This window comes from Aricia agestis, chromosome 20, assembly GCF_905147365.1.
Source record: "Aricia agestis chromosome 20, ilAriAges1.1, whole genome shotgun sequence".
Lineage (NCBI taxonomy): Eukaryota > Metazoa > Arthropoda > Insecta > Lepidoptera > Lycaenidae > Aricia > Aricia agestis.
This window is the reverse complement of record NC_056425.1, coordinates 10,879,313-11,105,980: the sequence shown is the minus strand read 5'-3', so window position 1 is coordinate 11,105,980 and position 226,668 is coordinate 10,879,313. Positions and strand designations below refer to the sequence as shown.

At 37.4% G+C, this 226,668-nt stretch overlaps 9 protein-coding genes across 17 annotated transcripts; 4 read left to right on the top strand and 5 right to left on the bottom strand.

Annotated features, from left to right (window-relative positions):
• Positions 1–3,758: 3,758 nt before the first annotated feature.
• On the bottom strand, positions 3,759–41,202 carry LOC121737048 (protein bicaudal D). 3 transcript variants are annotated; one of them, XM_042128584.1, is made up of 13 exons: positions 40,868–41,202; positions 40,085–40,225; positions 25,450–25,674; positions 24,740–24,977; positions 24,377–24,528; positions 17,789–17,932; positions 17,340–17,450; positions 16,921–17,056; positions 15,380–15,520; positions 14,094–14,273; positions 8,036–8,293; positions 7,385–7,551; positions 3,759–6,659 (listed from the first exon to the last, which is right to left on the bottom strand). In XM_042128584.1, the coding sequence occupies exons 1-13, from the start codon at positions 41,078–41,080 to the stop codon at positions 6,585–6,587; spliced, it is 2,181 nt and encodes a 726-aa protein (XP_041984518.1). In that variant the 5' UTR covers positions 41,081–41,202; the 3' UTR covers positions 3,759–6,584. The 3 variants fall into 3 exon arrangements, with proteins under 3 accessions (XP_041984518.1, XP_041984519.1, XP_041984520.1); XM_042128585.1 differs by having other exon boundaries at positions 14,100–14,273; XM_042128586.1 differs by lacking the exons at positions 40,085–40,225; positions 40,868–41,202 and adding an exon at positions 34,058–35,199.
• A 6,442-nt stretch (positions 41,203–47,644) lies between these two features.
• On the bottom strand, positions 47,645–81,170 carry LOC121737044 (guanine nucleotide exchange factor subunit Rich). Of its 2 annotated transcripts, XM_042128578.1 has the most exons (27): positions 80,976–81,170; positions 80,703–80,810; positions 80,317–80,466; positions 79,425–79,608; positions 77,955–78,088; positions 77,164–77,187; positions 76,752–76,843; positions 75,953–76,069; positions 73,315–73,471; positions 72,947–73,060; positions 71,979–72,233; positions 71,463–71,628; positions 69,155–69,346; positions 68,622–68,770; positions 68,037–68,108; positions 57,112–57,349; positions 56,757–56,866; positions 54,464–54,691; positions 53,794–53,937; positions 53,297–53,411; positions 52,834–52,955; positions 52,591–52,721; positions 51,297–51,568; positions 50,660–50,771; positions 49,561–49,701; positions 48,960–49,148; positions 47,645–48,482 (listed from the first exon to the last, which is right to left on the bottom strand). In XM_042128578.1, exons 1-27 carry the CDS (start codon positions 81,111–81,113, stop codon positions 48,182–48,184), a joined length of 4,155 nt encoding a protein of 1,384 aa, XP_041984512.1. In that variant the 5' UTR covers positions 81,114–81,170; the 3' UTR covers positions 47,645–48,181. The 2 variants fall into 2 exon arrangements, with proteins under 2 accessions (XP_041984512.1, XP_041984513.1); XM_042128579.1 differs by lacking the exon at positions 77,164–77,187.
• Positions 64,305–65,937, top strand: LOC121737065 (cuticle protein 7-like). Its single transcript, XM_042128608.1, has 3 exons — positions 64,305–64,474; positions 64,950–65,030; positions 65,275–65,937. The coding sequence occupies exons 1-3, from the start codon at positions 64,460–64,462 to the stop codon at positions 65,788–65,790; spliced, it is 612 nt and encodes a 203-aa protein (XP_041984542.1). The 5' UTR covers positions 64,305–64,459; the 3' UTR covers positions 65,791–65,937.
• Positions 81,171–84,375: 3,205 nt separating the features above from the next.
• LOC121737052 (PX domain-containing protein kinase-like protein) lies at positions 84,376–97,743 on the top strand. Its single transcript, XM_042128593.1, has 11 exons — positions 84,376–84,550; positions 84,627–84,815; positions 84,890–84,986; positions 85,189–85,295; positions 85,664–85,780; positions 87,790–88,033; positions 91,277–91,531; positions 92,837–93,045; positions 93,555–93,635; positions 94,598–94,718; positions 96,758–97,743. The coding sequence occupies exons 1-11, from the start codon at positions 84,449–84,451 to the stop codon at positions 96,835–96,837; spliced, it is 1,602 nt and encodes a 533-aa protein (XP_041984527.1). The 5' UTR covers positions 84,376–84,448; the 3' UTR covers positions 96,838–97,743.
• A 900-nt stretch (positions 97,744–98,643) lies between these two features.
• Positions 98,644–132,029, bottom strand: LOC121737043. 3 transcript variants are annotated; one of them, XM_042128575.1, is made up of 23 exons: positions 125,870–132,029; positions 125,476–125,674; positions 124,470–124,784; positions 123,799–123,932; positions 123,239–123,391; positions 122,354–122,444; positions 122,169–122,264; positions 121,244–121,381; positions 120,746–120,886; positions 113,788–113,907; positions 113,398–113,424; positions 112,904–113,292; positions 111,713–112,065; positions 110,820–111,009; positions 110,211–110,381; positions 109,019–109,190; positions 107,989–108,110; positions 106,918–107,131; positions 104,054–105,184; positions 103,331–103,794; positions 101,424–103,148; positions 99,739–99,878; positions 98,644–98,721 (listed from the first exon to the last, which is right to left on the bottom strand). In XM_042128575.1, exons 1-23 carry the CDS (start codon positions 131,851–131,853, stop codon positions 98,660–98,662), a joined length of 12,531 nt encoding a protein of 4,176 aa, XP_041984509.1. In that variant the 5' UTR covers positions 131,854–132,029; the 3' UTR covers positions 98,644–98,659. The 3 variants fall into 3 exon arrangements, with proteins under 3 accessions (XP_041984509.1, XP_041984510.1, XP_041984511.1); XM_042128576.1 differs by having other exon boundaries at positions 104,054–105,183; positions 106,923–107,131; XM_042128577.1 differs by lacking the exon at positions 113,398–113,424.
• A 377-nt stretch (positions 132,030–132,406) lies between these two features.
• Positions 132,407–139,835, top strand: LOC121737050 (ATP synthase subunit alpha, mitochondrial). Its single transcript, XM_042128589.1, has 10 exons — positions 132,407–132,564; positions 132,931–133,053; positions 133,455–133,568; positions 135,430–135,694; positions 135,884–136,108; positions 136,425–136,594; positions 138,001–138,095; positions 138,587–138,806; positions 138,987–139,154; positions 139,421–139,835. The coding sequence occupies exons 1-10, from the start codon at positions 132,499–132,501 to the stop codon at positions 139,631–139,633; spliced, it is 1,659 nt and encodes a 552-aa protein (XP_041984523.1). The 5' UTR covers positions 132,407–132,498; the 3' UTR covers positions 139,634–139,835.
• Positions 139,836–140,840: 1,005 nt separating this feature from the next.
• On the top strand, positions 140,841–146,740 carry LOC121737047 (polynucleotide 5'-hydroxyl-kinase NOL9). The gene is made up of 5 exons (XM_042128583.1): positions 140,841–142,555; positions 142,738–142,954; positions 143,210–143,695; positions 145,217–145,380; positions 146,342–146,740. Exons 1-5 carry the CDS (start codon positions 140,998–141,000, stop codon positions 146,596–146,598), a joined length of 2,682 nt encoding a protein of 893 aa, XP_041984517.1. The 5' UTR covers positions 140,841–140,997; the 3' UTR covers positions 146,599–146,740.
• Positions 146,741–147,037: 297 nt separating this feature from the next.
• On the bottom strand, positions 147,038–148,397 carry LOC121737064 (ras-like GTP-binding protein Rho1). 2 transcript variants are annotated; one of them, XM_042128607.1, is made up of 2 exons: positions 148,263–148,397; positions 147,038–148,055 (listed from the first exon to the last, which is right to left on the bottom strand). In XM_042128607.1, the coding sequence occupies exon 2, from the start codon at positions 148,048–148,050 to the stop codon at positions 147,472–147,474; it is 579 nt and encodes a 192-aa protein (XP_041984541.1). In that variant the 5' UTR covers positions 148,051–148,055; positions 148,263–148,397; the 3' UTR covers positions 147,038–147,471. The 2 variants fall into 2 exon arrangements, with proteins under 2 accessions (XP_041984541.1, XP_041984540.1); XM_042128606.1 differs by having other exon boundaries at positions 148,183–148,373.
• A 3,355-nt stretch (positions 148,398–151,752) lies between these two features.
• LOC121737051 (aldehyde dehydrogenase, dimeric NADP-preferring) lies at positions 151,753–206,561 on the bottom strand. 3 transcript variants are annotated; one of them, XM_042128591.1, is made up of 11 exons: positions 206,454–206,561; positions 177,492–177,535; positions 175,895–176,134; positions 171,065–171,286; positions 170,505–170,668; positions 165,424–165,654; positions 164,611–164,814; positions 162,659–162,774; positions 159,186–159,321; positions 155,012–155,162; positions 151,753–151,822 (listed from the first exon to the last, which is right to left on the bottom strand). In XM_042128591.1, the coding sequence occupies exons 1-11, from the start codon at positions 206,536–206,538 to the stop codon at positions 151,802–151,804; spliced, it is 1,614 nt and encodes a 537-aa protein (XP_041984525.1). In that variant the 5' UTR covers positions 206,539–206,561; the 3' UTR covers positions 151,753–151,801. The 3 variants fall into 3 exon arrangements, with proteins under 3 accessions (XP_041984525.1, XP_041984524.1, XP_041984526.1); XM_042128590.1 differs by lacking the exon at positions 162,659–162,774 and adding an exon at positions 160,742–160,857; XM_042128592.1 differs by lacking the exons at positions 162,659–162,774; positions 206,454–206,561 and adding exons at positions 160,742–160,857; positions 178,884–179,049.
• Positions 206,562–226,668: the final 20,107 nt, after the last annotated feature.

The window sequence follows — 226,668 nt, the reverse complement described above, 5'->3', positions numbered from 1 at the left end:
ACTTCAAGTTTGGTCGAATCGGGCCTTATTCGGTCAACTTGAAATTGTAAGTCTGCGGTCGCTCTTATTGTCATTGGATTGACAGCAGTGTGATGACTGATGACAGTAAAACCTAAAACTTTGCTATTATGTGTGTATAGAACAACTACTTTACTTATCCACTTACAAATACTAAACAGGATGTCGCAAAACTAAGTGATAATACTTTAGGGTTTGTATGTAATATATAGAGTTCACTGTGAAAGTAGCAGCGCTGAAAGACCAATTTTTTGGGGTTTGTATGGGCAAGCGCCCGAGCGTCAGGAATTTCCCCATATAAAAGTTTAAAAAAAGTTGTTTTTTCAGCGCTGCTACTTTTACGGTAAACTGTACACGTGGGAATTATACACTCTTAGAAAGTATTGTCACTTAGTTTTGTGACAGCCTGTATCTATAATACTTAATTGTCACAATGGATGGATTTGAATTTGTATGTCAAGGATCAAGATAGATACCGCATGTGTATGTACTTCGCGTGCCATATCACGCTCCCAAACGACGAGCAATGCTCGTCTTTCGAAAGTCTGTTCTTTAGTCTGCTATCGGAATCGGACGTCAATCGGAATTTTAAAAATGCCTAAATGTCTAAAAGTGCGGTTCTGAGCTGTATAAATTCAAATAGAAATGTTGGCCTAGATAATGGACACGTTTCTTATCATTGGTACGTCACAGTAGGTAGGAAAAAAGTGGCACGCTCGTTTTCATACAAATGGAGGGACATGCGGTATCTCTCTTGATCTATGCTGTACTTTGTACTTGACATGTAACTTTTCCAACAGACACTGCTTATACTGAATCAGACAGATAACAAAGTATAATATTTAAATAATAATCGTAGTTGTACTGTACGACACTTGAAATTCGTGTAATAACCACCAGTGTGTCAATAGGCCTAAGATGAATCAGTCGCTTTAGTAATGTTAAAAATGTGATTAAACGTTAACGTGTCAGATACCGGGTCAGTTAATAAATTAATAGTCATAATGTAATAAACTTTTTTTTCTAAAAAATATGCAGCTTGTAATGTGTATAAAATTTTTACTCCATTTTATAATTATTGAGAAATACTGTATAATTTATATACCGTATTCTTTATTAGATGGCCAATACGTGATATTTAAATTAGCAGCATTGCATTTAGATCAAAATTATAGTTTAACCATATTTAGTGTGGCGTAACTACAGGGCTGGCAAAATGCCACGGGCCGCCGACCCAAAAGGGCCCTGTTATACATTGTTTTATTATTAACGTGACGATTTTTATTGAAAGGGCCCCATCAATTTTCCACGGGCCCCGGATCTTATAGTTACGTCACTGACTTTAACAAGCATTGTGGGTGGTAGGCCTCATGTAGACGCGACGTTCTAAAAGTGTTAACTTTGTTAACCTATTTAGAAATCAATATTTTGATTTTTGATTGCCAGTGAAAACTAAATATAATCTTAGTCTTAAGCCAAAATCATTTGTTACACCCTTATAATTGTAAACAAATTATGCACCTTGTGAATTGCTCTGTATATTGTTAAGATTTGCTCATGATAACTTTTAACCTCATGTAATTACTAAGGGCCAACGCTAAAACTCGCGCGGGCGCACGCTCGCTTGTGTATGATGAAAAAGAGTATGGGCAGCGCAGGCGCGTGCGATGGAGCGCGGACGCGGGCGACGGACTGTCACACGCTCGAAGGACGGGCGCGGGCGCACGCTTTTCGCAATAGACGTTTCCGTTGACGTCTTTTTGCCAAATAATAAATTAGTAAATAATCCATGGTAGGTAATCTACTTAACACAACTGTACACGCTCGACATAAAAATTATACTAGCAGCGCGAAGTGCCTGCTCGCCTGCGGCGGTTATTCCGACGCGTGCGCACGCGCCCGCATCCGCCCAGTGTTTTAGCGTTGGCCCTAAGACTTAATATTTACCGTTATATATTTTACTGTGATTATTGTATAAATGTCAACGACGGTTCTAAAGACAGAAAGAAAGCAGAAGCATTTATTACTAATTATTCATATGCCATGTCTAAATGTTTGTGATTGTAGTTTTTACCTTGTACCATATGTAATTTAAAAACTAAGATATTTTAAATAACTTGCTTACACTAGTAATGATCTAGCATAACTTTTATTCCAACTGCACAGGGTTTTAAAGTTACTAAGGAACGAGTCAAAAGTAGACATAGACATGCGTTAGATGGTCCTGAGTCTGGAGGCCTACCACGAAACCATTTTGAGACTCAAACAATCGAACGAGAATGCCGCGTCCTGCTCTAACAACGTCGTTTCACGTTTGTTACAGTAAGACGCAGCATACTCGTTCGATTGTTTGAGTCTCAAAACGGTTTGGTGGTACGGGCCCTGTTCTCTTTCCAGTCGTGTTGATCATTCGTTCCACTAGACTACAAGGTGTTTTTGTGTATTGCGCACACTATTCGACAACACAAATAAATCCTGCGTAACTTATCGCCACTGTCAACTAAAGAAATATTATAACGTACCATACTAGAATGGGCAAGCGATTTTAAAATATTACTCTCTTATATTTAATGGTTACCATGAGACTAAGCATTTATAACATGCCAAGTAACTCTAAGACTACGTTAGTTCTAAGTGTTATTTATTTTGTATGCATAACTTATTTCTGTCGCACAGAAAATTATTGGCTTTTAGGATTAACAGTTCTGAATCTACTTTTTATTGTATTCTTTTGGTGATTATTAAAAGAGCTGCGCTTTTATCTAATATATTATATAAGCTTAGCTTCTGTAAATGTAACATGTAAAACTTAGTATAAAAAGCGTCTAACAAGACAAGCATCTGCCAAAAATGTTATAGGTATTGTAAGTATGTAGAATTTTTGTTGTGTTTTAAATTTTTAATAATGATTTGTACCATTTGATTGATGGATACAATTTTTATTTGGAAATGATTATATTTTTGTATTATTCTAAGTTTGGTTTTTTTGTAGATTAGGTCGCAAGTTTAGCGCCATCTAGTCTCTGAAGCTCGAAGCTGCGTGTTGCTTGGTAAAGCAGTTTCTTTTGAACTCTGAATTGATCTTAGGTCAGGTTATATTTCTTTAACCTTTTCACAATCCTGAATTCGTATTTTAAATAAAGAAGCATCTTTCGAACGAAAGTAATGAGAAATTATGTATGTCATTACTTATTATAAAAACCATTACATTACTAAATTATACTCAATGTAAAAGTAAATATAATAAATCTGTAAAGTATTTTAATATTAAACTCATTCACTAACTTTTATTTTAATCGCGGGCTCTGACTTAGAAACATTTACACAATATGTAGGTATCTCATATTTTATAAAGTCTTGTGTAAATATTTTGTAACATTGTGTAAATAAAATAGGTTATGTATACTTATTTTTTTGTTTCACTTAGTATCTATTTTTGCAGTCTTTAACGCATGTTGAACGTGAAGATTATGGTACGTTAAATGCATTGGTATACTCCACTCGGGCTAACTTGTCGCTAGCGGTCATTGACTCCCTGTCAAAAACTTGTCATTTTCCATATAAACCACGATTGACAATGAAGTGTCAGATAATGTCAATCGTGGTTTTATATGGAAAATGACAAGTTTTTGACAGGGAGTCAACCACCGCTAGCGACAAGTTAGCCCGAGTGGAGTATAATAAATAAAAACACTCTAGAGTTTAGCCACTCGTGGAAACGAAGAAATAAAAATACAACATTTAAATATATCATTTAATATTCTCATACATGAATCATTTTCAGTCATTGCGACAACGGAGTGCCTTAGAAAATAAATCCACTCTGTCATGATATGTTCCCGAATGTGGTTCTGCTTGTCACCGGCTCAGGCCGGCCACAGTGCGAAGCTCGATACGACGCCAAAGACATGTAATCGCCATACTCAACAAAACCTCTCGAACCATCAAACTGTGCAATCGATACTACGAAAATAATCGATAACAGTGGGAACAATCATGCATCGAGTCGACGAGCGATTTAGCTTTCGATTAAATAAAGTCGATTTATCTATGATATAAAATAATTTCTATACGCGCTAAGCGAAAATAAACGATCTAGTGATTCACTATATAAAATAAATATTTGGTTAATCGCTCTATCGTTACACCACCACCCTGAGGGCAGCAGACATCGGCGACAACCAAAAATACTGGCAGGAAATAATACCGACAACCCCGCCAGAAAAATAAACACCTGCAATCTCGTAGAGTGTAGACTAACTCGTGGTCACTTCTCTGGCGCGATTTTACAATAAATATCGGACGAATAATTCATTATGTCAAGAGTAAATTAAATAAAGTAAAAGTAACCTCGTAAGGACGAGAATGGACGCAAAGTTAATACGGATATGTTAATACAACCCATCGATTTTGACTTGCGGCTCACGGGACATTGACTAGACGTAAAGATGTCTGCTGCTAAGCTACGAAATAAAATGCACTAACGCTACGGTATGGTTAAGTACGAAGGATGATCTAACGTTAAGCTAGCCGAACTTCTAACGAACAATAAATGCAAGGGCGTGGTCCTCGCGCTAACAACTCGCGCGCTTCTCGTCGAGCGCGCTGCGACGCAAATAAACGTCTACGGTACATCTAAGTATGAAGGTTAACATTACCTACACCTAAACTACGCCGGTAGAAATAATTACTAGGGGCCGAGCGCCCTCTATCGGCCGAACTAACCTACATGTACTATGCGACTGTCGACCGCGCTACGGGAAGCACATCCAATAACACAAATAATAACAATATCTTCGTAAATTTTGTCTTAATAATAGAATCGTCGGTCGATCCCTGAGCAAATCTTGAGCAATTTCAGACCAGATTATTTTGAAACACTATTATAAAGGGGGAAAGAGATAGAATCGATAGGGGTAGTATCGATATTGGAATCGATATGGAATATTAGTTATGGAACCGACCGACTCGTGGACAAGATTTGGACGCGTGTGGCGGCGCCACAGGACGGCAGAGTGCGAGCGTGCGTCTAGAGGGGGCGTGGCACTGCGATGCTATTTGACTCTTAAGATGTTGTGATGGTAGATTCGATTTTTGAATCGATAATTTCGTTGACTTTGGCCATCGATTATGTGTGACTTGTTAGTCGAACAAGTTTATTATATTGTCGACAACTTTGGCGACCTACTTTATTCGATTTCGATGTTTATAACATTGTCAACTTTGGTCATTGATTTTGTGTGACCGTCAACTATTTGCCCGCATCAGATGTTTTTTTTTTTATATTTGTGCTTGAATTTCGCCGACTGTTGATCAAAATAACGCATGCATTTGGTAGTCGCGTTTGATGTCAAAATGTATACACCAATTTTATATAATGTTTATAGAGCTTAAGGATGGCGTTAATTTGCTCTTATTAAAACAATATTTCGATTGAGATTTTTGTCCCAATATCGCGAAAGGTCAAATAGCTCGCAAGCTTTACATTAGCTAATGAGTATTGAGAGACTTGCAGTGCGGCCCGCGTGTCCCGACTCCAGACGTCGCCTCAACAAAACAAACGGAAACACTACGATACAACTAGAACAAGATGGACGAAGGCGGCAGAGGGCCATAACACAACAAACATATCAACTAGAGAACAGATTACATAGTCTTTTTGCGCACACAATGGATGGAAATCGATGAAAAATTTAATTTTTACTTGGACGTTCTAATCGATTATCGAGTTAAGGTAATATGTACATATATAACGAATCCGGCACGACGGATTCAAATAGAAAATATTATGTATATAATAAAAAATAACATTGCACGGTCTCCTCCCGAATCGTCAATAAATATCAAATCTGATCGCACGCGCTGCGATCGCATAACGGGATAAAATTCATCTGCGTATTAAAATACACCAACCCTAGTAGTGGGCGGCGCGAGCGGCGCGGTATTGCACAGTTTGACGGTTCGCACGATCCGGACCGCGCCGCCCGCGCCCGGGCGAGCCCCGGCTTAGCCGAATCGCTAACGAAAATCCATCGGGTCAATTTAACAAACTTGTATACTAACACAATACGGGTATCACAATTTCAGTCAACAAATTTTCTATAACAAATTCATTTTATAAATTCATTGTATTAAAACGCATGCAAACTTCCTGTACTCCCGAAATTATACGAACTTACTCGTTATGAACACCTCCGATTCGGTCCTTTAAGAATTGATTCGCTAGACTAAGCCGTCGGCCGCCGCGCCCCTCGTAACATTAAAGTTTATTATAAAAGGTATAAATAATTTAGTCTTCTAAAATCGAGGATCATAAAAAAGTAGTCCTAATTATTAACGATGTGGTCTCGATGACGCGCACGTACACTCGCACGCACTTTCACACGCAACCACAGTTCGCGCACGCAAGTTACGTCCCGCACGTAATCGAAGTTGCGTACACGTACGCACATCACGCACGCACGTCACGCATTTTAATATCGTGCGGGGGGCGGCGGCGTGGGGGGCGCGTGGGAGAGCAGCGCTCGCAGGGCGGCGGCGGCGGCCTTGAGCGCGCGCACGAGCCGCTAGAAATCCCGCCCCCGCGACCGCGTCCCACCACCCGGCTTGGGCACACGCCGCGTACGCATCTCGCGGTCCACCTGAAATGTATTACAATCGTTTAATAATGAATTGGTTTGTTTCAACAGTATAAGTATGGATATAGTTATCAACTTATCACTAATCACGCATATAATTAGACGCGAATGGAAGAACCAAGTAAGTAACAGTAAAAAAAAAATGCTGATTTTTTGCAGGATTAGGACCGGAAAAATAATTTGGAAAAAAAACTGTAGATTTTATGTGTAGCCAGATATATCAGCTAGGTGAAAAGTTTTTTCAAATTATAAGGGAAAAGATGAGTAATTGTTCGTCTGTTATACAATGTTAGTTATTGTGTTCTTGCACTCACATCTTCAATTAATATCATTACCTTTGTTGCAACTTGTAATGTGATATCATAATCTTATTTACTTTTATTGTTCTTCTAGATATTGTCCTTTAAGCCTCATTTCTTCTGAAACTTTAAAGAGTTTTGTCTGTACTTCGAGCTACTTTTCCAATGTATAAGACAATACATTATATAGCGTATTAAACCTTTATTCTTCACAAAGAGCGCGCTAAAGTTTTTGGCAACTCAAGCCACGCCCACATAACATATTATTACTTATTTCTTAAATCAATGTACCATCGAGGAAATTGATTCCTAGGCAGTGTCAATTTAATGTTAATTGTAATCTGTCGGCTGGGTCTGACGTAACGCGACCAAACTACGTAGGTCCCTCATCTGCCTAGCAATCAACTTTTCTGATAGTACGTCCCCCACCTCTAGTTCCTCCAAACGCTGCGTGAGCGATAGCTTCTGTTGCACGGCGAGGCGCAGCAGCTGGTTGAGGGTCTTCTTCTCCTCCTCCGCACTCGACAGCGCCTGCGTCAGCTCGTCAACCTGCGTCACGTACTCCTCGCAGCGAGCCGCGAACATGGCGCGGAGACCTGGGGGTTAGTGCGGTTTGAATCAAACACGTTTTTATGCATTTAATTACAGTCAAATGTATATTAACTATTATTAAATAATACGCGTAACTTTATCTTTTATTTTGACGTTCCGTCAAAAATTTCGCTTCCAGGAAGGGTTTGTCCTCTACAAACGTTTGAGAGCCGCTGCCGTAAGTTATTTTGACAGTTTAGTTAGTATTTAGAAGCGCTTGTGACTGGCTGCGTTAAACAATTATTGTCAAATACATAAAAAATAAGACGATAACATCCAATACTAGCATGCTAGTGTATAAACTTTAACATCGTATATTTTATGAATTTATCGAGATATACGCAAATCCAATCCTTCATTTTAAAAAAGTTGCAAATTTGAACATATACGTTAACCATTTAAAAATCCTTTACACTTCATTAAAATGATATCAGTAGGCGTTAAAATGCAACAAACATACCTAGCCAAACCTCGCCGTAAAACACTTACTTGAGAAAGTAGCCGCGTCCTCCTTGAGCAAGCGCAGCTCGTTTCTGAGTTTGAGCATCGTCTCTGTGACGATCGTTTTCTCCGTCTCGTATTTCGACTTGAGATTGGCGAGAGCGACTTCGGCGGTATTCTTGTTGCTCTTGAGCACGGTGCGTAGTGTAGCGATCTGTTCGCGCTTGGTGCTGAGCAGGGACTTGAGTTTGATCACTTGTTCCTGGAGTTCCGCTAGCTCCGCCCCGCGCTCCTCCGCCTCCATAACTGTGAAGTTAGTTTCAATTTCAAATAATATACAAATAAAAGTGTTCGAACCTTCTTGTATGGAGCGTGGCATACCTAAATTTTCAAGTAGTTTTTCGTGTACACCTATGAAACATACATCAAATCGACAGAGAAAATAATTACAAACAAAAAATACTATTTTTGAAATATTTCAGGTTGAATAGCTAAAATATTCTTTTTTTTTATATTTTCTTCTTCTTCTTCTTTTGGCGTAAGCCTCCCCATTTAGGAGTTGCCAGCGTCAGAGTTGAGGCGAAAAATGTGAACAGTTATAACTTATAACGAAAACTGATTAGCATGCAGCGGGCACGGGTGATGACTTCATGCGACCATGCGAATACAAGATATAATAATAGTGAAACAGAAAAAACCAGAACAAGCAAATATGTACAGCAAAATTTTGTTTCTTAGCCTTTAAAGATACACAGAGTACATAAACATAAATACAATATATACCTATTAAATATAAAAGGAAGAGAATTCATAATCTCAATTTAGAGAATTCATTATTTTAAAACTGAAATAACTAATGTCATTTATCGGCTGTTTTGTTTTTATTTTATTATTATTTTAATAACTTGGGTTAGTTTAAGACGTGATGTCTAAACATTCAGTTTTCAAAGTAATTGCTTTCTTTTTGTAATAATTGTGTTTTGACATGCTAAGCAGCTTCAGTTAAAGTGGTAAAATTAAAACAATGACCGTATTACAATAATTTACAACATACAAAATTATAGTCAGTATTATATAAGCCTGTTAGTCAGTTGGCGGGTGGTACATACATGCAAAGTATAGTATTAATAATAGTAATTCCTTTTTTGATTTAAAATTAGCATATATTAATATTGCTTTACTATCAATATTATTATTATAGTATTATATTTTTATATTATTTTAATATTTATATAACATCTATGTCCGATAGTGATTCGTTTTACTCTGCCAATGAAACAAGTTTATTGTCTAATGATGAAAGTTCTGACTTTACTAGTTACACGCTCGGCGAAATCCTACACCAGAATTTCAATGTAACACAAAGAAGTGGCATCCTTAACATCTGTCACATAAATGCTCAAAGTATACCTAGTCACTTTAGTGACTTGATCGAAACTTTTTCTGGGAATAACGTTCATGCCATCCTGATTTCTGAGAGCTGGTTTAAACCTCACCTTCTCTCAACGTCATACGGTATGCCTGGCTACATCCTAATTCGAAATGACCGAATCGGTAGGCGAGGCGGAGGGGTCGCCATCTATCTACGGAGTGATCTGTCACATAAAATAATAGCCGCTTCTCCATCTGACGGTTCCTCTGCTTTAGAGTACATTTTCATTGAGGTCCTTGTCAAGGGAGCTAAATTGGCTCTTGGAGTAGTTTACTGTCCCCCGTCTGTTGAATATGTTTCGGAGTTAGAACCTGTCTTGGAAGCATTGAGGTCGGAATATGCACATTATGTCATTATGGGCGATTTTAACACTAACCTTCTGAACCTATCCTGTCCTCGTTCCCAAAAACTCTCACATTTAGTAGAATCAGTCAGTCTTCATCTTTTGCCACTCTCCGCTACTCATCATAACATTACTGGAGATGATACCTGGCTTGATTTGATCCTTACCTCCAATCCATCCTTAGTTCAAGCCCACGGTCAACATCCCGCCCCTGGTTTTTCCCACCATGACCTAATCTTTATCACCTTTAACCTTAAACCGCCAAAACCATTGCCAAGAATTATTTTTAAGCGTTGTTATGGGAGGGTCGATATGGAACAATTAAGAATCGACGCGTCTAAAATCGATTGGGAACCATTGTACGATGCGCCTACCATCGATAGGAAAATTTTGATCTTCAACGACATCTTGAAAAAACTGTACGATTCTCACGCTCCTCTAAAGAAAGTCAAGCTCAAACATCCGCCAGCTCCTTGGTTGACGTCAGAAATTCGAGAAGTGATGAGGCGTAGGGACTGTGCATATAGGAAGTTTAAAAGAAATCGATCGATGTCCAATTGGGATAACTTTAAGTCAGCCAGGAATCGTTGTAACCAGATGATACGTAATGCTAAACGCCGTCATATTTTCGAAAACGTAGCTTCTCTATCCCCTCCTAATATTTGGAAATTCCTTGGAACTATTGGAGTTGGAAAGTCGCAAGAACTTTTGGAACTACCCAGTTCCATTAGCCTTGACGATTTAAACCTCAATTTTTCCTCCACAGTTACACTGGATGATCATACAAAATTCCAGACTATTAGTTACCTAAACGGTTTATCTCGTCCTAATTTAGACCCCTTTCAGTTTTCTCCAGTTAGTTAAGTGATAACTTTGGATTATCAGTAAATCCCGCAAAATGCCAGGCAATGGTGTTGGGTAGTTCAAGATGCTTGTGTAAAGTGGACACAGGCGCTCTTCCACCTGCAATCTACAATGGTTCTGTAATTGCTTTTAGTACAAGCGTAAAAGATCTTGGTTTACATATCGATTCCTCTCTGACTTGGCAATCCCATGTTTCTAATGTGTCCAGCAAAGTCACTAACATACTACGATCCTTCTACCGGCTCAAAAATTTCCTTCACACTCCAGTCAAGACCTGGCTGGTCCAGTCCCTTATCTTTTATTTAGATCTTAACGCCGACAAACTCGATAAACTCGACCGATTGTTTAATAATTGCCTCCGATTCATATTCAACCTTAGAAAATACGACCATGTTTCTTCGTATCGCTCCAAGCTACACTGGTTACCAGTACGTCAGCGCCGCTCTGTGCGGGCACTGTGTGTGCTATATTCACTGCTGCATCATCCCCATACTCCCGAATATCTCGCCCCTCACTTTCAATACCGTTGCAGCAGGCACGATAAAAACCTCCGATCCACTTCAAATCAGCTTTTAAGTTGCCCTTCTTACAAGTCAAGTTCCGTCCACTCTTCTTTTAATATCCAGGCTATTCTCCTCTGGCACGCTCTTAATCCGGAAATCAGGATGTCAAAAACCAGAGACACTTTTAAGCGCAGGGTACGTGAGTTTTACTTGAAACAGTTGGCAGACTCTTAGTTTTCATAATTTATGGCATAAATTAATATTTATAATTTTTTTAGCATCATCATTGATCAACTATATATTATTATTATTATATACCTATTATATAATATATTATATTGTATGGTTATTGGTTTTATTTATATATAATTTTATGTGTGATAATATGTATTTTTTTTTATGAAATAAGGGGGGCAAACGAGCAAACGGGAAAGCAAGCGCTGTTTGTCGGTTTTAAAATAAATAACTCAGAAAGACAATATTTTGGCTAAGAGTATTAATTATTGTTTGTAAACATCTCTATCGATTGGCTATGTTTCATAGGTGTACACCAAAATACGACATTTTATATGTACTTACTTGTAAGTAAGGTATGCCAATAAGGTTTGTTGTTATTTAGTTATTCTATTAATAATAATACACAGCGAATATGTTATTACTTATTAACAAAACTATACGGTGATTATATTATAATAATATACCGTAGGTATTTTTTAGTAAATTAGAAAAGAAATATTCTACTATCTCAAACAGTTTTAGGCATGCGTATATACGCAGTGAATATTCACTTGTTTTGAAAATGCAGCTCGATAGAAGCTTTTTGCTAACACAATAATAATAATAATTTACTTTCTAAAATTATGTGTAAATTACTATACTACAGTACTTGGTGGTACTTTTAAAACGTATTTTTAGCCCCCGACAAAAAAGAGAGGTGTTATAAGTTTGACGTGTCTGTCTGTCTGTTTGTCTGTGTGTGTATCTGTCCGTGGCATCGTAGCACCCAAACGGGTGGACCGATTTTGATCTAGTTTTTTTGTTTGAAAGCTGGCATGATCGAGAGTGTTCTTAGCTATAATTCATCATCATCAGCCTACTCAGTGCTGGACAATCAGGGTTTATCTGGTTCATGAAAGGCCGTTAGCAACTTGTAGTCGTTTGATGGGTATGATGGGTATGTTTCATTCTAGTTCGTGACATTTGTGAATATACAATAATATACGTATACACATAATAATGGAAAGTTGACCTGGTGCTGCAGCATCACCTGGTAATCAATAGGATATCCAACTCCTCGCCAACTTAGAGCAGAGGTTTCGTGTTTGGGCTCATTTTAAATGCGACAACCAGTAAGAAGTAGATAAACAGTAAATATTTGCATGCAGCATCACCTGGATTCTATAGCAACAGAGCTTCGTATGAACCCAAAGTGGAGGTTTCATGTTTGGGCTCATATTAACGGCCTCATCGAAAAGGATGGTAATCATGAGAAAGTGATTCTGTTGATAGGAATTACTCTGCACTATAACCAAAACAAGTTTAAAAAGTATGAAATAAAATTAAATTAAGAAATTAAAAAAAAACCCCGCCAAACAACTTTAAAAAGTAATGAAATAATATATTTTACTGCCTTAAGTTCAAATAATTTCTAACTTGTGTAAAGTAATATTTTAGTCCATAATTGTTGTCAAGGTGTGTCGGGGGACCGCTAATGTAGATGTTTGATTTCACATTCACAGCGAATTGAATCGAGATAATCAGCTTGGCGGTTGTAGGTTGTAGTTTACTTGGCGGTCCCCCGACACACCGTGACAACAATTATGGACTAAAATATTACTTTACACAAGTTAGAAATTATTTGAACTTAAGGCAGTAAAATAAATTATTTCATTACTTTTTAAAGTTGTTTGGCGGGCTTTTTTTAAATTTCTTAATTTAATTTTTTATTAAAAGTACAACTGGTACTTTTAAATAAAAGTACGTCATGTTTCTAATTAATAAATAAACTACACCGAAAATACGTAATTCATCATAAATTGTAACCATTCATATGAAGTACTGCATCAGTAAGATACAGGCCATGGCGCTAGTCTTCAAAGATTCTTTTATACCGAACACATTTCTATGACTTCTGTTTTGTATTCGGTTTTTCTTAACGTATACACTTTTTCCCTGCAACACAGCTTGTTTCCATACAGCATGGAGATTGATCTCGCATTTTATTGTGTTCGATTTTTTCGTCACAAAAAACGCATTTCTTCCTTGTATATTAGCTATTTTTGATGGTGAATAAATTGGATACTTATTGACACTTTTGTCATCGGAATATGTAGGTCGCTTGGATAGCTTCTCAAAATATTCAACTATATCTTTAACGTTTCGCTTCGTTGTTCTGTTTTCTGAATTTGTTTTTGGTTCTGGGAAAATTAATATAGTTTTAGCGTTTTAATTTTCATAATAATACTAATAACTATTAAAAATATTTGCACAATGTAAAATCTGTACAATATTTTGTTCTTTCTGATAGATCTGATAGATCGAAAAACGCGCGCAATAGAACAATAGAAAACATTGTATAGTGTATCCATTATGATGTAATTGGTAATATCAATGCGCATGAAAAAACGAGACGAACACGACTACACTTTATTGCGCACGTAGATATAATATATGTGCACACTCGCACGTACGCACACATGCGTATACGTACTCGTACCGGGCTGGTGTCTGTGCCGCAAATCGAGCGCTGTGTCGAGAGCGGCTCGTAGATGTAACATGCGTGCGAGCGTGCACCTACGCACATGTGAATATACATACGCAGACGTGCGTATATGTACTCGTACCGGGCTCGTGTCTGTGCCGCGATTCGAGCGCTGTGTCGAGAGCGGCTCGTAAATGTAACATGCGTGCGAGCGTGCACGTACGCACACGTGAGTATACGTACGCACACGTGCATATACGTACTCGTACCGGGCTGGTGTCTGTGCCGCGAGTCGAGCGCTGTGTCCAACGCGGCTCGTAGATGTGTGAGCTGGTCGAGCAGCGTGTCGGCAGAGCGCGCCACCGTCCCCGCCGCTCGGAGTCCCTCCAGCTCGCCCGCAGCCAGCGCGAGCGCTTCCGAGTCCGCGCGAGTGTTGCCAGAAGCTGTAACATTTACTTACTATTATTTGCAATAATGAAACGTTTATTCTACACACAAACACAGTACACCACATTATCCCTTCAGCTGTGGCGGCCATATTGAAAATAAAGCGCATCTGTGGGGCTACTTCTGGATGTTCACGCGTGACGCGTTAAAATGACGATAACTCTAAAATTCCTTATGTGGGATGCATATTATAACTATGTTAATAATGAATAAAACTTAACATAGCAAAATCGGATTAATTTATTTTTATTATCTCAGCTTAATGCATACAGATTCCAATAGAATCTGTATGCATTAAGCTGAGATAATAAAAATAAATTATCCAATAGAATCTGTATGCATTAAGCTGAGATAATAAAAATAAATTAATCCGATTTTGCTATGTTAAGTTTTATTCATTTAAATTTGAAATCGGAATTACAAAAAAATTAAGATTTTTTGTCCTTTTAATAAAAAAAAAGAAAAATAATTTTAAATATTTTTGTTAAATTTACATAAATAAACATTATTTAACATTCATCAATAAGAAAAACACACTTCTCCATACATTTTTTTCAATCTACAAGCTTTACAAAAAACAAAACTTGTCAGTACGCGCGCGATTTTATGACAAGGGTCAAGTTCGAAACTTCTAGAATCGTCGTAAGTGTGTTTTAGAGCCATTAGAAGTGACTATAGCCCGTCTTTGTTATATTAAGAACACTTTGTGCAAGTTAGAGCGGTAAAGATATAGTTTACGATATACTGTGGTTAAAATAAAACACGAAGGTGATAATCGAGCTCCAGGAGCGCGGTCCACAGATGCGCGCATTTTTGATATCAAGCTCCTAGAGCGTGGTCAACAGTTGAAGGGTTATAATAATTCATACTTAAATATATCTCAATGGAAAGATCCCTTTTTACAGGTTTGTGCGAGAAAGCGTAAAGAAGCGTGCCGAAAATCAGCCTTCCTGTCAATACCATCCTAGTATTAGCTACAGCCCTATTAGGCTCTTTTGGCACGTAGCCATGAGCTACGCCATCTTGTAAAACATTTGAGAGTGACATTCAATCTAGTCGTATCCTCGTCGTCAATCTGTCAAAACATCCTTGTAGTACTGACCGTCTGTCTGTCCGGCGTGTTCGAGTAGCACTCTCTCGGGCTGCGTGCCGTTGACGGCGCACACGTGGTGGTACAGCTGAGCGAGCGTCTCCGCCGCGGACGTTAGCGCCGGCGCCGCTGACGCCAACGCGCGACCCGCACCTGCGAATAAAGATAGTATTTAATATTTATGAAGGACGAGTAGCATTTAAGATGAATCTTATTTATATATTTTTATTCCATTAAAATCTGCACTACGCCTTTATCTTTATTTAGTATGTTCAGCTACTATTCTAACAACTGAAGTCAAACATACATTAAATGTAAGTAACGCAAATTAATTTATTTTTTTAAATTTTGCCTGAGTGTTTCTATGTAGGCATTTTTTTTTTTATTTATTTAGGAAAACTTACAGTTAGAATAACAAGTAGTTTTAAAATAACACAGAAAGGTCAATTACAAGTTTTCACACACATAAAATACGCTAGAGAAGTTAAACAAAGAAACGAACAGCAAACAAAGAATAGAATACTTACATAATAATATTGTATATAATAATATTGTGTATGATATTAATTTATTTAAAAAAGGGGTCGCTAAGGTTCTTCTTTACCCTACCAATACTGGTACAGAATAAGTCCAGTTCTGTGTTCCGAGTCACCTCATTGTACGCTCTACTAGATCTAAAAACATAGGAGTTTCGACGATAGTTTGTTGATACTGGGGGAACGTACAGAAGTTGATGTCTAAGTGATGCTGATGGGACACTGATACTAAGTTTTTCGGGACAATCTATGATGCCGTTGAGAACTTTAAGTAGGAAAACTATGTCGGCAATTTTTCTGCGTTCAAATAGTGAAAGAATATGAATTTTTTTACAACGCGATAAGTAGTTCGATACATAAGTTCTGGATTTAAATTGGACAAGTCTTAAGAATTTTTTCTGGATTTTTTCTATTCTTCCGATGTACGTATGATAATTGGAGTTCCAAATTTGAGAAAAATATTCTAGGTGATTGCGGACAAAGCTACAATATAGTATTTTTAAAGTTTTTATATTATTAAAATCAGATGCTATTCTAGAAATGAAGCCGAGTGATTTCGATGCTTTATTAATTATGTTGTTTATGTGCGTGTCAAACAAAAGCTTGGAGTCAAATGTTACACCCAAGTCCTTTATAGCGTGAACTCGTGTTAAAGTTAAGTTAGCTAATTTGTAATCGAACGTTAAAGGATTGGGTTTACGACTATAGGAGCAAATAAAGCATTTAGAAACATTGAGATCAAAGCGATTGGATTTGCAGTATTTAAAAAAGTTGTTAATTTCACTCTGAAGCAACACAGCATCCTCAATGCCTTTGATTTGTTTCAAGATCTTCATGTCATCGGCAAATAGTAAGATCTTAGAATTAGAAAATTGTGTGGATATATCATTAATGAATATGTTGAATAAGAGAGGGCCCAACAAAGATCCCTGTGGAATACCCTGTGGAATATTCTTGACTTTAGCTGAAAAATTGGAGAAAGGTTTTTTTTTTTTTTTTGCATATCTGTGTCCGTACCTCCGGCGAGCGCGCGCAGCAGATCGGCGTCGGCCTGCAGCGCGGCGCAGCGCAGCTCGGCGTCGGCGACGCGGTCGCTGAGGTCCGCCAGCGCGTGACGTTGGAGCTGCGCGGGCGAGCCGTCCGGCGCCGGACCCTGGTAATTCCATAAAACAATAATAATAATCTTTATTTCTTTTTAAATTTAAATTATACAGTATCAGATTCACCCAACCGAGATAGTAACTCTAAATCACTAGACGACGCACCAAGCGACACTATGTTGTAGTGGAGCGACCTGACGCTTCATATTTCATTGAATTTACGTTTTGTGTTACGTAGCTTAGCGCTTAAAAATAACCTACATTCTATGTAGGTAATTTTCACTACGTTACCTACCTAGCAGAAGGTAATATTATATAGTAAATCAATGTATATACCTGTAGCTGCTGCAGCGCGGTGCAAAGCGCGGCCAGTTCACCGCCCGATACGCGCCACCACGTCAGCCAGCGAGCCGCGCGCGCCGGCACGTCCTCGCACTTGTCACCCTCCTGTAACAAAACATATAATGTACATCTACTGTCACAATCGTGACACATAACTTCATTGACACTCAGAAACTGTGTACGTTGGCGCAGTTTTTGACGCATGCACCGCAAAGTCTTATTCTTATGTCAAAATCATATCATTTCATGACAACGCCACGAACACGTTGTTTATATTTGGCTACCTGTCAAGTATAAACAACGTATTCGTCAATGTTGCCAATACATGACATTGTTGTACTCGTTGACGTCCAATTAAAAAGTCATTTATTTGTGTGTGTGTGCGTATGTGCAGAAAGCGCGCGTGTGTGCATGTGTACTCAATTGCGCGTACGTATGCGTACCTCTGGTCCGGACTCTCCGTGCAGCGCATGCAGCGCCTGGACGCGCGACGCGACGCGCAGCACGCCCGCCCGCAGCGCGCTCGCCGCCGCCCCCTCCGTCTCCGCCGTCGACTGCGCCGCGCGGAGCGACGCGGACAGCTGCGACTGGAAACGAAATATAATATTATAGTATGTGTAGTATGTGTAGTGTAGTTTGACTCGGATTCGGAAACCTTACCGCGCGATCATTGGTCAATGCCTAACGCGGCGAGCGGTTTTTTGGATGTCGCGCGATGTTGTTTCTGAATCCGAGTAGTTGCGCATTGTGAATGGATATAAACTGTGCATGTATCTGTCATTGAACTTTTTACTTAATCTGTGCTGTATAGTGCAACCAATAAACACTTACTTAAAAGTGACATTTGAGTGCTCCCATTGGCTATTGATGTGACGTCAGGACGTTTGACAAGTGCAATTTTCTATTCTAAAACTTTTACGCGGCAAGTGCAGCCATATTTTTTTTCACGCACGTGCGAACTCGCAATAAGTTTAGCAAAAGTTACAAAAGTGCATCACATTCAAGACAATATCAAGAAAGTAAGCTTCAGGTAGCCTGCTTCATACGCGCGCATCCATAATTTTTGGACCTCCGACCACGGATACCAAACCAGCACCAGGATACAAAAGGCGGCTGTTTGCAGCTTATGAAGATTCAAGAAATTCGCATAATTGAACTTTTGGGCAAAGTGCTTGGTAGCAGCACAGCGTATTTGGTGAAGCGATTCGGCCAGGTTGTTGTGTACGCGTGATTAAATCTGTCAGTAAGTCGGTACGGTCATAGTATTTAAAGTCCATCGTGCAGTGCTTCGGACAACTGTAAGTACTGAATTCTTTTCTAAATTACACAAAAATGACTTCCCATACACTAGAATCAAAGGCCAATGATATGTTACGTGATTTATCCAAAAAGAGGGCCTCCATAAAAGGAAGGTTAACTAAGTTTAAAAAATTACATTGAAACCTTTGAAAACCAAGTGTTATTATTTGACCAAAAGGCCGAAATTAAGCTTCGCACAGACGCAATAATTAGTTTATATAATGAGTACAATAAAATTCAAGATAAAATAGAAGAACTTCTATCTGAATCCGAGTTAGACAATCAGCTTGAGATTCGTAATGAGTTTGAGACTGTCTACTATAGTGTATTAGCTAGGACACGGGTTTTGGTTAAAGATGATAGGGAAGCTTCCGGGCAACCGGTGAACAGCGCATTACAGTCAGTAAAATTGCCAACTATTTCTTTGCCAACTTTTGACGGGTCGTATGAGCATTGGTTGGAATTCCGTGATACCTTTTTGTCCCTAGTTCATCATTCAAAAGAAATTAGCAGTATACAGAAATTTCATTATCTCAAGTCCTCGCTAAAAGGTAGTGCGGAATTAGTAATCGATTCTCTTGAGTTTTCAACAAATAACTATGATATTGCTTGGGAGTTATTATTAAATAGATATAATAACAATAGATTGCTCATTCACAATCATGTGAAAGCTTTATTTTCAATTCAATCGTTATCAAAAGAATCACCAACATTAATAAGAAAACTTATAGATACAGTTCTTAAAAATTTGCGCGCATTAAAAATTCTTGGTGAGCCCACAGGGTCATGGGATACCTTAATAATATATATAATAGTTTCTAAGCTTGATACTACAACTGAACGAGAATGGGAGCAAAGAAAAGGTTCTCTAGTGTTAGGGTCAACGGATACAAAAATAAAATTAGATAACTTATTATCCTTTTTACGAGAAAGGGCAGATGTGCTAGAAACTCTTACTATTACGCACAATAAGAGTAGTACTTATGATAGCAAAAAATATCAAAATTTACCTATTAATAAAAATTCTTTTAATACTTCTAAAGTTCATTGTCATGTAGCCGTAGATAAGTCCCAAAATAAAACACAATTTAAAAGGCAATATAAATTGTGTCCCATGTGTTCTGCTAATCACCAGTTATATTCGTGCCAATCTTTTTTAGAGATAAACTTACAAGATAAATTAAAATTTATACGCGACAAGAATTTATGTGAAAATTGTCTGCGAGGAGGACATTCAGCTAATGTTTGTAAGTATGGACCGTGTCGTAGATGTGATAAGAAACATAATTCTATAATTCATCGCGACGAAAATGCAGATTATTGTAGCAGCCTGTCGAAGCTAAGCAATAATGCATCTTCAGATCAGCGCGCTTACGGTTCAAACTCGGATACTACACACGTGCATGTGGCAGGCAACTCGGCTAGTAAGTCACAAATAGACGTCAAATACGCGCAGTCGTCAGCCGATATGCAGCCGGTTTTATTATCTACTGCACTTGTAAAAATAGCAGATAACTTAGGTATTTATCATAAAATACGCGCACTTCTCGATTGTGGTAGTGAACGCTGCATTATTACACAATCGTTATGTGATAAATTGAATACGCAAAGTTTACAGTCCATTCAACAAATAAAGGGCGTTGGAGGATCGATATCCCAGTGTTCTAAGATATGTGATGTCGAGATTAAATCTATACAAGGCAACTATCATACGCGCGCGAAATGTCTTGTATTGCCGCACATAACCTCCTCGCTGCCCGCTGTTGCTATACGAAGCGAATTATTATGTATACCCGACGGTATTGTTTTGGCGGATCCTGAGTTTTATCAAAGTCAACCCATAGACATGTTAATCGGCGCAGATATATTTTGGGACTTGATAACAGATGGCAGGATACGTTTGAATAAAGGTCCTATGTTACAGAACACGCACTTAGGATGGATAATATCGGGGCCATTGTTAAAAAATGATAAAAATATTAAACATGTTCATTGTAATTTTATGCAAAGTGTGGACATGGAATTTTCTTTAAATGAACAATTACGCAAGTTTTGGGAATTAGAGGATTTATCTAATAATAATAATAGGGTTAATGAGTCGCGCAACGAAGACGAACGTATTTGTGAGGAGTTGTTTGTTCAAACGACTAAACGATTGAGTGATGGTAGATTTTCTGTGCGGATACCTCTAAAAAATTCACCGAATGTTTTAGGAGATACGCGTAAACAGGCCGAACAACGGTTTTTGGCGTTAGAGAAACGTTTACAACGATATCCGAATTTAAAAGGATTATATATAGATTTTATAAAAGAATATTGCGAATTAGGTCACATGGAATGTATCGACACATATAAAACTCCACATTATTTTATGCCGCATCACGGAGTGTTCCGCGAGAACGCAGCTACAACTCGCCTGCGCGTCGTTTTTGACGCCAGCGCGCCATCCTCATCGGGATACTCATTGAATGATTTGCAATTGGTAGGGCCGCCAATTCAGGGAGACTTAATTTCAATTTTGTTACGATTTCGCGAAAATAGGTACGTTGCTTGCGCGGATATCGAGAAATTTTATCGACAAGTACTTATCGATGAAGAACAGCGTGACTTACAATTAATTCTATGGCGCGACAATCCCAACGATGCTTTACAAGTTTATAAGTTAAAAACTGTAACATACGGTACGGCTTCGGCACCGTATTTAAGTTGCAGATGCATTAAGCAACTTGCTCAAGAGTGTGGTGATCCTGAAGTTGCCAGTATAATTAAACAAGATATATACGTTGATGATCTGTTATGTGGCAACCCTAATAAAGAAAGATTAAAACAAATTTGTTTAGATATTTGTAAAAACTTGCAGTCGGGTTGTTTTCCCCTCAGGAAATGGATATTTAATTTTGATTTTACAGAATTTAAAGAATTTACTAATACAGCGAAAGAATTGTCACTAGGCGATAATTATCATCATAAAACATTAGGGTTGGGATGGCATAATGGATCTGATCAGTTATTTTACCAGACTAAATTTAATAATATATTTAAAGAAACCATAACAAAGCGTATTATACTGTCATATTCGTCTCAAATTTTTGATCCACTTGGATTATTAAGTCCAACAGTAATGATTGCGAAGGTTTTATTGCAAAGATTATGGCTCTTAAAATTAGGCTGGGATGAACAAGTTCCCCGTGATATCGCACAAATTTGGATTAGATTCGTCGATAATTTAATTAATTTACAGAATATTCGCATTCCTCGTTATGTTGCAAGTGACAACCCTGACCGTTTAGAGTTACATATTTTTACCGATAGTTCTCTTACCGCGTACGGCGCGTGCGCTTATGTACGCACTATTAATACAGACAATAGTGTTTCTGTTAGATTATTATGTGCGAAAGGAAAGGTCGCCCCGACTAAACCCATAAGTATTCCTAGGCTCGAATTGTGCGGCGCCCTAGTTGGAGCCCGGCTGTACTCAAAAATAATTAATTCGTTGCGCAGTAGTTTCGATAGAGTAGTATTTTGGACTGACTCGACTATTGTGTTAGGATGGCTCCACATGTCACCTAACTTGCTTAAAACGTTTGTCCAGAACCGAACTGTTGAAATTCAGGAATTAACTAGTACTGCCTCGTGGCGTCACGTGAGAGGAGAACATAATCCAGCTGACCTGATCACTCGCAGTCGCAATTTAGATGACCTTTGGGGCACCGCCATGTGGTGGGATGGACCTCAGTTTCTTCACGATATTAATATTGACTTTAATTCGGAGTCCTATAACACCTCAAATTTACCAGAGTTGAAATCTGTTGCAACAGTCACCTTGACTGTTAGTCAGGATGCTGGAGTGTGGTTTCCATTTCAGAGGTTCTCGCAGTTTAATAGAATGAAGCGTACTATGGCGTACTTAATACGGTTTGTTTATAACGCGCGCAATAAACCGAGTGAGAGGCACACGGGCGCGTTCGATGTATCTGAAATAAATGAAGCCGAACTATCCCTCGCTAGACTGTCGCAGTATGAGTCATATCGAGACGTATACGATTGTTTGTCGAAGAAACAATCATTAAAAAATATGCACGCTAGTTTAACCAAGTTAAATTTATTTCTCGACGAATCTAATTTGATAAGGGTAGGAGGACGTTTAGAAAATTATTCCGAATTTAACTTTAATAAAAAACACCCGATTTTAATTTCAGGCAGACATCATTTTGCTCTATTACTATTTCGTTATGAGCACCGCAGGCTTTTACATGCGCCGCCACAAGCGTTAGTATTTGCTTTGAGGGATTCTTGGTGGCCTGTCAGAGCGCGAGATTTAGCCAGGAAGGTCGTTCATGAGTGTGTCACATGCAGACGAATGCGCGGTCAAACATTAACGCCTATAATGGGCAACCTTCCACGGGAACGCCTTCAACCAGGTTACCCATTTTTATATTGCGGCGTCGATTACGCTGGCCCAGTGCTCATACTAAACCGTAAAGGGAGAGGAGCTAAATCTATTAAATCATACATATGCTTATTCGTATGTTTTGTAACGCGTGCGGTTCACCTGGAGCTGGTGAGTGATCTCTCATCTGATGCTTACCTGCTGTCATTAAAACGTTTCATTTCGCGCCGAGGTAAACCGGCCGAAATTTTCAGTGATAACGGCAAAAATTTTGTTGGTTTAATGAACGACTTTTCAAAATTCCTTTCAAGTATATCAGGAGAAATTAAAGATTACGCATTATCTCAAAATATTAAATTTCGAATGAATCCTCCGTATGCTAGTCATTTCGGTGGTTTATGGGAAGCGGGGGTTAAAAGTTGCAAATATCACTTGCGACGAACCGTAGGCAATGCACGATTGACTTTTGAAGAGCTCAGTACAGTGTTGACTCAAATCGAGGCTGTCCTGAACTCCAGGCCCTTGTCTCCGATGTCAAGTGACCCACACGATCTTTTGCCCCTAAGTCCGGCACACTTCTTGGTCGGCCGCCCATTGACTTCGCCAGTGTTCGCTGACCTGCACGACATCCCCGACCATCGATTGACACGATACCAGAGAATCGAAAAAATCCGTCAGCATTTTTGGACTCGATGGTCACGCGAATACGTCTCTGAACTGCAATCTCGATCCAAGTGGAGATTCCAGACTGACGACCTCAAAGAGAATACACTTGTCATCATCAAAGAAGATAACTTGCCCCCATTGAAATGGTGCCTTGGGCGCATAATCAAGACATACCCAGGAAAGGACGGTGTCTCCAGGGTCGCCGAGATAAAAACAGCAACGACAACGGTCCGACGCGCGTTCTCCAAAATTTGCCCGCTTTTGGAGATTGAAGCATCTTCATCGTAATATTCATCTATTGGAAACCTAGGGTTTCCAAGGCCGGGAGTATGGATATAAACTGTGCATGTATCTGTCATTGAACTTTTTACTTAATCTGTGCTGTATAGTGCAACCAATAAACACTTACTTAAAAGTGACATTTGAGTGCTCCCATTGGCTATTGATGTGACGTCAGGACGTTTGACAAGTGCAATTTTCTATTCTAAAACTTTTACGCGGCAAGTGCAGCCATATTTTTTTTCACGCACGTGCGAACTCGCAATAAGTTTAGCAAAAGTTACAAAAGTGCATCACATTCAAGACAATATCAAGAAAGTAAGCTTCAGGTAGCCTGCTTCATACGCGCGCATCCAGTGAATCATGGCCCTGGGAAGCTATACATCTTGACACTCACGTTCTCGGCGTGCGCCTGCTCCAGCTGCTTCTCCAGGCGCGTTATCTCGTGCAGGTGGACCTCGGAGAACAGGTCGGCGTGGTGGTCGCCACCCAGCTCCGCCCCCGACCCGCCCGCCTCGCCCTCCTCCGACCCCGCCTCGTCCGGCAGGCCTGTGACGTCATAGCTAACGTTAGTCTAAAGTTCGATAAGAGGTGGTCGCATCAGCATCAGCATGCACGCGGTTAGAGAGCGTCATCTAGCGATTTATGGCGCAACTAAAATAACATTACCGTAAGGATATTTTAGAGAATAATCTCCTTACTTTGAAATTAAATATTTTAAATATATGCGACAACTTCTAGTAGCAACACGCCATCTTACCTCGTATGCTGTACGCCAAGTTTGTGATGTTGAACTGTGCCTCCCTGCTCAGGTGTGCGTCGAGTTCCTTCTTCGCTGCGAACTTGGCCTCTCTCTCCGCCTGCAGCGCTTCAAGGGCTTCGGCAAGCTGCCTTTCAGCGATACGCCGCAGCGCCGCCGTCTCGTCAGCGGCTGCGCGCGCGTTCTCCGCCTCCTCGCGCAGTTGCCGCACTTCATGTTTTAGACCTTCGAATTCGACCTGAAATAAAAATAAATCCAATGTAATTCCTGTACTCAGACTTTGCTAGTGCTGTTCTGCTTGTGTGCGTGAAAGACGGACAGATTAACTTGTGACGAGCACATCGATAACACCTTTTCCTCATCATTGAATGGCAGTGAGATGTTTTTATCCAATAGTAACCCTACTCATGTGTGTTAGAGAAGGACAGACTTCCAGATTCTTTATGTTAAGCATAAGAGAGAGGGACAGACTCACAAGTAAAGTGACAGCGCTATCTGCTTTTCGGGGGCGATACTATACCATATTATTCGTTTGTATGTGACAGAAAAAGATAGATTCACCTGCGACGATCTCAGCGCAGACACCTGCTTCTGGAGCGAGATGTTCTCGTCCTCGAGATCTTCGATATCCAGCAATAAACGCTACTCCCTCTGACACGCCGCTAGTGCCATCCCGCTCATGTGTATGTAACAGAAAAAGACACACTTACCTGAGACGATCTAAGCGCGGACACCTGCTTCTGGAGCGAGATGTTCTCGTCCTCGAGGTCTCCGATATCCAGCAGTAGGCGCTGCTCCCTCTGGCGCGCGTCCCTCAGCTGCCCCCGTAGGGCTGCGCGTTCAGATTCACGCGTGGCCTTATCAGCGCCGAGTTCCGAACTCTCGGCCAGTAGACGGTCCCGCTCCGACACGACGCGCTCGAGCTCGTGACGTAACTGAAAAATATTGTGACGTCATTACAGCTGAAAAACACTTGTGACATCGATGACGCTAACAAACAATTATGACGTCAAACACAGACGCCAGGCGAGTTCCAAGTTGTTCAAAAATGCAATCAAAATGACAAGACTGGACAGTGGACACTTACTGCATACAAATTTTGACTTTTTATTTAAAAATATGGGACCCGATTGGACTTTAACAACTTATCATTTACTAGTATTTAATGAGAGATACTTTACTAGTAAGAACTAAGTAGGTAGCTATTCGGCTTCTACAAATAATTGGCTTAATCTGATGTGGTCTTTTATGTGCATATGGTCATCTCACTTAACAATAAATAATTTACTTCGAGACACATTAATAGTTCAAATTGTGCCTCCAAAGGTGTACCGTGCGGTAGTCTACTCCTTAGCTATGTGACAATAAGGAGTAGCTACTCCTTATTGTCACAGCGATAAGGTTGAAAATACACGCCGTATAATGTATGCAATTAACTGTTCACGTCTGGAGGTAATCACCAAAGTTGGCACCTAAGCGAATTACTAACGCCTCATATGAAAGTTATGAATTTATTATTACTTTGGGGACTTCTATGTGGCTCTTAATGCCAGTTGTAAAGTGAGGCCTTCAGAGCACATGTTTAGCTTGTTTAGATTTTAGTCTAAGTATATTAAAATATATGCATCATTTTAACATTTATTGTCAAAATCTGTATTGGCTCTTATATCAAAAGGAAAGATTTATGAGAATTGCAGATGTTTTGTCTCTTATCTGATAAGTTAGAAAAGAGGCTTGAAAGACAAGGGAAAAACATTGAATAACTATAGGTAAATAACGTCTTAGGGCCCGTACCACGAAACGGTTTTGAGACTCAAACAATCGTACGAGAATGTTGCGTCCTACTGAAACAAACGTGAAATAACGTTGTTAGAGCAGGACGCGGCATTCTCGTCCGATTGTTTGAGTCTCAAAACGGTTTCGTGGTAGGCCTATATATAGGTTTTTATAAGGAGTTAGTTAACGTATAGTGTGTACTAGTCGTTTCGTTTAAGTAATAAAGTTGTTATAAACGAAATGCTTCCAATGAATACGAGGGCTGCTATTTATGTATCCGGAACTGGCCTTTATTCAACTCACCGCAACTTTTGGAGATGAAGCATCATCAAAAACCACTGTTTATCACTGGTACAGTGAGTTTAATCGTGGGCGGTCTATGCTCACGGATGAAAATAAAGAAGGTCGCCCAAAAACAGCTGTTGTCCCACAAAATATAGATGCTGTGCGGGAACTAATAATGCGTGATCGTCATGTTACATATCGCGAGATAGAGGGGTCCTTAGGCATAAGTATGACGAGCATACATAAGATATTACACGAACATTTGGCTGTAAAAAAATATGTTCGCGTTGGATTCCGCACGACTTGACAATCGATCAAAAACGGGCTCGTGTCGATTGGTGCTAAAAAATGAATAAAAAAATACAACCGTGGTACGTCAAAAGCCGTTTATAATATCTACACAGGTGATGAATCTTGGATCTATGCATATGACCCCGAAACTAAACAACAGTCAACGGTGTGGGTGTTCCAAGATGAGCCGAAACCAACAAAAGTTACTCGTGCAAAAAGTACTTTGAAGCAAATGGTCGCCTGTTTTTTTGGAATTAATGGACATGTGGCTACAGTGCCATTAGAGAATCGTAAAACGGTTAATTCTGAATGGTATACGACCATTTGTTTACCAGAAGTCTTTGAAGAAATAAGAAAGGACAACCGACAACGCAGAATCATATTACATCACGACAATGCTAGCTGTCACACCTCAGCTGAAACAACTCAGTTTTTGGAGGGTCAAAAGATCGAATTGACTGGTCATCCGCCGTACAGCCCTGATTTGGCACCTAACGATTTCTTTTTATTTCCATACGCGAAGAACAAATTACGTGGTCAACGTTTTTCGAGCCGCGAAGAGGCTGTTGATGCATTCAAAATGCACGTTTTGGAGATACCTCAATCAGAATGGAAAAAGTGCTATGAAAATTGGTTCCAGCGTATGCAAAAGTGTGTCGATCATCGCGGCGAATATTTTGAAAAGCAATAAAACCATATTAAATGATATATGTTTGTTTCTTTTTTTAATTCCGGATACATAAATAGCAGCCCTCGTACTAAATCATTTTCCTATCAGGTTATGAAAATAACGTTAAGTATGTTTATGTGTACTTATAGGTTAAAGCCGTAGTAGTCCACAAACACAATTATCATAATGTAGACAGATAATTATTATTTGTTTGCAATACAAAACAATAGCTTTTTCACTACCTAATAAATTAATAATACATGAAATGTGAATACATTATCGTATAAAATACAATAGCTGGAAAATACGGACACAAGAAACGTAAAATATTCACGATTAAATCCACGGATTAAACCATTAGGTTTAATCGTGAAATATTTTACGTGTCTTCGTCCTTAAAAAAATAAAACCTAAAAAACTATGTCTCTTTTTAGGACCTAAAATTTATCTCAATCGGTTAAGACGGTTAAACGATTTAAGTGTGAAGAGGTAACATATTATTAGTAAGTATTACACTTTCGCATTCAAGTAAAGATAAACAAAACTAAAATTGTATTAGGTATGTCATAGTCATAGATAAAAAACTGATTTGGTTGTTTAAGTAGGCAGGACAGCACTCAGCTGATTGATATCACACACAGAGGTGTGGCTAGGTCGCTAGATCGTCCCATAAAGTACACTAAAACAGGGTTTATAGCTTTGTGCTATATACCACAAAGGAATTGTAAATTTTCTAGGCCCATTTCTTCATAGGTTGGGATTTTTTTCTATAATTTGCTAACTACTATACAAGCTCGAAAAAGTTTGGATTCTTTTGGAATTACAGGCTAAAATTACTTGAACTGTCTTTACTAATACTATGGTATTGTAAATGCGAATGCGTCTGTCTGTCGCCTATTTAAGCTTAAACCGCTATACTGATTATGATGATATTCGGCGTGGAAATACTTTCAGTCCCGAGAAAGACGAAGCATCAGACTTTTCCGAAAAATAGTACGCTTTCTGCCCGGAAAACGAACTTCTAAGCAAGGATGTTTCATGTAACATCTATTTACGAAACATCTATAAGAAATATTTTATTTCTGGTGGTATGGTGGTACCTAAAATAGATTACGTGACATTTTAGCTGAGCTCTTAGTTCAATATTGGAGATAATGTCAACATATCTTCTTACGTAAAGTGGATCCGAAAGGAAATGACTGAAAAATAATAACAGTAAACTGTGTTTACCGCCGCAAACCCGATCTTGAGGGCTATGACATAAAAATTGTAATTTCCTGCGGGCTGCTGTCTAAGAGCTGGTTGTGCGTGGCCTAGGGTAGACCTTTCATTCGCACTGAGGTGCAGGTTCGACCCCAAGTGTGAAGTGGTGCGTATCTATATTATAATACGTGAGCCAAAAACTTTGTATCGCTTTTGACGAAAAATGGGGAAACGTAGGTGAATGAAATTTTGCACAGTTATAGTTTATATGGTGAAGAAGTGCATCGAGCTAATATTATTTTGAAATTATGCTTTTATCATACACTTTTTTAACAAATAAAACATTACACACACTACAACACACACACTAGGAAAAATGACAGATTTTTGAGTGACAAGCCTATACATACGAATTATACTCTTTTATGTTTGAAGTCTGTTGACAACAAGGTGACAAATTGAAAATGAATTATAGTTTTTTTTATTGAATCTAAGATACTATTAGACAATGCTTACACGGATTATGTCATTGTTACACAGCCAGTCTGAGATCAGTTGAGTCCCAGAGACAAGAGTTGAAAAAAAATTGATAAAGTCAATATTTTTTTTACAAAATGTAGGTAGTAGTCCTAATGTCGTTGAAACGAAGGTCGAATTTCGACCATAGGGCGATCTCTAGTTCATTTTAAAATCTCAAGTCCATGCGGACTGAGTGAAGAAAAACATCGTAAGGTTACCCTCAAGTAGTTGATACGGAGTACCAGACGTACTGAACCGTTCATTCCTGAATCCTGATGTTTCTCCTTTACCGTAAGAGCGTCCGTATAATGTACTCGAGATCTTATAAATAGTTGTTACTGTACCCACAATTAGCGCCACAATTCTGCATCGCGCTATCGAAGTTTCTGAGCACAGCTAGATATTTACGCCAGTGTGCTTTAGCCACAAACATAGATCAAGATAGATGGATACCGCATGTCGCTCCATTTGTATGAAAACGAGCGTGTCACTTTTTTCCTACCTACTGTGACGTACCGATGATAAGAAACGTGTCCATTATCAAGGCCAACGTTTCTATTTGAATTTCTACAGCTCAATACGGCACTTTTACGCATTAAGGCATTTTTTAAATTTGAATCGAATCCGATTGACGTCCGATTCCGATAGCAGACTAACGAAAAGACTTTCGAAAGACGAGCATTGCTCGTCGTTTGGGAACGCGATATGGCACGCGAAGTACACGATACACATGCGGCATATCTATCTTGAATTTCTTGATATAATATGTCTGTGGCATTTCTAACCGAGCATGCTGTCTCGCTCGGTCGAAAGATTTTCCTCTTTAAGTTCATACTACAACCTGAAATCGAAACTATACCTTGCGAGTACAAATCAAAGGTCCCACTCCCACCCCACCAGGCCACGCTGTTACTAATATTTATAACTAACGTAGTAACTATTTAGTAATCTGTGCTAATACCCAGAAATCATTAAATATTTCTGTAGTAAAGATGTAATAAAATCAAAGCGTCGCGTCGAGAGAACATTAACCACGCTCCACTTGCACGGACACCTACTGATAACGCTGAGGCCTGAGACGCAGGCAAACAATATAGTGACGTCATTTTAACTAGTCTAGGTTATCACTTATCGGTAATTATCGTTTCTTAAAATATCATGCTCTCTCTTTCACGTTGGAAAGAACAAGAGAGATAACATTATAAATCAACAGTTTATTTTAAACACGGTGCAGGGGGACTATAAGTAATTATTTATTCTATATTAGTCCGTAATAATAATCAATGTAAATTCATACCTCCATTAATATAATATTAAAAATGGTAATGTGTGTCTGTTACCTCTTAACGCCCAAACCGCTGAACCGATTTTGATGTTTGGTAAGAAGATACTTTGGACCCGGCAAAGGACATAGCATACTTTTTCCGAAAACATGTACGGTTCCCGGGTGATAAACAAATTTTGGCGCATCGGAGTTGCGGGCGTCTAGTTAAGAGGATACACCAGGGGCTAGAGAAATGAAAAAAAAGTACGTGTAATATCTATAGCTGTCTCCCTTACCTCAAGCCTATACCGCAGAACGCGATAGAGACAACTGCAGAAAATCCAGAAAATCAACGATTCGTTGTCCCCTGATTCCTTCTCCAAAACTTAATCGATTTAAGTACTTTTTTCATTAAAAATTAAAAAAAGGCTTAAGCTGTGTTCCTATGTTTTGCTTTTTTTTGTATAATCTAGCCAAATCAGTTTTCTGGACGTTTGAACACAGCGGAAAATCTGGCCATTTTTTTTGGTTTTTGAACGTTCATATCTTATTTAATAATTAAATTATGAAAAAAAAGAAAACATAGGGACATTGTATTAGTGGCCGTAGATATTCAGGAAAAAAATTATAACTCTACTAGCATTATCCAGGGAGGAAATAGGGGACAACGTTTGTATGGAAAAAAGGGCGGTGTGGACTCCTCTTAAGGAATAACGATCAAAAATTCTGTAAGAAGATAATGATAGTTCTAACGATAATGAATCCACTGTAATATTCTGTAATAGACTTATGGTAATTTTTAAATTACATAAAGAGAGCGGCCAAAGAAAAAGCTGAATATAAATCGACATAATAAGATGCTGCGGTCCATAACAAAACTCTTAGATATTGTGAAAGTTTGAATAGATTTTTGTTGTTGGGAAGTTAATAGCTCAAGAACGGACAGACTGAATAAATTCAATGGTTGTCTAGAATCTGTATTGGAGAACTAGACGATCCGCGCGGCTTCTCCCGCGTAAATTTGATATTTTACAGACAAATTAGTCCACAAAACATAGCTTATGGTCTTTCACGTGGGGTACTTCTTATTTGTGCCAAATAACCGAAAAAATGCTCCAGTAGTTCGTGAGATAAGCCCTTTCAAATATTTTCCCCCGTTTTTTCCACATTTTCCTGTATTTCGTCGCTCCTATTAGTCTTAGCGTCATAAAATATATCCTTTCTCGATAAATGGGCTATCTAACACTGAAAAAATTTTTCAAATCGGATCAGTAGTTCCTGAGATTAGCGCGTTCAAACAAACAAACTCTCTTCCGCTTTATAATATTAAGTATAGATAAGATAGGTAATTACTAATTATTATTATTATATTATTATTATTATTACTTTGGTGGGTAGTATTTATGATCTCAAACTTATAAGGTGTCCAAAGTTACAGCTGGAAGTCGTATTTTCTGTCGAGAAGTGTATGAGCGGAAGTGAACAAGAAGAGAATAGTAAAAAAAAGTTTACGATGATAAAGATTCTGAATATTATGTTATGGGACGAATTAACTAAAACTGCAGTTTTCAAATTCAGAATATCAAACACAAGTTAGAGCGCAGCTCGCAGCCACAACTGAATTGACCTGATTTAGGCCGACTGCTAACACGCAGTTAACAGGAGTGTTAATCATATTATTCAAATTATTAGGTGCGCATAAATGCACTAAACATACGCAACTGTTATGCTGCGGCCGCTATGCGTCTATCGTACGAAGCTTCGTTCTATGAGACGATACCATTGGACGATACACGCAGATCGTCCAATGGTATCGTTTTAAGTACGAAGCACTACGCAGGTGCGGCCCGGGCATTACAGTAAGACAATAAAAAATAGTGGAAACTAAGGGCCTGTTTCACCACTTCCTGATAAAGTGCCGGATAGGCTATCTACAGACCACAACTTATCTGACAGATACTCCATAGACCATACACCATCTGTCAAAAACGTTGTGGATATCCTATCCGTCACTTATCAGGAAGTCGTGAAACAGGCCCAAAGTTATTTTAACATTAAGACGATAAATCCCTGTCACAGTATGGAGGAATGTGATATTTTCTTTATGACGCACTGGCTAATATTTTGTAAATAATGACTAGTGACCTAGTCAAAGGCAAAAGTTTTTTATGATGACGCGAATCTCAGAATTCTAATCCTAAGTCCCAACACCCTTACAAACAACATCGCATCGTAAATCGTAATGTCATTTTTATTATGAATTTTGTCGCAGATATTTGCGATGCGAATTCGCAGTTATGTGTGGGAGTCCAACTCCTAACCGACATAATTTTGTCCCTGTCTGAAAAGTAAGAAAAGTAGCTTGACAGTTGACAGTCAAAGACAAATGCATTGCATAACTCAGGTGTGGCTCAGTGTCTTATCAGGGGGGAAGTCCATAAGCTTACTGACGTGTAAAACTAGCTGTTTAAACCTCATCGCTGGTTTAATTAAGATCAAACGCATCGTTAATCAAACATTAACGCCGACCTAATTCGTCAGGGTGAATGATTAATTTCTTTCGGAGCGGGATTTTTATAACAAATTTTAATTAAAGCCGTGAGTGCTTGCCGCGGTCCGCCTGGGCCCGAATTTTTTAATTAAAATAATCTTCAATATATTCTTTAATTAAGACTACGAAAATATTTTTGCCCAGATGGTACAGGTTACAGACACCATACGAGCAGAAGTGAAATTCGCTCATTACTGATAGCAACTCATCGTGATTGATATCACCAACAAGTGTTATCTGATGATAACACGTCTTATTAGGCAGCGTTAAGACAAGAATAATAATTAAGATACATTTTTCTTAATATTATAAAAATTTGGCTTATTTTAGTCTTGAAATATTCGTGCAAATCCACATAAGATTTATATTAGAAGGGAAGTGATACGAAGTTCACCGGGTCCTCTGGTAATAATACAAATGTTACGACAAGCGACAAAGATTTAAGATGATAATTATTATGAATATGATGATTATCATAGGTTAACTTAAACTGTTAACTGATAAGTTAACAGTTTAAGGTATTTAGCACATTTTGCTGACTTCTAATAAGAACTCAGCAAAATATCCTAAATAACTACATGAAAGAAATAAGAAGATTGCAAATGTGAAATGAAGAATGCTTTCCAACGTTTCCGTTCATTCACGAAAACATGGGATAACCTAAAAACGCACAAGCTGACAATTATTAACAATATGATATCTGGCAGGGGTCCAATACATTAACAGTGTACATACGACAATATGACGACCAACAAGTACCTCTGTATCCCCCATCTTCCTTTTTCACACACAGCATTCACACATCAAGGTAAGTGGAAGTTTTTTGCTGCACTTTTACACAGTTATGTTCATAATTCAGCTTTCAGCTTTGAAGGCTGATTTTTGGGCACTGTTTCATAATTTAGGCACTAACTCTCCTCTATATTGAAGCACTGATAAAAAACACGAGTTTAGGGAGCACTGATTCTAACAAGTTCAGATTTTTCCAGATCTTCCAACGCGCCGTTTCTTGCTTACATCTTCAGTCAGGTCAAGAAGCAACTGATAAATACGGGTCTATTTTACATGTAGATTCCTCGTATTCCTGGTTTGTTTTAATTTAGGTCAGGAGGCGACGCGTAAGTGGATATTTTTGACGTGTTCCTTGCTTACGCTTTTTCCTCGACTAAGAAGACTTTTCCTCTATTGAGATCCATCCACCCAGTATGTGTAAGTTCGATGCACTGATTGTTAGGCCGTGTGTTAGGTCAGAAGCCAACTGATAAAGACTAGCGGGGTCCACACAGTGAGTCATATCAATTGCTCTCGTTAATATGGGGCGTAGACTATTACTCAGCCTGAAACGGGATTAGCTCTGTATATGGCTCATATTTCGGTATTCAAGTGTTTAAGTGCCTCAAGACTTGGTAGTCTAGCGAACTTTTGGCCGCTTCAGCTCTCATGATAGCAAAAGTCATGATTCCATAATATATTTTCGTCCGTATGTGTCATACTGCCGTTATAGGTATGCCAATGGTCATTGAAGATGGTCATATTTGCATCCCAATTTCATCTTCTAGAATCTTCTTACATCATTCAGTAGGAGCCGTGAACTAAAAGCACATTTGGGCGTATATTTTTATAGTTCGCGCTTCTTTAAACTGAGCCTAGCACATTTGGCCTCAAAATCCAATCTGTCTTTACTGCCATCGTTTTAGCGATACCTTCAAATTTCGTCGTGTTCTTCATAACTTGTCTGACGCCAGTGAATTCATCATAATTTGTATACTCTTTCTATAGTTTCTGACTTGGCATTTGGCGTTAATCTGGCTATTGCTCCCGGAAACGTGTACTTGTGTGGAGATATTTCTAGATTAGTATGAACGAAGAATATCTAGCCAGCAAGTCCACGTATTAGCGGGCTAAACGCGTTCCTCGACTTCTAACATTGAACTAAATTTCCGAACTTGCGAATGATTGAATAGTTTATTTTAGTTCGGAAATAATCTGGTGTTGCAACACAGATTCGGCGTTCATATTTTTATTGTAACCTATTTCCCGCCTTCGCATACTTGTGTATTTGACTAACGAGATCAGAATAGCATTATGAACCCACTGTGAGGGCCGTAAGCTGTTCAAATACTTATTGTTGGGATTGGGTAACTTATTCGTAAGTTTTGTTGCTAACTTCTTTTTATCGAGCAACAGAGACAAAACAAGCTAGGAAACCAGATTTCCCCCAAGTTTGTTCGCGCCTTCTGCGTTAATTTATCACACGGAAACTGTAGGTATATATTTCCTCAATAAAACGATCGTATATTGATATATCCTTCCGCGAGGACTTATCCATAACATCTTTCATGCAAATCTTTTCAGCGTTTCAAGCGTGGAACAGACACCACAAACTGTACATAATATAAAATCAAATTAACCCGCCATCACTCGCGCGGGGTGCTGTCAGCACCCCACGCGTTTTTTAACGTAAAAATGAGTAATAATTTCTCTGGTTACGAATTCGCGCTTCAAGTGACCTTCAAACGCGTCGACACAAGGTGGAAGGGAATGTGTAGCGCAAGTGCTTGTAGCTTGACAAGGAGTTGAAAGTTGCGTGGGGTGGTCACGACACCCCGCGAGTGCTCGTGATATACTTTTTCAGAAGTTACATTACCAGTAAGGTACGTGTTTTTAATCCTTTAGTAAAAGTAAATGACTTTATTGTGCCGTTATTTACTAAAAATAATAAATAATGGTTTATTTCTTAGAATATATTCAATGATTTATGGAGCACATACTTTTAATTTACATATTTTCTGTGTTCGTATACAACGTTTTTTTTTTCAGATATTTGTGTGTTTAGATGAGTTGGGAACAACAGAAAGAGAAATAATTGGTGCCATTATTAGAAGAAGTAATTCTGCAGTGGAAAGCAATGCCAGAATGGATGAAGATTTTATTCAAGAATCTGATCATGATTTTTTGTTAGCACAGGATGCTTCAGCAGTTGAAGAGTCTAAAGTAGAAGAGGCTGGATTTGAGGGTCCTAGTAGTATATGTCTGGCATCAATGAAAATGTTATCTACAATTGGATTATGGCGCAATCGCAAGCAAGCATGAAAAGGTCGGAGTTTGTGGAATCATTGGGTTTGAGCATGCTTCAAGGCCACCTTAAAAAAAGATATGTACAACCAGGGTTTCCCAAAGCACTCAAGATGATGTTGAATGCTCCTGGACCAAGCACTGAATGAATGTCACAATCAAAAAAGCAATGCTGTATAAGTAAATACACCATAACCTTGAGTCACTGTAATTTTCGCAAAAAAATGTTTGTGCCAAAAACATATGAAGTTAATTTTTAGTTCCTGGTCGGAAAAATACGAAAATTTTATTTTATTTAGTAAATTAGACCTTATATTTACGATTTTGAATGAGAAAATTTATGTGAAAGTATTTGTTTTTTGTCTGTTTTCTGAAAAGATCCCAATATTAAGACTAAAAAAGGCTGATACTTTAATGTTTAATAGAAGAGCAATAAAGTTGATTATGCAATTTAAATTTTCTTTTTTACACACATAAAACCACACAAAATAATAATATGCTGGTTAAATTTCGTTGACTGATATTATATTGCATAAAAAATCACTTGGAATATGTGGAGTGGCCACAACACCCCGCGAGCGCCCGCGGGGCTAAAAACCGCGCGGGGAAATTTAAAAAAACCCCCGCCAAACAACTTTAAAAAGTAATGAAATAACATATTTTACTGACTTTAAGTTTAAATAATTCCTGTGTAAAGTGATATTTTAGTCCATAATTGTTGTCACGGTGTGTCGAGGGACCGCCAAGTGCCAACAGTGTCTTTTGCATTTTGTATCGCCATGTCACTGATTGTCTCGATTCGGTTCGCTGTGAACTGACCCTTAAACTATAATGTTATGTGAAATCAAACATCTACATTAGCGGTCCCCCGACACACCTTGACAACAATTATGGACTAAAATATCACTTTACACTTAGGAATTATTTAAACTTAAAGTCAGTAAAATATGTTAAGTATTTCATTACTTTTTAAAGTTGTTTGGCGGGGGTTTTTTTAAATTTCTTAATTTTATTTCATGCTTTTTAAACTTGTGTTGGTTATAATGCAGAGTAATTCCTATAATATTATATCCCAATGAACCATCTAGGAATGTTATTTTTGGATGAGGCCGTCAATATGAGTCCAAACATGAAACCTCCACTTTGGGTTCATATGGAGCTCGGCTTTTATAGAATCCAGGTGATGCTTTTTTAAAAATTTATTGGTTATTTACGTCTTACTAGTTGTCGCAATTAAAATGAGCCCAAACACGAAACCATTGCTCTAAGTTGGTGAGGAGTTGGGTATCCTATTGATTACCAGGTGATGCTGCAGCACCAGGTCAACATTCCATTAATGTGTAAATGTCACGAACTAGAATGCAATAAATTATAAAGCCCACCAAATTACTGCAAGTTGCTAATCGGCCCTTCACGAACCAGATGAACCGCAATTTTTCAGCACGGAGCAGGCTGATGATGATGAACTATAGCTAAGAACGCTCGCAATTAAGTCAGCTTTCAAACAAAAAAAACTAGATCAAAATCGGTCCAACCGTTTGGATGCTACGATGCCACAGACAGACAGACAGACAGACACGTCAAACTTATAACACCCCTCTTTTTTGTCGGGGGTTAATAATAATATTAGACTTTGAAGTAACGCGTTAATGTACGGTTACCGTACCAATGTACGGTCTCTGCTCTCTGCAGACCGGTGTGCTTCTCGCCCTGACTTCTACAAAGGATTAGGATTAAAAACGCCTCCGTGTCTAGTGGTATAGAGCGCGGCTCTTGACTCGGAGGTCGTGGGTTCGATATTTCCAAGTTTGGTTAGGACAATGCAGGCTGATCACCTGATTGTCTGACAAGTAAGATGATCCATGCGTCGGATGGGCGTGTAAAAAGTCGGTCCTGCGCCTGATCTCTCGCCAGTCGTGTCGGTCTTCCGCCCCACTGGGTTATGAGAGTAAAGGAATAGACAGTGCTCTTGTATACTGCGCACACACTTGGGCACTATAAAATTACTACTGCGTAGCTGGCCTGGTTTCAATGAATTCGGCCACCGTCACCGAAACCGGTGTGGGAGCTATATTTATTATTATTATTAAAGGATTAGGTTATCAGTTCACATGGTGCGGTTTGCTCACGAGAGTGAATCTAAGGTTCTTATTGAATCGTTTCCTACTCTCCTACCCTATGGTACTAAACTCACTAATTTGAGTAAATTAAGTTAATAAGCACCAACATTTCATATTCATTAAGTAAATGTTTAAACAACTGTAACCCGACCCGACTACGAAAATTATGCCTTTTACAGCTACACCAGGGGTTGTCTAACTACTAAAATCAAAACCCTTCCTTTAGTCTAGCCGTTGCCGGGTAATAAATTGTGGTAACACAGAATCTGAATATGAAATGAGTTTCATCTGTCATATTACACAACAGACCTTAGTTCTCTTGGGAGTTGGAAGTTGGAACTACTTGTTTACTTCATTTTACACATATGAATTCATTATCTGATATTTGCATTTTTATGTAAAGACAAGATTTACTGTCTGATACAATAAAGTTGAACAATTCTCTACTACCAAGTATCAACAAAGAATGTATACTGTACTCGTAGGTAACTCGGCGAAACATGGCGGTACCGGTCATTGACTCCCTGTCAAAACTTATCATTTTCTACACAAATCCGCGATATACAACATCTGACACTTCTTTGTCAATCGCGGTTTATTATTTATATAGAAAATGACAAGTTTCTGACAGGGAGTCAATGACCACTACCGCCATGTTTCGCCGAGTACAGTATAGTTTCTCATTAGTCTCAAATAGTAATATAATTAATTTGTACTTCAAGATGGCAAGACATATTTTAGATAATACCTTAATAAACCAGTTCTGAACAGGTTTCAGATATTGAGCAATGAAGGCTTGAATATTTTAGGAGTACTACAAGTCCTGCACCTGACATACAGCAGCTGTAGTGACAACAATTACAATAATAAATAATGTAACTATTTGCCTCACATTTATTGTTCATGCTGTTCCAAATACACTGCTAGAATAATTCTAAGCATATTATGTCGTGTTTTTTACAATAAATATAGATATTTCATTTATAAAGACTTCAAAGTATTACTTGACTCATAACAAGGATTATTAAAGACAGGTTAATAATGGGATCATTAACATAATCATACATCATTTGTCATGATATTAAATTACAGTATGTTGCCACTATAATCCGCTTTATATGACCATTAAGGTCACATAAAGCGGATCCACTAGATCAGAAGGTATGTAAGCTCAATAATTATAAATTCTGATAGATTTTTGACAATGTGATGCGATGCCATATATTGCATATATATGGCAACAAATTGAATGCTGAATTCCTTTTCTGTTTTGTTGAAGTTGAAATTGAAAGTTACATCTACAGTCTACTACAACCAAAATAGTGATGCTATTTTAATCTCCCCATCCAAAATAGGGTGTTAAGTTTGCCTTGTCTATTTTTAGTTTGGTGCTAGAGATGCATCATAGTTCTTAGCGGATAAAAAAAATTGATACAATATTTTTAAACATAAGATTTCACAAGAATACAAGGCAGGAATGACTTTTTATGATCCATCATGCTCATGGTCATAAAACTCGTTTGATAAATTAGGTTATGTACATGCAAACATTATATATTTCATTATAAACTTTTTTAACAAAATATCTTACCTGTTTAGTTTCACCCTCGAGCTCGATAATCTGCAGTGTGAGGGAGCTCTCCATGGCCGCTGACTCGTTGAGGAGAGCATTTTCCTGTTCTATACCACTCTGTGTTGTCACTTTTTGTGTTGTGTCTAGTTTCATTAATGCCTGAAACAAAAAAATGCACTTATTGAGTATTTTATAAAGACAGACATAAAAGGTATACACCGTGTATACAGTATACAGCGACTATAGTTATAGACTATGTTCTAGTTCACCTAGGGACTTTTCTAACATTTAAGACAAATACTAATATCATGTAATTATGATGTCTGTGTTTCAACTGTGTGCTTTATTAGTAAGTGGGATAGTGTATTTTGTGAATAGTCTTAGAGAAGTAGACACAGCTATAACAATAAATAAATGTGAAATATATGACCGTGTGCCACTTATGGAAAGTAAAATGTATGTAGGAGGATTTTATATGTCAACGATTTTGTAAGCACAAGCTTTTTACAGATTTTTGTAACTAAAAAGAAAACATTTCATGAATTGTATGGTATGTATTGTAAGTAGTAAATACTACATTACATATTTAATTTAAAATTAGTTTCTTTGGCCAATTAGTAGCAGTTCAGTAGATTTTTGAGTAATTAACATGACGGATACAATCAAGTAGGACAAGATGAGGTGTAAAATATCTTTTAATTAGCGCGGCAGCACGTGCTGGTGGAATGATAGTTTATCACACGTTAATGTAGCCACCAAGGCATGAAAAGTGAAAATATTGTGGTATCTAGGCCAACTAACCTCCTGTGTGATCTCCAGTTCGTGCTTCGTGTTCTCGTACAGACTCTCCAGTTCGTCGCATCGTAGCTGCAGCGAGCTCTTCTCCTCGAGCAGCACCAGGCCCAGTTGAGCCGACTGGATTTTTTCACTACTCGCTTGGTCGAGTTCCCGACTCAACCTCTCGATCTCCGCTTTCAGCTCGGAGATCGATAAGTCGTTAGCCGTTTCTGCCATCTTGTGACAGTTTTACGGCTTTCACCTAAATATTCATAAACAAAGTAAATAATTTCAGAAAAACAACTTTAAAACGTGTAAAATCAATGTTTCTACATTCTCCCAACAAAAGTATTAAAATTTGAAAGGTATCACGTCAGACGTGTTGACAGGCAGTTTTTTTCTAATATTTTTTATACTGACATTACAAGGCTGTGACTTAATTTGCCACCTAAATAAACATATTAAACCGTGCTTTTTACACGGTAAGTTTGAACTAAAATCCAAGCGATAGATTAGAACAATTGTGGGGGATAATAACTTTATAATAATATTTTAACGATTTTATACTAAGAATATGGGATTTCCAATATGAAGATATAAGATAGTGGTTCCTATTTTTTTTGCTTGTGTATAATATATTGCATAGTCTGGCATAAAAGTGAAAAAATCATAAACTTATAATATACTATGGAAGAAATTAAAAAGTGGCATCAGCAATGTTGCCACTTTTTAATTTCTTCACATTTATGCCAGACTAATATTAGTATTCTTTACTTTTACTTTACTTTTCTCTAGTTTATGCATCCAAAAGCATGTACATTGTAATCATGGGCGTACCGAGGGGGGGCAGGCGGGGGCAGCTGCCCCCCCTGGATCATGTCGACGTCCCTACTAAGTATATTATCTAGTACTTTTATCTATAAAAATTAAAAATTAAGAAAACGAATTTTTGCCATTTGTTTGCAAATCGAATTTTTTACAACTAAAAATTATTATTTTTTTATAAACACCTAGCCTGTGCACCTAGCTTATGAAAAATCTGATTTGCCCAGGGCACCAGTACCTGGGTAATTTGCCCCCCCTGGCTCAGAACCTGGGTACGCCCATGATTGTAATTATTTTTATCTCAATGATTTCGATGAATTAATCCAGTGAATAATCATTCATCATTATTGTAAGATTTTCATATTATTTTGTATTCGATGGACGTTAACATTACGTTTTAAGGTAGACGGTAGAACTCGCATAAGAAAAAACAAGAGTTTAAATAATTACATATTTTATTATGTAAGTAAATGAAAATTTACAGAACCCACAAATACAATATTAAATAATTTAATGAAACTGTGAACTAGTGCACAAAACATCTACTTTTGTTTTTGGAGTAAGTCCGACCAGAATCTTATAAGAATATTAAATATTAGAATAACATAATACATTTTGATACTTCATAATAATTATAATATTATATTCTTGTTTTACACGGTCTGAAACTTGCCTGGACTTTATAATTTTAAAACATAACAATTTTCAATTTAGGGCAAGCCACCCAATTTTTAGCAGTCTTTTTATTATTCGTAGCAGTCATCCTATTATATATTATGGGCACCTTTTAAAATTGATTGATTTAAAAACTAGAAATACTTATGATATTTCTAGTTTCTGTGGTATGAACTATTACTGCTAATAATAATTGGGTGTTTTACCTTATACTTAGAAAACATGATGTTCAAAAGATTCTGATTAAACTATAACAAATATTTGAAGCTTTGTATATATCAGCACCTGTATAACCAATTAATCAAAATTAATTTACATGTTTATAGTTGTAATTGACAAATACTAAAACGAGGGTCATTTTTACAATAGGACATATTACTGCAATATTTTCACGTTAGAGGGCAGCGTCAGCATAGACAATAACGCCTCTAGTCCACCGACGCTGCGAACTGCGAAACAACGGCGAACCGATTTACTGTCTCATCCACCAGTCGCCACACGACAATGCGTTATATTGCATCTCGCTCTATTGCTGTTTCACATTAGTTTCGCAACGTTTTCGCAGTTCGCAGCGTCGTGGACTAGAGGCGTAAACAAAGGTTTTTTTGATATTTGACAACATGTCTGCCTGGTATGTGTGCAACATGTGGGATTTTGGTCGGATTATATACTAGTAGCGCCCTCTGCTTCGAATTTTCCATGGCACAGAAACGTTGTTTTGTAAAAGTTCCACATAGCATTAGGAAGTATTCCAATGTGGACGGATATCGGTCTACTCTATGCCCAGTTTGAGGTTTTCAATTGGAGTTTATACATTCAACAGCAAATCCATACTAATATTATATATGTTGAAAGTGTGTCTGTCTGTCTGTCTGTTGCCTCTTTACGCCCAAACGGCTGAACCGATTTTGCTGAACTTTGGTATGGAGATTTCTTATATTTCTTATTCCGGAAAAATGTACGGTCCCCGAGCGATAGCATAAAGGAGTTGGCGGGCGTCAATATCTAGTCCGTCTAGTCGGTTAATAATTTGGCGTTAACCATTCAAAAGTGAGAAGATAAACTGCACTTTAAAACCTCAGAAGCCAGGCACAAGTTGTTTATTTTACCAGGTAAGTTACTTATAAGTACCTAAATAACTTAGGTATAAGACGTTAAAATTATTGCTGCCTTACAACCAATATGGAATGCCTGATAAAATGCTAAAATTTAGATTACTACACAAAATTCTATGACCGTCAATATAGCATAACCTCAATGTAATTATGTAAACACGGCATCACACAGTAAAGAGATTTAGGGTTTGTTCCAAAACTTGAACCAGTATATTGGTTTACATTCCGGAACTCGATGTGGTCATTTTGAGTGACAGCTGTTCAGAATATGTATTCAGAATCACTTATTTCAGCCTCTCAAGTGACACTTTAAATTTTAAAAGATGGCGACGATATAATTTTAGCCACTCGCAAAAACAACCCTGTAAGATTATACGGAACATTTTTAAGGTATCCTATACTGACAATCAACAAATACTATAAAATCTACAGAGTCAAAAAGTATCTAATAAATATAAATAACAAAGTTACATCTAAACATAAGTTTAGTACAGTCACGACTCACGAGCAATAATATGTATGCGCGGCATAAACGATTTCGACTAGTAATAGTTCATCATCATCAGCCCACTCAGTGCTGGAAAATTTGGGTTGATCTACTCCATGAAAAGTTGTAAGCAACTTCCAGTTATTTGATCGGTTTAATATTTTATATTCTCATTTTTGACACTAAGGGTCAATTCACACCGAAATGGCAGCGCAGCGGCGAGCATTTTCAATGTTATATGATTTTAAACTTTATCTTCATTATTCTAATACGTAGTGTCGCTGCGCTGCCATTTCGGTGTGGTTTGAGCCTTATAAGAGTTTTCCATCGAGATTATTTTCTTTCTTATTTAACATAATTTAACAAATTGATTTCAACTTTTTCTCTTTATGCGTGTCGATAGTTAATAGAATCGGGCGTTACTTTGCGGAAATCCATAGCTTAAAATTCCGCGAAATAAACCTAAACGTAAATGAGTGAGTGCACGCATAGGCATGAGTACAGCACCTCCCTCCTCTCCCACGCTGCCCACGCATCGAGACTTAACAGTAAACGATTTTATAATCATTCATATTAGTCGTGACTGTACTACAATAAATTGACTTCATTACTAGAGTTATTAGTTACTACCTTGCTGAGTTTACCCTACAGAACACTATACAGTACTGTTTACATATCGTTATAAATTCATACAAAAACATTACATTATTATTACACATTCAATAATTCAACTATGTTATAGTTTCGCGTGAGCTCCGAGGAATCATAAGGAATGTTTTAGGGTCAATTGTAACGACGCAATGCTGTACATTGTTAATTGAAAGTTTCAAAATTGAATTTTATTAGCTACACAAGAAGATACACATTGAATTGACAAACTTGCCATTCGCGGTGTTGGACTGCCTGTTCCAATTTTAAATACCTCACTTATCTTTTAATAAAACTTCATTCCATCGCCTCTTCACATTGCAATGCTAACTGACCATTAGGGGAAGTCCCTGATTCCCAAGAACTTACGCGCGGAGTACATACGTTTCAAATATTTAGCCTACTTACACTTACTATTATATTCCGTTTAAAACAAACCAGATTTTTGTACTAAAATTATGTTAATAATTTATTTTTATTTCTACAATAATAAATTAGTAATGTATGAAAATAATATTGGAATAGTGAGAATTACTAAAATTAAACGTTCACCCCCTTACTAATGAAAATAGTTATACAGTGGATACCAGTAGCCCTAGCACGGCCACCAGTAGAAATGCGAAAGTATAGACAAACTGGGGACATAAACTAAAGGTGCCGTTCCGATTTTTACCGCGGCCAATCGCGATCGAAAAAAAAATCAATTAAAATGCCACTTTATGACAGACTATAGTATATGTCATAGAGTAGGATATTATTTGAATTTTTAGGAATATTCTGTCATAAAGTGGCATTTTAATTGAATTTTTGGGACCGAAAAAAGATGGGAACGCTACCTTAAGTTTATCTCCACAGTATGTCCATACTTTCGCATTTCTACTGGTGGCCGTACTAGGGCTACTGTGCCGGATTTATATTTTTTGAGTGTAGGCCACTTTATGAAATCTGCCGCCACCTAGGACACTGCCGCCCTTAGGCCGCGGCCTATACAGCCTATTTATAAATCATGGGCTGGTGGATACGCAATACGATGTCTTGTTCTTGTCTGTCAAGGGCTTTCTCCAAAAAACAGCCAAGGAAAAATATTGTATAGCTTATGCACTGTTTTATATACAGGGTGCAATTAAACCTTCCTGCCAAATTTTTTCCAGGGCTTAGGTATCACTAGGAGGCCATATAAGCAAAAAAAATCGTGTTATTTTTTTCAATGACATGATATTTTATCCTATTTAAAATCGTTGCAGAACGGTCACTCGCGGCGCGGGGGAATGAGAGGGGATAACGCGGGGGGAGGCGCGCGCGCGGGGTCACAACACGCGCGGGCGACGCGTCGTGTCCATTAATTGTATTGTTTTTTAGGATAACTTTCGAAAGCTATTTCTTAACATTTTAGTACTGAGTGATTATAAAAGAAAAAATGCGTGTATTTTTATTTTTAACAAGGATCAATATATCAAAATTTGGCAGGAAGGTTTAATTGCACCCTGTATATAATATACAGGATGCAATTAAACCTTCCTTATTATTAAGTCAGCGGGGCTAAAATGGTCACATTTAGCAATTCCTCTCAATCAATTCAGCAAATGAATTATCGAAACTGTCAAACTGACAAATGTCAAATCGGTACAAAAATACAGAAATGAATTGCAAGCAGAGTTGCATTTAGCGATTTTAGAAAAATGAATCATATTATGATTCATATCATGATTCTTCAAAGCGACCATTTTAGCCCCGCAGGTGATTGCTCTTAGCGTGCAATATATATATATGTATATTTTTCAGGAGATTTACTCGCTGTTTATATTTTTTAGTGTTGGCACAAGTCGGGACATAATATGCTAATTTCATAATGTAGATTTATTTTATGAGATTGTAATGTTGAGCAAATAAATAGACATAAACTCAAAATTATAATGATCTATTTACTCTATCTTCTGATAAGTATCTACGTATTATGTCACTGATACAATAAGAAAGTGACAAACGTAAGTATCTATTTAAATTTAATTATGATTGATAATGAAATTTAAGAATATAGGCCTACTACGAAACCGTTTTGAGACTCAAACAATAGGATTAGAACGCCGCGTCCTGCTCTAACAACGTCATTTCTCGTTTGTTAGAGTTGGACGCGGCATTCTCGTACGATTGTTTGAGTCTCAAAATGGTTTCGTGTTTTCAAATTACTTCTTCAATGACTTTTTATGTATAATTTTCAAAGTTTTCTTGACTGGTATTTGATTTTAGATGTCTCTAAAATTTCTATATGTATTTTAAGTCTTCTTACTTACAAAATACGATTTAGAGATGTCTCTAAACATTCCAAAGCCTCAAATTAAAATTGTAAAATATATAGTTTTGAAATTAGAACACAAAGAAATATTTTTTAACAAAGTCCTTCGTCTAAATAACGAACAAGAAAATTTCTTCAATGTATAGTTAAAACAGATTGTCTAAATTTCACGAAATAACAAAATATAGCGGGGAAGACATTGAATTTTAAGTATTATTCACTAATATTATTTCTAATATTTTTATTCGAGCTTGCTAATTTTCTTTTAACTTTGGAATTAACGTTGCAGAAGAAAAAAAGACTATAATTATCGTCTCAGAGAGTAGGAAATAAGAAATAAGTAATAAAGTTTGATGATGGAAACAATATTTTAGACCAAAATAAATCTGTGTGTATATTATACTAAAAATTGTATGTTTAACAACTTAATAATATGTGTATCTGTGTATAATATAATAAGTGTCATAAAAACATCAAACAGATAAAAGAAAATCTCAAGCCCAATCTTATTCTAATATAACGTTACATTACAACAATCAACAGACATAAAAAGAAAAGACTAGAAATAAAATAGAATATAATGAAATATAAAATCAAGAAAAGATTACATAAATTATTATTTACAAAAGTATCGAAATTATAAATTACAGTTAATAAGACATAATTTCAAATTAAATTTAACGTAATATCATTTATGTTAATATCATTTGAAAATAATATGTAATCTGTATTATTAATAATAATTATACATATTGTAATTAACTATTATAAATAAAATTATTTAATCTTCCAAGCCTTCTACCGAATTACAAAAGTATTAACTACGAGACTGTAGGAGATTTGTTACTTTGCATTTTCATCAATATTACATATCGTTGACAATAATTTAGTACTTATGCCAAAACTGGCATAATATATGGCGTACTGAGACCGGTTGGAAGCCTTTGTCAACGTTATTTGATGACATAATATGTTAATAATTGGCATTAAATTATTTTCAATTATCACACTGCGCACAGGATTCACTATGACCAAGTTATACCGTGTTAAAGTGTGTCATTTTGATAACTAATGTGTGGCATATAAATCCTACACATTATTTACACTGTTTTATAGCGAATTCATTAACTGGCATATGACATAAAATTAACACAATAAAATATGCCATTCATGCCATATGTCACACAGTATTTACACTGTTTTATAGCGAATCCATCAATATTGTTATACAACAGCCACCAACTGGCCTTTCATGTCATATCCACCTTATATATGCCACGTATGTCATATACCACTTACACTATGGCACAGTTGGAGGATTCCTCTCTTGGCGGCGGCGGTGTTGGTATCTGCGTTTGCGCAGGCTCAGGCATAACACTAGGGCTCTCTTTCCGCACCGATTTCACCTCTTGCGCCTTCTGCGGTGGAGGCATCTTGGGTTCCTGTGGCGCTGGTTTCGGTTCCTGGTTGAGGGAACCCGTGCTTGGCGTTCTCACCCGCTTCGATAAAGACAACCGTCGCTCTCGATTGTTTATGATTGATGTCAGGAACGGTATCTGGTTGCCGATCGCTATCATAAACGGCTTGTATCCGAGGCTGAAAAGAATTTTACAATTTATTGCGAATAATAAATAAATATGCTTTTGAATAGAAATATTAATGCCTGAAATAATTATACAGGGTGTGACAAAACAAAGTGTCCTATAGAGTCCTATAGAGACTCCAAAGCAAAATCTAAAATTAAATTTCGTGGGTCGCATTACAGCATCCATCAACAACGCCATCTTTATCAGCTATTCCTAGCCCGCGGCCCGCCGAAACTTTATCAGTGGCCCGCGTGATGTTAATTTTGAAATTCACTCCCACCGGCAAAATATTGTAAGTCGTCGTGAAAGTTGTGATTTTTTTAAATCGTTATTTTTAAAGAACGTTATTTTTTAACCCTAAAAAATTCTGTTGCGGCCCGCGGCACCAAGACCAAAACATGTTTGTGTCCCGAATGAAAAAAAAGGTTGAGGACCACTGATCTATATCGACCTTATTACAAAGTCCGCAAGGTGCAAAACCACTCACCATTCCGCGTCCGCCCACGCTCGCAACTCAACCAGAGCTGCGCGCAGCCGTCTCGCAGCGGGAAGACTGACGTCGGTCCCACGCGCCGCGTTCGTACATCGAAGTACTGCGAGCGCATCGCGTAAGACTACGGCGATGATCACCGCCCACTCCACGCACATCGCCTCCGTCATTAGTTGCAGGAAGTATCTGGAATGGGAATTATTATTGTTTTTTTATCCAACAATGAAAATAATGCAGCTATTGAATAGGTAGATTTAAGTTCTTTAAATAAATAAAAAAACCGTTCCATTGTACCGTCTATATGCTACTTCTCCGAAACAAATCGTAAATAGATAAGATCCAAAAATAGTTAATTACTTAGGCCATTGAGTAAAGGTACAATTCCGTGCATCGCGACAGTCGTAAGCCGCGCGCGACCTACGACTGTCGTCGGCCGCTCACGACAATAGTCAATGTATGCACGGAATTGTACCTTTACAGTTTTTAAACATTTAAAGTCGATCTCGCCTAATATTACTTTTTGATAACAAAATAAATTATTTACACACACACGTACGCACGCGTTTGTACGCATATACGCTCGCACGCAAGCACGCACCTGAGCTGCACATGCGCCTTGTGGTCGGGGCGCTCGCTGCGCTGCTGGTGCAGTCGCTCCACTAGCGCGACGTATCGCTGCTCCTCCCCGGCGCCCCACGCCGCACCTCCTCCCTCCGCCACGCTGCACTCGCCAACGGAACTGAATAAAAGTCACATGAAAATATCATCTTCAAAGTCAGAGCTCTTTAATCTTAATTCGAAGACATAAATATGTTGCTAAAACCGCATATAATCCTCAACCATTATTAGAAAAATTATAAGGAATTAATTAAATATTTAACTGTTTAAAAAAACTTGTTCTTAATTTGTCCAGCATAGCTAGCACAAGCACGTAGACAAACGAAAGAAACTAAATTTTGACAGTTTTACCGGAAAAACATTGGAGTAAAAGTTTCTTTCGTATCTCGATATCTTTCGCTTTTGAAATCTATATGTCAAGCATGACGATCCGCTTTTGACATTTAGTTTCTTGATTCTGTTTTTTTTTTATTATGGCACTTGGCTATAAAACCATGGCCAGTGTCGAGTAAATGGCGGCAAATTTAAAAAATCGATGTATAGCAACCCTGTCTATAGCCGGAATTATAGTTTTGATCTACAAACTACGAATAATAAAGTTCCTCAGTTTTTATTATTCGCATTTCGAAGTTCAAAACTATAATTCCGGCTATAGACAAGGTTGCTACACGTCGATTTTTTTAATTTGCCGCTATTTACTCGACACTGGCCATGGTTTTATAGCCGAGGTGCCATAATTTAAAAAAAGAACCAAGAAACTAAATGTCAAAAAAAAATAATTGCCGTTGCTTTAATGGTTGCTATGGAAAGAGTTTCTTGTCTTTGTCCACTGAAACTCAAGTCGATGGGTGGTGCCATGCTCGGGAATAAGATATGTAGACATGGGAAAGAAACTGCCATTACTTTCTTCCGAAGAATCGACTGGGAAACCCCGTGCTAGCTACGCATGTATGTTTTTTAATTTGTGGAACGAAATATCTTTTTAATTTAATTCTATCTGCGAAAACGTAGCACCATCCTGTCATAATATATGAGCTATAGTAGATAGTCTGACTGATTCCATCTAGCCATCTAAATACCTGACTGGCGCGGGCGGCGAGTCGGGTAGCGGCAGCGCGTGTCGCAGCGACAGACTCATGTAGCCGCTGTCACCGCACAGGCTCTCCGCGTCAGCAGGCGCCGTGTACATCGCTGTTACAAACGACAATGTTAGAATACTTTCAATAGTCCTACAATCAATTTCAAGAATCGATAATTATTAATTAGTCTTACAATCGTCAACTCATGTCCTGACACTGAGTTTCTTTCACAGAAGCATATCTGTTCACTATAGTTTTTGATGGCTAGCGTCAGAAAATTTACCAAGCAACAACGTTAGTAAAAAGATAAAGTCCTGCCGGTTTCTGAGGTTATTTCTTAGAAACCGGTTATTAATAAATAATAACCTGACTGAGTTACTACTGTTATACACTGACGTCACTTGTTTCTTAATGGTAGTCGGAATATGGCTAAAGCTCAGGCCAAATAAAAATACTTTTTATTTGGTCTGAGGGCTAAAGCAGCTGAAATCACACGCACACACACAAAATGGACTGGTCCTGTAGTCAGCTACAATTGCTGTGGCTTATTTCCGAACAGCCCTAATATCTTTATCGTCGCAAATGGACTATAATATCAAACTTTTAAAACATAATTGAAATCATAGACAATACATACGTTCCATATTCGCCGTGGCTTCATACGGCATAGTGGGCGGATCGGGGTAGGGCCATCGGAAGTCGTCGTGGACGCGTTGCAACGCCGCAACCGCGCCCGTAACCGCCGCGGCACGTTCACGCTCGCCCGCCAACCACGCTACAAGCTGCAGTTCGAGTGCTGCTGCCAGCTTGCCGAGAGCAGCTAGCCGAGCGCCAGATAAAGCTGAGCGCATGTGCCGTTGTAACATGCCTGAGATTACCGCCTCTTCGCCTATGTCACCGACCGACGAACTGCACAAAATTAAAGTTTTGTTTTAAAGTTTTACATAAATATACCATCTAACACCATTTCCTAATGTGAATACGTTAGATACTGAGTAAGATCAGATGCTGAACAATGGGCTAACGTTGCTTTTAAATTGTTCAACTATCACTGTCACATTACTTTAACATTTTCAAAACACACAATATTATGTATAAGGTGCTCGCGACTAGATATAGTAAAATTTGCATATTATTGTATATGCACAACATATTACAGTCTTACGGTACTTGTTTAACTGCATAGCTAGCACGGGGTTTCCCAGTCGATTCTTCGGAAGAAAGTAATGGCAGTTTCTTTCCCATCTACATATATTTTTCCCGAGCATGGCACCACCCATCGACTTGAGTTTCAGTGGACAAAAAAAAGAAACTCTTTCCATAGCAACCAATATAGCAACGGCAATTTTTTTTTTTGACATTTAGTTTCTTGGTTCTTTTTTTTTAATTATGGCACCTCGTCTATAAAACCATGGCCAGTGTCGAGTAAATGGCGGCAAATTCAAAAATCGACGTGTAGCAACCTTGTCTATAGCCGGAATTATAGTTTTGATCTACGAAATACGAATAATAAAAACTAAGGAACTTTATTATTCGTAGTTTGTAGATTAAAAACTATAATTCCGGCTATAGACAGGGTTGCTATACATCGATTTTTTGAATTTGCTGCCATTTACTCGACACTGGCCATGGTTTTATAGCCAAGTGCCATAATAAAAATAAAAACAGAATCAAGAAACTAAATGTCAAAAGCGGATCGTCATGCTTGACATATAGATTTTCAAAAGCGAAAGATATCGAGATACGAAAGAAACTTTTACTCCAATGTTTTTCCGGTAAAACTGCCAAAATTTAGTTTCTTTCGTTTGTCTACGTGCTTGTGCTAGCTATGCTGGTATTTAATATTTATTTCAATAGCATATTGCAGGCAAAATAAAAATAAAAACGTATCACACGTAAATGCGTGCACATATACGCAAAATTGTACGTACCGCTCGGAGCGTGCGGGCACGGACTTTTTCCGCTTCACAGTGGCGGCGGCAGTGCGACGCGCTGGCGCGGGCGGCGACGGATCGCGCGGCGCCAGCGTCGTGCTGAAACTGCGTCCGCGACCTCCTGCCAACTGCAAAGCGTTAAAAAAGTTAGTTTATTTCTTTATTTGTTATAACAGCTATATCGTGACATATGACAGCTGTTTGTCATTTTTTGGCTTATATGACAGTACAAGGGTATACCTGCATGCTGCCAAGTATGACAGAGAGGTCATCGGCGTTTGGCGTGACAGGTTGCTGCGCGATCTGGCCGTACTTCTGCTGAACGTTTACGGAGTTGCGCGGAGATTCCACATCGTTTGGATCTGAAAGAGAATACTTTTTTTCTTTAAGAAACTTACAGCTATTATTATAAACTAACTTAAGTAGATATAAGATAGTAAATAAAAGTCATATAAAAAGTTTTCAAATCGGGTTGTCAAAAATATTTAACAGAAATTCTAATTGCATTCATTTTCACCAAAAATTGCAAATGTAATTTGTGGAAAACCCAGACCTGGCCTGTGCCTGATATACAAATGTGCCTAGGCTGACAATTACGCTTAAATTTCAAAGTGTTAATTAAATCGCTAGAGTGTCTTCATAAACAAAATATATGTTTTTTTTATTAGTTTTGGCAATACTTTTGGGTAAACGACAAACGTACCTATAGCTCTGAGGAATCGAACTAAATCCCTCGCCAAGTCGAATCTCTCTTCCTGCAGCGCGGTATCTAGCAGCAGGGTAGCTAGCTGTCTGCTCACTGTCGAACTCTCTAGATTCTATAGAAAAAAAAAACGATTATAAAAATTTAAAATAACTGAAAATAAAGAAACATTGTGGCTACCTACCTTATATAGCTGCAAATAAGTCGTAACACATTGATATTACTTGATAAAAAATTCTAGAAAAGTTTAAAGAATGAGACATGTCGGCAAAATATTTACACACCTAATGTTCCTTACTTTTCGGGCTGTTTAGGGTACTTTATGTTATTATTAGTTGACAACCGACTGTTCAATCGGTATTGAGATTGGGTTGAACTTGCATAATAGAGATAAAATGAGAGTTACTCAAATGTTTTAACCTATGCTATTCCCAAAGTTAAAATCATTGATATACATTTAATATTTGTGTCATAAGTAAATACATAAAATATTTTACCTGTAATATAATAAGGTAGGAAGCGGCGGTGTCCAACATTTTCTTCTGGAGGCACTCCTGGAACAAGTCCTTGGGCTTGCCGGCCGCAGAGAACAGGTACGCCCATAACGCTATCTCGGTCTTACGCGCGCATTGTACGATCGTCTGGAAAGAGACAGAAGGTTACATATTTTAAATTATAAAAATACTAGATATTTCTTGCAAGTTCGTGGCACCAAAATTCGCTCATCGCGTAGAAACCGTCATCAATCAATTTAAATCAGCTTCGATACGGATACAAATAAAAATCATCAAAATTAAAAAAAAATTGAATATCTACCAACTCCTACATCATTTTATTTATTTAAGTAAATCTATTTTTTCGCAAAACCACTTAGTCAAATTAGTTTTTAATAAAATAAAACATCACTAAAAAAACCTTTAAAGAAGTCAATTAGTAAGAGGGAACCGATATGTTATTGTGACGTCATTTTACAGGCACTCCATTTTTCGGTCAACTCGAGAGAGTGAAGTATGTGAGTGAGCGGGACAGAAATACCTCTATAACTCGATGACGCTGGATAGCTGAGCGTCCCGCATCAGCTCCTTGCTGGTCGACTTCTCTTCTCGTACCTAGTTTATGGAATAGCAACTCTAGAGCGAGAGGTGCGAGTGAGTGGGACAAACATACCTGTAGGTACACCGGAAACTCATGTACGAACTCGATGACGCTAGGAAGCTGCGCGTCCGGTATCGGCTCTTTACTCGTCGCCTCCTCTTCTAGCACTTCATGCAGCAGCAACTCCAGAGCGTGCGGGAAGTAAGGCAGTGCAGCACATGATCTTGCGATCTCCCAAGCATGGTAGCCGAGGTTTCGACGCAACAGCTGCCGTAGAATCTGGTGCAGGTATACCTGAGACTGCGACGATATTGTTGCATTAGTTTTGAGTCGTTGAAATCTATATATATGTTACGCTCAAAGACCGAAAACGCTCAGTGAGCGAAAAAATGGCTCACAACGCGTTGTGGTAATAGTGAAACGGCCACGTCGCGAAATTCGCGTCGTGGCCCTAGTGAAAACGGCCACGACGCGTTCTGGTAATCACAGAAATACCACAAAGCGAAATTCGTGTCGTGGCTGACGTGCTATTCGCGTTGTATTAATCGAGAAAAGCCATGACGCGTTCTGAGCATTTAAAAACAGCCACGACGCGAATCCGTGTTGTGGCCCTAATGAAAACGGCCACGACGCGTTCTGAAACCAGGTTAGTTACTCAGGAGTAATTTTATAGCGCCCAAGTGTGTGCGCAATACATAAGAGCACTCTGGTTTCAATGAAACCAGGCCAGTTACGCATGAGTAATTTTATAGTGCCCAAGTGTGTGCGAAATACACAAGAGCACTCTGGTTTCAATGAAACCAGGCTAGTTACGCAGAAGTAATTTTATAGTGCCCACGTGTGTGCGCGTGTAAAAGTCGGTCCTGCACCTGATCTCTCGCCAGCGCTCTATTGGGTTATGAGAGTAAAGAATAGTGCTCTTGTGTATTGCGCACACACTTGGGCACTATAAAATTACTCCTGCTTAACTGGCCTGGTTTCATTAAAAACAGAGTGCTCTTATGTATTGCGCACACACTTGGGCACTATAAAATTACTCCTGCGTAACTGGCCTGGTTTCATTGGAACCAGAGTGCTCTTGTGTATTGCGCACACACTTGGGCACTAAAAAATTACTCCTGAGTAACTAACCTGATTTCGTTGAAACCAGAGTGCTCTTGTTTATTGCGCACACACTTGGGCACTATAAAATTACTCCTGCTTAACTGGCCTAGTTTCATTGAATCCAGAGTGCTCTTGTATATTGCGCACACACTTGGACACTATAACATAACTCCTGCGTAACAACCAGAGTGCTCTTGTGTATTGCGCACACACTTGGGCACTATAAAATAACTCATGCGTACCTGGCCTGGTTTCATTGAAACCAGAGTGCTCTTGTGTATTGCACACACACTTGGGCACTATGAAATTACTTCTGCTCAACTGGCCTAGTTTCATTGAAACCAGAGTGCTCTTGTGTATTGCGCACACACTTGGGCGCTATAAAATTACTCCTGAGTAACTAACCTGGTTTCAGAACGCGTCGTGGCCGTTTTCATTAGGGCCACAACACGGATTCGCGTCGTGGCTGTTTTTAAATGCTCAGAACTCGTCATGGCTTTTCTCGATTACCACAACGCGTTGTGGTCGAATAGCACGTCAGCCACGACACGAATTTCGCTATGTGGTATTTCTGTGATTACCAGAACGCGTCGTGGCCGTTTTCACTAGGGCCACGACGCGAAATTCGCGTCGTGGCCGTTTCACTATGACCACAACGCGTTGTGAGCCATTTTTTCGCTCACTGAGCGTTTTCGGTCTTTGAGCGTAACATATATATAAAACTCAAAGGTGACTGACTGATTGACATAGTGATCTATCAACGCACAGTCCAAACCACTGGACGAATCGGGCTGAAATTTGGCATGCAGGTAGATGTTATGACGTAGGCATCCGCTAAGAAAGGATTTTGATAAATTCCAACCCCAAGGGGTTGAAAGTTTGTATATAATAATACTTCTTAACGCGAGCGAAGCCGCGGGCAAAAGCTCGTTGGACATATAGCATGAAAGCATCGTTTTTGACATGGTTGTATTCTTATACATTTTTTTTCAGCTAGATAATTCTGTATACATGTAGCTGCAACTGTATGATGTAAAGATATCAAATATTTACATACAATATTTTATTTGTTCCTTTCGTGTTAATATGCCGTTTCTTTAACGTAGCAATCACCTTATTACACTTTAAGATTTTCAGTGACAACAGGTTAGTTAGAATTCGAGAAAGTTAATTTAAGTTTAAAATGATATTAAATAAATAAATCTTTATTGCACCCTCACAGTAGGTCATATTATTAAATTACAATAAGAAGGGCTCTTACCGTTCTATTGATGACGCAGAATGGCAACGAAAACACCGAGTTGGTGTCAGAGGCGTACAGCGTCGTGTCGTTCTCCGCGCCCAACAAGATGGCGTCGTCAAACAAAATGGCTGCCAAACAAAAGAAAATTAATAGGGTAATTTAATGTGAACACCTAGAGTAAATGATAATTATACAATCAAGTTTGTAGTACAATAAAATATTATGTTTTAAGGCAAATTCCAAATTTATAGTAATTGCCGTAAGCATATATGCACACAAGTACGATGATTGATGCGTACACGTTATGCTCATAGCCGCACCTCCATTATACATTATTAATTATAATGTATTGAGGACCACCTCAAACACTCACTCAAAGGATAAATATCCAGATGGAATGGCAGCATGATCCGTTTAGCCATGAAGGTGTGCCGTGCGGGGTCCGCTCGGCGCGCGTTTTCCCGCGCCAGCAGGGGGAGCCATACACGCGCGCCATGAGCGCCGCACCACAGCCAAAGTGCACGTGATAGCTGCGTGCGCGAGTTGCCGCCGTCCGCCCAAACGCTCTCCACGCACGATGCTAACACCGTCGCCGGCAAACAACTGTATGCCTGAATAATAAATATGTACTGTATTATCTTTTATTGTTATGTTTTTTTCGGATAGACGAATCGGAACTTTCAGGATTTTTAGATTTGATTTTATGAAGTTTTGTGACTATTTTTATGCAATAGAATTTTCAAAGTTTATTTAATCAAATTTCTCGCGGAATTTATTAAATTTGGGACTAATTCTGAAATAATAAGTGAAATCTGCTTAATCAGAAAAGTATACATTTAAAATATCTTTATGCATGTAATCGGCGTCTGGCGCTTTAAACAACATTCCCAAACAATTACCAACATTATAACACCTAGATGTAACACCTAAAAATGATCTAATTGACGCATTATATGTTATGTTATAATTATAGACGTATCCTATATATCAATACGTCACAGTTGCCGACATTCTACTTGGAATGTACGACATGCGAGCGCAATCAGAGCAGATCGATATTGCATAGGCGTACGCTTCACTGCCGCTAAGGTTAACTATATGATAATTGTCAATACGAAAGCGAATTCACTCCGCACACAAGAGAATTAAGTGCGAAGATTATAATTCGTTTTCACCGATGAAGGTTCTATGAAAATGAGGAAACCTGATGCAAGTGATCAGCAACTGGTCGGGCGCGTGAAACATACATCCGGTGCGCGTTAAGAACCGAAGGTCTCGAGCGAAACTATAAAGCGTCCACAAACTGATTTCCAATCCAGTACATTTTTTAACCTAGTGCTCAGCGTGTCTGCAGACATGAGGTTTTTAACTACGGTCAGTGATTTGTCCGACGCGAGATAGAGAATTCTTCTCGAATATTCGAAATATTTTTTTAATTTTTTTCTCAGCCAATCAGTGCTCAATTTCAACATAGTGAAGTGGTATTTCTATTTGCAGATAGCGTGCCTTATCGCTCTTTCTGCTTCTACTAGCGCTGATGGCTACGGCGCAGCTTTAGGAGGCATATACGCCCCGGGACACGCCTCTTTAAACTATTACGTAAGTTGGTGAAATTTTTGGAAGTTATAAAATCAGGAACACCTTTTCAAATATTATTCTTTTGCAGTCTTACCCCAAATACGCCTTCGAATATGCCGTCAGGGATCCTCACACAGGAGACAACAAAGCGCAATGGGAGAAACGCGAAGGAGACGTCGTAATAGGTATAAAAACAACTCAATAGCACTATTAAAAATTCAGATAAAATGGAACTCACAAAGCCATGAAATACAAATGTTTTTGTTGTCCAGGTGCATATTCGCTGGTGGAGCCTGATGGCAGCATCCGTGTGGTCGAATACAGAGCGGACGACAAATCCGGCTTCAACGCCATCGTCAAGCGTATCGGGCCCAACCTACACCCGGTCACGCCCATCTACAAGGCACCCATTCCGGTGTTGGGCGCCAAGGCCATCGCACCCATCGCCGTCGGCCCGGTCATCGGCCTGAAGGGTCTGTCTTCCGCGCCTCTGCTGAACGGAAACCTGTACGACGGAGGTCTTTCCTCGGCGGCCATACTCAAGACTCCCATAGTGAAGGAGATCGTCCCAGTGATTCAGCAGCGAATCAACCCCGTTCCGATCATTAAAGAAACTCTGGCACCTCTGCCCATAATCAAGGAGCCTCTGTACCCTTCCCTGCCAATTCTGAAGCAGCCCATCTACTCGGCGCCTCTGCCCATCCTGAAGCAGCCGTACTACAACCCGCTCCCGATCATCAAGGAGCAGATCTACCCTGCACCTCTGCCGATCATCAAGTCGCCGATCTACCCTGGACCCCCGATCTACAAGGATCTGCTGCTGCCCCAGTCCCCGATTCTGAAGAGCCCCATAATTTCTGCTCCTCTGCCATCCTACCCAATCCTAAAAGGACCCATTGAGGTTCCCCTGCTGAACAAATACGATGGTCTCGGTGGTCTCGACTACAGCTATCTAGGCAAGGGTATCCACTAATTTAGGGATGTAACCACTAACTAGGTCAAATGTTGTATACCGCTGTCATGGTTGCAGCTACCATTACCCGATGACTTCTCGATACTCCTAGTTTTACGAAGTTTTGTCTCATGTAAATATAAGTTATTTAATTTTTCTAATTTATGGCATTAAGGTAGTGAAAATTGTAAGAGCACAAATAAAGGCATTCACCACTGTGTGGTAATTTTAATTGTGTTTTCAATACTATTCAACCTGAGCGTAATAAAAAAAGTAATTCTAATAATGATGAAAATTCACAATAAGATTATTCTTCTTTGCTGAAATAAGAGCCATGATAAAATATTGGAATATATCATATATCGCTTATATGTTTACCGATGATACATTAGGGGATGATCTAGTCTAGACATTTCCTTCGATATATTCTATTCCACGTAACTGGTAGTACATAACTGAAGCGTCGACGATAAACAAGTGTTTCTAGTTTTTCGATCGAATACAAAATTATTTGCGCTACATCAACTATATAAAACCAAACACCGTTATAAATTATCCATTACACACCAGACTTTAGCGAAATGTATCGACTTTTGACGGTAATTATTAGTTTTTAAACGTTATTAATTTAACTATCAAACCAATGTGGAGTGTACTTTTGAAAATTGGTCAAATGGAACGCGTGAGAATCGCTAATTTGACAGATTGATAGTTTATGATTAGTTCCATTTTTGACCGTTTTATGGATGCGGATGAAAAAATTGTTATATACATTGTTAAACAATTAACGGATACATTGTTAAACAATGTATCCGTTACCTGCCTAAAAACAACGGGAAAATTCATCTTATATCATGAATGTAACTTAAACGAAACATAACAAATGAAGCTAGCTATACATTATGTACAAATTAAACGGAAAGTAATTAAGGAATAAGAAAAAATATCAACAATTAAGTCGTAAAGACAATTTCTAGAGTAATCGGTCGTAACTGACAAGGTTCAATTCATAAACCTAGATACGATAACGATTTCGATATTATTGTTATTAAAATTCTTTTAGTTCTTGCTTCACATTCCTACATACTGTTAAATCATCGATGTGGAACAAATCATTGCACTTTTAATGAATCATTACCCACACATTCGTGTTAATTCTAACCACTGAACCAATGTATTTTTCAGGTCCTTTCCGTGGCTTTATTAACGGAAACATATGGGAGACCTGTAGAGGAAAAACTGGCTGTTGCGACTGATGTAAGTTAAACCTACAACTTTTAAGATTAAAAAGGGTCAACGAAGCCGGCCGGCTTAGAAAAAGATATGCCATTTTTTCCTAAGCCGGTGGCTTCGTTGACTAAATACCAAGGTCAGGCTGGTCAAAAGTGGCTAAGCGTAGTAGAGAAGGATAGTGCGAGTGCAAACTAGCAATGTCTCATCATGAGTTAAAGTAAAATTATAAAAAAAACACAAAGTCCATGGCGTGATGGACTACAAATAATTAAAATTTATAATATTATTTCAATTTTATCCTTAGTGCGAAAAATCTAAATAATAAAATAACAAAAAAAGGATATGGGCGAACAGTCCATAGATGGCCCCAATTTTATAATAATAAAAAAAAAGTAAAATTAGAACTAACAACCTATTACTTTTCAGGACTACCCCCGATACGCTTTCAACTACGCCGTAAAAGATCCGCATTCGAGAGACAACAAAGCACAGTGGGAAGAAAGAGACGGAGATGTTGTCAAAGGAGCATACTCTTTACGCGAACCCGATGGCAGCTTACGAGTGGTAGAGTACAGTGCGAGCGACGCTGTCGGATTCAACGCAGTCGTGAAAAACGTTGGCCCAAACGTGCACCCCATTACTGTAACTACAAAAGTAGTGGCACCAGTTGTAAACCGAGTAGCACCAGTGGTAGAGGCACCGCTGCTCATAAACGTCCCTGAAGAACCCATCATACAACCATTGCGAGCTCCTATACCTGCTCCGATAATACAACCAATACATACGCCGTTAATACAACCAATTTACGGAATACCACCTCCTCTAACTATAAATATACCTAGGTCCACGGTACTTGGGAAATCGAGTCTACCCTGGGACCCAGTGTCCGGTTCTTACGGAGGCTGGGTACCCCTACCTTCTGGTTCTTCCGAACTACGGGCATACGTGATAAGCAAAAAACTTGTTGACGGACATTTAAGGAAATTGGTGATAGGACCCATAGAATTATCTGGCAAAACATTAGTTGTAAGGACAAAGAATTAGTACCTATCACAAATATTTAAATAGCTGTACCAAAAGCAGTTTTAGTGTGCCTATAGAATACTAAAAGAGATTAAGGTTTACCACTATAATATTGTAGTATTGGAAGGTTCTATGTATTTGTATTTTCAAGTTTATGATTATCTTCAACACCTACTATTGCCTTTAAAATTAATCCTTTTCCTTTATTTTTCTTACACACTTCTTCCTACGAATTGTCTGCCTTCATCTTATATTGTATATTTCTTTTATTTATTCTGAATCTTAACTTAAAATTTATTCATATTCATTCATCTTCTTTCGCATATTTTAATTGTGATTTATCTGCGAAAAGATATTAATTTTGGAATTACAGCAACTGTATTTTTGTTGGTTCCTATAATTTTGGAACTTTATGTAAAATCTATCTTTGCTAGATTGTTTTTTAAATACTACTGGAAATATGTGGATTGAGATGTTTAAATGTAAAAAATATAGGTGCAAGGACGACAATGTATTGTAGTTAAGAGGTGTGTAAGGGTGATGTCTAGTCTTGCTTGCTGTTTATTGGCAAGCAACTTTATTTAATTTTTTATTACTATTTTCGAGTTTAATAGTAATAAAGATAACAGCTTTAATTATTCTTATAAGTAATAAGTTGTAATGTATATAACAGGACTTACGACCGTCAAAGTGCGAACATTAATAAAGTATTTTAAAAATATTTGTGTTTAATTTTCCTTAAATAAAATAAATACTTAGTTACTTATGAATTACTATTTTAAAAATATTTGTGTTTAAAACGATTGACACAGAACCAAGTGTCAGGACACTATATAAACCATGTTTCATAAATGCCAAAATTAATGTATATAGACGGGCTAAATGCCCATAAATGTCTAATATGCCCGGGTGTTTAGCCATCTATACTTCGACATGTTGAGCATTGACACGGTTCTCATGAACTGGAATTCAGTGACACTGTTGCCTGCTGCTTTATTTGATAACTACCCCATTAAGCTGAAAACATTCTATCCAGACTGGTTTTACTGCGAAGGTGGTTCTTGTGTCGTCTCAATAAAGGTACTATAAGAGGTGAAATAACTCCGAATGCTCTGGACGGTATGTGGTTTATGGCCGCTTGTCACGCATTTGATGACCTATTTAGGCACTGACCATAAAATCTTTCGCAGAACTCCAAACTTCAATAAAATAAATAGACTAGAAACAGTTTATTTATAGATATTTCCTAACATTCTTTTATTTTGATACTACAGAAAATGCTAGGTTTTGATTAGAACTTGGAGTCCCACAGGGTACTATAACAGATCCATATATATACTATCTTTTTATACACGAGTTCCAAATAGTGAGAATTTTTGTAAAATATCCTTATGCTTGTTGCCTCAGGCCCGCCTAAAGACCGATATAGTAATTGAAAAACATTGCATCTACACAAGTAGCTTTTCACAATTTCTGTTGGATAATATTATGTTATTTAAATATAGATATTCCTGCATATCCTATTTGATGCAACAAAGAAAAGCGCCATTTCAGTCGCTAGCTATCATAGCAAAAATAATCCGCAACGCTTTTTATGACACAGAAATCGCTAACAGATTTAATGATAAGTACAGTCACGAAGTAGGTAGAAATACGTAAGCCCATCAAACAAATAAACTGCTCTGCTCTTGTATCGCATTATCTGTAAACACGTCAATTCGTTTGCGAGTAGACAAAACAATAAGCGATGTTATGTTCAAATTTTTTCAGTTCTGCAACTGGACATAAACTAAAGCACTAACTTTATTTATTGTGATGATAAGGCCAAGGTCCATATTATAGGTCGCCAAACAATATTTCCTAATCTTTCCATTTTCTTCTGATTTATTTCTTTGAAGGTTCCAAGGCAGCTTTAGAATGTCCATTGGTGTCCCTGAGATAATATCAAATTGTTAAAATTTTTGTCTTTCATAATACTACTCTGTCGATGATGGTACTAACTTCTAGAGTAAAAATATTAATACTTTTTTTTTTCACTGACTCCAAAGTTATAAAAACTAAATATGCAATTCTTTATTCATATCATCAATAGCAAGCGATTCAATATAGTTTGTATCTTCACTTGACTCTTGATGGTACTTTGAAACTAAACATTTAACAATAAAAAGTTTTTTCACACTGTACTATCAGAGAATTGATTCATAGGCAGATGGCGGGTCAACGCAATTTGGTCACGTTATGCCAAGCCAAGGACAGATCACGACTAATATTGAATGAATTGACATAACTCGACGAAATGGCGTAGGTCCGTCAACTGCCTATGAATATATTTCTTCGATGGTACATATTTTGGAGTCTTCATGTTTCTCATAGTTAGTAAGTAGGTAGATACGAGTCATAGAGTTAGCTACGCCTATGGATAAGTTAAACAAAAAAGATCTACTCTTAGGACTCGCCTATGCGTAAACAAGAAAGATCTACTACGTAGCTATACCAATTTTATTTAAAAAAATATGATAATAATAAATTCGAAGTGTAGTTAAGTAATCAGACATTAATTTAGGAAAATGTTTCAATTCACCCTGTTTCGCAACTTGGAAGTTGGCCAACACACATTGTATTGATAACTAGTATCATGCAAATGCATTGAATAACCTTCTATCTGATTTGATTATGATAATTTTTCAGCAATAAATATTCATTCGCCACCCATCCTATTTAGTAAGTGTTAACAAATGGTATTTACATTTCAGCGTTATGCGCTAAAAATATAGGAACCGTACGAAAAAAGGAGTCAGTCCGGCGTATGAAAAACTGGATGTATTATCAAAACCGGAGCGCGACCGGGTCGTATAATTAGTGTAGTATAAAAATGGCGGGTTGGGGGACATAGACACAGTGCACTTTCATTCGCTCAGTGGAACCAGTCGGCAATATGACAACCTTTGTGGTAATCTTTCATCTCTTTCTCATCTCATTTTCATCTCTTTCTAATCTTAACTTGAATTTCGTGTATCTTCTGTTTCCAAATTTGACTTTCTCCTATCTTATTCTTCTTTTCGTTTTCTCATGTTTTTTCCAGGGAATACATAAAAAATCATTGTATAAAATATCCGGAAATCACCCTTCGCTGATCCTTTTATGACATGGCAATGATTTAAATCATTTTAAATTTTTGTCTCATTTTCATTTTAACTCATCTTAGTTACTCAATATTATGACCTTACTAATCTGAATAGTCTTTTCATAAAAGAGAGAAGAAATATTGTAATGTAATAAATATAACATAATATGTTTTGGCTAAATTTGAATTGTGCTATCCTTATAAGAATGACATGCAATTGAAAAAACTAGATTCTCAAATGAAAAAATAAAAAATAGCTTCTCATGTTCTAATAAGTACCTAACATAGTTCTTTTCTTTAGGTATCTTGCTTCATGGCATGCATCGCCGTTGCAGCCACTAATCCCACGGGACTAGTTAACATAGCCACAATTGGCAGCATAGTGAGTATTATTTCATCTTTTTAAGATTTATCTTAAATAATATCATCTTACATGCCATCTTGGAAAATGAGACATGTCAACTTAAACTTTGTTAAGCTCAACATTCACATAAATATATTTAAAGAAACATAAAACTCATATTACTTTTCAAAATTTATGTTCTCTTAATTAAGTATAATCAAAGCAACATTCCAGTAAAATTTTATCTGAGCAACATCCAACTAAATCACATTTGACATTCCAGCCTAATCCAAACTACGGGTTCAACTACGCCGTAAACGACCCGTCGACGGGCGACAACAAGGCGCAGTGGGAGACGCGGAACGGCGACGTCGTGCAGGGCGCGTACTCGCTCGTGGAGCCCGACGGTAACGTGCGAGTCGTAGAGTACACCGCCGACCCGGTGCGAGGTTTCAATGCAGTCGTCAAACGCTCCGGCCCCAACGTCCACTCGATCGGACCCGTCGCTGTAGCCACGCCCATCGTTGAGGCCACGCCCATCGTCGAGCAAGTCGTCCCCGTCGCGCCGATCGCCCACGAGCCGATCCTCCCGATCGCTCACGAGCCGATCGTACCCATAATCGAGCCGGCGCCGATCTACGAGCACTCGCTCGACTACCTGCCGATCCTCCCCTCGCACGAGCCCCTCGTCTCCCTCTCGGGTACGACCTGGGGCCACAAGGGCAACATCGTCCGCCGCTGGACCGCCGGGCCCATCTCGCTGAGCGGCAAAACCCTCACCATCAGGACCAAGCACTGAGTCCTGTAGCCGTTAACTTCTATACGTATAGGTAACCGTATTTGTTACTCGACCGCCGCCGTTCCCGCACATATTTGGCCATATTGTGCGGGAGCTTCCGGCGGTCGTTAGAAGTTAAGCTGACTGTTGTGTATTCTGAGCGATGAAGTGTACGTGTTTGTAAATATATTCTTCCAAATTGGAATTTTATTTTATTTGCGACACCACTGTCACATCCTCGATGAATTAGTACCTCAATAGTTCACGTTATATCGTTTCAAAAATAAGACTAGTCATTAAAAAATCATTAGCAAAAATAGTTAACCCTAAAGCACTTAAGTCTTAACGTCATATAATTATAATATTATAACAAAGACAGTGTGTTCAGGCACATTTAATAAATTCACGTTGATATCAGTAACGTACGTTAGTAAAATTATTTTAATTAATGGGAATTAACTTGCTACTACAATTAACTAAATACAAGCTATGATGAATCTAATGAACATTTTTCATCACCCGTGCGTGTTAATTAATCATCTCCCAACTTTATTGAACACTAATATTCATATTTACTTCACATTTAACCTTCGTCTTACTAATTATACGTAGAAATCATGTGTGTTATGTTATATTGCGTGTTTTGTTCGGTAATTAGATAATTATGTAAGGGATCAATCAGTGTACATTGTGGCACGGTTTACCGCCGAATACGTAACTAATTTGACTGACGACGAGCTGGCCTCGCCCGCCTCAGCCTATTACATTATTTAAGTATTTATATAACAATAATATTATATATTAACTTAGTAATAATATATAATAGCTGTTTGTATTTACCCCATCTAGGATCTGTTATGTTATAGTTCGTTAACCCTAAAGTATATAGACTATTTGTAATTAACACTGTTGCTAATGGTACAGGGATAATTTGACCAGGAAAAGGAGTTTCTATTTTAAACAATTGCAAATAATTCGAGGCGCGAAAGCGTATCAGACTAATACACTTTTATATTCGTAAGCGTAATTTGGCAATTAAAATAATAATGACTAAAAATATGAAGCTGGCTTAATTTATGATTGTTAATCATTGTTAATTAAAAAAATATTTAATAGGTTTAAAATAATGTTGGTATTAAGAAAATTAACAACTCATCATATTATGTAATTTAACAATTATTTTTCATTTTCACAAACGCCCTGTTTCAATCTAATAATACGCAGGCACTAATTTTACACGTTTTAAACGCTATTGGTGTATTATTTTTTTGAGTGTCGAAACATTTATCGTATTCATTTTCATAGTGATATACTCTAGGAATTAAAAGTTGAAATAAGTTAGTATTACAAATAATTAAATTATACTATTAGTTTAAGCTTAATCCGTACTTCCGTACTAATATTATTTATGCGAAAGTGTGTCTGTCTGTCTGTTACCTCTTCACGCTCAAACCGCTGAACCGATTTTGCTGAAATCTGGCATGGATATGCTTTGAGTCCTGGGAAAGAACATAGGATAATTTTTTTCCCGGAAAATGTACGGTTCCCGCGCGCTAAACGAATTTCAACAGCGGCGCAACAGAGTTGCGGGCATCATCTAGTAGGGAATATTACGCAAAGGCAGAGGGCGCTACTAGCACGTACAGTAAATAATCAGTCAATCCGAATATTGACAGAAACGTTGTCAAACGTCGAACAAAACTTTGTCTACCGTCTGTGCTGGTGCTGCCTCTAGCGTGAAATCATTGCAGTAGTATATCCTATTCCGTTAGTTTTTATATCAGTGGGTCAATTGGAATGACGTGGGAGGCACGAATGGGCCAGCTCGACCGGAGAAATACCACGGGCTCACAGAAAACTGGCGTGAAACAGCGCTTGCGCTGTTTCGCGAAGTGAGTTTACCGGAGGCCCAATCGCCTATCCTTTTCCCTGCCCTACCCTCCCATATTTCCTTCCCTACGCTCCCTTATTCCCTTCCCTACCCTATTCCCTCTTAAAAGGCCGGCAACGTACCTGCAGCTCTTCTGATGCTGCGAGTGTCCATGGGCGACGGAAGTTGCTTTCCGTTTTCGTTAGCTCGTTTGCCCCCTTATTTCATTTAAAAAACAAAACAAAAGAAACGTTGTCAAAAGTCGAACAAAACTTTGTTTACCGTCTTTGCTGGTGCTGCCTCTAGCGTGAAATCATTGCAGTAGTATATCCTATTCCGTTAGTTTTTATATCAGTGGATCAATTTGACCCAGCCTTTATTCACGGGTTATACTCACGGTGTTATTGTCTTCATCCACATCGTACTCCTCTCGCTGCACCATCATCAGCTTGCCGCTGGCGTTTATGACCTGTAACATACAATAAATTATTATATCAAATAATAAAAAATAAATCCTTGCATAACGTGAAAAAAATGAAATTGCTTTGCAAGATGGAAGGCGACTCATGGAAAAAAGACGATTAAAATTTCATGTCAAATAAAGAAGTTTATAAACAACCCCGTATTCAAAACTCTAAAGCTGACCGCACATTTGTCAGCACTGTACGCGCCGTACGCGTCGAACGCACCGCATAGTACACGAAATGCGGTGCGTACGGTGCGGGCGAATGTGCGAGGTTTCACACAACGAATTCTAAAATGCGGCGCGTTCGTACGGATAAATATACGATCAACTTAATAAGTGTTAGGAATCAGAATACAAAATATTGAACAGACCAAATCACTGGAAGTTGGTTACAATCTTTCATGAAGTAAATAAACACAAATTTTTCAGGTGCGCATGCGGCGCCACGTGATTTGGGCGTCACGTGACCACGCCTCCTCGCTGCCAACTACTCATAGAATATTTAAGTCGACCCACCAGCGAGTCGGGTGCGACGTGCGGCGCCATGTGGGCGGGGCGAGCGGGCGCGTCGTGCAGGCGGCACAGCGCGGCGGACAGCACGCACGCGGGGTGCGACAGCGCCGACACGTCCACCGCTTGAATACACCGCGCCTCTACGCCGCCCACTACGATGTCATAACCATGATAAAGAGGACATTTCATTAAAGCATTTAATCAAGTCATTAAATATCAGATTTGAAAAAAAAAACATTATATGGAGTAGGTCAGTAATAGTATTAAAAGAAAAAATATATTAATTATATCAAAATTATTGATTTATCGGTTTTCCACATAGGGTGGCGTGAAAAGAACGACAAACATACAGACATACACTTCAGCTTTTAACTGTCGATTGGCGTTTATAGTTAAACACGTTGACTTTTAAGTATAAAGCTTCTTAGTAAGACTAGGGCGCTATGCGTGCGTGCGTGGTTGCGAATGCACACGCAACATGTACGTACGTGCGTGCGTGCGCACGTGCATGTGTGCGTTCGTGTTGGAGTACTCACGGCCGTCGCGGCGTGTAAGCTCGTATATGGTGACGAGCGCGTCCGCAGCGAAGACCACGAGGCGGTCGTCCAGCAGGTCAAGTGCGAGCGGCTGTGCGGGCACTCGCAACATGTAGGCATGTCGGTTGTCCAGCTTAGCGTCGCGTGGGTAGAAGCGGAGCTCATCACGACCTTCAGTTATGCTGTAGCTTCCTGTATTATACAAATTATCTTGTCAAAAAATTTACAGTTGTAACCTCTAATTTCTGACAAATCCCGTCAGCAGGCATCTAAAAATTTAAGCAGCTAACGCAATTCCTTTTTCTATTAAACCTACAATGTGGGTGGGTTAAAAAAATTAAACCTACCTGCCAAATTTTTTTTGGGGCTTAGGTATCATTAGGTGAGTCCGGTAAACCAAAAACAATAGGGTGTTAATTTTTTTACAATAACATATTTTATCCCAAAAAAAAATCGATGCACAATGGTCACTTCATAAGTTAATAATAATTACGATATTGCGACCGAGCTAGTACATCGCGCCGCACAGATATATCCAGTCGAGACCGGTTATGCGAAGAGTAAAGCGGGGGTGACACGCGGGGTGGGAGGTGGGAGGCACGCCGCCCGCCGGTCGCCGGCGACCGTTTAGTACCACGCGCGTAGTTGTATAGCTAACACGTAATTATTTTGTTGGTCACGGCCCCCCCCCCCCCCGGCCCATGCGCTTTAATTAGTGCCTGTTACAATGTACCCTAACCACGATCAAGTGTTATGAAATGTGGAGGCATAGGTGGAGGTGCTACATTTTGAGTGGCGAAAGTTTACGCGGAACCCAGAGACTGTACGAGCAAGAAAGCGTTCCTCGTCTTCGTAACAGCTGATTGATGATTCTTGAATCTGAATCGCGAGACAATCAAAGACTCGGATTATAGACAGTTCGCACTTCGCAACACCTGCACACGCCTAGCCCGCCTCGAAGACATGCTTCTGACGAGGTTAAAAGTGACAAAGTTGTGCTTAACAAACTTTTAAAGTCTTAAAGACAATGTGCAGAACGCGCTAGACTTTGCTTAGAGCAAAACGGGTTGCAGTTTGAACTCGTTTGAACTTTGCTAAGTGTAGACAAGATGGAAGTAAATAAGATTTAGAGGTGGGTTGTTTTGATTTGATTTTTTAATTGGTTGTACTGTGTTCATAAGTTAATTGAATTTTTGAAATACGCATAAATGCAAAGGATGTGGTTTAGATTTATTATAAATTTCTAAAGTGCTTATTTTTCGTAATTAAAAAGTTGTAATTTTCGATTCTTTTGATGTGTATCAATTAATTTTATTCTAAACATACCTGTCTACGTCCTTTACATTTGACGGTCCTAAGTTCGTCAAAGTATGAAGAGAAAATTCGCAACTTATGATAATAACAAGAATGCAGTGACGGATTAGCCCTTAATCAAATTAAGCAATCGCCTAGAGCATCACGTCTGAGGGGGCACCAGAAGAGTAAAGGTTCAAAGACCGATTCTAGTTGAGATACGGATAGGGGGGCCCACAGGCATGGATTGCTTAGGGCATCAAGTAGTCTTAATCCGTCACTGCAAGAATGATGAAATGAAACATGGAAGGGCGGGGCGGGGCCGGGCCGCGCATGTGTCCATATTTTGTGGTGTTTGGTAGGATAACTTTCGGAGGCTATTTCTCAAAATTTTAGTACTGATTAAGTATAAAAGGAGAAAAACGTATATTTTTATTTTTAACAAGGATCAATATATCCAAATTTGGCAGGAAGGTTTAATTGCACCCTGTATATAAAACTCAAGGGTGGCTGACTGACTGATTGACATAGTGATCTATCAACGCACAGCCCAAACCACTGGACGGATCGGGCTGAAATTTGGCATGCAGGTAGATGTTATGACGTAGGCATCCGCTAAGAAAGGATTTTGATCAATTTCAACTCGAAGGGGTTTAAATAGCGGATAAAAATTTGTATATAATAATCCTTCTTAACGCGAGCGAAGCCGCGGGTAAAAGCTCGTAGACCATAACACTTATAATACAAGAAGCATATGATGACGGATGAAAGATTTGATTTTATATCGAACAATTGACCCACCCCTGTCAACTGCAGGTTGGATTGTTTTTTTAAGACTTGTTGTCGCTGCAGAATATACAATTCTCACGGAAGCAATAGCAGAACTCACCGGCTTTTGCTTCAGTTTATACGTGGGAGAGCCATGCTTCGGCACGAATGGGCCGGCTCGACCGGAGAAATACCACGTTAAAGTGCCATCCATAGCACTGTAATATATAACTATGTCGATACTCACCGGCAACAATATAATCCCGCCACCACAGCAGCCCGCCGCTGACGACGAAGTCTGTCTCGTGCGCCTCGTTCCCGAACAGCTTCCAGCGTCGCGCCGCCGCCGACCAGTGCGCCAGCCCTGCCCGCCCCGCGACTGCCACGCCCCCCGTGCCGTCCATAGCACTGTACTGTAATAGTAATGGGAACGTTTAATACGAATAAGGTAAGTTTAAGGGGTAAAGTACGTTTACATAACGCAATAAAATATAAAACAAAAAAATAAAATACAGAAACATGAAAAGTGTGTTTGATGTTAGAATTTTGAGCTTTTCATGAACGCATGCTCTTGCGTATGTACGCCAGAAGGTACGTAAACTATGCGTGTCAACAAACTTAAGATTGAGGTAAATAAGCCTTTAGTAATTACTTACCTTAGTAGTAGCACGTCTACTATCTGTTACATATTTTGATAACAACGAATGGTAAAACTCACTCATAAGTCTTAACACTGTACATCAAATAGTCACTCCGAACTTACCCTAAGAGGCCAATTACTGGCAATATAAGTGGCTGGCAACTGCAACACGTTCCACTGTTTTCTGCACTCGTTATCATCCACATATTCCCTGTACTTCGTACTATTATCCACATCTGGTGGACGGTCAGAGCCGTACTCCTGAAATGCTTCGGACGAGGAATCGATAATGGATATCTTCGTGCGCCGCGTGAGATTGTCCTCCAAGTTTATATACAGTTTATCGTCACCTTGCAGGTACAGATGTCGTTGGTTGCCCTGAAACGGGATATATTATTATAACGCCTCCGTGGTTCAGTGATTTAGAGCGTGGCTCTTGACTCCGAGGTCATGGGTTCGATTCCCGCGTTGGAAACATATTATTTCCAAGTTTGGTTAGGGCAATGCAGGCTGATCACCTGATTATTTGACAAGTAAGATGATCCATGCGTCGGATGGGCATGTAAAAAGTCGGTCCTGCGCCTGATCTTTGCCATCCGTGTCAGTCGTCCGTTCCACTGGGTTATGAGAGTAAAGGAATAGAGAGTGCTCTTGTGTACTGCGCACACACTTGGGCACTATAAAATTACTCCTGAGCTTCGTTACTGGCTTGGTTTCAATGAAACTGGCCACCGTCACCGAAACCGGTGTGGGAGTTATTATTATTATAAGCAGCATTTATCGACTTCCCTGTGGACTTAATGTAAGGAAATAAAGTCGATACATTTTCTGTCGGTCACCATTAAATAACTACTTACGTAATTATTAAAGGTCTCCGAATACTGCCATAAATAATTGTAAATGCCATAGTGGTTGTGAGGTTCTTCACACTTTTAATTATATAACAATTGATGAATGAAATGGTATGGAGTATCGACAAAAAATAGGAGAGTTATTATTACAGAAAAATAAAAATAAAAAAGGTTTTTTTACAAGTTGATTGAATGGTATGATTAATGTATCCATTCGTTAATAAGCCTCAAATACATTACCATGCATGGATTTACGGAGAGAGGACTTTTGACAAAGTCCAGTTGGATGAGATTAGATTTGTTATCGCCCTCCATTTTCACCATCCATAGCTGGTAACCCTCTGTAGCCCATTCCTGAAAAAATTTAAAACATCTATGTTTCTATCTAAATACATATTATGTCATGAATATAAGTTTTCCAGTTTAAAAATCATTACTTACCTATAAAATAATTACTCAATAAAAACAACTCGTTACAGCGGCACGCTTTCAAGAGGTTTAAATCCAATAAATTTTCCACTACCCTCCACCTCCAAAATTGTCGCTTTGACAGTGACATTTTGAAACATGACATTGACAGCTAGTCATAGACAACAGTTTTTTCTCACCATGCCAGTGACCACGAGCGGGTTGTGCGCAGCCAGATCGGGACTTAGGCCGTAGTCCCAGGCTAGGGAGCACACGAGCAGCGCACCGAACGTACTCCACACTGACACACCGCCGCGGCCCCAGCACGCTGCTACCGCGCGACCGTCGCCACTCCATCTAAAACAAAAAGTCAAAAAATGGTGCCACAAAATGTCATCGAAATGAAGACCTGTTGTAAAAATACACATCTATGTTGGTTGTAATATCCGGGTCCCAAGCTACTCTTCTAAAGCCAGATAAAAGCGGTCTAATTTAAGAGAGTCATCGTTCTATGTTGTGTCATAATTTTCTAATTGAGACGGTCTCCAGTTTTGCGTTAAGAACACGCAAAATACACTGCCCTAAAGACATTTGCAAAGCCCAATATAAGAATGGGCTTCTTGAAGTATCCATACTAATTAGTATATACTACAACTTCTATATTAATATTATAAATGCGAATGTGTGTCTGTCTGTTACCTTTTCACGCCCAAACCGCTGAACCGATTTTGCTGAAATTTGGTATGGAGATACTTTAAGTCCCGGGAAAGGACATAGGATATTTTTTATTCTGAAAAAATGTACGGTTCCCACGCGATAAACGAATTTTGCCGCAACGGAGTTGCGGGTGTCATCTAGTCTGAAATAAACATTTATTTACATGCACATAAAAATACGCTATCATTTGTTACTGTATTTAAACAGTGGTATGACCTGTCATAATAATAATACCTATAGTCCGTTCAAAGTTATTTTACCTCTCACAAGAACTTTATCCCAACGTCAGAAGGTTAACACCTACGAATAATAAAAACTAAGGAAACGTAACTTCCATACTTCCACCGTTTTAAATTCGGCTCCTTTTCGAACACTAAAATATGACAATTTAGATTTTCGCCAAGGTCGTATCCCAGGTAACGTATTCATAATATTGCGCGCCGGACGCCAGCCTGCGCGGTTATTGCCATTGTCATAGTTATGAAACAATAATTGTCAAAAGCGGATAGTATTATGCAGTAATAGTATACACCAAGCACATCTACTATCACGAAGAAACGAGCACATAATTATTATTTTAAAATCAAACATTTTCCTCTGATCCTTAAGACATCGATAATAATAATATACATGTAATAATTATGAACAAACCTTGTTGTACGACTCGGACGAATCTAAAACTGTCCGAGCACCTATAGTTTGTGCGTTTTAAGATGATATGGGTGACAGTTCTCATATTCCTTGCTACGGGTTTTTTTTAACAAGAAAACAAAAAAATCAAAATGTTATAAATTATGTTCCATCTACAAAAACAAAATATGTTTCCTATAATTGTAAATGAATAAAAATAAAAAGTTGCTAAATGCTAACTTATTAATATAAAAATAATAAATATTAACTGTAAAAACAGGAGTAAAAATAATTGTTACGAAAATATTTTAAAAATGTCAGATGCATGAAACGGAACTTATGCCAATAGAGACACCGTTCAATCGAAATCAAATCGATAAAAAGGGCGGCCATTTTAAATCGCCGGCGCCACTCTGAAACGTCAGTACGAAATCGATAATTTCGATTGCAATTCCTTTACGAAGTGATTCGGTATTTTTAAATTATCGATATTTTTTTTAGTAACTTCCCTACTATTGTTAATTATTATGTGTCACCCATATCATCATAAAACGCACAAACTATAGAGAAGACATTTTGAGATTACAAAAATCTATGTGCTAAATTATTACAGAATTGAAATTAAAAAATTACGTAAATTTTTTAATTTCAATTAATATAATATTTTAATAACTGTTAGCAGTTTTTTATTTTTGTTCATTTACAATATTAAAGGAAATACATATAATTATGTTTTTGTCGATTGAACGTAATTTATTACATTATGTTTTTTTTTTGTTTTGTTGTAAAAAAATCCGTAGCAAGAAATATGAGAATAGGTACCCATATCATCTTATAACGCATTTAGTATAATGTCAGCCAGACCCTAAAATTTCGTTTATGATTAAATTGTTACATCTTGCATAGCACTGTCCATGGCGACTTTGTAAAAATTTTGTAATTATATTATTTCTTGATTATTGCACTTTTAGAATAACATGTAAATTTAATAAGACAAATACAAAGAGACCAGCTTAATTTAACGCAAATACCCTAGCATCCAACTTAATTTAACCATATTTTTTGGGTCGACAAAAGTACAAGAAATTTAAGCATAATTTTAAACAATTCACTTACAGATGAAAGGTTATTTGTGGTTATTCCTGTATTAAAAGTCGTATCTGTATGACTTCTTTTTTTAGGCATTTAGGCATTTTAACAACCAAAATATTGTAAAAAGCTACGTAAAAAGTAAGTACACAAACCTATGTAAACAAATTGTAAAATGAGTTTGACAAAATTGTCATGTCAATCTGGTTGAATGTCACTCGAGTATACATACACGAAAAATGTGTACCGAACACATGCATAAATATGCATGTATTCGGGTCACATTTTGTAGCCTTTTGGTGCATTTTTTTTGACGGAGTTACTCTTCCTTAGTTTTTATTATTCGTAGGTTCACACCCATAGAAACTCCAAAGAATAACTTGAATAGACTGCAGTCAATACCTGAGACACTTGACCGGTCCTGGATCTCCAGGGAAGTCCTTGGATGATAGCGCCATAGTGTGTGACAACTCCAGCCCACCCGTCACCTCGTCTATGGTGAAAACATCCACTGTGGAGCTGAAATTTATAGTACTTTTTATTGTATTCTGACCAACATTTGTTAGCACCGTACGCGCCGCATAGTACACGAAATGCAGCGCGGTGCGGACGATTATGCGAGTTTTCACATCATTTCATACAACGAATTCTAAATGCGGCGCGTATGGCGGGTGCGTGCTGATATATTTATCAGCACATTTGATCGCATATTTGCGACCTTTAAAGATATGATATTTCGGAAATCAATGTTTTTCTTGGCATAGGTCAATCTTTTCCATAGTCTGTCTTTTGTGAGGATTTTATCCGGTAGGTATTAAAAATTAATTTTATTTATTTCGATTCACCAACAGAACATCATCTCACACATTCAATAAAACACAAACAAAAGTAACTTATAGGTTAAATGACTTCCAATGATAGGTGAAATACATGCTGTAATGGCGACAAAGAAATTAGTGATGAAAATGAGATGAGATGAGAAACGATTGTTATTTTTGAATAATGTAGTAGGTCTCTTTAAAAAGTATCAATGACAACTAAGCTTTTTACCAATACAGAAACCGTATTTTTGCTATAATTAAGTTGCGTGCATGGTCTATTCATAGCAAAATAAATTACAAGCACATTTATATGCAAGGACGACAATCCGTAAATATTTTTACTAAATTCTATGAATGCTAATAGGTAAGTATGTACTTACTTTTTCCTGCCGATTGCAATTAGCCTAAACTTGTGATTGACTCGCACGCACGTCGCATCGTCGATGCCTTGCGCCCATATGCCTTGAACAGCCTGAAATGATTAAAAAAGTTATGTATTCAAATTAAAAAAGCAATTGGCACCAATAATTATTTTTAGCGTCGAGTTCGATGTTACTTCTACAGGGCAAATGTGCAAGAGAATGTGACAAAGGGTTAACATATATAATACAAGGAACACTGAGAAAAACAGCAATTTTCATTCAATGTATCTAAAGATAAACCTTTTTTATTACTTAAGGAAGTCATCAAATATTACACTAGCATAATATAATATGGGACTATTACTTGTGTTAGCCTAAGAAAAGGATTTTGAGGCCTAATTTTTAAAACTCCTCCAATACTAATTCTTACCCACAGACGAGTTTCCAAACAAATCTGGTTTAAAAAATAAAATAAACAATATATTCTTGCGGAAATTAAACAATTAACGCTTAAAGCCAAAAATAAATGAAATGTTTTTAGCAGTTTCCTAATTTCGTTCCACCTAGAGCCTAAAGTTTAGCTCTTTCATTAGTTAACGCCCTAAACTTCAATTGTATACGACACCCCTAAAGCTTTGAGGTGGTCTGGCAGTAGAAAGTGACTGTCATAAGTGTCTGGCAGTGAAATACGAGATTCCTATAGTTATCCAGAAGAAAATAAGAAAGAAAATGAGCTTTATACTTGACTTACTCAATGATAAGGTAGACCTTCAGAACTGGATACCTTCCACCATAGACCATAGTTGCTAGTAGTTCTTACCTCTATAGGGGTCATATCCAGAACTTTCAGCTTTTATAAAATGACGAAAATCTGGCTTTCAATATGGCTCTTGGAGTAATAGGACGACTTCATTTGTGACAGTTGTCAATAGCACATAATACATTTGGTTTTTAATTTTTATTGTCTAACTCTACAAATAATAAAAACTAAGGAATCGTAACTCCCATACTATTACCGTATTAAATTTGGCTCCTTTTGATCTGTCATCTAACGTCAGCCTAGTACCGCTCAAGGTCACCTAAATATTGCAAATGTATTGAAATGTGTACCTAAGGTACACTTTTTTGACAAGTATTGTGGAGCATGTTTTTGACCGAGTTACTTTTCCTTAGTTTTTATTATTCGTAGGTCTAACTCTTGATTATTTAAATAACACTTACATTAGGATCGAACTTGAGATTAGGTGCAGTGAGATAGGCCGCTCGGCCGTCGTTGAGAGTGATGCCGAATCCACAGACAAGTGGTGAGTATTCTATGTCGTTGACATGAGTGTTATCTTCTATTATGGGCTCAGCTGTAAATAGCAAATTAGAGTTATTGTGGAGTCAATGAAGCCGTAAAACAGGCTATGGTTGAAAGTAATAATAATAATAATATACTTTATTGCATTCCACAAAATAATACAAGATAAAACTAAAATCTGAAAAAGACAACACAATTCTGGCGGCTAGAAAGTTCTCAGCTATTGCTCTACTTTTTTCAATCCTTTTTTCAGATGTCTGTTTTATATTTTAAACAGGAGAAAAATATAATTTTAACGTAACAGGCTGAAGCAAACGAAAAATATTAATGATATATTCTTTATCAACCCTGGCCTTGAAACAAATAGAAATCTATACTAATATTATAAATGCGAAAGTATCTCTGTCTGTCTGTCTCGCTGTCATGCCAAAACTACCGAACCGATTGTAATGAAATTTTGTATACAGATAGTCTAAAGCCTGAGAAAGGACATAGGCTACTTTTTTACTGGAAAAAAGGGTTGTAAGGGGGTGAAAATGCGTAAATTTGTTCAAATTAAGTTAGTTCCAAAAATTCATAATAGATGGCGCCGTGCGTCTCCTACATCGCGCTGACGCTTGCTCAGACCTCTTTCTATAAGAGGTGGTATCATCTTACATTCGAGTTTCGATCTTTTTCGAATGTTCTTTTTTACGTTATTAAATATCTCAGTACTTTATCTACCTATGCAGGGACGTAACCTTAAACCTATCAATGATAAATAGTTTAGTGTAGGGTAAAGTTGTGTTCCTAGAGAGAGAGCCGTGATGCGCAAGGTGTTCCTGCGCATCGCGGCCCCCCGAGCAGCGGGGTGGTGTCGGGTCTGTAGATGATCGCTGGTAGAGTTGCGGTAGGTTCTATCGTACCCGCAACTCTGCCTTAAGCGATGAGTGGAACACCATGGGGTTTTAGTGGGTAGCAGGAGTCCCACATACCCCGGCCGATATCCCCAATTTGCCGGGGATGCGTAAAGCATTTCCCCATGTTAAAAAAAAAAAAGGTAAAGTTGTGTAATTTAGGGGGCTAAATAAGCTTTAAAGTTTGGCATAAAATATAAAGTTTAATTTTAAAAAAATTACTTAAATATTATTTGCACACTGCACAGCTGTTTTGATTTAAGGGGTACCAGGGTTTTTTTATAAAACCTTTTGACACCAATTTTGTTGACATCGCGCGCTATAAACTGAAGTCCACACGGACGAAGTCGCGGGCAACAGCTAGTTTGGCAATAAATTATTGCTACTTGTACCTTTAAAATGCGCAGGCATAATATTTAGCTATCTCATATTGTCAGAACGCGAATGAACTTACAAATAAATATTTTTTTGTAGCGCCTTTCAACAATATACCTTTAGACACTTGTTGGTTTATAGAAAATGGTATTCGTCCTAGGTCTAGACAGTAGTCTCTGTTCTGTGTGCCATCCCAGCGATACCGCAGCAGATGTGCTCGCGTGGTGCACACCAAAATCTCCGTACCAGATATACAGCACATACGAGTTATCTGTCCATCCCATACTAGTATCTCTTTGAACTGAAAATAGAAGACATGTTGAGGATTCAAGACATTGAAAATTTTTAAGAGGTAAAAATGTAAATTGAACCTACATTTTGACACATACAAGCTAGGTAGCAATAAAGCAAAATGATTGGAAAAATTGGGGGAGGCCTTTGCCCAGCAGTGGGACAGGTTAGGCTCTTATAAAATATATATGAAACCAAATAAATATGAATATTATTGGTTTTTAGTACTATAACTATGTTACTCAGTGTTATTATTTATAGTTAGTTCTCATAAAATATCATGAGAAAAATAACACAAAATTTTTAATCCACTTTAACCCAGACAGACATGGTATAGATATACGTGGGAGAGCCATGCTTCGGCACGAATGGGCCGGATCGACCGGAGAAATACCACAATCTCACAGAAAACTGGCGTGAAACAGCGCTTGCGCTGTGTTTTGCCGAGCGAGTGAGTTTACCGGAGGCTCAATCCCCTACACTCTCCTATTCCCCTCCCTTCCCATCCCTACCCTCCCCTATTACCCTATTCCCTCTTAAAAGGCCGGCAACGCAAGTGTCCATGGGCAGTGGAAGTTGCTTTCCATCAGGTGACCCGTTTGCTCTTTTGCCCCCTTATTTTTAAAAAAAAACAGACACAAGTTACAAATCGCTTCTGTTGTTTTTTTACATAAATTTTTTTACAGTACTTATATTAAGTAATGAGAATCATTATTACCAAAGTAATTTTGAGTGATGGTATAACTTCTTTTACAAATAATTCAGCAGAGTCTCGTCTTAAACTGGCATTAGGTGGATCACACTGTTGGTAAGCCGTCTGTTCGGGTTGTGACTCCACATTGTACAGTATGAGATGGCCTTCTGAGGTCTGTAAATAATATCAGTATACATTTTTAACACACAGTGTGTACTATTCATTAGTAAGAGGGTCATGAAATATGTGCGAGGGCTACTTGTTCGTTGTTGTACATAACAAAAATTAAATAAAGGCAAGTACAACAGGAAGGAAACAGATATAACTTAGTGATAAAACTTTTAACTGTCATTAGATAAACAACTCTGTTCAGTAATTACAATTGTTAAAATTATTAGAACCATACTCACAGAAATACATAACATGGACGAATCTGGTTTCCATTCTATGCCAACATTTATACCAAGTCTTTGCAGAGATTCCTCGGTTCTCTTGTGGTAGACAATTGGAACTGATGGCTGCAAAGGATAAAAACACAAAAGTGAATTTATTAAAGTGTATATTCATACCATTTATATTATGATCCTTTAATTATTGAGAATGAAACAACACAAAAATCAAGGAAAATGTACTATCAACATAAGAGTTTCAAGTGTTATAAAAGTGGTTTCAAATGACTATACCTTGCAAAACCAAACGGTGAAACTGTCGTCAGTTAAAGATGCAAATAATATCTTGTCTCTATTCGATATAATCTGTTTAATTAATTGATCTGGACCTAAGTTTTTTAGAATTTTCGGCCACCCTATTGGAAAATACATCTTTAAGGGTTAATTAACTTAATAACATAATTTTTACTAAACCATTACTAGTCTTTATTTAAAAACACAAATTGTAGGACTATATTAACACATTTTAAAATGTTTTAACTGTTTTATTGGCAATAAAATATTTGCAATTTTAATTTTTTCGCCTGCGACTGTTTCGTCAACACAAAATGACATTTGAAAATTGTGAAATGTCAGCTTGGAACTGTCATTTCTTACATTACTTTTTTATGAATACGTCTTCTAAACCCGCAAACGTTGGATGTAGAAAGACTTCGAATCTCGGGCGCTGCCACGGCCGGCGGCCGGGTGATTCATGATTGTCGAATGTCGATCAAAGACTTCTATTTAAACATGATTTAAACTGAGGTAGACATGCCATACTCTACGAAATGACATTTGAAAAGCAATCCTAAAACAATACACTCAAAACATTACACACACAAACAAAAATGTATCTTCGTAGTCAAGGGCGAGATGCCATGCTCGGTCACAAGAGGGGGGAGTGGGTCCATGGGCGTACCCAGGTTATGGGCCAGGGGGGGGCAAATTACCCAGGTTCTGGGTCAGGGGGGGCAAATTACGCAGATTCTGTGCCAGGGGGGGGCAAATCAGATTTTTTTTAAGCTAGATGATTATAAAGAATAAAAAAATAATAATTTTTAGTTATAAAAATATTGAATTGCAAACAAATGACAAAAATTCGTTTTATTATTTTTAATTTTTATACATGAAAGTACTAGATAATATACTTAGTAGGGACGTCAACATGATGTTAATGTTCAAATTTACTAGGTAATCTGCAGATTTCCTGATGCCATCCGGTAAAGTGAGAAATTTAAACCAAAAAAGTACTTTACCTAGTTACTTTGCATAGTAACGAATGGTACCATCGAAGAAATTAATTCCTAGGCAGTTCACGGACCTACGTCATATGGTCGGCTTATGTCAATTCAATGTTACCTGTCATCGGTCGGATGGGTTTGATAAAACGCGACCAAATTACTTAGGTCCGCGATCAGCCTAGGAATCAACTACACTGATAGTACATCGTTGAATTGCGGAAGACAGTGAATTAAACACTTTTGTTACGCTCCTTCGCTAGGACTGCACCCCTCTGTTCCTATGTTTGACGATTTGGTCTGTTATATTTTATCAGTGGAGTAACATTAACAACAACAACATTGAAGTTAATATTGAATATTTTATCCTTTGTTTATTTTTTTCTTATTATGGCGCTTCGGCTTAGATATAACCATGGCAAGTGTCAAATAAGTAGCGGGAAAACTATGTTCTTGTAACAATTTTTAGCATCGATTTTCTATTTAGTAAAGTCCAAAGTCTACTCAAAGTCAAAGTAAAAGTCAATGCAGTCAAGGACTTAAGTCTGTCGATTCAGTAAAATGGTAGAAGCTTTACTAAAACTTTCGATGGTGTTTAGGAGGGAACACAAAAGGCACGTTTCTGGAAGTTGTATCACTGGCCTATACTTGTGCATGATAATAAATATCCAATGGTTAATATTCTACCAATAAAACACATTAAAAAACCCAGAACAATCTAAGGAAATTAATAAAAACAAATTAACGTCACTCTTTCACATTCTAGGCTAAACTCTTCCTTCGTTTATGTCCTAAAAATTTTTGACTTAAGCATGTAAGCACCTTATTTTATTTATTTATTTAACTCAGGCATCTTGGCCCATAACATAAATACCTTATAGACTAACATACATACAATTATACTAAAAACTAATACTAACACTAAAACACTAAACACGTATTGCCTGCGACGTGGGGCGCGACGTATTCGGAAGTCGTTCTCGGAACCTCCTGTAGACGACTCCAATCGGCCAGAACTCCTCCTTCTCGAAGGTTGGTAGATGGTGCGTCGGGACTCTCACCACAAAGGAGCTAAAATTCACTTTGTGGCGGGACTCCAAGCGCTCGAACCTCAAGACGAAGGATATGGCTACCACACACGCTACGGTCTACCGGAGGGGTCACCTGCAGGTATGCCTGCGCAGGTGTCACTCGAAAGAATTGATTCTCGATTTTGCGCCGGTCGAATGCGCAGGTCCAAGCAACTGCACAGGCCTATTCCCATTTCCCACACACATTCCGATTTACTTGCGCAGGTATATCTGCACAGGTAGACCTCTCCGGTAGACCGTTGCATGTATGGCTAACATTAGACTGTTTTTAATTGTTTATTATTGTTTTTTTTTTCTAGTTGATTTGATCTGTTATATTTTATCAGTGCAGTAATATTTTAGTTACTTAAATTTTAATATTTTATTCCTTTGTTAATGTCCTGTAAATTATATTCAATAATCCCTATAAGTACCTACAACTAAATAATATGATTTATTCAAACAAAAACCTCTTTTATGCTACATACCGCGCATGGTCGGTAGACTGCCGATTACCTAGATATTCTGCAGATTGTCTAGTAATGTAACAATAGAATCAATTTTTTGCACTTTAACTTACTCACCCAGAAAATCTGCAGAATACCGCGTGAATTTTCACTCTAACTGACTTACGTAAATTAACGGTAACATATACAAACATACTTTTTGCTTTGCTGTAGCCAGGTAAAAATTATTCATCTATTGTGAACAACTATGATAGTTACCTGTGAAAGTTAATCCCTGAAGATTTATTTATATATTTTTTAAAAATCTTTTTAATTTTACACAAGACAGCATTTTGCCCTTTGATTACATTAATTAGTATCTGAAAATAAAACTAAGTTTGTTTTAAAAATTTATTTGCTAACCGTACACACTCGCATACGACCGTCGCGTACAGCGCGCCAGTGAAGACTGACTGCAATGGTGTGAATCACGTGAATTAGCTTTATTGGAACGGCGGACAATTTGGTGCGTATGGCCCGTCTACATCAGTTTAAATAGAAGTCTTTGATGTCGATTGAATAAATCTGAACGAAAAGTACAGATATGACTCAGAAGCCACACTTTTTCCGATTTAGTACACTAATTAGGATCCTAGCTTTCTAAATGTTATTCCACTTGACTAAATTTAGTTACTAAATCATAATTTAGACGTCTAAATTTAGTCAAATGGGATAACAAATTTAGCAGTTTAGCACTGATACTCGATAGTTTAGACTTTAGAACATAAGGGGTTGACGTTTGCTGAACACAGTTTGCTAAAAAAAAGGTTGTCATTTACAGCTGTGTTTACGTGACGTATGTCAATTGTCAGTAGTCGATTTTGATTAATTCCGATCAATTTATATGAAAATGTTTACTGTAATTTCACAGTTATTGCATTTTGTAGACTTATGTTAATTTGTGGAGAGATATGGCTATCTTCGAAAAATCTAATCAAACAAGAACATTAATCGACGACACTGAAAAACTTAGCTGTACATTAGAAAACGCTCATAGCGTAAATAAACATACAGTGAGTTATTAGGTTTCCTATTCCAAGTATCAATAGCTAAGCTTAAGAGAAGTATATTGTTTTTTTTTTATTTTAGGAATATGTGCTTCAAGTACGGCGTGGTTATAATGAAGAAAATAAGTGGACAGTGTCGCGACGCTACCGTGACTTTTCTTCTTTGCACGCCAGCTTACAACAAGCCAACATAGAACTGCCACTACCACCCAAAAAGCTTATTGGCAACATGCAACCATCCTTCATAGCTGAAAGGCAAATAGCTTTACAGGTAACATAATATTTGCATCATTAATTTAAGTCTACATCATAGAATAGTCATGACTTTGTTTGTTTACTTTTTAGAATTACATAAAAAAAGTTTTGGAGCATCCTATACTAGCATTGTCACTACCTGTGCGAAGTTTTTTAGATCCTCAAAATTACTCAACAATAATAGCAGGTGAGACAGAAAATTAAATATTGTACCATTGTAAGTATAATGTAATTTTATGGTCAATAGTTATGGTATGAAATTTGGTAGATTGCCATGTACCAAATTTTATAGCAAAAGAAACTCATGCTCAGTTGATATATATGCAAAATTGTCAGCAAAATTTATGTTTGTTTCATTAATTATTACTGAAAGAATGTTTTTTTTTCAGAAAGAGCCTTACAAACTGTGTCAATTGCGTTGAGAGGTGATGGTCAGTATGAACTCAAGGGACCTCTACCTGATATTGGCTGGAGAGTTCGAAAACATTATTTCTCTGTAAGTCTATAATTTATGTTACAAAATAATTATTTCTGTAATTTTATTTAATTGCTTTCCTATAAAAATGTATGTTACTAATTTTCATTACTTAAGGTCTTTCAACTTAAATTAAGAATTTCTATATTCTACATAATTGTCAGTCCAAATAAATAAAAAAATGTTAAAATACAAAAGCCTTTCAATATAAATGATAAGACTTGTTTACTATTTATTTTTAGATAGATAAAGAAAGTACTAAAATAATCTTCAGTGTTGCAAACTGACCAACTTTACTAAAGCCCTTCTTTCATATTGTTTTTTCAAGATACAGATGTCAAGTTTTTTTGGTTGACTACAAAGTTTTTTATCATAAATTTTTATTGTAGGTTACCGAGTCAGGCAGTGGAACAAACTGCCTGCTATCTTTTCAGAGCTATGGACCTGACAAGCATTTATCAAACAAAGACCTGCAAACTGCATTTAAAAGTCTACAAAACTTATCTGTGAGTAATTTGTTTATTCACAATTACTGTAAGGGCCAACACACACATACCACAACCACATCATGTTGTGGTATGTGTACGTGCATGTACCATTCACACATAACCACACAACGTAGAGGGGGAAGTGCGCGGGTGGTGTGCGCGCTCTGTCATTGCATCTACGCAAAGTGGTGGATGCGATGTGGTCGGTATTATACAAGTGGTCGACAACGACTGCAAAATATGGTATGTCGTATGTGTGAATAGTCCAGTTTATTTACAATACTAAATATACGCCCGACCACGTGGTGTGGTTGTGGTTGTCGTGTGGTTGTTATATGTGTGGGTTGGCCCTTACACTTTATTTAATTTATACATTTAACTAGATGATGCCAGAAAACTCTGTTGCGCGGAAATATCGTCATACCAAATTCCAGAAAAATCGGTTCAGTAGTTTGGACGTGAAATGGTAACAGACAGACCAATAGACACACACGCATTTATATAATTTGTATAAATTATATCTATAGTTGTAGTGTCATATTAAATTTTAAGCATTTTAATACTTTGTCCTCTTAGTTTTGTGTTTGCATATTCTATGATCTATCTTTGCACCACCAGGTTTGAAAAAAAATCGCCTTTGTACGACAATACAATAAGTTTTTAAATAAATAAATAGAGGTTAGAGATTATAAGAATGAGTAATGCTTAACATTAGAAGACTTACAATAACTTCTCATGAAAGGGATTCATAAACAAATTACATACTCCGTGTATATATACCTCCGTGGCTCAATGGTTAGAGTGTGTGGCAACTCAAGCCGGGGGTCGCAGGTTTGAATCCCGCCGACGGAACAAAAAGTTTTTCAATGTTCCTGGGTCATGGATGTGTATTAAATATGTGTATGATATAATAAAAATCTTAAATATATGTATAGTATAAAAGTATTAAATATATTTACATTGTCTGGTACCTGTATCACAAGTCCTCCAGGTACTTAGCACGGGGCCAGACTGACGTGATGTGAAGCGTCCATAGATATTATTATTATTAGTATAATAATAATAATTATTATTATTATACTAATAAAGATATAAAAAATATTTATGTTAAATAATATGCTTTATTATTGTGCAACTTCCTTTGCATGTGAAATCTTAAATATCAATAACAATTTGCAACTATTAATAGAAATATCACTTTTATGTGTTATTTCCGTTGTGATAAAATAAATGTAGATGAAGTACTTACATAAAATAGATAAATTAGTTCATGGATGACTAAAAAACGTTATATTATCACTTTCGTTGAAAACTACATCCGCAAAAAAAAAGAAAATGATTGTGTTAAATAAATAAATATCTATGGACGCTTCACACCACGTCAGTCTGGCCCCCTGGTAAGTACCTGGAGGACTTGTGTTACGGGTACCAGATAACGGAAATATATTTAATACTTTAATATTATACATATATTTAAGATTTTTATTATATGATACACATATTTAATACACATCCATGACCCAGGAACTTTTTTTTTACTTTTTGTTCCGTCGGCGGGATTCGAACCCGCGACCCCCGGCTTGAGCTACCAACAGCCCACCAACTGAGCCACAGAGGTTGTGTTATACCATATCTTGCCAAAACCATCCCATACCCTCTTTATGAGGCCTATTATTATCTAGAAACTATCTGTATAGCATTTTATTTAAAAGTCTGCAGCTATTTTGTATAATAAACTTTTAAAAACATTAATAGTAACATTATAACTGAACTTTCATTTATTAGTACTTACATACAAGATTATTAATGTCATTTCTTTATATTTAGGGCCTATTTCACCACTTTCTGATAAAGTGCCGAATAGACTATTTACAACTTTTTTGACAGATTCTCTATACTTGATACTTGAACTGTCAAGTTAATTGGTGGATAGCCTTTTCATCACTTATCTGGAAGTGGTGAAACAGACTCTAAGTTATGAGGTACTGAATTTTCATAGCTAAATTAATATTTCTTAATTCTTTCAGCACCCCAACATAGCTGAAATATTATCCCTACACACATTAGAAACAGGTGCATATGTAGTCCGACGAATATACGAGAAAGGCAGCCTCAGAGATATGCTGTATGGCACGGAATACAACAAGTGTTATTTGTCTAAGTATGGCAACCCCAAAGTTCGGAAACCCTTAACGTTGGGTCAGTTGGCTCACTATGGCTACCAAATATTACAGGCGCTAAAATTTCTAAACGACAAAGGAATACCACACGGTAAGTGTCAATTGACTAAGTATTGCAAATGAATTGATTTTCATCTAATTTATAAGGCTCAGTGCTTGAGCAGCGCGCTCGACTATAAAACGCTACTGCTACCCCCATACATCTCGAACGAGCGCGCTCCAACGGCGCCGCCGAAACGCTTAGGGTGGGTAGCATCCACTGACCTCTATAATACACTGGACAGGCTATGCCGTACAAAATGACAGCTATTGTTTGTGCCGATTCGAAGCGCCGCGGTGAGCGTACTGTGAACTAATTTATATAGAAAATGACAACCGCCATTTGCAAAATAGTAGTTCCAAGTACACTCACTACTGCTTTCACACAGCAATCAGCGCCAATATGGCGACTTTCAAATAGGAACATTTTATTGATAGCGATCGCCTGTCCAGTATATTATGTCAAGGCATATTTATACATTCGCGTTCGCTATTCGCCTCGTCATTCGACGTTGGTTCGACGAAACATTCGTATACGAATGCTGTCGCGAACTTTGTCGTGTTCACACATTCGTGGGGTGATTCATTTTGACATTCGCACACGAACATGGAGGACGTGTTCATATTCCCCGCGTTCCAGATGACGTTAGAAACGCTCACGCTCAAAACCGTAGTTTTTCCCGTTCCACTAGCATGTGAGCGTCAGCGATACAAACCCAAGTGGAACGGATTATGGATCGTTTTGAGCGTTTTGAGAAAAGTTTAAAAAAAGAACTATAATTTTTTTATACATAGGTACAATGAACCGAACTTAGATATTATGATCCTTTTCTTCAAGTCGTAAATAAAAGTAATTTTATTGTTTATAGTTACATTTATTTTACAAATAAAATACATAATATTATATTTGTTTGGTTTTTAGTACCTATTACATTTTTTTACTTAAGTAATCATATTTTAATATAGTTAAAATTTTATTATATTTGAGTTTTCACATTGAATCATATTTTAATAACAAAACCACATACTTTGAATATTGACTATAATTGTCACAATATACATATAAACGTTAGGTAACAATACCGCATAATGTTTAGTCAAGTACGAATAAATCAACAGGTATAGGAGAGATGAAAATTAGTATTAATTATTATAATATTTTATAAGAAATCATTTGACCTTTCATTTAAAACAATTTATTTTCCAATCAAAATATTTCATTAAATGTTATTTAATTTATTTAAGTAATATAAATATTATTTGTAATGAAATAATATAAAGTTTTTTTGTCTCTACTCTCTCCTGAAAACTTTCCGAACATGACTTTCGCGATATAGTTACGTTAAAATTTAAAAAAAAAACTAGAACGCCCACTTTGACCCATCTTCGTCGAGGGTCGTTTTGAGCGAAAATGATGACGTCATGAGTGACGTCATAGCCGCGATAAAAACGACCCCGGTCGCCAAAGGGAACGGCAGAAGGGGACGTTTTGAGCGTTTTGGTCAAAATTAACGTCATCTGGAACGCAGCCATTATGATAGCAATGTTGAATGAAAAATATGAAATTTATTATAGCGATATTTTGGTTCGATTCGGTTCCAAATGAGCTCTTCCTTTTTGTAAAATTCTAGGAATTCTAAAATTCGCCTTTCACTCCACTCCATTTTTATTACATAATAATAATAATAATACTAAAATATACTAATAATAATATTTATTAAAAACCAAAATAAATTCCCTTATTATATTAGCCAAACTGCATAGTAGTTTGTCGGCGGGCTGCGCGCTCATAAATGCGAAACTAATAAATATAATACTTATTATACTTTAACAACAAAATATAATCTTTTTGTATGTGTTATATCTTAAATTATGACTTATAAGTTTACACAATGATAACTTACTAATGCCACGTATGTGGCATTAGTATGAAAAGAAACGAGTGTAATAACTAATAACATTGTACTAACGTTATAATAATAATAACATGATAACATAATATATAGAATATATAAATAATATAAGCCTATTTTTATATAGAATATAAAAATAGGCTTATTTTCAGTACAGTGTACTTAAGTCAAATAATATGTATGTTCAGCTTTGTACACGTCCTGTAGGGTCGGACGCTAGCTGTCAACTGAATGCAGGCGAATGTGTAAACAGTAAGTTCGTATTCGCTATTCGTGCCCTTTGATTCGCGTCCGAAAAACCGCTCTCAACGCGAATGCCACGAATCGCGAGGCGAAGTGCGAGGCGAATAGCGAGCGCACTGTTTACACATTCGTGTTCGCCATTCGCCTCGTGATTCGCCTCGCTATTCGTGCGAATGTATAAATGCGGTATCAGTGGTTGCATCAGAAGCGTTGTTATAGTTATCGTCAAAGATGGCGTCCAATATTGACCTTTACTAGGGATTTGACATTTTGTTATAGTTAAAGTAAGTCGGTGCAACCCACCCTTAGCGATAAAACCAGCATTTAATTCGTGTTCATGTGTTGTGTGCTTACTACTGCGAAACGGCTGGACCAATCTGGATCTAAATAGGTCCGGTAAATAGGTAAATAACCCGATAAAATGATGTAAGTTCGTCGGTAACTTGTTATAAAATAACTCGACCAAATAATGTAGGTTCGCCGTGTTTGAATGAATTATTTTCTCTGGTGGTACAACAGCCGTTGAAATTACATAGAAGCTTTTAAGTGTCTAACCAAATCAAACCATCAGCGAAAATCACACGGACATACTAATATTATAAATGCGAAAGTGTGTCTGTCTGTCTGTTACCTCTTCACGCCCAAACCGCTGATTTGGTAGGGACTAGGGTGATACTTTGAGCCCTGGGAAAGGACCATTAAGTTAATATACCTAGCGGAATAGAGAAACAAAGGCCTGAGCAAGAGAGATGTCACTATCAGTAAAACTGCGTGGTAAAATGTGACGTGTGCGGTGTGATACATGACAGCAGCACTCTTTTTTTGACGTCCAGTCGGCACGTGCCGCACGTTGACAATTTAATCTCATAGAAATCATGTTCAATCATGCTTGTGTAAGTGTATACGTACACATAATATTTTTACACACAGATGAAACCAATTTCGGTTACGTTTGACAGCTCGATATTGTTGCTCTATTCCGCTAGGTATATTAACTTAATGGAAAGGACATAGGATACTTTTTATCCCGGAAATATATATGGTTTCCGCACGAAGATGAATTTTGGCGCAATCGAGTTGCGAAAGTCATCTAGTTACGGTATAAATTTTAACCTCTATATCCCTATAATAATTTACAGGGCATTTACACCCGGGAAACATAGCTATAGACAATCAAAGAGCGGTGCTACTGGACATAGAGAATAGCCTGCTGGGAGTGCCCTGTCTATACCGACCGTACCTTGTGAAGTGCAAGCGAGTGAACCGAGCACCGGCCATAGACGTGTACTGTTTCGGTCGCACGATGTACGAGCTCGCCACGGCCAAACCTCTCGATGGGTACTGCTGTGATGTCTTTGAAAATAGTATATCGATGGGCGCGCATCAGGATTTGGGTGAGTTTGAAAGTTAATTAGGCTAAGGGTCCGGGGCAGTGGCCCCCAACCTTTTTTTCATGCGGGCCACAAATATGTTTTGGTATTGATGTCTCGGGCCGCAAATAAAGTCGTCGTGAAAGACGTGAAATTTTTTCCACTTTTAAATAGTTAATTTTGAAGAGCGTTATTTTTTAACCATAAAAAATGTTTGTTGCGGCCCGTGACACCAAGACCAAGACATGTTTGTGGCCCGTATGAAAAAAAGATAGGAGACCACGGGTTTAGGGTATGTCTGGATAATTGAATTTAAATTAGTTAGTGTTCTGTTCCGAAGTTTCTTTGTATTCCAAATCATCATGTATCCAAATTTACTATGAATCCCAAATTACCCTGTATCGGAACATAATATCACTTTCCGTACTCAAGGTTACGTTTCTTCGTCCACCCTTGCCCCTTTCCCCGTCCCCGAGCCGTAAGCGGGGCGTCGCGTCGCCTAGCCGAGTTGACGTACAGGCGCTACTGATACGCTTTATACGTGCATACGTTAGGTTGATGCCTGGACAGCGAGACGAAGGCGATACGGTGACTATCCCTTTCCAAGTTGATATATTGTGTGCTGTGACCCTTAGGCGTGTGCGTTCCTTCGGCGTGTGAGCGAGAGAACGCCCGTGGCACGCTCGCGTTGCTCACACGCCCTAAGAACGCGCACGCCTAATGTGGGGTCAGCCTTATTATGACGTCATTATATTACGTAGTTTAGAGTTCGTATTAAATTCTTTGTAACATGTTGGATAAACTGACTTCGTTTATTGTGGACGTTCGCTTATTATGACGCATTACTCGATTCCCTGCGATGTTATTATAAACGGACTCTAAATAGTATTAAACATATTATATTTAAATACTATTTTAGAGTCTAATATTTTGCTAATTCCGACATACATACTAGCAAAATCGTGCTGCGGCTCAATTTGGAACTAATTCGATCTCAACGGCTTTTCCCACTTCTGACAGCTATACTAGCGCACGATCGTGCTGCGGCTCAATTTGGAACTAATCAGACTCGTGAAACAAAATCGTATCAGGGGCCGTACCACGAAACCGTTTCGAGAGTCAAAGAATCGTTCAAGAATGCTGCGTCCTACTCTAACAATTAACAAACGAGAAATAACGTTGTTAAAGCAGGACGCGGCATTCTCATTCGGTTGTTTGAGTCTCAAAACGGTTTCGTGGTACGACCCCTGATACGATTTTGTTTCACGAACGGTTTCGTAGTAGACCTTCAGTTTCGGGAGTAAGACTGCAGTTCTTTATAACTTTCAGAGAATTTACTGCGCATGTGTATATCGAGCGTCATGTGTCGCCACGGCTCGGTTTCATACAACCAGCTGCTGTGTCACTCGTTCTTCACGCGCGCTTCGCTCAACGGCGTCACGGACCGAACGCACCTGAAGTTTCCCCTGTCGCTGAAAGACCAGCTGCGACTGAGCGTCACGGCGATGGAGGAGCGGCTCAGGGAGGACCAGAATATGGTATGGACATACATCAAGATAGATACGGCTTGTCCCTCCATTTGTATGAAATCGAGCGTGCCACTTTTTTCCTACCTACTGTGATGTACCGATGATAAGAAACGTGTCCATTATCTAGGCCAACGTTGCTATTGAAAATTCTATAGCTCAATAGGCATTTTTAAAATTCCGATTGACGTCCTTTTCCGATAGCAGACGGAAGAACAGACTTTCGAAAGACGAGCATTGCTCGTCGTTTGGGAACGCGATATGACACGCGAAGTACATATATTATACACAATACACATGCGGTATCTATCTTCATCTATGTCTTTGATATGGACTAATAAAACAAGAAATAAGTTTAAATTATTATAACCCGACTTTTATGACGGAAATTCTAATATTTGAAATATTTACTTTATTCTTTACTCAATGCAGTGTTTTTCAACCCGTGGGTTTCGATGCCCTGGCGGGGGTAACTTTTTTATTCGTAAGGAGGCAATTCTAAAATATATTTTTGTTATCAGCAAAGAAAAGCGAAGAAGGAAGTCAGAATACAGGAGCTGCTGAGCTCCGACGTCGAAATGAAGAGACAACAGAAGAGAGCCGTAAGTTACCATATTTGGCAACGCACCTGCAGCTCTTCTAGTGTTGCGAGTGTCCATGGGCGACGGTAGTTGCTTTCCATCAGGTGACCCGTTGGATCGTTTGCCCCCTTATTTTATACTGGATATGGAATACTGGAAGCATATTTGCAGAACCAACGCGTAGGCCGACTCAGAAGAGATCTCGATACGTTTGACGTAGTATGTCATATCGGCCGGCGCATGCCGTACTAATGCGTTATAGTTGGGGAGGGGAAGAGGGGATTTCGGGACAAGCTCGAGCGTGTCAGATAAAGCTTGTATAGGCTTCCGACATGTGTCTAGTTATCATAGTATAGAAATCGGATTTCTCACGTCGTGGGTTATTTTTTTTAATTTTTAATTGTCATTGGATCTGTCAGATTAAGATAGGGGATGTTTAGTATACCCCAAAGAAGCTTCCATAAAAAGCACTGACGATTCAAAGGTTTGGTAAGCCTGTAGGGACATTTTAAAATATATAAAAAAAGCTTCATAATTTCCTAACTAAGCTTTGCAGATATTTTGTTTTGCACTAAACTAAATTATTTAGTCCTTCTTGTCTAAAATATATTTATAATTTACCTAAATAAGCAATTTTGTGAATATATTTTCTTTTTCAAAACTTTAAAATGGCTGCAGTTTCTAAACCCACCGCTAGAATAGAAAACGCTCTTATTTTTTTTTTAATCAGATTTACCTGATTTAAAAAACCTACTAAGTCTCCATGACTACAAAATTAGCACCTTCCCCTCCCCTACTATTATTTAGCATTGTGAAACATGTTAAAAGTGGTACTCGCGCCCAACTCGCGTAGATACGCCCGTTTGTTTGAAGTCGAGGCTCCTTTATAGTTCTGTCTACTCTGGCACTACGATTCTAACAGCCTAGTGCCACAGTAGTGAGGGCCCGCTTATAAATTATAATGTAATATACTACTTTCGCAGAAAAAACGCGAGAGCGTTTGGAAGTCGACGTCGTCCCTGGCGGAGACACACAGCGGCAGTACAGTGTCCTCGCCCACGCCCCCCGCGCCGCCCCCGCCGCCGCCGCCCCAGCCCGCAAGTGGTAAGTTTACAGAGACCACACTAGGCTTTAACTGCTGGTGTACCGTATAACAGGGGTCACCAAATGGGGCACCTCGGTCCGCATCCGGTCCGCCCGCGCCGACCCATTGTGTGCGGACCAATCATTTTCGAAGATGAACTTCGTTAAAAATAAATTTCGGTCTCTATTTACTGATGAACGAATGAATAGTTTGCACCAATTTCACTCCATACATCAGAGAGATAATAAGCTACAAAAATTGTAGCTTAACCCTTTAGCCGCCAAGGTCGGAATAATCCGACAAATATTTTCGTGCCCATTTCGCCAAGGTCGGATATTTACGACCAGTATCACGGCCTTTTTTGTTTGATAGCACTGTATTATATTAAAAAAATAATGTTTATTCTTGGTAAATAGTTAACGAAGTAATCATTTACAATTTATTACACTTTAGTTTATTAATTAGAAGACCTAAAAATAATGTCTAAAGTTAAATAAATTACCGAAAATATTCTTAGAAAAGTGTATTGATGTCCAACGCCCGAGTCGGAAAAATCCGACAGTAGGGACGGGACATAAGCAATGATTTACTGATACAAAAATCCACATAAATTAAAACATGTCTGTTTTTAGTTTTTACTAACTAATTTATTATAAAACAAATAAAGCAATGGTTACGTGTTTGTTTTACTTCATTTATAATAAATGTAGTATAAAAATTTCAATGATTGAATTGACGATTCCCATCCCTAGCCTGCATGTTTAGAAACGAATGTTGTCAGCACACCCTGCGCTACGGTCGGAAAAAGACGACCGCTTCTGACGTCATAAGCGAGTGCCGCCTTCTAGAATATTCCACTAGTGTTGTGCTTATGATGATGCTATCGATAAATGTGATTGTAGTGGATACTTAAATAAGAAATAAAATTACAATAAATTACTAAGTTACGCTTTCCTGTCTGTCTGTCTGCTACGACATTTAGATGAAATTGTATGCGTGTAAAGGGGATGGGATATCAATTTACTATTGAAAATCTATATTTGTAGTAGGTTATATATTTAAACAACTCAATTATTTAATCCGTGGAAACTATGAATTTAATATTATTTGAAATGTAATAACAAATATCGGGAATTATGTCACTTCACTATTCAAGCTGTTTTTATCTAATGTTTTGCCAGTGTTTTGCGCGATTCAAATACTAGATATCAGTTTATGCTTTATATAAATTATAAATTAAGAAATAAATTATCGACATCGAAAAAGATAAGTATTGCACATCACTATTTGTTGTAGGTATAAATTTTTCGATTTATGCTGCCGGCGCTAGAGGCACGACAATTGATTTTAAGCATGGCGGTTAAAGGGTTAAATCTCGTAATTTCCGTAATCTGTATCCTTGTAATTTCCGTAATTACCTTTGTTTAATTATTTTTTTATAAAATGAGTGGACCGCGGAGGTCACATCACTGTCATTCTTTAAAATGGACCCCAAGCAAAACTAATTGGTGACCCCTGCCGTATATTATAACTATTTTAAGTACTGTCATGTGCAGTTACAGCCTAGTGTTTATTGTAATTCTATTTACAAGCAGTATCATATTTTCTTGTATGACTACAGCGGAATAGGATTCATTACTGCAATATTTAGACGTTAGCGGCTAGAGTCTAGCATCAGCACGGACAGTAAACAAACAGTTTTGGTCGACTTTTGACAACGTTTCTGTTAATTATTTAATGTGACGTGTGCAACATGTCGGAATACTGTATGTGCTAGCAGCGCCCTCTGCTCGCACCTTTGCGTAATTTAATGAGAAATTTTATTAATAATATTTAACGAGAAAGCCTGTATTGGTAATTGTATTTATAAGAGAGTGTCAAATGATTTTCTTTCTAACTCCATACGATTAACATTTGAAAACTATCTACAAGAACTTTTGCTTATCCCTTAGTTTAGTCAGTCTACTTGACACGAAACAAGTTGGTAATATAATTTAAGTAGAATCCAAATTATTCTACTCTTTTCTATACTTGGCCTGACGCATTTTTTATTTTTAAGATTCCGGTCGGTCAGCCCTTCTACAAGACATCTGCAACTTCGACCGCTCGCGCCTGGCCGGGAAGGGGCCCGCGCGGTGAGACCCACACGTAACTACGCCCCAGACAATCCAGAGGCGTATTTGGAAGTTTCTTTACGTATTTGTAAACAAGACATTCTAGTGTTAGGACAAGCTCCAGTGTTGAGTATTATCTACAATTAATTACCAAAAATGTAAATAATTTTATTATAAATAGCGATTTTGCGCTGGTGTTGTTATGTTTTGCTTGCAACGTTAAAAAGTGTAAGGATCTCATGATATTGCTTGGTGCAAAATGAGCCGCTCACCACTGTGATATATTCTGGTATCTTATAACACTGCAAGTTGGGTTGGATGGCACTATAGGCCAAAATACAAGACAAATGAAAACTTCAAAGTCAAAATTTGTATGAAATTTTGTGCGTCTCGTTACTTGGACCATAATCATAAAATCTGTATTAATCTGGCCTATAATAACGTGGTATTTACCTGGAATGGAACTGAGTTAGAGTAAAAAAAAAAAAACGTTTTGTTAAGATTTTGCTCGTTCAAAAAACGATTATCTAATTGATTTTCGTATTGACTGACCATTGTATTCATAGCTATTATAATTTGAAATTTTTATACGGTTAAAAATGTATCTTATTTTTAGTGAATACTTGAAATACATGTAAAACTAAAGAAAATTATTTTTTATTGTAAGTCAATTTAGGCAGTAATACCTACGTTATTATAATTTACGTTAATCTTACATTTATTCAATTGATCTGAATAAAAGCTTGGTTTGTGGGTACAACACATTGACAGTCAACTGAACAAAAGATGGTTAGTAGTAACTTTTATCACATCTGTTTTTTTCGATGAAACAAGAAAAGCTCTCGAAACTTGAACAAAACTATCTTTAACTGTGAACGGCCACTGTAAGTAGATGTTGGAGATGTAACGGCTTTAATGTAGAGTTAAGAGATAAAAAATATTTTAATAATATAATATCACTGTTATGATTGTGGAAATATATGATTTAAATTTAAAATTGACTTTTAATCAACAATTCTATTTTTGCATATTTTAATATTAAAGGTGATCGCACATTTATCATTAGCCTCTGCAGAATATCAGTGCAGCGGGCTTGCTTGTTGCGTTTGCTGAGCTGGGGCCAATTTTTGGTGTCACACAGCATTGTAATAAATTAATTTTATAATATTATAGTCGAACTTTATGTTAATGTATTGTGTGATGCTAAAAATAAATCCATTCTTATTCTTATTAGCACCGTACGCACCGCATTTAGTACGGTGCTGACAAGTGTGCGATCAGCTTAATACCTACTACAAGTAAAAATTATAATTAATAGTTACAGCACATTAAAACACTAATTTAAGATATAATAATAATTTTAATCGAATAGTTGAACATAGAAGTCGCAACATTTTAATGCTCACTACACAGAAAATGCACGATCCTCAATATCTGTCATATGCAAGCTTACGACTAAACACAGTGAAACTTACATAATAAACATAAATGAAACATACACTCAAATGCTACAAACAGTATTCACATATTATCTTATTACTACGGCATACTAACGGTAAAAACCTCCTTTGAAGTTGTCTTAAAACTCCCACCAGTTATCTTTGACTGACACATTACTAAAAACTTAATGTTAACCCTAAAAGCTAGGACGCATTTTGAAAAATAAAATGTTAAAATAAAACCAAACGTTTGGCTTCACCAAACAAGTATAAACATAACATTCGCATTATAGAATTTTTAAAAAGTATCACAATGAAAATCTATTCAACATTATTAATATGCACTTATACATTCGAAATGTAGTCATTATTACTAATTATAATAATATACTTATAATTTTTTTCTTCTTATTCTAACTCGACGATGTCGTCAATGTCGTCAAATGTTAAATCCATTAGAGATTTGAGAGCTGAAAAAATAATAATAATATTAAAACACACATTAACGATTTTGCTTATTCAAAGTTTATTCTGAGTATAACTTTATACTCGATTTATAAGTTACACAGCTGTGTTACTAAGGCCGATACAAATAGTCAGTACTCAAGATGCATCTCGGTCTCAAGACACGGTTCAGGCTCTGCGATTGGTTGGCTGTCAAAATTTGGACCAATCATAGAGCCGAACCGCGTCTTGAGATCGAGATGCATATTGAGTACCGTACTGACACAATAGACATAACTACCAGTAGTTCGACTGCAAAGAAACGGACAGGTTTCAATATCTGTCAAATTCGTCGGGTTTCACTAGGATTATGAACGGAATGTGCCTCGCGCTGGCTGATATAATTTATTTTTAAATATTTGAAATAAAGATTTCAAAATTGGATTCTGACAATTTTAATCGCATGTGCCAAAACACAAACAACAAGACGACCAAAGAGGAACACGTCCAGCGAATATGTCATATTTTTAAATTCGTAGGCAACAAGTTAACAACCCTAGCGACGATTTTCGTCATAATACGTCAAATTTAAAAATTTCAACATCAGTTCTAAGTCAGCATACTCTATCATTCTGTCTACTCTGGTACTAACTATTTATACCGGCCTTACAAACCGAAAGAGGATAATATACAGGTTGTAACAAAACATACATTCTGCAAGATGGTTTGACATATTTTGTTGAGAAACTAACTGGATCAAACAAGGAACGAATAAATCCATACTAATATTATAAATGCGAAAGTGTGTCTGTCTGTTACCTCTTAACGCCCAAACCACTGAATCGATTTTGCTGGCAGATACTTTGGAGTCCCGGGGGAGGACATATACTTTTAATATCGGAAAAAGGTACCGTTCCTACGTGATAAACGAAATTTTTCACAACGGGGTTGCGGGCGTCTTATGTTACTAAAAAAATAGTCGACTTAGGTAAAAGATATTATGCCAGATAGCTTGCGGTTGTAACAAAATATTCAACAATTACCTGAAGAAGGTTTACTCTTTACTTCGAGTTTTGGTTTCTTTACTGGTGTACTGATCTCCGGTTTCTTGGTTCTCTTCACACTAGAACTAGCAGAACTAGTGGATGGTTTAATGTTTATCACTTTAGTCACATCACCTCCTCTGTAAAAAAAATCAAGGTCAAAATTATATTTAATTTTCTATGAGAAATCACTATACATAAAACCCCTTTTCGATAATCATATTATACACAGTGGATATGCTATAATCTTTTCAACGTATCAAACAAAGACAAAGCCTTTGTCTTTGTTGGATACGTTGAAAAACTAGCTTGCCGGAAAAGGACAAAACACCTTAGATTTATTAGAACAACTCCAAATGAAAGTACGTAAGATTTGGAAAGTCAATTATGGACATATTAACCCTTTAGCCGCCAAGGTCGGAATAATCCGACAAATATTTTCGTGCCCATTTCGTCAAGGTCGGATATTTACGACCAGTACCACTACTCGGTTAATCTGCCTTTTTTGTTTGATAGCACTGTATTATATCAATATAATGTTTATACTTGGTAAATAGTTAACGAAGTAATCATTTACAATTGATTACACTTTAGTGTCTTAATTAGAAGACCTAAAAAACAATGTCTAAAGTTAAATAAATTACCAAAATATTCTTAGAAAAGTGTATTGATGTCCAACGCCCGAGTCGGAAAAATCCGACAGTAGGGACGGGACATAAGCAATGATTTACTGATACAAAAATCCACATAAATTAAAACATTTCTGTTTTTACTAACTAATTGATTATAAAACAAATAAAGCAATGGTCACTGAACAAATAAACGTATTTGTTTTACTTAATTTATAATAAATATAGTATAAAATTTCAGTGATTGAATTGACGATCCCCATCCCTAGCCTGCATGTTTAGAAACGAATGTTGTCAGCACACCCTGCGCCACGGTCGGAAAAAGATGACCGCTTCTGACGTCATAAGCGAGTGCCGCCTTCTAGAATTTTTCACTAGTGTTGTGCTTATGATGATGCTATCGATAAATGTGATTGTAGTGGATAGGTACTTCAATAAGAAATAAAATTACAATAAATTACAAAGTAACGCTTTCCCATCTGTATGTGTGCTACTACATTTAGATGAAATTGTATGCGTGTAAAGGGGATGGGATATTGATCTACTATTGAAAATCTAATTTTGTAGTAAGTTATATATTTAAACAACTCAATTATTTAATTCGTGGAAACTATGAAATTAATATTATTTGAAATGTAATAACAAATATCGGGAATTATTTCACTTCACTATTCAAGCTGTTTTTATCTAATGTTTTTGCCAGTGTTGTATATTTACTAACAACATTATGGATTCAAATACTAGATATCAGTTTAATATTAATAATAATAATAATATCTATGGACGCTTCACACCACGTCAGTCTGGCCCCGTGCTGTACCTGTAGGACTTGTGTTACAGGTACCAGACAACGGAAATATATTTAATACTTTTATTTAAGATTTTTATTATATCATACACATATTTAAGAAAAATATTACTTACGGCTTTTAATGTATTATAATGTTGTTTATGAAGATCATACACACAAAATGTTGATTTAAATATTGCTTTTACTAAACCTTAAATAAAAAATATGCATTTTTTGCAGAGTATAACACAAATTCTAATACTCACGTCAAATCTATTTCCTTATTCAATATCTTCGTTTTATCTGTGGATAGTTTCCCAACATTCGTTATAAATATGTCCTTGGACGTACCACTTATAGATTTCCCTTTAGTGACTTTAGTACTTGTATTATTTTTCGATTCCACATCGAAGTGTGTCAAATCGATCATGCCGAGATTTGTCTGAGGCGCTGTTTGCTTACTTTTGGGTTTAGGTTGGTACTTTGGGGCGTCTGTTTTAGGTTTCTCATGTGCTCTTTTGTCGGTAACAGGTATAGATTTTGCAGGTAGTGTAGATTTGGCGGGGACTGTAGATTTTGCGGAGGGTGTAGGTTTTGCGGGGGGTGTAGGTTTTGCGGGGGTTGTAGATTTTGCGGGAAGTGTAGATTTTGGGAGGAGTATAGATTTTGCTGGAGGTGTAGATTTTGCAGGGGTCGTTGATTTTGAGGTAGGTGTAGGTTTCGCGGGGGGTGTAGGTTTTGCAGGTGTCATGGGAGTGATATTATCGAATAGAGAAACGAATTCGATAGACGCTCCGTCGTCAAAGACCATCGAGTTTGGACGAATCGATTCCGCTTTTGTATCCTTTTTAGGAGTCTCTGGTTTTTTAGCTGCCGGATTTGAAGGTATGAAAGTGATTTTCTTCTTATCTTTATCGAAGGCGAGCTTCAGATCGCTTGAAGTTTTAGGTTTATCCGTTTTCGCAGGACTCGGCGTCGCTTTTTTCTCCGGCTGTTTGATATCTGCTTTAGGTTTCGGCTCGGCTTTCTTGAACTGCGAGAGATCCAGCGTCGCTTTTTTCTCCGGCTGCTTGGTATCTTTAGGTTTCGGCTCGGTTTTCTTTAGCTGCAAGAGGTCGAATCTCGAAGACCCAAGTATCGTTTCCGTTTTTTTCGGTGGAGGCGGGCCAGTGTCCTCTTCGTCACTATCGAGACAAATCGAATCGTACACGACTTGAGTGTCTGTAGTCGGTTTGGCCTGCTTCGTATTACTGGAGCTCGGAAGCGGTACGAAAACGTTCTGGTTGCTAGTGGGCACCTTGGTTATGAGTAAGTTTCCACCGTCGCCTTGATTTTTTGCCTGCTTTATGAATTGCACCGGGACCATAACTTTGCCACTGTCCAAGTGTATAGTCGGTCCTTGGCCTTCGGGGTACTTAGATAAGGCCGCCTCTAGGTCCGCCGTCTTGATCAGGTAAGTACGTTTACCCTTAGCTGTTGGGGGCAGCTGCGGTAGTACCTTCGAGATTTCCGTTTTGTTGTTTGCGTCTTTGGGCAACGACTTAGATTGTGTTCGTAGTTTAGTCTTAGCTACGGGCGGGTCGGTTACCATGATAGGTACTATAGAATTAGCTAGCGCTGGATTGGGTTGCGCTGGATTTGCTGGCGTCGGGTTGGCTGGCGGCGGATTAGCTGGCGTCGGATTAGCTAGCATTGAAACAAGATGTGGATTAGCGAGCGTCGAGTTAGCTGGCGCTGGGTTGGCCGTGGGCTCAGTTGGCGTAGAATAAGCGAGCGTGGGGCCATCACTCGACGGTGGGCCTGTGCTTATAAGGAATTGTTGCGGTTGGAGCACTTTGTCTTGCTGTCTTGGGATCGATAAGTCATCTAGTGGTTTCGAGGGCCCGGCCGACAACGGTGGGTCGAGTGGTATCACCATTATGTCGTCATCGTCCGGTAAAATAGATTCCTCCCTCGAACTCGGCACTGCTATGGTGCCTGCGCCCGTGAACCTACAACAAAGGTGATATTAAATTAAATGTTAATAAATTAAAATCAATTACATATTTTAGACTACTAATGACCTTTTAATCGACTTTATGGCTGTCGCTGCCTCTAGCGTAAACAATATATTACTAATTGATATAATTCATAGTAAAATCATTTAATTGTTTAACTAATACAGAAGACTTACATTCCCACAGGCACAACTCTCTCCGTACTAGGTGCTGACGCAGGTATAATTTCTTCTCTCACTGCAGTAGGTACAATACAGGGGGTAGACGTAGGAACTTGGTACACCTCTGTGTGATTATTACTTGGCCCTGATGTAACTTTGAAATCAAAGCTATTATTAGTCAAGGGCGTAATGGCAACCGTTTTTAACGGTCGTTGAGCAAGCATTGGCTGAGGAATTTCTTGTTCGGGCTCCAGAATTATGTGGGTTTTATTTGACTCTGCAACAATCGAGGGTGCTTCTTCTTGTGTTTTTGACGGTTTCTGTGTCTTTTTCTTTAGAATTGCTGGCTTTTTCTTACTTCCACTTGATTGGCTACTACTACTATTATCGTTATAACTGGCAGTAACTTCATATGACTTTGACTTGGTTTCGAAGTCTTCTCGTAAGTTTAATCTCTTCAATGCTTCAGGTCCATACACCTGGTCAAGAAATGTAATAAACATGAGTTATAAAACAAATAATGTTGAAAATCAAATCGAATTATGAAATCTATTCATAATTACATCATAATAATAATAATTTGTTTTGATTGAAGAATTAAACTAACAGAATAAGTTATCCAACAAAGGATGCTGAAAATAAAGTCTATATGAATTATGCGAGGAAAATAGGACGGACGCATATCTAAATGAGTTTCTAGTTACCGGAAACCAATAACAATATCTGTTATTTAAATACCTTTAGTGCTATTTCGTGTAGGTTTCCACTGACGATTTTCTCTCCCGTTTCGTTCAATTCTCTTAAAGCCTTCGCAGTGCTGTACTCGGCCGCGCGCGTCGCAGCATCTTCATCCAGAATGGGACTGCTCGATACATACATATGTGCCACGATTTTGATAAACTTCTTATCTACGAGCAGCGATTTTGGCAGCGGAATGGTTTCAGCAGCAGTTTTTGTTGGCAGCAATATATCGCTGGGCAGCTCATTCGTTTCAGATGGTTTCTTTGTTGCTTCGGGCGTTTTCGTCGCTTTTTTTGTTGTTTTTCGGCTATTAGGAGCGGGCGTTTGTTCTACAGAGTCATCGTCACTGATATCTATAGTGTCCTCATTGATACCATCATCAATAGTATGTACCCCGGCTAGCTCACTGTAGTCACCAGTTTGTACATTGACTGTGTTGTTGACTGTGGCGTCTTTATTCCGCGGCGTCGTCCTAGTCTTTTCCGGCGGTGTTTTCTCAAAGTTCTTCCTCGGTCGACCTCTGCCCTTACTTTTTCCGCATACAAACGGTTCATCCATTTTGTAATACAGCGGGGGGACGTAGTCGTCATCCGTCTTTGACTTCTTCCGTTTCTTTTCTTCGAATTCTGTGTCGCTCAGTGTAGCTTCGCTATCGGAGAGCGTCTGGACATTATCATCTAGATTCCTCGTGTCAGAATCGCCTAGTATCATTTCGGGTTCGTCTGTAGTTGTCAACTCTATACAATCGGTCAAAGGCGGTATGTTTTGTCGGAGGAGCACATCTGCTATCTCTTTTACCAGGGGATTGGAGCCGATATCGCTAGTCGGATCGACGATATATTGCCTGACGTCTCCGATCATTCTGGCGATGTCAGCCTGCGTCGCGTGCATAGCGTTATGCTGGACGAGTAGCTCCCTAATTTTATCGACTATAATCTCCTGCGTTACACTAAAGTTCGGTTTGCTAGTAGACGGCTCGCTCCTGTCGGGGGAGAATTTCCGCGGCCTGCCTCGTTTTCGAGACGGTTTCGAGTCTGCTATACTCTCGGTTGGGTTAGGAGGCGCTTCTTTTGTTTCGTTAATTTTTAGTTTGACTTTCTTTGGTATTTTAACTAAAGGTTGCTCCTCTGAAACAGATGAAATAAAATATTATAATAAATAATTACTAAACGATATTGTGGTCCACTGTAGACTCCTCCCAGTCTAAGAATTGCTTTACGTAATACTCAAATGCTCCCAAATTCTCTATAAGGGTGTGTGAGTAGTCCAGTGATTTAGAGCGTAACTTTTTTAGTTATCCTTTCTACTAGATAACGAGTAAAGGTACAATTCCATGCATCGCGATCGATCACGGGCGCGCGCGGCCTACGACTGTCGTCGGTCGCTCGTGACAATAGTCAGAGTATGAAAATGTATGGCACGCGCGACAGACGCGCGCGCGTCTGTCGCGGGCCTCGGAAGCGGTGCCATACATTTTCATACTCTGACTATTGTCGCGAACGACCGACGATAGTCGTAGGCCGCGCGCGGCCGCGATCGATCGCGACGGAATTGTACCTTAAGAGGATTCCACACCGCCCTTTTTTCCATACAAACGTTGTCCCCTGTTTCCTCCGTGGATAATGCTAGTAGAGTTATATTTTTTTTCCTGAATATCTACGGCCACTAATACAATGTCCCTATGTTTCCTTTTTTTTTTTTCATAATTTAATTATTAAATAAGATATGAACGTTCAAAAACCCAAAAAAAGGCCAGATTTTCCGCTGTGTTCAAACATGGCTAGATTTTACAAAAAAAATAAAACACAGGAACACACCTCAAGCCTTTCTTTAATCTTTAATGAAAAAAGTACTTAAATCGGTTAAGTTTTGGAGAAGGAATCAGGGGACAACGAATCGTTGATTTTCTGTAGTTGTCTCTATCGCATTCTGCGGTATAGGCTTAAGGTAAGGGAGACAGCTATAGATATTACACGTACTTTTTTTTCATTTCTCTAGCCCCTGGTGTATCCTCTTAAAGGTAGTGAATAAAAGCTGGTATCTACGGAGTTGTATGAATTTCAGTCAGATTCAGACTGACGAGAGAATGATCGTGTAACCGTTTGATTGACAGACTGATCATTTTTATGTACTTTCCGGTCACCACTCTGGCGTCAGTCTCAGACTGATGGAGTGAACTGATGCTAGATTGACTGCGTAACCGTGCCGTGAGTTAAACTCATAGAACTAGCATTTTTTATGCGGCACTACAAATTGCTTCTGCTAGCCTGGTTTCAGTGAAGTATGAACCTGGCCACCGTCGCCGAACCCGGTACAGTCAACAGTGGCCGCCTTAGGGCCGCTCTACACCGGAATGGCAGCGGCGAGGCGAGCACTTTCAGTGTCATATGATTTTAAACTTTATCTACATTATTGTAATACATAGTATTGCAATAATGTAGATAAAGTTTGCTTCATAAAGCTTGAGAAGTCTACCGCCGCCCGTGGCCGCTGGCGGCCGTGATTTCTCAAGCTATGTATGACAATATAGCATATAGCAAGATACTATGTATTACAATAATAAAGATAAAGTTAAAAATCACATGACACTAAAAGTGCACGCTTCGCCGCTGCCATTCCGGTGTGGCGCGGCCCTTAGTGGATGGCGAACCTGATGGCCTCGCAAGGTGTTTACTTTGAAAGACAAAGGCCTCGCGAAGACCTTCTGCCCGGGGCCTCGCAATGGATAAGTCGGCCACTGACAGTTAGTATAGTTACTGATCTGGTACACAGGATTTACTTTTTTTTATGCGTCACCACAAACTGCTCCTGCTAGCCTGGTTTCAATGAAGAATGAACCTGGCCCCCGTCACCGAACAGTAGTTACCGGCGTGCTCCTGCTGGAACTGCTGCCAGGCGGCGGCGCGCTCGTGCTCCGGCAGACGGGCGTCGGTGTCGCGCAGCAGCGAGTCGTGCTCGCGGACGGCGTGCAGCGCGCCCGCCCGCCCCTGCAGCGCCGCCGCCACGCGCAGCAGCGCCGCGTCGCGCACGCCCGCCGCGAGACCCGCGTCCACGGATAGGCCTTCCTCGTCGTAGCTGATGGGACAGTTAATTTTTTTATATTAGACCATAACTACGTTGACACTTAATAACTAAAAATAACTAGGCCTTTACATCCGTAATGGATGATTTATACAGTATTTTTCAGAGCGAAATAACCACTCTTCAAATACTGTAGTGCCTGGGACAAGATTTTTAAATGTCCGTATGGTTGCCCAAGCGCATACGGCATTCTCGCAACATAGTCGGCCTAGTCCAGAGGAAAGAACTAGTCAATACGTCTGCGACCAACTATGTGCGGGTTTCCTCACGATGTTTTCCTTCACAGACAGAAAATGTCTCATAGGTACACGCCTCCACCCGGGTTCGAACCTGCACCCTCTAAGAGTGTGAACTAAAGGTCTACCCATTAGGCCACAGACGCTCCTCGTTGACACTTACATGTTATAAAATTAGTCAAATTTTCAGGGGTAGACAATAAACAGTTTTATCGAATGATTGATAGATTAATCAATAAATCTAAGGTTACTTAGTTCATACATATAAAGATTTGCCACCATACTTACTGCATTTTTAATTTATTGACAAGTCCAACCATATTCAATAAAATAGTTTGTTGTTCACCCCTGAAAATTTTACTAAAAACACGTCATACAGGATTTGGCAGGCGTAACGACGTTATATTACTTTTTGTGTTTTATTTTCACGGGTGGAGCCACGCGGAACGAGTAGTCATAAATGTTATAATACTATATTTACTACTTTTTTTCAGTGAATACAGGTTTTTTGGACATGAGAAATAACTTCGTTCCATCCGGGTGTCCCTTGACACCTGTCAAGTTTCTTTTTATTTCATTTATTTAGTTACTACATGTAATGTTAGGTTATATTACTTGTAGAGCTCGCTGAGCTCGGCCATGTTGTAGTGCCGGTCTATCTGCTGCTCGTCGACGACGCGGCACGCCACCGCCTGCTTCGTCACCGACCGCTCGTACATTTTCTGCTCCATTGTGCCCTGAAAGAACGAGGTTCAATGTTACTCCTTACTAATTATAAACGCGAAAGTGTGTTTGTCTGTGTGTATTTTACCACTTCATCCTCAAACAACTAAACCGATTTATATGTATTTTTGACATGGAGATTCTTCAAGAGGCGGGAAACGACATACGATAGTTTTGTTGCGATTTCCTCGCGATAAACTGGTGTAATCTAGATATTTATTACTTATTAGTAACTCGACAAACTTTGTTTTGCGTATACGTTAATCCGGATATAAAGGGAAATCTGATACAGACATCGATAGGATATCAGACAAGGACACACTCTTAGTGTCTAACTCTAAACACTCTACGACGAAAATACGCGGCCGAAGTTCGACATGATTACGCTTGCAATGCGCTACGCATACAATGTAACGCGACAAATTTCGGTATGGTGTGTCATCAGCAATTTAAAATACATTGCAGGCGTAAACATGCCGAACTTCCGCCGCGCTTTTTCGGCCTAGTGTGTTTAGACACTTACAGGGCCCGCGAGCTAGAGCCAAATCGAGGTCGGACTCACCAGCGCCATCAGGCGGTATATGAAGCAGTCCTTCTTCTGGCCGAAGTGGTAGACGCGGAAGATGCTCAGTATGTCGTGCGCGGGGTTCCACGACGTGTCCAGTAATATGACGCGGTTGGCCGCCGTCATGTTGAGGCCGAGGCAGCCCGCGAGCTAGAGCCAAATCGAGGTCGGACTCACCAGCGCCACCAGGCGGTATATGAAACAGTCCTTCTTCTGGCCGAAGCGGTAGATGCGGAAGATGCTCTGTATGTCGTGTGCGGGGTTCCACGACGTGTCCAGTAATATGACGCAGTTGGCCGCCGTCATGTTGAGGCCGAGGCAGCCTGCGAGCTAGAGCCAAATAGAGGTCGGACTCACCAGCGCCACCAGGCGGTATATGAAGCAGTCCTTCTTCTGGCCGAAGCGGTAGACGCGGAAGATGCTCTGTATGTCGTGCGCGGGGTTCCACGACGTGTCCAGTATTATGACGCGGTTCGCCGCCGTCATGTTGAGGCCGAGGCAGCCCGCGCGAGTTGAGATCAGGAACAATCTGTAGAATACGCGATAACGTTAGTAATAACTACATAATTTTTTTCAGCAGTAGTGGGCTGATGATAAAGTATACCTAAAAACACTCAATAATGTCAGTTTTCAAACAAAAAAACCAGATCCAAATCAGTCTACTCGGTTGGATGCAACAATGCAACGGACACACACGCAAACAGAGAGACACGTCTTATAACACTCCTCTTTTTAGTCAGGGACCAGGGTTATTACATTCTATAAAAGTTCAAAACTAGTTATCATAGTTAGACAACATGCAAAGTGTTTGCCGCGGCACTCTGGTGTACCATGGTCAGCAGTTGGTGTACCTCGAAAAAGGTCATCGTACTTAATAATAATAATAGCTCCCACACCGGTTTCGGTGACGGTGGCCGTTTTCATTGAAACCAGGCCAGCTACGCAGGAGTAATGTTATAGTGCCCAAGTGTGTGCGCAGTACACAAGAGCACTCTCTATTCCTTTACTCTCATAACCCAGTGGGACGGACGACCGACACAACTGGCTAGAGATCAGGCGCAGGACCGACTTTTTACATGCCCATCCGACGCATGGATCATCCTCATACTTGTCAGACAATCAGGTGATCAGCCTACATTGTCACCAAACTTGGAAATAACATGTTTCCAACGCGGGAATCGAACCCACGACCTCTGGAGTCGAGGGCCGCGCTCTATTACCACTACACCTCGGAGGCTGTTTCATCATAGTTCTAGTGCTATGTGCCAAAAAAGGGACATCTCAGGACGATCGACAAAGGGGTGGAATCTCAGAGTAAGCCACACACTGATTAATTTGTGGTGTACCTCCGAATATTCTTATTTTCTTAGATGTAAGTTCCTTGAACACAAAAAAAGTTTGCGGCACACTGCTCTAGGGGACATATTAAAGTAAAGAAGTAAGATTTTTCTTCTTGACAGTGTCGTGTGGGTTATTATTTATCAAATATAACATTTTAAACTACTTATATCTGTCTACTAGTCTACTTATACTGAAAAATAAAGCTTACTTAGTATGCGTGTTACTCTCATCGTTGAACTCTCTGCACCACTTCTGTCGCACCTCGGCGGGGACGGAGCCGTCGAGTCGGTAGTAGTCATGTCCGAGCGACCAGCCGTTGATCCGCCGCAGGAAGTATTCCAGAGCGTCGAGCGCGTACAGCGACGTGGAGAATATCAACCTGCGACACACGAGAAAAGTTAAAATTTGAAAGATGCATACAAGATGCATCTAATTATTTTTTTCGACTACAATGTAATGAGAACATAATATAACAAGGCGCATTGAAATGTTTTCATCTCAATGTTGTGGATCGCAAAGTTTTTAGCTTAGGAAAGGATAAGAATGGGACTCTATTACTAAGGATTCACTGTCAGTCCGTCCATCTGTCCGTCTGTCTGTCGCCAGGCTGTATCTCAAGAACCGATATAGCTATGGTCAAAATGAAATAAGGTGTCCCCTGCATGTCAGTCATGGACTTTTTTAGTCTAGGAGCTATATGGAAAATACTCGTCCTGTATTCAGTTATGACCGCTACGGACAGGTTTCGGCAATTTGAGAATAGACAGTTAAAATTGTCACAATTTACGTATTTTTGGCGCCTTAACTATTTACTCACACTTTGTCCCCCAGCGCCACACACTCGTCCAGCAGTCGGAATACGACGAGGAACTTGTTGGAGCTGTCCAGGTCGTCCAGCATGGTCCCGCCTTCCAGGTACTGCAGCCACCACACGTCCGTCGGCGTGGGCTTGATGTCCTCAGACGCGGCCAGGTCGTCGCGGAGGAGTTCGTCTTCTATCTTCTCGGCTGAATAAGGTTTAAAGGAAAATATATAAAATGTATAACATCTTCATACGCCACGAACGAATAATTAAATGAATAAAAAAACAGGAATAGGAGCACTATAAGAATAACTGTAAAAAGTTAAACCGACTTGATAAGGCAGAATGTCTCAACTTGATGAACAACAATGAACAAGAATGGATAACAATATCAAAATCATTATGTTGAAAATGGTACAGCTAATGTCAAAAATATCCACACACATATTTTTGTCCTTTTCTATCAATACACCTTTGTAAAGTTTTGTCTTTTATCTGATACAAAGACAAAACATTGTATGACTATGTATAACGTCTTTTTTTTAAATTATGAAATAAGGGGGCAAACGGGTCACCTGATAGAAAGCAACTTCCGTCGGCCATGAACACTCGTAGCATCAGTAGTGCGTTGCCGGCCTTTTAAGAGGGAATAGAGTAATAGGGGAGGGTAGGGATGGGAAGGGAAGGGTAGATATAGAGGAGGGTAGTTAAGGGAATAGGGTAGGGGATTGGGCCTCCGGTAAACTCACTCACTCGGCGAAACACAGCGCAAGCGCTGTTTCACGCCGGTTTTCTATGAGAACGTGATATTTCTCCGGTCGAGCCGGCCCATTAGTGCCGAAGCATGGCTCTCCCACGTCTTTGCAAAGTCAAGTCAGTCAAGTTAATTATGTTCTGTAGTAACATACCTTTAAGTTTCTCCTCGTCTCGTCCTTTCGTCTGGAAATGATGCAACACTTGGGGGTGGCTCCATATCTTTTGCAGTACATGAAAATCCTTCAGTACATTATGCTTGTTCCCTTTACACATCCCTCTAGTTTGCGATATATAGTGCTTGTAAAGATCCCATTGGCACGGAGTGAGTGATATGAAGACTGTATACTCGTATTTCTTGGGCAAGTACGGGTACAGTACAGAAGCCTCTTGTCTTTGCAGGCATCCTTCTAAAACCTTGTGAAGGATGTGAGTTCTCTGCTTCATCAGTTTAATGTCTTCCTCCATGGAGTCGCGATGTTGACCGTTCATGATGGGATTCTCAAATCTGAAAATGAATAATTCAGATAAAATTCATAAGTATTGCATTTTTTTGTTTTGAGTTATGAACTTATGACATACTAGCTGTTGCCCGCGACTTCGTCCGCGTGTACTTCAGTTTATAGCGCGCGATTTTAACAAAATTGGTGTCAAAAGCTTTTATAAAAAAAACCCTGGTGGAAAGAAAAAAAGGTAGGTAGTGCCCTTGCGCGCTTCGCTTGGCTCATCTTGGCGGGGCACTCCCGTGCACCCAGATAACAATCGAAAAAAATCGAAATTCGTATGTAAGATAATACCACCTCTTATAGAAAGACTTTTGGGCAAGCATTAGCGCGATGTAAGAGACGCACGGCGCCATCTATTATGCATTTTTGGAACTAACTTAATTTGAACAAATTTACGCATTTTCACCCCCTTACAACGCTCTTTTCCAGTAAAAAAGTAGCCTATGTCCTTTCTCAGGCTTTAGACTCTCTGTATACAAAATTTCATTACAATCGGTTCGGTAGTTTTGGCGTGAAAGCGAGACAGACAGACAGACAGAGATACTTTCGCATTTATAATATTAGTATAGATTATCTTGTTATCTCTTTCGCACTTTGTATTGATGCAATAAACGAAATAATATTTTAGAAAAAGTTTACACTGTTTTAATTAATTTATGCTAACATTTAAAATTGAATCAATATAATGATTCAATTTTAAATGTTTGAAGAACAGTATTATTATTTTAAAATAAAATTTAAATTGCATTGTTAGTGGTTGATACTTACATACTTGAACAAGAACCACAAACTGTCAACCACTTGATTTCACCAACTGAAAGACAACGAGCAAGAACGTACCTATTAGAATACTCCGAGTAGGTCCCAAGCAGGTTAGGTTTAATAAAATTCACCATGCAGTAGTATTCCCTTAGATTATTTTGCATGGGCGTCCCAGTCAGTACTATCCTTCGTTTGGTGACAACTCTGCTCATAGCAACGGCCAGCACCGACATATCGTTCTTGAGAAGGTGCCCCTCGTCGCAGATGATTATATCCGGACCTGGGTCCAGTAATGCCGTCCTAATCTTGTTCACGATGGTCGGTCTGACGTCATCGAGCACTGGATCAAGGGTGGACAGAGATCTGAACAGCTCGTAGCCTATAATAAAGATGCCTCCTCCGTTGTACCAGTCCTCTAGCTGGTATGCTCGTTCATAGGTCTTCTTTAGCTTGGATAGCTCGAACACCTTGAAACAACAAATAGAGTAAGAAAAAAAAAAGACTACAGTGAGAAATTTAACAACTTTTAAACGCAATATGGTAAGTAATAAAAAAGTTAAATTTAAAGATACCTGTAGCTTCCGTCTTATCTTACGTTGCTTGAAATAAAAATTTATAATTAAAGTCGACTTTATAATAATCTAGATTTATTTATTTAATTAAATTTAAATAATATCTCCTTTACTTTTGCTAATTTTTTTAATAACTGAATATTTTTTAATACGATTATTATTTCTTTTCTTCATTTCGCTCTCAAAGCATTTACATTGATCGCTAAATAATACTTTTTGGGATCATTTTACGAAGAAGATCGCTTTTCAACAGGTAAATTGCATAAATAATAATTTATGTCACGAAGACCACTAAAACTAGTACAAAATAGACGTTTTTGGACCTCGCGCGAGACTAGCGCCTCAAGCAGAAAATTCACACACCCTCATTAATATACATAACAATATTACCTTGATCTGATTGGTGACGGGTCCAATCCACTTATGTATCTCGTCCACCCAGTTGAGCACGGTGGACAGCGGGCAGCACACCAGCACCCTCTGCATCGCCACGCCCGGGTGAGTTAACACCTGCAACATATTCGTTAATTGGTGAAGTTGTCTAGAGTAGGTGCAACATAAGAGTCAAAATTGTCAACTGAGGCCAACATTGCCTCTATTTAATGTCTAAGGGGCTAATTAAAATTGAACTTTTCAACGTTTCCTGGATTGATACTGTAACCACTAACCAAAAGTGCACAGTGATTGAACCAATAGAATCGCTTCGTTGACGTTACCTCGCTCATTGCAGCGATTCTATTGGATCTTAAAAACACATTCCTCGCAACACATCTCTGATGGAAATGCAGCCTTATATTACACAATATGTCGTCTCGTTCTAATCTATCTCTATATAATCGTGTGCAGTAGACCAGTAGTTCCAGGCTCCAGCGGTAGCCCTAGCATGGTCACCAGTAGAAATGCGAAAGTATAGACAAACTGTGGAGATAAACTTAAGGTGCCCATGCCGTTCCGATCTTTTTTCGTTCCGAAAAATTCCATTCAGTCTGGGTTTGCGCCCGTCACGTTCGGACGCGCTCCGTGTTACGATCTCTGTGACGTCAATTTTCATTTCATATTTGCGAGTTTTTTTTTGTTTCCGAGTTTAAATATTCTGAAGTATGATTATTTCGTTTATAATTATTAATAATTATCAAATTAAAAGTGAACTTATGTGAATAGTTTTGTTTCTTTAACAAACTTTCGTATTATTATTTTTTTCGATCTACCCGCATTGTGTTGTAATTATGAGTGAACCTGAGGAAGAAGGTACGATGGAGCCTGCACTCAATGAGATGGCTGCGGAGGCTGTTAACATAATAGTGCTGGAATCTGGAGAATATGAAGGAGAGGTAGACTTAGAGTGGGATGATGCAGGTATGTCAGTAGGTCATAATAATCTCGACGATGTTGGAAGTGAAGCGATGTTGCAGCCAGGCAACAAAAGGCGACTAGCAGGTAGTTCTCCAGAGCCGCTAGCTGATGATGGCTTTACACTGGTCACGAGATATAAGCGCAGGAACCTGCAGAGAACCCCTCCATCTGCATCACCTAATCCGCCAGCTAATTTACGTAATAATTTTGAAGTTTCTATAACCGCCAAGACCGATTTTCTACCGAAGCAGTTAGCGTTTGCAAAACTATTGGCTAAATACAATATCCAGGGCATAGAAACTATCAAATATAAAAGTCCTTTCAAACTTTTAATTAAATTTAAATCCGAGCTAGACGCAAACAATTTTCTGAATAATAAGATTACACAGGATTATGAGTGGGTTTGTAGAAATACTAATGAGTTGCATTACTGTTATGGCGTGGTCCGGGATATTGACATTGATATAGAAGATAAGGAATTGAAAGAGATTTTCGAATGTGACACGAAGATTTTATCCATTAAGAGGTTGTTACGTAAAGATTCGGATGGAAAATGGATAAAGTCTGAAACCGTTCGAATAGGGTTCGAAGGTTCAAATCTTCCAGAATTTATAAAAGCTTATGGGTGTCGAATGGCCGTAGATTCTTACATGTATCCTGTGACTCAATGCTCTAAATGTTGGCGATACGGTCACGTCAATCAGATTTGTCCATCTAAGACCCCAATTTGTCCTAAGTGTAGCGGGAAACATGAAAACTGCGAAACGAAAAGTTATAGATGTGTTAACTGCAAAGGGAATCACTTATCTTTTATGAAATCTGCTTGTCCTGTATTTAAGAAAGAAAGAAATATTCGGATGTATATGGGAAATCATATGTGCTCTTATAAGTTTGCATTAAATAAGTTGAAGGAAGAGACACTGAATAAGACTTCGACCAGATTGGAACCCGAGATGCTTTTTGTTAAACCTATTATTTCCCACGCCAGGACCGACGGGGCTTCGGCTCCCACTTACAGAGATGTTACTGTTGGCGACTATGCAGCTGTTGAAACTTTACATGATAGTGATGATGACATTATGGAATTAGATGAGTGTGTTTCTTCGATGCCTAATCAAGAGTCGTCTACCACAACTGAGTTCAAGAAAAAGAACAAAAATAAATCAAGGAAAAAAAGTCTAGACGTCAGACGCGATGACGAGGATGTTTTTCATACATTTCAGATAACTAGTGCTGAAATTCATACTGAAAATAAGCAAGTTGAAAAGTCTAGCTCTAGTACTAATCGTAAGGAAAGGAAACGTTTGCTAGAAAGGATTTTAGATAAAATAAGAGAAGTTTTTGTAGCAGAAGGAAGTTTAAAAGATAAGTTTAAAATGTTGATTGAATTTTTCTGGTCCGAAGTAGTAGATGTTTTACAAGAATATTTGAATTTTGAGACGGTGCTTAAGTTTATGGGAAGAAACAATAATGGCCAGTAATATCAATTCTTTACACAGCGGTATCAACATTTTTCAATGGAATGCTAACAGTTTAAAACGTAAGGCCAGTGACTTTGAACTTTTGATGTCACAAGACAAAATACATATGGCTTTTGTGAGTGAAACGTGGCTTTCATCTAGTGTAAGCCTGAAATTTTCTGGTTATAATATAGTGAGAGCAGACAGAGACGATTCATATGGTGGTTTGTGCGCCATAATACATAAATCAATAAACTATTCTGAACGAGTTTCTAATATTTCTAACTCTGATATCCAGATAATCAATATTGAAGTTTTTAACGTACCTACATTAAAGCACGTGATTGCTGTGTATTGTCCGCCTTCAATTTCTACAAGTCAACAGGATTGGGATGCGATTTTCAATACATTCAAAACAGGTTGTCTTATAATCGGAGATTTTAATGCGCATCACACTCTATGGTCTTGCAAGTCCGATAGAAGAGGTGAAGCTGTTTATAAAGCTATGTTTGAAAATGATTTTATATGTCTTAATGACGGTGCGCCTACTAGAGTGAAGTGGGTTAACGGTAGCCTTCAAAAAACCTCGCCTGATATATCATTTGCTTCCACAGACATTGCTGTCAATATGAGTTGGCAGGTTACAAATGAATCCTTAGGCAGTGATCATCTAGTGTTAAAGTTAAGTTGTGGTTTTTATAAAACGAACAGATACATTAAAAAAAGAAATTATAAAGCAGCTAACTGGGTAGAATATACTAAAGAAGGAACGACAATGTTTATTCATGAAGAGGTGAATGATGTCCAAACGAGCTATGATAGTTTTACAAATCAAATTAAATATTTGGCTGATAAGCACATCCCTTGGATTAAAATTTGTCAAGACCCCACATCAAACTTCAAACCCAAACATTATTGGAATAATGATCTTTCAAAGGCAGTTGCTGAACGGCGTCTTGCATTGGCGCAGTTACGGCGTAATCCTACACCTTCTAATTTGCTTCTATGGAAAAACAAAGTATCCCAAGCCAAATTACTTATAAGAAAAGAAAAATCTAAGTCGTGGAGAGAATTTTGTTCCAGTATCAACCACGAAACATCAGCATCCGTTATGTGGAGAAAGATGCGATGGATCAAAGGCAACACTGGACGCAGAGATACTGTAGATCCTCTTAATGCTGAAAAGCTATTGCATTCCTTGACCCCTGATTATGTTGCCGAGCAGGAGCCAACTTTGCCAGAAAGACAACCTTCCATTATAGAATCACCCATTACTCTCGCGGAGCTTCGTAACTGTTTAAAAAAGAAAGATACATCTCCAGGAATGGATAATATATCATATACTATGATCTATTATCTTCCAAATAATGCTAAGTGTATGCTTTTAAAAATTTTCAATTTAATTTTAATGTCAAGTAATATACCTGATCAGTGGAGAGACATACAAATAGTCCCTATTCTTAAACCGGGAAGGGATCCCACTCTTGCCTCCTCATTACGTCCTATCTCATTAATGTCTTGTCCGTGTAAGATATTCCATTTGATTCTATTAAGAAGATTGGAGTGGTTTATTGAAAGCCAGGGCCTCCTTCCCGGCACGTCGACTGGTTTTAGACGTGGACAATCTTGTGTTGATAACCTAGCTTTACTTACATCTCATATACAATTAGGTTTTGCCAGAAGAGAGCCAACAATCGCTTGCTTCATAGACATTGAGAATGCCTACAACAATGTAAATATAACTGCATTAATTCATATCTTACAGGAAATTGGAATCGGTAATTTTATTTGTAAATATTTATTTAATTTTTTGTCTAATCGTCGTTGTACAATTGTTTTAGATGATCTAAGTAAAGTAGTAGCATTATTAATTAGATGTACAAACCAGGGACTAGCTCAAGGGGACCCCCTTTCTCCTAGTTTATTTAATATTGCAACTAGAGGTATTTCTAGAATTATTGTAAATAATAATGTTTATAACTCCCAATACGCTGATGATTTCGTGTTATACAAAACAGTTGTAAATGGTAATACTCTAGAAGCAGTTTGCTCTCTTAAGTTAGCTATAAAGGCCGTGATTAACTATTTAGATAGTATTGGTCTCCAATTATCCGTATCTAAATCTAATATTTGTGTATTTAATAGAACTAGAAGAAGTTTTAATATTGATATTGAGATTAACGGTTCATCTCTTAACGTGGTGGATAAAGTTAAATACTTAGGTTTATGGCTGGACTCGTCCTTAAGATGGAGTCTTCATGTAAATGAATTGTGTGCTAAAAACTATAAATGTTTGAACGTCTTAAAAGTTCTATCGGGTAGGTCGTGGGGAGTTCACCCTCAATATATTCGCCGTCTTTATATTTCTCTTGTAAGGAGCCGACTGGACTATGCTAGCTTTATATATGGTAGTTGTGCTAAAACACATCTTAAAAAGCTCGATATTCTACAAAACAGAGCGTTGAGAATATGTGGCTCTTTTATACGTAGCACTCCAGTGTTTGTTATGCAGAGTGAACTCTCCATTCCTCCCTTACATATACGTAGGTACGTGTTGGCGAGTAGGTTCTTGCTTAAATTTAAGTCTAGACTAGGCAACGATTTGTTATATTCTTTAGATCAGTTAAATTTAGTACGAAATTATTTTAGGAATACTAATCTCCCAATTCTAGCACAAATTAACTCTGAATGGAGTAATATTAATGTATATGTAAGTGAAAAGTTAGAGGCGTATTCATTAAACACATGGGTGTCTTCAATAGATGTCGAAGAACTCATTGTACATAAAGTTGGCGACATGGCTCCAAAACGGAGCTTATCTGATTGTGAACTTAAAAATTATTTTTTGCAATTCATATCTGATAATTATTCTGATTGTTATAAGTTATATACGGATGGCTCTAAATGTACTCAAGGTGTCGGAGCTGCCTTCTTCGATCCCCAATTAGACGTTTCACAGAAGTTTAAATTACATAGAGATAATAATATAATGACTGCTGAACTTCTTGCTATTAAGGAATCACTAACTTATGTTAATAACTTGAACAACAATAACAGTATAGTTATTTTATCAGACTCGAGAAGTGCTCTCCAACACCTTCGTCGGTGCGCCACGAGGCAACGTGGCTCTCCGATAGCCTTCGAAGCTTTGGATTTACTCCGGCATGTTTCTGGAAAAGTTTCAATTAAACTGCAATGGGTTCCTGCCCATGTCGGTTTAATTGGAAACGAAACTGCGGATGCGCTTGCCAAGAGTGCAGTTATGGATGGTCCCGTGGTCTGTTCTAAACCTTTTGTAAATGAGCTTCGTCATCAGATTAAGGAAAAGGCGCTCGAGAAATGGGAATACCATTTCGGCGAGGAATTACAAAGAGGTGTTGGAGTTTGGTACGGAACCATCCAGAATAAACCAGTATGGGAGCCTTGGTTTATTTCGTGTAATTTATCGAGAAAGTTGTTGGTGTCAGCCTTTAGATTACGATCTGGGCACATTCCAGCAAATAAATTTTGCTACTTGGTTGGAATTAAGCCTTCGCCTAATTGCGATGTGTGCGACAAGCCGGAAGACCTGTTTCATGTTTTACTGGAGTGTGCTCGGACTGCAGAGCTAAGATCAAGGCTCTTAGGTGACTTTGGCTGCCTGCACAATGGACGGATCAATAGTGTACTTTCGGAGCCGTTGTCCCCAGAGGCAATAAAATTATATAGTTTTTTGGATCTGTCCCTTATGTAGGGAACACTGTATTCACCTATGAGGCTGACATTAACACTGAGTGTTAAAAGCCTCTGTAAAATAAAAAGATTAAAAAAAAAAAAAAAAAAAAATCCATTAAAATGCCACCTTATCACAGACTATAGTCCTAAAAATTCAAATAATATCGTACTTTATGACATATAGTGGCATTTTCATTGCATTTTTGTCGGTCGCGATTAGCCACGGTAAAGATCGGAACGGCACCTTAAGTTTATGTCCACAGTTTGTCTATACTTTCGCATTTCTACTGGTGGCCATGCTAGGGCTACAGATAGCGGTGTGTTAGCAAAGTCCCATATGGTGAGTGAGGGTACCAACCGATGTCAACAATTCTTAAATACAGAATTAGTTGTCTCGCTCTAGTCTATGTCTATCTCATCGTGTGCATCAAGGATAATTCTTGCGGCGTTTTAGCAAAATCCAATACAGCTGCCACCAATTTCTTATTATGTTTGACGACCTCTGTGGCTCAATTGGTTGAGTGTGTGGCAGCTCAAGCCGGGGGTCGCGGGTTCGAATCCCGCCGACGGAACAAAAAGTTTTCAATGTTCCAGGGTCTGGATGCGTATTAAATATGTGTAAGATATAATATAAATCTTAAATATACATATATTTAAGATTTTTAGTATAAAAGTATTAAATATATTTCCATTGTCTGGTACCTGTAACACAAGTCCTTCAGGAACATAGCATGGGGCCAGACTGACGTGATGTGAAGCGTCCATAGATATTATTTATTATTATCATTATTTTGTTCCACTCTAAACTATATCTATCTCACCGTATGCAGTAGAGCCAGAACTTGCAGCGTCTTGCCGAGCCCCATGCAATGTGCTAGGATGCAGCCGCCCCCGGTGCCGCCATTTTGCACAGTCTCAACTGTCTCAAAGCAAGCATCCCACATGAACTTCACACCTTCGTACTGAAAATACAAAATTAGTCGATGAAATGCATTAAAAGTTTGTTTTATCATATTATTATGTATTCATATACTTGGTCCATTCAAATAAGTTTCCTGACGGTCTAACGTCGTTTCAGTTCGGCAGACTTCGGCACGGTGTAGACATGCGAATTATAATCGCATGTCGATAAAAAATGCTATGCAATATCTTTACCGCGGCAGGTCCCGAGTGTCTCACGTATTTTATATTAATTAAACATACTAAGTCATTCTAACCACTAAGGTCGGGTTAATCCCACATAATATTTTCGACCCTATAGATGGTCAAAATATTCAGCGCCACAACAACTTACATCTGACGGTGTGAGGATTATTTACCTGATGCGCCTTCATGACTTTAGTGAAGAACGGATGCACGGTGACGGCGGGCTGGTTGTTATCGAAGTCGTACTCCAGGCATAGCTCGTCGTTTATCACAACCACGTTCACGTCTTCCTCAAACCCTAACGTCTCTTTCTGTAATGATATTACACTGTTTTACTTAACTATACACGTAACGTTACACTACAATAGACAGAACGAACCAGTAGGGCGCTTAACGTTACTATGTTTTGCATAACGTGACAATTTATTACACGATATGACGTGATCTTAAATGTAAATTATTGTTGAATAATTCTTTAGTTTTTAAATTACAATATGAATCATTTTAGTAAAATTTTATAACATATGTATCATATACAGGGTGCAATTAAACCTTCCTGCCAAATTTTGATACATTAATCCTTGTTAAAAATAAAAAAAACACGTATTTTTTCTTTTATAATCACTCAGTACTAAAATGTTGAGAAATAGTAAAAATCACTACAATTAATGGACACGACGCGTCGCCCGCGCGTGTTGTGCCCCACGTTACCCCCGCTCATTTCCCCGCGCCGTGAGTGACCGTTCTGCAACGATTTTAAGTGGGATAAATGTCATTAAAAAAAAATAACACCCAATTTTTTTTGGTTTAATAAACTCTCCTAATGATACCTAAGCCCTTGAAAAAATTTGGCAGGAAGGTTTAATTGCACCCTGTATACACATAAAATCGACAGTTTTTTGAATTCACATCATTTTCCTTGCACTAAAGCCTCCATTTATGCAAAAAAGAACGGCAATTTTTTAACTGTTACTTACCTGATTCATCCTCTAACATTTTCAAATATGATCTCCAGAAATCAGAAGCTGCCACAAATAGCAAATCAACACAACACAAATATCAATAAAATATCGAATCAATAAAAACTAATAATCATACCAATTGAGCCTCTCGCATGGACAGTCTTCTCTTGCGTTCGAATTCCTCAATGTTAGCTAGCACTGTATTCCGAGCTAGTGATTTTTTGTCTATAACCTGTAACACAAAATAAAAAACACATTACTTTCTGTAGAAGAAATAATACAAACATGTTATATAACGTTGTTTTTTAGCGCCCTTTTTACCTTTCTAATATTTCGACGTCCTTTGCCATATGAATATGAGTATCTCTTGGACGACGACCCATCCTCACCGCATAGCTCGCGAGATAGAACTCTGAAAACATGAAAATAAATTATTTTGAAAGGACAAGAGGCATTTTTGTATGGAACTCATACCCAAGTTGTAGCACATCCACATATAATATATCAAATGAAAGGGCTTAAAAAGTTGGACATTTTAGTGTATGAATAGAAATCTCTAAACCACGGGAGAAAAAAGTTAACGAGGGTAGATGGTAAAAAAAATAAACACTGTGTATTATTATTGCGTTAATTTATAGTGTTGCTAGAAGAAGTCATTTTCGGAAAGTAATTGTATATGGCAAAAATTAAGAAATGTATGAAAAAACAATGAAACGCTGAAACTCGAACCTATCCTTGATTAAATCGTAGCCTACGCAACACTAACTTGATACTAATATTTCATACTCAGGATTTATACTAATTTTATAAATTTGAAAGTGTGTCTGTCTGTCTGTTACCTCTTCACGCTCGAACCGCTGAAACGATTTTGCTAAAATTTGGCAAGGAGATTTTAGTCCGGGGAAAAAACAGGATACTTTTGGTCCTGGAAAAATGTACGTTTCCCGCGTAAACGAGTTTTGGCGCAACGGAGTTGCGGGCGTCGTCTAGTCATCCATAAAGCTTTGGTCTCCTGCAAGAGCGGTGCCGTCGTGTGGCGGTTTCCTAGAGAACGGTGTCAATTACCATTCTCTAGGAAACCATGCCATATTGCTTACATGGACAACATTCTAGTGACGTCATTCACCGTGGTATGGCGGCCGCTGCATGACGGCGCCGCTCTTGGAGGACACCAGAGCTTAACCCTGTCGGTATGAACTAACTCACTTCATCTGTTTCCGTCGTTCCAGCAGCTTCCTTCTGTCCCTCTTGGACCGTCCTCGGCGCGGTCGGCGCAGCACGTTCTGACTGACCGGACCGTCCTCGCGTCGTTTCTCTATATATTCGCTAACAATCTTAGCGCGTTTGGCGTCGTCTATGCTGTAAATACGAATTGTTAAGGTTACAGTACAGTCGACCCTCGCTAATCCGGCCCCTGGCTAATAGGGCGCCTTATAATCCGACAGCATATCACCAGTTAATTTAGGTACATGAACATTATTTTAGCCAATTATCATTTAGGCACGTAATTTATTTTTGTTACAACTGGGTATAAATATATACAAAGGGGTATAAATACTATTTTCAGTTTTATCAAATAAGCTTTCTCTTTTGTTTCTTGTAATATATTTTGTTGTCTATTATATAGGCAAAAATCCAACCTTCCTTTCTTGGGCCTCACTTGACCAATAGACGGTCCCCACTACATACATATGTGATAATTGATAAGTCATAACTTATGACTTATCACACACTCATAAGATACAGTGATATGAAAGAACACTTACTGATTTTCTTGCTTTTTCTCCAATCGTCTCAATAGTTTCTCCTTGGTAGTCACCCATTGTTTCTCCTCTTCAGAGGAAGAATCATCATCCTTCCTGATGTGAACAGTCGTTGTATGACTTTTAGAACTTGTCTTCTGTAAAAATGAAAAAAAGGTGAGAAGATAGTAGATTAATAAAAAACTATTGACCCTCTAACAAATAAAAAAAAATGTATAATTAATAAGCTATGCAATGTTTCAGAGATGACAAAATATTTTATATTGTATTAAGTGTATATTTTTATTAGTAAGGGGGTTTAAGTTTACTGTGAGAGTGTTTTAACATAACTTTAGAATATGGGATATTGCACAAACTACATAAATATAAGAAAAACAGGCATATTTTTTTAACATGAACATCGGAAGTATCATTCAATTTTTTTAAATAAATTAAGGGGGCAAACAAGCAAATGGTTTACAGCAACTATCGTCGCCCATGGACACTCGCAACATCAGAAGACCCGCCGGCAAACTGTTATGCAGTTTGGCAGGCTACTAGATTATGGAAAAGTAATTTTGGTTTCAATAAAGATTTTTATTATTATTAAAAGATGCAGGTGCGTTGCCGGCCTTTTAAGAGGGATTACGGTCTCTTCTTGAAGTTTAATGAAGAATATGCGAAAAACAACTTACATTTTTATGCTGTTTATTTTTCTTTGTGAAATCTTTGTCTTCTTTAATCATTTGATCTGTTAGACTGGTAACAGGCGCGTGAAGTAAAGCGAGCTCCGAATTCATCATTCTATCTGCTGTTAAGAGGATATCACCGTCTTCTTTCTTGACATTACTGGTTGGAGTCTTAACTCTAGTTTTCGACTTTGGCCCGGGCCTGCGTTTTTCTTTACTTTCCTCGGGGGTTTTGGGACCTTTCGCCTCTTCGGTTTCGCTGTCATTATCACCCATAAGCAAGCTTTTTGCTAAATAATTTTCGGCATCATTCTCTTGTACCTAAAAAGATTTATTTCGATAAGTATGTTATAGTCAAACCTCGAGGCTTAAGCAAGCAAGGCGATTTTAGGTTTGAATAGTCAATCAAAATCTGACTAAAGGCCTTGGTCCAAACGAATGAATTTTTGCAGCCTTTAACTAAAAATATTGGAATTTTATTAATTTTAGGAGATACTAATTTGGCAAACGGTCTCACGAAAACCCGGCGTGAAAAAGGTTTAGGTGGTATCTCCATACCAAACGGCAAAAGCACTTCAAGGATTTGGGCGTGAAGAGGAGAGGGAGAAAAAAGCGAAGAAATTAAAAAGTGGCAACATCGTAGTTTCAAATCAATCTAAGAAAAAAGGGATGACACATGTTGCCACGCGAGGTTTAATTTATTCACTTTTTTTTACAGAATTTAACAGACAGACACACTTTCGCATTTATAATAATAGCTTTGTCCACACTGTGCCTTTTTCTGTTCATCAAGGGCATGTGTTATAGCGCAGTCAACAGCGAACGTGAGGCATGCCCTCTGACCGTATCCAAAACTTCAAAAATAACAATATTGGCGCTGCGTTCCTTGACGCATTCAATTATTGAATGCGCCAATATGAAAGTTAATGACGAAAATTGAAGATGAAAATGCACAGTGTGGACATAGCTAATAGTCAATATGGATGGTGTATTTAAATATATGCCAACTTACTGGTGGTAGCATTTCATCGGTATTATCAATTTCATCCTCTGATGCCGTCAACTCGTCCGCGTTTTCCGCTTCAAGTTCGAGCTTAATGTTAGTCACCGCTTCTGAAGGATCACTGGACAAAGTTTTCTTCGTCTTGGAACGACGGGTCACTTCCTTGCTTTTAACCTTCTCTCTATTTAATGATTGCAGATTTGTCAACCTGAAAATACAATTGGTATTATTTCTAATGAGAATAACGCTATTATTTATTTAAGTTAAAGTTTGAGGACTGAAATATCAAACTAAACAAAAAAAATATATTATATTTAACTGTATTAATTCTATAATAATAATTTAATAATTATTAGAGTGAATGCTCAGCAATGTGAAGTTAATTTAGGCACTATGCACTTACCTATCTATTTCAATATCATCTTCATCTTTGTCCTTATCTAAGTTTATATACTTGAAATATGTTTCGACAAATGATTCTGGCAGTTTTTCTAGGCTAACACTTGCATAGTTATATAATTTCGCGTCCGAGCGATCCATAGGGTAGCACTCCCAACCATTGCGAATTACTATTCCTTTGCCTTTGTCAGATGCTGAAGTATCGTCAATACCTTTCTGGGTTTTCTTTACCTTTGCTTTCCGATTCGTATCAGCCTGTGAGTCTAAAAGTGGCAAAGTTGGTTCACATTCAAGTAGTTCGATAGGTTCATTCATATCCACCGCATCTGTGTAACTTTCTGGTTCAGACTGTTCATTATTTTGCTCCTCGATTCTTGAACTTTCAATGGCTTCTGGTACATCATTGCTATTGAAAGTGGATTCATCACATTTATCACTAAGTGTTTCGCTTTTTGGATCTTCCTTCCCGACTTTACTTTTTCTTAGACTTCTTCTTAAATCCAAATTACTATTGCTATTCATCTTAGGGTTTTCCTGTTCCTTTGATTCCTCACAATGGGAGCTTTCTACATCTTCTGATACGCCGGTATTTATGGAACTGGAGTCATCATTAGAAACTTCATCACTTCTTTGATGCAATTTGCTATTTTTTCTAAGACTTCTCCTTACATTTTTTTCGTCCATTGTTTCTACATTTTTTTCGTCCATTGTTTCTACATTTTCAGTAGAATCTATATTGTTGCATTGTATTTCGTAACTTGTGGATTGTGAATCTTTATCTTTTTCTTTTTCGACAATGGTATTTTGATTACTTGTTTCAACTTTATCAACTACTTTATTCGTATTTGATATCTTTTTAGATTTATCCTTTCTTAAAATAAGAGGAATTTCATCTTCTTCAGATTCATTTTCTTGGTTATCCTCTTGTCGGAGTCTTTCTTTCATTTTTTTAGTTAAAGTGGCAACATCATCCTCATTTTTACTTTTTATTGGTACTATTTCTTTAGTCACCTTTTTTGGCCTTCCTCTCTTTTTTAGGTTTTTTCTTTTGTCATTTTTCTTCGATTTGCCTTCCTCGTCAGAGCTACTATTCATTAACCTGTCCTTAGCTTGCTCTACAGTTTGTGGTACGAGCAAACCTAAATTATCAAAATTATCCTCGTCACCATCAAGATCCGGTTCATACTGTCTGCGGAATCGGGGAAAACCTTGGCCGTGCCGTTCTTCCTCGTCTTGACTGCCACCGTCGGCCAATGAATACATTAATTTATTTGACGAAACAAATTTTTCAAAAGTGTTTACATCGTAACTGCTTAGTAAGAGTGGTTCGTTATTTTCAGTACTCTCGAGAAATGAATGTTCAGTTTTTGTTATTCGATGCAATGGCTCCGTGTCATTAAGATGGGCTTCATCTAGATCAGGTTCATTTTTAATAATCGTCATTACATTTGGCATGTAGTGAGCATCTTCACATGGCTCTTGTTTGATATTTGATAAAATACTCGGTTCTAGAGGATTTATAGACATTGCTTCCTCGTGAGAAGTACTATTTACATGATTTTCTATATTCTTTCTTGCGTCACCACAAGTCCGAAGGTCACCCATTTGTATGTGACTAGCCCATTCAGTATCTTCATTCGGGATGTTTTCGTCATTATCCCAATCAGCATAATTATTTTCAATTTCACAATGAGACTCTTCATCGTTTTCTACACCAAGATATGTATTGTCATAAGCTCCATCCTCATCATAACTGTCATATTCATTGTTGAAGAACTCTTCACTTACTGTATTTATTTTATTTATAGTAATAGATAGACCATTGGAATTTCTTTCTAAATCAGCATTTACGCATGGTAGTCCCATAAAGTTTGTAACTTTTTCCAAACATAATTTCTTTAGTGAAAGTACTGTTGAGTGTTTATAATGCGAAATATTTTTCTTCTTGTTTAAAATACTAAATTCCTCCTTATACAATATTGATGAAATGAATTTGAAGCACAATCTGGATAGTGTCTGGACTTGAGGTTTTTTTCTTCTTTTTTGGTTAATACTGTTTGGCTCCTGCATAATTTTTTTCCTCAAAGACCTCAGAGCTAAGCTAGATAGAGATTTTGGAGTGTAGGATGAAATATTTCTGACCTTTATTTCCTGTTTGCTGTAAAGAAGTTGGATGTTTTGTAGGTATCTTGTACAAAGTGAAAATAATGATTTTACTTCATTTCTTGACTCATTGACTAGCCTCAGAGTATAGGAGTTAATTATAGTAGGTTCATAGTGTGATCTAAAATTGTTGACCCTTGTTTGCTGTTTGTTGTATACATATTGGATATTTTGTATGTATCTTGTACAAAGTGCAAATAGTGATTTTACCTCTTCATTTCTTGACTCGTTGACTGGCCTCAGAGTATAGGAGTTAATTATAGTGGGTTCTAGGTGTGTTACCAAAATTTCTGGGTATTTAAATATTAACTCTACAATTTTTCTATGACAAATAGTTTTTAAACTATTTACATTATTTAGGTAAATATTTTCAGTTTGATTGCAATCTATCTCTTCATAATTATTATAATTTTCCTCATAGCATAGGTCTTCTGATACATCATCTATTGAGTCATTGTAGCAATCAAAGATTGTATCACTTGAAACTTTTGTCATAGTAGATTCATATGGAATTGTATTTTGTAATTCTTGCAAGCAAAGTGTACTTAAAGACTTGACATTGCTATTAAATTTTTGTGACACATTATAAGTATTAATTTTTTCATCACAAATGCTATCTTCACAAACAAAGTTTTCTAAGGTATCTCCATTATTACAAAATAGATCTGTCTGCCAATAAATATGCTTTTGTAATACTTGCAAGCAAAGTATGGATAAAGTCTTTAGTTTTTTATTATTTATTTGACTTTCGGCATCATCATTCTTCAGGTCTTTGCTTGAGATTTCATCGTCAATATTTTTATCATCGTAATTAATACTATTTGGAATGCATGGCTCACTACAATCTGTGTTGTTTATGCAATTAATAGTATCTCCAGAGTCAGATTGGTTTAACACTTTTCTTACATCCAATTTGTTATTCAAGTTAATAAGTTTTTTTAGTACTACAACACAAAGAGTTTGAAGAGGTTTAGGAATTTTTATATGAGTTGAGGATTCTGGAATTCCAACAATTGGAGTGTTGTTGGCTATCAGAGTGCATTTAGAACTTGTGGCAGGAACAAGATCAGTTGAATAATAGCAACAGTATGACTTGTTCGATGTAAACCAATTGCATTCCATAAAAGGGGCACATGTAGACAGAACTTTCTGTCTATAGTATGATTTAAAAAAATCATTTACCATTTTTAATGTGATGAATTGTGAATCAGGTGGTTTTTTATTTCGGCTGTCCTGGGCTAAAAAAGACTGATTGGGTTTAACTTTTTTTACCATTATTGAATCATTTATCCAAACTGTATGTCTTCCCTTGATGTTCATACTTTTAGCAGACTTAGTCTCTGTGGAAAGAGATGGTGTTTGTTTTTTGGCAATTTTAATTGACAATTCCTTATTCAGGAACACAGTTTTGGGATTAAATGTAGATTTTTCTTCTTTCTTTTTGGAAGGTTTCTTAGCATCGGATAAAATCTCTACAATCTCACAATCACTGTCACTCTCATTCTTAACTTTGGCTTCAATAACTTTTTTCTTTTCTCTATACTGTGACAATTTTTGACTGTTTAAAAAGTCCTCATATTGCCTTGCGAGGTCCTCCTCCATTTGTATGAGATTGTGTTTGGCCAGTTTAAATAATAGGAATGATTTTTTAACACAATAGTCCATTTTTAATGTGTCAGTAACATGTGTAGTATTAATTTTTTTCTCAATAAAATCTTCAGACTTTTGTGTCATGAGTTGTCCTAGTTCTGCAGTTGTTCTTACTATGTTAGATAAAAACTCACATGCCTTTTCTGATTGTACAGGTGTAAGCTTCACTTGTTCTTTAATTGACAAATCATTTTGTGTTTCTGTTTGCGAAAAAGAGTTTTTAGTATGCACAACATTTGTTTGAGACGATGCCTCCACTTTTGTCTTTGGCTCATTAGGATCTAAAACAGGAATTTCTAAGGGTGCTATCTGTGATTTTGAGGATTTAGATTTCTTTATAAATACATCAGAACCGACCTTGTTAGCCAAGAAATTCTCAAATTCTTTTGTTGTGCCCCAGCTGGATTGTTCGCCTTCAGTCAGTTTTATGACTGATGTTTCAATACAACCTTCAATATCATCATCTAACTCGTCAGCTTTTGCAGACACAGTTTCTTCAATTATCTTTTTCTTAGGGCTTTTACTTAGTTTCCTCTTCTTTAGTTTTCTTATAAATTCAAAATCATCTTCAGCCTCACTGTCTGATAATTTGTCAGGTTTATCACCATTTTCCATTCCGGGTATATATTCATCGTCAGAATGATATCTACTACCTTTTTTCCCTGAACTCGGTTCATCGTCCGATAGTTCAACATTGGCAAAGGGATCTTCATCAGAATCTTGCTCGTAATGTAAAATTTTCTTAGCTCTCCTGCGTACAGGTCTTTTAGATGTTTCCCCACTAACATCTACTTGAGAATCAATCGAAGGAGTTGCTGTATCCATTTCAACATTTTCTTGAACGGTCGTAGTTATATCTGGATGTTGCTCATTAACAATGGTTTCGTTTTCTTTAACAGGCTCATTAAAACTTTTTTTCAATTTACTTAAGCATACATCATCCATTCCATCATCTTCGACATTCATTGCTTTTTTCTTTGGCCTTCCTTTTTTAACTTTTGTTGTGCAAAATTGTTTTGCATCAGTTTTTTCATCAATAGATTTATTGTATGCATAATCATTTGTTGGTACCTTGGGAACAGGTTTATTTATTACTTTACTCAATTGGCCGAGTGGTATGTTATCGTCATCATTACCACTGGTCATGATTTCCACCTCACCTACAATTTCACTACACATATCTGGTGCATCATTGACATTGTTATCGACTACTTTCGTCTCTTCATTAGTCACAATAACTTCTTTTACAACATTATCAAGAAATTCATCACTTTTTATATCTACATTACTTGATGATGTTATGTCACAATTATCATTATCATTATTAAGAACTATGCCATGCATATTAGGGTCATGTTTCAGTTCATTATTCTGTTTTGTTTCTATTGTACTTGTTAAAAGGGCTAATGTATCAGAATCAGATTTCCTTTTTCTTCCATACTTCCTTTTAGTTTCTACTGTAGATGTTGTAAGTTCGGGCTGTGCAATTTTTGGTGGTCTGCCTCTGGGTTTTTTTGGAGGCTCACCTTGTTTTGGTGATGTTGGTTTTGGAGACGCCTTTGGTGTGGGAGCTTTGACAACTGAAGTTTTTAAAGATTTAACTCCCCTTCTCGTAGGAGTGGGAGGTACAGGGTCCAAAAAATCGTCTTCACCGATAACCATATCGTAATTTAAGTCCGAATTATCTTGGGGTGCTGTATTTTTTTGCGCCGCTACATCCGATTTTTTCTTCCTCCCTCTTTTATTTGTAGCCTTCTTAGGTGGTTCTACATTAGTTTCACTACTATTGTATACTACGTAAGTTTTATTTGGCAATTCCGAGTGTATTTCTTGTGCACCTACTTGTTGGTCATCATTAGCAAATGAAACATTATCCATCACACTGTGGGCCACCGAGTCAACGCTCGGAAATGAGTTAATTTCCTGTACATTTAGTTGTTGATCATCGGCAGTAAACGGTATATTATCCATATCCATCACACTATGGTCCTGCGTTCCACCACTCGGCAGTTCCATAATTATCGTGTCCATCACCTCATTACTGGCGTAAGAAGAAGGGACGAGTTCTGAGAGCGTGATGAAATCGCCAGATTCATATTCTTGAGCTGCAAACTGCTCAAATATGTCCTCGGTCGCACAAATATTATTTGTTTCTATGTTACCCTGTTTTGACATTTTCGAAAAAAAAGATTATAAGTTTAAGTATAAAAGAAAAACTCATACTATGCAAAGCAAAACACATCTGCAAAGACTACACTTTGAACGAACACTTATAAACAGCATTTAACGTATAACCGGGAATACATTTCTCATTTTATTTGAGAACATTTTGCGCTGCCATATTTTTACATCCAAAATCCAAAGCTTGTTTGAAGTTTCTTTTTTTTTAATCGAAAATAGCAGAAAATAGAATATAAACAAGACCTTCTTAAAAAAATATGTCTATGGTTTAGTAATACTGCCGTATTAAAAATTAAAAATGCAATTTCTAATTGCAATTTGCAAAGTAATAATTTATAAACTGCCGATTAAAATAGATAAATATTATTAATAACATACCGTCTGGTAAGTGGTAAGTGATAGTGTGGTAATGTTGCAGATTATAATGGTTCAGTATATATTAAGTCTATGGTTCATGGTACCAAGATGGTACCAAAACCATAGACAAAAAAAATATATTTTCGTGAAAGCAACCCCAGACAAAATTATCAATAATGTCATATCCGGTATTGTCTTTGGTATTATCGAGACGAGTTGCGAGCAAAGAACATCACGGCCTTCTGTTCCTCATATCTGATAGAATTCGATAAATTTGTGAAAATGTCGCTGATGTCTGCTCGTTTGGCCTCCTCCGTGGCCAGGCGTTTACCAAACGCCGCCACACAGGTATTTATTGCTCAAAAACTTGTATTTGTGATATAATTTGGTCTTCAAAATTGTATAAATGGCTATGCGGCAAAGGCTCCTTGGCATGCTCATATAGGCAATAATTAATATAATTACTACCTAAAACGCTGCAGGATTTCTAAATTTTGACAATCTGAACATTTTATAACAGCTTTACAAGTCCTAAAAGATCTTATTTCTTAAAACTTCTTGTTATGTAACATAGGTTGGTGAGGGATTCTGACAGATAGCATGCCTTAATTGTGCCGTAGAAGCTGATAACTTCGGTTGAAAATGCTGAATATTACATAAGTAAGCACTTTATTCCGTGAAAAAGAGAAAAAAACAGTGTCATATGTGTTATAGGTATCGAAGGTCGCCGTGCCAGCAGTAGGAGTCGCCTCTCGCAAACTCCATGTCTCATGTACCCAGAGGGCTGCCGAAATCTCCCAGATCTTGGAGGAGAGAATCCTCGGTGCCGCACCCAAGGTATACATCTTATTACATAAATATACTTTTTCATACAGGTTATAATTAGAAGGATTTTGTGTTTACCTATTACATAAATTCATAGGTTACTTGTGTTTACATGCAGTCTCATCAGAAGACTGAATTTGATCAAGATTTGGATGTTAAGTGGTTATAACAAAAATTTGATTTTTTGGTCAAAGTTCACAATATGAATATATTTATTGGTTTCTTTATTTTTATATTTTCTAATATATTTTATTTCAGAAAAATGGCCTTTCAATGAAAATGAAAAAAAAAACAAATAGTGCCAAGGATGAAAATATTACTTTTTAATAATTTTCATTAGCCTGTATTATTAATGTGATTTTTATAATACAAATGTAACATTATGTATAAAAGGTGTGCTTGAATGTTTTCAGGCCGACTTGGAAGAGACTGGCCGCGTGTTGAGCATCGGTGACGGTATTGCCCGTGTCTATGGGTTGAAGAACATCCAGGCCGAGGAGATGGTGGAATTCTCCTCCGGTCTTAAGGTAAGTCTCTTATAAAGTCTATAAATTTAGATGCCAAGTGCATTTTAAGCCTCGTAAAAAAAATTGAATAAAAAAAAAGTCTAAATATTTTTTGTGAAAAAGAACAGGAAACAAGCAGTTAAATCAATACTTTCATACATGAGTATTGATAACACTTCAGTGATTAATAATATTAATAATATCCTTTATTCAGATAACACATTTTACATGTCATTTTTTTATGTTTATTTAATTATAATCTTAGCTAAATATTTTTATTTATTATCTGTTGGCGGCATAGGCCTCCTCCAACATAATATTCCAGGTGTATCGATCGTTTGCTGTTCTGCAATCTTTTTTATATCGTCTATCCATCGCCTGGGGGGATCTCCATGTTTTCTATTTTTACTTCAGTAACTATTCACATATAAATCCCCTTTAGACCTCAAAGGGCTATAGGGAAGGCTTGGAGGAGGCTTTTACCGCTATAGGCGGCCCTTATATAGATTAAAAGCATTATATGTATAATATTATATAACTAGCTGTTGCCCGTGACTTCGTCCGCGTTAGCATAGATCACATCCCAAGTATTATTTATTGTACAAAAATATTCAATGTACAGAATTGACTTTCCTACGATTTTATTATTTATATAAGTAGATGTTCCGCTTGTGTCATTTATCAATTTTACGCGACTGTACATTTTTCCGCAAAAAATAGCCTATGTCCCTTCACATAGTCTATTCATCATGTTTGCCAAATAACATAAAAGTTGCTCCAGTAGTTCTCAAGATAATAAGCAATTTCATATAATTTCCCCCGATTTTTTTACATTTTCCTGTATTTCTTCACTCCTATTAGTATTAGCATGATAAAATATAGCCTATAGCCTTCCTCGATAAATAGGCTATCTAACACTGAAAGAATTTTTCAAAACGAACCAGTAGTTCCTGAGATTAGCGCGTTCAAATAAGCCCTTTCATATAATTTCCCCCGTTTTTTCCACATTTTCCTCTATTTCTTCGCTCCTATTAGTCTTAGCGTGATAAAATATAGCCTAAAGCCTTTCTCGGTCAATGAGCTATCTTATATCTAACACTGGAAGAATTTTTCAAATCGAACCAGTAGTTCCTAAAATTAGTGCGTTCATGTAAGCCCTTTCATATAATTTCCCCCGTTTCTTCGATTAGTGCGTTCATGTAAGCCCTTTCATATAATTTCCCCCGTTTTTTCCACATTTTCCTCTATTTCTTCGCTCCTATTAGTCTTAGCGTGATAAAATATAGCCTATAGCCTTTCTCGGTCAATGAGCTATCTTATATCTAACACTGAAAGAATTTTTCAAATCAGACCAGTAGTTCCTGAGATTAGCGCGTTCAAACAAACAAACAAACGAACAAACTAACAAACTCTTCTGCTTTATAATATTAGTATAGATTAGAAGAAAATGAAAAAACTTGTAGTAAGAGATAATAAAAAAAGCTTATTATTATTATGGTTCTCAAATAAGGTGATTGAATTGATTAAATAAAAAAAATTGAATGCCAAGAACACAAGGATTTTTTGGAGGCCTTGTTAATCAAAAGGCCTGGTTTATTTAATTCGATTTTGATGAAAGAAATAAATATCAGATATATAGGATAATATACAGGATATTTCTTACTAAATAACTGGTGAGATGTAATTACTTGATTTTGAGAAATAATTTTTTTTGTAAGTATAATATTTCTAAATTCTTAGTTCATCTTCAACTTATGAAAAAGGTATCACACTGTGATGACTTTTTCAGAAGTCATCTATTACATAATCAAGTTTTTTGCTTATAAGCTTATCATATTTTCTGTATTATCAAATTTTTAACTATTGTTTTTTGTCTCTTCAGGGTATGGCTCTTAACTTGGAGCCCGACAATGTTGGTGTTGTAGTATTCGGTAACGACAAGCTGATCAAGGAGGGAGACATCGTCAAGCGTACCGGTGCCATTGTGGATGTGCCAGTCGGTGAACAGATCCTCGGTAGAGTAGTCGACGCCCTGGGTAACCCCATTGATGGCAAGGGCCCCCTCGGAACCAAGGAACGTATGCGTGTCGGTATCAAGGCCCCCGGTATCATCCCCCGTGTGTCTGTGCGCGAGCCCATGCAGACTGGTAAGTTTTACATTAATTTTATGAAGAATTCCTTTTTTTTTTATTCATGTAAATATTTATTTGTGGTTCAAGTTACTGTTTATCCTCGTAACTGAGATTTATCGTAGCGAATATATAATGACAGAAAGAAAGAAAAAATATTACGTAATTATTTCTAATGTCAAAAATAAACTTTTCTTTCTTTCCCAGGTATCAAGGCTGTGGACTCTCTCGTACCAATCGGTCGTGGTCAGCGTGAGTTGATCATTGGTGATCGTCAGACCGGCAAGACCGCCCTGGCTATCGACACCATCATCAACCAGCAGCGCTTCAACAAGGGAGACGATGAGAAGAAGAAGCTGTACTGCATCTACGTTGCCATCGGACAGAAGAGGTCCACCGTCGCCCAGATCGTGAAGAGGTTGACTGATGCTGGTAAGGCTAATGAAGGCTACAAATTACAAAAATATAAAGATAATATAATATACTAAAAAGCACATCTTTATTCTAGTGCTATTCACCACACTATAGGCTTGTTTAAGGATGTATTATAATAAGTCAACAATGTAATATCAGAGAAGTTTATTCGTAGGCAGATGGCGGACCTACGTATTTTGGTCGTGTTTGGTCAAACCCAACCGACAGATGATGACTTACCTTAAGTTGACATAATCCAACCAATTGACATAGGTGCCAACTTACAATAAATTCATTTCTCCGATGGTACTTGAACTCTCCCTTTACCACTCAGGTGCCATCAACTACACCATCATCGTGTCCGCCACCGCGTCCGACGCCGCTCCCCTGCAGTACCTCGCGCCCTACTCTGGTTGCGCCATGGGAGAGTTCTTCCGTGACAACGGCAAGCACGCCCTCATCATCTACGACGACTTGTCCAAGCAGGCCGTGGCCTACCGTCAAGTGAGTTATTATACAGAATCTCCCTATTGCCAGGAACAGTATATGGGCATAATTCCAAATTCCAAAAAAAGTGTACCCTGATCAAAAACCGAGATTTTTTTTTAAGTGTAGTTTTTAATTAATTTTATGGTTTCTATAAATTCTTTATAGTCTTAAGAATAAGAAAATATAAAAAGTACAGTAAAAGATTATTGCTTTTTATCAAAAAATATTAAAATAGTGACTGAGGTAGTGATTTAATGGTTTCATATTTTGTTTGTTTACCGGTTTTTATCTTTTAATCGTTGACAGACACAACAAGCTGTTAGAAAATATTAAGAGTAATGTTTATAATTGGAACACATTATTACACGAGACATTTTTAAGTTCGATTTGGTGACAAGTTGTGCTAAAACAAACTTTTTCGGCCAATGTTTTCTTAAAACAGTATCTTGGATACATTTAGTTAACTAGTCAAATTAAGTGTGAACACTGTGCTGAATAACATTTAATTAATTAGAAAACGGTTGCAAGGCAAAAGAAATGTTATAAAAAACGAACCGTTCCTCATCACCACAAAAACACCCTCTCATCAGAGCGTTTCAGGCCAACTGGCAAATTTTAAATGGCGACTTGTATTTTTCGGTTTTATGTGTTGCTAATAAGCAAACTATTAAGTATTTTGATATAATTTTAGATTTAATTAGAGAAACCGTCACCAAACTTACGTGTCAGGCGGGTCTCGAATTTCGAATATTTTTAAAGATAGTGTTTTTGGGCAGTAAATTAAGTTATTTTTAAGATATATTATATTTACTAAGAAGGAAATAAACTATTTTTACGCACATTTAAACTTTAACGCGTGCTTCTACAGAATATTTTTAGTAATTTCCATTTTTATTGAAGCAACAGCCTAAAAACCAGGGGTACCCTTTTTTTGGAAAATGCCCATATGTGGCACTATGAACATGGCAATGTTCAGTCAGCTGACGCGTGGTCAGTAATATTAATATTTTTTTAATTGGCAACACTGTTAAACAAAAGTTCTATGCTTATTTTCAACATTTTAACTAAACGAAAAATTTAATGTTTATTGTTAAACTCGTTAGCTACATATTAATCTCCAAATGTTACCAAGTGGATATGCGCCTTCACTAACATGTTCCGAGAAAAGGATGTTGTAAAGCGATTAGATAATTGAAAGAATATTGCGTTGCGAAAGGGGACTACACGAAAAGTTGTAACGACACAAAAGTGTCGTGTGTCGCGTCACACACGCGTGTTTCTCTCCACACTGTTCAATGCGAGAGAGAGAGAGACAGCTCTCTCTCTCTCTCTCGCATTGAAAAGTGTGGTGTAGCGACTTTTTTTTTGTTGAGTGTATACAGGTTATAAGTTTTTTTACTGAGTAACACTGATGTTTGTAGATGTCTCTGCTGCTGCGTCGTCCTCCCGGTCGTGAGGCTTACCCCGGTGATGTGTTCTACCTCCACTCCCGTCTGCTCGAGCGTGCCGCTAAGATGTACGTATAGAAAAGAATGACATATTATTATATCAATAAGCACACTAAGCAGTTTATTAGATGCGTGATGCATGATACACCTATGATTTAAAGTTTGTCCAGTCTGTTTTTAAGAGATTATTTGTTTATTGTCACATCATTGTCGTATATTATGTGTACATATGACAATACCATACTTTTTCGCACTATAAAAAGTTAACTTGTAGCAAAAGGACACATTAAGTTTATACTTGATGTTGGTCGCGATATAGTAATTAAATTGTATAAAGTCGCGTTTTTCGCACTATAAGCAACACTTGATGAAAGTGCGCGCGCAAAGTGCTAGTGTTGCTGTAGATGCATATCGCCTTTTGCATAATATTATGTAACACAAGCATGATGCCTACAAAGAAACAGCGTGCACGAGCTATGAAAGAATCGCGCAAGAGAATGCGGAATGTGCGCGCCTCTGAGGGAGAGCAAGCTTTTGATAATTATCATTGCAATTTCAGGTCCGACAAGCTTGGCGGTGGCTCCCTCACCGCTCTGCCCGTCATCGAGACCCAGGCCGGTGACGTGTCTGCCTACATTCCCACCAATGTAATCTCCATCACCGACGGACAGATCTTCTTGGAGACTGAGCTGTTCTACAAGGGTATCCGACCGGCCATCAACGTCGGTCTGTCCGTATCCCGTGTAGGATCCGCTGCCCAGACCAAGGCCATGAAACAGGTAACTTGAACTTAAGATTTACAATTTTTAATTTTAAAACAGGAATAACTTGAGAGTTAAAAGCAAAAATTTGAGTAGAATTTAGGATCCGACTTTTTATGTCACTGTTATTGAATTTTAACTTTAAAAAAATGACACTTTTTGAATTTCGAAGCCATAGACAATTTTTTTTTCACCCAGGTCGCCGGTTCCATGAAGCTGGAGTTGGCTCAGTACCGTGAGGTGGCCGCCTTCGCCCAGTTCGGTTCCGACTTGGACGCCGCCACACAGCAGCTGCTCAACCGCGGTATGCGTCTGACTGAGCTCCTCAAGCAGGGCCAGTATGTGCCAATGGCTATTGAGGAACAGGTAAGATATTATGTAACATTACGTGCTTGACCTTTGACAAACTATTAATTTACATACGTTAAATGCAGCGAAATTGATTGAAATTATACTGATGTCAATTTTAAAAGCTTCATTGAGTCATTAAAATAACATTGTTTAATGTTGTTATAAATCTTTTAAGGATTCAGTATTTGTTTGGATTTTTATAACAATGGATGCTGTCAAAAATCCAATGCAGTAAACCTACAGCTTTTAAATTTGACTAAAAAAAAAACAAATGTTTCCAGGTTGCCATCATCTACTGCGGTGTACGTGGACACCTCGACAAACTGGACCCCACCAAGATCACTGCCTTCGAGAAGGAGTTCACCCAGCACATCAAGACCAGCCACCAGAGCCTTCTCAACACCATCGCTAAGGACGGACAGATCACCCCCGAGTCTGACGCTGCCCTGAAGAAGATCGTCACAGACTTCCTTTCCACCTTCCAGGCGCAATAAAAAAATAAACTAGCTACTTGATTCTAGATTATACTTCAATATTTATAATGTAAATGCAGTATAATTTAAGTTGAGCGGGCCCAATGGTTCCATCTCCGTTGGATGTGTAGTGTACTGTAAGGACTATGAATGTGAATACAATCAAGCGTATGTATCAAGGAGTATGCAGTGGTTATATATTAATAAAATGTATTGGTTAAAAGCTTGTTTTTGTTGTATTTTAGGATGGTTTTATCGTTAAGCGTTTCGCAGTGCCGTTGGAGCGCACGCGTTCGAAGCTGCAAACGTATGGACGAACGGCACCGCTCAAGCGCGCGACTTTAAAACGCGCTACCACCCCCATACATCGTCGAACGCGCGGCGCTCCAACGGCGCTGCCGAAACGCTTAACGATAGAACCAGCCTTAACCTTTTCAATAAAAAAAATTACATGGATGAACAGCGCATTTTCAATCTCAAAACAATTTCATAGTGACTTTCATTTCGTCACGCTTCATGATAACAGTACTTTCAGAATAGCGCTATAAGAATAGTACCATTTTAGGTCCAAGTTCCAACGCAACACGGGCGCACGCGTCGGAAGACCGCCGCGCGCCGTGGGCCACGAATCCGCGAGCGGGCACGCGTCGCGTGCGCCCATCTCATTTAGCGCTGCTATTATAATTTTGATTTCGAGCGTGTACAGTTGTGTTGAGTAGATTACCATTTGGATTATGTAGTAGCCTAGTAGTAGGGATAAGGGAAGGGGAAGGTGCTAATTGTCTAGTCACTCGAGCGCCATGGAGCCCTAGATCAAATTTTTTTGTGATTAAGTAGAATAAGTACTAATAAGCTAATTTTTTGTGCGTAGCTACATTTTGATAAAACGAACAACATTTTTATTTTCGAAAAATCTCGAAAGTGATAGCTAACAGAGATAAGAAGGATTTCATACTTTGACTTGGTGGTCCTAAAATATGGATTGTTTTATTTGTAGGACAAGGTTAAAAATCAGCTGGTTAGGGTTCCGTTTTAGGGTTCTGTAAATTGTAATCAGCAAAACTTTGTTGCACGAAGCTTAAAAGAAAGCGCCATCTATTGTTCACTAGCACTTTTCTTGGAGTTTGGACCATGATTGGACTTTGTTGTTAAACTTATCTGTGGTTGTAATGACATCTGTGTCCTGTGAAAAAAAACAAATGTCATAACAATTTTCGAAATTCGAATGTCAGTATGTGTTTTTAGGTTATGTTTTCACTAGCCAGACTTTTAAAAGAAAAGAAAACGTTGTTATTTACGATTTTATGAAGAAGTATGTAAAATTTAGAACGTCTACTAATACAATAACTTAGTTTGCATAAGTGTAAAAATTTCTTTGGTGCATAATGGAGTTCTTTGAAAAAGCGCACGTAGTAAAGGACGCATCGAAAGAAAAGAAGTCTGAAGTCATAAAAAAGCAGTTTAAACAAATGTTGTATGGTTATAAGAATAGCAACAATCAAATGATTAAAGACTCCGTTAATGTTAATACCGATTTTGATGATTCTTCGTCTGTTAGTGGATTTTCTGACCTCAATATTACCAACTCCAGTGATGAAGAAGAACTCGGTCAGAGTAACAATAACACGGAGGAAATGGACGACAAGCCATCTGCAGATTACGATAATACTATAGGTAGTTATGACAGAAAATCCTCCTCAGAAAGTGGCAGTTCAACTGATTCTATTATAAAAGAATTCAATGATGCTCAAGACGATTCCAACTCTGTTTTAAGTGAAGCCGAAGCCTCCCTCGGCAGCTATGTAGACACTTCATCAGAATGCTCCGAATCTTTTGACCCCAATGGTGAACTGGCGGAAAAGATTCTTTCCCGATTAAATAGAAAGGAAATGAAAAGAAAACATCAAATAAGAGATGATTTTAACACTGCATCTGAAGTAGAAAGTGTAAGCGATTTATCAAACACCAAGAAAAAGAGAATAATTGGAGAAAACAGGATGTCAAACTTTGATAGACAGATATTACAAGATATTGAGGAGGAGGCTGAAAATTCAGACAGTGCAGATGATGTTTCTGCAAATGAATGTACTTCACCACCATTTATTTCAATATTAGCAGCTGACATGCCTTGCCAAAGCTTTGATGAAGTTGTAGGTGACTACAAACATTCCACTAACAAGAACTTGTCACTAGAGACTGGGGAAACAGTTTCAGCCCCCACAGATATATTTACAGAAGAAAACATGGATGTAGTAGTACACACAGAGGAAGATGCTAGTAGCTTAGTGCCCGAGTTGGATGAGGAACTCACCGTTGATGACATAGTTGACCTAGAATCATCAGAACTGTGTGATGATAGTATAAATATATTAGAAACCACTATGGAATCACCACAACACAACATAGAACAAAACACAGATGAAGAACTCCTGAAGAATCTAAATATTTTCTACACATCTAATAAATGTGTCATTGTATTGAAACATCCAATGGAGTTGTATGTACAGGGGAAAGTGAGGATACAAGCTTTAGGCGGGAAAGTTGAAGTGTTTGGTTACACTTTACAAGATAAAACTTATAATTTATATGCACCATACTACAGTTACGCTCAAACTATAAAGACTGTAGCCAATGAAAACTGTTACTATGGTTTATTCGGTAAATTAACTAAGTCTGGCCTGACTGTCGCCGAAGCTGAGAATATAGTCACTAATCTAGGCACTAATGATGCAGTGATCTGCTTGGAACAGTTACAAAGTCAAAGTGAAAACTTTGTTGAGACTAACTTTACATTGTCAAATCTTTTTGTGAAACCATTCAAACATAATGATCAGTATCTGAATGAGGCATCTGATAAGATGGGCTGCACCATTTATGCACTGAGGCCACGAAAATATTTTGTGGAGAACCCTATTTGGTCCCAGAGTCAACAACTTGCTTTAAGTAAGTTATCTATTAAATTAATTTATAGAAAAGTAACCTGGAGCCAAATTCTGTTGAAAAATAATTTTATACTAATTATTTATTACAAGCCTTATGTCACCACATTGTGTTGGTTTTTTGTTAGTATTATCGCTTGAAGCTGTGAATAAAACCAATAAATTGTATTTTACAATTCTTTGCAGAGACCTGTAGTCGAGGTGTTGTTTGTGGTGGCAAGGGTGTTGGAAAGTCGACTTACCTCCGTTACCAAGTGAACAAACTGCTGGATAAAGGACCTGTGCTGGTTATTGACTTAGACCCGGGACAATGTGAGTTCACCGTGGCCGGGAATTTGTCTGCTACTGTGGTCAATAAACCTCTGCTGGGTCCAAACTTCACACATTTGAAGAAACCAGAATTGTTAGTATAATATTTTATACTTAATGGAAATATTTTATGTTCCTAAACAAGGATACTTTTTATTGTCTCTCTTATAGAGAGACAAACTAATTCAATCTGAATTATTTCTAATTATATGAATACTTCTATACTGATCTAGTCATCAACAACATCTCGTTTATAACATGAGAGTGCAGCCATTACTAATATTTCATGGAATTAACCTCAATAGTGTAGCATAATATCTAGATTTATGGTGTTAAATTTTTATTTCAGCATGTTGAATATAGGCATAATTAACACTATGGACAATTTGAGGAGGTACATATGTGCAGTACAACGTCTTGTATTCTTCTGCAATAGCAGGGACGACTTCAAAAGTATGCCATGGCTCATAAACACCATGGGTATGACAAACGCCTTAGGCATGAAACTAATGGTACTCATCATAATGATGGTCAAACCAACCTACCTAGTCCAGTACAATTCAAAAGCAGTAAAAAAGTGTTTCGACCAGTATTTGAATATGGAAACAGTTAAATGGTATTTCCAAGATAATAAAAGAGATTTTATATTCAAATATCAGAGTTTTCCAGAAGATTTGGACTATGCATTCATATTGGTTGAGGAATCCTCAAGACAAGGAAAGAGCAGCTACTCTCTGACACCAAAAGATGAGAGGTTCCTGAATTATTTGGCGTATTTCAGTGAATTGGTCAACTTGTACAAAACTGAAAATGTCTTATCAATAACACCATACAAGTAAGTTTTTCTTACTTAGACCACAACTAGCTACCAGTATTTTAACCATACAACATGTAACACATGCACTGTGTTACATGCTGTACATGCTATACATGCTATACTTTAGGACTTTCTGTCCTATGCCCCAATCTGCTATTTTAATACAGCTTTTTACCTTGGTTGATCTAGTCTGTTTATTGTCTAAAATGGTATTCTTATGAAATGGCAAAAAATCTAACTAGTTTTCATCTTGGTTTTACGATCTAGGACTCCGTGAGTAATTTGTATTCTGTGATCTAGGACCACTTTCGTTCTTTGAACAGGGCTCAAATATTGCAATTATGCAGCTGTAAGCTCCAGATATTTTAACGAACATAAGGTCACTCGTTTGAAGTTCAAACCAGTTTCTTGCAATATCCGCGTCGTCATTTCCGTTAAAAACGATGACGCATACATGATGTCACACTATAGATAAAATATTTTTCAAAACAAACAAGCATGCTTCCTAATTATCTAGTGATCTAGTCAAAGGCCTATTTCTAATAAGAAAATTTACGCTGTACCTATATGTACCTAGGTATTCATCTAGCAGTTCTGATAGCAAGTAGTTAACAAGATTTCAGACATAACGAAATTTTTGTAATTAATATAAACTAGAACAGGCATTACTTACATCTTCAACCATTAAAGATACAGCTATCCAGCATGTTCTTCACCTTTTGGTCTCGCGATAAGGTAACCATCCGTACATGTCAATGGCTAACATTGGAGGGCACTTTGAACGATCTCGAATAACGCACGGTCATTCACTGCAAATTTAACAGATTTTTTTAACGGGCTTTGGCCCACCACACATTCCCAGTTCCCACCACTGTATCTCCTGTGTCGCCAGGATCGACAGCGGTATCCAACCACGAAAACCCTTTGATATGATCAGTTCTGACTGAATCGGTTAACTGACCTGAGAACTTATATTTTCTCTGAACTCGTTACCATATTCTTCTTCATACTATTTTAATTGCATTTGACGACTTTTCAAATTGTCTCCCATGCCATCATACCAATAATAATTATCTTTGTTATGAATCATAAGGTGACTAATGAAAATAAATAAACCCATTTCATTCTATGAATGACTTATTGTTACATGTAATATACTTAGATAGCAATATCCATAAAATGCTTTGACCCTTATTAATCTCTAGTTCTGTATAAAAAATAAAAGGCCTAAAATTACACAATATGTGCCTGGGAATTGAACCCATTGTACTCTCTGCATTCTAAACTGTAGTAGATCAACCTTGGATAGACAGTTCCCATGTATTTTTGTATTCAACCAAGAGTAAGGTTTGCCACTACGAGATTAAGTATCAAGTTCTGGTATATAATATGTATTTATTACATACATTTAACAATCATATAAGAAAAATACTTATTACTGTAAAATATTACTCACAAGTCACAGCTGTTAGAAACAATTACATGTTAATAAAATAAGTAGGCTAAATATTATTTGATATGCTCACACGTGTGTTACAGAGTCAGTCTGTCCAAGATGGCTGTAGGATCCAATGTGAAAATTAAAAGGGAGAACATTCTGAAGGTGATTAATGGAAAAGTTGTGGCATTGTGTGCCCAAGCGCAGGCTGATAACTCCAGAGTGTTTATTTTGTCTGATAAACCTTTGGTGTGTCACGGCAATGGTAAGTTGACTTGATTAACTGTAATTAAAATGTTAATATGTATGAAACATAGGGTCATAAACCACCAGACAAGTCAAACTTCGTATTATGTAAAATTTATGACTGGTCTCATAGTTTGAACCAGTCTGGAGTGTAACATCATGAGTCATGACTCACTGGATATGTCTGTGAATACTAACTTTAAAACTTCAAATTAAACATCTTAAGGAAAATCAGCCTTCTCATTTTAGATAGTTGCAGATGTGTCATTAATAAATGATTTCATGGCACTAAAGTAGCAGACTGTGCTTTTAGTTAGTGGACTTCTTTTGTGTTGTAACTGACAGGCTCTTCAAATTATCATTAATATCAAGTTTGAACAAATTATTGTAGATATTTCATCAGTAAGAAAGCCTTGCTAGTAAACACTGAGCAAGCGTTGTCCTTAAGCCAATGTCAAGGTTAAAATGTTTTAGAAAACTTCAGAGATTCCCTACATACAAACTAATTATTTTACTATAATATTATTAATACATGTCACAAGCATTGTGAAATCTAATGCTAATTTACACAAATGGACAAAAAGTTCACGACTCCAATTCAGCTTAATGGAGGTTATTTGCAGTTAGTTTTGTGTAGTGATGATGATTAATGAGACAGTGTATTTAACAATAAAGTGACACAAGTAAACAAGTAAGCATAGTGGACATGGACGAAAAAATTGTGTCTGTTCAACCTTTGCATTCTTATTGCAATCTACTTGACACAAATTGTAAACTAACTATTTTGTAATATATAACTATTTTATAATAAGTTGATAATCACATTGCAATTAGTTGGAAACAAACAATTTTCTCCTCCATGGTATTACAGTGACTCAAATGTAAAGCACAAAGTACTGTTAATATCATATGTTATCAACGAGCAATATAATTTAACATTAGATTAACTGATAAGAATAAATAGTGTGACATATTTGCAGGTCTCGTAAGAGGAGTGGACGTGGAAAAGGAGCTAATGTACATAGTGACACCAGTACCGAGGGACCAGCTCAGTTCCATCAATTGCTTCGTGTATGCCGACTGGTCACCTGACATTGGAGTTTTTGAGAACTTCCTGCCGATTGGTACTGCTGTCCCCTACTGTACAAAGGCACATGAGGAGCATAGACACCTGATGATGACCCCGAGGAGAAGGTTCAACCCACTACAGCTGTTGAATGTGACAAGGAGTTCCTAAATAGAAAGCTCAAAATTTATATAAGTTTGTCATTGTAGCATCTCCAAAACATCAGTCATAAAAAGGAGGTCAAAATTATTTAATTCATGTATATTTGAAAGATAATTTTGTACTTACAATACTAATAAAAAAATAACATAAATGTATGGATTTAACTTAAATACTTTCCCCATTCTAGAAACCTTTGATTTATAAATGCGATACTAAATTTATAAAAGTCAAAAAGTCTAGAAAAGAACTGTTAAAACATGGGGTTCCTTTATTACTAATAAATTATATTAGCATGCAATATAATCATATGGAAGTTAAAATTTCACACAACAATAGATTACAAAAGACTGCCCTCCGTAGATAGAACGTCTCAGGGACTCGTCTAGCTGACAGGCACTTGTCTGCGTCAGAACGGGGCTCGCACTCCGTGTCAAATAAACACCCTACACAATTTATACATCACTATTTTATTGAAAAAATTAAAATACAAAATATCAAACTAAATAATAGTCTCTCTGAGACATCGGACGAGGTTCTATACGCTGAAGAAATGCTACTTGAAATTGTATAACATGATAGAATAGCACGAAAATTCCCACGGACCCCAGAGGCGTCCACCTCGCCCCGACTACAATCTGTTAAGGCAATACACTTACTCTTTATAGATAATCTATAAAATATAAACAAGTACCAATCGTGAAAGTATAGCCACACGAATACTGAGTGGGTGTGCGTGCAGGCGACTCGCTGTCAGCTGTCAGTATCGGAAGGAAGCACTGTGTGGCCGACGTCGCCACTGCAGAGTTCGAGTCGTTTCAAACGTAAGTCATCAGGCAGTATGCGAACGATTCATAAATCAGAGTTCTTCCGACAACGGCACAATTACAGAAGAGAACACCTAGTCTTCTTCTTCTTCTTGACCTGTAACGCGGCGCGGGTGGCCGTTTCGAACACCTCGCGGACTCCCTCCTTGCTCTTGGCGGAGCACTCGAGGTAGGCGAAGGCATTGATCTTCTCCGCCATCGCACGGCCCTCCTGCGGCTTCACCGGCTCCTGCTTCATTTTGCGGAGCTCGTTGATGGTGGCCGGGTCGTTGCGGAGGTCCTTCTTGTTGCCCACCAGGATGATGGGCACGTTCGGACAGAAGTGCTTCACCTCGGGCGTCCACTTCTCCGGGATGTTCTCCAGCGAGTCGGGCGAGTCCACGGAGAAGCACATGAGTATCACGTCCGTGTCGGGGTAGGACAGCGGCCGCAGCCGGTCGTAGTCCTCCTGGCCGGCGGTATCCCACAGCGCCAGCTCCACCTGTTTGCCGTCCACCTCGATGTCGGCGACGTAATTTTCGAACACGGTCGGCACATACACTTCCGGGAACTGATCTTTACTGAACACGATTAGTAGGCATGTTTTACCGCACGCACCGTCACCTACGATCACTAATTTCTTGCGTATTGCAGCCATCGGTCCTGGAAAAGATTACAACGCAGATTATTACGATGAGCGTCAACGCCTTTCGTGACTTATAAATATGGCCGCCGTAATAGGAGTATGGGAAGGGAGTTGTTAGACGAGCACTCAAATGTGAATAAGCACCTGAACTAGCGGAAGAAGAACAGCACCACCACATAGTACCCTCACATGCGAGGGTGGTTATTTATTTTATTTGTAGATACCTGAAGAATCTGGCTAATTTCTGCAGAATTTTGACCTATCGACACTTTTTTATTCGTCTTAGCTCATCACAAGCACTTTCGTTTCGTTCACACTGCGGTATTGCAATAACTAAAAACAGAATATGTTTTTGAAATGTAAGTTATCATTATACCTTATTAACTGAATAAAATTAGTTTCTGTTTAGTTTCGCTATTTCTGTTATTATTCGGTAATATAGAATTCTCATAAACCTCTAGTTTTTTGGAGTATTTTCAGAATTTGAATTAAAATTTTGAAAAATTATTGCCATTGTCAAATATTACACGCATAGGCAGGTTTTCATTAGTAGTTTTTATAAGTGACGTATGACTCACTATTTTGACAGTTCTATCGGCTAATGAGATGACGTAAAATAGTAATGTCAACCTAAAAGTCAATTGTGATTGGTCAAATTGTATGAGTTCTTTTCCTATTACAATTTTTTTTTTTTAGAAAATTAGAAGCACAAGTATTCGTGTTGTGAGCTTTTGAATGATTTACGGAATTTATAATAGTTCGGATAAAAAATCCTCAAAAAGTACTTTTATATTTATATTATTCTATGTATAAAGAAGATTATGCCCGGCCGCACATTGTCCGAATTCTGGTCAGAAACAGTTGAATTTTGCCGGACCGCCACGGCGAGTTCGAGCTCAATCGGCTCAGTACAAAATGTAAGAGACAGTGCGGACGTTTAACTGTTTCTGATCAGAAATTTCGGACAATGTGCGGCCGGGCTATAACAGACATTGCTTGAAACACGTGATATCACGGGCGTATTATATAGCTGTGATAAGGGGGCGTAACTAACGTAAAAAAGCGGCCAAATGCGAGTTGGAAACTCGCCCATGAAGGGTTCTGCAGCAGCCTAAATACCCACTCTGCCTACGGACACGCTCCACAGTATAATAATTATTATTATATTGTAAATAGAAAAAAATACATGTACCTCGCCGATGAAAATCGGTGGGTACATACCTAATGTATGGTGGGTACATACCTAGTATAACGCCTCCGTGGTCTAGTGGTATAGAGCGCGGCTCTTGACTCGGAGGTGGTGGGTTCGATTCCCGCGTTGGAAACTTGTTATTTCCAAGTTTGGTTAGGTTTCCAAATATGCAGGCTGATCACCTGATTGTCTGAGAAGTAAGATGATCCATGCGTCGGATGGGCATGTAAAAAGTCGGTCCTGCGCCTGATCTCTCGCCAGCCGTGTCGGTCGTCCGTCCCACTGGGTTATGAGAGTAAAGGAATAGAGAGTGCTCTTGTGTACTGCGCACATACTTGGGCACTATAAAATTACTCCTGCGTAGCTCGCCTGGTTTCAATGAAACCGGCCACCGTCACCGAAGCCGGTGTGGGAGCTATTATTATTATTATAATATATGGTCGATTGGACAAGTAAGATGGATAGTAATGGGGGGAGGGGGTCCGGCCCCCAGGACCGAGAACTAGTGCTTTTTGTAAATAAGGTAATATCAGAGACCAGCTGGTAATACAGAAAACAATATATTATACGTACGCGCTTTATGTGGTGGAAGCTTTTTTGGGGTGTACGGAGTATTTAACACCCCTATTTTAATTTGTAAAATCCGTTAATTATTACAATCAGTAGGTAAACATTTTTCATATGAAGTTATTATGTTTCTTTTTTTTTGTTTTTTCTTTCTTAAATACATTTCAAATGCAGTAACGTGGTAATATTATTTTGTTTATTCCTCCTAAAAAATAAGAATTAAAACAAGTTTTCAGTTAAATAATTTATTTACTCTATAATAAATTCATTAATTTAAGGCACGAAGATACAACAACAATAAAAACATGTGTGTAGAGACTAAAATATACAACATAAAATTTTAAAATCAATGAACTTACGTAAATAATGTAAAATAAAAAACAGTAAAAAAATCCTAAAGTTAAAAAAATCGGCCAAATGCGAGTTAGACTCGCGCACGAAGGATTCCGTACCATTAAACAGCAAAAATAGTAAAAAAAGTGTTAATTGATTGGAAGCCGCCCTTAATTATTTATTTTATTTAAATTTTCTTATTAATTGTTAATGTATAAATTAATACAGTTGAGTATTTTGTGTACATATCAAGACATATCAAGTGCCTACCTGTTGTCATCATTGATACCGAGCAAAAAATTTTTGTTAAATATTTAATTTATTAATATTTAATTTATTTTGTTTTTAGTATTTGTTGTTAGAGCGGCAACGGAAATACATAATCTGTGAAAATTTAAAATCTCTAGCTATTACCGTTCTTGAGTTACAGACTGGAGACAGTCGGACAGACAGCGAAGTCTCAGTAATAGGTTCCCGTTTTTACCCTTTGGGTAAGGAACCCAAAAAATGTGCAAATTAGAAATGCTTCACAGCTCACAGTTTACACCCCATGTACACTTGTCAATTTAACCTCCTTTTTAAGACGGCGCCTTCGTAAACCATTGTAACTCAAAATCGCATTTTTTCAGGAATGCGTTTTAAAGGTTTTTATTTTTTAAGTTATGACCGCTCTCTGATATTATTTGACTATTCAAGTTTATTTAACTCCTGTCTTAAAACCTCAGAAAGCTAGCATAAGTTATATAGAGGCCGATGTGTTTAAGGAATTAAGATTTGAAATTATTATTATAGTACAACCAAAATCTAGAATGCCTGCGTACATGGAAAATAAAATATTCCTTATTACAAACCAATTATTATTATGTTTTTAAGGTGTACTGTGTAGGCTTATAAATAAAAAATAGCTGAACTTAGGTTGCTACCTATTGGCCGGGCAGCTAATTACAGTCTTGTCAAAAAAGTCATGAAATTAAAAAGTGGTAACATCGTAGTCTCATCATTTTTTACAGACTGTAGGTATATTACTTACCGTATATAATTTTGCAAACGTAAAAATTTTCAATTTTAATAAGCACGTAGCTACGCCGTCGCGTCGACAAAGTTTTTATTTACCCTGCATACTTTAAAAACAAACCTCTCTTTTGTTTCTTTTTTATTCTCTTTTCGACTTTTTCTCTCGTGCTATAAATATAGTACCTTTCTATCTTACAAACTTTGATATCTTAATGTTATTTACACCCTTTATTAAAATAATAACTCATTGCACCAGGAATGGATATTATCACAATATTTTTTATTTTAATATAATGAATACTTAAATATTTTACGTTCGACAGATATCGACCTACGTTCAAAACGGTTTGCTTAACAATCTCATGCTAGTATTTCTTTTCAGAAATAATATTTTACCTTAGCAAAGGCATAATAGCCGGCCCCTAGACGATCAATTGTATTGTGCAATAGCACGCTTCAATTTTATTGAACAGTTTATTTGACAATTACATTGAAGGCGCGCGACGTTCAATATTAATCATAGACGGTCAATAATATTACGCAATACGTGATATTTCGCAATATAATTGCTCGTCTAGGGGCCCGCAGTTACTAATTTAAGAATTTTGGAATTTGTCATCAATAACGTAGGTCAACTTTGAAACGAAGCAGTCTTGATTACGATTCTCCCGAAGCAGCCTGTAAAAATAAACGGGTACGAATTAAATACACATGACTATAGATTTTTTATATTGTCTCCCTTCCTAAAATATATTTAGACTGCGAATATATTATGTAGAGCTCGACAAGGCTTTATATGAACGTGTCAAAAAAAGGAACTAACACTGTCATCATACAAAAACGTCATTATTGACAGTTCTCCTTTACCAGTAGCGCCCCTGCCCACGTTCATTGTCATCTAACGTTTTCAATATACGTTTGGCATATTGAAAACGTTAGATGACAAAGAAAGATAGCGAACCTCGGATAAATATTACAGTGCGACAACGCTTATTTATGAACGTGGGCGGGGGCGCTGCAGGTAAGGGGAGAATAACTGTCAAAATGCCGTTTTATATAATAATGATGGCGTTAGTTCTTTTTTCGCCAAGTTCATTTAAAGCCTTGTCGCCCTAAACGTTGCGTAAAAATACTCTTTTTATAGTTGGAGGGTATAGCGACGATACAAAAACCATCATTCTTTTTTAAATTTTATGTGTCTAGCTGTCCTGGTGACAAACTGCATCTCAAGAGTAACTCTTGAGATGCAGTTCGTCACCAGGTTGTAATATCTCAAGAACTGCCACTACGAAACCTTAGTCCCGTTTTACCCTTCAGGTACGGAACCCTGGAACGCTCTAAGGATCAATTTACACTAGCGCAGAATCGAAGCGCATCGAATTATTAAAACTGAACATAACTAATTCAACCTTCAAACCATTCAACTCCAAAGCGTTAGCGCACTTTATTACTTCTGAGAATTAAAAAAGACGCGCGCATACGTGCGAATTCGCGTGAATGCGCCCGAGCCTCGACCAACGCTGATTGGCCTCGCAGAAGTAATGTATGCAGCGTTACGCTCTGAAGTTAAGGTTAAATTTTCTGAGTTCATTTTTTGGGAATTCGCTTCGCTTCGACTCTGCGCTACTATTTGAAATTGACCCTAAGGATCAATTTGATGTGGAATGAACGCAGACTCGGAGCATTTTCCTCTTTCAAATATTTTTAAGTTCTAAAATGTACACCTCGCCGCGTCGCCGATGTGACATAAAATTTTTCTATTATATTTGGTGACCCAAATTCATCATGCATCATCTTACCTACCATCGAATATGATTCCTTTTCTAATCATGTATGTTGTATGTATATCTGTTAGTTAAACCGTGATGAATGTGATTTACAAGTGCATTGTGCAACATAATATTGTAAAATGTAATGAATGGGAAGGAATTTGACAGTTTACATTGAAACAAAACTCGAAAATTAAGGCAAGATGGTACTAGGCATAAAGGTACAGTTACACAATTACACATGCTAATTTCAAGCACGCAGCATGCTTAAAACTAGCAGTTGTGCTTTCCAGCACGTGTGTCCATGCTCAAATAAGCACGCTTATTTCGAGCATGTTCAAAAATCGACGGGCGTGCGATTTTTGAGCATGTTACCTGCGTCGCGGGTGGCGGGTGGTGTGGTTTAAGCACGTGTCTCCACACGTCCTCCAAACCACCCACGTTTGATGTTTAATGTGTTGATTACCTTTGGGGTGTATTTGGTCTTCAAAATCATAATCCCAGAGACATTCAATAACAGAAGATAATTCATAATTCATTTATTTGCTCTTGCATATTTAAATGCTTTTATTCCCATTAAATATTTACTTGTCGTATTATTATTGTAATTGCCATTAAATTCAAAACTTAGACTAATGAAAAAATTTAGATATAGTCTATAGATAATAAATAAAATAATTATTTTGGCAGACCTACTACTTTAAGTTATTTAATCAGTTTTTCGGCATAGGAAAAAAAATATTTTATAAATAAAACGCCTAATAATTTACACAAAATATATTCAGTAAAATCTACACAAACTATTTTTACAACTACATATTAATAAGAAATTAATACAGTGTCAAAAGTAATGAGTTTCAATAGTTTATAGCCTCTAAGCACCCCCCCTACATAATACTTAATGCTTTAGAGTTTAGATTAACTGTTTTGACTATTTTAAATGTGTTTTTATTCAGTCTACTCTCTCTAGTTTATTTCGTTTTTTTGCAGATGGCGAAAACATTCAAATATAGTTTGTCAAAAATGTTAAGAAATTAAAAAGTGGCAACATCGTAGTGTTATCCCTTTTTTCTTATATTGATTTGAAAGGGATGACACTACGAATTATTAAAATGAATAAACTATTAAAAAATAATACTCATGGTTTATGGCATATGTCACCGAAATGTGAGAAATTTGATAGAGACCAAAGTCTGTTTGTAATTGACTCGCAAAAGAATTCAATGCTATCTTGTTTCATCAGGTCAAGTTCTCTATCAATTTTTTTCTGTTTGATGGCTAGACTTTATCTACAATGCGACACATATAAAACTTGTTATGTGCATATAGATGCTAAGTATATAAATACTGTGCGTAATACTTAGCTTAAAACTTATTTCACAAGCTTGAATTATATAACATAGCGCCCCATGAAATGTTTCGTGCAAATAGTGGAGTCACTGAAGGTTTTCACCTCCGATTTCGTTGAACCTCCATCGATTTTGAAAATTGGTGAGTAGGTGGGGGATACCCTAAGAAACAAAAGTGACATAGTGCCAACTTGCGCTTTTGCCCTGGGGGTGGATGCCAACCCTTCTCGGCGGTGAAATATTTTTAAATAAAAAAAACCGCAAAAATCGATAAACACAAATTTTAAGCAAAATTTGTTTTATAAAGTTTTTGCAATAACTCAATTCCAAAATTTCATCCAAATCGATGGAGGTTCAACGAAATCGGAGGTTGTGCCTGATTTTTGCCTTCATTAACTGTACTATAAGTATAACATAATATTATAATATACAAATGAATATAATTATGTGCTTATTAAAACTTAATTCCATAAAGTAAAGAAAATAAAAGCACGTCGAAAAAATCTCGGAAAAAGCCTCACATACTTTTTATAAATCCACGCACACATTTAGTGAATTACTCGATAATGGTATAACACAATATGCACTACTACGTAACTGGAAAAGGCAATCTGGCAAGTAGGCGAAACTGGAAAAGTTTCGTCTCGCTAAAAGTGATCGAAACTTTATTATTATGTGTTTGTTTTGTGTCACTTTCCTCTCTTTATGGAATCAATTTCAATACACCCTGTAGCCCATTACTTCTTTACCTTCTGCCAGGCGAAGATGCCGTAAGACAGCCCAACCCCGATCGCGAAGGTCAGGAAATATGGCAGGTACTTGAAGGACACTCCTTGGCGCTTCTTGGTCAGCGACGATATGAAGTTCAGCTTGCCGTCAGAGTAAGGCGGGTAGCGACCCCTGGAAAAGAAATAGACGGTATTTGCTAAGAAATAATGGGTAATTGCTAATAAATAGAGGGTGTTTGCTAAGAAATAGAGGGTACTTGCTAAGAAATAGAGGGAGGGAGAGAAAAATAATATAAACCTGAAAATTCGAATCGGAGTACCGCTTGATGTTCAGTGTTGCCAATTACCATAAACTAAAAATTCCCAAATTTTTCTGAGATTGTGATTTTTATTTATTTATTTATTATATCTTATTTTTTAAATATATACATAGTGGCTGAGTGGATGAGCGCATTAAAATCTCTAGCTAGGGTAGTTGGTTCGAATCCCGCCAACGGAACAAAAAGTTTTCAAAGTTCCTGGATCATGAATGTGTATTAATAAAAATGAATTATGAGTATCATATTATAATAAAAATCTTAAATACAGTTTATATTTTATGTAAGTACACAATACAGTAACAAATGAGAAAACAAATTTAACATTTGCTTTTTTATGACTCATTCTTAACTTTCGTTAAACTTCCTACCATTGTTTTTGTATTGTTTTCTCATCAATATTGTACCCATTATATTTCGTTGACCTAAACAACGTTGTTATTGTATCGCATTCTTTTCGAATGGACTTTATTCCAATGGTAAAGTTTATCTGGTGATTGAAAATACAATAATAATAAATTACAAGACCACAGCAACTAAGTTTTCCCCATTGATTGGGCACCAGTCACGTATCTGGGAACCCGATTATCTACGCACACAACAATATTTGTGCATTGTTTTACACACACTACAATATTGAGGTGCCGCATTCGGGAATCTGTGTTTTCTATACAGCGCGGTATCTAGTCGAGCGCGCGCGCGAGACCAATCATTTATCTAAGGTGCATGTTAACCGACGATTGAGATAATCGGCTGTGTGTGGTAATCGGATACAATGAATATGCAAGTCTCATTATCTTTATGCACGTTAGGTTAGTACAGGGTGCAATTTAACCTTCCTGCCAAATTTGGATATATTGATCCTAATTACAAATAAAAATACACGTATTTCTTCTTTTATAATCACTTGCAGTGACGGATTAAGACTACTTGATGCCCTAAGTAATCCATCCCTATCCGTATCTCAACTAGATTCGGTCTTTGAACCTTTACTCTTCTGGTGCCTCCTCAGACGTGATGCCCTAGGCAATTGTTTAATTTGTTTAAGGGCTAATCCGTCACTGCATTCTTGTTATTATCATAAGTTGCGAATTTTCCCTTCATACTTTGACGGACCTAGGTCCGTCAAATGTATAGGACGTATGTTTAGAATAAAATTAATTGATACACATCAAAAGAATGGAAAATTACAACTTTTTAATCACGAAAAATAAGCACTTTAGATAATAAATCTTAACCACATCCTTTGCATTTAGGCGTATTAATAAAATTCAATTAACTTATGTACATGTCGCAGCCGACTGGTTTAAATAGCCGTTCAATCAAACAGCTAGCCCTTTGACTGAACAACGCCATTCAATCACGCGGCTATACGTCGTTTAGCCGACTTGTTGACTACAACGTTCAACACTACAGCTAGACGACGCTTAGCCAACTGGTTTGTTTTTGTTTTGGCGGGGGGCTGCGCCTCCGAGCCTCCCTTTTATTTGTCGGCGTTCGCTGGCTGCTGCCGCAGCACGCTCGCTGCGCTCGCTCGTCTCCCTCTGCGTTGTGGTCTAAGTTCTAACCTAACCTAACCAACTTTTAGACTTTCTGGATTGTGTTTGTTTTTGTTTTGACGGGGGGCTGTGCCTCCCGAACCCCCCTTTCGGGGGAGGCTGCGTCCATCTATTTCATAATCCCGTAATTTCTCCTCGAATATTTGTTGAAATTTTAATTCACTCTTATGTGCCTCCACAATTTTTATTTATATATTAACTACTTTCTTTCCGAAAAACAACCACAAACACCTGCTAGTTGACGCCTTATTATAAATAAAATGCACCTAGCACCGCAGCGGTACGCGCTGAACTACTTCAATTAGACGGCGGCTTTTGAATCAGCTATAGTGTTAAACGTTTTGAGCGACTAAAATATTCAATATGAAAGCTAGACGTGTGATTGAATGGCGATGTTCAGTCAAAGGGCTAGCTGTTTGATTGAACGGCTATTTAAACCAGTCGGCTGCGACATACACAGTACAACTAATTAAAAATCAAAACAATCCACCTCTAAATCTTATTTACTTTCATCTTGTCTACACTTAACATAGTTAAAACTGCAATCCGTTTTGCTCTAAGCAGAGTCTAGCGCGTTTTGCACATTGTCTTTAAGACTTTAAAAGTTAGTTAAGCGCAACTTTGTCTTTGAGGCTGGCTAGGCGTGTGCAGGTGTTGCGAAGTGCGAACTGTCCATAATCCGAGTCTTTGATTGTTTCGCGATTCAGATTCAGGGTACAGCTGCTGCATTCAAGAATCATCAATCAGCTGTTACGAAGACGAGGAAGGCTTTCTTGCTCGTACAGTCGCTGGGTTCCGCGGAAACTTTCGCCACTCAAAATGTAGGACCTCCACATTTCACAACACTCGATCGTGGTTAAGGTACATTGTAACAGACACTAATTAAAGCGCGAGGGCCGAGGGGGCCGTGACAAACAAAATAAATACGTGTTATGGCGGCTCTCGACATAGGCTAACGCGTTGGCCAACGCGTCTGCAGACGCGTTGGCAGTGCGCTTGCAACGGCGTTTGTGAGTAATCCACACATAGGAAGGTCGTTCAGTATGCTTTGGATCGCGCCAATGTGCGGACGGATTCAAAATGGATGTTGAGTCGCTAACAGCTGCAGCTGTATATTTATTCACAGCTTATAATTACTTTGTAAATGTGGACAAGAAAAAGTTTTAAACGGTATTCTCGAAATAAATAAATAAAAGGCGAGAAAACGTAACAAACAATGAAATAAACTCACTTTTACATAATATTTTATAATATTAAAATAATATAAGTAATTATTTTATTACCTACTTATTATTTATTTAATTATTACATATAAAAATTATTACATATTATTATAATTATCAAAACCTATAACTCCGCGCGAACTGATCGCGCGGCCTATGTGTGGATGGAGCACGAAGCTTGCCCCAAAAAAATTTGGCAGGTAGGTTCAATTGCACCCTGTATAATATACTTTAGGGTGTATACGTGTTCCTTATAATACAGGATGTTATAGACTGACGCTGAAAGAACAAATATTTTTTTTTTCACTTTTGTAAGGGCAAGCGCCCCAGCGTAACGAGTTTCCCCATACAAAAGTGAAAAAAAATTGGTCTTTCAGCGCTGCTACTTTCACAGTGAACTCTGTACTAGGAACACGTATACACCCTAACGTATTATCACTTAGATTTGTTACACCCTGTGTTGCGGATTGTATATAAAAGAGTTTTGCTAAGTTTTTAAACTATTGTTTTTTCTATATTATTATAACATTTTAGACATTTACTTTTGCTGTAGAATTTTTTCCTGTTTTTTCCGTACAACTGCAATAAAATATGTATTTACAAAACCGTGGATGTTTAAATATATCAGTAATTTGAAGAATATCCACAACACCTGTATATACGTGGATAATAGACGCAGTGTCTACTATGATCTATGTCTACTAGACAGTAGACACCTTTTTTAATGAAATAAGGGGGCAAACGAGCAAACGGGTCACCTGATGGAAAGCAACTACCGTTGCCCATGGACACTCGCAACATCAGAAGAGCTAAAGGTGCTTTCCGGCCTTTTAAAAGAGAATACGCTCTCTTCTTGAAGGTTTGCAGGTTGTATAGGTCCGGAAATACTGCTGGTGACAGCTCGTTCCAGAGTTTTACAGTGCGCGGCAGAAAGTTACGTGAGAAACGCACTATCTAGTAGGCTATAATAATACTTTAGGCAAAAGTACATAATATTATTAATCACTAAATAATAAAATTTGAAGGTAGCGTCATACGCAACCTTCAAAATTTATTCTAAACATGCCTAAAGAAGTTTCACAATAAAAATACTTACGACGCCAGTTTCTCTCCGATCGGCATAAAGTTCTTTGTGAGGCAGCTCTTTTTGTGAGTGAAGGTGTCAAATGTGGCTTTGCCGTGGTATGCTCCAATACCGCTGTGGCCGACACCGCCGAACGGCAACGTATCAACTGTAACACACGTGTATGTGTACTGATTGTAGAGGCGGTGTGGAAACACCCTTTGTGCTTGTTCAGACACAGTGCGCGCGTAGGTCCAAACCACGCGATTTGGACTGCTCGCAGCTTATAACAAAGGGGTTGTATTACAATTTACAGCGTTCACACTAACCGCTCGGTTTCCGCTATGTCTGAACAAGCACTTTATTAACCCCTGACGAACAAGAGGGGTGTTTAAATATTGTGGCATAAGTTTAGGGGTGATATGGAAACACCTTTTAAATGTACTGGTTTTAGGGTGATGCAAATATTAAAAATGGCACACAGTAAACACCCTATAATAGGTATGTACTCATTAAAGTAGGTAGTGCAATATCAAAAAGAGCACTCAGGAAACAGTACTTTATATTTATAGCTTTATAGTGGGTTACACACTACTATCAATCATTAGGCATTAAAATACTGTACGTGTGTATGGGCGGCAATCGCAATAAGTTCCTCATTTCTTGAAATATAAAACAAAACTACCGACTTTTTTTAAACGCTACAAGCCCACAAAAGTTCTGGTAGGATCTTAAGTCATTAATTTAGATTATTTAAAATATTATATGAGTTATTTTTCCAACTTATCAGAATATGTATGTATAGTCTATAAAAATGTTTTTAAGATTAAAATTATTTGTAATAAACATTTTTTGGCTTATTACAAAAACTAATATACATTAAACATGCATATTACAATATTTCATTAAAAAAAAAATAAGCATGCCTAACTACTGATTATAGTAGAGCGTTTTAGTCACTAACTATACAGCTACAAGCACATGCAAACATAACAATAATATATTCCTTGCTATTTTATGATAAAACTATATTATTGACATTTATTATAAAAATATTAAGGCTAATTAGTAATTACACTGGAACCTAAAATATTTTTCCCACTACATAGCAGGAAATTTGAATATAATTTATTTAAAAAAATGCAATACTTAATAATAAATAACATTGTATGTGAGAATCACAACAATTTGATTGTTGTTTTTTATTAATGTTGAAACAAAAACATTAGGAAAAATAAGTACTTTAAATAAGCAAAATGTATTAAAAATATAGTTTTATCATAGACTAAATTTTTGTATCTACATAAAGTAAAGCACATGGGTGTAATTCGTAAAAATAGCAATTAGTGTCTATATATAAATTTTTAAAAATAATTGTTATGTCGAATAAAAGAGATTTGACCTTGCATTACGGTTCTTCGCTGTGTTGCGTACAAAACAGGCCAGTAAATAAGCATTGCTTATTTACTGGCCTGCTGCTTATTAAGCAAGTAAAAATAACAATTTTGACAGCCTTTCTTGTCATGTTGACATTGTTTTTTTTAATTGCTATTTTTACGCAAAGACCCCAACCAAAAGGAATACTGTACCTGCCATATGCATCATAGTATCGTTAATACACATGCACCCGCTGCTCGTGTTCTCGATTATGTTGTTGTAAGCATCCTTGTTCGCCGCGAACACGTACAGCACCAGGGGCTTTTCTCTACGACCGACCATAGACAATAAATACCACCACCATATAGATAATGGACTGAGCTATAGAAAGAGATGGAAGTGATGCAGCCAGCAGTCTTTTTCTTACGCTTGGTTTTCCGACTATAAAGAATGCATGTTATCGTTTGAAAAGAGTTTTTAGCTTGTTGCTTTAGTAGAGCTTCTTTTGTTACAAAATATTTTTTTATTTTTTATTTTTTTTAATGAAATAAGGGGGCAAACGAGCAAACGGGTCACCTGATGGAAAGCAACTTCCATCGCCCATGGACACTCGCAGCATCAGAAGAGCTGCAAGTGCGTTGCCGACCTTTTAAGAGGGAACAGGGTAATAGAATAGTTGAGGGAAGGGAATAGGGTAGGGGTTAGGGGATTGGGTCTCCGGTAAACTCACTCACTCGGCGAAACACAGCGCAAGCGCTGTTTCACGCCGGTTTTCTGTGAGAACGTGGTATTTATCCGGTCGAGCCGGCCCATTCGTGCCGAAGCATGGCTCTCCCACGTATAAATATCTCAGTCTATTTTTAAACTGTTTCTTTTCTAAAATCAATGTGAAATTCTTTATGGCAGAATACGCAGTATTATTACATAAAAGAGATGACGATCGCACGGCACGGCTGTTTTAAGTACGTGAAAGAGGGGAATGATAATTTTATTACTTAGTGGTCACTTAGCTCAGTCCATTTTCATGCTATTTGAAGGGACAACAGATATTATCACATTTGTATAGAATATAGAGCATAGACAATATTATATCCTGTAATAAAAATATTATATTATAGTTAGCACTTCACATAATAGAAAATTAAGATCATATTATACAGGAAGGCCGCAATCAACCAAATACTTTTTACAATTGGGTGTACTTTAAGGTATGTTGTAGAAGGGGTATATTATAATAGTTGATACTCGCGACTCAAATAAGTTATATCATAATTATACATAACAATATTATAAGATTTAAACATAATTAATTCTATAATATTATTTCCCAGATTTTATTTATTTTATTCATATTTCGACCGTCTCTAAAGCGGCTACAGAGCTAAATAAGAATAAGATTAATTAAATAATCAAAATATTTTCGTGTAACATAACTAAGATAAATTTGTCCGGCTGCTAATTACTATTGCCTCACAATTAAGGAGAATATATTTTGCGAGAATCCATCATAATGTAATTAAAAACAATGCTTAATAAATTTCACGGTTATTTTTCTAAAAATGTACTTAAATAATTTATTGCTGTTCGTAAAACTTAATTACCATATTCCGCTAGTAAGAAAAACTGAATTTTATTCCATGTTTAGGGTTTTTGAAAAATATTTTCCTTGTGTGTTAAATTTCAATAATGTCCTGTGTCCATTAAAGTGATACAATGAGTAATTTTCTCAAATTTATAGTCATATAAAAGACATATTTTGCGACAAAATTGCTCTAATGATCTTAGTTGCTAATTAATCATCATTTAATTTAGGAGAAAATTCTAATAAAATATAAGAGAATAAGGGTTTTTAAATAATAAATTAACTATTATGTTTCGAGGTACATAATTAAATATAATATTATAGGGAATATAGTAACATATTCTAGGGAATTAGTTACATAATATTTTTATCACATTAAATAGCGTGCAGTATCTGTAAATTTTACTTATACCCTACATCTACATTCCAAGTACATTCGTACAGAAAAGTCCTAAAGAAATTATTAAGTTATTTACAAATTCCGATCCCTGTACCTTAAGCGAGAAGGAGACAGAGTTATGTACACATAGTTTTGTCCTTGTCTTACCGGCGTAGAACATTATTGTGTCGTTGATGGATAAATTGCCAGACCGCGTTTGTTCGATGAAAAGGTCATGAATGTTCTTTTGCTTGCTGAATAAGTATAATACTAAAGGATGCTCTCTGAAATGGTCGTTTTGGAAAGACATAATACAGATTTAGTACATTTTCCCATTTACAAAAAAAAAAAAACAAAAACAAAACAAATAATATTTATACAAAACAAATGTATTCCATATTGTGATATGACAACGAGATTGCAGAAACATAATATTATAGAAAATGTTCTATTAAGTAGGATTTCCGATTAATTTTAATTAAAACAAATCACAGTGTTAGTGCCTAGTTGAGCAATTTAAATGTTATAGGTCTACCAGAATCTGATGGCAAAAAGTGAGAAAATAAATTGACTCTAGCAATACCGGGCGGGGTAATAAGAATAAAACATTTTGATCCCTTTTTTCCTTTAATAGCGGCTAATTCTGTGCGTGAAACATGCAAATATAAAAATTTATCCAATGATCAAGGATATTTTTTTTAAAAACTGCTGTCAAAAATTGCCATCAGATTCTGGTAGACTAACACTTAATCACGATTATTAATAAATAATTACAATGGCGTAATAGTTTAATCGATTTTCAATATTTTAGGTATATTTAGATCTTAACGAATCGAAATGTATTGTCAAAACACACTCAGAGACATGATGATAAAACAGAAAACTTCAATTTAATGGAGAGTTTGACAGATAATGTATGAGTCTTATGTCAAAATCCTCATTATATAGACTATATAGACCCAATTGTACATGACTTTGAATCAATAATAAACAAACAAATAGTGACATAGTATAAAAGAAAAAAAAATACACATTGTTGTTTACTTACCCCGCGTTCCATTTGATGTTAAAAACGATCAAAACGCTTAAAATAGGAGGCATTTTGAGCGTTTTGATCGTTTTTAACATCAAATGGAACGCGGGGTATGTGTACTTTGACAATTTGTGGTTCGAAACATTATATTAAAAACTTCACTCGATCAAAAATAACTCCGAAGAGGAGGCTAAATTCGAATATTTTGTGATATTTTCTTATTATTCATGAAGCTAATGATAGTTTTACTTTCAAAAATCATATCTACGAAAATCTCATAACCTAAAGAAGAACAATTTGTGGTTACATTTTGCATTTTGGTTTAATTATCTAAGTAAAAACGTTTTTTTCTTCTATTTCGCCTTATCAAGGACGCGGCGAGCGTCGTAACCGCCACTGTACAAGGCGCGCTGATATGAATGTTATTTTAATATCCTTTACGTCGATATTCGTACCGACAGACATCGACCTGCTAATTTTACGGTCTAACTGGCGTTAAGTCTTTCGTCTCTGAGTGTGGGGCAGTGAGAGTTTTCTCTCATCTCTCTCTCTCATTATTTATCAGCACGCTGAGCATGGCGACTATATAAAGAGTTTACTGAAGAATAGACAATGAGACAAATTGACAATGAAATCTGCTATTTTGTTCATAAAACATATTATCAGCATTTTTATCCTACTCTACTGTGTTCTCCATTTCTACTGTACTCATGCTCAAACTCAGAATTAATGATTAAGTAAGTACTAACTTTAATTTAATGACGATTTGACACAAGCTCCATACATTTTGTCAAAATTGAATTTAAATAATAATTAACACTTTTCCGTATTATATTTCCGAATTCGTTTTCCATATTCGGAATTTCGTGAGACTAGCGTTTTTTTCACGCGCGAACGTGCTGGCTTGCACTTGAAACGTACGTTTCGTTCGGAAAAAACGAACGTGTGCGCATGTAATGTGCTTTCATGAGATTCCATTCGGTTTTCCGAATAGGGAAAACCAATTCGGAAATCGAATACGCAAAACGTGTGAGCCTAATTGAGGTATTAGGATTAGGTACTGCAGGGCAGCATTTTTGTCACTCACCTGTCATTAATGAACTTTATTGCCTCATACGCGTTCTCTATAGTCACAATCGGCAGTATTGGCCCGAAGATCTCGTCCTCCATTATCTTGTCTGTGGCTGTGACGTTGGCTATTATAGTCGGCGCGATGTACTTATCCTGAGCGTCGTACTGACCGCCAATAACTACTTTGTCCTTGGACGCGTCGACCAGCGCTTGGAGGCGACTGGAATATGTATAAGTTTGGTGATAAATCAGATAAGTTTATTCATAGACCGATGGACCTACGGAATTTGGTAGCTTTATGTAAACCTAGCCAACAGATTACAACTAACAGTGAATTGACATAGCTCTACCAAATGCCGGAGACCTTCAGGGCCTATGAATAAATTTCCTGGATGGTACATAATAATAATTAATTTATACTTACTTTATCAAATTAATTCATAACTAAGTATGATAAACTAAATTGATAATAAATATTTAAATTTACATATTGTTCTTATTACTCATTTAACGCTAAAATGGTTTGTGAATGAGGTCACAATAAGAATACAAATATTATTTAGCTAACTAAATAATATTTGTATTCTTATTGTATTTTTGGTTATTTGTATTTTTGGTTTGTATCAAAAATCCGCATCGTCTTACGTAATTTAGACCATGTTAAAACTAAACTTTCTGCATCCTTATATGCCTTAAGGCTCAGGTAATCACAGGACTATTTTTTTATAATATTCAACTATTATTTTGTTATATTATATTTTAACAAATTTGTTATTTGATTGAAAAAATAATAGTGAAAAATATACTTAGCAAAGAAATAGTTCCTTACCTAAAATGCCTGTTGTTAATAATACGGCATAGATCAGGCGATTTCTGGGGATCCTCCCCGTACCACTCCTTCAGTACCCTCTTGGAGATCTCCACGAATTTGTCCTGAACCTCCTTGGTGCACAGTATGTAGTCCGGGGCTATACACGTTTGACCCACGTTGATGAATTTGCCCCATAACACCCTCTTCACTGTCACCTCCATGTTCACAGAGTTGTCTATGTATACGGGGCTGAAACAAAAAAAAAATACAGGAAACTATCTTTGAACACACAAGAAAATCACGAACGTCCTAATTTCTGCAAGTTGATTAAAAACAAAATGATATTGGAATGCCTTAGAATAAAGCACATTAGATCTTGTTTTTTTAATACTTTTTTGTGTTTTTTTTTTTCATTATGTGCATTAAAAATACGTGTTTTTATTTATTCGTTTATTTTTAAACACTTTTTGAGTGTCAAACAACCAATCACACAAAAATACTTTTTTTAAAATAATTGTGCTAAGTATATGAAAAATTGAAAACATATAAGTACTTAATATGTAACATAATATTATTGTTAGTTACAATTTAATGTTATTGAAAAGGTGTCGAATGTCATGATTCCGGAGTCATGGCCGAACTAATTTATTTTGTTAAATTGGATTAAATTCGCACACTAATTAGGTAAGTATACCAATCAATACCTAAAATCAAGTTCACTCTAAAATAATGCCAAAATATTTTTATGAGTGTAGGCAGGTGTAGGTCACTTTTTTTTAATCTGTAGTGCCTCTAATCTCTATGGACGCTGCCCCCCTAGGACGCTGCGGCCCTAGGCCGTGGCCTCTAACGGCCTATTTATAATCCGGGGCTGCTCTAAAGTAAATACAGTTGCACCCATAACATTTTGTTAATTAACATTTAGAATCAATACTAATATTATAAATGCACCCAAATCGCTGAACCGATTTTGTTGAAATGTTTGTACATGGAGATACTTTTTGTCACAGAAAAATTTTGGTTCCCGCTCGAAAAACGACACGATTTTGGGGCAAAAGTGTTGTTGGCGTTATTTAGCAAAACTTGGTACTACTAATATAATATATTCTGTGGCAAAACATAATATAAATATGAGTGACTAGATGACGATTGACGCCCGCAACTCCGTTGAGTCAAAATTCATTTATCGCGCAGAAGCCGTACATTTTCCCGTGACTCAAAGTATCTCTATAGTCTATGGACTATAGAGATTCTTTGAGTCCCGTGAAAATGTACGGCTTCTGATTTTTTTTCCAAATTTCAGCAAAATCGGTTCAGCGGTTTGTGCGTGAAAAGGTAACAGTCAGACAGACAGACAGACACACTTTCGCATAATATTAGTATAGAAGTATGGATGGATCAGTATGAACGAGAAGTAGTTAAGAATGACTCTAAAGGTAGTTGTGTTAATGACGTCAATCTAAACCTGAAAAACTTGTTTGTTAATCAATTTAAAAATATTGTTTAGCACATTATATTTGTCGTTGAAGATGTTAAGATTTTGTAAACAAGAAATATACAAACATAAAAAATATTTTTTTAGTAAACACTAGCTGCCCCGGCAAACAATGTTTTGCCATAAAATGATTTTCCCTGTTTTCCTGCTTTGCTCTTGAAGTTTTTTCTGATTTTTTTCTTTAGACCTCACGGAGCCCGAATCCCGATACCTTTCCAACGAATGCAAAACCGTGGAATTCGGTTCGTGCGTTCTGGAGTTATAGCATCAAGAAGGAAAACCCGACTTATTTTTAACCGACTTCAAAAAAACGAGGAGGTTATATGTTCGCCTGTGGATATTTTTTTTATATCTTGGATTAGGGGCACACGGATGCTAGTAATACATAAAATATTTTTACAAATTCCAACAGACACAAGCATGGAGACAAATCTTTCTAGGGCCAAGGCCCAAGGTAAGGTTAGACCAGCCAATGGCAGATCTAAACTCTAAAGTTACCTTGCCTACCGTCCCATCACCCATGTAACAAAGCTGTGAGCCATACTAATATTATAAATGCGAAAGTATCTCTGTCTGTCTGTCTGTCTGTCTCGCTTTCACGCCAAACTACTGAACCGATTGCAATGAAACTTTGTACACAGTTATTCTAGAGTCTGAGAAAGGACATAGGCTACATTTTGATGTGGGAAAATATCGATGAAAATTAATTCGCATTGCGCGTGGCCAGCGCTCATCCCGGGGGTCCTGGATTCCAGTCCCGCAGGCGGAACAAAAAGTTTTCAATGTTCCTGGGTCTTGGATGTGTATTAAAATAATATTTCGAAAATCTTAAATATAAAAAAATTATAAAAAATCCAGAAATATATCGATGCAATGAACATATTAGTTCTAATACGATTCAACAGATGGCGTTTTATTTTTTACTTCATTGTAACATAGAACTAATCATACTTATTAGTTATTATGTTTTTGTTTATAGTTTTTAATACGTTAGAATATTATGTTTAATAATATTATCACTTGGTATAATAATAATCAATCTATCTTATCTTATAGAACTCCTACTGCATTTCTAATATTATATTATGTGACAAGTTGACAACAGAAGGCGCTCTAAAATAAAGGAGTTCGAGTGTACCGTGTTGGCCTATATTCCATCAAGAAAATATATTATCAATGCAATCAACATTTTAATTCTTATATATGAAAACAGATGGCGTTTTATTTTTTACTTCATTATTGTAACAGAACTAATCATACCTAATTTATTATATATTGTTTTTATTCATAACTAGCTGTTGCCCGCGACTTCGTCCGCGTGGACTTTAGTTTATAGCGCGCGGTGTCAACAAAATTTGTGTCAAATTTAAAAACTTTTTAAAACCCTGGTAAGTGGTACCCCTCTTAGGGCCGCGCTACACCGGAATGGCAGCGCTGAAAGTGCTCGCATCGCCGCTGCCATTCCGGTGTAGAATTAATCAAAATACCCAAAAACAGCTGTGCAGTGTGCACATAATCTATACTAATATTATAAATGCGAAAGTATCTCCGTCTGTCTGTCTGTCTGTCAGTCTCGCTTTCACGCCAAACGCCAAAACTACCGAACCGATTGTAATGAAATTTTGTATACAGATAGTCTAAAGCCTGAGAAAGGACATAGGCTACTTTTTTACTGGAAAAAAGGGTTGTAAGGGGGTGAAAATGCGTAAATTTGTTCAAATTAAGTTAGTTCCAAAATTTCATAATAGATGGCGCCGTGCGTCTTCTACATCGCGCTGACGCTTGCTCAAAAGTCTTTCTATAAGAGGTGGTATCATCTTACATTTAAGTTTCGATTTTTTTCGATTGTTATTTCTATTCTACGGTATTAAATAACTCAGTACTTTATCTGTGCAGTGACGTAACCTTAAACCTATCAATGATATATAGTTTATGGGTAAAGGTGTGTAATTGGGGGGCTAAATAAGCTTTAAAATTTGGCATAAAATATAAAGTTTAATATAAAAAAATGAAATACTTATTGTGTGCACACTGCACACCTGTATTGATTTAAGGGGTACCAGGGTTTTTTTATAAAAGCTTTTGACACCAATTTTGTTGACATCGCGCGCTATAAACTGAAGTCCACGCGGACGAAGTCGCGGGCAACAGCTAGTAATAATATAACCGGATGCGTACATAAAGAATAGGTAAATTATACGTCTTGTATGGTGTTTTCGGTCCTAAAATAGAATCACACGGTAACATTCAATGTCATATTATTTATGCCGGTTCTTGAAAACGCTACGAGTACGGAGTATGACATAATGTATACGTATTACGTACAGCAATTTGTTCATTTTAATCCTTAAGTCTTCGTCATAAAGATGCTGCCAGAGGTAAAAATATTTCGAACGCATGTAGAGTAGCACAGTTTGAGTTGTATTTTTCCTAATGCAAGAAATGCATAAAAAATAAAAATTGATGACGTTTAAAAACTGATTTTTGCAATACAAGAATTATTTGTGACAAGAAATCTAGGTTTAAACTTTAAACGTTGTCATTTTAACCGACATAAAAAAAGGAGGTTATCAATTCGACCCATATGTATGTAATATTTCTAGAACTGCCCAGTTTTCTTAATATGTTAGTCATATCAGCGTCTGAACAAATGTGCTAAAAAAGTGCCATCCAAAACATTTCAGTAGTTTTCGAAATATGGAATTTTAATTCTTAACTACGTACACTTTTATAGTCGGTTCCATCTCTTTAAAACACGTATTGTAAAAAACCGGCCAATGGGCACTGTCCAAAAAAAATCACATGTACTTTTCATATTTTATTTCGTTAAAATAGGGTATTTAAAGAATATAAATTAAATAATTTTGAAATTCATTGGCTAGTTTTTTCTCAATAAATTTTTAAAGTTTCGCTCTGACGTCATCATCGGCGGCCAATTGACCTCTGCAGTATATTTTAAAATTCCATTCAATCTTATTTATAATGGCTGGTTCGTCAAATGCAAGTTCTCAATATGTGAAAGCTGATACGAGAAGCTTACCAAAAGTTCGAAACGTAATGTTGATCAAATTTATTGCTAATTTAACGCCATTGCAGGTCAAACTAAGGTTAAACATATTTGTTCAAAAATATAAGTAACTAAGTAATGGGTATTTTTTTTCGTTTATATACAGAAAAACAATCACTGACCTTATTCCCCGAAATGTTTTTGTAATGAGCAAAATTAAAAAAAAAATGAACAATCCCCATTGGGTGTCGGGCCACGCGCAATATAGGGTTCCGTAGTACCGCTAGTTTTTTTTAATTTTTGTATGGTCAATGAATTAACACCATCTCAGTTACTTTCAAAGGAATTTGAACGAAAAGTTCCCTTATACTTTCACCGAATACATTTTTTTTTTAGTTGATTCCAAATTGAGCCGCAGCACGATCGTGCGCTAGTATAGCTATCAGAAGCGGGGAAAGCCGTTAAGATCAAATTAGTTCCAAATTGAGCCGCAGCACGATTTTGCGCTATTATAATATATCAGAAGGAGTAAAAGGTTTGAGATCGAGCTGATCTCGATTTGATTCTGATTTCTGATTCTGTCGGCAGTAATCTTACCTTTTCCCTCCCAATTCCAATGTGACGGGTGTGAGGTGTTTCGTGGCCGCGGCGTACACTATTTTGCCGACATTCGTGCCGCCCGTGTAGAAGATGTAGTCGAATTTGTGCTTCAACAGCTCTGAAGTCTCTTCTGGACCGCCTTTGAAGACTACAACGGCATCCTGGGAATCACTTCAGGAGTTAGTACTGTAAAATTGAGTTGTATGAAGTATGGACACTGCCTGAGTGACTTGGCACCACTTCCTGATAAAGTGCCGGATAGCCTATCCACAACTTTTTTGACCGATTCTCCATACTCTATCTGTCAAGTTAATTGGTGGATAGCCTTCCAAGTTCCAGCATTTATCAGGAATTGGTGAAACAGGCCCTTATAGTTTGATTTGTCTGTCCTGTAAACGTGTTGGTGTTTTGACTTGGTTAAAATAACAAAGTAGTACTTATAGTTTTCATTCTTCGTGCTTCAGTGGTGTGACTCTTGCATCCTCTTTCTTGTCTACCCACTTCCGCGTTAAGCCTATGTTTAAACAATGCTTATGTTAACGTTAAGCCTTACTCACATTATCCAAGTATTTGGGCAGCATATCCGCAAGGAACTGTTCGCTGGCGGGCGCCAATTCACTGGGTTTCGCCACCACTACATTGCCGGCCGCGATGGCACCAGTCATTGGCAGCAGCAGCAGCTGAAGCGGATAGTTCCACGCTCCAATGATCAGCGCCACACCGTAAGGGTCGTTGTAAATCACCACGTCGTCGAGGATGTTGACGAATCCTTTCGAAGGCTGCAACAACAAAGGTTTTGTATATTTTAAAAGTTTTGTTCGATTTTCGATTCGGAATTTAAAAATCGCTCGAGTATGTTGACGAACCTTTTCGAAGGCTGCAACAAATTCAAAATACCCGTTCGATTTTCGTAATTTGAAAATCACGCGTTTATTAGTCAACGCGGTGAGTGTTTATCGGATAAGCAGGGAAGTTATTGAATCTCAGTTAACTTATAAGTTATACTGATAATAATCGGTGCTTTGATGTACCGGGGGTACCCCATGAAGCAGTAGAGGTATCAACTTGTCTTAGTTGCGAGAAAAGCATTTTGGTTGCGACAAGTTCTAAGTAGCTCTAGCCTAGAGTCTAGACTCTAGACTCTAGATTGTACCATGTCATGTACAGACAAGGGAAAAATCTTATATCTGTAAACGAGCAATTCTTGTATTTATATACATAATTGGAATCTCAGAATCGGCTCCAACGATTTTCATGAAATTTAGTATATAGGGGGTTTCGGGGGCGATAAATCAATCTAGCTAGGAATCTTTTTAGAAAATGTAATTTTATTCGTGTTTTATCGAATACCGAGCAAAGCTCGGTCAAATATTACTAGTATAACCTTATAAGTCAAAACGTTATCTATTCTTTTTCTTAATTTGACATTTGTTGAAACCCCCTTCGACTTCTAAAGTAACTACTGAATTACCCCTTTAAATGTCTATTGATACTGAAACCAATTATTCCTTTAAATTAAGAGTTAGTTTTAACTTTATATATTATATTACTCGTTTTAAGTAATTTTAGTTTGATGCTTAGGCCGATTAATATTCAAAACAAACAGTCAGAATTGTTATTAGAGTTTAAACTTTAGACTACAGTGTTAAGTATGTACATTACTTATACCTTACATTTTATTTACATATTCACCGCATAAAGGTTATCAACTTATCACAATTATTTTAAAATAAATTGTTGCATATGTAATTGTTTACTTGTAGAATAAGAAACTGTTGATGGATGAAAAAACAACATTCTTTGTTTAATAAATCGTTTACTTTTAAAATTAATTTTTATTTTGTCTGTTTTCGGAATATTTAGGGACTTCTGGTTATTTCATAAATCATAGGTAATATAAAAAGACCTCTATTCCATATTTGGGCTGTTGAGCTAGGAGTGGCTAGGACTTTGTACGACGTTAAGAAAAAAAATGTTTCTGATACTAAAGATTACATCACTTGCAATTGATTAGAGTATTTTACATTCACAAATAGGTTAAGAGCCCATATGACCCTAACTTGACTACATACTTTAACCTAGATCTCAAAATCTGTAAGGTCTAGAAAACTGATTTTTTGACACAAGTAACTTCAGTTCATAAAGATTAAATGCTCAAGACGAAAACACGATTACTCAAAAAATGCTCGATAGTTTCTTTTTTACAAAAAACCTTGTTTTAGACACATTTTTGCTTGTATCTTCGAAGTTTGCTGTCTTTTCTTTAATATTTTTTAATATCTAAAAAGGTATTGATAAAACCTAAATTTGCTCAAAACACTTTTTTCATAATCATTATAGTTCGTCTTTTATTCAAGTAAAACTAACTCAGCGATGATTCCGCGCCGTCCTTTTTCACCTGGCATATGAAAGACGGGCGTGAGTGTGAAGAGAGAAGGACGATGTTTGATTTTTAGAGTCAGGTGAGCTCTTAATGCACGTTTATCACATGCAGAAGCGTATCGACTTGTGTTTCACAATAGAAACTATATTTTCTATTGATTCGTTAACATAAAGCGAATATCTTTTTAGTATTTTAAGAAATTTTAAGTAAATAAGTAAGTAAGTATTCATAAACTCATATATATCTAACTTTAAAAAAATTACAATAATATAAAATATTATAAGCAGAATTTTTGTATGGGACCAGTACCGTATAAGCTGTAGCACTCCGGCTCTTTTAGTTAAACATCAGCTCTTTCATTTGGTACCTATACGTCTTAAAGTGCAACAGTGCTAAGTACGATATGTCCCTTCTTTTAAAAAAATGTGACGTACTTTGTGGAGCGCCCCTTACATTCGTATGTAAATGATAGTGTATGTATGTATTTTATTGAACAAACAATTCAGGATGCACCCGCAGTTTGTTGACCGTGAGTTTGACATTGAGCCAGTTAAATGTTAACTCTGCTAATAAACTCTTGAGTCTATATAGACGTATAAGAGTGAAGTTCAGAATTTTAGGCTCAACACTGCCACTGGTAATTTCGTGAGTCTACAGGCGGGTCCACACCAAGCGAGCCGCCGCGGGCGAGGCCCGCCTCGCGCGGCATGTGCCGTACGCTCGCTTGGTGTGGACGATGCTCGCCCGAGGCGGGCGCATGCTCACGCTCGGGCGAGCGCGCGCGCGGCCGAGCCGAGCGGTGTCGGTTTTTTGAAATGCTCAAAGGTGCCTCGGTCGTTTGCCTCGCGCAGTGTGGACGTCATATGTTTTGGTTTGTGCCGCGGTCAAAAATGAACGATCAGAGTCAACAAGTAATAAGTTTATACGCCGCAAATGTATGTTGGGATGCCAGGGATCCCAATTACACTAACAGAGGGATGAGGCTTCATTCTTGGAGAAAAATCAGCCGCAAAATGAATATTCCTGTTAAGGATCTAAAAAAATGGAGTCTTTGTTAGGATCATACAGACGAGATCCTCATATTTTTTATAGTTGTGTATAGCAAAATAAAAGCATAAGCTGCCATGGCTGTGCGTACGTGCGGTGCCATCGTGTCTTTGTGAGCAATGGCTCGGGCTGTTCGAGCGAGGCAACCTTGCTGTGTACGCTCGTCCGCCTCGCCCTCAGCGAGCATGCCTCGTCCGCCTCGCCCTCGGCGAGCATGCCTCGTCCGCGGCTGCTCGCTTGCAGCGCGCGGCGGGACTCGCCCGAGGTGTCTCGCTTGGTGTGGACCCGCCTTACCGCAAACGTTCGTTTATTCCACGCGCGAACGCGTCCGCTTACGGACTTCGTTCCTTTCGGAAAAAAGCGAACTGCGATACCGACGATGGAGGTGTTAATGTATTTTCTGCTGATTCTATGCATTCGAAATTTCGAAAACGGAATACGAATTCGGAAAACGTATACGCAAAACGTGTTATGCGGCCAGTGCCGCTGCACCCCGTCACAATACGAGTATTATGCGCGTACCTTTAAACTGTTTCTTGTGGAAGATTTCTCGTCGACATAACAATGACACAAGTTTTAAAAGTTATTTTTATCGAAGTACGATGAATTATGTAATTTACATTTTGAATAATTTATTCATCTCAAAACTAGGTAGCTACACATAAATATTTTTTGTATTTTTGTTGTTTGAATAACATCCATATTCTATGGTAACAAATCTACAAAAAATATTCATGGATCCGTCACACTTTTTTTGAGTGCGAATGTAGATCATGAATGTTATTTTTCGGTACACATACAACAGCTTCTTATCGAAAAATGGTGGAAATTCAAGCCAAGCGATAACTGATATCTCGTCTTAGTTAAAAAATTGATAATAATTAATGAGTGATAGCTATAAAAATTTGTAACATTAAACAAATATTTTCTCTTTTTTAATCGGGACCCTAAAAAGCAGACTTAGTTTAGTACTTACAAAGATTTTAGAAAGGGTAACAAGCATTAAACATATTGCCTGATTGAATAAAATAAAAATATTATTATTACCTATGTATACTGTATAGCATAGGCAGCAACATAGCTATAGCTATAGGTATTATAGCATCGAAAGACTTGCACGTTTTTTTAACCGACAGCAAAACAGGTTTCCGTTTTATTACGTGCAAATGTTTTAAATATATTTTATTTTAATTACTGTTTTTTGAACCTTTTGCATTAATTAAAAATATAAAGACGCAATATCTTGTTACTATGTACAATATTATGCATTGTCATGGAAATTTTATTTTTAAAATTTCCATTAAAATGGCTAGACTTCTGTTTCACAGATTGTGATTTGTGTATAGCTGTTGCCGCTATAACAACAATTAATACTAAAAATAAAATAAATATTTTAGGGGACTCACATACTTACCACAAACGTGATTTTTTTTGCATTTTTAACTCGATATCAATTATGGCAATTGGTAGCAGGTAGGCACTTGAAATTCTCACAAAATTCCCAAATTTAATAAAATTAAAATAAAATAAATATTTAAGGGGGGCTCGAGCCTACACAAAAACACAATTTTTGAGCTATTTTTGCTCCATATATTTTTTTTCCAAGTTTTATATATGGCTTGAAACATGACGTTATAATTTTTTTATGACTCAAAACATTGGCTATGTAAAAGAGTAAATGCTTAATTGTCTGACTACTGATAAGTATTTAAATGTAATTAGCAACTAAAAACAAAGTCTTATCGACATTAATTATCACAGTCCAAAGGTAGAGATATAAAATTAAAATGTTACGGACGGGAGTGGATACAGAACATTTGAATTTCAAAAATCGAATTCAAATTTTGAACAATCGATTTTGACATAATATATCGACTGGCTGCCGGCTGCTAATGTGTTTGGCTTCACAAAAAAGAAAAGAAACTCAGCAAAAAAAACCTAGCTATAAGGTCCTTACCCTGGTAGGACTGCACCATTTGTCAAGATTATGGAGAGTATTTTTCAAGTCGTTGATAAGATAGTCTACTTCAAGCAGAATAGCTTCCATTTTGCTCCTTCTTAGATCCTTCTTGAGAACCTCGACCATGGTGTTGTAGTTCTCTTCGTACATCCGCAAAAGATTCTTGAGCTGTTTCCGCCTCCATTCTATCGGCCTCGTCACTCCTCTGTGGAAGGTGTCTCGCGCTTTCTGCACCACCTAAAACATTTGTTATATTTAAAGAAGATCACAATGCATTCAAGTTTGGACCCAAACCTCAAAGGAACTTAAAAATATTTATTCCACACCTTCAATAAATAATAATCTATCAATTTGAAGTCACACACAGGGCCCCCATAAGAGCTACTGGCGCCTGTGCGAAACGGATTTTGGCGCCCCTTTAGGCAAATTTTTTGGGACCTTGGTTTTGGCGCTCCTAAAGATGGCAATTTGGCGCCCCTAGAGGATGGCGCCCGTGTGTATTGCACACATTGCACATATTGTAGCGGGGGCCCTGGTTACACAGCTGTTATTGGAAGTAGTTTTTTAAGCATATCAGACAGAGACAAGACAAAAACATGGATGATATCCTGATCAGATTATAATGTATTTGAGTTATCTACAAAAAAAAACCTTTTTGTGCATGCTTTACCCTTATCATGTAATTGCATTCATATAAATTAATAACACTAAATATCTGTATAATTTAAATAATTAATTAGAATCATAAGCACATAGATACAAAGTGTAATTATGATATGATTATAATAAATTCCATTAATCACTTCGGCTCTCTCACCTTGAAATTATACTAATTGTGGTTTTATACTTAGTAGTGTATGGTACAAATTACAATACATAATTGGTTGACTTGCAACAATTCCATGGTTGTACTAGCAATCCTGCTAACATGGACTATCAACAGATTTCCCTATACAAGTTGCTAATAGATTTGTCAATTTAGGTGTTGCGTAAATATTATTGCCAAAATGAAACCTAAAAAAATCAACCCCTATTGTATGATATTAAAGAAAGGCTCATAAAACTATTTAGGTCTATCAACAACTAGTTATTTCCGGATTTTCACAGTTACATGAGCTACTAAAGTTAGTAAGTTTTACAATGTTTACTTTCACTGTTATTAGCAATTATACATGTGATTACCGATCATTATTTGATGTTACAATGCAAATTTTCAGGCATGTAACAACATTATTTTTTAATTTAATAGTAAGAAATACAAACGATACGTGGGAGAGCCAGGCTTCGGCACGAATGGGCCGGCTCGACCGGAGAAATACCATGTTCTCACAGAAAACCGTGAAACAGCACTTGCGCTGTGTTTCGCCGAGTGAGTGAGTTTACCGGACACCCAATCCCCTACCCTATTCCCTTCCCTACCACCCTCTATTACCCTATTCCCTCTTAAAAAGCCGGCTACGCACCTGCAGCTCTTCTGATGCTGCGAGTGTCCATGGGCGACGGAAGTTGCTTTCCATCAGGTGACCCGTTTGCTTGTTTGCCCTCATATTTCATAAAAAAAAAAAAAATTCTAATAAAATAAATAGGAAATTACCTCGGCAACATTCTGTTTTGGTTTTGAGCTGTTTATTACTGTTCCTGTAACAAAAAAAAAAAAAAAACAATTAAAAAGTTCTGTGTTGAAGCTAAATCCAAAATAATTAATAAAATGTATTTTTCTAATCAAATTAAGAAATTAAAATAAATTGGGTACAATAAAATAACTTTATACATAGCAACAGGCTTCAAAAGTTTAATTAGAACAAATTTATCTGTCCATACTAGTATTATAAATGTGAAAGTTTGTCTTTCTGTCTGTCTGTTACCTCTTCACGCCCAAACTGTTGAACCGATTTTGCTGAGGTACCTATGGATATACTTTGAGTCCCGGGAAAGGACATAGGATAAGTACTTTTTATTCCGGAAAAATGCACGGTTCCCGCGCGATAAACAAGTTTTGGCGCAACGGATCTAGTACAATATTATACATCATAATAATATTATTATTATGTGATAAAATTGTATCATCTAAGATGGATGTAGTTTACTACTCCTAAGCCTCATAGTTAAGGAATAAGGTCTTAAAAGCCATAAACTATCTATATAAAAAAATATAACTATACAGTACACTACTTTAAAACAGAGTCAAAATAATTAATGCATTTTGCTAAAAATGCATTAATTCAACAACTGAAACAAGTTCAAATTGAACATTTTCTTTGAACAATAACATTTTATAGGAAAGTGGAAACTAATAAAATGACATCAATCTATAATAATAATAATTGGTCTCTGTATCATAAAACATGTTTTTCATGCACTTTGTACCATAATAATAATATGTAAATCTGTCTTACAAGATTGATCTTATAATAACTTTTTTCATAAAGTAATTTATTACTTTATGAAAAAAATGTATTAAGTATACTTATCATGTAAAGAGGATGTTATGGAGGGAAGGATCCTAAACATTTAAAGGTCATTGCAATTCTATTCTAGCTTTCTTATTACTAAATCAGTAGTTTGTAGGAATAAAATAATTAAAAATCGGCCAAGTGCGAGTCGTACTCGCGCACGAAGGGTGCCGTACCGTCATACAGCAGAAATAGGCCAAAAATTTTGTTTTTTGTATGGGAGCCCCCCTTAAATATTAATTATGTTTCATTTTTAGTATTTGTTGTTATAGCGGAAACAGAAATACACAATCTGTGAAACCTTTTTGAGATACATCCTGGTGACAGACAGACGAACAGACATCGAAATCTCAGTAATAGGGTCCCGTTTTTACCTTTTGGGTACGGAACCCAAAATATTACATCGGTAAGAAACTGGTTCACTTACCGACGGTGATAATAAGCTATCATATTAAACGGTCCACAATATACAAGTTTAAATTCTACTCAGGGAAAATAGTTGTCGTGAACTCTATAAAGTTAAGAAAACATACCAGTCATTGCAGCAACTTCCCTTCGGACGATTTCAAATTACACAAACGAACCTCCTTCGATAAGCGGAAAAAAGTGTATTAATTATTATTCTAACCAGAATAAGTAATTAATCGTTGATATCAACGATAACTCACAAACGACGCACGATTCCAACTGCCCCGTGTATTATTTTCCTCTATGATTCCAACTAAACAAATAATGACAATGAAAATTAAAAGTCAAAACATTGCGCGCTGACAATGACATTGACTGTAACTGTCAATGCCACATTTGATTGTTTTTTAAATGTGTTTAAGCAAAGGTGCTTTTGGATAATCTTTACTCCGTAACACATGAAACTTGAAAGATGATGGAATTTTCTAAAAACCATAGCACTATTAAAATCAGTACTATATTTTCATAAAACAAAATTTTATTGAGCTCAATAAATCATTTTAAATTCAAAGTAATTTATACTTGATTTATACGTGTTCTCATAGATGGCGCTATGTGTACTATTCCATGAAAATAAAAATACTTTACATTATAATTATCATTTATAATTAATAGGTAATTTTATTTAAAGTTTATTATTTACTTTTGTGTTAGCTTTATTAAATTTCAAAAATATTTTTGTTTTATACGTCTTAGTTTAAAATTATTATAAGTACTATTGTTTGTAGAAACTTTTCTTTGAGAACAGATCACAGGTTTTAGCTCCCCTCCCGTCTCCCAACAATCCAAATATTCAGGCCGATCATTTCCCCCTAGTCAAGGTCTTCATTTTGCAGAGTCCGCGAGGCCTGCACTGTGGCCATGTCATTGACTTTAGCCGGACCGCTCGCGGGTCAGTGACCGTAGTTTCGACATTAGTTAGGGGGGTATTACATTATCATTTATATTGGATCATTTCTATAATCATATATAGGATCAAATATATATGATCATTTGATCATATCTACATATTACATTATCATATTTCATTGATCCTATTTTACGTCATATGTGTTTTCAATAGCCAATGGAATTATTATACTCTCACAAAAATTATAAAAAACGCCATCTATTGACATTTGACGCCCAGGAATACTAACAACTCGTCGATGTTTATTTTCAAGAACGCCATCTAGTTGACGCACAGGAATACTATCAACGCCCTCTGCCCCTACTATGCAGGTATTAATAAAAAAGTGTCGAGGTCAAATATCGTTCTGTCTAGCCTCCTTACGGCTTTCGCAACGCCGAACGCGCCATAAGGAACTTCGTTCCAATGAAAATTTAAGGGGGCACCCATACAAAAAACACAATTTTTGGCCTATGTTTTTGCTCTATAACGGTACTTATATATAATTTAATAACGGTACGGAACCCTTCGTGCGCGAGTCCGACTCGTACTTGGCCGATTTACTATTCGCTTAGGGTCAATGTGTTAATCACAGAACACAATATATTATTACTCGTGTTTTAATGCTTGTCGAATAAAAGTACTACATCATCTGAATGGTGTTAATGCTTATCGATTAAAAATACTAGATCATCTGAATCCACAGAAATAGATCAAGATATATTATGTCTGCGTCTGAATCCTTATCGAGTTTCAATTTATAATAATCGATACGCACAAATAGTAAGTATTACATTCATTATCTGGTACCTTGTACTATTGTCTATACTCTATTCTGTGCTGGTACTAGAAAAGGTACAAGAACATAATTATTATAGTAATAGTGTGCAGCGGGGCCGCATTTTCCTTACCGTTTTATGAATGGAAAATGTGGTCCGTTACTACTCATTGCTATAAAGTGAGATACGCACCCTACCTTAAGGCCCTGTATTCCCAAAAAAGGACGATTTTCAAGATTTAAAAGACATATTCTTTGTTTTTAATTCAGTACAAAAATTATCTGAAAATTCCAAATTAATTGGACATAGTATGACAATTTTGTTAAAAGAAGAGGTAATTTTGGATTTTTTTTCTATCGAGTGAAGTTCATGATATTGTGTAATAGAATATAAATTCCACTGTGTTAGATCCTTAAGGCGAGGTTATTCCTAAATTAGCAGAATATTATGTGGAATTTGTTGGAGTTAGGGTCGATAGAGTTAGACCGCGTATATTCAGAAGCTTGACTCTATATTAGATCTGATGTCTTTTTCACAGGGCAAACCTTTTGTGGTCGTCGAGATAATAATATTTTACTTGAAATTTTGTTGGTAGGATTTCAGTCCTTTTTGTAACTTGCTACTTGCTATGCAGTTTTTTTCGTGTTTTTTTCTTTTAAAAGATTTTTAGTTAATCTCCATCCCGTGTAAACTTTCATGTCTTAATTCATAAAATTGGTGAAAGTCTCACATTTAAACTTCCATTACTTATTTTACGGCGTATTTTAACCAAATTCCGGTGTATTTTCGATATCTATACGTGGGAGAGCCATGCTTCGGCACGAATGGGCCGGCTCGACCGCAGAAATACCACGTTCTCACAGAAAACCGGCGTAAAACAGCGCTTGCGCTGTGTTTCGCCGAGTGAGTGAGTTTACCGGAGGCCCAACCCCCTACCCTATTCCCTTCCCTACCCTCCTCTATTCCCTTCCCTTCCCTACCCTCCCCTATTACCCTATTTCCTCTTAAAAGGCCGGCAACGCACTTGCAGCTCTTCTGATGCTGACGGAAGTTGCTTTCCATCAGGTGACCCGTTTGCTCGTTTGCCCCCTTATTTCATAAAAAAAAAAAACAATAAAATCTAATGTTTAGACCTGTTCAATTGAGACTTTGTATGTTTAATAAGTAAGTCTATTATTGACATCATATCCTAAAAATATGAACTATCTGGTACACCTAACATCGGAAACCAATTCTATGAGGGTTCAAAAAAACGGCGAAACCTTTCGAGAAAAGGCCTACCTTTGTGCTACCTATAGTGCCCTTGGGCTTCGCTTAGCTCGTCTCGGCGGGGACACTTCAAACTACAGTGTCCCCAGATTCCTAGGCAGATGGCCGGTAATTTATATACATACTAGACGTTCCGCGCGGCTTCACCCGCGTAAATTAGATATTTCACAGACAAATTAGTCCACAAAAATAGCCTATGTATGATCCTTCACGTAGTCTACTTCTTATCTGTGCCAAATAACATAAAAATTGCGCCAGTAGTACGCGGGATAAGTCCTTCGCTCCTATTAGTTTTAGCGTGATAAAATATAGCTTATACTCTTCCTTGATAAATGGGCTATCTAACTCTGAAAGAATTTTTCAAATCGGACCAGTAGTTCCTGAGATTAGCGCGTTCAAATAAGCCCTTTCAAATTGTTTCCCCCCATTTTTTCCACACTTTCCTCTATTTCTTCGCTCCTATTAGTATTACCGTGATAAAATATAGCCTTCCTCGATTAATGGGCTATCTAACACAGAAATATTTTTTCAAATCGGACCAGTACTTCCTAAGATTAGCGCGTTCAAACAAACAAACTCTTCCGCTTTAGAATTATAATATAAAAATATAAATATTAGAAGTATAGATAAATATTAAAACAGTACTTCCCTACTCCTTACTAATTAGATAATCACAAAAGAGTGTCTCTCTCTCTATATGTTATCTCTCTCTCACTTTTGCTGAATCGATTTTGATACATTTTTGAGATTATTTTTACGCTGGGAAAGGACATACTTACTATAGTTTTTACTTTTTATCAACCTAAAATGAACAGTTAGCCAAAAAGCGGATTTCTGAACACTTCACATGTAGCACCAAAAGCAACTTTATGCAGGACTCGTTACATAAGACATGGTTATATAATTGAATGTTGCTCGCCTCCCTAGGAGGTCAACTGGATATGATCAATTCACCTTGAAGTCGGCGAAATAATATACAACATTGGATTACGTTTGGCCGTCGCTTTGGAGTAATTAGTCTACAAATACGAAAATTTAGAGGGAGCCAGATCTTACTGAACATCATGTGTAAGAAGGCTCTCACGTATTAATTTTTTAAGCAAAATATTCATGTCTGCGGTCTAATTTTAGTAGTCAGCAAATAGTACTTAATGTCGTCGAATATTACCTACACGGTACACCCAATTGAATGAATATGTTGGGTGTAATATTCGACTGCACCAGCTGCATATTGGCTGCGTTCACACCAAAGCAATGGGGGTGTTTGCAATATTCTATTTGCAACCAGCCGGGCTAGCACGGCCACCAGTAGAAATGCGAAAGTATTTCTGGTTGCCGTGCTAGCCTACGTTCATATAACCTTGTCGCACTGTAGTAATTCGTACTAATTTGTCATTTGTCAGTTTGACAGTTTTGACAATTCATTTGCTGAATTGATCGAGAGGAATTGCTAAATGTGACCAATTTAGCCCTGCTGGGTAAATGCCCGGCCTCCCCTTCGACCACAGTTGACTTGATGCGTAAGTCATTGAGGAATGTCTTATAATGTGATTCAAATTCAATCGTCGAAGAACAATGAGGTTCACAGTTCAAGCGGTATTGTGTTTATTGGGGAAGCGTCCGGCGACGTGTTAGTCACTTAATTAAGTGACGTGTCACGTGTCATAACTCATAGCACGTGCAATATGCATGTGCATTGTGCACTATCCGTCGTTTCACATCAGAAAATATAGTTACGTTGTTGGCTTCGGTTGTTGGTATACATTTTCTACCATAGGTTAAATAATAAATATTATCCAAACGGTCATTAAGGCAATACAATATAATGTTTTGAAAAGTTTTGTTCCATACGGAATATTAAGAGTCCGGGTGCCATAGAAATTCTCATATAAACGTAATACCAAGATCATTTCCCATACGAGAATCTTTACCATAATATTTGAGTTATTATTCAGCTTAAGATAGTAATTACCTAGGTTAAATAAATATTTACATACTAAATTGTAGTAAAAAAAAATTAGATAAGTACTAAATTGTAATCGTTAATATTTTTTGGTATGTAAATATCTTTGTACAGGAACATAGGTAATTACTATCTTAAGCTGAATAATAACTCAAATATGGTAAATATTCTCGTCATGGGAAATGATCTTGGTATTACGTTTGTATGAGAATTTCGATCGCACCACAAGAAATAATCTTGAAAAATTATATCTTTATAAAGAACTTAATATTAAGTATGTATATCATTTTGATTATCTGTAAAATAGACAATGATGTTTACTTTAGAATTCCGACCATAATATTTTCCGATAATAATATAATTATGTTGTTACTTAATAACTAACAATATAATTTTATATTATCGGAAAATATTATGTTACTTATTAGTTTGGTACTTAACATGCTTGTAGTGTTTTGCATAATGTAGAAATCGATGAAATTGTAAGAATTATGAATATTTTATACCGTTGTTGCACGTGTCATTACATACATTTTTTAACCAATTTAATTTTATAGAGAAAGCATGGGATAAGCATGTTGTTGCACTGTAACATTTTCTAACCACAAAATTTTGTAACATCTAGAAGTTAAAGTTTAAACCATAATGTACCTAATTTAGGTGAAATACGTTTTCGATGTAGCAAGATGCTACTACTAACGACAGTGTTTGCATGCAAAAACTGTTTAATAGACTAGTGAGTAGTGGTGGTAAAATGGATCCTTGCTACACTCGATCTTTTTGCGTACAAGTTTCAAAATATACTAGATCTTGGCTGCAATTTTATAATAACAACTGCAGTTAATTGATAGCGCGAAATCCAATAATTTTAACGATTTAAAAAAAGGAAGAGGTTTTTCAATTCTACAGTAGACGTTTATTATTATACAATGCGTACCGACGCCGGTGTCCGATCGTTTAATGTCATGAACTATGGCATATTTTATCGACAAATTGGCTCTCAAATTTTTTCTTTCTCTCACGGTTGTAAAATGGGAGCCATTTTAGTTTTTTGCGGTCCTTCACACTAATCTGACCAATACTTCTTCGATGTAGCATGTAAATATCCTATGAAGTTAAAAAAAGGTCTCATTCGATAGCTAAACTTGTGGACTACGCTTACACAGTCAATATGTTACAAATTTCGTGGAATTAAACATAGGAAAACCAAAGTTTAAGGAAAAAAAATGTGTAATTTTTAATTAATGGCTGTTTGTGAAAAATCTAGCGCATTTTAATGCGCTAGATTTTAAAAGAACCAGTTTACTGGTTCTTTTTTTTTTAAAGATAGAGGAGGTTTTCATCTTAAATAAATCCCTTTACTACATAAAAGGCCCATTCACGGCAGGACTGCACGGCAGTCCTGCAGTGAATGGGCCTCACTGATTGGTTCACACTCGGTGTTTCCGGCCGGCAACACCTAGTGTGAACCAATCAGTGAGGCCCATTCACTGCAGGACTGCCGTGCAGTTCTGCCGTGAATGGGCCCTTTAAGTCAGATTATTAGTTTAGAATTAAAACGATTTTTATATGAAGTATTAGTCAGATTAGTATGAATCCAGAGAATTTTTTTTTCAAAAGTTGAAGAAAAAAATTTTTTAAAGCCGATTTGTCACTGAAATATGCCAAACATCATGACATTAAATCACCGGTGTCGGGACACATTGTATATATTATTTTTTTATGTTTGTTCGCGGATAACTTCACGGTTTATAAACCTAACTAGCTGTTGCCCGCGACTTCGTCCGCGTTAGCATAGTAGATCACATCCTAAGTATTATTTATTGTACAAAAATATTCAATATACAGAATTGACTTTCCTACGATTTTATTATATATATATGTTCCGCGCGGCTTCGCTTGCGTAATTTAGGAATTTCATGCAACCGTACATATTGCAGCAAAAAGTAGCCTATGTCCCTTCACGTGGTCTATTCTTCATGTTTGCCAAATAACATAAAAATTGCTCTAGTAGTTCATAAGATAATAAGTAATTTCATATAATTTCCCCCGTTTTTTCCACATTTTCATCTATTTTTTCGCTCTTATATCTTAGCGTGATAAAATATAGCCTATATTCTCGGCAAATGGGCTATCTAACACTGAAATAATTTTTTAAATCGGACCAGTAGTTCCTGAGATTAGCGCGTTCAAATAAGCCCTTTTATATATATATTTTTTTAATGAAATAAAAAAAAACGTAAGTTGTTTTCCATCAGGTGACCCGTTTGCTCGTTTGCCCCCTAATTTAATAAAAAAAAAAAAAGGGGGCAAACGAGCAAACGGGTCACCTGATGGAAAGCAACTTCCGTCGCCCATGGACACTCGCAGCATCAGAAGAGCTGCAAGTGCGTTGCCGGCCTTTTAAGAGGGAATAGGGTAATAGGGGAGGGTAGGGAAGGGAAGGGAATAGTTGAGGGTAGGGAAGGGAATAGGGTAGGGGTTAGGGGATTGGGCCTCCGGTAAACTCACTCACTCGGCGAAACACAGCGCAAGCGCTGTTTCACGCCGGTTTTCTGTGAGAACGTGGTATTTATCCGGTCAAGCCGGCCCATTCGTGCCGAAGCATGGCTCTCCCACGGTTTTTCCACATTTTCCTCTTTTTCTTAGTTCCTGTTAGTATTATCGTGATTAAATATAGCTTATAGACTACCTCGATGAATGGGCTATTTAACATTGAAAGAATTTTTCAAATCGGATAAGTAGTTCCTGAGATTAGCGCGTTCAAATAAGCCCTTTTGAATATAATAATTCATATAATTCATTCATTCATTTTCATATAATTTCCCCCGTTTTTTCCACCATTTTCCTCTATTTTTTCGCTCCTATTAATCCTAGCGTGATAACATATAGCCTATAGCCTACCTCGTTGAATGGGCTATCTAAAATTGAAAGAATTTTTCAAATCAGATAAGTAGTTCCTGAGATTAGCGCGTTCAAATAAGCCCTTTTGAATAATTTCCCCCCGTTTTTTCCACATTTTCCTCTATTTCTTAGCTCTTATTATACTTAGTATGATAAAATATAGCCTATAGCCTTCCTCGATTAATGGGCTATCCAACAGTAAAAGAATTTTTCAAATCGGACCAGTAGTTCCTGAGATTAGCGCGTTCAAACAAACAAACAAACAAACAAACTCTTCCCAATTATAATATTATATAAGTATAGATTTGATGTCTCTTTCGAATTTAATTTCTTTTCACAACTCTCGACGTTACTAACTCCGCCTAAGGATGGTGCTCTATTTTCCACTGTTGTATGTAATAATAGCTAGTTAAGTAGTTACCTTTCATTTCCCGCTTTTTGCGGTGTAATTTGATCATACATTATCCGAGTCGGTTCCGTGACAGCCGACAGGGCTCGGTTATGTCAGTGTTGCGTAAGAGAAAGTCTTTGGAGCTGTTTTAAACACTTAATTTTCCCACTTTGCAATGAGCGGAGCAGAAAGGAAAAAACTGATTAACCTACTTCCGCCATTTTGGTTTTGTTTTTTTTAAACAACGGCGTTTATGAACACGAAATTCTTTGCTTAAGCAAAATTTTGACTTACCTGGTACTTTTTAAAACACAATTTAAAAAGATGGGATTTGGAATGTCAATATTTTGACTTTGTACTTTTTAAGTTGAGCTTACATAAAAGTTTTTTAAATCAGATTCATCCCCTTTTACTCCTATTATTTAAGTAGATTTAATGTTCCACTCTGAGTGCGGCAGTCAGCCAGCATTCTCATTTTTTTTAAATTTAGAATACAATTTATAGATTTAAAAATAATTCTCAGGACTCAGGACAAAACAATATGCCATTGTTTTGTTTGCCAATTATTGCAATACTTAATAATATCTCAATCCTCACCTCTATCCTCACACGAAAACAACATACTTACACGAAAATAAAGCGTTTCATAGTTTTTTGCATTTTTTGCATTTAATTCCAGTGTTTTAATTTTTTTAATACACTTGTGGTCTATTCTACATGGAGTTCTTTAAAATAATTTCTTTAAAAAAATTCAAATAAACTAAACATAAAGCTTACAATAAATACAAAAATAAAAATATCCCATTTTCCTTATTACATTGTCACAATATTAAAAATATATTTTTTTTAATCAATGTCGTAAGTACATTTTTAAGATTCACTATATAAACTATTTAATTCTAATAACAGCAAACTATTTGCGCATTTCTTCTATTTGCGCATGTCTAAGCAACATTTGCTGCGTAGTTTAGCTAAAAAAATAGCATAAAAACAGAGGCCTGACTCATGCCATGATTTTAAGCATAGACATAATATATAGTAATAATATTTTATATTAAGGATGTCAATTTAAAATTAGGTATTTATCGTTTCGCATTCGTCACGACATGAAATTCTTTATGTTTACGTGTATTTAAGACAGTGTTGCCAACTATTCAAAACGTTTTCCCCCTAAAGTAACTTCAAAACCCACTAAATTTCAACCAAAACTCCCCAAAAAATCAAAATATTTAAATTTTCTTGGGGTATGTTCTACAAAGCGCTCAAAACGCTGAAATACACCTTATACAGGTCAAACAAACAAACAGGCCAGCAGTTTTTAAATACATACTTCAATCTTTTTTTTTATTACATACAACGACAAGTGACAACAAATATAATCTGTCAGCCTACTGTCAGCTGGTACGACTCAAAAGACTACGGCGACATGTGCTTTGTGCGGCAGTTCCATCTTAAAGGTGGCTTTCGGATCTATGCCTCGAGCGACCGCGACCAGTAAAAATTCAAATAAAATGCTACTTTATGACATAGAATTTAGGTAACATTTTCTACTGACATTTGCGTGGCCACCCACGCTGCCGCGGCGAAAAAGCTAGTGGTTGAGTAAAATGAAATCTATAGCCTATGTCATAAAGTGGCATTTCGTTCGAATTTTCGTCCGTCGCGGTCGCTCGCGGCAAAGTTCCGAGCCACTTTAAGGTTATTATTAAAAAAATATTCCATTCTTCAAAATTTTTATCCCCAAAAATATCCCCAAAATATTTTACCCCCTAAAAACCCACTAAATTTATTTTTGCCACTAAATTTAGTGGGAAATCCCCATAGTTGGCAACACTGATTTAAGATTTGGCAAGGGGAAACACTTGAGTCATCAAACTAAATGTCCGAATTATTTCGTAATTTTTACTTCATGCTAAATGCGTGTTTTTAGGGTTCCGTACCCAAAGGGTAAAAACGGGACCCTATTACTAAGACTTCATTGTCTGTCCGTTTGTCTGTCTCTAGGCTGTAACTCAAGAACCGCTAGAGCTAGATTTCTGAAATTTTCACAGATTGTGTACATCTGTTGTCATCTTTAACAACAAATACTAAAAATAAAATAAAGTTAATATAAGGGAGGCTCTCATACAGGAAACGTGATTTTTTGGCCTTTTTTTTGTAATCGTAATCAATAATGGTAACAGCTAGGCACTTAAAATTGTTAACAAAATCCTTAATTATATTTGTACATTAATAATTAATAATAATATGAAAAAAAGCAAATATTTAAATGCGGCTCCCATACAAAAATCACAATTTTTTGTCTACTTTCGCTCTATACCGGTACGAAATCCTTCGTGCGCGAGTCCGACTCGCACACGGCCGATTATTTAGTTTTTAACCGACTTCAAAAAAAGAAGGTTATCAATTCGACGCGTATATGTATGTACTTAAGAGGATACACCAGGGGCTAGAGAAATGAAAAAAAAAGTACGTGTATTATCTATAGCTCTCCCTTACCTCAAGCCTATACCGCAGAACGCGATAGAGACAACTGCAGAAAATCCAGAAAATCAACGATTCGTTGTCCCCTGATTCCTTCTCCAAAACTTAACCGATTTAAGTAGTTTTTTCATTAAAGATTAAAAAAAGGATTGAGCCATGTTCCTATGTTTTGCTTTTTTTTGTATAATCTAGCCAAATCTGTTTTCTGGACGTTTGAACACAGCGGAAAATCTGGACATTTTTTTGGGTTTTTGAACGTTCATATCTTATTTAATAATTAAATTATGAAAAAAAAGAAAACATAGGGACATTGTATTAGTGGCCGTAGATATTCAGGAAAAAAATTATAACTCTACTAGCATTATCCAGGGAGGAAACAGGGGACAACGTTTGTATGGAAAAAAGGGCGGTGTGGAATCCTCTTAATATTTCTGCCCAGTGCCCAGTTTTCGTATACGTTAGTCTGTATCAGCGTCTGAACAAATGTGTCAAACAAAAGTGTATGTATGCATGTTTTTATGTTTGTGTTCGCATTACATCTCCGAGCTACAAGTCGGATTTGAGTAATTCTTTTTTTGTTGTACTAGTTATGGTTCAACTTAGGGAATACTGCATACAGGGTGTAACAAAAATAAGTGATAATACTTTAGGGTGTGTACGTGTTCCTTGTAGAGAGTTCACTGTGAAAGTAACAGCTCTGAAAGACGAAATTTTTTTTTCACTTTTGTATGGGCAAGGGCCCGAGCCTCACGAGTTTCCCCATACAAAGTGAAAAAAAATTTTGGTCTTTCAGCGCTGCTATTTTCACAGTGAACTCTCTACAAGGAACACGTACACACCCTAAAGTATTGTCACTTATTTTTGTTACATTCTGTATAGGGAATTTTAATTCTCAAGTACGTACAAACTACAAAGAAGTCGATTTTATCTTTTTAAAATAAGTATTATTTGTGTGTGTGTTTGTTATAAATAAACTCAAAAACTACTGTGCCGAAGCCGGGACAGGCCGCTAGTGTATAATAAATATTGTATACAAAGTAGCATGCTATATACAAGGTTCTCTAGGTTGTATATTGTATAACTGGTGTCAAGTTCAGCGTTGAAGGTTAGATGAGTGTTTACTGACTCTGTGACCTTGTTCAAACTTAGCATTTACCACATCTGTTCATCGTAATAGCCAAGTAATCTGTGGTAAATGGTTATACTGTTATACTTAGTGTATTTTATATACGCAACGACATATTTTGGGTACTTATATAGTGACATACACAGTACACCCTGTCGGGAGTAAGGCAGCAGGACATACAGCGGGGCTAAATAATACCTTTTCTTGGGAACCAAAGTGCCTATAGCATAACAAATTCCATACCAAATAACTTAATAAGACGTATATTATACGTAAATAAATTTTGCAAAATTAAAAAATGCGACAAAAATTAACCTTGTTTGCATATAACCTGTTTTTATTTTTATGTAAAAACATAAAAACTTTAATCACGATGTTTATAAGAATTTAAAATTAATGCGTCTTAATTCTTAATGTCCTAAGGACAGGTTCTCAGAATGATTATTCGCTAATTGTTGGGGCCTACAGGAAAAATTTTAAGTTTATACGTAGGTAGCCTATCCAACCACCTACAAATGTAAATAAATAATAAGTAATACATGTATTTAAGGTTCCGTACCCAGAGGGTAAAAACGGGACCCTATTACTAAGACTTCGTTGTCTGTCCGTCTGTCTGTCTGTCTGTCGCCAGACTGTATCTCAAGAACCGCTATAGCTAGACTTCTGAAATTTTTACAGATTGTGTATATCTATTGCCGCTATAACTAAATTAGCTTATAAATATTAAAAACAAAATAATATAATTATTTAAGGGCTCCTATACAACAAACGTGATTTTTTGGCCTTTTTTGCTCGTAACCAATAATAATAAGAAGAGGCACTTGAAATTTTCAGAAAGGCCTTATAATATATATGTGTACTTTAATAATTAATAATAATATTTAAATAAAATAAATAAATAAGGGGGGCTCCCATACAAAAAACACAATTTTTGGCATATTTTTTCTCTATAACGGTACGGAACCCTTCCTGCGCGAGTCCGACTCGCACTTGGACGATTATTTTATTTTTAAAATATACAGGTGAATTTTTAGACACGGAAGGCGATATGTAGGTAAATGTTGGAGATACTTAGTAGAATTTATCCAAGGAGATACGAGATCGCTTTTCTTGCAATTAAAAATGCATTTTTATAACAGCTAAATTTCATCAATATAGTTTTATCGGTTAAGAGTGAAAGGTCAAAACCTCAGAAGGTAACAGACATACAAAATGTTCTATGATGAATAAATGAATCTATACTAATATTATAATTGGGAAGAGTTTGTTTGTTTGTTTGTTTGAACGCGCTAATCTCAGGAACTACTGGTCCGATTTGAAAAATTCTTTCAGTGTTAGATAGCCCATTGATCGAGAAAGGTTATAAGCTATATTTTATCACGCTAAAACTAATAAGAGCGAAGAAATAGAGGAAAATGTGTAAAGAACGGGGGAAATTATATGAAAGGGCCTATTTGAACGCGCTAATCTCAGGAACTGCTTATCCGATTTGAAAAATTCTTTCAATGTTAGATAGTCCATTCATCGAGGTAGGCTATAGGCTATATTTTATCACGCTGAGACTAATAGGAGCGAAGAAATAGATGAAAATGTGGAAAAAACGGGGGATATGAACTACTGGAGCAATTTTTATATTATTTGGTAAACATGAAGAATAGACCACGTGAAGGGACATAGGCTATTTTTAGCTGCAAAATGTACGGTTGCGTGAAAATGAAAATAAATTACGCTAGCGAAGTCGCGCGGAACATCTATATATATTTATTAAAATCGTAGGAAAGTCAATTCTGTATATTGAATATTTTTGTACAATAAATAATACTTGGGATGTGATCTACTATGCTAACGCGGACGAAGTCGCGGGCAACAGCTAGTAATTATTATAATGTTGGCAGACACGCATACCATGATAAAAATATAGCTTGTCAAAAAGGAGTAGACGCTGTACACAATTTTGAAATCACATAAAAAATAACGCCTTGATAATTAGGCTGTAGCGATATCGATTTTTGTCAGCAATGACTAAGCTTAGAAATTAAAGTTCATCGTCAGTATTAATCATGTCTTTGTCTTTGAATAGGCTACTTGACCTAATCTTTTTCTTCATGCTAACCGCTTCTTAGTCATCCATTTTTCAAATCCAAAAAAACTAATATTTTACACAGTAGAAACCCATAAAAATGTTGATTGAAAAATATGCCATAAAAATGGCGCCGAAAACACTGTTCGCCATAGTGTGACGTCATACGTTTTGTATTTTAGACTCTCTTTATTGAAAATTTTTTATGTGCTAATTGCACGAGTCCAAAAGTGCCCAAAAATTATAAAATAATTAAATAAGAAATTAGAAATCATTTGTAATGTTGAAAACTTTTGGAGAAAAGTTTTGGCCATTTCATTTCCCGTCTACAATAAATTGAGATAATATATAAAACTGATGTTTTATTTGAATTATTCAAGACAATATATTTTACAAATCTTTCTAGGCTTATTCTTATTATTTATGTACAAATAAACTTACATATAACGAGCGCGATAAATAAAATATATTATTAGATTACGAGTCTGATGACGTCACATCCAAATCGTAAGTACCGCAAAAGCGTTTTCGTCACTACAAATCCTATTTTCATAAAATCATATTTTCAAATTGACTTTATTTATCAATCATAAGCTTTTATTTGATGATAAGGGTGAAATACGGTTTCCTAGGCCAAGTCCTACTAGAAATATGCATTTGTTCAATGAAATTGAATATAGGTCAAGTAGCCTATTACCCATAGCATAACATGATTGGTCAACTTTTATAACACAGAATAATCAATCAAAAAGACCTCTGTAAAAATAGGGATTCCTACTTTGCCAACAGAGGAGAATGATTTAAGCTTCTAAAATTTGTACATAGATTCAAGCATATCATTCTAAAATTTGTATATATATTCAAGCATATAGGTTCAAGTATACAATTTAATTCGCCCATATGAATAAAATGTATTTATGGTTGTTAAATAATGCGACAAAAACCTTTGCCCTTTCTATTTTTGCTGTTCCGTTGCAATCTAAAACATATTATTATCCAATACGGTTGTTTTATTTTAACGCGGCGTCACCTTAATAAATCGAGATAAAAATGTGCAATGCAATGTGCAATGCCGGGCCGGCCTCTCATAGAAAACAAGCAATCTAAAACATATCCAATACGGTTTTTTACTTTAACGCGGCGTCACCTTAATAAATTGAGATAAAAATGTGCAAGGTAATAATATTTAAAGTGTATTTAAAGCGTTCTCTGTGGAATTACAAAGAGAAAAAAACCACCTTTTGAGCGTTTAGAAAATGTTGTACTGCGTCTACTCTTTCTTGGCAGACTGTATACAATGTATATTATGTAGTTTTGCCCCATGATTACCTGAGGTTTTTTAGTGAAAGTAAATTGCGATTTAACAGTAGATAATTTTTCATGAATTCATTTTCATTGATTCTCTCTCTTCTAGGAGTTAAAGTCATTTTTCAGTAAGTAAGCTAAATCTATGCCAAATTCTATAGAAATCACTTCAGCAGTTTAATAGTGAAGACGAAAAATACATACGCACTTACACACTCACAACCTTTCGCCTTTAAGAGGGCGACTAACCCCAAAAATCAAACATCGTCCTTCCTTCTTCACACTCACGCCCGTTTTTCATATGCCAGGTGAAAAAGAACGACGCGAATTCATCACCAAATTAGTTTTTTCTCAATAACTCGATAAATATACAACATTTTAAAAATCCGCTAGATCGATCTCTGAATGATATAATTTTATACAATGTGTTAAAATATTAACTTAGTTCAATGCACGATTATGGCAATAAATGAAAAATTCGTGAAAATTAGATGCATCTTTATGATTTTTTTCTATCGAAAAAATTTTAAGGTATCGTGTTTTTGCTCAGATCGAATTCTCGGAAATATAATGTAATATCTAATTTTAGAAAATAAAACAACTCGGGGCTTATTTTCAAGTATAAAAATGAATTATAAAATCGACACTTTAGGGTTAGTCGCCCCCTTAATTAGAATGAAGTATGATTTATTTGAAACAGAGACTTCTATTTAAACTGAGGTTAAATAGAATTCTTTGATTGACGAAAAACTTAATTTACCAGAAAAATATTTTTTAGTTTCGGATTGGCATCGCAGACACCTGACAGACATAGACAGGACTTTAGACTTTTGGGTGAGACCTATACCTAGTATAGGCCTAAAAATGTCGTAGTTACTAGAAAATGTACGCTTGTACCAGCACAAAGGAGGATGCCCAAAAAACACAGAATCTTTATTATAGTAGATCTAGATATTATGGTAAATATCTTATTTTCCTGTTCTGAGGTAAATATAGTAGATCGTATTTTAAAATATGCTCAACTCTTTTTATAAAAAGGACATTATAAAGACTTTGTTTACTACTTTACCCCACATTAAACTTTTTAATCGATTCTGGGTTTTTGGTCCGTACATTTATGGGCATTCCTATTTCCTATGCAAAGTGCTTAATAATTATTCAGAGATGATAAAAAATCGGTGATTAATGATAATAATCATAGCGTTATTTCTGGTTTCTGTGATTCTGACCCTGACCTCCGACGAAATTGGCAGCTATTAACATTTGCTCTTGACCGCACTTCCTACAACAGGCAAAAATTCTCAAGATCACCATCTGTGACTTGTGAGTGTGCAAAAATGACAGGTTTGATACCAATCCAGTGATCCAATCCAGCAGATTGCTCCTGGAATAATGCAAACGGGCACTGGAACGCACTGAAATTGAATTATTATAGGTATTTAAAATCATCTTTAAATTTTTCCCTTAAGCTGACCACAAACGCACACTTTCCGTATTCGATTTCCGAATTCGTTTTCCGTATTAAGAAATCCGTGAGACTAGCGCAAACGTTCGTTTTTTTCTAGCCGTACCAACTATTATCAATTCTGTGGCCGTACGGAGAAAAACGAACGTGTGCAGGAGTTAATGTACGAGTATTTTCTACTGATTCCATGGATTCAGATTTCCGAATACGGAAAACTAATTCGGCAATCGCATACGGAAAACTTATGTATGAAGTCGGCCTTATAATGATGACATCAACGAATATAAACGCTATAAAATATAATTGGTTATGTTTTCAATCTTGTCGACAGTGTTTTATGATAAACGATGTTGATATTAAATAATTAAAACCTGAGAGTTAAAACAAAATTGAAAATATTAATATATAAATTAAAGGAATTTTAACCACTAAAACATTTTCAAATTACGCGGTTCCTTCCCTTACATCGATCGCTAGCAGGGGCTATCGTGGTTAAATTTCAATTATTTTGGTAAAATACGCTTATCGCACGGGAACCGTACGTTTTTTCGGGATAAATAGTATCCTATGGACATTGGAATTCAAAGTATCTCCATAGTCTATGGACTAGGGAGATACTTTGAGTACCAAATTTCAGCAAAATCGGTTCAGCGGTTTGGGTGTGAAGAGGTAACAGGCAGACAGACAGACAGACACACTTTCGCATTTATAATATTAGTATGGAAGTATGGATAACCAGGTTTGTATAATGATGTTGTGTTAAATATCCGAATAATTGTCGTTTTGCCTCCAAAATGTATATTTTAGTCAATCGTTTTGAGGAACTATAATGTGTCATAATTACGTATCTTGAAGCTATTATCTCGTATATATGTAAAACGCTAAACACATTAAAGTTACATAATCGTTTAGATAATACAAAATGAAGTTTCCTTATTTTGAGAAAATATTTACCTAAAAGAAAATTTAGGGATAAGAACCTACCATATTTCAAGTAACTATGAAACTTACTTTTTCTTTCTGTACTTAATTAGAAAAAGTAAGTTAATTAAGTATGAACATATTCACACAACACTATCCGAATTTCTGATCAGAAAAATTCGGACGGCCCCCGCCCCGCTCATATTATATTTTGACCTTATTTTCCTGTTTTGATATTTTGACGCGTCAGAATTCTGATAGTATGCGGGGTTTATACGTCGTGACGTGGAGATATGGACAGGCCCAAACCCCCAACGAAAACAAAAGAGGTTATAAATAATTCATAAGATTGCTTAAAAATAATGATAATTTTCTGGATGTAACGAAGTATACTTACCTACATTACATACTCTTTGTTTCTTTGTACATAATATATTTATTTTGATTTGACAACCATTATTTAGGCTAGCATTACTATGGCAAAAGGTCTAAAATACTAGCCGTATTTTAGACCTTTTGCCAGATCAGCTGGGCCGGATTTAAACTTTAGCCGCCCTTGGGCAAAGAAAAAAAAAATCCGCCCCATCATTTAAATTTTAAACTGAGTACCTACTTACTAAAAGTTAAGTTACATGATTTTATTTAATTATTCCGAAGTTAAATTTCACCTTTAATGTGAAAATTATGGTTAAATTTCGATGTGATAGTTATTGTATGAGTCGAATTTCTTGAATTAGGTACCTTATAAATAATTAAAAGAAGTTAAAAAATTGTATATTTAGAAAATTTGATTACACTATAAATATTTCTACACTTTCAAAATTTTGCCGCCCTGGAAAATTTGCCGCCCTGGCCACTAGCCCCGACTGCCTCTAGTGTAAGGCTGCGTTTCCACCAGAGCTGAGCGGAGCTGTGTTGCGAGGAATGTGTTTTTCAGAACCAATAGCATCGCCGCGCTGAGCGATGTCATGGCAAAGTCATGTCAATGAAGCGATTCTATTTGTTTTCAAAAACAAGTTCATTGCAACACAGCTCCGCTTAGCTCTGGTGATGCCTGAAAAAAGGCAGCATAGGCTTAGAACAAACCTACGCGTCAGTGACGGAGCGTCAAGTTGCGTCAAGTTGTCAAATGTGTTTTTTGTATACAAAACACACATTTGACAACTTGACGCTCCGCTTCGCAGTCGCCTAGTCGCGTAGGTTTGGCCTAAGCTATAATCTGCCACTGCGGGTCAGTCGTTCCAAAAGTCGTCTTAATACAATTTCCGATACTTTCAGCGGTTTAAGCTCAAGTAAACGTTAATGATTTCTCCAGGTATTTACGTATAACTACCACATTTTATACTTGATTAACTTCTGAAATTGGGTAATAAAGAGACCGGAAAACGGGCGAGTTTCCATTGGTTTGTTTCATTAGGTTTCATCACTTGCTCAAGACACATACACATTACACATCTTATAGCCTAAACCAGGGGTTCCCAATCTGTGCGCCGCGGCGCCCTGGTGCGCCGTGGTAAGGCAAGAGGGGCGCCGTGAGTCGATCCTCCATGCCTTAACTCCACCCCGCCTAAACTATAATCACTTTGTTTTGTGAGTGTTTATGGTTTTTTTTTTATGAAATAAGGGGGCAAACGAGCAAACGGGTCACCTGATGGAAAGCAACTTCCGTCGCCCATGGACACTCGCAGCATCATAAGAACTACAGGTGCGTTGCCGGCCTTTTAAGAGGGAATAGGGTAAAAGGGGAGGTTAGGGATGGAAAGGGAAGGGAATAGAGGAGGGTGGGGAAGGGAATAGGGGGGGTAGGGAAGGGAATAGGGTAGGGGATTGGGCCTCCCGTAAACTCACTCACTCGGCGAAACACAGCGCAAGCGCTGTTTCACGCCGGTTTTCTGTGAGAACGTGGTATTTCTCCGGTCGAGCCGGCCCATTCGTACCGAAGCATGGCTCTCCCACGTCTAAGTGTGGTAAAAATTAAAATAAATTTCAGATACGGTACTTTAGGCACATGATCCACTGCCTAAGTTAGATGTTTAGGCAGATATAAATTATGATATAGGCAAAATCTTCTTCTCTGGGTAAACTACATTGTTTACCTAGAGAAGCGTGGAAGATACTACATAGTATCTAGACTATAATTATGTGTTATTCAAGGCAATCAATATACAATTATGGCATAGTTGAAACGTGCGATGTATATTATGTCATTATGTACTTAGTAATTAGTATGTCTTTTACCCGTAATTAGCTGGTGGGTACTTTATTTTTCTTATGTATGAAGTAAAATAATAATCCATACTTCCAGAATCTGATGGCAAATTTTGATGGCGGATTTAAAAAAAATATCCTTGATCATTGGATAAATTTTTATATTTGCATGTTTCACACACAGAATAAGCCGCTAAAGGAAAAAAAAAGGATCAAAATTAAAAAGGTTTTATTCCAATCACCCCGGTATTGCTAGAGTAAATTTATTTTCTCACTTTTTGCCATCAGATTCTGGTAGACCCATAATAACTAATATTATAAATGCGAAAGTGTGTCTGTCTGTTTGTTACCTCTTAACACCTATATAATACCGCTGAATCGATTTTGCTGAAATTTAGTCTAAAGATACTTTCAGTCCCGGGAAAGGACATAGGATACTTTTTATCCCGGAAAAATGCACAGTTCCCGCGCGATTAGGCGCAACAGAGTTGTGGGCGTCATCTAGTAAATATTTTTTTTATCTGGTTCTATATAAGTGGATTAAATAAAAATTAAAAATATTCCACTGTTATATCGCGCACACGTGTGTATATGACACGTGTAAATTGCCAATACCACAGATTACTACTGCGACATAGAAAAGCAGGGTCTGTAGACAAGTGGCAAAGCGCTAACTCTAACGCTAACGCTAGCGCTACAAAATGTATGCGATTTGACATAAGTCATCGCTTCGCTAGCGAATACTAATGTCAAATCCATACATTTTGTAGCGCTAGCGCTAGCGTTAGCGTTAGCGTTTTGCCACCTGTCTACGGGGGCTGAAAGTTTACCTATTTGTGAACTTCACAGAGCTCAGAGGTAAGAACGACCAGCAACTATGGAGTTTCGGCCGCGGCACAGAATATATATTAGTAGTACCAAGCTGCGGTTACTTTAGGATGTATCCAGTTCTGAAGGTCTACCTGACCTTCGAGACAGAGCTCAATTTCATAGCTTACATGCTCCGCGGTAAGTAGAGGGATCTCGTCTGCCAGAGCCGGACATTTTACAGGTAAACTTTCAGCTTTTCTAAAATGAGAACGTTCTGGCCGTCACAGACTCTTATCTTATATATTTTATTTTTTGGGGTCTCCAAACCAATACTTGTTTCATGGGGTAACCAATACAGTATGGCCGAGCGATCTCAAAGTCGCACGCGGCCTATAGGCTATAACGCGGCGCGTATCTAATGTACGCCATAGACGTTACAGTCTACCGGAGAGGACCTGTGCAGTTATGCCTGTGCAGGTGTCGCCCAAAAGATATGATTTTTCGATTTTGCGCCGGTCACCTGCACAGGTCCAAAAGCTGCACAGGTCTATTCCCACACACATACCTGCACAGGTGGACCTCTCCGGTAGACCGTAGCATGTATGGCAGCCATTATGTTTTGTGAGTTTAAGTAGTCAGGTTCGTGCGTGATTTATATCAGAAGCAACGTTAATAAAAAATATAAAGGTCAATATCATAATGGGACATCTAGCCTTGCCATTCGTTTTGTATATCTATATATATAAAACTCAAAGGTGACTGACTGACATGGTGATCTATCAACGCACAGCCCAAACCACTGGACCGATCGGGCTGAAATTTGGCATGCAGGTAGATGTTATGACGTAGGCATCCGCTAAGAAAGGATTTTGATCAATTCCACCTCCAAGGGGTTAAATAGGGGATGAAAGTTTGTATATAATAATACTTCTTAACGCGAGCGAAGCCGTGGGCAAAAGCTCGTTTTCGTATAATTCTGATAAGCTAATACGACCAAATGCTCTAAAGGTTCGCGCACATTACGACGCGCTTTTATGACATACTCGATGACCCGGTGAACAATGAACAAACATATTATTTTATAGCTCTTTTATTATAATATAAACCCAGTCCCTCAGTGCCGGTTTTAGCACAACCAGCGCCCTGGACGAGATTCCTTCGGCGCCCAGGGTGCTGGTAGGGGTAAAAGACGTTTTTGTCTGCCTTCGGCACTCCTTTTTATACGTCGCCCCCCCTAACGCCGCTACTGCCTTCCCTGAACGAAGTCTAAAATTAGCCAAATCGGTTTAGCCGTTCTCCAGTCTTAGCGAGATTGTGAATTAGGAAAAAAATAATTTAAAAAAGGCCCTGTCAGTTGTCACATTGTACGCATACATTTAATTATACAGCATAATCCATACTAGTTATAAATACGAAAGTGCATCTGTCTGTCTGTCTGTCACCTCTTTACGCCCAAACCACTGGACCGATTTTGCTGGAATTTGTTAAGGACATACTTAGAATACTTTAAAAACTATGTTTAAAATAATGATGATGTTAGCAATCTCAATATGATTTTTGAAGACCTATCCATAGATATAGGACCTATCCACACGCATAGGTTAGATGAAAAAAAAATAGTTTGCAAAAATCAGTTGTATCTACCCCTAAAATTTTAGTATTTTTTCCATTTTTCCATCAAAATCTTAATGCGGATCACATACTTCATCTACTTACCAAGTTTCTATAGTAGGTGTAGCTCTTAGTGGCTGTGACATACGGACTGACAGACAGACAGACATGACGAATCTATAAGGGTTCCGTTTTTGCCATTTGCCTACGGAACCCTAAAGAGTAGTCGGGTTTTTCCTTGTGTTATTGTTATTATCGATAAACATGACCGGTTTTTTGAGCTAATGAAGGACATTGAAAAAACCGGTAAAATTAATGGCAACGCATAAAAACAGCAAAATATGACATTGAAATAACCAGAAAAACAACCAAATAATTCGCACCAACTTTATAATAAAATTAGCGTAATAGGTTAAATCAGTGTTTTCAACTTTTTTAGAGTTCCGTAGCCAAATGGCAAAAAACGGAACCCTTATAGATTTGTCGTGTCTATCTGTCTGTTCCATCGATATAAACAAAAAGTTTTGTTCGACGTTCGACAACGTTTCTAGCGGAATAGAGCAACAATCTCGAGCTGTCAAACGAAACCGATATTGGTTTTAATCTGTGCGAATTACCCAGGTTCTGGGCCAGGGCGGGGGCAAATCAGATTTTTTATAAGCTAGGTGCTTATAAAGAATAAAAAATTAATAATTTTTAGTTATAAAAATATCCAGAGGGGAGCTGCCCTGCCCCGCGTGGTTAGTTAGTTAACGCGCAAATCATAAAAGTATATTGTGCAGTAACAGTACATTTTTCCGGGACAAAATTTATCCTATTTTCTTTTTCAGGACTCAAAGTATCTACTATCTTTATACCAAATTTCAGCAAAATAGGTTCAAAGATTCAAAGATTTTATTTGCAAACTATACAAACATTGTAAGTAAAGACTTAGTACCTTGTGCAGGCGTTTGCTTAAAAATTGTGAACAAAATACTTCCAGCCGTTTACGCGTGATGTCGTGACCACGCGAAATATAACGTTCCGCGCAGCTTCGCCCGCGTAAATTAGATATTTCGCAAACAAATTAGTCCACGAAAAATAGCCTATGATCCTTCACGTGGTCTACTTCTTATCTGTGCCAAATAACAGAAAAAATGCTCCAGTATTTCGTGAGATAAGCCCTTTCAAATAATTCCCCCGTTTTTTTCCACATTTTCCTCTACTTCTTCGCTCCTATTGGTCTTAGCGTAATAAAATATAGCACTTAGCCTTTCTCGATAAATGGCCTATCTAACACTGAAATACGAGGGCTGCTATTTATGTATCCGGAACTGGCCACTTACAAGAACAATATTTAAAAAGTAATTACAACATTTGAAAATAGAACTCTTTGGTTGAAGAATACATTTTGTTTCATGTGACTGTCAATTATTTTTCCATTGTGGCGTCATTTTGAAAATTGCGTGTCTTCATTTGCCATGGATTTAACGCGTGAACATTTTCGTGCAATGATTTACTACGATTTTCGGCGTGGGCTAAATCAACAACAGTGCTTTATTCAACTCACCGCAACTTTTGGAGATGAAGCACCATCAAAAACCACTGTTTATCACTGGTACAGTGAGTTTAATCGTGGGCGGTCTATGCTCACGGATGAAAATAAAGAAGGTCGCCCAAAAACAGCTGTTGTCCCACAAAATATAGATGCTGTGCGGGAACTAATAATGCGTGATCGTCATGTTACATATCGCGAGATAGAGGCGTCCTTAGGCATAAGTATGACGAGCATACATAAGATATTACACGAACATTTGGCTGTAAAAAAAATATGTTCGCGTTGGATTCCGCACAACTTGACAATCGATCAAAAACGGGCTCGTGTCGATTGGTGCAAAAAAATGATAAAAAATACAACCGTGGTACGTCAAAAGCCGTTTATAATATCTACACAGGTGATGAATCTTGGATCTATGCATATGACCCCGAAACTAAACAACAGTCAACGGTGTGGGTGTTCCAAGATGAGCCGAAACCAACAAAAGTTACTCGTGCAAAAAGTACTTTGAAGCAAATGGTCGCCTGTTTTTTTGGAATTAATGGACATGTGGCTACAGTGCCATTAGAGAATCGTAAAACGGTTAATTCTGAATGGTATACGACCATTTGTTTACCAGAAGTCTTTGAAGAAATAAGAAAGGACAACCGACAACGCAGAATCATATTACATCACGACAATGCTAGCTGTCACACCTCAGCTGAAACAACTCAGTTTTTGGAGGGTCAAAAGATCGAATTGACTGGTCATCCGCCGTACAGCCCTGATTTGGCACCTAACGATTTCTTTTTATTTCCATACGCGAAGAACAAATTACGTGGTCAACGTTTTTCGAGCCGCGAAGAGGCTGTTGATGCATTCAAAATGCACGTTTTGGAGATACCTCAATCAGAATGGAAAAAGTGCTATGAAAATTGGTTCCAGCGTATGCAAAAGTGTGTCGATCATCGCGGCGAATATTTTGAAAAGCAATAAAACCATATTAAATGATATATGTTTGTTTCTTTTTTTAATTCCGGATACATAAATAGCAGCCCTCGTAAATTTTCAAATCGGACCAGTACTTCCTGAGATTAGCGCGTTCAAATAAGCATTTTCAAATAATTTCCCCCATTTTTCCCACATTTTCCACAATTTCTTCGCTCTCATTAGTCTTAGCGTAATAAAATATAGCCTATAGCCTTTTTAGATAAATGGGCTATTTAACACTGAAATAATTTTTTAAATCGGACTAGTAGTTCCTGTGATTAGCGCGTTCAAATAAGCCATTTCAAATAATTTCTCCCGTTTTTTCCACACTTTCCTCTATTTCTTAGCTCTTATTAGTATTAGCGTAATAAAATATAGCCTATAGCCTTCCTCGATAAATGGGCTATCTAACACTGAAAGAATTTTTTAAATCGGATCAGTAGTTTCTGAGATAAGCGCGTTCAAACAAACAGACAAACTCTTCCCAATTATAATATTAGTATAGAAGTATAGATGACAGATTTTTTTGTGTATCTGCTGGTAGCGCCCTCTGCTTCTATCTTTGCGTAATATATCCTATTGTGCTGAAATCGATGATAAGACAAAACGGAGAAGTTTTTCTGGCGTTTATTTCTCGGTTCTTGAGATACAGTCTATAGACAGACAGACAATATGTCGGAGTCTTAGTAATAGGGTCCCGTTTTTATTAACCTTTGGGTACGAACCCTAAAAAGTATTAAAACATTTTTGTTTAATTAATAATCATAATATGTAAAACTAGTTATTTTATTTTTATTATTAGAGATACGCGGATTACTGCATTTATAATATAAATTACTACTTACATAAATATTTAAGTTTGCATAATGCAATTATGTATTATAATAATTTACCTGAGGAAATAAAAAGAAAATATTATTATAAATTTTAATTATACATAAAAGCATTTTAAAATCATTTATTTTGTCTTTTGAAATTAAATTATGTACGTGAATTTTTTCGTTAGCTGAGGCGGATTTTTTTTCTACCGAAATTTTATTTTGTTGATACATTAACGTGTTTTTGCGTTGAACCAATACTGTTGAAGTTCACGCCTGCAACTCCGTTGCGCCAAAATTCGTCAATAGCGCAGGAACCGTACATGTTTCTGGAATAAAAGTATCCTTCCTATGTCCATTCCTGGGACTCAAAGTATCCCCATACCAAAAATTAAATAGGTGCAGTGGTTTAGGCGTGAAGAGGTAACATACAGACAGACACACTTTTTAATATTTTTTATAATATTTTATAATTTTTCGTGTCGCTTTAAAACCTTCCCTGGACTTCTACGAATATTTTAAGACTAAAATCAGCCCAATCCGTTCAGCCGTTTTCGAGTTTCAGCGCGACTAACACATTTGGAAATCCATTTTTATATATAAGAAGAAGATATACTACCTATTAAAAATATATATTATGAATTAAAATTGTTAGCTATATAAAATCAGTTTACTTGTTTACACTTGGTTTAACGTAAACAATAATAATTAATTACTGACTAAGGCGACACGGCAGCTCAGCACTCAGCAGTCAATTGTATACATTGTGGAACAATCCAAACTACTTTATTATAATTATTAATTACTACTTGTCTGTCTGTCACCTCTTCACCGCTGGACTTGGACGGGCGACACTTTGTTGTCCAAAGAAGGACTAGGCAGGGCCGGTTTTAGCACTACCAGGCACCAGCGCCCTTGGCGAGATTGCTTCGGCGCTCAGGGTTCATGGTAGTGTTGAAAAAATTGGCGCCCTTTTGTTTGTTCCCAATGATTCACACGCTGTAAACTATTTGTGCAACAGAGTCTTCTAGTCATAAATAAAAAAAAAGTAAAAAAGTTTTTATTTTATTTCCTGGCTCTTACAAGACGTAAGTAGGTAATAAAAAACAATCATATTCATTTCAGTTTAAAAAGGTAAACGACCCTATTACCTTCCTTTTAATTATGGTTATTTTATTTCCCACTTCTAATAATTAAGTAGTAATCATTTATTAATCTGTGCTACCTTTCTTCTGATCAATTTTATTTGGTCCTACGCCGACTTGAAGACAGTACTTTTAGCGTGTTTCTCGGAGTTCTTGATATGAAATGGTTAGTTGTTTATTCATAGAAACGGTTTAGTTATTATACTTCAGACTTTTGATCGAAGACTTCAGAGTAATTTTTATACCTGTGGGATGCGAAGGACCTATTAGCATCCAAAACTAATATTAATTATTATTATCTTATATCTTTAAACGAGCAATTCTTGTATATTATATATCAAATATAATTGGAATCTCGGAATCGGCTCCAACGATTTTTATGAAATCCATACTTCCATACTAATAATTTAAATGCGAAAGTGTGTCTGTCTGTCTATCTGTCCCTCTGTCTGTCTGTTACCTCTTCACGCTCAAACCGCTGAACCGTTTTTGCTGAAATTCGGCATGGAGATACTTTGAGTCCCGGGAAAGGACATAGGATACTTTTTGTCCCGGAAAATGCACGGTTCCGCCGCGATAACCGAATTTTGGCGCAACGCGACGGAGTTGCGGGCGTTAGGTATCTATAAATAGTAAACAATTTAAAGGTCATTCTGAAACTCCGATATAAAATAAATCTTGTTGTATCGGCTTATTCCCAGTTTCCACCACCAACTTTTACATTGGGATAGACAGGGTAATTTTGGTACCAATAGATTATGTTAGTAACAATAATTATTTTGTAACAATATTTAATTAAATTCTTCGTTTGATTACACTATAATGCATACGTGGTTACAGGAATACTACAGGGAGAACATGAAAACAAAACAATCAAACTAACCTCAAAAACCCAAAACATTTGAAAATAGAACAAAAGCGGGAGAATTTTTGGCGGGAGAAAGTATTTTTTTTTATTTACCGTTCATGTCGTATGTTTTCTCCAGTTCGGGCTCTATGATCACTCTCACTTCACTACAGGCGTGCTCGAGCGCCGGCGGACTCATCGCAACTGCTTGTGACTTGTCTCTACTATCTGGCTACACGCACTGCACCGGCCTTGACATATCGGCTGCGTTCCAGAAGACGTTAATTTTGACCAAAACGCTCAAAACGTCCCCTTCTGCCGTTCCATTTGACGACCGCGGTCGTGTTGATCGCGGCTATGACGTCACTCATGACGTCATCATTTTCGCTCTAAACGACCCTCGATGAAGATGGGTCAATGTGGTCGTTCTAGTTTTTTTTTAAATTTTAACGTAACTATATCGCGAAAGCCATGTTCGGAAAGTTTTCACGACAGAGTAGAGACAAAAAACTTTATATTATTTCATTAAAAATAATATTTTAATTGAAATATGTATATTAAATGAAATAACATTTTATGAAATATTTTGATTGGAAAATAAATTGTTTTAAATGAAAGGTCAAATGATTTCTTATAAAATATAATACTAATTTTCATCTCTCCTATACCTGTTGACCTCGTACTTGACTAAGCATTACGCGGTATTGTTACCTAACGTTTAATAATATGTGACAATAGTCAATATTCAACGTATGTGGTTTTGTTATTAAAATATGATTCAATGTGAAAACTCAAATACATATACTTAAGTAATAAAAGTTTAACTATATTAAAATATTAAAAAATGTAATACTAAAAACGAAACAAATATAATATTATGTATTTTATTTGTAAAATAAATGTAACTATAAACAATTACTTTTATTTACGACTTGAAGAAAAGGATCGTAATATCCAAGTTCGGTTCAATGTACCTATGTATAAAAAAAAATTATAGTTCTTTTTTTAAACTTTTCTCAAAACGCTCAAAACGATCCATAATCCGTTCCACTTGGGTTTGTATCACTGACGCTCACATGCTAGTGGAACGGGAAAAACTACAGTCTTGAGCGTTAGCGTTTCAACGTCATCTGGAACGTAGGGATCGACACAAACAATAATAAAGAAACTAGGCTGCGCTTGCACATCCGTTCAGTGATAAGACTTAAGAGCTCTGAGATTGTGATGCTGTAAGATTCTACTGATACAGCTGAAGATGAGAAAGCTAAAGTTCAGTTCTATTTGGAATGGCTACTTTAACTTACTCTCATAAAATTAGCGATTATTATGGTTGCTTTACATCATATACCTACATTATATCAAAGTTATCATCTAATAGCGTTTTGAATTGCCCCTGGGCACATAATATATATTTGCCCTGGGCAGGGCAGGCAGGGCCAGCTGAATGGATACGGAAATAGCCGAACAAAACCGGTGATCTACGAAGCACATAGACTTAACTGTAGTAGTGCAATACGTAGTTTATGTTCTTAATTTAAACTTCGGCTATTTTCGTGTCCGTTCGGCCCGCCATGGCACATGCCTACCCTGCCCCGGGACAAAGTAAGTATCGAACAAACTGAGTACCAACTACCAATTACAAAGTAAAATAAATTTTAAAAAGATTTGGTGGGTGAAAATTGAAACGGTGTAAAAATTTACAGGTTGACGTTTAAAATATAATATTAGGACGGTTTAAAAAAAATTAAGAGCAATCTCTTCCCAATAATTAAATTTTATTGTTCTAATATTTTTTAATAAGTACAAAACTTCCGAATTGCGTAAAAAACGAAATCTTATCCACTTATCAAATTACTATTAATCTTATGACCTATCAAATAATTAATTAAGTATTACAATATTATGCAAATAGTTTCATTAAAGTCGGCGCGATGTAAGTATAAAATATAAATTATTTTTTGTTGTATTTCTTACGCCTACGATAATCCATAAGCAATACAATGAAATATGGCTCAGATACATTTTTTTTATAGGTTTATCTAGTATTAACTAATTTTTTATGTACCATCGAGGAAGTTGATTCCTATGCAATTGACAGACCAACGTTATTTGGTCGAATATGTCAATTCAATGTTAATTGTGATCTGTCAGCTGGGTTTGACGTAACGCAACCAAACTACTTAGGTCCCCGATTTGCATAGGAATCAACTTCTCTGATAGTACTTAATCAATTTTTATCTGGCGATCTTTGGGCATAATATTTTGTCGTATGTAAGGTACAAAACTTTTTTAACGGAAGTATGCATCGTCGACAACATATATTATAAATTTTAACTAATTATTATACACATACAAAAGGGTGAAAAAATGCTACGTGCTACGGCTACGCAAGCAATTTCGTCCAGGGCGCTGGTAGTGCTAAAATCGGCCCTGGTGCTACGTAAACCGCACGAATATCCTGTTTGAAAAGGACAGGAATAAAATAAAAAAATCGGCCAAGTGCGAGTCAGACTCGCGCACGAAGGGTTCCGTACCGGTGAAGAGCGACAGTAGACAAAAAATAGTGTTTTTTGTATGGGAGCCCCCGTTAAATATTTACTTTATTTTTAATTTATTACTTATTAAAGTACTATTATAATTAAGGATTTTGTGAAAATTTCAAGTGCCTAGCTGTTACCATTATTGATTACGAGCAAAAAAGGCCAAAAATATAACGTTTATTGTACGGGAGCCCCCCTTAAATATTGACTTTATTTTATTTTTAGTATTTGTTGTTATAGCGGCAACACACGGACAGCTGATGGACGATGTTTTCTACAAGGCCAGGGGAAATGCTATGCGTATCTCCGGCGGATTGGGGACATCGGCCGGGACATGTGGGATTCCCCACGCTTCACAAATTACACGTCTGAAACTAACTAAGCTAAACTTCTGAAAGCCACAGACTATGTAAATCTGTTGCCGCTAACAACAAATACTAAAAATAAAATAAACTAAATAATTAAGGGTGGCGGCTCCTATACAAAACTCACAATTTTTGCCTATTTTTGCTCTATAATTTGCTTCATGCGCGAAGGTTTTTTAATGACGTTGATCAAAACATAAAGGAATCCTACTATCCTACTTCCTACTAATATTATAAAGGCGAAAGTTTGTTTGGATGTATGGATGTTTGTCACTCTTTCACGCAAAAACTACTGAACGGATTTTAATGAAACTTTACAACAATATAGCTTATACATCAGAATAACACATAGGCTACAATTTTAACCGAATTTCAAAATGTTCAACGATTACTCGGCCATTTGTTAACTGATTTTCAAAATTTTTCTTTTGGTATACAGGGTATCATCCCAATTTGTTATATTCACAAAAGAGGTGATCTGATGAAGGATCCATAAGTAATCGAGGGAACTCCTAAAATTTATAGGGAAACATGTGGTGACTTCGGTTTCGTGAGAAGTATTCTAAGCATATGCTACCAACAAGTAAGATTTTGCACCGAGGTATACCTGGTATCCGTGGTTCCAAGTTTGGGAGTTTCGGCGTTGTTTTAAGAACGGAAAGCATATGCTACTATGCAAATTACATTCATCATCATCATCACTACCATATTATACCATGCATCGTCCTATGGTTATGACTTATGAGCCCCCTGTTATTGGTACTTTTCATAGTCTTTTAGATCGAGACTCGAGTTTGTCAAGCGATAATTAAAAAAAATCTATACCTAATATTATAAACCTGAAAAGTATGTTTGCTTGAACGCGTATCTCAGGAACTACAGGTCCGATTTAAAAACTTATTTCAGTGTTAGATATCTTATTTATCGAGTAAGACTATATTATATTATCACGATAAGACTAATACGACCGAAGAAACTCAGGAAAATGTGGGAAAAACGGGGGAAATATTAGAAATTACGAACTACTGGAGCAATTTTTATGGCAATATTTGGCACAGATATAGAGTAGACCAAGTGAAGGGAGTAGGGACATGAGCTATTTTTTATGGGAAAATGTATGGTTTCCGTAAAATTCCTAATTTACGCGGGCGAAGCCGCGCGGGACATCTACTTAGTCAACAATACCACAACAATACTGTGAAAAAGATATACTTAACAATCGTGTCAGAAAACCTTTGAAACTGGGAATTAATTTATATTATTATTCGTATTGTATTAAATTTCTATAAAATATTATTTGTATTATAATTATTCCTATGTTCGTTTGTTTTTTAGCCCTTCATACATAAATTACTGAACTGATTTTAACGGGAATGAAGAGGAGATACTTAGCTACTTTGAGTTCTGGAAAAGGTCATAAAATATTTTTTTAAGCTGAAAATTTATTGTCTCAAAAAGAAAGCCCTTTTGTACATACTTACCTTAAAAATTTATGGAATTTTTTTTTTCTCAGAATTTGCAAAGAATGGCACTATAACAATGTTAACAACAATAATATTATGTACCTACCGAGTAATTTGCATATAAAATTACAAATTACAGCACTAACCTAATTACTATCCTACATACATAATATATTTAAAAAATAAATTAAAGTTATAAATTTTTATGAATAACAATGAAATTTTGTATTTGCAAATTGTAAGTACTATAGGTAGGTACGCGGGAACCGTAAAATTTCCGGAGTAAATATTTATTTTTCCGGTACACCTCTCACCTGGGATCGAACCTGCACCCTCTCGAGCTTTTTTCGTGTGCTAATCAAACTTATTAATTATAAGATTTACCCGAGACAAACGGAAAAAGTTACACGATTTGTTAGGGTTCCGTAGTCAACAAGGAACCCTTATAGTTCCGGTCTGTCCGTCCGTCTGTTTGTCTGTCTGTCCTTCTGTCCGTCTGTCCGTCTGTCCGTCTGTCCGTCCGTCCGTCCGTCCGTCTGTCCGCGGTTTTGCTCAGAGACTACAGGACCTACAAAGCTGTAATTTGGCATTAATGCACATAATATTAATGATGCCGACAAAATAGTACATGAAATCTTAAAAAAAATATTTTTTTATGGTACCTTCCCTACACATCAAGCGGGATGAATTTTTTTCACGTCCACCCCATCGTGTGGGGTGTCGTTGGATAGGTTTTTAAAAAATATAATGAGTATTCATAGATCATTTTCCGATTTAGGGATCCGTTTGTGAAATATTAAGTTTTAAAGTGGAAAAAATCGTTAGAGTCCAGTGTCCCCCCTTAACTTCTACCAGCTAAACGGTTGCTTCTGGAAATGTGAAAAAATTGTAGGAAATATGCTGAATTTAAAAGGAAAACTATCACGGCTAAGAAGACTTCATAAGTTTTTGAGTTACTATAATAACTCAAAAACTTATGAAGACGATCAACTAAAAAAAATATGTATACGGCGAAGTATACATATAGGAACTTTTCGTTCAAATTCCTTTGAACGCAGTTTTTATTATTCGTAGTTTGAACGTAACGGAAATGATGACGTTTAGTAGTGTGGAACACGTTATAAATGTACATTTACCATTGACCAAACAAAAATTATCAAAAACAAGTGGTACTACGTAACCCTATATTGCGCGTGGCCCGACACACACTTGTTCTCTATGTTTTTTCTTATTGAAAACAGTATTTTGCACATTTGTATTAGTGATTACTAAGGGCCTGTTTCACCGCTTCCTGATAAGGTGCCAGATAGGCTTACTTGACAGATCTTCTATACTCTATGTGTCAAGTTAAGTGTTGGATAGCCTTATAAGGAAGTGGTGAAACAGGCCATTAATATTTTACCTAATCAACGCACACAAATCCATACTAATATCATAAAATTTTATCTGTCTATCTGTTCTTCTGTATCTTCACGACCAAACCACTGAACCGATTTGGCTAAAATTTGGTATGGAGATACTTTGAGTCCATGGAATGGACATAGGATACTTTTTATTCCGGAAAAATGAACGGTTTCCACGTAATAAAGGAATTTCGGCGCAACAGAGTTAGGGGCAAAATTGCGGATGATTTGTACTATCAAGAAGTTGATTCCTATGCAAATCGGGGACCTAAGTAGTTTGGTTGCGTTACGTCAAACCCAGCTGACAGATCACAATTAACATTGAATTGACATATTCGAACAAATAACGTTGGTCTGTCAATTGCATAGGAATCAACTTCCTCGATGGTACAATACAATTCTAGTATTGTACAAATCATCCACAATGGATGCAAAGGCCTTTTTGTACTGAATTACTGATTATTACGCAACAGTTATGTAAAATGTTAACAAACAAAGATCAATGAAATTGGTTCCAGTCAAAGATTTGATGCCATGTTTACATAAGAAAATAAAACAGTGAAAGTAAACTCTTTTCTTTGACCGAAAATTGTTGTTGTGACTTTCCGATCTTTGCCGCAACTCGCAAGGGACCGCGTACGATATAAATTAAATCCAAATAAAATGCCACTTTTTTATGAAAACAAACTGAAATATGAAAATAAATCAAAAACCTCTTAATTTCATAAAAATTAACCTTATTGCTGCTGCGGAACCCTTCATGGGCGAGTCCAACTCGCACTTGGCCGGTTTTATTTTATATAAAATAAGGGGGCAAACGAGCAAACGGGTCACCTGATGGAAAGCAACTTCCGTCGCCCATGGACACTCGCAGCATCAGAAGAGCTGCAGGTGCGTTGCCGTCCTTTTAAGAGGGAATATTGTAATAGGGGAGGGTAGGGATGGGAAGGGAAGGGAATAGGGGAGGGTAGGGAAGGGAATAGGGTAGGGGATTGGGCCTTCGGTAAACTCACTCACTCGGCACAGCTTCTGTGAGAACGTGGTATTTCCCCGGTTGAGCCGGCCCATTCGTGCCGAAGCATGTCTCTCCCACGTATATGACCACTTTATGACCTAGGCAGCGACGGCAGCGACCCTATACCCATATGGCGGTAGAGAATGAAACCTATAAAACCGGCCAAGTGCGTGTCGGGCCACGCGCAATATAGGGTTCCGTAGTACCGCTTGTTTTTAGGGTTCCGTACCCAAAGGGTAAAAACGGGACCCTATTTCTGAGACTTCGATGTCTGTCCGTCTATCCGTCTGTCTGTATGTCTCTAGGCTGTATCTCAGAAACAGCTATAAGCTAGACTTCTCAAATTTTCACAGATTGTGTATTTCAACAAACACTAAAAACGAAATAAAATAAATATTTTTTCGGCCTATTTTGCTCTATGTCAATAATGGAAACAGGTAGGCACTCTAGGCACTTGAATTTTTCACAAAGTCCTTTGTTATATTTGTACTTTGATATTTAATTTTAATTATAATTATTTAATTAAAGATTTTAATTATAATATTAAAATAAAATAAAAAATTAAGGGGGGCTCCCATACAAAAAAAAACTCAATTTTTGGCCAATTTTTGCTCTATAACGGTACGGAACCCTTCGTGCGCGAGTCCAGCTCGCTCTTGGCCGATTATTTAGTTTACTGAACTACATAGTTATCAATTCGACACGTATAATACTTTTGTATGTAAGGTACCATGAAAACAAATTTTTTTAAAAGCCGAATTACAGCTCCTATAGTCTCTGAGCAAAACCGCGGACAGACAGACGGACGGACGCACAGACGCACAGACAGACGGACGGACAGACCGAAACTATAAGGGTTCCTTGTTGACTACGGAACCCTAAAAAGTACTTAATAATTATAAATTAATTCAGATTATTATATCTAAAACATTAATTCATTTTCAAAAATTAATAATAATTAACAAAATGTATTATTTTCTCCATAAATATTTAAAAAGTCTCATTTCATATTCTTTTTATTTCTACTGTCGATGTCGGGGTGAAACCTTGTCAAATGCACTGTTAATTACAGTTCGAGTGAGTAAAACAACACGTGTGCTTGTAACTTTGTTATAACTTTTATAGCCTGAAAGAAGTCGCTATTTTTAACTGATACTTAGTATCTTATTATCGCGTTGACAGCTCGCTGACTGACGGCGCTTGACACCGATAATCGAAATGTATGAAGTTCTATGATTATATTATAATCTTTTAATTTATATTATTTATAACAAAAAATTAAAACCGACTTCCAAGGTGAAAACAATAATAATATGAACTAAAAAGTATTAAATAAGTAATAACTCTTACTCTTTAATATTGCCTTTTTCAGAATTCATCTAAATCTTAACTATTTCTGTACATACTACAGTCTTCATTACTTTGAAGTCGGTACCAGTCCCAAAAGTTTCAGATATTCTGACATTGCATTGACTGAACTCACGATTAAATTTAAGCTGGTACGCTAATTTAATCGTGAGTTCAGTCAATGCAATGTCAGAATATCTGAAACTTTTGGGACTCCTATAACAAAATAATAATTTTAAAAATCGGTCCACAAACAGTGAAACAATCATCAAAAACATCAGCTTCGATGCAAAATATCACGAAAAGTACCACTAATAGGGTCATAATGTGATGACCCATGGTATAATTATAATTGTGATGATGATGATGATTAATCATATTGATATATTGGCTTTTGCTTTCAGTGGTTAAAACAACGCAAAAATCCCCGAACCTGTATCTATAAGGATTCAAAAGTTCTGTTGGGTACCTTCGGATCCAGGGTATAACCTGGTAGTATGTTCCGAAAAAGTTGAAATCACTATATGTTTCCATACAAATTTCAAGGAGTCCCCTCGATTCCTCAAGGATCCCATCATCACCACTTTTGTGAACATGGTACCCAATTCGAGTTAAACCCTATACTTACAACACAAAAAGATTTGAAAATCGGACCACAAACATAGTAGCTGAGTAATCGTTGAACATACAAAAAAAAAAGATACATACAGCCGAACGTAATATTACCTCCTCCTTTTTGGAAGTCGGTACGGCTACGCATTTGAAAACGCTGCTGACTGCCGTACTCAGAAACATTTCATGATGATTAAACTATTTAATCAAGAGTTTGACGAACGTATGGGGCTCAGGGCCGGGACACAAAAACACGATACGACGTCGTGTCGTACCACGACGCGGCGTCGTTTCACGATGCGACGTCGTGTCGTGGGAATCCACGACGAGCATCGTAAAAAACTACGTTACGACATCGTAAGGCCGCGTCCCCCTCATGCCGGCACTCGACATAAATATGGCGGCTGACACGGCGCGGCGCCACCGCCACCGTGTTATGTTCGGGCCACACTAACGTTTAACGTCAATGCCCAACAACGCGACAATTATTGCGATAATTTTAACGCGAGTGGGTGGCTGCACTTGAACGGTCAACGTTTAATGCCCAACGGCGATGTAAACGGCGTTGAAAACGGCGTTGATTTTAATTAAGCGACTTCAAAAAAGGAGGTTATCAATTCGACGCGTATGTATGTAACATTCCAGAACTGCCTAATTTTCGTATATCAGCGTCTGAACAAATGTGCCAAAATATTTCAAAAGTGTAGGTATTAATGTACGTAAGTAGGTATGTATGTATGTATGTTTTTATGTTTGTGTTCGCATATCTCTGGAACTACCATTGCGATTTCAGTAAATCTTTTTTTGTTGTACTAGATATATACTAGATATAACTTAGGGAATAGTGCAAGTTGCATCAAAATTGGTTCAGTAGTTTTGGAGGTAGGGCGATTTAATTCTAAATTACGTACAATTTTTAAGTTGCTTTTATCTTTTTATAATGTTAATTAATTTATTCAAAAGGTAATAATTCTATTATTCGTCGTCAAGCATCACTTTGCATTCCACGATTCTTGTAACTTTTGAGTTTCAGATTCCACAAACATGGTTAGGTTTGCAAAATCTCAAAAAAAAAGCAATTACTTTCTCATAAGGAGTAACTAGAGTGGAGTGAAGACTGAAGACTCCATTACCAAAGTACGTATTTAAATTTATAAAACGTGCGATTTAAATGCAAACAAGTCTAAGCCAACACGTGTGATCCCGTCGTGCTCTCAACGCAAAGTGACGATACGTAGTGTGGCCGCTTCAACGCATTAATTCTCGCGTTAATCTCTTTGATGTACCGCCACTAGAGCTATCGTCAAACGGCAAACGGCATTGTAAACGCCGTTGAAAATTATCGCGTTAAATTGTGGCTACACCTACGGCTAGCGTCCAACAACGCGATAATTAACGGCGTTTGACGTTAGTGTGGCCCGAACATGACGGCACGACGCCACTACCGTGATACGGTACGGTGCCGCACCGTGTCACGGTGCCGCGTACGGTGCGCCCTGTGCCGACCCGCGTCCCTATTCAGTCGATACTTGCGCTCGAACAAAAGTGCTTTAATCTGGATATCGCGAAGGATTATTCTCTTGTTGTTACAGACGAAGATTGAAAAAGAATCAGATGTCTGATGGGGACGCGGCCTAACGTGCCACGTATTTATTTATTACTCTATGATAATATCTTCATTTAATTACAGTTATTATGTAATTAATAATTGTCTATGCGGCAATAAGAATTTCATACATCAGGCCATCAGCGCCGACGGTACGCGTGCGGTCGGCGTAAGACTAAAATGTTTTTAACAAGTTTATTTGTTAATGTTATAACTTAATCAATAATCTATTATTATTTACCACTTAAGATTATTATATAATATATTGGAGGAAAACAAGCATATAATTTTGTTGGTGTATTTTCCTCCGTGCGGGCTCCGTCCCAAAACTTTGAATTCACCAACGTGAAAGGTTCAAAAATTAATATTTGAAAAATGCGGTCCGTAATACTTCGTTTTGTAATGTGCTCGTTCAAGCAATTTTCCACGTTCTGCTGACTTCTTTGTAATAAAATGACATCATAGAATCAAATCTAATTAGTAATTACCTGCTAGTTGCTACAGATAATTAATCTATTCTATACTAATATTATAAAGCGGAAGAGTTTATTAGTTTGTTTGTTTGTACGCGCTAATCTCAGGAACTACTGGTCCGATTTGAAAAATTCTTTCAGTGTTAGATAGCCCAGTTATCGAGAAAAGTTATAGGCTATTTAAACTTATAAAAACTAATAGGAGCGAAGAAATACAGGAAAATATGGAAAAAAACGGGGGAAATTATTTGAAAGGGCTTATCTCATGAACTACTAGAGCATTTTTTCTGTTATTTGGATCAGATAAGAAGTAGACCACGTGAAATATCATAGGCTTTTTTTGTGGACTAATTCTTCTGTAAAATATCTAATTTACGCGGGCGAAGCCGCGCGGAACGTCTAGTATCCACAATCCACATAAATATAAAAATTATGTCCAACGTCAGTACTTTAATTTACAAGGTTTTTATGTTATTGCTAATAACCCTGTAATAGGTTAAATCATATACCTAGCAACTAATTTGCTTATAATGAATGTATAATATCATTTTTGCCATAACTTGCTAGCTATTTGCTCACAGCTTCGCCCTAATACAATGTCCCAAAGAAAATTTGTACTAATAGGGAATCAATTATCAACACAGCCTGCTATCATCATTGTGCTGTCGTCAACTACAGCTGCGGCGAGTGTGCATGTACAATGGCTGGGTGAGGAAATTAAACACAGATTACTGTATAACTGAACACTACTACTCTGGCGGCTGCTGGTGGAGAAGTGATCGTCGCTGTAGTCGGGCGACCACTCTAACTATTCCCAACTACCTCCCTAGTAGGCGCGTCCATCTTTAATTATCAATGCACTACATCATCTAAGATTACTTAAGTATGGTACCCGTCCACGTCTGATAATAATAATAACTAGATAATGAACTTCGTATCACTTCCCGCTTGATATAAACCTTCCTTGAACTTCCACGAATATTTCATGACTACAATTAGCCAAATCGGTTCAGCCGTTCCCGAGACTTAGCGAGACTAACAATATTTAAAATTCACTTATTGATATAGATTAATCAGTTTTTTTAATATAAAATAAGGGGGCAAGCGAGCAAACGGGTCACTTGATGGAAAGAAGCACGGAATATATAACGAAAGAAGCAACTTCCGTCGCCCATGGACACTCGCAGCATCAGAAGAGCTGCAAGTGCATTGCCGGCCTTTTAAGAGGGAATAGGATTGTAGGGTAGGGTTGGTAAGGAAGGGAATAGGGAAGGGTAGGGAAATCAATAGAGTAGGGGATTGGGCCTCTGGTAAACTCACTCACTCGGCGAAACACAGCGCAAGCGCTGTTTCACGCCGGCTTTCTGTGAGAACGTGGTATTTCTCCGGTCGAGCCGGCCCATTCGTGCCGAAGCATGGCTCTCCCACGTATAACGTGGGAATCAGTGACTGTTTTTTGTTGGAGAAGGTTTTTTTTTTATCAGGAAGGGGAAAGGCTCTATGCGTGCCCCGGGTTGAGGGATGTGCCTCAGTTGAGCTGAAGTACCCCGGGGGTATGTAAGGCTGGCCGGCGAGAAGCGCCAGCCGACACACGAAAAGCACCTGCGGTTTGCCACCAGTCGTTTGAACAGAGAGTGTCCCGGATCTGTCTGAGTTCTAACACAGGACCACGACCGGCCGGTTCACCTCAAGGGACCGGACATTTACCAAAATAAAGGAATACTACGACGATCTAAAGTGTTCTCTTAGGCGCCGGGACTGGCCAAATCCGGGAGGTGCCCATTATCTCCCGGAGCCCACCACGAGTTTCCGACACTTTTTTTCCTGCATATCAAATGAGTGTGACGTATCAGCTCTAGTAGACAAGTGGCAAGCGATTATCGTTAACGCTAACAAAATGTATGTGATTTGACATATTTTAAGTCATCGCTTCGCTAGCGAATATTACTATAAATGTCAAATCCCATACATTTTGTGGCGTTTACGATAATCGCTTGCCGCTTGTCTAGGCCCTACTAACAAACCTGAATCCACTGGCGCGGCGTTGTTGCCGGCATCCTCAATGTCGATCACGTACATTTTGCACGTCTCGCTCCTGCCGCATTAACGTTAATACTGCTTGAAGTTAGGTTCAGACTTCAGTCGATATTATGAGCAGTAATGAATTATAAATCACTTCGAGGCGTTGGAAGTTAATGGCGCGGCTGAACGCGACTTCGCATGGATAAGGCTGGATTTGTACTATGCGTCTGCGAGAACGAACCGTTTGGCCGCTAAGCCGCAATAGATGTTAAGCGGGCTCCACAATCGCGGCTCGAAAGCCTGCGAAGACCGCGAATCCTGAGTGTGGATGGTTACGCGGCTTTGTGTTCGCGCTTCGCGGCTTTCCCCGTCCGGTGTCTGTTTTTTGGCCCGCGACAAAGGGCTCGCGAAGCACGAACGCGAACGTCATCCACACTCGCTTTTATTCGCTGTCGCACAAAATGTCAGACCAGCAGCAACAGTGACTTCAACGTCCATTTTACTCTATAATGCGCGAACGTAGAGAAGATTGCGAGTGTAGAGGGCCGTATTTGTTCGCGTCGTGTCACGGCGCGTTGCATCCGTGAATCGCGGCCGCAATTCGCGCCATGAGTGTGGAGCCCGCACGATTTATTACGGTCGCGCTGTCGCGTGTTCTTTTGCTAGTAATCTCGCAATGTAATCTTCAAACCGCGCGTCCAGGGGGAACCTCAGATTATTAAAAAATCGCGAGCCTAATGCGGGCTCCACAATTCCTTACAGAGATTACTTACCTGGTGATTCTATAACTTTCATGAAAATGAAAGCCATGCTTCGTGGGAGAGCCATGCTTCGGCACGAATGGGCCGGCTCGACTGGAGAAATACCACGGCCTCACAGAAAACCGGCGTGAAACATCGCTTGCGCTGTGTTTCGCCGAGTGAGTGAGTTTACCGGAGGCCCAATCCCCTACCCCCCTAGAAATGCCGCAGTTGAAAAACAATTTGTTACCCCAGGAGGGTACCAACTGCGTTGGAGAATCCCTCTCTGGACGTCCATGCTCAGGAACCCCTGGAACTGAACGTGGACGTCCAGGCTGCCCCTCGTATTCTGGGGAGGGCAAAACTGCGCTCCAATCTGCTCGGGGCAAGAGCAAACACACAAAGGCACCCCCCTCGATATTAAACATGGACTTTTGTAACATCAGGGGATTACACTCCAACCTTAATGCCGTCCATTACCACCTTGAGACGGCAAAGCCGGCTTTGCTCTTTTTAACCGAGACGCAGATATCATCTCCGAGTGACACATTATACCTTTCCCACCCAGGGTATTACCTCGAGCACTCCTTTCTAACCAAAGCTGGAGTGTGTGTGTATATCAGAGATGATATCAGCTCTCGCCGCCTCAGCAATCTTGAGGTCATGGACCTATCAAACTTATGGCTCCGCATAGATTGCGACGACCACCCTCGCGTCTATGCGTGCCTATATAGGTCCCATAGCGGTGACCCCGAGACGGACCGACTCTTGGAGCACCTGCAAGCTGCTTCAGATTTTGTGCAGCAGCAGATATGGGATCTGCTGCTGCACAAAATCTGAAGCAAAAACTTTGGGCATTAAAGTCGCCAAGTATTATGATCTCTGCGGATGGTATCTGCCGCCGACTGGCTCAATTCCAGAAAAACTGATCATGCGGGGAGATCTGTCTGCAACTTTGCCCTTGCGAACGACTTGACACAATTGGTTACTACGCCTACGCGAATCCCAGATGTGGATGGTCAGAATCCTTCCTTGTTGGACCTCCTACTGACTTCAAATCCTGACGGCTACCAAATATCCGTAACCGCACCACTTGGTTCATCGGATCATTGCCTTGTTCTGTGCCACTTACGACGGTGTTAAGACAGCGCGCTGTTAAATACCGTCGTGTGTGTGGCACTACAAGTCAGCAGACTGGGATGGGATGCGGTCGTTTTTTGCATCCTATCCTTGGGGGCACGTGTGCTTCTCGCCGGATGATCCCGACAACACTGCCAACTCTGTTGCCGATGTGGTGATGCAGGGGATGGAACTTTTCATTCCGACCACTGTAGTGCCAACTGGCGGCAGATTTCGTCCCTGGTTTGGTTCATCCCCCAAAAAAGCTTCTCGCCGGAAGCAGGAGGCTTACCAATCTTGGGCCAACGTAGTGTCTGCTCGGGATTTAATTACCAGCACATATAAAAAGGAGTACAACCTTGCCTCTAGGCCTCTCTTTACTCGGATAATGGAATCCATTATTAATAGCCAGCTTCTTCGATACTTGGACGGCCAGGGATTGCTAAGCGACAAACAATACGGGTTCCGTAAGGGTCGCTCGGCTGGTGATCTCTTGGCATACCTGACTCATCGTTGGGCTCAGGCAATTGAGTCGAAGGACATTGCGAAGGCCTTTGATCGGGTTTGGCATAAAGCGCTGCTATTAAAGCTTCCATCATACGGGCTGCCCGAGAAATTATGTAAGTGGGTCACTAGTTTCTTAGCAGACAGAAGCATAAAGGTCGTAGTTGACGGCGAATGCTCGGAAACTCAGTCTGTTGATGCTGGTGTCCCTCAGGGCTGTGTGCTATCGCCTACTCTATTCATACTGCATATCAGTGACATGTTACAAACCAACGGCATTCATTGCTATGCGGAAGATAGTACAGGTGATGCTGTATATACCGGCTCCCCTAATATTTCTCGGCAAAATGTCACTAAGAGTCGAAACGAACTTGTGTCTAAGGTGGAGAATTCATTGGAGAAGGTCTCTGCATGGGGTAGACGTAACTTAGTCCAATTCAACCCCGCCAAGACACAAGCCTGCGCGTTCACCACTAAAAAGTCACAAATGGTCGTTTATCCTCGTTTCGAGGGCACATCTTTAACCATCTCCCCTAGCATTGAGATACTTGGCGTCAACATATCAAGCGAAGTCCAGTTCCGATATCATGTAGAGGGTAAGGCCAAATTAGCCTCGAAGAAGCTTGGTGTTCTTAACAGAGCGAGACAGTACTTCAGTCCGGATCAACGCCTACAACTCTACAAGGCGCAGGTTCGGCCTCATATGGAATATTGTTCTCATCTCTGGGCAGGGGCGCCAAAATACCAACTGCTCCCTCTGGATCGTATCCAACGAAGGGCCGCTCAAATTGTTGACTGCCATAGTGTTTCAAACAGCTTGGACCCCCTGGAATTACGCCGAGATGTAGCTTTACTCTGCATCCTCTATCGGTTGTATCACGAGGAGTGCTCTGAGGAATTGTTCGGAATCATACCACCTGCAACTTTTCGCTATCGTCCCACGCGAAAAACATACCATTCTCATCACCTTGATGAGTGGCAGTCTTCCACAGTGCGTTTTTCGCGTAACTTTCTGCCGCGCACTGTAAAACTCTGGAATGAACTGTCACCAGTAATATTTCCGGACCGATACGACCTGCAAACCTTCAAGAAAAGAGCGTATTCCCTCTTAAAAGGCCGGCAACGCACCTGCAGCTCTTCTGATGTGCATGGGCGACGGTAGTTGCTTACCATCAGGTGACCCGTTTGCTCGTTTGCCCCCTTATTTAATAAAAAAAAATGGACTTAAGCTCGCTTAAGACGCTCCCCCTACGGAGATGCCGTAATTTACCGTTTTTAGAGCCTTAATAACTCATAATTTGAAAGCTACAAAATTATAAATAAAATACAGCAGTATTAGTATATGAATGTATATGAACGTTCCTTTCATAGTTATTAACTAGCTATTTGACCGAGCTTTACTCGGTATTCGATAAAACACGAATAAAATGAGATTTTGTAAAAATGATTCCTAGCTAGATAGATTTATCGCCCCCGAAACAGCTTATTTAAATTTGGCCTTCATTGGCTACAATAACGTCCTTTAAACATTGTGGCCAGTTATCATTAGAAACACGGACCCTTTCCATGGGAAAATTTTTCACTGCCAGTCGTATGGATTGTTTTAGTGACTCCAAATTATCACGACATTTACAGCAAGCCATACTCTCTAAAACCGACCAAAAATCATACTCCGGTGGATTAAGACCGGGACTAGACGACGACCAGTCTTCAGCTCTGATGAAGTCCGAAACGTTCGTTTCCAACCAAGACCAAACCGACCGAGCTTTATGACCCGGCGCCGAGCCTTGTTGGAAGGATCATTCTTGATTATTGAACTTGATGTTGAACCTTAGAACTTCAAGCGTAAATAAAACCATTTTGTTTGTCTGATCAAAATCTGATCCGTAAACAAACATTTTTTGTGACCTTCCTTGATGAAAGTCCTTAGTCATCATTTAAAATACATGACATGGTTCTAGGATTCTTTCCCTTACTGCTTTAACCACCTTTTTCGTACGAACAGGCACACAAGCAGGAGGAGGAGGTCTCATTGTACTTATTAATGGCGCGGTACACAAACATTTTACTAATACCAAGCGTATGGAGAGTTTTAAAAATGACATTGGACTCCATACCTACTTTGTGTGATGTAATCACAGCGATTTGGTTCTTTTCATCACCCCACTCCATTTCAATATCGCAAAATATTGTAAAATACATTGGCGCCAAAATGAGAAAACAAAATAAACAAATTTATGGCCAGACTAAGTATATATATTATAATTTATAATATATATCAGCTTCCAAAGTAATACCAATTTATGTAAATTCAAGCATACATCCAGTATCTCCCTAGTATTTATAAATTACGGTTGAAACACTCGCCAATAAATAGTCAATTTCATTAACTACAAACTGGACGTTTGAATTTTTGTAGATTAATTTTAAACTAAGATAAGTAAGTATAAAAATAGGCCTTTGGTGCGATCTCGGTAACGCCGAAAATGTATGGTCAAGGTAGTTTGCTCAGAGGATGGCCTTAAGCCAACACTACACTTTTTCAGTGCCCGGTAGTTAAGGACTAGGCGGTTCCCCACACCCCAAGGAGCTAAAACAGAGAGAGATTTGTTTTAGCTCCGTGCGGGTCCCCTTACAAGAGCGTCCCTTACTCCCCTGCCCCCGTAGACAAGTGGCAAAACGCTAGCGCTACAAAATGTATGGGATTTGACATTAGTGTTCCCTAGCGAAGCGATGACTTTTAACTAATATGTAAAATCGCATACATTTTGTAACGTGTCTATAGGCCCGAACTAATATGTACGACACATATAAATCCAGCCTAAATCTGAATACCACTAATTATTAAAGGTATATTAACTTTTTCCAAATCGAAATCTAAATTTGACATAACTACTTTTTAAATCGTGTTGAAAAGCCATAAAGTTGGTGAATGGACCACCACAACCCTTGTGTTAATTTAATTGATGAATGACTTTTTTGAATTATTAAATATAATCGTCTTAATATTATTATCTTGATAATATCATAATGTGACTTTTATGATTGTAATTTGTAACCAATTAATCAATATTATAATATTGTGATACATGGTCGAGAATATCACTTTTGTAGTTTCTATCAGTGTTTCATTTTGATTGTCGGACAAGATGTAACGCTTAAGATGCACGTCCACCGAGTCGGAATCGGAGCGTACGGTGCGGACGGAGCGTCGTCATCTGGGGGCACAGTAGTGCCCCCTCCAAGTCGAGCAAAAAAGCGGCACGGCCGTACTATCCTTTTCTCGAACCAATTCAGGCTCTTTTTGACCCCCTATAACTTCGTTGTGGATAAACCAATAAGCCTGAATTTTCAGTTGTTAAGCAAGCATTGTATAAACATGGTATATTTAAAATTTTATTCAATTTGCACCAGTAGTTTAAGAGCTGTAACTTGTTAAAGTTTCTTAATTTTGTCACTGACTGACTGACTGACCGATCACCAAAAGTCTTAAGGCACTTCTAGCAGACATAGAACCTTCAAATTTAGAATATAATTAGTGTTTAGTGTCCTAATCAAGGAAAAATTCAAATATTTCAAAATTTCTGTCCAGTTTTCTAGATACACTAACTTCGTAAATAACTTTGTAATCCCATATAAATGTATAGAATTACAAAGTTACATTTGCGGTTTATGAATCATTGTACCCGTACCATCAATATCTCCGGTTTATCGTCGGTAGAGAGATATCTAGCTAGTGTTTAGGGTCTTAATTAAGGGAAAACCTAATAAATATTTCATAATTACTGTCTAGTTTTCTTCTTCTTTCTCTAACTTCGTGAATAACTTTGTAATTCCATATACATGTATGTTATGATTTACGTAATTCAGTACTTAGTTTATTGTTTTTAGAATACTAAATTATTGTAACTTAACTATTTTAGACTAAATTAGATGGTAGTTTTAATATTTAAATCTGGCCACACTGACAACGTGCAATCCCAAGGCTACGTTCGCTTCACTTGGAGTGGGGGTTGACGGGTAATAATTGTGTATAAATACCCCAAGAGCGCAGTATGATGCGAATTTTGACGGAAGAACAATTGTAAGAGGAATCTCTGCCCGAAAGTGTACCACTGTATAATATTGTAGAATAAATGTATTTGAAAGTCATCATGCAGTTTCTTATCATGTAGGTATAAGATTACAAAGTTACATTAATTGCAATTTATGAATCATTGTACCGGTACCATCGATATTTCCGAACGTATAATATTTGAAGGAGTAATTATAGTTGTAGATAGGTATCTGTATATATGAAGCACTAGTTTTTGCCCATGGCTTCGCTCGCGTGGAATTCACAAATGGCATAAAATACGAATATTCTTGTAAACCTCCTTTGGAAACCTGACGTTTTTCCAAGACCAAAAGTAGCCTATGTTACTCTTCATCCTTTCAACTAAGTCTACATCAAAAATCAAGTCGATTGGTTGCTTCGCTAGGCCGTGAAGGAAGGACAATCAAACAAACAAACAAACACACTTTCGCATTTATATAATAATATTAGTATGGATATTGGATAGTCATGAAAGGCAAGTAGTGTAGTAATACTGTATACATAATGATTATAATATTATTAATTGTTAGTTTTATTTGTTTCTTATAAAAATCGTTATTGATATTTATAGTAGTAAAAGGTACCAAAAAGGAAAAAGTAGGACTCTACAAAAAGAAGTGAGATCCCATCAAAAACATCCTGTAAAAAAACCAAGTCTCGCAACTCAGTCTTTATACCGTAAAAATTTATGAGATCCATGCAATACCAAGTCGGTTAATTTATTTAGTTCCTACCTAGGGGACCTTCTGTCTCAAGTTATTACACGTAAGTTATTATCTTAACAATATTAAAAATCTTTCACGTTTTAAATAAATAGATCAACTTGGCCGCTACATGGCCGAATGGCAGCGGCGAGGCAAACACTTTCAGTGTCATATATTTAAACTTTATCACCATTCTTGTAATACATAGTATCGCTTGAGAAGTCTAGAGAAGCCAGCGGCCACGAGCGGCCACGGGCGGCCGCCGGCGGTCACGATTTCTCAAGCGACACTATGCACTTATTACAATAATGAAGATAAAG

Excerpts from the sequence above, each read along its gene's own strand:
- LOC121737048 (XM_042128584.1), bottom strand. The coding sequence starts at position 41,080 with ATGGCAGAAACGGCTAACGACTTATCGATCTCCGAGCTGAAAGCGGAG. Across the intron at positions 40,226-40,867 it reads AACTGGAGATCACACAGGAG|GCATTAATGAAACTAGACAC; the intron begins GTTAGTTGGCCT and ends TTTTTGTTTCAG. Across the intron at positions 8,294-14,093 it reads CAGACACCAGCCCGGTACGA|TTATGGAGGCGGAGGAGCGC; the intron begins GTACGTATATGC and ends CTAACTTCACAG.
- LOC121737065 (XM_042128608.1), top strand. Across the intron at positions 65,031-65,274 it reads TAGCCACAATTGGCAGCATA|CCTAATCCAAACTACGGGTT; the intron begins GTGAGTATTATT and ends TTGACATTCCAG.
- LOC121737044 (XM_042128578.1), bottom strand. The coding sequence starts at position 81,113 with ATGTATTTTCCAATAGGGTGGCCGAAAATTCTAAAAAACTTAGGTCCA. Across the intron at positions 80,467-80,702 it reads CGTCCATGTTATGTATTTCT|ACCTCAGAAGGCCATCTCAT; the intron begins GTGAGTATGGTT and ends TATTATTTACAG. Across the intron at positions 48,483-48,959 it reads GCGTGGGCGGACGCGGAATG|CCTCGGATACAAGCCGTTTA; the intron begins GTGAGTGGTTTT and ends AATTCTTTTCAG.
- LOC121737052 (XM_042128593.1), top strand. The coding sequence starts at position 84,449 with ATGGCTATCTTCGAAAAATCTAATCAAACAAGAACATTAATCGACGAC. Across the intron at positions 85,296-85,663 it reads TTCGAAAACATTATTTCTCT|GTTACCGAGTCAGGCAGTGG; the intron begins GTAAGTCTATAA and ends TTTTTATTGTAG. Across the intron at positions 88,034-91,276 it reads CGACAAAGGAATACCACACG|GGCATTTACACCCGGGAAAC; the intron begins GTAAGTGTCAAT and ends AATAATTTACAG.
- LOC121737043 (XM_042128575.1), bottom strand. The coding sequence starts at position 131,853 with ATGTCAAAACAGGGTAACATAGAAACAAATAATATTTGTGCGACCGAG. Across the intron at positions 125,675-125,869 it reads GATGATATTGAAATAGATAG|GTTGACAAATCTGCAATCAT; the intron begins GTAAGTGCATAG and ends TTGTATTTTCAG. Across the intron at positions 112,066-112,903 it reads TACTCGGAGTATTCTAATAG|ATTTGAGAATCCCATCATGA; the intron begins GTACGTTCTTGC and ends ATTCATTTTCAG.
- LOC121737050 (XM_042128589.1), top strand. The coding sequence starts at position 132,499 with ATGTCGCTGATGTCTGCTCGTTTGGCCTCCTCCGTGGCCAGGCGTTTA. Across the intron at positions 135,695-135,883 it reads GCGCGAGCCCATGCAGACTG|GTATCAAGGCTGTGGACTCT; the intron begins GTAAGTTTTACA and ends TTTCTTTCCCAG. Across the intron at positions 136,109-136,424 it reads GAAGAGGTTGACTGATGCTG|GTGCCATCAACTACACCATC; the intron begins GTAAGGCTAATG and ends TTTACCACTCAG.
- LOC121737047 (XM_042128583.1), top strand. The coding sequence starts at position 140,998 with ATGGAGTTCTTTGAAAAAGCGCACGTAGTAAAGGACGCATCGAAAGAA. Across the intron at positions 143,696-145,216 it reads TTATCAATAACACCATACAA|AGTCAGTCTGTCCAAGATGG; the intron begins GTAAGTTTTTCT and ends CGTGTGTTACAG. Across the intron at positions 145,381-146,341 it reads TTTGGTGTGTCACGGCAATG|GTCTCGTAAGAGGAGTGGAC; the intron begins GTAAGTTGACTT and ends ACATATTTGCAG.
- LOC121737064 (XM_042128606.1), bottom strand. The coding sequence starts at position 148,216 with ATGTGGTGGTGCTGTTCTTCTTCCGCTAGTTCAG. Across the intron at positions 148,056-148,182 it reads TTCTTCTTCCGCTAGTTCAG|GACCGATGGCTGCAATACGC; the intron begins GTGCTTATTCAC and ends AATCTTTTCCAG.
- LOC121737051 (XM_042128591.1), bottom strand. The coding sequence starts at position 206,538 with ATGAGTCCGCCGGCGCTCGAGCACGCCTGTAGTGAAGTGAGAGTGATC. Across the intron at positions 177,536-206,453 it reads GAAAACATACGACATGAACG|GAACAGTAATAAACAGCTCA; the intron begins GTAAATAAAAAA and ends TTTTTGTTACAG. Across the intron at positions 165,655-170,504 it reads TTGGAATTGGGAGGGAAAAG|CCCCGTATACATAGACAACT; the intron begins GTAAGATTACTG and ends TTTTTGTTTCAG.